This window comes from Erpetoichthys calabaricus, chromosome 6 (assembly GCF_900747795.2).
Source record: "Erpetoichthys calabaricus chromosome 6, fErpCal1.3, whole genome shotgun sequence".
NCBI lineage: Eukaryota > Metazoa > Chordata > Cladistia > Polypteriformes > Polypteridae > Erpetoichthys > Erpetoichthys calabaricus.
Genome location: NC_041399.2, coordinates 217,398,901 through 217,687,258, shown reverse-complemented (window position 1 = coordinate 217,687,258; position 288,358 = coordinate 217,398,901). Strand labels below are relative to the sequence as shown.

Here is a 288,358-nt window from a genome sequence, read left to right as displayed (position 1 = left end):
ACGACGGCAAAAATCAAGTGAAAAAGAAGGGTTAATTCACGACGGCAAAAATCAAGTGAAAAAGAAGGGTTAATTCAGGAGAGCAAAAATCAAGTGAAAAAGAAGGGTTAATTCACGACGGAAAAAATCAAGTGAAAAAGAAGGGTTAATTCAGGAGAGCAAAAATCATGTGAAAAAGAAGGGTTAATTCACGACAGCAAAAATCAAGTGAAAAAGAAGGGTTAATTCACGACGGAAAAAATCAAGTGAAAAAGAAGGGTTAATTCAGGAGTGTAAAAATCAAGTGAAAAAGAAGTGTTAATTCAGGTGTAAAAATCAAGTGAAAAAGAAGGGTTAATTCAGGAGAGCAAAAATCAAGTGAAAAAGAAGTGTTAATTCACGACGGAAAAAATCAAGTGAAAAAGAAGGGTTAATTCAGGAGAGCAAAAATCATGTGATTTAAAAAAGGGTTAATTCACAATGGAAAAAATCAAGTGAAAAAGAAGGGTTAATTCAGGAGAGCAAAAATCAAGTGAAAAAGAAGGGTTAATTCAGGAGAGCAAAAATCAACTGAAAAAGAAGGGTTAATTCAGGAGAGCAAAAATCAAGTGAAAAAGAAGGGTTAACTCAGGAGTGTAAAAATCAAGTTAAAAAGAAGGGTTAATTCACGACAGCAAAAATCAAGTGAAAAAGAAGGGTTAATTCACGACGGAGAAAATCAAGTGAAAAGAAGGGTTAATTCATTACGGCAAAAATCAAGTGAAAAAGAAGGGTTAATTCACGACGGCAAAAATTAAGTGAAAAAGAAGGGTTAATTCATGACGGCAAAAATCAAGTGAAAAAGAAGGGTTAATTCACGACGGCAAAAATCAAGTGAATAAGAAGGGTTAATTCACGACGGCAAAAATCAAGTGAAAAAGAAGGGTTAATTCAGGTGTAAAAATCAAGTGAAAAAGAAGGGTTAATTCAGGAGAGCAAAAATCAAGTGAAAAAGAAGTGTTAATTCACGACGGAAAAAATCAAGTGAAAAAGAAGGGTTAATTCACAACGGCAAAAATCAAGTGAAAAAGAAGGGTAAATTCAGGAGTGTAAAAATCAAGTGAAAAAGAAGGGTTAATTCACGACGGAAAAAATCAAGTGAAAAGGAAGGGTTAATTCACGATGGCAAAAATCAAGTGAAAAAGTAGGGTTAATTCAGGTGTAAAAATCAACTGAAAAAGAAGGGTTAATTCAGGAGAGCAAAAATCAAGTGAAAAAGAAGGGTTAATTCACGACGGAAAAAATCAAGTGAAAAAGAAGGGTTAATTCAGGAGAGCAAAAATCAAGTGAAAAAGAAGTGTTAATTCACGACGGAAAAAATCAAGTGAAAAAGAAGGGTTAATTCACAACGGCAAAAATCAAGTGAAAAAGAAGGGTAAATTCAGGAGTGTAAAAATCAAGTGAAAAAGAAGAGTTAATTCATGACGGAAAAAATCAAGTGAAAAGGAAGGGTTAATTCACGATGGCAAAAATCAAGTGAAAAAGTAGGGTTAATTCAGGTGTAAAAATCAAGTGAAAAAGAAGGGTTAATTCAGGAGAGCAAAAATCAAGTGAAAAAGAAGGGTTAATTCACGACGGAAAAAATCAAGTGAAAAAGAAGGGTTAATTCAGGAGAGCAAAAATCATGTGAAAAAGAAGGGTTAATTCACGACAGCAAAAATCAAGTGAAAAAGAAGGGTTAATTCACGACGGAAAAAATCAAGTGAAAAAGAAGGGTTAATTCAGGAGTGTAAAAATCAAGTGAAAAAGAAGTGTTAATTCAGGTGTAAAAATCAAGTGAAAAAGAAGGGTTAATTCAGGAGAGCAAAAATCAAGTGAAAAAGAAGTGTTAATTCACGACGGAAAAAATCAAGTGAAAAAGAAGGGTTAATTCACGACGGCAAAAATCAAGTGAAAAAGAAGGGTTAATTCACGACGGCAAAAATCAAGTGAAAAAGAAGGGTTAATTCAGGAGAGCAAAAATCAAGTGAAAAAGAAGGGTTAATTCACGACGGAAAAAATCAAGTGAAAAAGAAGGGTTAATTCAGGAGAGCAAAAATCATGTGAAAAAGAAGGGTTAATTCACGACAGCAAAAATCAAGTGAAAAAGAAGGGTTAATTCACGACGGAAAAAATCAAGTGAAAAAGAAGGGTTAATTCAGGAGTGTAAAAATCAAGTGAAAAAGAAGTGTTAATTCAGGTGTAAAAATCAAGTGAAAAAGAAGGGTTAATTCAGGAGAGCAAAAATCAAGTGAAAAAGAAGTGTTAATTCACGACGGAAAAAATCAAGTGAAAAAGAAGGGTTAATTCAGGAGAGCAAAAATCATGTGATTTAAAAAAGGGTTAATTCACAATGGAAAAAATCAAGTGAAAAAGAAGGGTTAATTCAGGAGAGCAAAAATCAAGTGAAAAAGAAGGGTTAATTCAGGAGAGCAAAAATCAACTGAAAAAGAAGGGTTAATTCAGGAGAGCAAAAATCAAGTGAAAAAGAAGGGTTAACTCAGGAGTGTAAAAATCAAGTTAAAAAGAAGGGTTAATTCACGACAGCAAAAATCAAGTGAAAAAGAAGGGTTAATTCACGACGGAGAAAATCAAGTGAAAAGAAGGGTTAATTCATTACGGCAAAAATCAAGTGAAAAAGAAGGGTTAATTCACGACGGCAAAAATTAAGTGAAAAAGAAGGGTTAATTCATGACGGCAAAAATCAAGTGAAAAACAAGGGTTAATTCACGACGGCAAAAATCAAGTGAAAAGAAGGGTTAATTCAGGAGAGCAAAAATCAAGTGAAAAAGAAGGGTTAATTCACGACGGAAAAAATCAAGTGAAAAAGAAGGGTTAATTCACAACGGCAAAAATCAAGTGAAAAAGAAGGGTTAATTCACGACGGAAAAAATCAAGTGAAAAAGAAGGGTTAATTCACGACGGCAAAAATCAAGTGAAAAAGAAGGGTTAATTCACGACGGCAAAAATCAAGTGAAAAAGAAGGGTTAATTCAGGAGAGCAAAAATCATGTGATTTAAAAAAGGGTTAATTCACAATGGAAAAAATCAACTGAAAAAGAAGGGTTAATTCAGGAGAGCAAAAATCAAGTGAAAAAGAAGGGTTAATTCACGACGGCAAAAATCAAGTGAAAAAGAAAGGTTAATTCAGGAGAGCAAAAATCATGTGATTTAAAAAAGGGTTAATTCACAACGGAAAAAATCAACTGAAAAGAATGGTTAATTCAGGAGAGCAAAAATCAAGTGAAAAAGAAGGGTTAATTAACGACGGCAAAAATCAAGTGAAAAAGAAGGGTTAATTCACGACGGCAAAAATCAAGTGAATAAGAAGGGTTAATTCAGGAGAGCAAAAATCATGTGATAAAAAAGGGTTAATCCAGGAGAGCAAAAATCACGTGAAAAAGAAGGGTTAATTCACGACAGCAAAAATCAAGTGAAAAAGAAGGGTTTATTCACGACGGCAAAAATCAAGTGAAAAAGAAGGGTTAATTCAGGAGTGTAAAAATCAAGTGAAAAAGAAGGGTTAATTCACGACAGCAAAAATCAAGTGAAAAAGAAGGGTTAATTCACGACGGCAAAAATCAAGTGAAAAGGAAGGGTTAATTCACGATGGCAAAAATCAAGTGAAAAAGTAGGGTTAATTCAGGAGTGTAAAAATCAAGTGAAAAAGAAAGGTTAATTCAGGAGAGCAAAAATCAAGTGAAAAAGAAGGGTTAATTCACGACGGCAAAAATCAAGTGAAAAAGAAGGGTTAATTCAGGACGGCAAAAATCAAGTGAAAATGAAGGGTTAATTCACGACGGCAAAAATCAAGTGAAAAAGAAGGGTTAATTCACGACGGCAAAAATCAAGTGAAAAAGAAGGGTTAATTCAGGTGTAAAAATCATGTGAAAAAGAATGGTTAATTCAGGACAGCAAAAATCATGTGAAAAAGAAAGGTTAATTCTGGACAGCAAAAATCAGGGGAAAAAGAAGGGTTAATTCAGGACAGCAAATATGAGTGGAAAAAGAAGGGTTAATTCAGGACAGAAAAAATCAGTTGAAAAAGAAGGGTTAATTCAGGACAGCAAAAATCATGGGAAAACGAAGGGTTAATTCAGGACAGCAAAAATCATGGGGAAAAGAAGGGTTAATTCAAGACAGCAAAAATCATGGGAAAAAGAAGGGTTAATTCTGGATAGCAAAAATCATGGGAAAAAGAAGGGTTAATTCTGGACAGCAAAAATCAGGGGAAAAAGAAGGGTTAATTCTGGACAGCAAAAATCAGGTGAAAAAGAAGGGTTAATTCAGGACAGCAAAAATCAAGTGAAAAAGAAGGGTTAATTCAGGACAGAAAAAATCAGTTGAAAAAGAAGGGTTAATTCAGGACAGCAAAAATCATGGGAAAAAGAAGGGTTAATTCAGGACAGCAAAAATCATGGGAAAAAGAAGGGTTAATTCAGGACAGAAAAAATCATGTGAAAAAGAAAGGTTAATTCTGGACAGCAAAAATCAGGGGAAAAAGAAGGGTTAATTCAGGACAGCAAAAATCATGGGAAAAAGAAGGGTTAATTCTGGATAGCAAAAATCATGGGAAAAAGAAGGGTTAATTCTGGACAGCAAAAATCAGGGGAAAAAGAAGGGTTAATTCAGGACAGCAAATATGAGTGGAAAAAGAAGGGTTAATTCAGGACAGCAAAAATGAGTTGAAAATGAAGGGTTAATTCAGGACAGCAAAAATCATGGGAAAAAGAAGGGTTAATTCAGGACAGCAAAAATCAGGGGGAAAAGAAGGGTTAATTCAGGACAGCAAAATCAGGGGGAAAAGAAGCTTTAATTCAGGACAGCAAAAATGAGTTGAAAATGAAGGGTTAATTCAGGACAGCAAAAATCATGGGAAAAAGAAGGGTTAATTCAGGACAGCAAAAATCATGGGGAAAAAAGGGTTAATTCAGGATAGCAAAACTGGGGTGAAAACGGAGGGTTAATTCTGGACAGCAAAAATCATGGGAAAAAGAAAGTTTAATTCTGGACAGCAAAAATCAGGGGGAAAAGAAGGGTTAATTCAGGATAGCAAAAACTGGGGTGAAAACGGAGTGTTAATTCATGAGTGCAAAAATCAGGTGGAAACCATCCAGCCATCCGTTATTCAAACTGCTATTTCCTAACTTCTGGGTAACGGGGGTGTGGTGCAGCCAATCCAATCCAGCAAATGAGGCAAGGCAAAGAACAAACCCCGAGCAGTTCACTGCTGGGCACACACACACCAAACACACAATAGGGACAATTTGGAACCAACAATGCACCTAACCTGCAGGTCTTGGGACTGTGGGAGGAATGCCACGCAGACAAGGGGAGAACTTGCAAACTGCACGAAGGGAGGAGGTGGTTAGTGAACCCGGGTCTCTTAAGTGCGAGACAGCAGCGCTAACCACTGCACCAATGTGCTGCCAGGGTGCTTTCCAAGCAAGCCAAGTGCACCAGGAGCATTACAGAAAAAAAGCCCATCTCCTGCAATACATGTAATATCTGAACTCCCATCAGGTTGGATTACATATGTGATAACTGTGTGAAAAGAGCAAACCTCTGCTCTTGTAAAGCAGCCCCTGAGCAGCATTTCTCCACCAGACTGAAGACCCAGATGATCCCACAAGGTCAGATATTTCTGCACACATTAAGGAGCACAGCAAGCAGTCAGAGATGGGAGAATGTCAGGCGGTGTCCCTGACCCTGAGCGCAGACTCCCCTCTTTGTATACCAATGACTGCTCCTCCAGTGACCCATCTTTTAAACCATTGAAGTTTGCTCATGAGACCATCTTAATGGACATAATCTCTGACAGGGATGAGATGCCGCTTTGGAGGTTAGTGGACTGACTGTCCATTTGGTGCCTCCTCAGTAATCTTAACTCGATTTCCATGAACACATTACAAATGATTATGGACGTTATGAGACCCTCCTCTCTTCCTACAGCCCATTTACAAGTGGTGTCCCTGTCAACAGTGGGATGAAAATCAGACAGGGCTTAGCAGTTATCTTAAAAAGTTTAAACGGTCCCTTGTGCTGCTCCAATTGGACTGAGCTGTCATTTATGAAGTATGCTTGTTGTTAAAAATAAGTCGTAATAATTTTAGTCAAATTTAAATTTCACACATGTCAATTACGCTTGCACTTCTAAAAGTTAAGCTTTCTTCTGAAAATTATGGGTACAATTCTCAGCCATGAACAAACTGTCAAAATCTTGTTATTAGATGCACAAGATATTCTCTGTTGGAGAAGAAACCATTTATTTTTGTTAGTACAAAGGTGGAGTGATGGAGTTCTATGTGACAGTGATCCTCCTCCATATGTACGGACTAAGGCTTCGGTTGTCAGTTCAATTGCCACCTCGGTGTTGCGTGTTTGTGATCCAGCTGGAGGTCTCAGAAACTGTAGATTTTCATAACAGCATTTAGTGAACAATCAGCCCTGGATGTGATGTTAATCCACCACCGGGGTGCGCACTTGGACCCTCTGTTTACTTCACCTGTGACTCTTGGGGAGGTCAGGCGTAAAGCCCACGGAGATATGGGGAGAACGTGACCGTTTCACATGACTCTGAAGTAATTCGCTTCAAGTCAGTTTCTTATTTACACAACTTGTGAAAAGAAGTTACTTATTCAAAGTTAAGAGCCTGTCAAAATATTCTGAGGCATAAAAAGATATTAATGTGCATCACTAAAATGGTGATTTATTTGGAAAAAAAAAGAAATCAGTTTTCCACATTTTATACTTGATCAGATACAAAGAAGTTACATCAAATTGCACCAAGTTAATATTTAATGATTTGTGACAAGACAGGTGCCATTGTTAAATGGCAGTTCAGTTTTGCCAAGCTCAATGACAAACTTGGCACCCTGTCATATCTAACGAGCAAGATATATTCTGATGTTTAATGGGCACAGAAAAGCAGTACGTGATATTGGGCAGCCCTCATTTTCACAGCTTTGTGACAAGACAGATGTCTTTATTATACTGTATTTGAGTTGGGTACATGGGTGAAATTGACATGCCAAGTTACCTCATTCCCAAATCTAGTGAATGAAAGTAGATGTTTAAATGGCACTGCAGAGGGTTACATGGCATTGGGCTACACAAGTTTTGAGAAAATACAGATGCCTTTGTTAAGTTGCAGTTGACCTTTGCACAGACCAATGTGAGTACCTGTCTCAAATAGACTGGCAAATTTGTCACATTCCTATTTTCGATGACTAGATTTAAGTTTGATGTTTGGCAGGTGCTGCAGAGGGTTGTGCAGCGTTTTGCCAAACTTAGTTTCATAGCTTTGTGACAAAATTCCTTTTTTATTTTGCTGTTGAGATTTGCCTGGGGCAAAGTGAGTTCATGGGTCATATTTGGGTGGCAAACTGGCCATGTGCAATCAATAGGTTTCAGTGTGTAAAGGGTTAAATGGCACTGGACCACCCTAGTTTTAATAACTTTGTAACAAGATGGATGCCATTTTAAAATTTCAGTTAAGTTATTCTTGTCCTTACATGGTTACATGGGTCATACTGACTGGCAAAGTTGGCACAGTCTAATTTGATGAATGAGATTTATGTGATATTTAATTGGCACAGACAAAAGAAAAGAAAATAGCTGAATGCTTCTGGGTTAGCCTCCAGCCTCCCTGTGAGTCTGCCTCAGCTCAGGGTAAAGTGGGTTTAGAAACTGGAATGATGCATGAAAAAATATGCAAATAATTGAATAAAATGAAAATAAATAAAAGTATTGTGAAATGTGACAAATAATAACAACATGAAGTATTGTAGCAGGGCTACCTAGTAATAGTGTTTTTCAATGTTTGTAATTGTAAGGAGTGTGTTTTTTTTCCATTGTCCTGTTTGCTGTTTATAATGTGTGCGTCAGTGATTGTCGTCCCCATAAATACAGGGGTGGGTGATAGAAAGAGACCACAGCCCCAAAATGAACAGCACCTGTTTATAATCAATCCATTACATCCGGCTCATTACTAAATAAACAATCAAGGAGGGAACAGACCGAAAAAAAGGGAGGAGAAAGACGGACAAAGAATCACCTTTACCTGCTGTCTTCCACATCGCGTTTTTGAAAATAGTTTGTTTTTCATTTCTCCGGATTTACTTCAATTCTCTCATCACCAGAGACCCCGGGGTTGGACTTCATCATCCACCACACGCCAAGGAGTCACGGTGAGGTTGCTCCATTTTTTCTGGGAAATTCAAACACATCACTTATCTGTTGATCAGTCATTCGTATTCAGGACAATTGTGTACTCGGACTCAAGTTCACTATCATTGGCATTTTCTGTAATCATTCATTGTTATTTGTGTTTTGTGTTTGTTAGATGTTACTGGAACAAGGGGAGGTTTATTATTGTATATATGGTGTTTGGTGGAGGGATATACATGTTGTGACAAATAGAGGCACTGTCGACCCCTTGAACCCTCAGACCAGACGTCAGACACCAGATAAAAGTCAAAATAATGGTTTATTATAATAATACAGTGCACAAAGCACCCTCCTCTCCACAATATTCCAATACACAAATCAATAATCAAATAACAATAACCAATCCTCCACTCTCCCAGACGCTTAGCCACCCTGCCTCCTAACTCAGCTCATCTGTCTGGGATCTCCCACAGTCCTTTATAGTCCTCGACCCGGAAGTGCTTCTGAGCCCTCAATCCATGTGATTATCCAGCACTTCCAGGTCAGGTAAAAACTTCTCTTTTTCTTCAGCCCAGAACTACAGTATATCATTTTTTCCGTTCCCGTGACTTGGAAATACTTCCGGGCTATATGGAAAATATAAATCCTTGGGCCTCCCTGCAGCGACTCCTGGCGGCCCACATGGTATCCAGCAGGGCTCTACAATAAATCTCCAACGTCCATGAGGCTCTTCTGGAATTCGGGGCACCTCCATGTTGCAGGGAGGGCTCCATCTGGTAGAATGGGGGTATTGGCCGGGATGAACGGCTGACCATATCCCACAATATCTATATCTATATTTGCATTTTTTGTTATTGTTTCATTTAATATATTGATCCACCTATTTTTACATATCTGCATTTGTGTGCTTATGTTTAAACCGTCAATTGAGGGGAAAATTGTATTTGTTAGAAGTACGGCTTGGTATTTCTAGATTAGCCTCAGTAATTTATCCATGGCCACAGGTCTTGGAAGTGTAGCAGCCGGCTGGGTAAAGGGTTCGGCCGTTAAAGGATAAATAATTAAATGGGTCATTTAATATGCCTTATTGTTCCTTCTTCCTTTGCGTCAGTCAGTCATTTTCATACCCGCTTACTCCTGAACATGGTCACAGGGTTCTGCAAGAGCCCATCCCAGTCAGCATAGGGCACCAGTCCTTCGCAGGGCGAATACACACACACACTCACTTTAGTGCTGCCATAGCACCTAATCTGCATGTCTTTGGACTGTAGCTGGAAACCCCTTCAAACACGGGGAGAACATCCAAACTGACATATTTAATGTTATTATGTATTTATTGTCATATTTCACAGTTCTTTTTTTATGTAGCTCATTTGTTTCCTAAATGTTCCTCATTATAAAAGTGAAACAATCTCCACACTCATTCGTTAATCTAACTCAGTGCTTCCATAGCAAACTCACATGCATTTTAAAAAACAAAACTCACTTAAAAAGTGCCTTCATGAGGGGGCTGCCTCACAAGTTTATATTGTGCAAACCCCCCGATCTTTACTTCTGTATGTAATTGACTGCGAAATCATTCCGCATGTAGGGAACGTAACAACATACAATGCCGGACGTGTGAAGAAACAGTGAGGACTAACGCTATCTCTGAAACGGTGACCTTTACATTTGTTGCACTCCTTGGTAAGCGGAGGGAGGTACGTAATTAATTGTATGTTGTTTCATATATTCATTGGTTCTGTTACTTTGTAGAATGTTAAATAACTGTACGTTTATATTTTTGTTTATAGTTTTTACGGTGCTCGTGATGCTATAACGACTACAATAAACAGTCACAGTTTGAGACATAAATAAAGATCAACGCAGCAGTCTGAGACTCGCTGCGTGTCGATTCTTTAGAAACCAAGGGCTGCTACATTCTGTACATTCATATCCTCCAGCATAATGGTGACATAATTCTGTGCCTCTCACCGCAACCTCAAATCTATGACCAAGAGTGCCGAAATCCGAAGGTTGGGATCAATCCGCAACATCAAACATCTGGACACCCGGCCAAGATGTTATGTAAAGTTTAAAACACACCGCCGTTAATTTGTTAATTTCATGCTCTCACAATTTATAGGTAATTACAATTTGTCATTGTTTGATTGATTACATTGTGTCACTTTTAATTGTTTTTTGAATTTTGCACTTTTTTTTCTCACTGAAAAGGGGCTAATTCTGAATTATGATCGCTATCAGAAATAAATCTTGCATTCTATATTTGTACCACAAGCATAGTAACAACAATGGATTGTTTCTTCCTCAATAGCAAATGTCTTGTGCGTCCAATGACATATTTTTGATAGTTGCTTCATGTCTGAGAATGATACTCGTAATTTTCAGAAGCAAGCACAACTTTCAAAAAAGCAAATATAAATTTCAGAAGCTAGAGTATTTGACACGTGTGAAATGTAAATTTGACTTAAATTATTACTAGGTATTTTAGACAGCACTCTTCCTCCATAGTCAATGAACGTGTCTGATATGACTGCATCTGCTCACTCAAAATATCAACTGCAGCGTTCTGTTCAGAAAATATTGTAAGCCTGAAAGTGGACTCATTGAGGTTATGTTTGGGTGAAGTGAAGGCTTAATTTCAGGACTAGGATTACCTTCCAGTTAATGTTGGCCAGTTGTAGAGGAGGAAGTACTCAAACAATTTACTTAAGTAAAATTACAAATAAGCAAGCAAAAATATACTCTATTAAAATACTCTGAACTTTCAACCTAAGTAAAAGAATGAAAATGGACTCAAAACATGAAAGCAAAAGTAATTGTCGAGTGTGATGGCGTTAGGTGTGCCTTCCAAATGTATGTTGTGTTAAATACAAAACTAGCACATGATATGTCAAGAATGATTCCAACCATATGCTTACAAACATATTAGTTTAATATTATGTTTATATTCTGTTTCAAACATTTCCAATAATGAATTGTACAAAGTAATGAATACATTGTAATACCAGTGTGCTGTTACTGTCTTGTATTAGAGTGATGTAACTAAAATAAATCCTCAATCAGATGGGCGCTACTGTATGCAAAAACTGTAATTTAACACAATAAAATAGTGTATTGAATAATGGAAGGTGTAATCACAGCAGGCTAAGCCGTCTTAAATCGCAAGACAGCAAATTGCTTTAAAATTGGACTGGTCTGTGTTGTTTTGTGAGACACTTTCAGTACAGGCCTTTGAATATCACTGATATGTGTGGCAAGGTGAAAGTTAAAAGTGAGACCCTGGCCTCAGGTACACTGATGTAGACATCTTTCACATCTAACATACATTTTCATTCACACAAACTTGAGGAATAAGTGATAAATAGTGAAGTGGACAGGAGAAGTTCAGGGACCTTCAAAACTCAGTTTGATGTCAGTTTTGGTGGAAAATACACCGTTAAAAAATCCTCTAAAAACACATTCCATTAACTGTGGAATGTCCCATTCAAAAAACTGTAATATATATAAAAAAAAATGGTTCAATGATTTTAAAATATATAAATGCACATAAAGTTACATTTATGTAGTGTTTCAACTGTCAATATTAATTAATTATTTAAATGTGTGACTACTAAACTGCTGCAAAATTATTGACACAGAAAATAACATTAGCATAAAGTTGGTATATTTGCATAAGGAACCACCCCCCCCCCTTTGCTGCTGCTGACCACCAAAATCACAAACACACACACACACACACACACACACACACACACACACACACACACCTTTGCATGAGGATGCTGATTTCTCTTTGAATATAAATTTGCCCTTTGTGCTGTGCAATGCACTATGAAGCTTTCTGCAGATGCTGAAGTCATCAGAGGATTTAATGGGCACCCATATAACTTGTACACAATTGATGTTGAAAATATGATAGATACGGAAGCCTTGACAACTTGTGTAGCCTGACATGACAAGAAGAATGAGGACAGCTGACACAGTCCAACACAACAATCACAAGCCACTTTGCAGACCTCAGCTGAAGAAAATAGACTTTTGTCTACTGAGTGTTGCTTAAGAATGCCACCTGCTTTCTGCTCCTATGGTGACTACAACAGCAAACGGAGAGCCGTGTTATGTCACAGGAGGAATATTACAGCAGTGATGGCCAGGCAAGGTTTTTACAGGCCTTAAACATAAATGTTCAGATTCACACCATTCTTTGTGTGTCCAAAGTTTTGGTAGGTGGAAAGAACAGAGGCAGGCAACCAAGAACAGATATTTTCTCTATTTTATTTTCAAGTGTCTAAGGTACAGTGTGGATGGACGTGATTTAGAAGTAGTTGACAACCCGCCTGATGGACTGGACATTGGCACTGTGTCCCTGCCACTCGTTGTGACTCCGGTAATCACCCCTCTCCACAATGTACATGCGTCCACGATAGTTGGGCTCCTCATACATCACCCATCTTTTACGAAAAAAGAGAAAAACAAGACAAGTAAGAAAACAGCCAAAAGCAACAAACATGATAAAATGTAAGACATTCTGGACAAGGAGGAGAAGCTTCCACTGGCATTCTGGATAGACACTGGCTGCCCACAGTATGGTAGGTCTATTTCCAGACTTCATCTGGACTAAAAAGGAGGGCAGCAAGGACGTCAGCGGCCTAAAGTCACCATATGAAGTGCAGTGCCTCACATCTGCCAGAATGGTACCTGATAAAGATGGGGTCACTGGGACAGCAGGAGCCCTATAAATACTCACGCTCCATCTCCATAGACTTTAATGGCATTGATGCAGCTCTTGTTCCAGCCTCGACCCTGCAGGAAGGGACAGTCTTCGCACAGCTCCATGCACTGACCAGTGAAGTTGCATCCCTCAAAGAGCTCAATCCTGTAGTGCTCACCATGCTAAAGGGAAGCAAGCAGAACATGTGAGATGTCCCTGAGCAGCAGCCACCTTTGCATTTCTTCCTGCACACTGGAGAACACCCTGGCCTAATTTGTAAAGAGACTTGAGAAGAAAGCCAGCTGTGGTGCCAACACAGCCGACTGGAGTGCAGGCTCCTATGAAACCTCTGAAGGTACCTGAACAGCAACGGAACTGGGCCACAGCACTTAGAAAAGTCTGCACTGAAAGGGTGAGCCCAGGAAATGCATCTTGTTTCTTCACCTCTGCAGTCTTACCATTCTGACAGGCCTGCAGGAGCCCATGTGGTCATTGTGGGAATTCCAGCGGTGGAAATCTGGGTATTCTCCACGTTCAAGGATATACTGCTGTCCCCGAAAATCGGGGTGATCAAAGCAGATCCAGGCTCCACTTTCCACACGAATCGAGTTGACGCGGTTCATGAAGCCTCGGTCCTGGAAGTTGTCACAGTCACCATAGACTTCCAGCTTCCGGCCTGTGAAGCATTTGCCCTCGTAAAACACGATCTGTGGAAGAAGAAGACACGTAGATCTTAAAGGGAGAGCAGCTGCCAAAACCCTTCAAAGCAGTGGGTGTGGGTGGCACTAATGCCATCTCAGACCGAGTCTGTCACAGCTCGAACTTTCCTCTGGAGAGGGAGCTGTACAAACAGGACATGAATGTAACTTTTTGTGGGCAGAGCCTGATATGGCCTCCCCTCCACTAAGCTTGTTACGTGCCACACAGAATGATATTAAGCATCCTCAGCTACCAATAGGTGCAGTATGATCTAATGTTTGTCTCACCCACCCTGCCAAGCACTTACCTTTCCTGAGTACTGAGACATGGCTTCTGGATGATATCCAGCCTGACTAGGAATGAGGAAATGTGACCAAGAAAAAGTTGGACCGCCCAATATATATGGCCGTGGGGCCAGGCAGCCATAGAATGCAATCAGCCACACAATGAGACCACAAAGCAGGGTTTAGCACTTGTGCTTCGGCGGCACATTCCCCTGAGGCCCACTCTGCTGATGCTGGAGTTTGGATTGACTGCCAGCATTCTGACAAAAGATTTGCTGGAAATGGCTTTCAATTGCTCGGCGGGTGCAGAAAATGCCAGATAAAAGACGGTGTGAGTGAATGATGGCATTGCACCTGAGGTTATCAAATCATCCCCTAATGCAGAGCAGCCTCTGGCCCACCAAACGCACAAAGCCATCTCCTGGCAGGGCAGCATAATTCATCCCAAGAGCAGTGGGACTAACACGTGCACAGGCTGCCTCTTCTCTTTAGGTTTGCTTCATATAAAACTGTGTGATGGAGTGCTTGGTTGAAAGTGCCACTCTGGTTGATTGGTGAATCACACACACGTGTGCACTTAGCTTGCCTTTATGCTGCCCATGGGATTTGCTGCTCATGATGCCAGCCCTTCCTTGATATTTTCAGAGACATGCACTTTGATATGGTGACATGTGTAAGGTGAACTGCATGGCTATTTCATGCTTCTCAGGTTCTAGTAAAGCTGAAATGAAAGGTTCAGAGTCCTTCAGAAATCCAAATTCACAATCAGAGGTAAGGTCTTTATTGCAGTGTTGCAGAGAAATTCATCAGCTAGTTGAGATGCCATTCTGAAAGAAAGTCACTACATGAAGCCAGAGAAAAATCACTTGCTTTTCAAATAGCATGGCGGCAAGGTCCAAAGGCTGAAGCCATTTTCTGTAGCGGCCACCAGAGGCAGCCATTGTGACCTTCTATCCAAAAAAAAAGAAAAATGGAAAACGGCCCTGCATGGTTACAAGTTGAACCCTTTTGAGATGCTTTGTCCCACTGCCTGACGGGATTTCTAAGCACACTCAGTATTGACTAAGCATCTGAGAAAGCTAACACTGAGGTTTAAAACAACATTCCAGGTAGTGTAACTATAAGACTTTGTGATGCCTCCATCAGAAATTCAAAGTGGCATTCAGTCAGAGAGCGAGGTTCTCTTCAGGGTAGTACACTAGAGTCTAACGGCTCCTTCTTCAAGAGCAGCCATACAAAGTACATGAAAAGGAAATCCAAGCCAAATCAATCTCTGTGATTAATGGACAATAAATACTTGAGCCCTAAGAGAAAAGTGCAGGTTTAGACGAGAAAATAAGATTGCATGTCCTATTTCTGTTTGCATAGGTTTTCTAAGAAAAAGAATAGGGCTTAGATTAAAAGGTGGATTTTTTGTCATTGATATAGATTGTAGACCCTGTGATTCTGTAGGAAGGATGCTCCTTTCAGATCTGCAAGGTCTACAGAAGTGCCCGGTCTGTGACTTCACCTACTAGGAGAATGAGGCTGGACCTGACCAGACTCCAAGATCAGGCTGTTTCTGACAAGTTTGCACAGTTTGTGTGAGGAACTTACGGATTTGGGTGTGACTGGCAATCTTAATGTGATATGGGAGACCTTCCGTGACAAGACCCTAAAGGTTGCTAAGGGTTGTGTTGGTGTTGCCAAAGTTCCCAAAAGGAAGTGATTCTTCTAGCAGGGCACTCTGAATATTCTTGAGAGGAGTCGCAGTACACAGCTTGATGGCAACTCTGGTCTGTACCGGGAACTGAGAAGGACGGCTGTGAGGGCTGTAAGGACAGATAAGGAGGCGTTTGTTAGAGGAATCTGTGAGTAGGTGACACACCATCTATGGTCTAGTGACCCCCATCCCATTTACAGATGAATCAAAGTATTACGCACATCCAAATCTATTCCTCGGAGAGTCAAAGTCAGGGCGGCCGATGGTACTGTCCTTATGGATGACTCTACAGTTGTGATCCACTGGGCTGGCATCTTTGAGCAGCTGTTTTAAGCTGTTCCTCTGGCTCGGACATTGGATATCTCTAGTCCACAGTTCTTGAGGCTGATCCTCCAATTAGCTGTGAACCACCCAGTCTCACTGGGATTGTACAAGTGGTGAGCCAGCTGAAGTTAGGGAAGGCTGTAATGGGTCTGTGGTATCCGGGGCGAACTTCTCCAGGCTGGTGGTTAGGCTGTCCTCCAGGCATTGCAAGCAATCTTTACTTCCTTTTGGGACACAGGCATCATCCCAACTGACTGGAAAACAGGACTTTTCGTCCCTATATTGAAGAGGTGCCTTGACCATGGGAAAGGCGCTATATAAATAAAATATATTATTATTATTATCGCCTGGATTACAGCAACTACAGGGAGAAAACACTGCTCTCAGTGTCGGGAAAGGTCCTTCCTAGGGTCGTCCACAATAGGATTAGTGATAAACTTGCTCACCTCTGTGACTGAAGTGAATTTGAAGGAATTTAAGTGAGTTTAGGAATATGTTTGATTAAAAACAATGTGAGAAAAAATGTGGTGGTGTTTGAAATGCTGAGGCAATTGACAAAGGTGTGCATAAATATATTTATTTTGAATTTAAACTTAAATGAGTAAGATTAGGTCCACTATTTTCCTTTTGAGTACTGGCCAGACTTAAAAATGATGAAAATTCTGTTAGTAATTTTAAATTAAATTTAAAGTAAAAAGGAGACACATTCTTTAGGAGAGTAAGGATGCTGGTGATGAGCACTGGTTTCCAGGCTGTGTTGTGTTCCATACTAAGATATGCTGTACAAAAGTGCGCTTAACTAAGAAAAAAGGTGGACTGTGCATTTTCCTACTGAATCAACACTCTGGAAAATATGCAAGAAGCACCTTGGATGAAATTAACGAAAAACCGTACAAGAACAACTAGCCTTAACAGGAGGTTCTGGGAAAAAGAAGTCAATATTATTAAGCAGAGCCACAACTTATATATATGAATCTTTTCTTTAAAGTACTGTTGTGTGATGTACAATGGTGTGATGCACTAACTACCCTAAGAGCTTTTTAAATGAATGATATGACATTTTATACAATATGGTGTTGATTTCTGTATTCCATCCACTTGTGCTTTAAATAACATTTATACTTTAAATGTGAAATAGAATGTTGTGTTTGAACTACTAGATACCTGATTGAAGGTTTAGTTTTTTTTTATAATTTGAAACTGTAATGAAACATTCAGGTCAATTGTTTAATTCTAAAGCCTATGGCAGAAATGAATATGTCAGCTTTATTAGTTGTAAAATAATAGCATAAACAAATATAGGTAGAATATGTATAAAAAGACTGTTCTTTTTTAAGACAACATCTTCTTCTTCTTTCGGTTGCTCCAATTAGGGGTTGCCACAGTGGATCATCTTCTTCCATATCTTCCTGTCCTCCTCATCTTGTTCTGTTACACCCATCACCTGCATGTCCTCTCTCACCACATCCATAAACCTTCTCTTAGGCCTTCCTCTTCTCCACTTGCCTGGCAGCTCTATCCTTAGCATCCTTCTCCCAATATACCTAACATCTCTCCTCTGCACATGTCCAAACCAACACAATCTCACCGCTCTGATTTTGTCTCCCAACCGTCCAACTTGAGCTGACCCTCTAATGTCCTCATTTCTAATCCTGTCCATCCTCATCACACCCAATGCAAATCTTAGCATCCTTAACTCTGCCACCTCCAGCACCTCCCGTGCCACCATCTCCAATCCATATAACATAGCTGGTCTCACTACTGTCCTGTAGACCTTCCCTGTCACTCTTGCTGATACCCGTCTGTCACCAATCACTCCTGTCACTCTTCTTCACCCGCTTCACCCTGCCTGCACTCTCTTCTTCACCTCTCTTCCACAATCCCCATTACTCTGTACTGTTGATCCCAAGTATTTAAACTCATCCACCTTCGCCAACTCTAGTCCCTCATCCTCACCATTCCAGTGACCATCCTCTCATTCACACACATGTATTCTGTCTTGATGGGCCTACTGACCTTCATTCTTCTCCTCTCTAGAGCATATCTCCACCTCTTCAGGGTCTCCTCAACCTGCTCCCTACTATCGCTACATATCACAATGTCATCAGCAAACATCATAGTCCACGTGGACTTCTGTCTAATTTCATCTGTCAACCTGTCCATCACCATTGCCAATAAGAAAGGGCTCAGAGCCGATCCCTGATGTAATCCCACCTCCGTCACTCCTACCGCAGACCTCACCACAGTCACACTACCCTCGTACATATCCTGTACAACTTTTACGTATTTCTCTGCCACTCCCGACTTGCTCATACAATATCACAGCTCCTTTCAGTCACTCTGTCATATCCTTTCTCCAGGTCCACAAAGACGTAATGCATCTCCTTCTGGCCTTCTCTAAACTTCTCCATCAACATCCTCAGAGCAAACATTTCATCTGTGGTTCTCTTTCTTAGCATGAAACCATCCTGCTGTTCACTAATCATCACCTCACTTCTTAACCTAGCTTCCACTACTCTTTCCCATAACTTTATGCTGTGGCTCATTAATTGTATTCCCCTGTAGTTACTGCAGTCCTGCATATCCCCCTTATTCTTAAATTTCGGCACAAGTACACTTCTTCTCCACTCCTCAGGCATCCTCTCGCTTTCTAAGTTTCCATTAAACAATCTGGTTAAAAATTCCACGGCCATCTCTCCTAAACACCTCCATGCTTCCACAGGTATGTCATCTGGACCAACGGCCTTTCCATTTTTCATCCTATTCAAAGCTATCCTTACTTCCTCCTTGGTAATCCATTGCACTTCCTGATTCACTATCTCCACATCATCCAAACTCTTCTCACTCTCGTTCTCTTCATTCATCAGTCTCTCAAAGTACTCTTTCCATCTGTTCCACACACTCTCCTCTCTTGTGAGTACGTTTCCATCTTTATCCTTTATCACCCTAACCTGCTGCGCATCTTTCCTAGCTCGGCCCCTCTCTGTAGCCCACCGGTCCTTTTCTCCCTCCTTAGTGTCCAACCCCTCATACAACTCATCATACGCCTTTTCTTTAGCCTTCGCCACCTCTCTCTTCACCTTGCGCCTTATCTAATTGTACTCTTGTCTAATTTCTGCATCTCTGACTATCCCACCTCTTCTTTGCCAACCTCTTCCTCTGTATACTCTCATGTATTCCTCATTCCACCACCAGGTTTCCTTTTCCTCCTTCCTCTGTCCAGATGTCACACCAAGCACCCTTCTTGCTGTCACCCTTACTACATCTGCTGTAGTTTTCCAGCTATCTGGTAACTCTTCATCTGCCACCCAGTGCCTGTCTCACCTCCTCCCTAAACTCAACCTTGCAGTCTTTCTTTTTCAACTTCCACCATTTGATCCTTGGCTCTGCCCTCACTCTCTTCCTGTTCTTGATCTCCAACGTCATCCTACAGACCACCATCCTATGCTACTTAACTAGACTTTCCCCTGCAATCACTTTGCAGTCTTCAATCTCCTTCAGATCAACTCTTCTGCATAGGATGTAATCTACCTGTGTGCATCTTCCTCCACTCTTCTACATCACCCTATGTTCCTCCCTCTTCTTAAAATATATATTCACCACAGCCATGTCCATCCTTTTGGCAAAATCCAATATCCTCTGACCTTCTTCATTCCTCTCCTTGACACCATACCTACCCATCACCTTCTCGTCTCACCAACATGTCCATTGCCATCTGCTCCAATCACCACTTTCTGTTCATCACGTCATCCAACTCACTCCAAAATCTTCTTTCTTGCACATTGCACACCCAACTTGTGGTGCGTATGCACTAACAACATTCATCATCACACCTCCAATTTCCAGCTTCATAATCATTACTCTGTCTGACACTCTTTTCACCTCCAGGACACTCTTGACATACTGTTCCTTCAGAATAACTCCTACTCCATTTCTCCTCCCATCCACACCATGATAGAACAATTTGAATCCCCCTCTGATCCACGTGGCCTTACTCCTCTTCCATTTAGTCTCTTCACACACAATATATCAACCTTCTTTCTCTCCATCATATCTGCTAACTCTCTTCCCTTACCAGTCAAACTGCCAACATTGAAAGTTCCTACTCTCAGTTCCACTCTCTTTACCTTCCTCCTCTCCTCCTGCCTCTGGACACATCTCTCCCCTCTTCTTCTCCTTCTTCTTCTTTGGCCAACAGTAGCCCAGTTTCTACCAGCACACTGTTGGTGGTTGTTGTTAACCCAGGACTCGACTGATCCAGTATGGAAATTTGTATTGTTGTCTGCATATTGATCGGCAAAATTTTACACCGGATACCCTTCCTGACGTAACCCTTCCCCATTTATCTGGGCTTGGGACCTCCACGAAGAAACACACTGGTCTGTGCATATTAATAAATGTGTTTCAATATAATTTTGACTGATTTATATAACTATTGAAATAATTTAAGACATGTAATGCAGGAAATGGTAAGATATATTTTATATGAATTATCCTGTTAGACTTCAATATAGTGAAATAAATATGATTCTTTTGTAAATTATTTAAATCCTAAAATTGCATATACTTGAACAATTTTCTGGAATTTGAATTAGGGAACGTGGAGTTTAACTGTATTAGCTTATTTTGAACTCATTTCTAAATAAATTATGAATTTACCAGTCCAGAGTGTGGAATTCTTTCTTAATTTCTATCTGTTATGCTGACTGAGAATGTTCTCTGGACGACACTGGTGTTCTATTGCAATCCATTTAGGGGAAGGGAGCAATGAGCATAGAAAGAAACAAATGTGTACTTTAGAATAATCAACTAAACATTCCTTAATTTCTACAGAACATGGCTCTTTAACTAATAACCTCCACACCACTCTGATTTCTCTCTTTCTTTGTTATTGTCTTTCATCTCTGGATGCATTTGTAGAATTATAACATTTAGCTCTTATCAAGTTGTCATATTAATGGGGTCAGTTTTAAGGTCCTTACTGACCGATACCATCTTGCTCCACATTTCCTCTAACCATAAAATAATAATAGAAAAATTGACACAAGTGTCAACAAGGGGGGTTATGATGTTTTATAGTTATCATGTTTTATAGTAAATTAATTTTAGATAAATTTTAGTTTTCAAAGTTGTATGTCATAACAAAGGACTGAATGTGCTTTTCCCTTGGTGTGTATATATTTGTGTGTGTGTGTGTATATTATATATATATGTTGTCAGACACGTGCGCATGGGAGGCAGCTAAAGGACTTCATTAAGGGCAATTCCGAATCCGACCGGGATGTGGCAGAGTGTATTGATTCTTTTTCTCATTTTCCTGCAGACCACTCACGGGAGATTCCACCTGGCCCTGTTAATGTCACTTCTGGGTCCGAGCCTATAGAGGAAGACCTTGCCAGCTCCGGCCCCTTTGATGTCACATCCGGGCTTGAACCTATGGCTGAAGACCCTTACAATCCCGACCCCTTTGATCTCACTTCCTGTCTTCCCCTTTAAAAGCCTCCACCTTTCCCCTATTCCCTCAGTTCTGTTTTGGACTCATCAGTGCTGTTATACTTTTGCAACTTTGCAGCCAGGATATCAGTATACTGGTGGCTGCCCCAAACCTTGCTATGGCTCTGTGTGGAGTTTGTGACACTATATATTGTAAGACGCTAGAATTCGCTGTTGCCTCTTTCAACCCAACAGACAGACACACTGAACACAGGGTAAAATCACCAATAGGTTTTTAATTATTCTTCCTGATTTTATAGTGCCCAAAAGCACCTCTTACACCATAAACAGGTAAATAACAAATATAGTAACAATAATTAAATTAAAAAACACAAATCTCTCCTCCACTCCTACCAGCAAGCTCTGAGCTACTACCTCCCAACTCCGACTCGCTTGCTGGGTCTTCAGTAGTCCTTTATATAGTCCTTGACCTGGAAGTGCTTCCGTTCTTGTGTCCCTTCCGGATCAGATGGAGGACTTGAGGTTTTTCTTCAGCCCAGAAGTACTTTTGGGACTTCCAACCCCGTGATTTGGGAGTACTTCCAGACTAAATAGGAAATACAATCCCCAGATTTTCCTGCAGCGTCTCCTGGCAGCACCCACAGTACCCAGCAGGGCTGTGATGCTGAACTTCAGATTCCATGATGCATTGCGGCAATCTGGGGCATTGCTGTGCTGCAGGGAACTCGTCATCTGGCATCTTGGGTGACGCAGTGTCCCACTTTAGCTGCCTTCCCCCATTCTTCTCTTCTTTGGGCGTCCCAGCCGGCAGTCCTCCACGATATATATATATCTATATCGTCACACACGTGTGAGTAGGAGGCAGCTAAAAGGCTTGAGTAATGCTAATACTACACCAGTACAGGGGGAGGCAGGGTCTACTGACTGTCTTTCTCAGTTCCTTGCAGGTCAGTCCCAGGAAATCCCACCTACTTCTGGCACCAGAGATGACATCACTTCCAGCTCCGGCCTCGATGCCATCACTTCCTCTACGGGCCTTTACAGCCGCCAGCTTACCTCCAGTCTGACAGTTCTGATTTGGACTCGATCTTGTGAACAACTTTGATTCAAATATTTAAAGTTTTGCAGCCAGATTATAATATACGGGTGGCTGCCCAAAACCTTTATGATGTCTAGAGTGGTTGACTTACCACAATATATATAGATTGACTTTAGTTTATATTGTGGTGATTGCTTGTAATGATGAAAGTCTTTTTAATTGAGGCATTGTCTACAAAAGTGGACAAACTAGATACAACTATAGAGGAAACTTTCTGCCCTGGACCTGGACCTCAGCCCTGGACCTCAGTACTTCCGCCACACCCGGAAGTGCTGGGGGGAAGAGGATTGGGGACACCCGGTGGACTTCCAGTTACACCGCTAGAGCTTCTGCCACACAGGGGTGTGGCTACAGAAGCCTCAGGATGCACCTGGAGTCCTTCCGGGGTGTATAAAAGTGGCCGACTCCCTCCAGTCAGGGGCAAGAGTCGGGTGGAAGAGGGCGAAGCTTGGTGAAGAGGAGTGGAAGCGGACCAGAGAAAGTAAAGGCATTGTGACTGTGGCCAAGGACTTAAGGGATGATTGGTGCTGAGGCACTGGGAATGTGGACTGTAATGGATGAGAATAATGTAAATAAATGTGTGTTGGGTGATAACATCTTGTCTACCTGTCTGTGTCTGGGCTGTACCCCACACATGTAAAAAAATCGGGATAATATAATTGAACAGTTTAGAAAAATGACACTAGCATAACATGGTATCATGATTAGCACTTGAAGTAAAAACAATATGTTTGAGTAAATATTTTTGGATAGGTGTTTTTAATAATCCTATTGATATTAAGTGAGAAAGGACAAGTTACTTTTATGGATTTATGTTTGTATGTAATTTTGACTGTTAATCAGAAATTAACAATGATTACTGGCACTTATGACATTACATGAGTAATTATCATATTAGCATTTTCAGTATTAACATTTAAGTCAGTTCAATCTAAGCTGATTTTAATAATAGATTTCAATAATATAGAGTTTAAAATAAAAGGATATTTGTTAACTATGAATAATGGAAAAAAACTTAAGGGATGGTAATCAACAAGTGTTTTAGGAATAAAGACACAGGGCAAAATATTTAAATCTATTAATATTAGGTGAAAATATAGTTTAAACTAGAAGACTCTTGAAACAAGCAAAATGTAACATTTTGTTTAAATAATCTTTGTTTTCCATGATAATGTTAATTTTATGTGTGTAACAGTAATTGATACAGAAATAAGGAATAAATGTTGATATTACTGTATTAGGAAAGGATTAGATTCTACATTAGGACACAAATTGTATGATATTGGGTGTTAGGGTTAAATGTGCTAAAATTAGATACTTTTGGAAGGGTATAGTACAAACATTTTTAAATTAGTAGAAGAACGTAAAAGGAAAAATAAACTTTGTTGGATAGTTTTTAACTGTGTTTTCAGGAACTTAGATACTTAGGGCCATATAGACATAAATAGATTGTAGCAATACAGGACAAGTAATTAATATTTTATCTTCATAGATAGATAGATAGATAGATAGAAACTTTATTAATCCCAAGGGGAAATTCACAAATTCACATTCTTGTTCTTCAGTAATACAGAAGATAGCAAAACAAAGTAATTTTCCGAAACAACAGAGATGGAGTGTCTTATACAAAGAGTTGGTGAGTGTGTGGAGCGTGAAATTGGGAAGCCCAGATACAAGCCAAGGATCCCAGCTCTTGGAAGAAAACTTTTTAACATCAATAAGAACCTTGGGTGCAACCCTTGCAATTTAAATGTGACCTAGACATGAGCCAGTGGCTTGCATTAATGAGAGAAGTGCTGACATCTTCCGAAGGGAGGATTGACACCTACTTTCAGCAAGATAACTGTTTTATGCAGCAAAGGTGATCACCTAATTTTAAACCACAGTAGGATGTGAGAAAAAAAAAACATTATTAACTGTAATGATTATAAGTAGTTACCTCATACATACTAAGGACTGTATTTGTAATAATCATGCTGCAGAGAGCTATATGATTTATTACTTCTATATGATTTGTTTTTCATATATGTAGAAAAAGAATTAAGCTTGTGCACAGTTTAACGGACTAATTTGCATTCTTTATGAGAAAATGTTGATCTCTTGATACTAACAGAACACCCTGTGATATTATAAATCAATGTGATCTTTTTGTGAATTCTTGCCTAAAACTATAAGAAACATGTCCCTTATGGATTAATAAATAAGGATAAGTCTCTTTGATTCACCAAGAATAAAGAAATTGCTTTTTATTTTAAATTGGGGTGTTTGTCTCCCGTTGTTTTTCCGACTTCAGCGTCCACAGATGTAATTAAGGGCAACTTGGTTGCTTGTATAGGCATTCTATCTCCTTTTATTTTTATGAACTAACACAGGTAATGTTTATTGGATAGGAAGAAAATTAAATATTTGCTTAACACATAGGGAAAATAACTTTGATCAAATATTGACAATACTTAATTGTCACATTTAGAAGGTATGAAGATATGGGACACAAGTTTGAGATTTATAAAGTAAAGCATGTACAGTAATGCTAACATATTCAGATGAAGAAAAGGAACTTTGATACATGGTGTTTCATTTTGAATTTCTGGTTTTACCATTTTTGGTTTTATTTGATTTAATGATTCTGTGATTATCTTAGGCATTAATGATTTACACTAATTTCTGTTATTCCCCAAGTTTAGCTAGCCAGGGACCTTATACTTCCTTTTAGCCCCAAAGGTGGAATTTATTTAGTATACACAAATATTCTATACAGATCAGAAATAGGTAAACTAGGAGACTAGACCTTACATTTTTTGTGGGACTTTAAGAAGGGAGAAAACAGATAGAATTTTAATTAAATATGTTTTAATCAATACATGGTCATTTTTACTGAAGTCATGTCAATGGATTATTAAAAAAATAAGAAAAAGGACTTGGGGCCGGTTTATACTTCGCGCTTAGAACGTGTACACACACGCATCATGGCTACCACGCCTTCCCAGCATTCATTTGATGCGTCCTCTGAGGACATCCTCAGAAATTAACGTGACGCATGCGCGAGTTGCAGAACCAGCAAAACGTCGAGGGGCGGAGTGTGATAAAGTCGGATCATGACATCATTGTCTCTGTTTACTATCTATATGTGACAAAAAGCCACTTTGTGGATCCTGTAGGATCGATGTGCCTGCTTTGATGTTTGATGAATGGTTCAATGTGTTGAAGTGGTGAAGCAATATGTCGGCATACAAATGCTTTCCTTTTTATATTCAACCGTCACATATTCCCCATTTTCTGTGCCATCCTTATTTTTTTTTTTTTTTTTGCACCTTCACAGCAGCATCAGAAGGTACAGCAGTGGAACCATAATGAAAAAAAGTTAGGGACAGAGAGAAAAGGTGCATTTTGTGATTAAAGTTGAAATTTTGGCTTTAATCTCAAAATTTTCCCTTTAATCTCAGTTTATTTCATCACTGAAGCAGACTGTTGTAAACATCTTCTTTAAACCGACCCAGTTGTTAGCCCCAGAAGCATGTACCATTGACATCAGCAGCAAGCAGCAATTGCCACACAGAACTCATCAAATGTATGATATTCCAGTTCTCTGCAAAATTAGAATCCTTAGATTTATACTTGATATTACTTTTATAATGAAATGCATTAAAGTATGTATATTACATTTTACATATAAATAGTTAACTTTATGGGTGGCACGGTGGCGCAGTGGGTAGCGCTGCTTCCTCGCAGTTAGGAGACCCATCTGGGTTTGCTTCCGGGGTCCTTCCTGCGTGGAGTTTGGCTCCAGCAGACCACCCTGACCCTGTAGTTAGGATATAGCGGGTTGGATAATGAATGGATGGTGTTAGCTTCATTTAAATAATGAACACAGTAAATAATTACACACGTGGGGCAGCATGGTGGCAGAGCAGTAGCATTGCTGCCTTGGAGGGAGTCACGTCCAAACCTTTTCTCACCATGATGATATCTCTCACTGCCAACTCATGGAATCTTCCAGAATTATGTAAATTACGTGCACAAGTAGAAACAGTACAATGCTTGTGTAGCAGTAGTGTCCGCTGGAGCACGAGTCACGTGACGTATAAACCTGGCTTAAAGGTAATTAAAAGGTTAACTAAATGTGGCTTAAACCTTGAGCACGTGAGAATTGCCTCATCTTGACAGGAACCATCAAGGTAATTAATAAGGTTAAGATAAAGTAAATGAGTAATAAGCACCCCCTTAAAGTGAGAACAAACAGTGAGAAAGTCCAAACACCCCTATTATGAGGCGTGACAAGATCAATGGATAAACCCGTAGGATACCCCTATTAACGAAGCTAAGCGTTTAGAGAGATGCTGCTGCACCCACCACACAGCAAACCATCCGGACTGGCATCCAGGTATTTAGCATGAGAGCAGAATCAACACATGCTGCATACTAGGTTGCTGGTGGCTGTAGACAATTAGCTAAATTCTACATATTAAGAGCCAGATGTCATGATGTATTAGATAATGATAATAGAAAAGTATAAAAGGGAACAAATTGTTTTATTGATTACTCCCTCCATGGACTGAGCCATTTGTGCATATCAGTGTGCTAATAAAGAACCATTCTGTATTTTCATCTGGCCTCCGGGAATGATTTATTTGAAAATAGAGGAAAGTTTTCTTCAACAACACAAGTAATTCACACAAGCATATGGAGTCATCAAATTGTATTACCTGGTGCTCTAATGGCTCCCTTGAAAGAAATGCAGAGAAAATTCAATTCAGTTTTATTTCAGCTGTAAAATGACACGAGTCACCATACTCAATAAGGGGACTGCTGAACATTTAGGTGTCTGGGCAGGATATCAACTGAGGAGCCGTTCTGACTATGAACTGGACAAGTTGCGAACACAATCTGCTGCACGCCCTGCATGGGGCACATTCTGCCCTTTCTTCCAATTTGTGTTTTGGAAAACTGCAGATCACAATTAGAACAGCAAACTAAGTGACTGAGTCAAACACACAGCCCTGTGAAGTGATAGGAAGACCACAACCTAAAAAACTTTGTCTCATGCAGGTGAATAAATTGACTGAAATGTCAAATGAAAAGAAGAAGATGACGCGAGTGAGACCTCAGGCAATTCACCATGGATGTGGAGCTCAAACGAAGCATTGATGGATTACAGAGAATCATTTTTCACTAAGACTGCATGTATTTGTGCTTTACTCTTTCGGTTATTATTTATTTTGACTTTGTTCTTCTCCATTTTGTTACCAGGCTAGCAAACCAGAGCCTTTCTGTTGATATCCCAAACAGACTGACAGACTCTGATGCAGACATGTCTCCTTATCAGCCAGAGGGCCACAACAATGACTCCATTGTGCAATTCTCTTCATCTCCATTTTCGCCACTTTTGGTTATCATTGTCTTGCACGTGGCACCCAAATCATCCATTTCAGAATTTCTGTAGAACTCTGTCTAAGGAAGCACATCTCTGCTTTAGATGTCTCAAGTCATGTTGAGAGTCCAGAGGCAGGCTGCATTTGTCCCTTCCGCAGTCCCCCTGTCCCAGTGCATTTGCACCTTTATACATTAAACCTTTCCAGGCATATATTTTGTATGCTTTTCATTTTTTTCACCACCACCTTTGTTTGCGGTTTCTGCCTGTCATCACAATCAACCTTCACCCCAAGGCCTTATCAGGCAGTTCATAAATGATGGGCCCTGACTACACCAGTGCTGTTGTTCTTGATAACCTTAAACAACTCCAATATTCACTGTCGCCTTCATCATAAAGTATGCCACCAAGTCTTTGCTCGTCCTCCCTGAGATGGCAGTAACAGGAATTGAACTTGGGGACTTTCAAATTTCAGAACAGCCCTTTCTGCCACTGATCTCCTTTAATGGAGCTGGCAAGCAAAGCTGCTCTGTAATTCTAAGGCTCCAAGCTCATGTCCAGCTACTACTGTCTCAGGGAGGAGGACCAACGTAGAGCAAATTTCTCAGCAGTGACGGTGTACTGGTGACAGCTGTGACATTGCAAGTTAAAGTGGAATTGGCAGCAAGCACAGGTTGCAACCCCTCAGGCCCCAATACAGCCTACAAAAATTAGCAAAAATCCAAGTTTGTGAGGGTTGAACCCACAAAGCTTTGCTTCAGTCAGCTGATCCCGTGATCAGTGTGGCTGCCTGCTTATTTAATTTGATCCAACTAAGCACAGAAGTAGATGATGAAAATATATAATTCTAATAAACGTATGCTTGAACCAAACAAGGAATAGAAGTTTAACAAAAGGAGAAAAGTGTGCTCAAAAACAACAAGCTCAAGGGACAAACATGGAAAGTAACCATCTCTACACAGCAAATAACATGTCATGAAGATGATCTGCAGCTTACCTGGGCCTCAAAGTAAAAAAAAAAAAACACCTCCTCGAAGTCTGCAAAGTCACTTACCCACTCATGCACGCAGCACCCAGCCAGGCGAGGTGATGTCAAGGCACTTTAAGAATCTCAAAAACCCAGCAGAAGGCAGGAGACTGAAGAAGCGTCGGCAAAAAGCAGCAAGTAAAAGGAATGGGATTTGATGCAAATGGACCGTCGGGGTCCTCTGCCATTCTGGTCAACATCAACCCGCAGCACTGGAATGCCAGAGCAAATGCTCTGTATTGTGGTAGAGAAGTTGGTCCCCAAGCCTCAAAGAAAGCAAAAGTTTAATATGGGAATTAAGAAAAAATGGCAAAATGACTGCCCTAGAATGAGAAGAGGAAAGAATGGCTCAAGAGAACGTCTGCAGAAACGTGGAAAAGGAATGAAAAAAGTGAAAGTCTGAAGCAGAAGTCAAAGACACAAATGTGGAGGCTTTGAGATATAAAGAATGGTTTAACAATTTGCTGCTTTAATGTATACAACCCCAAAAGAGTGAAACAACATTCCACTACACAAAAAATGAATGCTGGCAATTGTATTGTCCATAATTTATTTAATTTTATGTCTGTTTATATATATATATATATATATATTATATATATACATACACACAGTATATAAATTATGTTTATATATTTATACTTCTATTGAGAGAATTTTCAGAAAATACAATATACAAATTGGAAAAATAACCTGGGAAAAATAAATTAATAAAACCATAAAGCATATCATCTTTAAAAAAAAAAAATAAAATAAAGTGATGCTCTTGCAAAAAGTAGGATGGGGAAGCTCTGATCATCTCTCCAAGTTAAAAAGGAAAGCAGGCGCTTATCTATCTGGGAAGAAAAGAGGCAATTAGGCTCTTCAAGTAGAGGGGTCGAGCAGTGGCAGGCAGCAGTGCTCTACATGAGGAAGCATGATGGCCTCCCTGGTGGTGCTCCTCCGTCCATCTCCAGAATGATCCTCTTGAACACCTCGACGGCTGTCTGAAAAACACAAGAGGTGAGAGTGTCGGAGTCATACTTACAAGGACCGAGTCCACAAACCGTCCACACAATTCTAAACTGCTGTGGGCTCAAAAACAAAAAGAGATTAGCCAACGTATTCAGCTTGGGGAATGAATCCACTGCCATACTCTCCTGGATGTAACAAGTTTAAAAACTGACATCAAGCATTAGCAGACTAGATAAACTAAAAAGCTACAGGCTTCAGATGTTATCTTATTTTTAAAAAGTTTATTAGCATCATTGTTACCTTCTGTAGGCAAGTGACAGGAGAGAATGCCTGCATAAAGCACTCTGTGTGCAAAATATGGAAGCTTCACCAAAACAAAAAAACAATTCTTTAAAATGTGAACAATATAAGCCAATTTGCCTTGTAAATGCTGATGTTAAAATTGAGAAAGTCACTATCCAGTTTACCATGTTCAAGTATATATATAATACACAGTGTGGACTACAGAGGGCACTCATGAGCCACCCCCACACCCAATTAGGACCAGAAAGACCGAATTAATAAAACGGGATTTAATTCAGAAAACACGCAAACAAAGTGGGCTGGTGCAGAATAATACAAGAAGGGGATGAAAATAACAAAGCCAAAGCCTTCTGGCCTCCCTAAACGCACAGGACAATGGACTACCCGTGGTGTTCACCACAGTTTCACTCTTCTCTTTCAAGCCAGGGGGTTCGACAACACTTCCAGGTAACATTTGGAAAGTATTTCTGGGTTACCTGGTCACCTTTCAATGGCCTATTGGTGTCTTTGTTGAACTCCCCACTGCAACTCCAGGGACCTCATGTATAAACCATGCGTATGCACAAAAATCTTGTGTATGCTTGTTGCTACTCTCACGTCAACATGTATAAAAACTAAATTTGCCGTAATGCTATGCACATTTTCATGGCAGCCTCAGAACATGCGTACAAGTTTATCCTTGGTTTTGGAAACGGCCGGCACCCAGCATCAAAGCAGTACTACTGATGATATGTGGCTTCCCTTTCTTTTTTAGACTGGCATCCATGATGTGGGCTTTATCAAATACACCAAATATAATTGCATATTGTTTATAAATTTAATGCACTTGATTGTAATCATTCTCTAACAATATAATGGTGCATGGAATGGCCAAATTATTCCAACTACCATGGCTGCTTCAGTGTTGTTAGAAGACATCAAAAATGGAAGAATTAGTAGGACTGGTAAACACGCACGCTCTTCTGATTTCTTGTCCTGTGGTGATGACTGGCTTCTAAGCCGATTTTGATTTCCAAGAGCTAACCTCTTGCCTCTGTGTGCTGAAGCGTTGCCAACATTACAAAGGCAGTCTTTAAGTAATTGTGTTCTACCTGTTCCTTTGAAAGTTCTGTACACCCTTGGGTTTTTAGCCACAGGAACTTTTCAACATGAACTTGCTGACCGATTGGGTATTTTACAAACATCACCGAGTCATGCCATACCAGCTGCATGGCATGGTATTACCTGCTTGTTATCCAGATAGGAAGTCATTTTTGTCTGACTTAAGTGCATAAAATTATCTCAGCTCTCTCAAACTTAGCAAATGTCCCTCTGCCTGGTACTTGGAGCAGAGACAGCCTTGGGTCTAGGGCAAGCACTGAATACTCTGTCCCTACTTTGGCAACAGCGGAGGAACTCCTTGTGCTTGCAAAGACACCCGAGGCGTCACAGTAGTCTGGTAGCTCTGCTTCCATGTGCTCTGAAGGCTTATGAGGTGACGCTGCAGTTTCCTTAGTAGAAGGTGCTACAAATGGATATGGGGTTTCAGGCCCACTGCTGTGTGAAACCCAGTTCTGGGTATAAACCACTTATCAGTGAAGTATTAAAATATCTTGTAGGTGTTGATTTAATTAGCACAATGTAGGGGTAAACGTCTTCCTAGAAATGTTAGCTATGCATCAACTCTTAGCAAAGGGTCACTAAACAGTTTGCTCAAATAACTGATAGTAGTCAAAGTTAGCAGAAGACAGATAGTAGAAGTTGATAGTGATGAGTTCTCTCTGACTCCCGATTCCTTCTCATAAGGTGAACTTTCAATTTTCAGATCTCCCAACTTTTTTTTACCTCACTGACGCTAGTTTTGGATTCAAGTACAAGTACATTTTCCTGATGTTTCACCACAGACTCAGTTACCTTTAATCCTGTGTGGGTGAAAAAGAAAAAAAAGCAACATTTTGAAAAGAGAAAAAAGCCTTAAAAATTCCCACGTGGCTCCTTAGCAGCAACCAAAAAACAAAGTTTTAAGGAGCAAACCTCATATCTGAATGAACTCTCGCGCAGCAGTAACACAAAACACTCCACAATTCTTCTTCCATTTCCACTCATAAGGTGATGTCTCGGTCTCCAACAATCTCCTAAATGAAATGTCATCCTCATTCAACGGGGCATACAGAATGGCTCTGAATCTCTCTCTGTACCAACGGTCATATAAACGCTCAGCTTACTACACCTACAAGTACTTGTAAACGTATCTGCAATGCTTACGGGTTTGCACAGTGATGTAGTAAGTGGCACTGCCATTTGACAGATTTAGTGCCCCAGGTTTGAATGCTGGGGACAGTCATGTGTGTGTCGTCTGTACTTTTAAGCCGTGTCTGCCTGGATATTCCTTTCGGTACAACAGCTGCCCTCCCACATACCCCATGCCCTGCTGGTTAAGTTAATTGGCAATTACAAGTATGCCCAGTGCGAGACCACTGGAATAAACTGCAGCCCCTAAGCAGCCTTGAACTGGATTAAGAGAGTTGAGGAATGTTATGTTCAAAGCTGGCTCTTCACATCTTTTCAGTTTCCCACATAACAAACCTACAATAAAGCACAAGGCAGTCCGAGGGCCAAAGCAGCACTTCCATGCTTAGGATCATGCTGCCTTTGTATTTCTTTGAAGCACCGCGACATCGAGACACAGAAACATACCTGATTCTCCTTCGCCGAAGACTCCATGAATGCTGCATTCCAGGATTCTGCTAAAGCTTTGCCTTCCTCGCAGCTAATAACTCTGAAGAAAACAGAAAATCAAGAAGAGCATAAAGATGGCAAGTGACTGAGGCCGGACCTCCCTTCAAACACTATATGTTAGTATATACAGTATGTTACACGCTGAAATGCAGCACAGTGAGGACTCTCTCCTCCGACAGTCTTCTCTTTTAACAGGGTCAGCCACCAGTCTGCTGCTGGGAGGTGAGGCTGGCATCCAAGGTGTGCCAACTGGCCATGTAAAGAATGTGTGCTTTCCATTCTACCAGATCTGTGCATGCAGTCATATGTTGTTTAAATTCTTATTTGTATGTGCAGATCATACAAGATTTACTTTACTTTGATTTACTTTTTTATATACACATCCAACAAAAAAAAGCACCATATGCTCATCCACAGGGAATCATAACCACACAGAATAAAGACTGCGAATCAAGGAATTACCAACTTCCCTTAAAGGTGATGCAATGCTTGGCTACAATGACTCTGGAGTAACACTGAGGACACCGCAGTCCCAGAGCACATGTGTGTGTCCAGGCAAGGGGAGCCCAATCTGCATGAACCAACACCAGCTACCAGCTTCATATGGCAAAGTTACTCCCAACTCTTCCAGAGGCATCTGGGTACTCAAATACATGTGTGGTTTGAATCACCCTTGCCCAGTGTTCAAGGTGGATCTATCAGGCAGAATAAGATGAATGAGTGTCTCCCAGGAAATGCATAGCCAAACAAAATTTAACTGTTCATCTCCTTGTCTGCTCCACAGGCAAGAGCGATATAGATGGACCGCACCCATATAGAAGACTTGTCCATAGGCGTGTTACTGTCTGCACAACATGAGGGATGGGTGGCATTCAGGCTACCATCTCTTTGGATGAACACCATAGCTAGAATACACAGCTACTTGGGTTTATGCATTCCACTGCAATTAAACGGTGTCGGCCCTATTCATCACCCCCAAAAATCAGTAGGCATCCATGGTGTTTTGTTTTTGACTCACCTTTCCATATGCAGGTCCTTTTTGTTTCCTACCAGCATAATGGGCACCCTACAGATAGAGACAAATAGCCGCTAAGACTCCAGTGTCACATTCATGTGCCACACAGCAAATCAAAGCTAACTTACTGAACTTTCCCCACCATGTCCAGCAGCTTCTCATGGATGACTTTGACAACTTCAAAACTGCAGAGAGATAAAGAAGTAGGATTAGATGAAGATTCTTATGAGCTGCCAGTGAAACAACACCCTGCCTGTTCTCTTTACTTTATAGGCACTCCTCTGCCATTGCTATTTTATGCAGTTTGCCAAGTGGACACTCAAACAGCTAAACACGACACAAAATGAAGATGATGTATACACACTTTGACCTGATGTGGTCCTGGACTTGCACGCTGCATATAAGCTGAGCACTTCTTAATTTAGAAGAGCTGGCAAAGTCACTCCCGCTCTTTGCAGCCATGCAGGCCCAGCTGATTTAAATATTGCGCACATGGCAGTGAACACAACAAGCTTCATGCCTTTTTGGATTTCTTAGCTTTATCACAGGTGTCCCGGGAATTCTCTATATGAAATTCCAGAAAGATCCTGAAAATACCGTGAGATCCTGCAGCTTGCCCAAGCCAAGGTTCATTACCTTTTGTTAGACGTGACAGAATAGACCAGGATGTAGCCATTGATGTCTATTGAGTATGTCTGAGGAAAAATGGAGTATTCATCCTGCAAAACAAAGCAGAGTTTTGTGCATGCTGAATGGGTTCTGAGGTCATCATGCTAGCCAAGCAATATCCCATGGTACCCTCTGCCCATCCTATGAAGCACCGAGACAACCAGACGAACATTATGGCCAATTCTCATGGACCACAGCAACGGACCCAGACCTGCAATTTTTTGGGTATATTAAAATTAATTTCTGCATTCAGCATTTCTGTACTTGACATAATCTATGAAGGATCTGCATGCAGATTTGTAGCCACTGGCCACCTGCATGGAATTACTCTGCTCTACTAATCAACTTGCTTTCAATGCAGTGTGCACCCAAACACAAGAAGGAAAGCAAATGCTGTAGGAAACCTAATAGGCCATTATGTTCAGCTGGTACAAACAAAAAGGAAGGCCACAAAATGAACCTCTTAAGAGAAGCGTCATTTGAGCACTCCACCATGCGTTTATATTCTAAAGGTTTTGAATTTGACAGTTTGCATGCACAGTTATGCACTTTCTGTTGTTGTTTGGACCTTCAATGTAGAAATGTCTGTGGCAATAATGTCATCAGCAGAAGCACATAAACCACAAACACTAAATGTGACAATCCCAGGCCCAACAGCTATCATAGAGCATGTGTTTTGAGACACCAAAATGCACCTTCGTTCAACGACAACTACAGAACAATTTGATTTTTACCCATATATTATATCATGGGTATATAATACATTATTATATTGTGTATCTGTATATAGAGTGAGATGAATTCCTTGAATAGGATTATTACTGCCAAGAAATTTATTCAGTGAAGTAACGGTCGGTTTTCAAAAAAATTACGGTATACTACGGAATGAGAGTACTGATCCTGATTTTCTCATTATAATTGTTCTGGTGCGCCTTTGTGATGCCATTATTGGCTTACATGTGCCCCTCCGCTTCTGCAAATACTTTCCACAGTATATGACAAGACACACCAGTGCAGTGCTGGTTTTCAGAAGACGCAATTGAAAAATGAAGTTCTCACAGTGCCCTGTGTGACGGCAGGACATACTGTAAATGCAGCAGAGTGTAACTGCAGCCTGCAGTATCTCTGTTATGCTTACAAACATCAATCATTACAAACCCAGTCATTTCAATCTCACTTGACGTGGTACCTTGCATGATGTTCTGATAAAATATCCTTATGCTATGCCTGCAATAAGGATGCAATTATGTAATTGTGTTTAAGGTTATTCCATCATGTTGACCTTTCTTTCATCAACAAATTCACCAGAATTAATTTTCGTATTTTGATAATGACGACAATGGGCATGTCAGTAAGTCCTCAGCGGGCTTATTCCAGCTGACAACAATAGGAGTTTCTAATCCACCTATTCTAATGCCACTTTCTTGCAATACTCTTTCAGATGTGGAAAAAGCAGGACACAAGTGACACTGAGCAGAGGATTTATGAAGGGGGAATGTGCACCTGGAGACTGACCAGTATCACAGAAGAAGTCCACTAAGAAGAGAGATTTCAAGAAACAGAGAAAAAAGTAAACAGGCCTACCTGACCAGCCGTATCAACAAGCTGAAGATGGTACTCCTGACCATTTACTGTGATCATTTTTGTAAATGCTGTGAGAGAAAGAGAAGGGGGCAGGTCAATATAATTAGATTCATTCATGACCCTCCACTTTATAAATAAAATAAAAAACGTGTTGCCGGATCTGTCCCAGGCTCACTCCATGTTTATCTTAACAAATATGTGCCATCAAACAGCCAGAAAGGCCACCAATTCAGATTTCAACTCTTTGAGATCCTGGAAAGTTGACAGCACCACAAAAGAGAGTACCCACTGTGTCCATACTGCCTGTGCTCATTTCTATTAGAACAGTAGAAAAACTTTAAGAAGAAACAGTCAGCCCTACAAGCCTAAGAAGTCTATCCACCTAATTCCATTAAAGTAACATCAAGTTGAGTTTTAAAGGTCCTTAAAGTTCTACAGTACAGTTTACCACACTACTTGGTCACTTACTCCATGTGCCTGTAGTTCTCTGCGTGAACTCACTTTAAAAATCACAGTTTCAACCAACTGGACTAATCCTCTTCATCACTTTAAATACTTCAGTCATGTCTCTTCTTAATCTCCTCTTCCTTAAACTGTAAAGGCTCAGCTCTTTTAATCTTTCCTCATAACTCAACTGCTGTAGCCCAGGAATCAGCCTCGTTGCTCTTCTCTGGACTTTTTCTAGTGCTGACATGTCCTTTTTGTAGTCACATATAACCTCCTTGGACTTGTACAATACACATCAGGGCGCTATATAACCTCACATTCTGTTGTCCTTGTTAAAGGGATCTGAACACTGTCAGGCAGTTGACTGTGTCAAGTCCACTATGACTCCTACATCCTTCTCCTAAGGTGGACTTTTGATTGTCAGACCACTCATTGTGTACTCAAAACTCACATTTTTACTTCCTACGTTGTCATACTTTACATTTACTGACATTAAATTTCATCAGCCACAAATCTGCCCAAGCTGGTCTGCTATCCAAGTCCCTCCGTGAAAAATCAATAGATTCTTGATTATCTGCCAATCCACCAATCTTGCTATCATCTGCAAACTCAATTCAGCTTGTTACTTATATCCATATCCAAATCATTTATATATATTAAAAACAGCAGTAGCCCCAGCTCCGACATCTGCTGGACACCACACTTAACATCAACCAATTCTGATAAGGTACCTCACGCCATCACCCTCTGCTTCCTGAGTCTGAGACAATTATCTACACACTCCTCTTTCAAAAGGAGTCACAATGCCCCTTACAACTCTACCCTTCCACCCTACACCAAGATTTGAGCCATGCATTAAGCCTTCTAATCTCCTCAATGTTACCTGGACTGGCACACGGCCCAGGCAGAACTTTGCTAAATACTACCCTGTCAGTTGTGCTCCTCAGCCTGGTGCCATAATCATCAATTGGGGCTCCAAATCGCACCCCCCACTGGAATATCGCATACAGTATGACCAATTTCGTGTTGAGGAGCTATATTCGTAAAGTCACCCAGGTGCCCGTGGGGTTCTTTATCTGGACTTGTGTGCACTCCACGTGTGAAAACCTTAGTAAAAAGCAACTTTTGAGCATTTGCCGTTTCCCTGTCTGTATATTTTAGTTCTCCTTAAGTCTTCCTAATACTCTCCAGCTCTGGCTTGACTGTTCTTTTACTACTAAAACACTGGCAGAATCTCTTTTTGGTTTTCTTTTAAATTCTCGCCACTATTTCTCTCGAATTACCTTTTAGCGTCGCTAATATCCCTCTTAATGGCGGCTCTCATACGCCATGGAGGTATTAGTCTTGTAAGCTTTACTTGTCTGTTTTATTCTTTGCAGCTTCTTTTTTATCTCCTTGTCTACCCACTGTGTGGTTTTTCAATTTCCTACTAATTCCAGATTTTGGGATGAACTTGTATGTAGAATGTTTTAAACCCTGTTCTAAAGCTCCTTGACTGTTTCTACACTTCAAAGCGTATCCCCTTTTAGACTTTGCTGCATCTGCTCCAAATTAGCCGTACTAAAGTTAAACTTTACTGTCAGCGTTCTGTTGGTGACTTTGAAGGGTTGCTGCTGCTAATTTGGGGAGCAAAAGGACTGAAGAAAGGAAAAAACAGGCAATCCTCGCTTATTTTATTTAATAGCCCGACATTTGCAGGATTCAGCATCTGAGACGTCTCATTCCTTTAAACAACTTCAAAGAAGGCTTCACCAAGGAACAGGCGGTTTAAAATACAGACATAAACACATCATTACATTTTGTAATATTAAAGGAATCTTAAGGAACTGAAAGGGACAAAAAAAGTGGCACCACACTGAAGTCAAAATGGCCTTCTTTACAGAAGACCCGTTCAAGGGGCGCTCAAGGCTGAAACAAGATGGCATCTGCCAGATAGGCAACTCTACGGCAAGAAGACGGAGAGGTTTGGAGTTCATTTTTTCATCACTCTGCTGTGTTACAGAGACTCTTCAGTGTCGGCCCACATGCCGTGTCCCACAGTTGTGTGGTGGCGGGTTTGATGAACAATGCCTAAAACAATGGGCCACCTTTACTAAAATATCAAAGCCTAACGGAGAATAAAAAGGAGGCAGACTGCGCAGGCCCTGACTTGATACCACAACAATCCCACTTTTCCAAGTGAATCCACGTGTGCCAACTGGCTCTTTACTTTGCATGCCTTAACACAGATGACACCCTGCCTCTGCCCATTGGACACATCCACATTAATAAAACAACCTGCCTGTCCCCCACCCTGTGGTGGTCTTACTGACTGCCCCGTATTCCTCTTCATCCTTGTCAGGACGGTGGGCCATAAAAGCAGCCACACATGCTGGCACAGAGCTTCTCCTCATTATTCCTGATATTTTATTATCTCTGGGTGCGTCTCTAAAGATGATGTCCTTCTGGCCAGGTGGCTACGTGGGTCTCATTTGTTGCACTCGGCTGGTGTCCTGCAGCTCCAAGGACAGCCGTGAGGAATGGGAGGCAGGCCTGGGGTGGAGCCCAGGACAGTTGGATGACAGGGGTGACTGGGACAGACGGTGCTGTCGTGCCCAGCAGGTGGGGCGGTTTAAGACTGGGTGATCCAGTCATGAGTAACAGACTGAAAACAAGATGCCTCCCTTTTATGGGGTGCAGTTGCTCAGGATTTTGACAGCTTTTATATTTAAAGATCAGTTGCCCGAGTACTGCGAGGATTTACTTTTTTTGCTGTTGTTGTTTGTGCTTGCTGCGGGCACCACTGCTGCCATTACTATAACAATTAAGTTTAAAAAAGCACATACGAATGTATACGTAACAGCCAGTATGGCTAACCTAAGATCAAATATATTCAAATATTTACTTATTTTTAATTTAACAGCTTGAACTTTATTTTTTGGCTAATTTGACAGCCCTATTCAGATATCAGCCAGAACGCTTTGAGGAGACTTTCTGAAGGAGACTAATAATGCCTGATGCTTCACACAAAAATAAATTCTAAGCCTGAAAGGCGTATGAATGAATCGATAATGAATATGCAAAATCTCTTACCACTGAGCTTTTATAACACAATAAAAGTGTCAAACAGCAAAGAGAACACAATAAACTCTAATTCACAACACTTGTGCGGTTAAGGGCACAAGGAGAAGGCCAAGGAGGTCCTGGCACAAGAGCTACAGAGAAGGCCATCACAGAAATGGATAATGCAGAAGGAATTAAAGAGATGGTTAACCAGTTTAGAGAAGACCACCTTCTACTGCACTGACACTTAGCAAAGACGTCTTATTTGATATTTTGACCTTCCTGACATTCAAAAGGCTTAAAATAAATAAATAAACCAAACGCAGCGCAGCACCAATCCACACACATGCTGGCATGACTTCACGTCCATTAGACACACTGTGAATATTAAGGACAGGCTGCAGGCAGACCACCCTCTGCCGCCATTGTGGTTTGTGGTCTGCTGCTGAACGTCCCCACCTGTGAACAAGCAGATATATGGAGGACCGTAAGGGCTGTGTGAAGAAGACCTGGCACTTTATATCGCCAGTCCAACGTTGGCACTTCATGACCAGTTAATTGTGTTGGGCGTAAAGGAGCAGTTCCACTGAATTTCAAATTAACCTCAAAAAGAGCCAGTTATTCCCAGGCAGTACCCGTGCACTTCAGCTTGTACTTATTGGTTTTCTCTCACAACTGTCCAAATATCCTGGACTCACAATTAAAAGATCGCCTTAATTTTAATGCATGCATCCAACTTGAAAGTGGGAGGCTAGATGATAATACTCGATAAATGCAGGAACTTGCACTGTCAAAATGAATACCCTCCAAAAGTTTTCAGTCTACTCCATTCAATTTGGTTTATTTCACAGAGTTCAGGCGCAGACTGCGCTGACAACTCAATAAATCAGACACAATTGTAACAAGTCTGTGTCAGTTTGGGATGTAAGGAGGAATCGGACTACAAAAATCCATCGCATGAAGATCTGAAGTTGAGGGCAGCCTGCGACTCACTAACTTCCAGCTCTGCCACTTTCATTTATTGATTTATGTATTGATTGATTGTCCTTGGAGGGCGACCTCTGCTTTATGTTCCCTACCATGAGTAACTACTGTCTGCTAAGCAGGAATTTAACGAATCCACACTCTCTCACAAAATGTGAGATGTTATAATCGACTGCCCTCCCGAAAGATAAATCTTCAAAAACTTCAATCTTGGCTGTGGACCCCTTAAACAATTCCACATTGACCCAAACATCTACTGTACGCCTCACACTTCAGCTTTCTGGACTCCTTTCTTCTATTATGTGCAAGTCAGACGCTTTTCTAAAAGACACTTGCAAGGCTTTCCTAAATTTTCCTGTTATGATGGCTTGCTTGTCAACAAATGCTATTCAACTGTGAGAACTGCACAGCGGGCAACCGATGGCTTGGCAGTGGTGAGAAGGCCGATTCTGAACTTGATATTGGAGGCTCAATCGCTCTTTATCATGCTTACTGTAACATATTCATACAAGACTAACACAATAAACTCAAGAGCTTGATGTAAATAGACGGAATATCGAGGAAAAATGTGTGCCCCAAATGTGCCATACACACAAAGGACATCAGGCCTCAAACTGTCCTGTTCTGTGTCCCGAGGATGGGAACACAAGCAAACTGCAGGGCACTGGGGCAGAATGTCTGTGTATGCAGGGGGCAGCAACACTGATGTCCCTGCTGCGAGGTTTTCAGATGTACTCTGTAGCCGTGTGGCATTTTCTGGTTAACTTTGATATCTGCTGTGTACAATCTGCCCAGTGTACCTCCAGTGCTCTGCCCGTTTTGCTGGTTAGTTCTGCTCTGCTGATTTCACTGTCCTAGTGGCTCAGTGTATCGGGTACCACACTACAGCCATGTCTGCTAAGTAAGGAACCTTCTGCTGGGGTCTGCTTTTAAGGATTGCCTGATTGAAAGATGCGGATGATTAGAAAGGCCCACTGCGTCAAAAGATGGGGACTTCCTTGAGTTTCAGTGTCTGAAGGCTGCAGCTTGCCAACACAAAAAATGACCTCATCAGGCCAGTACAGAGCTGGGGTCATACTTACTGTTTTCAATGGTGGGGTCATAGGAGTCAACAAACTGGCCTTCAACAAACTGGATTGTCAGCGAAGACTTCCCTGCAAAAGAGACAGAAATGGCGTAAAGCACACAATTCCTGAAAAGCAGCAGCAAAAAGAAATCTGAATGACTCCGGTTTTTCTGCAGAGCAATCGATACCCAGCAGCAGATAGCAAGACTGCAAATCTCTAAAGACGTTGGAGCAGCCCCTGAAATCAGACGCCAGGTAGGCCATCCGACCACGCGGCGGCTGATAACCAAGGAACTGCAGGCATCAGACACTTTGGTTCCACGTGTGAGGTGATTACTTTTGATTTAATTCTGCTTTGGGATTTGGTTTTTAAAGCTGTGAAGGGAGAGAGTTGCTTTTTAGTCGCCTCATGTCACAGTCAGGCAGCTCAGCTACTTTAAATAGGGCAAAGGGAAATGGGAATAAAACATGAAATCAGCTATTTACGCATCGACCACTAGAGGGCACCACTACATCAAGCGCTACTCTGTTGGAGCATCTTAACAGAAATGACAGCCCAGCGCCCAGCATGCACAGCTGGCAGCCTGTTGGGAGAAACCTTCGGCATGTTCTGGATTCCATAATGGATGACCCTAAAATGTTACACAATTTTCTCGTTTATTTTTATTGACCTCTATATTGGTACCTACACACTAGACACTAAACCTCAAGGACAAGGAAACGTAGATTTCATATCTGAAACCTGCTTTAGTGGCAAACACCTGGTTTGCTTTTACAAATCGACTTGAATAAAACTGTTTGTGTAATGAAGAAGAAGAAGAAGAAAAATAACAAAAACCAACCACTTGAGCTGATGATCAGAGACGTGCAGCACTGCAGCTTTGACAGCAGTTGTGTGACTTGAGGTGCCCCTTACTACCCTGGTGCTGCTCAGGACACACGCAGTGCCACCTGACCCTGACGCTGCGACTTCAAGGATACCTGGGCCTGCTTGCTCGTCTCAATAGACATTTCGGATTAAGTTTCACAATGGTTCAAGATGGCCTCTATAGTCCCAGTTTCAAAAACTTCCAGTCAGTGCTGCCTTGAGAACTACGCACCTTTCACTTTACTGTAAATCAGTCACAATGGAAGTGTTGGAACAACTCAAAGCCATGTCCCTATGCTGGGACCTGTGCCACGTTCTCCGAGAGCTCACAGATCAGTGCAGGACGCTGCATTCCTGGGGCCACGTGACAATCTTCACAATTTGCTAACAGTTTTAGTCTTTGCATCCACACTCTGCCAGAACACCAAAGAATCTCTTATGTTAAGGTCACTGGTTCTAATGATTCAACCATCTTAATCCGTTCAGTTCTATGCTGGTTACTACACGACACGGGCCGCCCTCGCTTCGGTGTACTAAAAAACAAACATTGCGTCAAAAAACTCCAGTTCTTGTGCTCTGCCCAGTGAATATTTTGCTAATATAAGCCCCTCCAAGACTATAATAGCTCTCCCTACACATTCCTTTTTCATGGATTTAAAAAGATGCACACTGAATTTACCATTTGCATTGAGGGTCTATTTCTAGTCGAACCCAGACGTCCTCACTAAGCTGTGGAAGAAGCCTAGCTCTTATGTTCCCTAGGACAGTGTTTCCCAAACTCGGTCCTGGGGAACCCCTGTGGCTGCAGGTTTTTGTTCCAACCAGCTTCTGTCTTTAATTGAACCCCTGGGCTAATTAAGTGATCTGATATTTCCCAAGTTCTGTGTTCAGGGAATAATACAGAAATTAGAAAACTAAGTTTGCTAAAAAAAAAAAAAAAATTGTTAAAATGTACCAAGCAGTTATATAGGAATAATGTATTTTATTATTCTTATTAACTATATTTTCATCTTGATTTTCATTTTACTTTTCTAGGTGTTCTAATTGTTTAACCAATTGGGGGGGGGGGGGGGGGGGGGGGTTAAGGTTAACATTATTCAAAGTTATTGTCTGTTATACCTGCATTGTTATTACTCTTTAATTTAATATTGTTCTTTATCAGTATGCTGCTGCTGGAGTATGGGATTAATTAAGTATCTATCTATCTATCTATGATATAGTGCCCTTCACATGATCTATCTATCTATCATATAGCGCCTTTCACTCTATCTATCTATCTATGATATAGTGCCCTTCACATGATCTATCTATCTATCTATCTATCTGATTATTCAGTGTGTTGTTTGTCAGCGTGTCTTCTCTGCTCGTTTTTAATTGTCATTAATAAGATAAACGAAGGGGTAAAACTGCCCAGAGAGGGCAAAATAGAATGAAATCAACAAAAGAGAGTTGAGCATTTAAATCTCTAGCAAAAGCAGAAACATTTCTAAATGTCTTATAAATGTAAAAATCCTGCTTTTCTGAATGTCGAATAAAAGAAAAAAAAATCCCAGCTAATTAAATGAGAGGAGTGCTATCAGGTGTTGTCACTGATTAGGAATCCCGTTGGAACAAAAACCTGCAGCCACAGGGGTTCCCCAGGACCGAGTTTGGGACACACTGCCCTATGACACAGACTGCGACTCCCCCACCTTTCGTACATCACGTGTACCCGTCTGTGTCCTACTCCTGCTCACCCGGATTATTCTGGCAGGTTTCTTTTGTTCCTATCATAGCAAAGTTACACGCAACTACATATAAATCACGTGTCCTTCATGATATCCTTAGTACTCAGTTTTAATGTCCGAGTTACTTGACCTTCAAAGTTCTCTTGTAGGTTTGTATTGTGGTACCCGGCTGGGGTTCATGCCCGGCCGGGATGCTCAGGAGGACCAGAGGAGGGCTTGTTACTCCTCCAGAACATGAGGGGGCACCCGCCCTGGTTGCTTTGGGGGCCACAGGTGCAGAGCTTGGAAGCTCAATCCTGTAGAGGCCCGTGGTCACCGCCAGGGGGCGCCCTGATGCCTTGGGAGCCCTGAACCTCAGCACTTCCCCCCAGCACTTCCGGGTGTGGCGGAAGAGGATTGGGGACACCCGGAGGACTTCCGGATACACCGCCTACAGAAGCTCCTCAGGACGCACCTGGAGTCCATCCAGGGTGTGTAAAAGGGGCCGCCTCCCTCCAGTCATTGGCAAGAGTCGGGTGGAAGTAGGATGGAGCTCAGAGGAGAGGAGTGGAGGCGGACCAGAGACTAGAAGGCATTGTGTTGTGTGGCCAAGGACTTAAGGGGTGATTGGTGCTGCGGCACTGGGTTTGTGCTCACTATTACTTGTAAATATGTATAATAAACGTGTGTCTGGTGAAACCAACATGGCTACCTGTCTGTGTCCGGGCTGTTCCCCACAGTATTTATACTACTGCTTGTCCCTTTATGTGAAACTTGCCGCTCCATCCTTAACTAGACCACTCATATACCACCCATATATGCGGGTGCCCGTCCAGTTTAAACGTAACCCGGCACGGCAGAGCAGGTCCCATGTGTTGACCCATAAAGCTACACCGAGATATGAGCCACGCGTTAGACCTTCTGAGCTCCTCGATCTTAGCGGGACTGGCGTGTGGCACCGGTAGAACTTCAGAGACTACTATGTGGTCAGTACTGCTACTCAGCTTGACACCTAACCTTTTAAATTTGGACAAGAGAAGTGATCATTCAGAAGTGAAATAACCGTCTTTCCTGTGCTGAAGATGGATTTAGAAAATCACTTCATTAGTCCACCTCACTCCTGAGCTATGCATCGCCCTCTGAGTACACGGTGGGTCAGGAATGGCCTCCACTGTTGGCGTGTAAATCCCACGGCAGTAGATCAGAGTTTCTAGAAAGGTCCTCTCATGGCTGTAGGCCTGGTATGTTAACACACAGATTGTGACGACACTACCCATCAGCCCCTCTGCTTCCCAACAAGCCCTGCTTCAAAGGCAGCTGTGCGGTCAGTCACTCACCAACATAGACTTAACACTAAGCCATTGCCAAGGCCGACTGAATTTCACACGCAGACTACTGTATGTAAGAGCGACTGAAGACTGAGGTGTCAACACAAACCACGAGGAGTCAGGAAGGAGGAAACACGGATCTGGAATTAAATGACAAAAAAAAGAGATCAACCCAAAAAAGATTGCTTTGTATCCGAATCGTCGATAGCTGTAGACAAAGTGAAGAAATTGTGGTGTTCAAATACATTATTTCTAATACTTTTTAATTTCCACATCATTTAAACATCTCAGTTACAAAACCCTGCAAAAAAAAAGAAAAGAAAAGAAACTCCTCCTCAATGGCTCCCATTTTCCCAATTAGAAAGGCAAGTGGGAAACAGAAGCCATGTGAAGGAGAGGGTCACCGAAGCCCCGTGTGATGGCCCCCCAGCTTTAACAAGCTGCACAGAAGCCTGACAAGGCCGACACCAGAAATCACGCCAGTCCTTGGCATGGTAATAGCAAAGGACAGCAAGAGGGAGACATAAAGAGAACAGGCATGAGGGAGACGAGGAAAGGCCAGGAGCGGGCAAATGCAAGGATATAAAAAGGTCACAGAAACAGGCTTGGAAGGACAGTCAGAGAAGAAGGGGCAGGAGTAAGTGACAGCCGTTTAGTTCTATAACTCGTGGAGAAAAGTCCCAGAAAAAAACGCACGTCGGCAGGGGGTGAGCGCCAGAGTGTCAGCAGAGTGCATGCCAAGTGCAACGTACAAATGGTGTTTAAATTGGATCTGTGGGCGACATTCAGGACTTCACTAGCATGGATTCACTTATCTTCTTTGATTCCGGCTTGCGATTCTGCTTCACTGCAGATGCTAATGCTATTAAGGGTCCTAAATCCCCCACCTTCCCTCATAACACCCATTTCCCATCTACTTTGGCACATCCTTAAGGTTGTTGGCCAGCTGAAATCAGGTCCGCCTCTGTGCAAGACCATCCCACGGGTCAGTCGCAAAGTGACGTCACTCTGACTTCACGCGAGTCGTCTCGTCCCACCCCGAGATCATCAGTGCGGCCCTCCAGTGGACCAAATGTCGGATGACTGTGAGCAGCTCTCGCTCGGGCTCTGACAATGGGGAACATCTCGGCTTGTTAAGGCTTCTGTCTGACGTTTTTCAACAGCATTCACATGCCACCCGCCTCACTCCAGAAATCATCCATCCATCCATCATCCAACCCGCTGAATCCGAACACAGGGTCCCGGGGGTCTGCTGGAGCCAATCCCAGCCAACACAGGGCACAAGGCAGGAACCAATCCCGGGCAGGGTGCCAACCCACCGCAGCTCCAGAAATCAACTAAAGCAAAATAAATGACAGAGCTGGAGCTAAACGGCCAGACCCCGGACAAGTCAGACTTCTACACGGCTTCAAAGTACAAACTGTTACAGAGAGCCTGGACACATTTAATATCGCAGACTGAGTTTCTAGTCCACCCATCGGGTGTCGGACTTTGATTCCCAGAAGAAACAAATCGTTGCTGCCTTACCTGCACTAAAACATAAGACCTGAGTTTTATTTAATGACTGCAGGAAAATGAACAACAACAACAGTTTGGCTTCTGAATCCCAACTTCCTGCTCCTCACCACATATCCGAGGGCTAAGAGGCTGCTTGGCATGACGCCTCATTAACAAGTGTGGAACTGAAAGAAGCCGGAGCAGATATGACATCTCGATGGGCTTTTGCCTGAATTCTGCTCGGCATTCTGGGATCCTTCATTAGAGGCCTAGCGCATGCTCCAGTGTGCTCTCGACAGGCCTTCTTCAAACGCCTACATAAACTTCAGAGACTGAACCCTTTACTTCTCTTTTGACTAAAAGGGCAATCAGTGCATGGCATGTCCAAGTCATAAGTTGTTGTCATCGATGGACACAGATGGTATCACAATTTACTAAAACGTTTGCTCGTCTTTCACAAACCGTCCTTCCTAAGTTAACTGGACACGGCCATTGCAGTCTGCTTAACTCTCACTCAATTCAATTCACTTTATGACTTCACTGCGAGCACTCGGGTCTCCAGTCGCAAACGTAACATCACTGGTGCCTCCAACTCCTTTAGCCCTTTCATTTTTTACACTTTTTTGATCACATGGGGCTCTTTTTAGACCATAAAAAGTGAACACCAACTTCCAATGAAACTCCAGAGGTTCACACCACTGTCCGGACTCAACAGCCCACAAGTATGGAGCTCAGAGATACCAGAGGTCATCACCCAGATCTGACCGGGGACGTAACTTCCAGTCTTGCCACCCAACTCTTTCACTCCTGGACACTCTCGTCCAATCTCCCACTCGCTCACATGTCACATGATCAAACCGAGTTCTACTCGGTCTCTTACATTCTGATTGTTTTCTCAGGACAGTCCGCAGCAGTTGTGACCGATGGTGTACCGATTAGCCAGGAGGTAACACTCAAAATTCAAGTTGCCAGTTAGCAATCAACACAAACCCTTGTGGTGGTCAGCGGTAAAACACTCAAAAACAGCAAAACCTCACCTGCTAGACTGGACCTAGCAATCCAGCTGCTGCCCCCAGTTCTATGGCTATTGACGAGTGACCTCAAAGCTGCCACACGATCCGATTTACAGGGATGAATGGCGGGAGGAATGCCAAGGTCCAAAGGGTTGCAGAGCATTGTAGATTCACAAAGTTCAACATCTCACACCACATTCGAGTCTCAAAGCTACAAAACTCTGGGATTAGACCCAGACTGTGAGAAATGTACAACTTTGCTTTGATTGTGGACCCTCACTGGACAATCGTTCATCTCGTTGAAGTTCTGCAGGATGGAGGCCCCTTTGCTGAATGTTCAGTTTAGTGCTTAGGGCAGCAGCACTTTTCTTCTCTGGCTGCTCCAGTTTGGGTTCCTGTGGAGTTGCCTGGGAATTGCAGCTATGGTGGGCACACCTGAGACAGCTTTAGGGGCTGAGCATTCCCATTTGTCATGGTTCCTGGCTGACCAGAAGGGTTTCCAGGATATGCTGCAGGAAGCCCAAAATACTCCCAGGCTGAGCTTTAAAACAAAGCCCCCTTAACTCAGCCAGAGGCCTTTGGAGTCTGGAAGATAGTAGTGGCAAGACCACACCTGCCATGAGAAGAAGAAGAAGAAGAAAACAGAGAAGGAAGGTAGTGTGACAAAGGGTCTGTGTCTGAAGATATTCATTTACGCACTGGTTGGTTTTAATTACTTGCTAGGCTTTGTGCATTCCAGGTCAAGGGGGAGTGCGAAACCCACCAAAACTATGATTATTTTATACATGTACTGTCTGTCACGTGTGTCTTTAGGGGGCATCTTCAGGCTTCTACACTAACTGCATGTCCTTCCCTCTTGTGTCCCCAGATCCCAAGACTGCAGGTTGAAGGGCCACTAACGTGACTTTGGCTCTTCCTTCGAACTCCCACCTCTTTAACATGGGACCTACTTAAAGTATCACGCATGCTCGTCCGAGGGTCATCTTCTGGGCTCATCAGAGAGAAGCCCGACCTTGCTGGGACACAATGGGGCGTTGCCACTGATAGTATTGTCTCCTTTTCTCCAATGAGGGTAACGGACTCCGGCCCTCCTGGTCCAAGGACGATAACACCAAGACACTCCTGAAAGGTGGAGTCTCCTTTGGGAAAGAGCAGGCCGCCAGCTGGAGCTCCTACCTAAGCGCTGACCACCCTTCAGAGCTACCTTCGTCTTTGTTTGAGACCCTACAGCCTAATAACTGTTTTTTGTTCTTGTTTGTGCCATCATGCACTTATTTGATTTGCCCTGCTGGCACGGTTATTAAAAAGGGGTGGCCCAGTTGGCACTCCAATATCTACTTTGGCCTTGTGTGTTCACTCACTTGACCACAAAAGTCATAATGGAAAGGCAAACCCCCTGCCACTAAACGGGGGTCACACACACGGGAGCAAAGTGAAAAAAGAGAACCCCCTGTAGGCATCACATCGAGGAACAAAGAATCGACGGAAAAGTTTTAATAAACGCACAAGGTGATCCCACCTGGTTTATCTATGTCAATTGTCATGCGTCACAGCACATTCACACTTAAATGGGTTGTCACCTCCCTGTCGTGCACTGTGGCATGCAAATGACAACACAGATGACGACTGTCCTCCTCCTGTGATGTGCGCTCTTGACCTGGAGGCACAAATGGTTGAGGTTCACAGACAGTGGCTTGGCATGGAAGACAGAACGTCCAATCCAGTTCCACACGTTCCATGGTGGGGAGGTCCTGCATCTGTGGTGACCGGGCATTGAGAGCTGAATGTTGTCTTTCTAGAAGAACACATCTGCCATTTCATGTAGGAGGGTCCCAGCGTCGGTAGTTTTGGTCAGCGTTCCACCATCATCAGATGTGAGTGAGCAAAGCAGCTGAAGACACCCTAGACAAATGATTCCCTGTGTGGTCTCTTAGTCTCACAGGTTGATAGAGTAGATGATGAACATTGGCACCATCAATGGGGTGATGGGTCAACTGTACCCCAAAAACCTAGAGTTGCGCCAATCCTGGAATGATGCAAAAAGAAAATTGTGAAGGTAAACATTAAGCTGAAAAGACCCCACCACACCGTCTGAGTGGATATCTTGCTACAAGCTACTAAGGCTACAATCGCACTGCCGCTAAAAGTCTGACTTCTGACTTACAGAACAGTGGAGTTGGATGGCTGGGAACCCTGAATGTGCCTCTCGTGTGCACAATAAATAAAACAAACCGACAGAGGCAACCTAACAGACCACCACGAACGCCAATAAGCTGCACCACTAAAACGGATGTCAGTGCGGACTTCTCGGAATTTGGCAACAGGAATAGAAAAATCACGCCTGTCGCTTTGAGCGCAGTTCTCACTGCTGTGTGTTATGTGCAGAAAGTCACGGACAGGACCCAGAACTTGGGGGAGCAAGATATGGAGGGGCCTGGAGGAAAACAGCGTCGAGGGGATGTCCGATTACCGATGTCCAAACTCTTTCTGAACGACATAAACATCTAGTCCACCATTTTAATCAGAAGCCTTCAAAACAGAACCAAAAACAAAAATGTGAACAAATAAACCCGTCGATAGTGGAGCGAGCATTCAGGGCCTAAAGCTGCAGCCCTCTTAGCGTGTTGATCGTTTCATTCTGTGTCTCCCATGCTACTCCAGCTGGAATATTAATATTATTACTGCACTTGTTATTGTGGTGATTTTCATGTCTACGAATAGAAAGAATTTCTAGTCATTATTCCAATTTTCAAAATCAACCTTCAAATTGGGAAAAAAACCCAACAATAAAATCCTAAGTAGCCTTTCAGCAGAGCCTCGCTTGTGAATCGCAGAGCAGGCTCACCTCAGACGCCAGCGTCTCCGATTTCAATGTGCGTTTCTCTTAAATAAAAGCCCCTTGCGTTCCTCTACGGTCAAATCTTTTAAGGCCAATGAGAACTCTCTAAACTTGAGCTGCTAAATGCGGCCAAACTGAATTTTTATAAATGTGGTCACCTATGAACCCCCCCCCTCCCAGTAGTCACGACAAGACAGGACCTTATCAGACTCGTACACGACCTTCAGTCACTGCCTTCACCAGGAAAGACGACATATCATCGTTCAGGGGGGCGCAGAACCGCAGTTCTGCTTCGAGACGATCACTGCACGGGGTCCAAGTGGGCACTTCTGGTGCAACAGTGGCTCTGATGTTCATCCATACGTCTGACTGTCCAGATCCACATCTCCGGCTTTGGCTACCCAACGCCACCAAAACTGATGCACTGCGGACACCTTTCGTTCAATTCATTGCACAATTGGACTGAAGGACCACTCCATTTTGGGAAAGCCCTCCACATAATCCAAATGAAACTCGGAGAACCGAATGAATGGAGTAACACATCAAAGACACCAGGCATGAAGACCACCACACTGGCTACTGAGGAGCACATGGAGAACCAGGAGTGCCATCTAATAAGGGCAGTGGTGTGACCTTCAGTCTACATGGAAAGCGAACCTTGGGATTTTGATGACAAGATTGCTGCCTGCCTGCTGCGCTGACCACACTGAGGTCCTGCTGGGTTTTGTTTTTGCACACACACAGATCCCTACAAGGTATTTTGAATACGAAATGCTCCAATCTGACCTTGTGTATCGTCTGACAGCCCCATTCTAGTCCAGATGCTGCGTCACGATGCTTTGGTCATGCGCCGTACCCGAGGAGCCCTCATCTTACTATGCAGAGAAATGAAACACAGAAACTCCAGTTGAACAAACGGATTATTAAGAAAGTGTGGCAGATTTAACAAAAGCCTTTTTCTAAATAGCACATCTTTGCTAAAAGGAGCTGGCCAGTATTTAACACTTGGCATGGCATAAAGCGAGCGTCTCACAGCTCCTGGTCATCGGCACCACTACAACTGCCGTTACTTCACGTGATCCATCCTCCCCTCCAAAGACGTGTGCCCACACAGCGGCATCGAGCACACAAGACGGACCCGCCTGTCACTTCACGCTTAGACACACCGACTACAGCGTCACGTCACTCCCACCTATTTATTAAACACACAAAGCTGGCAAAAGTAAAACGACCGCAACTGGCACAAAGGCCAAGAGAAGAACTTTCATGCAAATATGAATTCCTCTTAACTTAAGATGATGACAACAGAGGAGAGAAAAACACAATTTCAGTTAACAGCGGGTGGCTCATGGCGGCTCGTTGCTGACCGAGTCCGAGTTTTGAGGACTTCAGAAGGCTGGCTGCCCAACAAAGAGGGAGGCTGCAGCTTTTGAATCTTTAGGAAGCAACGAGACAGTAAGCCTCTGCTACGAGATTACAGCAATTCTGTGACGTGCCCTGACAACGTCCCACCACGCTTCAGACAAATGGTCCCCAGTATCACATTTGCTTTGAGTTACAGCCATGTGATCACGCCACCGACGATGAAGCTGAGGAAAGGTATCATCATCATCATCACTGCTTTACCAAGGTTAGCCAGTTGCTCCACAAACCTTTTTCCTCCACTGGACACCTTATAATCCCAAAATGGGAACGAGAAATCACCAGCAGCCTCATTCAGAAAGATACCCAAAGACTTCCTAAGGTCCAAGAAAAAGCGAACAAAGCCTCCGAGCTCTCCGGTGAGCCAATCACAACTTCACCTGGGCTGCTGGTGGCCCAGTCACCATCCACACCTCGAACACTCGTTTTCAGGGGCGTCTCTGGCACAAGAACTCTTGGCTTCTTGGCCAAACAGAAGGAGCTGAGTGACGACTATTTCACTTTTGCTTTGCTGTATTTGGTTTGATGATCCACACACACCACCATTCTAGAAAACACTGTCAGGGCTGACCGGACACCAAGTCTTCACTCTATAAGGTGGCTGGCAGTGCCAATCAAAATGGCCTTCTCTCATTTCTCTACTTAGATGATTTACAAATGCCTGCTTACAGACAAAATACAAGTCTTGACAGTTGAAAAGCCTCACTTGGGGTCACACAATGAAGAACCAGCAAGCCAAACTGGTCAAGAGTCAAAGAACAACTGATCAGCCTCACTGTGTCTAGATTGTGTCTTTTATACTCAAGTATTGGACAAGTGCATCCAGGTGAAACAATCTGTCAGGTGGCACTTAAAGCGAGGCACCTTTACTAAGGGAGAATATTGTGGGCCACCTTGTTGGACAGATGCCATAAAGCACTGACATACAGCATGGCAGAAGATGACACTGGGATGCCAGCTGAGTGGCGGTGGATCTAGATTTTGGACATCAGGATGGAGGGTGTTGGCACTCTGGCTAGAACAGATGACTTGGAGTACGCAGAACATGCAGGGCCGCTGTGAGACGAGGCTACGAGGTGTTCAGGACCAGCAGGAGTTCCCCACGTCTAAGATGCTTCACACATGCCATGCATTCATCAGTTATAGATAGATAGATAGATAGATGAAAGGCACTATATGATTGATAGATAGATAGATAGATAGATAGATAGATAGATAGATAGATAGATAGATAGATAGATAGATAACTTCCTGCGCACACTGTCTTACACATCGCTGTCACTCAACCAGCGTGACTGAGGGCTGGCACAAGGGGGCTGGAGCCGGTGGGCACATGGCCATCACTCAAAGCTGCGGCTGATGCCGGCCTTTCGTTTACGTAACGGGGCCACGAGAATGTGTGCTCCAAGTCTGCGCCCCGTGGCAAAGGTCAAGAATGGTGCAGCGGGCACGGCAGAGAGGCAAAGGGCCGTCCACTGCTGATGCCACCATGCCATGTTCCATGCTGCCACAAAGGCCTGGCATCCAAACGCTCCAAACGGGAGACGCCGGGACCTGCGGGCTAGACAGGAAGACTGCCGTTACCGTGGAAACGCACGCCGGCCAAGCCCACTTACCCACGGAGCGGTAACCCAAAATTGCGATCTTGCGGGATTTCGGCTGCGGCATCTTTTCAGCGGCGACACGGCATCCAGTCGACACGCCGGCAGAAGAACACCATGCAGGCGGCAAAGCTGCTCCACGGCAGCGCTCGGGGTCCTGAGGCCGGGAGCGGAGCGTCCTTAGTACCGGCAGATGGGCGATAGGCGACCACGAAAGGCGACTCCGAGGGTCCCACGAATTCCCCACAATTTCATGTGAGATAAGGAAGAAAACGCGAGCATCTGGAAGCTCCTGCGTCACTCCCCTCCACACTTCAGTTAATTATTCAGAAAGTCGCGCCGCCCATTGGCTCCGAACGCCCGAGGAGGCAAGTCGACCTTTTTCCACGCTAGCCTATTACTGGATAGCTCTGGACGCCAATCACGGCTTGACTGGCAGTTATTGGTCCATTGCAGCTGCCAGTCAGAGGAGAAGGCGGGCTGGCGTGACTCAGAACACAGTAAATGAACTTAAAAAAGAAACAAAAATCAGCGCCCTGGACTCGGAGTGCAGGCAGGCAGTTAGAGCGGGATGGGTGCTGGGGAGCAGGGCAGTGAACGGCGTCCGATGATCCTTTGGGTCGTGCAGCATTCGCGCTTAGGGGCTTCTCCGCAAACAGTGCTCTGGAAAACATGGGCCGGACAGAGCGCCGCGCCTGCCGCCTTTCGTTCCTGCATTTTCGGCTCTTTGCTCACGCGGGACACCCGCCGACTCTCCGTGCGACTCCACTGAGGTACAAACGTTACATGTACGTGAAGTGAAGTAAGACGCTCGTTTCTGGCACGTTTGGCCGAGTTGATTCTGATCGAGTCTCATAGCTGTCATCTTTTTTTGTTACTTGTTCCGATTTCTGTTATTTCTTATTTTAAAAAATCTTTCCAGTCTTTTGAACAGACGCCAAGAAGTCGAGTCCTTGAATACAGCACTTGGTACCTCGGTGTGGCTCTCCTTGCTTTAGGGCATGTCGCCTTTAACCTGATCAATAAACGCTTCTCAGTTTACTGCGTTAGTGAGGTGACAGGTGATAAGTGAAAATGGCTCGTCTTTTAAATTCAGTGGCTATTGCTAGTGGGGTCAGTTCTGTCACAATCGTCTCTAAGTTGGACGAACATTACATTTTAGTCCTCATGTTTTCATGCTGCCTAACGCCCATCTTGTCTTGTCCAGTTGAGAAGTGTCACAAGCTAACGGTGGCTTCTTGTAAAGCCATCCGTGAATGCGGGTCGACTCCACGCACCCACATCGTCCATAGTCATGACCGGGATGAGCTGACAAGCGAGGACTCTCACACATCCAAGCAAGGGGAAGGTATAAAGTGCTCAGTGCTTTTATTAAAAGCAATTCAAAAATGAAATGTACAAAAAGTGCAGAGCTTAACATGAACAACAAATAAATAATTAAATAAAAAGTGCTGTGGAGGTTAAAATTCAATCCATTAAAAACAAAAAAAACACGAGGTTAAAACAATCCCCGATGCCTTCCTTTAAAAGGGACGCCGCTCTGGCATCTCTTGTTTGGCTCACCCATTTCATGCGGGCCGAGCCCTGCTCTGCCCAAACTGCTGCTGGTCCTGGCTCCACCCGGCGCGGGCGCTCTGTACTCCCACCCGGTGAGAGCAGCTCCAGAGCGTAATGGGCGCCCCGTCCCCCCTCCTGAGCGATGGCCACACACTCCTCCTGGGGGCTCCATGCCCACCCTTTCTTTGCCTCGGTCTGTCAGGTTTTTTTCGTTTCCTCCCTCTGATCTCGGATGGATGCCACTGTACCCAGGAGTAGGCGAGTTGTGAGAACTTCATCGACGGTGACAGCCAGCAGTATAAATACAACAGCACCAGATAAGCAAAAGCCCAAATAAAAGGAGATAAGTAAAAAGGCAGATTGAGGAAAAATGCAAACCTGACTTTGAGGACTGCGGTGGTACCGGGATGGTCAAGAGGGAGGTGAGGGGTACTGGGGCCAGGAAGGGAGCAATTCCATCAAAGTAAAGCACAAATGTCCTCATTTCATGTTTGAACCTCCCAGCAGCCTACAGGACCATCAGGGACAGTTCGAGACAGCTGATGAAAGTCATTGACCGCATACCGTGTGTGAACCGGGGAAAGCCTGGATGTTAGCAGATGCTGTCCAGTTACATTAGAAGAGACCACGTAGGAGAACCCTGTGTCTAGAATGACAGCCAGTCTGGATTTGAACGTCCCACTGTTGGTCACTCATTCTACACGCCTGTGCTTCTGTCTGAAGAGACCTGCAGAACGTTTGTGCAGAAGTTTCCACCTGTGTCCTCCTGTTCTTCTTGTTGAACTCATTTTAAAAGAACAGCCAGGATCCACTGGACCGATTCTCCTCAGGATTGTGGATGCTGCGATCAGTGAAACCTCTTACTCTCCATTTGCGTTCAGCTGCTCAAGTCTCTCCTCGTCGCTCGTGCCTGGCTGGCCCCAAGTCGGCCTGGTCACTCGTCTCTGGATGTTTTCTAGGACTTTTGTCCAAAAGTGCCCCAGTAGTTCAGGTGAGGCCTCCCCAGTGTGTGATGAGCTCAAGCCTGACCTTCCTCGCCGTGCACCTCAGGGCGCTGCCTCACCTGGCACTCGGGCCTTTCGCTGAACTCGTGAGGAGCACTTTGCCAGGTTCAGACCTCACTCTGTGTCTTTACATCTAACATTTGTATGTGGAGTTCTGCACATTTACTTCCTTCCTGCTAAGCCCGTATTCTGCCCAGGTCCAGGGTAGCTGCCATTCCCCACTGAGAGGGCTGCTTCAAGTAAGTATGGACCAGTAAGCTTACTGGACCTCAATTATAAATCGAGAAGATGGAGCGATACGTGGCAGGCCGAGGTGCATTTATCCGGGGAGATCGGGTCTCACGAAGACGCAGAAGCGACGAAAGCAGACGATCAGAGCGGTGCAGAGGAGATCATTGATCTGGATCTTCTGAGGAGGTCCCATCAAATCAGAAGAAGGCAGACTTGAAGGTGCTTTAGGTAGACGGCAGCCACATTTACTCAAAACGTGCAAAGCGAAAGCCAAAGCCAACATGGTGTCCCTCAGGGTCTCTGTCCTGGGACCCCTGCTCCCTTTAAATCACATCAGTGGTCCCAGTAGAAATGTAACTGACTGGCCAGTTCAGTTTGCTGGTGGGGTGGTAGGACCATCACAAGGCCCCGGGCTCATCGAGGGGTCTAAAATGTGAATTTCTAACACGCGTATATCTGTGGCAGCTCTGACTCGCGTGTACCCAGCGAATTACAGAAACTGGGAGATGACGACCCCTCAATCAAGTGGCACATGTAGCAGTTCAGATCACCGAGCCGTTATTAGAATTTGACATGTGACCCCTCCAAAGTGACAAATGTGACGCACAGACTCCTGTTCTCTGTCAAGGGGCTCAATGCTGTGTCTTTGCACTGAAGGTCTCTGTTGGTTCTTCGCCAGTTTATAGCAACTCCCCGTTGTCACTTCTCAGGTCACTGGCCGACATGTCAGGAATGTCTGAGCCACACTTCACTCCGTCATGCCATTCGCCAACAGGCAGGGCGCTACGTCCCGATTTCGTATGGCGTGAAACACAACGTGTAGTTACCAGCATAAAAAGGCCACTTGCAGCTGTGCCGGTTCTCTAAAGTAATCCGAGACATTGGCTGCAGCCATATTGCAATAAGGCCACCAAGCGAGAATGACGCCGTGAGCAGTGACAGTCCATCCATGCAGAAGTCACCTGTGATGCCAAAATGCGACTGATGGGTGTCATGGCTCAGTAGCCTGGGTCAGCCCGTGACGCACGGTGGCGCAGGATGTGGTGGCTGGCCTGTTGGCGAGGTCACTGGGCGCCACTCACAGTAACAGCAGTGGCCACCTGCTTACACCTGTCCTGGACCTCCAGAGTGCAGAGGAGAGGCGCTATATCGTGTCACATGTGATGACCGCTGTCACACGGCCGGGGTCTTGATGCATCAGGAGGGAGGCTGCTCTGCCTGCCAATGCGCTTCGACAGCATCGTGACCGCGTATACGCAGGAGGTTCACGTAGGCCTGTCGCAGGATGGCACCTTCACGTAGGCACAAGTGTAAGATGACTTTGCCAGTTTGATAAATCTCATCTTTTTTAATTTGGCATTCACGTATTTTCACATTCGAATCCATGCAGTTTTATAAACAAGACCCTCGGGTAGAATTCAGATGGAAGCAGAGATGTTTGGCAGATGAAATCCATGAAGGAAACCCGCAGAATCACACGTAGGGCTTGTGAGGGGACGTCCCGTAGAGCAGCCAGTCCCGCACGCCGTTACGCAGATTCCTGAAGCGGACTGTGAGTTCACGTTGAGGAGGTCCCCTTACAGTGGAGTGAAGTTCTGAGCGAAAGACGCACAGCGGGCCGCGGTCACAGGTGATGTTAGTCGGACCACCGTCACCGCTGAAGATGCGATTTCTTCTTACACAATGGCTGAAAGCCTTTTGTCATTGAATGGTTTTTGGTTTATGGCCTCCTTTTTGATAAAAGTGCGTTCCTCTTCCTCTTCGATTCTTTTGGGCTTTTTTTTTGTTCTTGTCCCCCCGTCACAAACCTCCCTCTAGAAGGTGACATTTTGATGTCCAAGTCGGTGGCTCCCCACCATCGACCTCAGGCCGGTGGGTTGTCAGTTTTCCTTTTCTTCGTTACGATGCTCACAATTCCTTGAGGTGAATGTCGATTTGGTGAGCACAGAGTTCAGTCGCCACGCCGCCGTCCCGATCAGACTGGCTGTCCTTTTACTTTGCTCTTTTCTTTTCTTTGTTTGAACACACCAGCAACATTGGGTTGCATTAACTTGGATCTCCAGACACTCATTAGACTGTGGGTCACTCGCCGACTAGCGGACTCCATGTTTGCAGACTTCGCTTGTTCTTTAAAAAACGACAACTCTGAAGACGCACCCGTAAAACGCAGAGGGCGATGCGGTGGATTGCGAAACGGGCCGAGGGCACAAACACACCGTCCACCAATGCCCACTCACTGGAGAACAAGCTGGACAGCAGCAGAGTGAGGATGAAGGACTGCGGCGTTCTCAGTCTCGCAGATACGCGGCCGACTCAGACAGCCTTGGATCTCGTGATTCGGCCGGCTGGGGGTCTCTCCGTTTACCGAATGGACAGAACAGAGGAGTCTGGCAAACCAAAAGATGGAGGTGTGCGTCTCATGGTCAGCAATTAGTGGTGTGACAGCAGGGACAGAATGGGCTTAATGCCACTGTGTGCCCGATGACTAAATGCACACCAATTTATCGTCCCCGGCCGTTTACCTCGGTCATTGTCACGGCTGTGTATATCCCACCTCCGGCGGACACCGACACTGCCCAGTATTAAATCATGCAATCTGCACTGAAATGTGACGAGCTGAGAAACGCGTCACAGCCGAGTTAGTCTGCGTTTATCGAAGACGTCGAGCGTCAGCCTTTTTAATTAGTGTCTAGGATTTGTCATTCATACCACAAGACAAGTTGGCGTGCGGCGGATCATCTTCATACACGAAGAGTGCACGTCGTGACGTCGTCATCTTCACAAAAAAAAACTTTTGGCCAGAAACTTCTGGAACCGATACAAAATGCTAGTGCCACCAAACACGAAGACCCGCAGTCACAGTGTGGAGAACGAAGGACTCTCGACCTGGGGGTCCTGCCAAGTGTGATTCTGGAGTGCTGCATTGTGCACTTTCACAGTTCCCATCAGGATGCTGTCCTCCACATGTCCTTGTTACACTCTGCCTGTGGCCATCGATCGATTGTCAATGTACTGCAACACTCGCAATGCTTCAGCTATTCAAACTCCACCGAAGGGACTGACGATGCCATTCCAAACCACATGGACCCCCACTCTTTGATTCACTTCTAGTGTACCACCTCAAAAATGGCTGCGCCAGTGACTTGGTTCAAGTTAAGGCACCGGTTCAGAGTACGCCAGTTTTCCTCCTGCAAACCGCACATGTAGTTTAGGCTGCTGGCACCTCTGCAAGCACTTTAGGTCCGTGTTCTGCAACCTTCATGGCCTCAAGACCCAGTTGTACCAATCAAGGTTGACTGGCGACGCCCAAGCAGAAACGAGCACCTCCTAGAAGTGGGACGAGAAATGTCAGCACCTCATACTGTGAACAAGTTGGTGACAAAGTGCAGCCAGCAAAGGGCATTGTCACCATTACGCTGCGTAGCACCCAGCCGGGACACCCAGAAGGACCAGAGGAGGGCTTACACCTTCTCCAGACCACGAGGGGGTGACCACCCTGGTGGCTTTGGGGACCACAGGAACTGAGCTTAGAAATTCAACCCTATAGGGGCCTGTGGTCACTGCCAGGGGGCACCCCGATGCCTGGAGAGCCCTGATCCTCAGCACGTCCGCCACACCTGGAAGTGCCTGGTTTGGGGGGAGAGAAGATGACCAGGGACACCCAGAGTGCTTCCGGGTGAGCAGCTGGTACTTCCACCACACTGGGGAGTGCCAGCGGACGCTAATCGGTAGGCACCTGGAGTACGTGTGGGTGATTATAAAAGGTCGCCTCCCTCTGGTCATTGGCTTGAGTCGGGAGGCGACCTGAAGAGAGGGGCATCATTGTGATAGAGGCCTGGACTTTGGGGTTGGGTGTCACTTTATTTGTAAATATGTATAATAAACGTGTGTTGGTGTTTGAACCATCGCTGTCCGCAAGTCTGTGTCCGCACCAGCTTAAAACACACAGAACTTCTATAGGGTTAGGGTGCAACAGACGGCAGGAGAAGATGGCCGACCCCAGTCAAGTCAGGCCTCGGTGTGGAGAGTGCTAAATGGAGATTGTGCCAAGGACTGGCATGAACGATCATTTTGAAAGTAAAGGTCAGATGAGCACAGAATTCCAGGTACAGTTACAAGTTGTGTACTTCCGAGTGATACGTACTTCACAGTGTATAAAAAATAAACGGGCACACAGTGGCTTGGACATACACAGTGAACATGAACTTAGGGTACCAATGCCATGAACATGCGACCATGAAAAGGTGTCACCAACATGTATTCTTCATGGCACTGGGCACAAACAAGTCCCCCCAAGTTGCCATAATGCTTAGGAGGTTGAGTGAGCAAGTGAGACAGCAGACATGGCATTTCCATCAATTCTTTATTGGCAAGATTGTATAAAAACATTAGGAGACGCTCCACTGGCCTTTCCACAAAAGGAACAAAATGATTTACCTGAAAAAGAAAAAACGGAAACACTACACGGAAACACACCACCTAAGCTTCCAAAAGCAACTCAGTAGCTTTGCTTTTGATTACAACGACAGAAAATGCATCAACTACAAGCACTGAGATTCTAGTGTCATTGTCATGCGTCAAAATGTCCTGACAAGCGTGTGAACAGCAGCAGCTCCACATCGAGATCCCTAGAAATCATCGGGTCAGTCTGCGCGTGGCTGCTCGACTCGGCAGCATCATCCTGCTTTCCATGGCTTGCTTCACGCGAGTAAACGGGGGGCAGGTTTAGGGGGTAGGGGTGTCGGTGCCCATAGTAGAAAAATCACCTTTCATACAAAACAATTAAAAACCGTTCACGGACTTACATTTACTGTACATCAACATTCACTTTGCTAGCAGCTAGAAATGGCCACGTGTTAAGGCACTCATGACGCACTAACGCAACAAGCTCGCCACCCTGGGCGCCAGAGGCCTGAAGCAGGGGGCACAACAAAGGCAAACGCAGAAGAGGACCGACTTGTCAAATTAAGAGGCTTATCTGCTTAATGGAAAGGTGAGCACTGGCTCTCACATCCAGACGTATCTGAAGCACTTTAATATATTCTTTTTTTTTTTTTTTAAATATATATAATATAGATATATCATATATATTTATATAAAAACACAAGGTGAAAGTCCATTATTGAAGGAAAAAAAACCTGCAAAGTGATGCAACGGCAGACAATAAAAACACAAAGATGATTGGCTACCAGCTTGTACTTCAAAATAAAACGCCAACCGCCGCCCCCCCCCCCACAACAGACCGGGTCCACTGCTAAACGATTCCACTGCTCGCCCAGCATTCCTTGCTAAAAATAAAAATTAAAAAAAATCTTCAAACTCGGCAAGTTGGCCGCCGCCACCACAAGCCCAGCCTCAAAAGTCTTTTGTTCAGAGTCCAGCCCAGACAACGTTGCTCGCCCGTCTCTTCCACATGCTGCCACCTTCATTCGGTCTCACTTTCCTTTCGTTTGGCACCTGAATGAAAAGGAGAAGACAGAAGTTGGGTTGAGGCAGCAGAGGACGGGATTGCCAGGCACTCCAGTGTGTTGCTCCTTATTAGACAGTATGAGGCCTGCACATCCCACTTATCGTCTGTCTCCCCCCCCATTTACAAAATTGTCACACAAAGGCCTTTGAGCCGCCAACTGCATGCGGCTAAAGATGAGCCATGCAGAATAAACCCACTCACACAATGCAAATCTAACAAGCACAGCGGGTACAACATGCCATGCTGTACCCTACCTGAGGACTTGAGGGAAGGGGTGAGAGGTCAGTTTCCAGACACTTAGGAATGTTGAGCATCTATACCTGCCGGCGTGAGCACCAGAGCCTGCAGAATGTCAGAGAGAGACACAATGCCAACGATACTCGCATTCTCATCATCCACAACCAAGCGATGGACCTGCAACACAATGACAGGTTAGCACCATGGCTCATTTTTCCGAGTTATAAGAAGTTTCAATCAAGGATGAAAGTGATGAACTTTCAATGTGATGAATCTGAAGCAAAGCTGCAATGCCAACTTTCTAACATTTTAGTAGCCCAGAAGCATTTCGGTTTTTTATTTTAGTTCTCTAATAAATACATCATTAAATACCAGCTGAAGTCTTGCTTGGTCTTTTTTATGTACATAAGATGATGAAATGTTACTACCAGGAATATTGGGGCGACGTCAGCATTTACCAAGCTGAGTGATCCCAAAGCCCCTTTTAAAATCTTACTGAGTGCAGGAAGGCGCATTAAGAATATGAATCCTTCCAAAAATAGAACAGAAGACAAACGTTCAAAAAAAACTTTAATGGAGTTAAAAGTTTTAGGATGAGACAGCTGAAGATGGTCCTTGATAGGTGAAACAGGCACAGAATAAAAATATCGTCATGCCCAACTCAAGGGCGACGGAGTAAAGTGGATTTTAACATCAGAAGTAGATATGTGGACAATAAAGTTTGTTTATTAGCAGCACTGCTGTATACCATAAATGACTGAGTGAATGGCATACCAACATCCACTGAGGAGCTAAGGTCCTTTCCAAACCTTACAATGTTCTTGTAGCCACCTAATGACAGACTGACCATGACCGGTCACAAGAGACTAAATCTTTCCTGTAGACAAACACCATTTCCACACACTGTATGTGAATGCAAGCATTTTCTTTAGCTTCAGTCCGTACAAACTGCCAACGTACAGGACCTTTCCCCATGTGCAAATGTTGAATTCAGTATGACACTGCTATGTGGCCGCCAGCCCTTAGTTAAATAAACACATTTTACCTCAGCTTTGACTATACGGTCAACAATGGTCTCCAGTGTCTCTAACCGATTGCATTTCATCACACCTTCAAAATACTGGGAGCGATGTCGTAGTGCCTGCGTCACTGTGATGTCCAAATTGTTATACGTCTTCTCAGCAGCAAGGTTCTAAAGCAAGACCAGACAGTCTGGTTACAGAAAGCCACATCATCTCAAAATGCCAGGCAAACACGCCTGCACTACATGCGAGAACAATGTGACCTGAACATAAAACAATGGACAAGAACAAGTATTGGAAATAACCACATCAATGGATACAAGTGTCTTCACATACAGACTGCTCTTTTTCAGTTTCTCGTAAGTAATAAGCAGCGGCATGTATGGCATAAAAGGGCACCTCATAACATGAAACATATCATACCAATGGGGACAGCTTGCAATCATTGAGGGGAGCTTTATCGGGGTACCCATCTGCCAGCTGAAGCTCAGTAGAAGTTATGGGACACAGCGGGACAATGACCCTCAATATTGAAGTAAACTTGCTACAAAATGGCTTCAAATAAGAAAATCTCCCTCTTAAAGTGGCCTGGTCACAACCCAGATCTTAACCTGACTGAGATGCTGCAGAATGACCTTAGGTGGGCCGTTCACAGCAGGCATCCTAAGAGGATGGCAGAGCTGAAAAGGTTGCCTAAGGAAGGATGGTCCCAAATTCCTCCTGAACATCATTAAGGTCTGATCTGCAGCTACAGGACGTGCTAGCATGAGGTTATGGCTGTCAAAGGAGATGTGAGCAGTTACTCAATCCAAGGCTTTACTTTTTCCATAGTACACTATGAATGTTTCATGGGTGCGTCCAACAAAGACATGAAAATTGTAATTGTGTGCCGTTAGCTGAGGCATAGTGTGTCCGGCTATGCTTGGGACTCAGAAGAAGAAGAAGAAGATCACACTTAATGACCAATTAATGGGGAAAACCAGGTCAGTCCAAGGAGTTCACATACTTTTTTCTTTGCCCTGAATGTATATATAAAAAGTAAGACAAGGCTAGACAGAGCTTACAAGCTGCTCAATATAAAGTGACCTTCTGACAACATTGTAAAGATTTGAAGTTAATACTTACAATTACATCAAATTTGGAATAAATATCTACAACTTTTCCTGAAAAAAGAAAAAAAAAATTGTAATAGGCAGCGATACTCGCTGAGCACAAACAACAAGTTCTGCAGTTACAGGAAGACCCAATGAGCAAGATTAACAGCTATGCCTGCCCAAGCCCCTCGAAGCACCCACAAGTCTGCATTCAGAGAACGAGCAGATGGAGGGGTTTCTTTAATGCAAAGTAACAGAAGAAAAAAAAAAAATAAAACAAATAAAAGATCCCATCAGTTAAACATTTCAAACGTCAAGTGAAATGAGCAGGTGGTATGGCCGGAATCCGGGCATAAGAGTCGATCTGCTGGCCGACACGCTAACCCTGACTGATGGAGCCCAGGACTGAAGTGCTGCCCGCCATCTTAAAACATTTTGGCAGACCCCACAACACAAACTAAAGCTGGGCATCAGTACTGTGGTGTGGCGTCCTCTTTACCAGCTGCTCAAATCTGCATTTAAACGCATGACAGCCAACATTAGGACATGAAACGTACCCAATTCATTGACCACGGGCAGTGCAGACACTCTCCGCTCCACAAATAAACTCAGTGCTTTAATGATCGGAGTGTCTGGATGAATAAAGGCGATATTGCTGTATGTTCCAATGCCCAGCTCTTCTAATGTTTGCTTCATGAAGGCAGGTTTTGGCATCTCAGACAACTAGAAAAGAAAATTCAGACAATCAACCACTTCCTTTATATTGGGCACCAACAACAACATGAACAGTAAGTGGCAGACTCCCCTCTGAAAAGCCAAGTCAGACAGTAACCCAAGAGGCTGGAATGGTGACCATAAGAGATATCTTTGTAAATGAATGGGGCGTGAAGGAACGAGAACGGGTCCGCCAGCCCTACACTGCGTGTGGATTCCATAATACGTTCAAGTAAAGGTTTTCACTTCTGCAATGTCTAACTTTCACCTCCACAACTTGGTAGTTTGCTTTGGGGATTTGCTCTCCTTATTTTGGTGTGAAGAATATGCCCTTCATCAGTTTCTCTCTCCGCTATGGTGTTCCTACTGCAGAATCGATTTTAAAGTGACTGCCAGCCAAAGCTGCACAATCTACTGCCTTCAGAATTGTACACACTTCTCAGTCAGTGCCTTTAATCTGCCTGCACTGCTTGTACCCCACATTGCAGTGGACTTCTGATATCAAACACTTCAGGAGGCACTCTGTGATGAAATGTTTTGACAGTGTGGTATGCAAGAAACATTAAAACAGAACACTCCAGATAGCTTTCACCATGTCTAGTTCAGCTGTCTTCTCCATTGGTCCACAGAGGTGAAAATACACCCTGCTCTTCAAACCATCCTAAGACCCCGGTATAACATAGTGTGTGGAGGCCCCTTTCGTACTCCCTTATTCACTTAGGACTGCGTGGCCAGACTCCACTTTTCAATTCCATCATAAAATGTGTTGATGACAAGACCATCTTAGGCCCCTTCAACAACGATGAGACTTTTCACTGAGAGGACGACATCTGCCCTCAGTTACTTTGGCACCACTGTATCAATCTCTTCCCTTATATTTCAGCTAAACCAAGAAGCTGGTCATCGATGTATGGTCCGCACCCTACTTCTTTAATTGATCTGCATAAGCTGAGAGTCCATTTCAACAGAAACCTGAAATGACCATAATGCACTAGCATCAAGATTTCTCACCAGCACTTTTACACCCTTAGACATTAGCAGAAAGCCCAGCAAGACCCCATCTGTGCCCAGTGGCTTCTTCAGATGCACAGTGCGGCTCATTCTCACTGGCTGCATTACTTCCTGGCAAGGCATCTGCTCAGCCCTGGACAGCAGGGCACTACAAACCATGATGAAGGCTACACAGGACATGACTGGCACACAGCTGGCCTGTTATGGCACACAGTAAAGTTGCACAGATGCAGCTTTAAAAAGACTTAACACTATTACTGAACACAAAGGGCTGTCGCTTTTACTAACATGTACCAGCAGGCTAAGAAGACCCATATGTGAAATTACTCTTGAATGGCCTCAAAGATGATTTGGTAAAGCATTTGGTGACTCAGGAGTGACACACAAGACAGAATTCAGACCGTTCTCAGTAAGGGGGAAGCAATAAGTATGAATGGGGAGACGTGTGCAAGAAACCGAGAGAGAACTTAGGTGGACTCCAATCTGGTGGATACATCCCTATGGAGAGACGCTTCCTGAAATGACAATAAAATGAAATTATTAAACTCTGGATATTACAGGACTGTATCGATTCAAATGCTGTGTAGAAGGTGGGGCAATGCCTTGCAAGGGACAGAATGAAGTGGTGGTCTCTGGGGGGTTAAGTAGTGGAGTCCTAAGAAAAAGGCTGTGCTGAAGTACTGGAGCAGAGTTTTATTCCACTCTCCAAACACACTAAACACGTAACTAAGTCTTAGAAAGACAAGGAATATTTTCCATTTATTTAGATTCAGTTTCATTCATTATGAATCTGGCAAAGCCCGGATACTTTCCCCATCATTCTAGAACAATCCAGCCAGTTCTGCGTGATCACCAAGCCTGTCCTGCTCAATTTTTCCATATATTTTTATCAAATAGTTTTCACATTTATTAAAAAGAGAAGTAGCCCCACCATTGACCCCCAAGGGTCACCACTATTAACATCCCCGAATTCTGCTAAAAGCGTCTCTGCCCCCCAGCCTGTTGCTTTCATATGTTTAGGCCAATTTTGCATGCGGAATTGCCACTTCTCTGTTTGATCACAAATGTTGCTTATTGAAAGCTTTGTGAAAATACATTTCAATGGCATCATATGCTGTTCCAATGGCTTCCTCCCAGAATTCCACCACATTAGTCAAACACGATCTCCCTGTCTAAACCCACGGTGACTGTTCACGTGCACAGCTGTTCTTACCGTGTGATTCAAGAGATTTTTCTTATGAATGTATCTGTAATACATGTTGGGCATACTAGCCTACAGTTACTTGAGTCACTCTGATCACCTTTTCACATAACTGCTTGAGATGAGGTCTTCCAAGAGTCGTCTAGAAGTCCAAGGGCTTTCTACAACTCTTCTGGGTACAAAGTTGAGCATCAAGAGGGGTGTTTAAATAATGCAGTTGCACTAATTTGTTAGATCAATCTTAAATACGAGCCAGCAGCATCAGCAGCTTATCTTAGTCAGTCTGCCTCCGAGTTAACACCAAACTGTAATTCACAGGCAACTTTTTTGTCTATTATGGAATTTTTGGTAGTGTTGCTGTTTGTCGTTTCTGATGACGATACGTTCCTTTCTTCTACAGCTGTTTGCAGCCTTCAGAACACAGGGGGGCAAACACACAAATTGTGATTAGCTCCTTCAACTACGCAGAAGCTTTATTCATAAAATTCAAGACAAAGATGGTTAGGCTTCATGGATGTATGGAGTTGTTGTGCAGTCAGAGTTAGAGCCGGAGGTGTGTTGCAACTCTTTGGCCCTGTACCTACTGAACCGAACATGAGGAGGGCCACGGCCTAGAAGAGGCTGCAATGAAAGGGTTGGCAGAGGAGCTGACAAGTGCCTACCTGTGGCCACTCAGGTGACAAAGTCAGCAGGTAGACAAACTTAGGACAGCAGAGGGCCAGAGATATTTATTTTGAAGTAGGCACTTCGTCTCCTTTCTCTCAACCACAAGTAACTAAGTACACAGGATGGCGTAAAGCCAATTCAAATATTCTCATTTTGTTCACTCCATTAAAAACGTACGTGTCCATTCCAGCCTTCAGCTTCCTACTCAGTTCAGAACTGGGTATGCCAGACAAATCCACCAACTCCAAAGCACACCAACATTGCTCTAAATTAAACGGGCTCTTCCTATTACTTCAGATATTAAATATCAACCGCTTTATATAGCGATAATAAACATCATCTTAAGAGACCTTACAAGCACAGGTATGTGGTAGGACCAGTTCTACACTTTTTGTAAGTATTTGGGAGGACATGCTCCGTGATCTACAGGAGGTTGGCGGTGGGAGCTGAATCAGCAGACTTGTGGGTCAAAGTCCAGCTCTGTAGCCACTACAGCACTCTGGACTATTTAAGCTCAATGTCATTTAAATGTAACATCACTTAGAAAAACCAAAACCCAGCAGGGAGGAATCCAGCGAGGAGTACATAGGAGTGCACCAAGGGATAGACTCACCCCATTACCAAGTAGGCGGTTGACACTATGATGAAGTGACATGTCACTGCAGAGGATGAATGCCACTACTTACATCTCTTTACTAGAAGAAAAAATTTTGGAGACAAATCTGTCTGTTTTCAATGAAGACTACGATGGTGAAGGTGGGACTAATCAATGAACCAGACAACCTAAACTGCTGCATTACTTGAAACCAATACAATCAGCATTCACTTCATCTCTGCAAACTTCACAAAGGTGTGAGCACCTTCAGTAGGCTGACACTTCAATAAAACACGAGTGGGATATCAGACAGGCAGGCTAAATCCCTGGAGTGGATGTAGACATCCTGACAAGCGCAGGGTGGACGGCAAAGATGAAGAAGGTGGTAGGAATGGTCTCGGCTGATGCCAGCTCATTGCAAGTCAGGCAGGCCGGCGAGCACTACCTGCTCCAGGAATTCTTTTGTCCCCGGTGCCATGCTTTCTAAATGTGCACAATCACTGAAACAAAAACCTATGAGGAGCGCAGACGAAGTCGATACAAAGATGGGCCAAAGTTTATCAGTCAGCAGTGGTCCCCAAAGCAACTTCAGAAACATGGTCTTTACTATGGGGAGAGATTTTAGCGCTTAATCTGTTGTCTCCATTTGGTCTCATCTTACCAAACGCAACTGAAAACCAATTTCAGGTTTTCTTGAGTGAACATGGGGGTGCCTTGGATTCTTTGCCAGGGTTTCAGAAAAATTATATGAAACTTCCTGTAGAGAAATGTATAAAGAGAATGGATTATTTGCAGATTCATTTTCTTAAAGGAAATGATGGAGATTCTTAGCACAGAACCAGCTGTATTTCTACCATGGGGCAACTGGCAAACCACAATCTGAATGTAGCAAGTTGTAATAACACAAATGTATTATGCAGGCTGGTCAGGATTTCGAGGAGGTACAGTAGATCTACCAACAAATGCATAAGTGAAACAAACGCCACATGGCAATGGCAAGAAAAAACTGATTTGCATTCACAGACCCCGACACCGGATCTCATGTTCTGGTAGCAGGAAAAGTCTCACAAGCCTCATAAGGCTCAGTAATAAGTTGCATTTCTAAATGACAAACTTGGTAAGATACTTGGATGCAATGCAGAAGTGGCTCAACGAGATTTTATTTAATTTTTGCAGAGTTCTGCACTTGTCCAGTTTCTACGCATGTTTGAAAGGCTCCATCTTGTTACACTCATCAGAAGCTCATTATTGCTTTTTGTCTTTTTCCTGCTCACCTCCAGCTGTACCCACAGTCTCCTGGAGTCACAAAGACGCTTTCTCGCATCTCTACAAGCTGCCTAATAAACTTGCAGATGCCCCAGTGCTTGCTGTTAATGCCGTGTGCCACATTAGCAGCAGGAGAGGTTTGTAGCTGGTGATTTGTCCGTTTTCCTCAACTACGTCTTGTAATCTGATGGCACTATCCGCATGAGGTTCTCTGTTGCAGCATTCTCAAGTTCACTTGGCTCTTGTGCGTGCCAACTCCTTTTTTTGGTTTATGTCTGTCCTTCCATTTTTCCCTTTATGTAAGTGCTCATCTGTTTTGAACGGCTGCAAGCAAAGGAGCACCAATCCCATAATCGCACTCCAACCTGTAACAATGACACGGCTGGAATAGGAAGCTCACTTTCTGTGTGCTGTGATGACTGCTGTAATTTGGGCCAACTATTTTTTAGATTGTCAGCATGACATTTTATCAAGTTTCCTGTTCCATGGGGAAACAAAATAAAAACATAGCAGCTTTCTCCACTGCACCCCACTGCTTGGCACAGTGCAACAGTCAGACTAAAACACAATGTCATGCACTAGGAGATCTGTTAAGAACTTTGAGTCCCCTTTGCTAGGCTGTATGAAACAGAAACTGGCATTTTTAATTCTGAGCATGATAAAGGAATCAGATTCCAATGATGATGATGGAAGAAAAGCATTTCAGGAATTGTACAATAAACACAAGTCCTAAATTGTGTGCTTGTGGCCATTTCCAAATTAGGCATTTACTGGAGACTGCACTGCCCCTGGGGAGCGACTGGAAGTCAAACAGACGCCTGCCACTTACCCTCCTTAGTTACACTTGTTGGTAAGCTAGGGGTTGTGGGGCACGTCCTCTTCAGAATCCTCAAAGGAACAAGACACACCCTGGATAAACACAGTGAACAGCTTTTGCTGCCACATAGCAGGCCATTTCTACCACACAGCATCTTCTGGAATGCCCTCTGCGACATTTAGGGAGTGGATATTTCTGTTTGCTGCACACTGAAGATGGCCCATGAGCAGTAAGTGTGTGTGTTTCTCCTGTTCACTGTTAACACCTTTTGTTGCTGCTGGAATCCTAAACACAACTTCCTAGTCTGCTGCATTGCTTCTCAGTATCCTCCCAGGGGACCGATGGCTTTCACACATTAGATGACAACCACATTTAGGACATCAAGCACCCCAGAATTCTAAAGCAGGGCAGCCATTGCAGTGGAGCAAACCCTTTAGTAATTCACTTAAAATTAATAATTCGCTTAGGAGTTAAAACTTAGGCTGAAGCCCACCCTAATTACAGGTGATGGTGCCTTCCCAGCTGTTTGACCAAACAGGCAGTTATTTGGGGATCTTTAAATCCTTCACTCAGGAGGTGCTACAAAACATGTAAAATGTCAAACAGAAGTTGAAAAGACCTTCTTCATTGTAAATATAAACCAGTGAATTCAACAGTGGCTTTCCCAGTTAATGCAAATACCACAAAACAACAGAAAAAACCCAAACCACCTCATGTGTGTTCTGTTAGTCAGTCGAGATAAACTTTCTGCTTTCTTCTTGGCTGGCTCTTGGAGCAGATTTTAATTTGGGTGCAGGGGTAGCACTCACAGCTCCAAGAGGCTGTGTTTGAACCTTGGGCCTGGTCACGGTTTGTGTGGAGTTTGCATGTTCTCAGTGTATCTGTATGGGTCTTTCGTGACATTGTGATTTTCCACCTACAGCCCAAAGACAGGCAGGACAGGCCGATTGACAACAACTCAAATGGACACTGCTGAGATGAGCATGGGGTGTGAATGTGAGCTCTGCCAGGGCCAGGTTAAGGCCAACTGAGGCCCTAAGTGCAGACCAACAATAATGGCACACCCTCGGACCTTTCACTGCTTAACTGACAAGCTATAAAGACTCAACAAGTGCTGTAGACGACATAAGAAATTAGAGTACAAAATAATAAAATAATGAGCTTAATCAGCTGAGGAGTTAAATGCTAGCAATACCTGGCCAGTTGTGTTTACACTCTGTGGAAATGAAGCCAAGATAGAAGTTTAAAACTTTAGTCACTCACCATGCCAAAGAAACAGTTTTTCAAACAATGTAGATTAAAACACAAACACAACAGGTAAGGGCAAGTACAAAAAAATTCGACTCCGGTCTAGAAGTCTAGGGTGGCAGTGAAACAGTTAAAGTGGGGACTCTTTGGTGCCCCCCTTCTCTAATGCCCTAAAATGGGCATATTTTCTTTAATGGTTAATCTAGGGCTGACCCCTACAATGGACTTGCACTCCTTCAAGGGTTGGTTCCGGCCTTGTGGTTAATGCCTGTGGGACAGGCTCTGGGCCCCCACAATCCTGACCGTGAATAAATGAATGCTTAAATTCCCAAGTCTCCGGGAAATGTGTGGATGTTATTTTTTGGGTCAACAGTCATTTTAATACTTTCCACACTCCTACCTTTTCTAACGGACCATTAATTATTGATGTAAGAGTCAATCTTTGTAAGTTAATGTTAAATTCACTGAAGTATCTGCTAATGTAGAACAGAAAGTCAGTTTTACATGGCTAATTGAAGCGTATGTTTTATCCCCTTCAAACCAACCTGTAAATGGAACATTTTGAATATTTCTGATGCAGCAACAGGATTATCTCAGTTAGGCAGGACAATGGAATGATAAAGAGATTAGATTGTTGGCTTGCAAATGGAAAGGTAAAGAGGCATACAGTCATCGGAGCGGATGTCATATTGTAAACACCTTATGTGCGCCAGCGTTTACTGATGTAAACTGTGTTAATATAGAAACCTGCTGTATATATTGCAGAAAATTAATTTAAGCCTGAAACATTACAAGCTATGAGTTATTTTGTGGGTATTTTAGCAATGCTTCTCTTCATTTCCATGATTTGAATTTCACTAAAACTCTAAGAACAAAGACACTTGGACTGTGGAAGTTTTCCTTTTGTGCCAGTCTCCAACCCCAACCCCAAAGTTGCCCCAGCCGAGCACATCATTACTTACAAAGAGCTGCAGAAACTTGAGAATTCTCTTGTGGGTGAGGATATAAAGTGCATTCCCACTGATCGGGTCGATGACGGGGAGTCGGTGAATTTTGTTTTTGATGAGTGAATACACAGCATCAAACAGACTGGGGAGAGAATGAGAGAACAGGTTGTAGCATTTAGTGATCATCTGGTCTTTGAATAAGGACCCCACCAGCATACAGGTAAAAGTTTCAGCAACAAAAGGCCAGAGAAGAGCCAACTGACAGCAAGCCTGCTCAAGGGTAGCCAGCTAGGGCCACAAAAAGTCTTGTAGCATGCAGGCAGGCCCCAGTGCTTTCATGGTGACCGTTCCCTGAAGAGCTCGGAAATCATTCGTTTCTCACACTCAATTTGAAGAACACACAAGCAGGGTAAAGGGTGTGATCTGTTCAGATTGCTTACATGAGCTTACCTCGCATCAGGCGATATGTTTACCAAAGGCTTAAATGTTTCCTGCAAGTACAGTTCTGTTGGAGAAAGCAGAGAAGGAGTCAAAACAAGCGTTTATCTGGCCAACAGGACACTTACTCAAACCACTATGTTACATGGCAAGAAACAGCTAGAATTTAAAACCACATGATGCCAGTGGCAGCCTTCACAGCTACAACAATCCAGACTGGTGTGCAGATCCACCCAAGAATTTCCAACAGCAACAAGTGTACCTACCCCTCCACGTTTCAATCTTGTGCTCTTCAAGTTCATAAATTTGTACCTGAAAGAAACAGACCATCGTGCTTTAGTTCGTGCAACTGCAGTAGGAAGCAATTCCTTTCACACAAGTAGCAGGCATACACGTAGTTTAGCCTTTACATAAAAAAGTTTCCAGAAATGACTAGGCTAAGAGATCCTCAAAACAGCCAATCTTCAGAAGTCACAGAAAGCAAACGGATGCCAGTCAAAAATGAACACGGGGGGTCCAAGATGGTAGATTGAAAGAACAGGTTATAATTGCTAAGCACCACACCATCTACTGACTCTGTGAAACTTCTCACTCTTCCTTCTCTTCTTTTCTGTGAGCTGCACTGACTGGAAGAATATTTAACAAAAGACTTTGCCAATATGCTGCAGAGAAACACACAAATCTGAAAAATCCAACTCTTCTGAAGCTTATCTGCAGTAGAATCAACCATTCTTAGAATTCCTGGCCTTAAGCTGCATCAGGCCATTCGTTAATCACAGACAATATTTCTAAAGTGTTCGATGAAAAGCTCAGTCCATTTTAGCAAAACGTGTTATATGGAGTAACTGGAAAGTCATGAGAAACTAGTTTCAAAAGTGGAGCAAAGAAGTGTGTTGGTGGTGGCAGTTGCTAAATTGGTTGGAGCTGCTGTGGAGGTGTTGGAAAAATAAGTGCAAGAAACACACACACACACACACACACACACACACACACACACACACTGCTGACCTCCTCAAAAAATTAAGAATTGTCACAACCATTCAGATTCATCAAGACCTGCCTGCATTTCTGAATATTGAAACTAAATCAGTTCCCATTAAGACTGACGTAGCCCTCCCCCATCTCTAAACTGGGTCTGGGCCAGTGATGGCACCCATTCATTATCTGACTGCATAACTATATGGATGGAGAATTATGAAGGCTTCAAGACTCGGCATGCAACTAAAAGGACAGACAATTGCCTTTGATAGTTAAAAGTCAGGCTGCCAGAGTTAAGGATCTCAACATCTAACCAAATTACTAACATCTGTGATTTCACACCAGGAGTAATGGATCTTGAGGGATCTGTTTGTGGGATCTGTGAAAAATGCCATTTAGGCAGATCATTGAGAAACACTGCATTCCCAACCAAACGTTTTTTGTTATTTACAGATAAAGAGATTTGACAAAAAAAAGACACAAACATACAAACTTTACGTTTTCATTAATTGAGTCGTCTGTGATAAAGGAGGTACACCTATTGGTGGTGTTTACCAGACATTGAACGCTTGCTCAGATAGCAGTACTAAGGGGTGAAGGATGGTATGGGAGAAGCAGCAAAGTGTTAAAATATCAGAAGAAATGTCAGGGGAGATTTGAGAAAAATAGCAAAAGCAACTGTTTGTAATAGAACAAAAGCTATTCAGCTGAATATTATACATAAACACGCGTGTCTCCTTGTTTTCCAAGTCCTTTTTCAGCAGGTCCTTTGCTATCTTAACTTAACTTTAACAGAACTGGCAAGATGTGAGCCAAGAAATTACAAATTGCTGGGTGCTGAAGCTGAAATGGACCCATCTAAAAATAAATAACTAAATAAAAATTGTATTTTATATATATATATATATATATATACACACACATACAGTACATACAAACAAAAATGAACCTCCTTACAGATCACCTGACAAAGGAAAAGCCACAATTGCTCAAGATCCTGGCAAACTAAACAAGGTAATAACATGAGCAGCTTCACCAAGATTATAAACTGTTTGAGGAGATTACTTGGATTCCTTGGCACAGACTGCATTCCCAGGCCCTCTCACACAAGGAGGTGTTGTTCCTGTGAAACTCCAAATACAGCAACAAATAAAAACCCTGAAGTAAAAATACATCTGCTGCTAAAGCAGGGAACAGCTGAGAAAAAGTCAAGGTGCTTGAGCAGGAGAGGACAAGGAAGGGCATTCTAGGATGACTAAACACTCCCATGGCTTGTTTTTATGAAAACTTGAAGCCTGACTCTTGTATCATTTGATTTGATTTCTTCTACAACCTCTGAGAATTATTCAAAAATTCAAAAGCCCCACATTCTAAAAACGTTCTCTAGAATTTGACGGTGGATGCACAAAGGGCTTTAGACATGTGAAAAACGAGTGTGAAACACTTGTAAGGCCTTTCACGCAGTATGTCTGCCAAAGCCCATGCCAGCAGATCATTTCAAGTTTCCATGGGAACTTCAATGGCCTCCACTCATCTGTTTTTTTTCAGGCTCGACTGGAACCCTCTCAACAACTCCTATCTGGACACTTATAAAGGTGTCTGTAATTTTCCTTGACAGGACCTGGTCGAGCAGAAGCTTCTTGAGCAGAAGATTTTCAAAATAATGGACATCTATCGACATCAGATTGTAGAGGAAACTGGTCAAGTCACACATTGCCACAGCAGGGAGGCTTCTGGGACCTACTGTTCACTTTACTAAAACCATACAATCCTGATGGCTCTGCTGCCACAATGCTGGTCTTAAGGGAATGACACAGGTCTGCCAGCCAGAGGCCTACAACCACAGATGTCACAAGCAGTTCTATGCACCAGTACTGCAACTGCACAGACTGCTCAAGTCACCCAGTCAATGCATGCAACACAATTGGGCAGGTCCATGTAGTATAAATGCACAGAAGGAATTACTCTGAATATTCCCACGGATTACTAACATTTTGAAAATATCTTGATTTTACAATTTACCAATTGCTCCTCTCATGTGATTTTTCCCCTTCATATAAAACCAAACAATGACTTGTGCTGGCAAATCACATGGGCTTGTTTGAGAAGAACCAACAGCCTAAAATTGTGGAGTGCGGAGATATCTGGTTGCCACAAAGATGGCTTATAGTACATTGGTCTCATTTACGAGGGAATGAACATAATAAGAGAAGCCTACAGCAGCCAACTGTGGTGCACTGGCAGAAGTGGGCTGCAGGAATGAGCACACTGACTGGGCTGCTTTTCCAGTCTTCGACAGTGGTTGTGGAGGAGAGTGCAGGAATGTAAGTTCACGGACACTTAAAGGTAACCACAATTTAAAGCCGAAGGTAACATTTTCATTGTTTTTTTTTTTTTTTTCTCTAAGTTTGTGCGTTGTGAAGACTTCCCAGAGCTGGGAGCATCCGATCAGGAGTAGACAATATACCAGTTAATCTAATACACAGAATACAATTCTTGTGCTGTAGATTCTGAAAAACATTTACCACCATGCTTGACAATTTGAAAACATATCTGACCAGGAGGTTCCTCCTTGCATTTGGTACCACACACATCTGGTGGCATGCATTTCTCAGTGTGCTTCATTACTGTGTGGTTTAGTTTTACCCCAGATCTTCCTCAGGATTAGAACATTAAATGACAGCAGACATACCATTGGTGACTTGTAGTATCGATGCAGTATGTTGATGAAGTCCGTTATTGTTAGCATTCCTAGACAAAGAAGAAAAACACACAACTGTAAGATCAGGCTGGGACAGTCCGCTTCTTAGGGCATTACTGTGGCTGCATTGGCAGGATGTACAGAAGTGGTGATATGTAGGCCTACAGCTCAAGCGCTACGAACAGTGGAGGAGTTCAATACCAAACTGAAGCCAATTAGTCTAAAAAGATTAAGAAAATCCTCTCCAATTCACTAGAAAACACTTCAAGTCGTTACTGTCAGGAACCCCTTCCGACAATCCAATGCGTCAAATGTCTAAGCTGTGGTAAGAATGGGCTACACTTCAAATAAGTAGGTGCTTAGCCAAAAGGTCAGAGTACCGAAGCGCAGACAAGGGTCACAAGTCTTGGGTCCATAGATGTGGGCTATAGAGATACAAGCACTGGGACAAATTGGAGGATGTCTTCTCACTTTTCAGAAAGGCGTATGGTGTCTGATGCACATATGGCTCACGTCTTGCACTACTTATTGGATCAGCATCTGAAAAATACAGTGGATATAAAGAGTCTACACACCCCTGCCAAAATCAGATTGTGTGTGAATAAAAGAAGAACCAAGATAAATCCGGTCAGAACTTATTCCACCTTTATTGCAAAACTGTAATCTATACAAAGAAAATGAAAACAAATCAGAAACGATTTACTGAAAAAAAAGGGAAAAATAAAAACAATATATCATACAAAAACCTGGTTGAATTAGTGTGCTGACTGACCCCCTAAATGTATACTTAGCTGAAGCCCCTTTTGACTTTATTACAGCACTCAGTCTTTTTGGGTAAAAGTCTATCAGTTTGACACATCTGGACTTGGCGATTTTTACCTTGCTAAAAATTCTGAGGTCCTCTCCTGTGCACTGCTCTCTTCAGGTCACCCCAGTAGTCTGGGCACAGGTTGGGCCATTCCAGAACATCGATACTCCTTTGATGAAGCCATTGATTTGATGTATGCTTTGGGTCGTTATCATGCTGAAATTCCTCTTCATCTTTCGCTTCCTAGTAGATGCCTGAAGATTTTGTGCCAAAACAGATCGATACTTGGAGCTCTTCAAGATTCCATCAATCTAGGCCCATTCCATCAATCAAGGCCCAAAGCATGATGCTGCCTCACTATGCTTCACATTGGGTCTCATGGAGTTCTTTTGATGAAGTGCTGTGTTATTTTTGCACCAATCATACCTTTTGGAATTAGGGCAAAATCTCATCAGACCATAATGCATTTTTCCACGTGGTTGTAGGAGACATTGGGATACCTCGCTGCAAAGTTTAGCCAAGCTTGGAGAGGTTTCTTAGTGAGAAAAGGCTTTTGTCTTGCTAGCCTACCCCACAACTCAGACATATGAATAACATGACTGATTCTTGTCATAAGTAGGGAACAAGCAGTACGTGCCAGGAAATCCTGCAGCTACTTTGAAGTGGTGCTACATGATTAATGTCGTCGTAAATGTACTTTGTGCCGAGTCCCACCTTTCGCAGCATTGTCCCGTCTGCGAAATAGAAGGGGAAGGAGAACACCGTGAATCCGTGGTCCCGCATGATAAATGGTCCTGTCAATCTCATTACCTGCATCCAGTCATTTGCTTTTTAAATGGAAGAACTCGTTCTACTAGTCCGCCAATTCGCTAGAGAGACATGAGAGGGTGCCGATCCAAATCATTCACACCTTGGTCTACCTGCCACCTTCAGTGCCCGACAACAAGAGCTTTGCACCCCAAAACTCTGGGGTTCTAGATCACGCCACCTACCAAGAATAAGCACAGCGAGACTGTTTGTTGTTTGGGGAGAGGAGCAAGCCATCATTTTCATCCGTGTAATTTCCGTAGGACTATTTTTCCAGCTGAACTAGGTTCACAAACATTATCCATTTTCTGTTACATCTTCTGGACTTGTGTGTTTCATGCTTTCTGAGTGTCTTAATGAGTTCATGTTCAGTGTGGGGTCAAGGGAGGGTTTGTATTGGATATTAACTTTGTGCTGCACCTTTTCTTTCAGACACTTTTGGGGTTGAATGTTATGTCGGGGTAAGAGATTATATATTGTTTGGTCATTTCTCTTTTTAATCAATACATACTCACTTTATTATTTTACGTACTATTTGTTTTTTGGCTTACTTTTGATTGTCAATTGGGGGGGTGGGGTGGCGAGTTTATTTGGAAGAAGTACGCCTTGTCGGGTCTAGCGTCCTTATCTTGCCAGGTCATGGGTCTTGGTGGTGTAGCTGCTGTTTTGGAGAGCGAGTCGGCCATTACAACTTTAACATTATTGTAGGCCTCTTGGTGGCCTCTCTGACCAGTTTTCTCCTTCTCTTCTCATCAGTCTTGGTAGAGTCACTGTTGATCCATATTTTCTCCACTTGTTAATGGCAGTCTGCATTATGCTCCATGGGATGTTCAATGCTTTGAATACTTTTTTGTGCCCTTGTCCTAATGGATACTTTTCAATGAGGAGATCCCATTCATGTTTTAAAAGCTCACCGAGGACCATGGCTTTTGGACTATGTTACAGCTAAGAGCATGTCAGAACAATCCTACAGGAACTGCCAAACTTTATATGAGCTAAATCAGAGACACTTTAATTAGTTGTTAGTAAATACCCGACATTATTTGAGAGGAGACTTATTGGGATTGGTTCTTTCTGAACGCAGCCGCATCATTTGACTATTAACCTCCTTGGCGTTAGACACTAGTGACACACAGGTCATGAAAACAGTGTTAACACTAGAATTACCAGAGCCTACGAAAAAACTCGTAAATCCGTCCCACCTTAAATCGCGTCTTAAATCTGTTTGCACCTCTCCGCCAGAATCCTTTGTCATCTAAATGTGCTGATAAAGCTACTAGCAGCCAGCTATTCCATCCCCCCACCGACTTAGAATGAACTTCTCTCCTAGCTCAAGCCTTGCCTTGATTTGATTACCTGGGATTGAAGTGGAGTTTTACAGTGGAAATAATTCTAGCGTTATTTGGAATACACGCATTTCATGTGTGTTCCATTTCTATAGTTGGCTGTGCAAACACATTTTTAAAACAGAAACGTTTTTCATATTCTAATAGTAAATGACAAAATGTAGGCATAAACTATATAACGTATGAAGCCTGAAGTCCATATATCAAAGAAACACTTTCACAAAAGGTACAAATAAAAGAACACGTGCGCCTTCATGCAAAAAAAAAAAAAAGCCGCGTTAGCATGCCACATTGACTTTCTTACTACAACCGCCGTGGTGGCGTAATGGTATCAGCCCCTGACTGGGAATCAGAGGGTGGCGAGTTCGATTCCGCACGGCTCCACTTCGAAAAATTAACTGCTCTTATTCTTACAATTTTAGAATAACAATATAAATTTGATTTCAGTCTGTAACAGGCGGTGTAACTTATGATACTGGTAAAGGTTAGCTTTTTTTTTTTTTTTTTTTTTTTTTTAATTCACTTTTCATTCTCGCAGTCACATTCAGAATCAATCCATACAACCCCATCTGACACAGCTGGTTTCACATAAATAAAAGTGCACTTTTATTCAAGACTATAACCGAAGAATAAAGAAAGCAAGTTACAGTTGGTGGTTGATACAACAGCTTGCGTGGTGCAATGTTAAGAACTGCTGATTTCCGATCCGTGCTATATAAAATCATCACATTCAAATATTAACAGTTCCCACACACCCAAGGTCCGCCATTCCTACATTTACAACATGTGTACTTGTTGCAGTGTACACACCTCTCTGTGCTATGGTTCCTATTACAGTGAATGAGCACCTGACACTGTACTTTCTTCCCTGGGGGAAGCTGAGGTCTTAGAACGGAAGTTTGTTGATGCTGTATCATCTTTTCTTTTTCCATCGCCTTTTCCTGTAAGAAGCGACGACGAAGTTCCTCTGCAAGGTGAGCCATGAACACTCTTCTTTTCTCAGCGGACCCCGTGCATGCCTTATACAATACGTGTGCGTTCATCGCTGCTAGGTCAAGGATGTTGTACAACACAGCAACCGGCCACCTGCGTGTTCCTGTGCGCACTGAACAAGCACGCGCCTTCTGGTCCATGATGTCAACGCCACGCTGGGGGAAAAAAGAAAGACAAATATATGTGACATTTTGAAGAAATCATTTTATCACCAGAAGAGCACCAGAGTACTTCGTCACACTAATATTTTTTTCATTAGCATACCTTCATGTGGTTGTAGTCTGTGACCGTGTTTGTTTTTTTTTTTTTTTTATCTTGCCCAATCTCCACATCATGGTGCATTGTGCTGAGAATGCAGACAGACTTCATCTTTTTGGGCACATACACTGTCAGCATGGCACTGGGAGATCTAAACACCAGCGTGGAGAATTGTTCGTGTACTGAACTGCCTTTAGCTGCAGGTGGAAGTTCCCGTCGCACTTTATTCATGGTGCCAAGCAGAGCTGTATTGCGGTGCAGCAGTCTATTAGCCAGCGAAAGTGATGTGAAGAAGTTGTCTGTTGTTACGGTTCTGCCTTTGTCCAGAAATGGCTCCATAAGCTTTATGACCACAGACTCGGAAAATCTTTCTCCCGTGGGACGACTGGGATCTTTTCCTAAATAAGGAGTGGCATTGCACATGTACTTTGTCTCCAAATCTGCCGCAATCCAAAAAGGCAGAACCGTAACAACAGACAACTTCTTCACGTCACTTTCGCTGGCTAATAGACTGCTGCACCGCAATACAGCTCTGCTTGGCACCATGAATAAAGTGCGACGGGAACTTCCACCTGCAGCTAAAGGCAGTTCAGTACACGAACAATTCTCCACGCTGGTGTTTAGATCTCCCAGTGCCATGCTGACAGTGTATGTGCCCAAAAAGATGAAGTCTGTCTGCATTCTCAGCACAATGCACCATGATGTGGAGATTGGGCAAGATAAAAAAAAAAAAAAACAAACACGGTCACAGACTACAACCACATGAAGGTATGCTAATGAAAAAAATATTAGTGTGACGAAGTACTCTGGTGCTCTTCTGGTGATAAAATGATTTCTTCAAAATGTCACATATATTTGTCTTTCTTTTTTCCCCAGCGTGGCGTTGACATCATGGACCAGAAGGCGCGTGCTTGTTCAGTGCGCACAGGAACACGCAGGTGGCCGGTTGCTGTGTTGTACAACATCCTTGACCTAGCAGCGATGAACGCACACGTATTGTATAAGGCATGCACGGGGTCCGCTGAGAAAAGAAGAGTGTTCATGGCTCACCTTGCAGAGGAACTTCGTCGTCGCTTCTTACAGGAAAAGGCGATGGAAAAAGAAAAGATGATACAGCGTCAACAAACTTCCGTTCTAAGACCTCAGCTTCCCCCAGGGAAGAAAGTACAGTGTCAGGTGCTCATTCACTGTAATAGGAACCATAGCACAGAGAGGTGTGTACACTGCAACAAGTACACATGTTGTAAATGTAGGAATGGCGGACCTTGGGTGTGTGGGAACTGTTAATATTTGAATGTGATGATTTTATATAGCACGGATCGGAAATCAGCAGTTCTTAACATTGCACCACGCAAGCTGTTGTATCAACCACCAACTGTAACTTGCTTTCTTTATTCTTCGGTTATAGTCTTGAATAAAAGTGCACTTTTATTTATGTGAAACCAGCTGTGTCAGATGGGGTTGTATGGATTGATTCTGAATGTGACTGCGAGAATGAAAAGTGAATTAAAAAAAAAAAAAAAAAAAAAGCTAACCTTTACCAGTATCATAAGTTACACCGCCTGTTACAGACTGAAATCAAATTTATATTGTTATTCTAAAATTGTAAGAATAAGAGCAGTTAATTTTTCGAAGTGGAGCCGTGCGGAATCGAACTCGCCACCCTCTGATTCCCAGTCAGGGGCTGATACCATTACGCCACCACGGCGGTTGTAGTAAGAAAGTCAATGTGGCATGCTAACGCGGCTTTTTTTTTTTTTTTTTTTTTTTTGCATGAAGGCGCACGTGTTCTTTTATTTGTACCTTTTGTGAAAGTGTTTCTTTGATATATGGACTTCAGGCTTCATACGTTATATAGTTTATGCCTACATTTTGTCATTTACTGTTAGAATATGAAAAACGTTTCTGTTTTAAAAATGTGTTTGCACAGCCAACTATAGAAATGGAACACACATGAAATGCGTGTATTCCAAATAACGCTAGAATTATTTCCACTGTAAAACTCCACTTCAATCCCAGGTAATCAAATCAAGGCAAGGCTTGAGCTAGGAGAGAAGTTCATTCTAAGTCGGTGGGGGGATGGAATAGCTGGCTGCTAGTAGCTTTATCAGCACATTTAGATGACAAAGGATTCTGGCGGAGAGGTGCAAACGGATTTAAGACGCGATTTAAGGTGGGACGGATTTACGAGTTTTTTCGTAGGCTCTGGTAATTCTAGTGTTAAAAGCATTAGTCCCAGGTGTTACTCAGGTAACTGCACAGACACGTCTCATGTTAAGTGTCAGACCCGAGGATTACTCGGCCTGTAAAAGTGCAAACAGCATCTGGCCCAAGCACTACACGGCCAGTGGTTTAGACGCATCTTGTCTTAGCCTCATGATGGCGTCTTGTAAAAAACATTTAGCAGCCCGGCTGTTGTATGCTGTTGACGGTGATAAGAGCAGTGATGTCAAGGAGCCTCTCATCTTCAGGCAGTGAAATTGAAATGGACCATGAAGCGGCGCTCACATTTGGGTTTCTGTTGACCCTGCTTCAAATAAACCAAACGCCACCTCATTTTGAGTTTGTGAGGCAGTCAGGAATAAAAGGAAATGTTGACAGCCAAGATCCACTTACTGACGTCAAGTTATTTCTTGATGATGATGTGATTGAAAGAACTGTTGTTGAGATGAACAGTGTCGGATAAAGGACTGCACATCTAAGCGGTTTTCCTATTCTCATATTTTGACAGCACATATCATTATTTTTATTTTATATTATTAATCATTATTATTACTTGTATCACTGTTTTACTTTTTAAACTTCTGACTTTGTACTTTTAAGTGCTTTGCAATTTTTTTTTTTACAGTAGAAAGGAGATTTAATAAAAATATTTTTTCAAGCCTAAAAAATGAAATGGTTTAAATTATGCTAAGGAGGTTAAAAGGTCTTCCCCCTCATGCAATGAGGTTTTTGTAGGACCCCCCCCCCCCACTTCACTAAATTATTTGATTTGTTTTCACCTTCTTTGTACAGATTACAATTTTCCAATAAAGGTGGAACAAGTTCTGATAGAATTGATCTTGGTTTAATTTTTTTACTACACAAAATCTGCGATATATGTATCTAGAAAAAGATGGGGAAGTCTGCAGAGTAAAAAAAGTAGCAAACAAGACTGTAAAATGAATTATGTAATGTTCACACACGTGTTCACATAAGCAGGCTTACCAGGAACACACTCCTAAAAAGGAGTAGGCACAGAGGTGAGCGAATAAAGTTGGATCACTTGCTACTCAAATAACAAGGTCTGAGAAATGCGGCCGAGATATGCGGAGGATAGACAGAGAATTCCTGGGAGGAGTGTAAACTGCCAATAGACTTCTCTCGATCAATAATATAATAATCGAAATATGAATACAAACAAGCTTGTCAAGCTTGCAGATGATCACAAAAGAGGTGGCAGGGCAGACAACGCAGATTCTGCCAGTTTGTGGCATTGGGACTTGGACAACAGACTGGCTTGGACACATCTGTGGCAGATGAAACTTAAAGTAAATGTAAAGTAAATTATTATTACATGTAAGAAGGAGAAATGTGAAGAAGTCAGCACACAATGGGGAGGGGGGGTCTGAAACTTGAAAGTAGCGTACATCTCATGAGAAGGACCTGGGAGTCGCAGTGGACTGGTCACTATCTACAGCCAGACAGTGGCCAGAAGCCATCAAGAAAGGGTTAGAAGGACCCCGATGTGTGCAGTACAAGTCAAAGGCAGTTATGCTTAAGCTTTTTCGAGCTCTGTGTACAGTTGTGATCTAAATATTACTAAAAATGACACAGCAGCACTAGAGGAAGTCTAGAGATGAGCAACTGGGCCGATTTTCAATTTCGGCAAACAGAGATTAAGTGACACGACTGAAGTGTTTCAAATAATGAAGGGAATTAATAAAGTGAATCCCTGCGCTTACTTCAACAAGAACTCTGGAACACCAATGGGGTCTCGTTAAGGCCAAATTATCAGTTCTTATTCACATAAAGAGCCACACACATGCAAAAAAGTGACGAAGAGAATCAAACATTAGGGAACTTCAGATCTTGACTTGATGTTATTTTGGGGGGATCAACTTAAATAGTATTGGTGAGCTTGTTTAACTAAATGGCCTGTTCTCACCACACCTGTTCTAATAAAGCCCACCAAGTAGTAAGTATGTGATCAGGGTTAGGTTTAGGGTTAGGGTTAAGGACACTTGGCTCTCTTTTTTGAGTCCAGCTACATCTTGGACATAAACCAAATGCTAGTTCCACCAGAGCTGTAATCAGGGTAAAGATCTAGAGATTCAAAGAAGGCAGCATTCTCTAATGTTAGATGGGGTGGGGGGGGGGGGGGGTTAGCCAAGACTGACGCACCAGGGAACAGGTGAAGGATAAGGGAAGTGAACAGAAGATGGGGCGGGACCACCAAAGGACGAAGCAGGACCACTAATATTAGCCAAGTCTCCAGGTATGCGCTTATGCTCCCCATTTCCTGCTAGCAGCTAAACAGACAGGAATTGCAAAAGATGTGAGGTTTGGTCCCAGCTTGAGAGCTGCAGAGATGTCAAGCAGTGTGGAGCAAAGGTTTACAAGGAATGCACACCTGTCCTTCAGAGACCACATAAGGGCAGTTCATGAAGATCAGAGCCACTCCACTCTCACCCACAAAGGCCCACGGCACCCCTTTTAGTTCCTAAAGCTGGGAAAGCTTATGTTTTCATTGGAGTGCAGCGACTAGCTGTGCGAGTCTGACAGCATAATATCAAACACTAAAACAAGCTTCAACTTTGATGAATTGGAGGCAGCAGAACACACAGGGAACTTTGACCTTTCCACCAAATAGCACTTCAGTTGTACAGGACTGACTTTTGGGTGTCTGTGGAATTTCTTTGGCAATCCACCTATTGCAGACATGACAGCTGAAAGGGGACTTTCTCCTGCAAACGCATTCAGCAGACATAAAAACATTCCATGGGTAAGGGGCAAGTCTTCTTTAAAAGGAAGTTCCCACAGGTCCTCGGGGGGCTTCATCTCTGAAATTCAACACACAGCAGGGTCTGTCAGCATACTCTAGTAGTGGTGGTCAAGCAGCTCCCTCAAATTTACAATCCCCTTCCTTCATCCGGTTCATATCAGGGAGCTAGTGGACCCGTTGACCGCCAGGCCAATCCAGTCACCCCTGCCACGGACTTTTGATTTGAGGCCTTTAGCTCTGCAGTTGCCTTAGCCAATACACTTGGCTTTCATCTTGTTTTGCTATGTGCTTTACATTTCTGCTTTAAACATATTCAATATAAATGGACAAAAAAAAAATAGCAGACAGCGCTGTAATATGAAAATAAATTAACTCTATAAACTAAAATTAGCACAATTAGCCAATGTTCTTTTTTATATAATCACACAGAATGAAGAGTCAGGAAAACAGAACTGAAGTGGAAAAGAATGCTTTTGCACAGCAGGCCACACCACTGGAGCACACTAGAAAATGATTGTGAAGCTACACCAGTGCAAGATGAAACAAGATGACAGAAGTCGCATGCCAACCTCTACCAGCAACATGCCAATAGGAGTTTTTAGACTCCAGTGTGGAGTTTGCAGGTTCTGTCTGTGACTGTGCAGGTCTTCTCCAGATACACCAGTAGTGTGTGTGTGTGTGTGTGAGATGAGCAGGCGCACTACTAAGGTCCAGCTCCAGTCTAATAGTGCAGGCTCAGCCGCTCAGGTACCACAGAAACCAAAGTCAGCAGTCACTCCTCTGCTCATTTCATGACATATAGACTTGCCACACAAAGCTACATCCCAACATAATGGAGAGTTTTTCCAGCTATTTAACTATTGGGTCAGGTATAAAATAGCAGGTGTGTCCGCATTGCAATGAAGAGAATAGTCAATCGCCAACGATATAAAGAGCTAACGGCTAAATGGAAAGAAGAGCTGGGATTGGTGGAAAGACTTGTCAGTCACAGCAAAGTCGATTGTTTTTTTGCAGGTTTCACAAACTGTAAGACCCAGTCTTACCTAACGGCGCACAGCAGCAGTGCCCAGTGTGTCAGCTGCCCTCTACATACTGCGTGTGCCGCTTTCATTTCCACAGTGCCAGGCCGATATATCTGAGTGAGGTTATCTGAGGAATTCCAGTTTCCTTTGGCCAAAGCGGACATGTGTAAAGTAGATTTCAGAATATAGTCAAATGGTTTACAATTTGAATTTTAGAACTTGGCCTGGAAGGTTCAAATGTCTACATTTAGCTTCCTGCAGCTCGGCTTGAGGAATGTAATCATGTGAGAAGAGTTCACAGGTGGTGTGCTGTCACATGAAGGCTGCTTCAGTCGTGCCAAAGCATCATATGGCAGCTGCTAATCATTTAAATATGGTGATTACGTGCAGTCAATGGTTTCATTTCTGAAACATACAAAGAGCAACCTACAAGAGGCATTAGCAGTGTTTTAGGCAAACGTTAACTGGAGGCTAAAAGACATTAACCAGAGACCGTGTGTGGCTAACTGCACACAAAGTCTTGTGAGGTCCACTCTCACATTCATTCTTTCACAAATCAGAAATGTCAGAAGACCCCTATTTTATATGCCATGTTTTTATTTTCAGTAGCGTACAACACTGAAGTATCACTAAGCTTTTGAAATACCTTTGTTAACATTTAGCCCACATGGGATCTCATTGCATTTATCACAGTCACGGGCCACCGTATGGCTCCGTTTGTCAGTCACAAAGTGTAAGCGAGGCTCTGTGGATCTGGTGTGGGTCTCCGGTACGCAGCAGCACAAACTGATCTTCACGTGTCCACGGCTGCACGCCTGATTCTTGTAAAGCACCGTGGAACGCCAAAGCAATCGGCAGTGCGGACTGACAGGCATCAGTTCAACAAGGGGGTGGTTTGAAATTACGTCAATAAAAGGAAGGACCATAAAGGCTGGGAAACACCAGTGTAAGGAAGGCAGTGTGGGCCGAATACACAACAACTAGCCAAGCGGAACAGCTCCAATCAAAACAAGCCATAAAAGTGCCCACCCAAGACCCTGTTAAATAATAATTGAAATGCATTACTGTGGCAGCTTTTGGCAATTTCTAGAACATTACCCCATTGTTTTCCTATGGCCCTCAGCCACATGTACGAATCGCCTCAACTCAGTGGGCCATAAATTGGTGCAGGACTCTACACCTAAAGGGGCTCAAATTTTGAGTGCGGAGCTTTTCAGTTCAAACTCCAGCATATTTTAACTTTGACTCTGAAATCACGGTTACTCTTCTAAGCCAAAATTGACATTTAAAGCGGCCATGTTTGCAAATGTTACAACTGGAGTTTTGTGCTTGCTTTGGGAATGCAGGACCAGCTGATCAGCTGATAAAACTTTTAGCTCCCGTCAGAAAACAGACTTCACTCCTCTGGATGGAACGAGTGCACATCTGAGACAAGTGAAAATTGAGACAACTTTCCAACCGAGTCATTGCTTAGGATGGTGACACAATGGACTGCTGCATATGCCTGTTCATTCTGTGTGTCAAATCTTTCACAAGTGACTCAACTCCTCAAGCACAAGGTGGACCAGCCTGACGACACTTCTTAACGCATACGTCCCAGCTACACTTGCAGCACTCTTGGCTTTCTGAAGGCTGCGCAGTGGGCACACATGTGATTAAAGAAGCGAATGCACATACAGCATACGTCTGAAAGTCCCGGGAAACTAAGTGGAAGAAGATACAGGAGTGATAAATCAATGCTGGTTAAACCAGTCCTATTCCAGGGCTGCCTTTGGATGCCAGCGACTGCCAACTTCTCATTTCCAAGGCGAGATGTGTTGAGAGCAAAACAAAGTCAGCGCATTAAAGAGCTGCTCTAAATGAAAGTATTCTGAATAACGCCGTTTACCACGTCATGCGACACTGACACCATGTTCAAATTGTAATTTTGATAAAACTGATCACGTATTATACTACTTTTCATTATATGAAGGATTATTAATGAATACAGTTAGTAGATGTGCAGAAGCGGAGATCAATTCAGAATTCGATGATGGAATCCCTCAATGAAGTTACATGCCCAGTCTACACATGTCAATCCAACCCATCATAACACTGCATGTTAAGTCGCTAAACTGTTCCCTACAACAATAATATTAGTTAACAAATGTGAACTCTTTGTTCTGAACTGAAAAGAAATTACAGTCTCCTTTTCTTGCTTCTGCTGCAGGAAATCTACCATCACTCTCTAATTTTAATAAAACTACTCACATTGGTGCCTGGTGCTGGCCTTACTCTTAAAGCATTAGTGTACCTGCATTAAAATGTGGGTCACAATTATACAAAATGTCTGTCCCACATATTTACACCTTACAGTTCTGTGGTGGTACAAATAAGATCTACTGACGCCAAGCTTCAGGGGCTCTAGCAGTTCCTATTACCGGGTCCCCAAGAGCTCAAACCTCATGCACGATTTCCATTGGAACAAAGTATTTTAATACGTAGCGTAGCTACCAAACCGCACTCACCTACAAAGCTCTGCTTTTTTGTTTCCCAGAGTGGAGCAGCCCGCACACCATTGGCCACCAAGGCAAAGAAAGCCTTCTTAACCTAATGGAAGCAAAGGAGATCAGTGAGAGAGCAGGTACTGAAGCCAGAGAGATAGACACGATGTGTGTGTGTGTCCCCAGCAGGAGGTGGCCCACAGAACACAGCCACACCAAGGACTTTGTGCAGTGCTTGTCTGCCATCAATACTTGAAGATGCGCTGGCCCCACAACACCAATGATCTGGCCTGCAAGCCTGTTGGCCTTCACAATATGCTCACTCCAGATAATTTCACAATTGTTTAAAAGGAACAAACATACATTTCTGGAAAAACTCAAGTTCCCTTTCACATCAATTTCTTTCTTTTTTGCATGGTGCTCTTCACAGAGTAAGAACTCCGAGCACTTCTGACCCCACTTCGCCAAACTCAAAAACCCAGCAAAGCACACCATGAGCAACCACAAACCAGCAATACTCACCTGAAGCGTAGTGTCAAAGACCACAAGCTTGGAGCTCGTAGGAACAATGTCATAACACTTGTGGGACTTCATGAAGCGCATATAAATGTCACTCTCCGATTCCTCGGCCACTGCATGAGAAGGAGAGAAAGGCAGCTCTTCAGAATTGGGGTTCCAGACAGACAGCTGTTCAAGCAAGGCTAACACTTCCCACTCCCTTTCTCCACCTCGGCCTCTGCTCCTCAAGATGTTGGCTCAATCAAACAGGACCACCATGTTTGCCATGCACTGGATCAAAGTCGAGACTTCAAGGGGCTCTCTCACTTTCCCCTAAATGGGTCTCAAATGTGCCAAGTCTGCTGGGGCCTCTGGGACATTTGAAGCCTTTTATGGTAAGGTCAATACTGGCAACTTGTTCAAGTGCCTTGAAGTGCAAACGGCTGTGAGCAGCTGCCCTCCCAACACTTCGACACGGGCACTCCTGCTCACCAGGGACACATCAGACATGCTGCCAGTCTTGTGCCAGATAGAAAGCATGCAGCTATCAGTGTTCAAAGAATGAAACTGACAACTTTCAGCCTGTCATCTGATGCCCACATGGACTTGCCAAGTAAGTTGTGACTAATAAAGAAGCACAGAAACAGAGGGACTCATACAAAACAGAAGGAAGCAAGAAAAACGCAGTGTCTAACGAGCACAAGGGGTGTGCTACACACAAAGGCAAGAATAAACGTGGCTCCAATCAGTAAGGCACCCACCCCATCATGGCACAGGCGAGGGGGCGCCCACACAGAAATCACTGCAGATGTTGCGGTCCTTTAAAGATCATAGCACTTGCTTACCTAGCAGCAGCCAAAAAGCATCCTACAGCTGTAAAGTGCTACCCACGCCATGCAAGTACTAGGACTGACATGGCCACCAGTTCAATCCTCTTGGCGGACTGCTCATATGAGGCCCACTTCACCTGCACTTGGCCATAGGGCTGCTCATCCAAGGCGACTTACAACATTTGAGATACAACTGGCTCCATCGCTTGTCATTTCCATGTCAAGCACAAGCATCTGAAGCGACTTGCTCAGGGTCACATTGCGTCAGCGTCGGGATTTGAACCCACAACCTGAAGTAAAGCCTCAACACCCTGTTTAGGTAACGTGGTATAGTGGTTAAGCAGGGACTGTGACTCCCTAATGAGAGATCAGTACAAGACCAACGGCTCAGTCCGCCCTCGTGACTCCCGGCATGGCCCACAGTGTCGCACTTCACTTTCTGCTGGCATTCATATGGCACAAACAGGAAGCACACCGAGTATGAAGAGGAAGACCCGTGTGCCACCTTGAATAAAACCTGTGCTAAAACCCAGAATAAGGACATCTTGTCAACGGGTAAGGAACAGGGTAGGCAGACAGTCTTCCACAGGACTACTAAATTTACATTAGGGATTTCGGATTGGACTCTCCAGAGAGTGTGGTGCACATATTGAAATCCCCACACGAGTGCCGCATGCCCTTGGCAATACTCTCTACAGAATGAGAAAACATGAACAAGGGCAGTGCTACGCGTTATGCCTCTTCTACAGTGCCAACTCAACTGTGGTCGTCAGGAATCAGAGACGTGACTCCTCTCCAAAGCCAACTCTGCAGGCCACACGAGGAGACACCTACAGGGAGGACTGCTGCTCATCCCGTCAGCCTGACAGACAAAATGAATGCTTAAAGGTGGGCTCTCTTTTATGGATACCTCTAACTAAGGCCAGATATTTCATTTCCCTTGATATTTACTCCATGCTGAGGGGGCAACTGGAACAGCAAACACAAGCTCGAATCCCCTATAAAGGGCAAAGGTGGTAGTGATGGTTCACCTATTTAAACGCACATCCAATGCTCCATTCTGAGCCCTCCAATAGCAAAGGCTTACCAGGCTCAGTAATGAGGCTGGGGTCCAATCACTAAGCCAGTAGGCTCTGGGGACCAGTGATGGCACAATCACAGCGTGACCTCCTTTATGAGTGGAGCCATGACAGTGTGCCATCTGTTGAACCCACTTTATTTGCACTGCTTCAGTAAGAGTGCTGAATAACTGGGAACAAGCAGAGGGGTCAGGTTAGGACAAGTCATGAGCAGAAACGGACAACGACAGTCAAGCAGCAGAAGCTGCTACAAAGGTGTGCCTAAACATCTCAGTAGGTCCGATGCCCTCAAATGTGCCACTAGTGAAGTAGATCTGCAGCCAGGCCATTGGCACTTCACATATCATCGGGCAAAACAGCAGCCCCGTATCCCCCCCCCCTCACAGCCAGTGCCTTTGTATGACTAATGGGAGTCGTGACTGTGAGGCCGCACAGCAAGAGCAGATGAGACAAAGCAGCAGCCCACAGGGAAAGGTGAAGACGTAAGAAAGATGCCAAAGAACAGCCTTTAACTTTACTCGCTTAACATTTAATGGCAGGAATCTTCAGGGCTGAAGTGGAGACATTTGCATTACTCATTTAAGGGCAAACTGCTGGTCGGCACCGGAGCAGGCTGGTAAGGAGAAGCCGAGTGAACAGCAGGAATGAGGCTGGAGCACAAAGAAAAACACACATTCAACTGCCATAATCTGCTTTTAAGGCAAAAACAAATTACACCCAACTGGTGCGCACATACAGAGAATGCCAGGTGGACTAGAAAGGATTTAGGAAGGGGAAGCAATCGAGATGGACACCGAAATACCAAAAGGTCAAGACGTTTCTGACCCCCAGATTCTCCTTAGTCTCTGCATATCGTGCTGTTACAACAGTGGCTGGACAGTCTAAGGGAAGCACAGGTAAGGAAATCACATAAAACTCACAGATCTGACAAGGAACCTACAACATCAGGCCTCAGTCCACCAACACCACGTACTGGACAAGCGTCTGGCTGCAGACCTCCAGTGGCAGATGTAGCTGCAGGACCCCTGGGACATCACTCAGGAGCGCCTGTGGCTGCAGGTGCCAAGTACCATGAAAACGTTTGCATGTCAGCATTTAAGTTTGATGATTTGCTTCATCACATCAGACACTGATCCATCTGCACAGCGGCTAGCTGTCACATGAGGAGAGTGACGTCACATTCCAACTTGAACACAGCGCCCCCTTGACTTTTTGCTGGTTCTGCAACTCAAGCACAGGTTGTGTTCATTTCTGAGGATGCGTCAAATTAACGCTGGGAACGTGTGGCAACCACGATGTCTGTGTGTACACATTGTGAGTGTGAAGTATAAAGTGGCCCTCAGGAACACATCAAAGACCAACAACAGTCTGGTTTATTAAAGAAGGACAACTCGCCCATCTATGAAGCCCGTCGTGAAGCCAAACAGCCCTAGTCGCTTTTTCCCCACTGTTATTGGCCATGGGATAATAACTCATTAAATAGCTAATGCAAACTACACTTGTGCTGTTCCCCATCGTGCAGCAGGACTAGAATCTCAGATCGCACTTCTTTCCTGCATCTCTTGCATGGGGCTGACAGTTATTCTCTTTGAAATTCAGTCTCCTACTGCATAAAACTTCCCAGGCTTGTATTATGTAGTGTGAACAACTCCCAAACCTTGATCTTAGTATTGCTCCATGTCACTGCCAATCAGGCATTCACCCCTGCCCATCTTCAGTGCAATCAATGGGCAGCTACAGTGTTGAAATATTTAGGTTATTTTGTATTTGCTTAGCAGATGCTTTTATCCAAAGTGACTCTCAAAGGATGTCAAGATAATCAAGCCACAGAAGTATAGGACTATTCTGAACAAGCGCAGGAGGACTGGTGACAAACACTGATCGCCACAAGTGAAGAGCTATAAAGATCGCAGAACACAAAATATGATCAAATACCAATATTACAATTTCTGTCAAACAACAGGGTTTTAATCGCTTGGTGGCTCTGTGGTTAAGGATCTGCCATGGTATATGGAGGGTTGTCGGTTCAAACCCCGTCACTGCCAGAAGGGATCCTACTCCACTGAGCCCTTAACCTGGAAATTGCTCCAGGGGTGCTGTACGGTGGCAGACTCTGTGCTCTGACCCCCAAAGGTCATGTGAAAAGACAAAAATTTCCCCACAGGGGATTAACAAAGAATATCAAAAACAAACACACACACACACCTTGAAGGAGGGAGTCCGAGGTCTGGATGGAAGTGGGCAGCTCAATCCACCAACTAGGAGCTCCACATGAGAAGTGTCTGGGCTGAGATCTGACACCACACAGCAATGGCATCACCAGATGTGAGTGGTTGAGAAGGAGCAGAGGATCCCACCAGTGTCTCCCAATGACTACTCTGTCGACTAGCACTAAGGGTTTGAACTTCAAGTGTGCTGCTACAGGGAGCCAATGCAGCGACCTCAAGAGGGAAGTGACATTCTTGGCGAGCTGAATACGACACGGGCTGCACCATTTTGTAACATCTGCAGTGGCTTGATGGCACATACAGGTCCTCCTGCTAGTAGTGAGTGGCAGTAATACAGACGTGGCAAGGCCAAAGCCTGGGCCAGAAGCTGCGACACATACTCAGTCAGATAAGGTCTGCTTTGCAGATAATTCCGTGAGACAACGCCTCAATTTAATATCTACATATACAGTAATCCGTTTGAAAGAATACATTATCTCAGTGAGACAAAGCCAGGGTCCTGCTGCTGGAGAGAGGTCTGCACTTATATCAAGCTGCCAAATTTAACAAAGTTTCAAATGGGAACACTGTGCGTCAAATGTATGATGTGTATTAACTCATGACAGTGTAATCGGACTATGAGGCGCTAGGTTTAACTTGAGAGCACTTCGAAATATTAGCTGGTTAAACACACATGCACTTTAAGTAGCTTTAAGGAGATTTCTTCTAGGATACAAAACAACAACAGTAGATTTTCTTTCACTATTGAAGTCGTACACTCATGGATTTATATTAGTCTTTACTAGCGAAATTAAGCTCGCTCTTTCTTTCTCTTTCTTTCCATCCATACCTACCCAGTTTAACCACTAAAGCACTGTTAAAGTCCAGCAGACTCCCTGAACATCACATTTTCAAGACAGATCTGTGTGCAAGCCGCCCTCCTCCTCCTCCTACACACCTACTGCCACAGGTCCCTGAATGACGTCACAGGGGTCTGCCACTGGAGGTCCACAGCTAAACTCTATTGACATGTGGATTCAGTAGTTCTCATTCAGTTTAACTGGTAGAAGAAGATGATGATGTGCCTGAACAGAGTATCTTGGGAAGGAGAAAGGACAACAAAATAGTTCTAGCAATTGACAATGTATGAACAATGCCAGAAACTGGAAGAATTAGGCCCATAAAAATGCCACGATAATCAGTTTTAAGACTAAAAAGCGGCACGTTAACTTCTACGACTTGAGGATTGTGCAGAGCTTCATTTCAGAACGTAAACCCTTTACTTTAGAATGTCCAGTTTGCTGGTGCTTTTTAAACCCTAATTCTCTCCCTGATTAGCACAACCAGTGAAGGAGGAGCAGCGTGGCAGAGTGTGAAATGAAGGAGCACGTGTGTCTATCCAAGAGTTTGCTATAGTCACTATAATGAATACATTTGTTCCCTTTTCTAGAAATACAGGCATGACGACATATCCAGGTTTCTGCTGCCATCTTCATTTCTGAAGCCACATTATTTCTGTAGTTCTAACATGGAAGATGACATTTAGCCGACTGGCCCAGCTGCATTCACGTTGATAAACCCGTTTTGTTAAAGCCTTATGGGGTGTTAGCAATTGTTATTAATTATGGCAAGCGGTACAATGATGAACGCTTTCTGAAATACATTTTTTAAATCACAAATGTTCAAGGTAAACATGAAATCAGTCATCACTTGCATACTAATATTTTTAGAATTCCTGCCGACTACATCCTAGTGGTGTTCAGCCCAGATTGGCAGCAAAAAGGACACAAACATCCAGGCTGTCATCTGTGAGCCCCTTTATTTATCCTGCCCCTTAAGAAACTTTCCCAATTAAAGAAGCAACAGGTTTTGAAAAACCAGCTCACCTGGTTTTGTACCGGAAGGAGCTCAGATGAGGCGAGTTCAAGCGGTTCACTGCGTGCCATCCTGTCCACCCTCCTCATTTACTCAGTGAACAGGCGAGTTGTTCCAGTAACCCTCCAGGCGTTCTGTGAAAGCTTCAGTATCAGGGCCTCTGGTTCAACTACACATCCCCCCAGTTTACTCTAGGTCACCCACAATCCTTTGTGGCAAAAAGTGCTCAACAAGACGTCCTGAGGTGCAGGGTTCACCACTCCTTACCTGAAGGAATACTAGCAGATCAACTGAGATGTTGAACTAATTACTTCCAAAAAACCCCAAATTAGCAAATACAGCGAGAAGAAGAGAACTCAATGATACATCAAGAGAGACGCAGCCACGTATGTCCAAAAAACAGAGACAGACCACTTACGACCCCTAAAAACCAACAGACGTTTACAAGACCACTCAAGACGGCAAACACAAATCCCAATTAATCATTAAGCACTAAACCAATGGGAGGCAGGCCTCGTGTTTGTGTGCCTCACGGTACGGTACAATTTATTTTGATATCACCCAAAATCACACAGGAAGTGCTGCAATGGGCTTTAACAGGCCCTGCCTCTTGACAGCCCCCCAGCCTTGACTCTCTAAGAAGACAAGAAAAAACTCCCAAAAATTAAAACCTTGTAGGGAAAAATGGAAGAAACCTCAGGAAAGGAAATTCAAAGAGAGACCCCTTTCCAGGTAGGTTGGACGTGCAGTGGGTGTCAAAAGAAGGGGGTCAATACAATACACAGAAGAAATCCTCAATACAGTATAAAATAAAAAAAAATTTTTAGAAGTAAAAAAAAAAATAAAAATTTCAGAAGTACGGAGCAGAATTTAACAGTAGATGAGATCACATAATAAGATTTGGATATGTTTAGAGTCCTGGAGACCTCATCCATCAAGCTGCCTCCCCCATTTGGCCATTCCACAGCTGAAACAGTGCTGGGCCAGCCAATCCAATGAGGACGCCAAATTAAGAACCCAGAGTAAGTGGCTCTGTGCTAAATGGCGATGGATTCGGAGGGATCTTCAGAGCAGAAGACGGAAAAAGGTGGACAAGAAAAGGTAGATATTGGCCAGGTTTGATATTTATTATTACTGGAGAGACGACAGAAAGGAGAAAAGCCTTAGCTGAGATCAGCAACACCCAACAGATCAGGAGGATCAAGACAACGGGACAGAAACAAAGCAGATGTAACAAGGTCCTTTGTGGGGTTGGGGGACACTAGGAACAGTAAGTGCCAGGGCAAGCCCAATGCCAAACAGCCTTCAGGAGGTTTGGGAAATTGAACCTTTCAGCATTATCACTGGGCAAACGCATTATAGTCATGAATCGCACTTTTATTGGTGGCCACAGTGCTGTGCAGACAGAAATTACAACCCAAGATCTCACTGCCAGGCTCGCTTTCACATAAGTTTGGGCGATGAACGGCTTTACACGGAGAAATGTACTAAAATGTCATATTGTAATTCACCATTTTATTTTAGTCACTCTGGATAAAGAGAAAAGGCCATTTATCCATCCATGCACTTTAGCACTGCAGTATGTGAAGCCCAATGTGGCAATGAGGCAGGAACAGTTGATGGGATACCAGTCCGTCACGTGGCACATTACTGGAACCCTTATATAACAAGGAGTAAATAAAAGTAAATAACAGCTAATAAAAGACCAAAAACAAGCTTAGGACCCCAGGTAAGGCCTAAAGAAGTCCAACAAACTGTCTACCAGTTGATAGGGTCCATGCGGCACAGTAGTCACAAGAGGGGCGCAAGTTTATTAAGCACTTTACCTTCTAGGGTTGTTGTGTCAGTAAGGCCCCAAACACCCCCCCATACCTCCCCTGCCAAAAAAAGGTTGTATAGGAGTGGACACCCCCCCGTGGCTAAGTAGCATTGCACTTATGGGTATCAAATCCAAAACGTGAAAATATTTCTGTCATTTGAAACTTTGTTCATGCAAGTGCAGTGTAGTGAAGAAAGTGAACAGATATGAACATTTAATAAGTTATTGTAAAAACTGCACCGATATGAACACGTGCTCCCCATACAAGCACACGTACCACCGAGTCTCAATCATCTCTCATCTGACAGAGCAGCTGCTCAACAAATTTCTTACCATAATGTTTTGACAAAGTTATAATTTAAAAATTATATAAGAATACAAAACTAAAGACACATACTGGTGCAAATTATGAAAATAAAAATCAACACTACTGCTGCCAATGTGAACGTCTACACAGGAGCTACCCACGTAGGGCATCAACTATACTGCCAGATACTGGGCACCGCACCTGCATGAAATATTATATGGGCACCTTGATGGATTACTTTTATATAAACATCCCACAAAGGGTCTGCCATATATAACTTGTGTATGTATTCAACAGATCTACAGTATTGGAGAATGGCAGGCCAACTCTCCCTTCTACTTCCACAAAGATGCTGAGGCTTCTAGCAGGCACAGCACAGAAAGAAGGCTGAAGAGCAGAGGGCACCTTACCACACGGCCCAGGCTATGCCACCTTTTAGGTGGAGCTGAAGAAAACCCCGTGCTCTATTATAGAGAGATATAGAAGTTTACAGAAGCACAAATGATTACACATTATAAATAAACAATCATTTTCTTCACATTACCATGAACTCTGCCACACTACTAATTATTCAGGTTCTCTTAAGCAGCTTGTCTTTATTTAAACTGGCATTTGCAAATCAAAGCTTTTTAAATCTTTTAACGTCCTGATGTTGCACATGAATTACTCATAGCAGTCATCTGAGTCACAGTAACAGACAAACACAATCTGCCTAAACTATTGACACCGTTGGACTTCTTCTGTAAAATACTAAATAGGCTTAGGTGTTAAAAAGCAGGTGAACTTCTAGGCCAGGGGTTCCCAAGTTCAGCCCCAGAGGACCCCACTATGGCTGCCCCTTTCTGTTCCAGTGCAATTTGTCAATTAGAAGCTAATTACTGGTGCTGAAGCAGTTAGGGCTCAAGTGACGCTTTGTACTTTATTTCCGCTCACTCACTTGTTAATTACCTCTTTTACTCTTAAACTGCTGTATTCTCAATTTTTAACTGCTTCTTCGTTTATTATGATCTGTCTGCCAGTTGACAACAAAAGGCAAATGACAAAAGAACTACAAGTTCAGCATCTAACCTGCTCACAAGTGTGTGTGCTCACCAGTAGGCACCTGTTATAGTTAAGAAAATATCTGAAGAAAAAGAAGAGTGAAAGACAGAATTCCTGACCGACTCTGGGCAGCGCATCATTTAAATGATATCCACACAAAGGAATAAGAATGACCGGAAACGCAAGGATGAAAACACCGACCAGAATAAGATTAGATGGCATTTTTGGCAATCACTGCCGCCTTCTAATTAAGCAGTGGACCTGAAATCAAAACTTGCTGCCACTGTGGCCCTCCAGAACACAAGCCTGGGCTACACACCAAAAGGCTAACTAGACTCGGGCATTCAAATCAATGAGACGAGGTCTCCTGCCCTTTGAAAATGACACACAACGTCTGATTCCAGTTAAGGTGAACGATGCCCTGATCAAAAGAAAGAAGAACAATTACAGAGATGCAGAAAGTGGGTACAAAATCATTCCTGCAAAGCCTTGGTGTACATCAATCCACAGGACGACCAAATGCAGTATTGGCACTGCTGTTCATCATATTGGACTCTTGCAACACCACAACAAGAGTGCATGGCTAACAGCAAAGAACCTGCAGAAAGCTCAGATGTGCCAAAGTCTTTTAACGTGTTGACTAAACAGGAACGGGATTTGTGCGAGATGTGAAAGACGAAACCACCGCTCTCCCAAGCAAACACTACTACAAGTCTCAGGATTGTGAAAGACCACCTGGATGTTGAACACTTTAACAAAAACACACAACACTAAGCAAAAAGAAAAAAAAAAAGACACTGCAACCTAAGGCAGAGTGGATAGAGCACCACAGGGCCTGGACACACTTTACTGTCATAGGTGGAATGAAGGAACCGGACAGAAGAATCTCAGGATGGTAGTCAGACATCTAACAGAAAGACCTGAAACACAGGTGAACACCAACCAGTGAAACTGTGTTCTGGATTGAATAAATCGGAGTCTGGACTTCCTGAGCCCAACCGAGATGCTGTGGCCAGGTCAGAAGATAGGCGATCACATGAGAAATTCCAGAATTATACTTCAGAATTTCTCCTACCTGTTGTGCAAGTCTCACATGCAGTTTTGGGAAACACTGCATGGAAGTGGTTTCCACTAGAGGTTGTGCCAGTTACTAAATGCCCTTACTTCCCTGCCTGGATTGTGAATGTGCAGACGACGTGTTTGGTACGGACAAGAAGCAGTCCAGCAACCTCTTTTCCGGTCAGTGACACCTGGAGGAAGACTGGACCACAATGTTAGGAGTAATTCAGGAATCTTAAAAGGTTCACATGCTTTCCTGCAACTGTACAGTCTGGGAAAAACATTTCTTCATGAAGTAAACAATCAAAAGTTATGTGCTGGACAAAAAAGGCCATGCGATTAGCAGTCGAAACATTCAACCAGAAAGTAAACTCAGCTGGGCAAAAATGTCAAAACATCACAAACTCGTAGGAACCTGCCGGATTCACCTCAAACCTGAGGCTTGACACAACTTCACTGCCATTATGCTTTTATTAGATGTTATAAACAGCACCTTCTGCTATTAACAGCACAAGGGCAAGTTGAGCTATAAATCTGAACAGTTTCAGTTTGCTTCACAATCGACATCAGATGCACTCTCAATGACAATGAGATTACGAAAAGCATGAGGTGCAGGCCTCCTCCTCACATCATCAGGTTTAAACTGCCCAGAATGCACTGGTGATCATTCCAATGGAGGGATGCAGATCAGAGTCCCCGCTCACAACATGACAGGTCTGCTACACATCTCTTCCCAAGACCCTGCGATGATACCACCAGACAGGAGAGGTGTGTGACAGTCAAAGGGGCCTCTCTAGCTTACTAAGCAAAGGGAGCCATTAAAACTATGTGGAGCTGTGCTTTGAGGGTCACAGTTGGGCTGAAATGGAAGTAACAGAAAATTAAAATGGGGGATACAAGCCAATCAGAGCACACAGGAAAGGATGGTACAAATGCAAAAATGGAACGAGACAGCCACTCCCAGTTGTACATGTGCAAATGTAGCAGAGACATGCAGACAAGACATTTTGGATACACACCTGACACTTGTTGCAACTTACTAGATTCTCAAATGTCTAACAAACACAATGTGTTCAGATTCTCATTATGGGACATTTCCTGCCAATACACACGAAGAGACTCTAAAGCAAGCAGTCAACACAGACAAGAGTTTTCTACGGATTTGCTTTCTGCCTCAATGCTGCAGTTTCAAACTGAATTTAATGAAAAGGATTCCCTGCCCAGGATCCCACACACACACACACACACACCAAAGAACAGGCAAGGCTGGGTTGGGTTTTACTGGCAGATGAATGCCCCACAAACCACAACATTGGTGGTCTACTAGTAGAACACAAACAGCACTGGCAGGGAGAAGGTCCTCAGCTTCAGGTCAAATCTCAGAGGAATGTCAACATCAACATCTCATCGGCCAAGGGGGGCAATATAACAAAAAAATAAATAACATGCAGAAAAATCCATGAGAACAAATTTGATAAACACGCTTTTCTCACAAAAGTGGTGTGTGTGTTCATGGAGGACATTCAGCACAAATGTGCTTTATCAAGTGTCCTCCAAACGGATGGCCATTATGAAGAAAGCTACTGGGCCGCCTTCATACCTCTGCTTTTATAGCACACCACTGGGACTGCTCTCTTTGTAACAGACAGGTGATCAGAAGTTGGGTTTTCTTTTTGGTGATTCTTGTGTATATTCTAGGGGGGTTATTATTGTTCTTGATCATCCTTCATGAGCTTCTATAAAAGCTAAAATGTCCCCTTGCGATGTCCAGTTGCTCAAAGCAAACAAGCCACATCAAGAACGGAGCTCCCAAGCACTCGTTCTGAGGTACAGACATGCCAGCCGCCTGGCAGATGAATCACTGGATTATACTGTATGGATGAACAGAGCTCAAATGCTACTTGAGGTTTTCTCATCTCCATGGTTGCTAGTGATACCACCCAAAGGTGCAATTCTGGTCAACCTGTGAGCCTTCAAAAAAATGCATGGGTTAAGTCAGATCCCAAATGAAAAGGCAATTGCGAGCTGCTGCCTTGGAGAAGCCTTACAACCGTCATGAGCATATGCTTGGGAGACAGCTAAAGGGCTTTGGTGGTGGTAATTACCCACTGAACCAGGTCTTGGCGCCATGTTCTCATGCCTTCTCTCTTCCTCACTCTGAAGAATGGAAGACTGATGTCGCCCTCCTGGAATCCATATAACTGGAGGTTCAGCCATCTTCAGCGAGTTGTTTGTTGGACTTGGATCTGAACAGATGGTCTTTTTTTTTTTTTTTTTTGGGCAAAGACAAAAAAAAAAAAACAAGACCAACTTATTTCAATTTGCTTTACATTATTTGGGGTCAGAGATGTGCCCCAAACCTTTTTACGTGATGGCTTCTCTTTTACAAAACCATTATGTGCACACTTTGATTCTCAAGGTGTGCCAAGGAGAACATCCTTTGGGCAAGACCTTTGTCAGAAGCACAAGCTCAGTCGCTCACAACCACAGGGGGACTGATCACATATTTACGACGCCGAAGCCACAGTCACCGCAACAAAATACTCATGGAAGTACTCATCCAAATGGATTAGTTTACCAGGGCTCACTGAACGTATCCGTGATCAGGCAGGTGTCAGGCCGAGTAAAACACAACATGCCATTGCTCAGTATGCTTTGCCGCCCTCAATGCCATCTCCCTTTTATTGCGGACCCTCCATTCCACACAAGCAGGGCTGTGTAGCGGTCTTCACTCAATCCACATTCCCGTCCCCTAACCATAAAACATGCTTATGGGAAGGTGATTATTATGGAATAGTGAGGGCAGGGCTGAGTGCATGGGGGCATTAGCTTCAGTACCAGAAACTTGGACAGTGAGAGCATTCGGAGTTTGGTATCTTGAAGACAATGGCTGCATGATTCATTGTACATTCTGTGTGCCTCTCTTTGTTGGTATTCAACTACTGTCACTGGGGTACTCACTGTACTACATATGCCTAATAAACTGGAACTCAGAAGCCAGACATGGAGAAGTGCTCAGTACCCAGGGGGCATGTGACCCAGCAGAATTACAAGATGGAGAGAAACAGGAGTTCAGTCAAGCCTACTGGAAAGCTGAATCACACGAAATGTAACAAGTTCTAATCCACTTTAATAAAAGGATAAGTGTCTGTGTGTCCCTGTTATTCCAACACATGGGACATCAGACATTTTTAGTAATGAAACTCATTGCATTTGTCGCCCTAACACAAGGCACATCACAAACATTAAGTCTGCTTTTCCGAATCACATGCTAAATGGCACATACAGCGACACACATGGTGCACTGCACTTAATAGACAAAAGGAAAGCAAAAGTCAATCCGAGGAAATTTACTGAAACTCCATTCAGTCCAGTTTTGGCATTATTAGGGGTGTGGGGGTGGACCTTTCTTTCCAAACATTCCCCCCCAAAAAAAACAAAATATAAAGAAAATGGAATGATTAAAACAATTTCAGACCAACTTCTTCATGAGGCAACACTAGAACCACCACCATCACCACCACCAAACCCTTCAATTCCATACCTGCATCACGGGCACTCAACTTGCATGGGTGGCACAGTCACCTGTGTGTGGTTACCATCTGGGCTAAACTGTCCAAAAACTGCAAGTTTAAGGAAATGAAAGCTTTCTCCACCAACAACAAAAGCAGCACTCCACTTCAGCTCAGTGACATGGCTGTGAACACTGTTAATCAAACTCAGTGAGAAAAAGAAATGGCATTTTCATTTTTCAAGACAAATACCTCCCAAAAAAAGGGAGCGCAGCACAATTAAAAGTAAAATGTGTGCTTAAGACATTGAAATGTGGACCGAGTTAGGCCAATTTGGAGCCTAGGAAGATAAAAGTCACATCATTCTGGCTGACTCAGCAACAAATGATTCACTGTGTACCAGTACCTTAATGATGAATCACTCTGAATATTGGCGACTTCACAAAGGAAACAAGTGCACATTAGACAAGTTCTTTTCCTGTCGTGGACACTACAAGCCAGACCTGTTCTATCTAAATATGAACTACTTTAAATTTAAACTGGTGGTACAATCTGAGCAGGTCCGACCGCCTCTTACTGCCACCTACATGCCGGTTATTGACGGCAGCAGTTTGTGTTTTCTTGGGGGGGGGGGGGGGAGATATCCACCCCAAAAACTTGGCCGACTAAGAATGCGACAAGTCCTACTCAGTGAACACTTCAGTAAATTGCCCCAAAGAATTCAGTAAAAGATTAATATAGCCTCTGAGTCGAGTCCTTTGCCATTAGCACTGGACACCCCGCTGGACAGAGTAAACACCTAAATGTAAGGTACAGTGGGGGTTTCCTGGTAGTCCATTCCCAGCTTCACATTTCTCTGGGTCTTAACAGTCCCACCCCATCATCTATCACCTCTCACATGCCCTGGTTCTGTCCTCCCTATACATTTGACTTGCTCTTTCTTCTTACAGTCGATACGTTGTGTTTATAACCTTCATTCCTTTTCAGCGTGGACATCATCTTTAAACTCGTTTTTCCCCGCATGCGGATACAGCCCCTACATTAGATCTCAATAATAATTAAGATGCCATCCAGCTTTATGTAGGGCTTTGCCTCAGTCCACAATGCTTTGCTGTCACACTTGAACGATATGGTGAATTAAGTGGAGCAGTCACAAGAATGGAATTTAGTCCACACAGTGTCAAGTGCCAACCACTAGTTACCGTGGGACAGACTATTAATGTGGCGTTTTGCTTGAAGGCGCTCCTTTTCTTAATAAGTAATCAGTTGCGCTATGCTTGTTAAACACAAAGCCTTGAACACACTGCCTAAAAATGAAAAAATGACCCCCTAACAAGATGCACGCGGCTGTAACGTGAAGACATCTACAAAAAAAGGGGAACCCTGCGAGTCCAGCAGAGCCACCCACACTTGTACAAGTCAGCTGTGGTACAAATGTCAAACGAGCCACTCGGAGTTGCCAATCAAACCCAAAGCGTCGGAGATCTCCACCTTCTGCTTTAAGGTCCTACGCCACCGCTATGGCACCACACTGCGCCCCCCCCCCCAAAGAGCGATGGCCAATCCTGGTCGTTTCCCAGACTCAAAATGTGGACGGGTCAACACGTCGGAGTAAACAGGGCGCGCGTCCTCGCGATTACAAACAATATCGACGAAATTTCAAAGGCGACCGACCCTCCAGAAAGGGCACGCGCCTCCTGCTGGTTTGTCTCCCTTCCTATAAAACGCGCTGTGCTTCGCCGCAGCCTCCGAAGAAGAGACTAAAATTCGTGATTTACTGCGAAGTGACACACAAGAGGAACTGGAGTCGGGGGCAAGAAGAAGAGACGGGGTGCAGGACCGACAGACCGTCAGCTAGGTGGGCTCAAAAGGACGGAAGAATGCCAACCCCCCCCCCCCATCCCCCTGCAAACGTTGACAACTGATACTCGGTGCGCCCCTTGTCCACTACGTCGACTTCCCTGGCCAAGACTGCACCGTTACCGTTAACCGCTGATCACTGCAGCACAAGGTTGTCCCAAAACGGGTCGTGAAGAAACGTCGTCGGCTCTTGGCAAAGCGCACACCCAACAGCCCAGCTCTCACTCACCTTCATCCTCCAGCTCCAGTTTCTCCAGCATGCCTTCCGCGAAGCCGAGTACCTGTGAACGAGAGGCGGGACAGGCAGTCAGCGGAGCGCTTCGGTCTCAAGGGCGCCCTGTGCGCGTCACTACCCCGACCCGCAGGCCCTTCCCGCGCTCAGCTGGCAAGCGGCGAGCCCGTGGCAGCAGCGGTGCAAACCGAGTAAGTGACAGTCCGCATAGCCCGGCAGCCGGAGCGAACGACGTAAGGGGGGCGTGGCGGCGTCGTGCCGAGCGCGCGGCCTTTTATCCGTCTCCAAGGCTCTTTGGTATTTTCCAGAGGGGCATTCCTCAGCTGCTTCCGCGGCCCTCCACTTCGGAACCCCGCCTCTCCGTGGCAGCGCAAAGGTACCAAACGTCGGTGCTCGCAACCCACCCCGCCAGAATGGCACATTCCACTTCATGCTGCCCTGCCAGTTAAGGCGCAGAACGGCGGAGTGTGGCCGTCTCCCCACCCCCGAGGGAGGCACGACACTGTACGGCGCTCAACGCCCAAGCGCGCCTGCCTCCCCCGCCCGTAAACAAAGCTGTGGTACAGGCCACCGCGGCGCGTAGCCGAAGAAGCCGGCAGACGCGGGCACAGTGAGAGAGCGCAGGTGGCGGGGACCCCTGGGGCTGTCGGCGGACGAAGACGTGACAGAACCTCCCTGAAGAGCGAAACAAATGCCGCTGTAATAAACACAGACCGAGCCTCGGAGTCCCTCAGCAGCACGATGCACCGATTCCTGTCTACCAGCCTTCTAAACAGTGCGAAGGAATGGGGCGTCTCGGCTCCGCATTTGTTAACGCGACTTTGAATCCAATCGGACAGTCCGCGCCGCTCTGGGCTCGTGAGGTTTGTACAAAGGTATGTCTGGAGCGGGTCCGGTAGGGAGCAGCTTAAGATACGCGACATCGTTCGGGGCGGCCGCAGGTGTAGCGAACATTCGCACAATCGGAATGTGGCACCTGGCAGGTGCTGTCCGAACACCCCCACACTTCTAGATTGAACTTTAAAGACAATAAAAATGACCTTTAAATCTCGTATTCGTTTTCATAAATGTTTCTGCGTGCCGCATATGCTGCAACCCCTCAAGCTCTCACTTATTATGAATTGACCTAAAAAAACCAAAAAGCCGCCCATGGATTTGACTCTTGAACAGACCACGACTGGATCTCCAGAACTCGGCTGAAAAGCGACGAATTAGCGCAGAACAGGAACGCAGCCGCACTTTCCTCCCAGGTGCTTCCCCTACTAATCACTTAAAAGAAATCTGGATAATCAATAATAAACTTTTGATGCTCGTGAAACATCAGAGGATAGCCGTTTAACTCCAGCCAATCTGCTTTAAACTGCAGCATCATAAAATCCCTAATAGCACATTATTTCACTTGTTATAATGGATGAAACGATGGCTTCTTTAGCTGTGAGCTCTTAAGAATTTTGCCTGTGTTGTTGCGAATGAGATTGGTCTCTTCAGACTTTCAAATGAAGGATTTTCTGGTTTTGGTTTAGGCTGTCAGGGCTAGAGGAAGCCTTTAATAAGGGTGACTGGTTGAAGGCGAATGACCATCCTCTGATGTTGTTACAGGAACAGCAGAAACTTCCATAAGGAGGAGGTGGTACACTCTTGCCACCAAGCTGTGGTCTACCTTTGCAGGAAAGGAGGTTTTCAGCCCACTGCAATCTCAGGAAGGCTAACAAGTAAGTGAATGGGACCTCTTATCAGTGTCACTATTTTCCTCAGACACTCATTCTGAGGGGACAGTAACAGTTCTTCGACACGCCCTCTCACTGAAAACCAGCTTCCATTGGCAAACAATATCCCCAAAGTGCTGGTTACTTCTTGTGTATGTTTTTGGGAAATGACGTGTCATTTACTGATACTTTGCAAAAATGGAGCTAGAAGAGCATGTTGTGTTAAAGTTCAGACAAAACCTCAGACATTTGCACTGTTAATCACAAGCCCACTAACGTATGCTCCCATTTCTTGGGGTCTGGTTCCCAGTCTCTGGCTGTTGTCACTTCTGCTCACACTGAAAGAGGTTGTGCCGGCAATTGCAAATATACTCAGAAATGGTGGGGGGTTCTGCAAAGACTTAAAGTCTGAGTCAAGAGGGGTCTGTGAATTGCTTATACGTGCTGAGCATCAGTGATGGGAGTGACCACCACTTTGGCATTTTGTGGCAGATCTTTGGAAAACCAAAGCCAGAAACGTGTAGTGTGAACCTGCCCAGCAGTCCATTTTCTGTGCTTGTTAAGGCAGCTCCTATGTAAACCTGACAATCTGTGTATCTTAGTAAACATCACATGCTGGCACAGAACACCACTGCCATTTCCCAGGGTAAGAACTGTGGTGCATGCGTGGGTAGGGTGTCTCCAAGTGGAAACACTGCAGCTCTGACCCAATTATCTACAGTCCACTACCCAGTCAGGTAGTGCCAGCTGCAGTTCCATCCGTTTTCAGGTTTTTCCCAGGTTGGCCTAGCAATACGAGATTTCTGACGGTAATCATATAGGGACCGGGTGATGGCTGGGGTGATTTTGTTAAGTTACTGTCTTGGGGCCGCACTCTGCCACATCTAATGCACTTGTTCTGTTTGTGTATTCCATACATCCAGAGATGTGCATAGCATGTTGATTAAATGGCTGGACAGTCCATGCCAATCTCCAGTGTACCATCTAGGTCATGTCTGCAATTCATCATATATGTCCTCTGCTGCATGGTGCTATATGTTCCATGACCGGTTCTTCCTAAGTACCTTGTTATCAACAGTAAATGCAACCTGTGTACAAGTACGGTAGTCCGTATAAAATGACATGGCAGAAAACAATAGTACCATTAGTGTGTCACTGACTGCAGGCCAAGTCCTGGCCCCTTTCTGTCTTGGTGGTCTTTTCTCAGTGAAAAGTCGTCTTGAAGTGCATTTTCCTGTTATACCAGGTGGATTGCTAGGCTTATCCTCTTCACACCTTGATGGTCAAGATGTATATTTCACTTCCTCCTCGTGCCCTAATCTAGACTCTCAGGAAATGAGGAGAAAGCGTAAGGACTTGCCTGCCCGTGTACGATCATCACATAGGCTGAGCAGCCCACAAGCCTTTTTCGGGTTGACTGTGTGCTGGGCTTATGCCCCGGGACTTTAGCAGCGGCAGGACCAGGGTTCTGCACAAGTTACACAAGTGTCCACTCAAAAGGGTAAATCATTCACAGCTAAGTCCCACTGCCATGGTCACATTTAGTGGCCTAAGCACTCGAAGAGCTGCCAAGATGGCACAAAAGCTGCAGACCTCTGAATGCACTCTCAGTGACTGCTACATCAGTCATTGTGTGTTTGTATGTAGGATGCTCTCAGATGGGAGCATGTTGTCCTGCCTAGAAGCTCCTCGTTCACAGGAGGCACTGAGAGAATGGCGTGTTGGGGAGTCTTAACTTTTTAAGGACCACTGTTTTACACAGCTTTTACCACACAGGGTGCTCCGTTCCTTCACACAATGTACACAGCTTGACCACATTTCTCAGCCGCCTTGAGGGGACAGCTCATTACTTATCGTATTTGATAGAAGTAAACAAAATGTTGCTCAACAGGCGTGTGAAATGTTCATAAGCACAAAAGTGGAACGATCCAGAGCCTTCTGCAGCAGGCCTGAACAGACTGGGAATTCCTTATTTCAGGGAAGTTGAAGGTTAAATTCGTCCGGCTGCCTGCTAGCGCTTACTTTATGGAAGTAATTGAAGTGTTCGCTTCACTAGTCACGTTTCAGCTGCCTTACCAGTTACATTCTCCAGACCTGCTACCCTCTGCCTAAGGCTGAATGCAGCATGGAGCCTGACACTGACTATCCTCTCATTTTAAGGCCTCTGGCTTCTAGAGTGGCACTCTGGCATCCTGCATGCAAGGTGCCGCCAGTCTTGGCCTGTCTGAGAAAGTGCACGGACACAAGTACCTGAATGCTGTTCTCCGAGTGTCTATAAACAGACAAACGCCCTCGTCGGCATTCCCATACTCACGGTCCTGGAGGGTGCCACTGGAATATGCAGGGGCGTGGGCAGCTTGGCAGACATCCCCGCCCGAACAGCAGGGATGGAAAAGTGCTGGCCAGTGTCTGCAGGAGAGGAGTTGGAGCGTAAGCGGGACTCCAGACGCTCTGGTTCATTCTTGTATGCCTCAAGAGGAAAGGAGAGCTGTTTGGTCACTTGAGTCGGAGTCGAAGATGGAGAGGAGACCCCCAAAGCTACAAGGAGAAGAAAGAAAAACAAGAGGATGCTGGTCAGATTGGCTAGAACACGATTCCTGCACCTTAACCAGATGCAGACAAGTTTCTGCACCCCCCCACCTGGGCTTGCCTTTGAATGACAAGGGTCAGCATGATGTCAGGTGCCATTAGTACTGCAAATTAAAGTGGACAGATGAAAACCAGTTTGTGTGTGGACCGTCACACTGGACTGCATTAGGCCACATGGTCACTTTGACATTAATGGCATCAGTCTTTGAACAGAGTCCCAGCGTGACAGTGAAGTGTCCACATCAAATCCTGGTGGACGTATGACCACCCAGTTCAGGTGGCCTCTGCAGCAATCAGCTGTCTGTTACTTACCTGAAATTAGGGCCAAGTCAATGGATAACCACGACTGTCAGCTTGGCGTCTGTACCACTGCACCAGGGCACATCCAGGTCCCATGGTGCACTTTCTGCATGTCAGTTACCCAGGTGTAACATTGGAGGTGCTATAGCTTTACTAACACACGGTGCTGATGGAGTCCTCGTCACTGCACTTCTGTCCTTGCCAAGTGGCTCATGGGTGCCACATCCAAGTTGTCATTGTCACAATGCGTCCTATCCTTAAATGCAGGAATCCACCTGTTCAACTCGGTGCTAACCCACCCGACGGAGGCTGTACCTCTGGAAGTCGGGTTTCATCGCGCCTGTCATGGGGGTCACTTTACTCATTTGGTCCCCAACCCAAGTCTTTTGTTGTTTGCATTCTACATTCCAAAACCAAAAAATAAGGGTGAAAGTGTGTTTGGTGACCCAGAATAGATGGGCAATGTATCTTTTCCTGGCACGGTTGTACATCGAGCACCTGGCACTCCGCAACACTCAAGTCATTGAAGGGTTAAACCCAGCAGAACCACGTCCTTTGACACGGGCAGAGGAAATTCCAGATGCTGCCATGGCAGCACAACTGAGAGCATGCGGTAGGTCTAAAAACAGCACAAGTCAAGACTTAAGCACTTCTTACAAGTAATAGCTGATAAAACGCAAGTGCAGCCTTATTAGGCGCCCGGTTTAGAGCCCGCTGCAGCACCACGTGAAGTCCTGCTCTGCTGGCCACTCTCGCATCCCCCAGCCTTCCATGGGCTGCTCTTCACACTTGATGTCTTTATGAAATCTCGTGCGTTCAGCCATCACTTTGTAAAGCCCCATTTGCTCTGGAGAGGACAGATTATGGAAGAACGAGTGACCGATGGATACTTGGGTGGGACATGGTTAGCTGGCAAGTCCTTGACTGAAGCTTATATGTTGTCCTTGTGTCAATGGGGGATCTCCTCCCACCTCCCAAGGACATGCAGGTGCAGGTTAGGATCTGCAATGGTGAGTGTGCCCCACAATCGATTGGCGCTCAGATAGGCACTGACCTAGATAGGTAGGTTGTCAGAAGAACAGATGACCAGCATCTGTGGCAAGGCAGGCTTGAGCCCGAGTCTCAAGAAAACCCCAAAACAAAAGAAGCCACTACTGATGGCCTGGCGTGGTGAGACGGGTGAAGGTCGTTTGTGCCCTCAGATACTGCATCCCACTTCTGCACTTTCCATGTAACCTGGCACAAATAAGCTAATCGTAACCTGGCCAGAATCTGCTCCATGGTACGCAAGGCCTGGGGAAGGTCACAAACCTGAATGGCGTCCTGTGTGAAAGATATTCTATAATCAGTGGCCTCTGGCTTCCCCACGACCATGGACTTAGGGTCAGTGGAGCAATGTCAGCCACCGAGGCCTTCAGACATGGTTGCCTTGCCAGGAGGCAGCGCTGCTCAGCATGCTACCCCAAGGGCCTTTTCAGTTGCGTCCGTCTCCTACAGACAGCAGAGATGTGAATGAACGTGAGGGCTCCTAATAAGTCCCCAAGAACAGAGGCGACTCGCACTTCACTGTTTATAGGATTTATTTCATTTCTGCAGCAAATGTCGTGTTAATAGCATACATCAATGCTACATACTAGGGGGAGGAAGGCGAAGGGCACAACTTTAATTTGCTGACAAGAACCACCTTAGTGAGCGTCCGCTTTACCCCTTGCCCTGCTCAAAGACCATCCTGGGGGGCTAAAGACAGGGCCGTAGAAGCCCCCCCACCCCCTTCTTACGAGCCACACTCCCCCCCGGCTCCTGACACCTCTCTTCCCAAGTCGCTCTCCCCAAGCTGGACACCCAGCACAAGGCCAGAAGGCTCCAGAGTGTCTAAAGTGCCACCAGACTGGTCCCACCGTGACAGCATTAAGTTATTCGAGGCCAAACCGTCCTACCTGTCAGGGGTTCTGACTGGCGCCTCTCGCTGCTCCGTTTCTTACTCCCTCTGAGGCTGCCGAAACGCTTCATGAGCTGCAGCCAGCAAGGCCGAGCATACCCAGCGCGGAAAGCCTGCTGTCCTCCTCAGCTCTGTTGCCTAATTTAGAGGCTGGCCCATGCGGAGCAGCAGGCGTGCAGCTGTGACTCGAGGCTCTTTAAAATAGCCACACCACGAGAGGCTGTAAAAGGAAAGCAAGTGTGTGCTGCCCGTCCCTGCCAGGGCATTGGCTGCTCTCAACGTCACATGCCTGCTGTAAGCAACTTGCGCCTTTCATCTAGAGGCTGCCTGGAGAGCAGGGGGGGATTTGGAGGGGTTGCTGTCAATCATTCTCCACCTCGCTGCCCACTGCCTCTGCCAGCTGCGTGTCTGCACAACTAGCCCTCCGCAGCAGCTGGTGACTACGCAGACGTGGTCCCTCTGACACACACATACACACAGACAGACAGCGGGCCATAGAGCATAGGTAGCTCGCCTTATGCTCATCCTCTGGCACCGTTGGCCTACAAGGTTAACACACTACTCGCGGATCTCAGCAGTTAGGCCCACAGCAGCATTAAGCAGCCTAAGCGGAAAGACAATAGAAAATATGTGTGAGTCCATGGTGTGGCTGTGACAAATGTCCTTCAAGGAAAGAGTCTGTCCTCCAACCTCTCTGCCAGCCTCAGGCCCAAGCCTATTTGGCAAGGAGCAGAACAGGATGGTGCTGGGAAGCCATGACAGGCAGCCGAGGCCCAAGCACAATGGCCACTAATGAGCCTCGGCCAACTATCAAATGTGAACATGGACATCAGCCTACCATGGTGGTCATAACCACCTGTGAAACAGACAGTCCGCACATCTCTCTGCGCATCTAATTCTGGACTAACTGGACGTCACTCGGGGGCTCCTTCTCTGGAGGGCAACGACTCCTGAGCCAGTGTGCATACAGGCTGAGACCACAAACCCAGGTTCCAGTCATTGGTGGCACAGAGTTCAGCCATGGTCCCCGCCACAAAGTTCATCAGAGCGAAGCAGCTGGGTTTCTAGACTTCCTCTGACAAACATGGGGCAGCAGTGTAAAAGTTTTTATTTATTTCCTCAGGGATCAGCATTGCATGAGAAATAGTTAGAAGAACATGAAGGTCTACAGCAGCGCCTGCCCAAACACAAAGGGGCCTTTGCTCAGATTGCTGCAACCCATCAGACGGCTCAGAGCCTCAGTCAGGAGATGGCAGCACAGAGGTTTCCTCCAAGAGAACGTCAGTCAGCTCCAGCGTGTGACAACACTGCAAATGAAAACATAGCCGCTGACCAATCACACGCAAGAGTAACAGTTACACACCCACTGCCTTCTACGGTTTCGTCACAATGACTGTCCAGCAGATGGCAGCACTATGTAGGGAACTGTAAGGGTCGCCACACTGGATTTCCAGCAGATGGCAGTACCAGGCCACAAAATGTGGAAGTCGTCCATAGCTGTGTGCCTAGCCTGTGGAAGTGACGCACAGAAAACAACACATAGTGATCCCCTCTAATCCATCATGAGGGACACGGCTGACAGACAGCCAAGTCCCAGGGGGGACAAACGTAGTCACAGTGACTCGCCACGTTGTTGAACGTTTGTGATCACCTTAAGTTCCGTAATGAGGTAAAAGCACTGCAATACTCATAGAGAAGCCAACGTGGCAAAGGCTAAGCAGCACAGTGAAGGCCCTACTCACGCTATGTGAACATAGCATAAAGCCACCCCAGGTAACAATCGGGCACAGGCTGCGTACAGACAGCAGTCTTCACGTGGATTGGCTTACTGATTGGGCTTCTCATACTTCATGTTACTGGAGAACATGCAAGCTTGACACTGACAGTGCCCAGGATAGTCTCCGGCTGGTGCCATCCAGGGGCAGATTCGCAAAGGTGCCATGTTTAGGGGGCATGGTACAATGGGCTGGAAGGAAGGTGGCGAGCCCACCTCTGTGTGGAATTCCATGATTGTCCAATTACATGGAGTTTTTGATTTCATTTAGTTTGACATCAGTAAAAATCGCTATATGAGAAGAACTTAAATTGAACTTTAGTTGCAAACAGGCCCTGTGCAGGTGTGTCGTGGGGTGCCAGTCCAGTACCCTCAAGACCCCTCGTCATGCCGTGTTTGTAATTAGGACTGCTGAACAATCCATAGCCAAAACTCTAAGTGGAGTTCGCTGGTTAGCGGCAAACGGAAATGGAAAAGTTTATCAAGGAGACAGCAACAGAAAGTGAATACTGTACACTACATCTGCCCACCGAATTTTGTTTCAAAATTTCAGTTTTTCTCATTTGTTCCATCATTCCACAGTAGAGACAAAACAAAACAGGAGTTTACATTTGATACAATTATTTGTGTTGAACCTCCTGCAGCTCCAACAACTAGTTAGCTGGTCCCGGTGGTATTGCCTGAAGCCATCAGAGGCCTGACCAAAAGGAACGAGGCATGGAGGACGACTGCTGTGCAACTCTTTATGAGGGCTGCTTATCAGAGCCACCTGGAGTGACACAAGCATGAAGTCCTCAAACTCTGCTAAGTCATGGGACGTGGGAAAGACACCACACGTGAGCCTGAGCCATGGCCATGCCAGCACTGCTGACCTGAGTGTGCCAGGCGTGATGTCATCTGCAAACCTCAAGCCCATTAGCTACCTAATTATGGTCTGCATGGAGGAAAGGCACAGCTCGGTGGTTAAGAAGAAAGAGCGAGCACAACACGGCACATGCAGTACTGTACAAACGCCTTGGGCACTTGGGAAAAATGCGGCAAAGTGGGAATACTGTGAAAAACAACGGCATGAGTCATTTTTAATATGTTCCCTATAATGTGCAACGACAGATGAAGTTAGTGAGTATCTGGTGTGACCAGCCTTTGCCTTTGCCTTCTCCCAGGTCCTGTCTTGTAGTTTCTGGAGGTCCTCACTTGCCTCTTGTCCACTTAGACTTGTAATCCCAGACTGGCTCGACACTGTTGAGATCAGGGCTCTCTGTGGCCATAGCGGCTCTTTTGATGATGTTTGGGGTCATGTCCATCCATCCATTATCCAACCTGCTGTATCCTAATACAGGGTCACGGCCAACACAGGACACAAGGCAGGAAATAAACCCCGGGCAGGGTGCCAGCCCACCACAGTTGGGGTCATGTGACAGAATGAATTTGGGACCAGTCAGCGGCTAAAGAATTCATCATCAATTCCGATCAAATTGCCAATGTCATTTGTGGAAACGCAGCCTCAAACCTGCAGGGAATGTCCAGCATGCTTCACTATGATGTCCAGTTCTCCAGCCCTTCAGAGGCCAAAGTGCCTGCTGTTGCAGCTCAACTTTACGCACTTGAATTTATCAGTCCAGAAGCACTGCACTTGCTCCTTGCGTTTCTGTGCGGAGTCGAGACATTTGGCATTTTTTGCACCTTGGACACGACTCTTCCACGTAGACCACTTCTGATAAGCCATCTCCAGACTGTAGATGGGTGCCGCAGGTACCCAGTGCTTTCTGCCAGTTCTGCACTGATACCACCAGTGATACCACTGCTGGACGTCTTCACATCTCAAATGGAAGTCAGCCTGATGTACTTTTTGTTTGCTGCACTCAGTTTCCGTGGCCAAGAGTTGCATTTCTGGGCCGCAGTCTTGTCCGTTTGTTTGTGCTTCTGCAGAAGAGCTTGGACACCACATCTGAACATCAACACATTAGGATGACCACCTTGTGTCTGGTTAAACGGGCATATCTACCATCACCTCACGTTTTTGGTCTGGCTGTGCCTGCCCAGCTTTGTCCCCACTACACAGCTGTTTCTGTCTCGGTTCATCCCACACAAGTTGTCGTAGATCAATAGCAGCTCAAGCACTGAGCTGTAGGCCTGGAGGATCTCAAGTACTTCGTTACGGGGAATAGGAAGTTTGTCGTTGTTTGAGGACATTCAAGTTGCTTATTGCTTCTAATCCAGAACACATGAAATACCCGTCTGAGACACATCATTTTGTGAACTGTCTGAAGTGCCAAGACTTTTGCACTGAACTGCACATGTACCCTGGTGGCAGAAAGGAAGACTGCAAAGAGCGGCGTCCTCATCGAACTGCTGAAGGCATGATGTCACGGCCAGCATTTATCACTTGAGGAAAAAAAAGAGACCAAGAAATGGGCAAGACTGACCAGCAGGTAAGTGGGCAGAGAGACAGAAAAGCCAGAAGGGAAGCAGATAGACAAGCAGCTGAGCCAGTCGAAGCATCGGACACACACACACACACAGCTCCGAGTCCAGCCGCCGCCATCACCATCTCAGAGGTGTCCCTATGTTGGCTCAGGTCTCAGGGGACACAAGACCACTGGCTCTGCCCGGCCTTGAGCACTACCACCTTGACACAACTAACGCGCACTAATTGAGGCTTACCTTTCTTGGAGCGGGAGAACAGCTTCATGCTGACAGGTGACGTTGAAGGGGTGAAGCCAAACGAGGAATCCCTGGAAGAAGAACGGAAGAGGCCAGTGAAGCTCATGCGGCGAGGAGACTTGGGTGGCGACTCTTGATAGGAATATGGAAACAGCGTTTTGGGGGAGCCCGGGCTGTGTTTGGCACGTACAGGGGCAGACAAGGGGCTGGAGGGCCGGCTTGAGTGACTTCGAAAGAAGAAGCTTCTGGTTGGGCTTGCTGAGAGACTGCTGCTTTCTTCCTAGAGAGAAAAGACCAAAAACAAGAGATGGTGAGATGGCCTAGCGTTACCAGGACCCCAAGGCAAGAGTGGCACCAAGTCTGACCAGGTGCTGTGCACAAAAGGCGTGGCGCTGCACTCTCTTCACGTCAGTGGGACAAAGCCAGCTGTCCCCACAGTCAAAGAGCAGCTGATGTGCTGTTGGGGTATTGTGACTGCAACCTGAGCTGGGAACTGAAAACACAACCCAAATGTGGGGTCGCTGTTCACGACCTGAAGAAACAAATGGAGGTGGTCACACCAGTTAAAAGGCCTCTGTCAGCCACTCTGTGGTCAAGTGCTCACCAGTAGCCATGGCCTCAGAGGTGTGGCAGAGGGACAGGGCCAGAAGGGGCGGTTTGAACGACTTGGGGACAGGGCACAGCAGGAAGAATCCGCATCTCCGGTGGGAGGCCCCAACTCCAGCATCCCGGACGACTCTTCATGTCTAAATTGTCCAGATTCCTGCTGCCGGGTCAGAGCCCAGCCTTGTCTTTACATTACAGACTGGAAGGTTCACAAGGCCGCTCAAAGGGCTTCATTTTCTTCACTCAGGACGTCAGACAGGCAAGTCACAACTACATCTCCACTTCCTCATTTTTTCAGGCACAAGACTCATGAAATCTGAGCTCTTATAACAAAACAGCAGGGCAGTCGGAGGCGGCCGCATGTGCTCATTTCTCACTTTCACTGCTGACAACGTAGGAAGTGATAAAGAAGAAATTCAATCCAGCTTCACCGCCAGCCAGAAAAGAAGATGCAGAGATGAAAAGTCCCATCAAGGAGCATTCCCATCCCAGCGACTCCCAGTGACTGCAAGAACTCAGTCTGGCACCATAAAACCAGGGGCAAAAAGTGGGACATTTTATGCCACCACACCAGACCACAGACCACGTGGTAAAACAGAAAAAGTGTAATTAAACCAACGGGGTTCTCAGCGGCTCACCCTACAGTATAAAGAAGAAACCGAACCATCCCACCAATCCTTTATTTGACGCTAATGTCTGCAGTGCCAGCACTCCAAAGAAACCGCCATTCAGGTAGCATCCCAACAAACACGAGGCAGCATTTCTGTATGGCAAGGGAAGGTACAATCATGGAGGACCCAAGGACCACTAGTAGTATGTGTCACTGGCCCTTCTCATACAGGTAAGGCAGGAAACGTGAAAGGACGCCAAAGGTGACACCCGTGTAGGGTACTACATCATTCCCTTGTAATGACCCATCAGGGCTCTTCCATGTCACTGTGAGGACAGAAGGGACTGCAAAGGGGACAAGCAGCAGTGAAGTAGGTAGCAGCTGCAGGTTGAGAACTGGCTCTTCATGGCCGAGGCAGTGGAGCCCACCATTGGCTTAAGGCGCACAGTACGGACAGAACAGAACAAGGAACTGTTGGTTTGTGTAATGTGGTCTTCTTCTCTCTGATCCAGCGGTAGCCACACTTCAGTTGATGCTAAATCTCCTACTTGATTCTAACAGTGGAATGGTGGGAGAAAGAAACACCCTTTGGTTTGCTGTCTAAAAAGCCATCCAGCAGAGGCTCTGGCCAGGCATCTTTATAAAAACGCACTGCTTGACATGGCGGAATTAGCCACTGGGACACGTCAACAAATCCCAGATTAAGCTGAATGGGTCCGGACGCCTCGTCATTATTGACTGAGCAAGACAGTATGGTGGCTCAGGATCATAATCATTACTTTTGATCTTATGTTAACAGTAGCTAACTTTATATATTTCCATATTACTTTACTGTAGCGTCAAGCGAGTCAAGCCAGCCTAACACAACTTCATCGAGAATTGTGTCGTCCCTCAAAATCAAATCAGAATCTCACGTTTCAGTCCTCCAAGTTGTGTCTCATTTTTGCACCCTGAATAATAGAGAAAAAAAATGAGACGTATACCACAGCGAAAGAAAAAGATTTACTTGTAAATAAAGCCTGATCGATTACAGAAGGACATCGCAGACGTATGCAGACTGACACAAGGCAAACAGGGAGGAGACGGGAAGGGCAAATGCTTGACTTGATAGCTCTATGGATTAGTAAGTTCTAGAAAGCAGGTGGATGGGAAAAGCACGTGACACGACAAGGGTGAAAACGTCTGGGAGGGTATCTGCGTCAGGTGAAGGGTGGTAAGCTACGAAGGAATCGGAGAGGCCAGCGAATGCGTTGATGATGCAAAAAGAGCGCTGTACTTAAACAGTCCGGGCGTGAGGGGGCATCGGTTTAGAGGGATTTGTACTTCCTTTATGTGACATTCCGATGGCCATTTTTGAACATACCTGGGTTGGCTGGCTTATTGGCGCAGATATTTTTACAGCCCTTCCTGATGCCAGTCTCTCTGGGGGACAGTGACCTTATTCTAAGCCCAGGGTACAGAGGGGCAGATGGCATGAACGCGATTATACATACACTTGTTTCAAAGAGGTGTTACGTATTTATGGTGGGACTCGACTGATTCCAGGACTGCAGGGGATGAGTTATGAGGAAAGCTTCAAGGAGCCAAGTCTTTACAGTTTAAGGCGAAGAGGACTGAAGTGTTTAATGCCATGGACAGAATTAGTCCAGTGGGTTGGGATGGCGAGTTCATTACCAACACTTGTTAAGGGTACATTTCACACAAACATTAGGACATGGGAAGGATTCTGGGAGGCAGGAGTGGCCACACAAAGACCCAGAGTGGTCTCTGCATATTGCCTTTTCAATGATTAAGGCATTTAATTAGGATGGGCCAAGCCTCCTTCTTGTTGGTAAGCTGTGGTGCTGTTTCACATGGCTGCCATCTTGACATCACCAATGACAGAACCCATTTCACTCATGTCTGCCTGCTGCTTTTATGCTTTCTGTTTTACCGATATCACATCTCTGTGATGGACTCCTCTCAACCCCTGCTGCTGTGATGAGCCTGAGATCTGATGGGTCCGTCTAAACTTTTTCTTACGCCTTTATTCTTGAAAGCAACAGATGGGAAGCATCAAGCTTTGATTGTCACATGGCATGGCAGAGAACATCGGACACAAGGGCAACGCAATCTGTCCAGCTCAAGCAGGTATCATGTGTCAGCTGACTTTGGTGAAACAATGCCACGTCTCCGCACTTACTACCGTAGACCACTTCGCTCGCAGCAGGTCCACAGAGCATCAGGCTAGTTCTAAATCACGGCCGCCATGAGCACCAAGTCTACGGAGGTCACAGGGTGACCGCTGGTGCCAACAGTTCAAGCAATTTCTGCCCCATCATGCACTGTGGGCTGCTGAATGCCAGTCAGACCATCTGAAAGGCCAAAGTCATAGCAGTCAACAAGGCGCTTCTGGTCTCGCACCCCTCCAAAGAGCGCTGCCATGAAGGTTGACGTCTTTGTACAGGTCTTGCTCTTCAGTGTGATTTCTGTTCACACGCCTAATTTTAGTGTGCTTTACTCACAACTAGGCCATGCTGCAATGAGAGGTCATAGATAGTTAGGCCTGGATCTTCATCTCCCCGGCTCACCCACAGCTGCTGTCCTCACCACCTGGCCGGCGTCTTAGATACCTCAAACAGCATCGGCCACACTGTTTCGGGCCGGTTCCCCTCCCGTCATCGTTCTCGCTCCCCTGGCGGGCACTTCGCCTCTAGAGTGCTGATCCTTCATGGGGCCAGCGACCGTACTGCCTCTTACACGTCGGCTGGTCCTACCTCTCCACCCAGTGCTGTTCCCGTGGCTCTGTTTCTGCCGTCTCTGTCCTTTTTCTGTTTGTCTCTTCTGTGTCATGCAGGCTCCTCTAATGGGGCGCAGGTGTAAGATGAGGCTTTCTCCGCGGCAATAATGAGGCACCTGATTGACACTCACACTTGCCTGTGCATCCTCAATCATCCCGGAGCGGAGCGAGATCACGCACACACACCCACCCACCCCTCGAATGGAGCCTGCACGTCGCGGCCACAATTATTTATTTACAATCCACGGTCCACCTATCACATACCTCCCTGCACAAGGCCCCCAGTTGCATGGGAAGATCTCCAAGCTTCTCTCAACCAGTGCAACTGGTGGCCCAGGTCCATGGCATGCCCTACACTGCACTAAAACCAAATCCTTCCCTAAAACAAAACCCAAGCCCTCCTTGTAAAAACAAGCCATAAAAAGAGTAAGAACTTTACAATGACAATTAAATTCAGCAGTAAAGTCTACGAAAAGTTAAGATGTCCTCCTCTGGCTTGGGTTCTTTAAAAGTCTGGCACCATACCCACTTGCTGTTTGTCCTCCTGTTCTTTGTGCCTCACTGCCTCGGCTCATCCCACCGCTGCCACCAAATGTGACGGTGCAGGTGGGCTCCTAAACAGGAGTGAGAGCACGGAGCCAACCCACACCATCACAACTTGTGGTGGCCCGTTCTAGTCAGTGGGTGACAGTGTTTGGTCAATGTCACATGGCTAACAATGTCACAGCAGAGGATGTGAAAGGTGGATTGGCCAAAAGCAGCGAAGGAAGGGCGAGTGTAATATTCTTGCCTACATAATGAGCAGATGCATTTCAGATGTTTTTGCAGGTCTTCCTTGTGTTTTGATGACCTGTTCTTCTTTCTCCTTGAAAATCTCCATTTTGGATACATGGCGGCACATCCACCTTGCTGCATAGTTAGAAAACGTTCTGTGATTAATGCCAGCGCTGTTTTCGCCACGCATGTCTCCGAGTGTGACGTCATTTTCACCATGCGGACACATCAAGTAAAAAGCAACCTTTAGACACATGCTGATTTTGGACACTGGCCTTCCTACCCTCACCTCACCTGACCTGACCCTGGCACCCCACAGCCCTTGGCAGGTCGACCCAGAACTGCCACGTGTGACCCGTAAGGTGCCTTAGTCAGAAGGAGTCTCAATTGTGCCTGGCAGGACTGCAGACGTCATTTTGCTGTAATGACAGCCCCGGAGGTTTGATACAAAACGTCACAGCGCATGCTATTGAGGGCACCACATCAACTAAAGGCTGACCTACTGGCCGAGCCAGGTGGTGTAACCATGGCTGTACCATGGAGGGCAGTCGGACATGCGATCTTGACTGACAACACTTGGCTGGTCACACAAGGGGTCTGACCGTAGCTGGAATAGTAAAGAGCGGGGCCAGTGGTCACAGATGGCAGCAGGAGTGTTGGTTTCAGCCCACTGGCTTAGGCAAGACAAGCCGAGTTATAGCTGGAAACACGGACCATCACACCCCATACTGCAGCAGCCACAATGACCTACTTTGTAGATGGCAGAACTGCCAGTCGAGAAACAGTGTGTGCCACAAGAGAGGACAAGGCGAAGGTGCTAATGATGTACCCTCCTGGCACCAGTCCACCCCCCCAGTTTCCCCACTGATGGTCAGATTTCAACAGAACCATGAATAGTCTAACAGTCCTGGGATCCTGTCCCGTCCATCAGCTTTACGCCTGTTTAGACTAATTTGTGTCATGTAGTCAGTGACGTAGGAATTTTGTATTTTACTTGTGATTTTCTTGCAGCACTCTGAGCCCGCACTTGGTAAGAGGCGCTATACAAACCAGTAAGACTCCCCCCCGTATGATATGGTGTGTGACATGAACTTCCACCTGTGAGCTCCTTCTCTCCTCCGCCCTGTAACTCTCCTGGCCACCCACATCCAAATGACCCAAACTTAGCCAAGAACAATGCTAGGGGCACAGGGGTCCCACAGGCAGTACACCCCCACTGGCTCACTATGCGCTTGGGTGGTGGGTTCGGTGTGCTGCTCCCACAGCTTCTTCTCAAGACCACCTAGACAAATGAAAACAGGGAACCGGTTTTTACCTTCCTGGCACCATCTTTGTCCGAGCTCTCGAGATCCCCATCCAGGAACGGCATTGCGAATGAGCTGAGGTCCTGCAGAACAAGAAAACATACAATCAGAAGAACAGAGGACACGAGGCAGCTGTATGTTCAGTCCTGCCATCCCTCTGAAGAGACGTACGTACCGCCATGCCACCTTTGGACCTGACGAGGACGAATGAGAAGCATAAAGCTACAGATTTCCACAGAGATTTAATGAGTAAAGACTTTGCTCTTGCCTTATCACCCTGCTTGCTGATGCCAGCTGGTTTCTCGCGGGCACTGCCAGTGCTGGACAGAGATCCAACACAGAATAGGAGACTTTATGACACACATTTCTAAGTGAACACAATTGCGTGAGACCTGCTGGAAATCTGGAAGACTGCTCTGCTTCTGCAGGTCAACAGGACAAAGACCACGGATCTGAAATAAACACATCCAAGCAGTAAACAAAGCACCAATTTGACGGTCATGCCAGGAGCACCAGCCACATCACAAAGTGGAATACTGAGCACGGTGCCACTCAGTGTTACTCCTGCACAAAGTTTGGATACTTCAGCCACACAGCCCAATATGTGATCTCCAGCTTTTAATGAGCCAAACCGAGAACCGCACCCATATGGGCACAGCATGACTCAAATAGTTAAGACATGCATGAGAAAGTCGCTAAACAAACGAGCATCAGATGGACTGAGTGGTCTCCTCTCGTTCTGTTCTTTCACTGAGAGTATCACCAGAAAATGGCTGCATAGCTGCTCACCCTTAACGTGCGTTTCACTGTGAGTGCCATCAAGGTGTTTTAAAGAGCGGCCAGTCTTTATGCTACACAAGGTACAAAGCGGGTATAATGCCCGGCTCAGATGCCGCTCACATTAGTCAGCTTGAGATAGGAACTTTTGCTGTGGGAGGAAAATGTGCCACTATGGGGATAACAGTATTGAGAAGTTACCCCAGCCAGGCTGTATGTTGGACAGTCAGCTTCCTATTTCAGCTTCTGCCCGTGTACAAAGTTTCCATGGAAACAAGGCAAAAGGCACCAAACAAGGTGTAAGTGAGACCCCATCGTGGCTGTCGCCACACACAGCGTCCCCTTTCTGTGGCAGTGGAAGACACTTGCCAACCAGCCAGCCTTTATTGATGTCTACCAGGCGACAGACACTGGTAAGCTCATCTTCATAGAATTAGACAAGCAGAGAAAGCCTCAAGTGCCCAGCCTGCCTGTTTGGTGGACTCCTACCAGCTCAGGATACAAACAGAAACTAGGCCTTGGCTACTACCCGCTGGGCAGGCCCAAGCCCTGGTCCATTCACAGCACATGGGGATACCCAAGACTCTCCATACTGCCACCAGCTCAACTTGAATGGGGCTTCTCATGCCACTCCGACCACAGCCAACTGGAGAGATTCAGTCAGACCAGAGACTTTACAGGTAAGGAGGAAAAGTTTTGATGCCAGTTCAACTGTACCCACTAATCCTGGCACCACAGAGTGGTAATGTGTGGCTTGTTGATTAGCATATGAAAGCAAGAACTTGAATGGATTTTGTACACATGATGACATGAGACTGATGACATTACAGAAGTGACCTCTGTGACCCCACATGTGCCTCCACGGTTAGCATTTGTAGAGAGGCGCCAGCACTCAGTGGAGCATGAAAATGCCAGCCGAACGAGAAAAACAAGAAATGAACTCACAAGAACGATAAGGAGCAGCTCATCAAGCAGCCTCTCGTTCAACATGGTGGATGCCAGTGGGCCTCCAATCACCCGTGGGACACTACATCACATCCTTGAGCTACCCCAAGTGACACTCATGTTCCTTTTGGGCTCACTGTTAAAATGACTTCCATACTCCGAAAAGAAAATAGCATTAGAGAAGGAACGGCGCGCGTTTGTGAGCAGCGCTTCAGTCAACCCGATCGGCCGCACTCTAGTGGCTCACTCACGTGAGTTCGGTCAGAGAGCCAAAGTACAAAAAACGAGAGACAAGCATGCCACAAAGTCAGCTTCATTCAATCGGAAGTGACAGGAAGAGGGTGAAGAGGCACACGTGTCACAGAATCAGGCGGACCAGCAGTGACACAAGGACCTGTAGCAGGTGCTAATGGGAGACCACTGGCAGGACAAGCAAGGCACAGGCTCACACACACAGGAGATACACGGTACATGACGCTCACACCTTCGTTACCGGTCAGCTCAGTCATGCAGCCATCTTCTCCACATAAAGCATCGAGACAGAGAGATGAGCTGCCATCTCACACAGAATCCTACTGAAAAGCCTGTAAGGAACAGTAGCCTGTCCAGGATGCCCACCATCACCACTGCCCTGGTATAAATATGGGAGATTTTCACCTTGGTGCTCCAGGAGTGCCTTAACCCCGATATGTTTGGCCCCCTTACTGGATCCCATCAAGCAGTGCCATAGCTAGCAAGGGTTAAATGGTCTGTGCCTGATTTATGGGCCTTACTGGGTGGTCAAGGCCACTGTGGCACTGCTTTATGCATTTCTGGGAGCTGCCTGTGCTGCCATCTTGAATCAGTGCCACCCTCTACGCCCACAAATCTATACTGGGCAGTGTGGCCCCCTAGTGGACAGAAGAGCACAAAGTTACACATGAGCGGAGTGTGGTGCAGAAAGGCACTGGCAGCATTTGTCGGGCACTTTATTTATTTTATTACTTGATATTATATTATTGCTAGTTCTGCTCTTACTGTTTTGTCACTGTGGTGGTGGCCGAGATTGCGCCTTTTGTGTGAAGATTGGAGGGCAGCGAGATGTCTGCATTCTCCTGGTCTCAGTCTTTGATAATTTCCCATTGATTGCTAACCTGCCTTTTTGAGTTAAATGGTGGAAAAGCAGCTTTTCAGCAGTTAAACGAATACTTGAACAAATATTTTATGTTTGGTAAGTTCAGTCAGGTTTTAGAACAAATCATAGCACAGAAACTGCACTGGAAGATGGCCACAGATATGTTCTCGATCTCGTAGACCTGAGCACAGCATTTGATGCAGCCATAGCCACGACAATGCAGCAACGTCTCCTCTTCCTTCAGCGGCAAACCCACCTCTCTACATTCTACAGGGTCACCATTGGGAACGTTCTGACCAGCTGTATCGCTGTCTGGTTGGGGAACTCCAATGTCCCACCGCAGAAAAGATCACTGGGACTCCGTTAAAGCCATCTTTATAAAGGGACGCATCAAAGCCTGCAGCATTGAGAAGGAAGCCCTCTGACGTTCTCTTTGTCCCACGTCCATCTAGCAGTAGGCACTGTAGCATCTGAAGAAGTCCTGCCAAGTTCTGCACCAGCTTCTGCCCGTTGGCGGTCTGGAGTCTGAACTCTGTGCTGCCCCCCGTCCTCAGATCTGCTCCTTTTTTATACAGTAATCCCTCGCTATATCGCGCTTCGCGGCTTCACTCCATCGCGGATTTTATATGTAAGCATATTTAATTATATATCGCGGATTTTTCGCTGCTTCGCGGGTTTCTGCGGACAATGGGTCTTTTAATTTCTGGTACATGCTTCCTCAGTTGGTTTGCCCAGTTGATTTCATACAAGGGACGCTATTGGCAGATGGCTGAGTAGCTACCCAGCTTACTTTTCTTTCTCTGTCTCTTGCGCTGACTATCTGTGATCCTGACGTAGGGGGTGTGAGCAGGGGGGCTGTTCGCACACCTAGACGATACGGACGCTCGTCTAAAAATGTTGAAAGATTATCTTCACGTTGCTACCTTCTGTGTGCAGCTTTTAAGTATGCTGCACGGTGCTTCGCATACTTAAAAGCTCAAAGGGCACGTATTGATTTTTTTATCTGTCTTTCTCTGCTCCTGACGGAGGGGGTGTGAGCTGCCGCCTTCAACAGCTTTGTGCCGCGGTGCTTCGCATACTAACAAGCCAAACAGCCCTATTGATTTATTTGCTCCTTTGAAGAGGAAGATATGTTTGCATTCTTTTAATTGTGAGACTGAACTGTCATCTCTGTCTTGTCATGGAGCACAGTTTAAACTTTTGAAAAAGAGACAAATGTTTGTTTGCAATGTTTGAATAACGTTCCTATCTCTCTACAACCTCCTGTGTTTCTGCGCAAATCTGTGACCCAAGCATGACAATATAAAAATAACCATATAAATATATGGTTTCTACTTCGCGGATTTTCTTATTTCGCGGGTGGCTCTGGAACGCAACCCCCGCGATGGAGGAGGGATTACTGTATTTGTTACTACTGTTGTTGTTATCAATTTATTTATAACTATTATTATTTAGTTAGTTACTAATTTAAGTCAGAGTGTGTCATAATTCTTCAGCCATGTTCATGTAAATGTTGCCCCGCGGTAGTCCTGGGTTAACGTAACTTTGTGCTACTGCGTGCTGCAAGATGGCGTATGACTGGTATGACAATTAAGCCACTTGCCTTGACATGATAGGCCACAGTAGTCAGATGTGAATTGTCATTTTCTAAAGCTAAATAAGGAAGAAACTGAAATCCTAGTGGTTGGCAAAAACTGAAACAGTGAAGGGCATAGAAATAAATTTGAACCCTTAGCATTAAACGTCAAGATGAAGGTAAAGAATTTAGGTGTAATCACAGGACTCTGACACGTAAACCAGACTACTAGAACTGCAGGTTTTCATTTAAGGAACCTCTTACAACATTGCAAGATGCTGACACATGAACTGGTGCTTTTGTTTTCTGTCAACTGGTTTACTGTAATGCACTCCTAACTGGTCTACTCATCTCACTTTCCAGTCGCATATCAGGCTGTTTACCAAGACAGCGTGTTTTTCATCTTAGTAATATTGCAAGAATTCAATCTATTCTGTCTTGGCGTGATGCTGAAACATTCACCCATGCACTTCTTTCTTTTGGCTGGACTGCTGTAATGCCCTTTTCTCCAGTCTTCCTAGTTGTGCTACTAGACGTCTCCAGCTGCTTCAGAATGCTGCAGCTAGAATTCGGACAAAAACAAAACCGTTTCATCACAGGACACCCATCCTAGCTTCTCTACACTGGTTACCAGTACACAAGCAGGAGCCATCTAGAAAGAAGTTCTTCTTATAACACACAAGGCCTGGCGCAGACTTGCTGCACTTTACTCAGTTGAGCCAATTACAGTCCAGTATGTCCTCTTCACTCTCTCAATGCTGGTCAATCCACCAGTTAAGAAAAAAATCAGCTGGTCAGCGGGCATTTGGCGAGCATGCACCTTATCGTTGGAATGGCTTTCCATTTTGTATAAGAGAAGTCAAACCGAGACTGAAAACCTCCCTTTACTCGCTTCACTTCTACCTGCCCTACAATTCAGTCACATCTGTCATCTCTGAAGCATCCCCTTAAATATTTGTTTTTATTACCCGCTGACATACCTTACCTTGCTGTTTTAATGGCTTTTCGTTTCAGTTTGTTATTAATTCAACACTGATTTTGCTTAATTTCTATTTGCCTACTTCTATACCTTGTGCCATGTATTCCTTGTATTTGTACAGTGTATTGGGACCACGCTGCTTGGCGATTCTGCACTTTAAATAAAGTTGATCAACTGATTGATTGACTACCTAAGATAGACATCAACTGACTGAGCTCAGAATGCAGCTCCAAAAATCTTAACCAGAAATAGAAAACCGGAGTACATCACACCAGTCCTGGCATCATTACAATGGCTAACCGTGTCCTTTAGGATGGACTCTAAAATATCACTAATGGTATATAAAGCTTTAAATGCTACATTTTGGAGTGTCTGTCCCCCTACACTTCAAGTCATAACCTTAGATCCTCTAATGGTGCTCTCGTTATTATTCTAAGAGCTAAGCATAAATGGAGTGATGAGGCGGACTTTAGCTGTTATGCACAAAAAATCTGGAATGTGCTTTTTGGTATCGGGTACAATGCTTTACTGATAAGAGATACGCCAGACTAACACCGTGGAACATTTAAAAGTCCTACCTACCTGAACTTCTATTAGACTATTCATGTATAGAATTATTATATTTTTCATTTCCTTGCAGTCTTTACTAAATCTGTACACTTCTCTGTGGTGGCCACCACCTCATCAAAGTCTTGTCCTGAGATGTTCAATTCATGGTGGGTCCCCTGGCTGTCCACAAGACCCACTGCATCGAATGCTCAGTCTATAAAACAATGAGGAACAACGCCAAAGCATTTATGTTAGGTAACATGATCAGTGGCATCTTTTCAAGCCGCAGGTTTACTTTTGTTTTCTTTTTCTGACCTTCTCTTTGGACTCCTCGTCACAGACTTCAAGTACAATATTATATATAAAGACTCTACTTTTCTACTAATGATTAATGTTATATATACGAGGGGCCTTCTCCCCGGCCTGCGCTATGCACCAGCCACTTCACGTCTCTGCCACTCGCGTGTGTGGATTTCACTTTCACCAAACAACAAAATCTTTTAATTCTCGCGGATACGCCTCTTCATTGGGAAGAAATACCCCGATGGCAACACAAATTAGACGATCTACAAGTCTCTGACTTAAAGTTTAAATCTGAACAATATATTCAATCTCTTTTCGCTCTTCCAAGTAATAATTTCCGTTTCTTGGCGCTCATGTGATCTTTACTATCATTTTTTTTCAGACTTTTGAATGTTTGTACTTCCATTATCTCCAACTTGTGCTGCACGTGTATCGTGCCAGTGTTTCTGAATTCGTTACGATGTTTTACTTTGTCAACTACTCTTTATCTTTTATTTCCCTGGTTAAATCTCTTGGCACAAAGACTTTCAGGTCCTGCGAGATGACAATCTCTCTGAAAAAGTCTCGTGTCGTCCCAGGATTTTTTTATTATAACAGAGAGACGTTATGTAGGCTTACACCGGTTGAGCTTTATTACTTATTCATTATTCTTCCTACCTAATTTAATTTATTCTTCTTTGCTTGTAACTATTTCTTTGACCCTTTGCATGGTATCTTGAGCTCCATCCGGTGTATGAAAACGCGTTGTTGTTGTTGGTGCATCTCCATGATGTTCCTCACCGAGATTCCTGCAGGTTGTGGTCGTGTTTGTCCTGCTTGTCTTTTTAATACTCTTATCATTTGTCTGTTAGTTTGTATGCATATTTATTTTTACTGATTTATCTTCTTCATTCTTGTAATTCTTTAACTTGTTGTAAAGTACTCTGTTTGGTATAAAATGTGTTCTACAAAGAAACATTGCAGTTGTCTTTTGCTTACCATCTCCTTTTCTTCCTTCCATTTTTCCTGATTTTTCGTACATGGCGTTTGCTGTTTCAAGTTAGTCAACTTGAAGTCGGAGGGGTGACGAAGGCCCTCACTGGTGGCTTTGTGGAGCACTTCAGGAGGGCCACCAAGTAGCACTGCAGACATGCGAGATGCAGCCACTGGACCAGCTCAGTGCTGACCATAAAAGCCTTCGCTCTTCCATGATGCTGTGAGTTATCTGACTTGCCTTGACATGGTGATCACCGCAGAATGAGAGTCAAAAAAAAACACAAAAAAACACCAAGATGCCCAAATGTCTCCACACACAATCTTTAAGACGGAAATGACATTGTGACCTAAAATAAAAAACAACAGCCGCTCATAACCATGGGGGTCAGAGCCTATCTGGGCAGGAACCAACCATGGAGAGGGCACCAGGCTATCACACGGCGCCAAATGGAATCGGCAATTAACAGCCGTGTCTCTGGGATGTGGCATTAAAACTCACACATGTACCGAGAGATAAAGGCACACAGAGACGGCGAGGACATGCAAAGTCCACACAGACAAAGGCTGGCAGTGGGATTCAAATGCAATGCCAGGCGGCAGCACTGAACGCTGCTGCACCACTACATCACTGGGATACGCAAATCTACATAAATTAAAGCATTTGGTAAATTAAAAAATAAATTGTTAACTAAACATTTAAACGGAAATGAAGGCAAAATGATAAAGTGAAGGAAGTCCAATGTCTACACGCTCAGAGAACAAACATGTATGTTACTGGTCCTGTTGACCTTCGAGATATGCCAAGTCCGTCAAGGTCCTTCAGTTTACTGCTGCAAGGCTGACCTTCTGAGGAGTCTGCTAATGCCAACTTCAATCTGTTATTTTATTTGCCAAAAATATCGCTTTGTTGCTCTTCCTGTTACGTCACCCTGAGTAGCGGGTACATGTGCCAGACGTTTGCGATCGTTACTGACCCCTAATCCTGGCATCATGAATTCATTTCATTTCCAACCTCACAAGTTTTTGATAGTGACCTGCTCGTTCAGATTCTGCGATTTAGGGGAGGACTTTGACTCAGCCTGTGCATTTCTTATTCTTGGGCCATCCTGGTGTCAGCTGCTCCTGTGTTTCATGACCCTGCTGCACTTCATCACAGACAGACGGACAGGATGCCACTGTTCACACTCAAGGAGCGCCATCTCCTAATAAGAAAGGGTCTGCTCTGCCCTTTCATTCTCTGGAGCAATCCAGCCGGACACTGATGTGGACCCCCCAAGTACCTGAAGTTGTGCACTACCGCCAAATCCAATCCCTGAATAGTAACCAGGCATAGGGGAGGGGGTGTTTGATGCCACCCCCCCCCCAGTCTCATCTCGTTTATCAGTGCACCCCACAAGTGCAGAATCTCCTGCTGTCATATTCCTAGTCAGAGGTGTCTGCACTGTTCATGTGGTGCCCACACAGTCCTTGAGCCTCCCTGACAGAAGGTCCATCATCCATAAGCTCATCCACCTGCTCAGCTCTGAGCTGAACCCTTAACAGGGATGGCTGAGTGCTACTGAAGGCACATCCTCCCTGTGACACACACACGCACACACACACACACAGACGCACTGAGGACTTTCATCCAGCAGAAGTGTGTCAAAAAATGCTAGTGGTGCCCATTCTTCGTGCCCTACTGGGCCTGCTCTTTTACCTTTACCCAAGTTAACAGTTTGCTTTCTTCTTTTTTGTAATTCCGTGTGTGTTTAAGCGGTCACTCGTATTGTTTGTCATAATATTTTTATTTCTTCTTGGGTCAAACTAAGCACCATCTATCAAAGTATTCCACATCTTCCGAGTTTCTCCAATAAAGCCACACTCTTACCTTTCCATTAACTTGTGCTGATAAATCCTACATGTTAGTTATCTCATGGAAACACCACCGTCAACCTACTGGGGGTGAAGAACAGGAGTAGCAGTCGTTCTCTGTGGTAGAAGAAATTACGGAGCCTCCAGGATAGCCAGATCTCCTCCATGATGAGGCACTCACTGAAAAATGGCTTCTGCATTAAGCGACTGGAAAGAAACACCAGGCTGTGATGAAGTCAAAGGCCAGCAGGGACCTTTTAACATTTATGGCAGGAACTGTCAGGCTGGTTGTGCAGTTCACTCACTCTGGAGGGTGTTTTACCAGGACACTAAGACACACGCGTCCCCCTCTGCCCTGCCGTGAGCCCAACAGTACTAGGAGAGCCCCTGCCACGTTGGCTATAAAACCAGCAGTCATGCAGACACAAATACAACTGACATGCCACCTGCCAGAATCAGCGCGTACTCACAAACACGTTCTCAGGCTCGCCTCTCCACGTGCAGTTTCCAGTGGAGATGACAGGATGAGCCATGGTGTCTTTGCAGGCCTTTTCCTTGACTTGTTCTCCATGCTCTTCAGCCGGTTCCTCCTGCATTTCCTACCGAGTGCCCAACACAAACAGGCCTTACCAAGCTGCGAGTAACTGAAGTCCAGAATGTACCTACGCCCAACTGGAGCCAAACATTCCAAAAAGGAAGGACTTTGTAGACCATGGGGGGGATTTGTGGATGGAAGCTTTACATCCCTATCTGCTTCTTCTTTTTCCTGGTTGTGTGTTCTCAACCTGCAGGGTGATGTGCTACGGCGTTCCTCTCACTGGAAATAAAACTGACAATCCTTGGCACACTACAGCAACTTCCCAGAGCACTGCTGCCTATTCGGCCCGTCAGTTATTCAATACAGAGAGACGGCCCCTGGGAATGTGAGCAGACAGGTGCAGCAGATACTTGAGAGTAGAACAGATAAGGAGGCTGCTGGCGTCCCTCTGGCCCCAGATGCCGGCTCCATGTCCATATGCTATTTCTGCCCCCAAATCCAGGAGTTGCTTCCCTGCTCTAGTATGAAAATGATGAGTTGTACCAAACAGATGGGCATTCGAGCCACTGCCAGGGTCTAGCAACACGATCCATCAGTTCAGTGAAAGAGGAACTCTAATGGGAAAAGCAGACAAACACAGGACCCCTCAAAAGCTCTGGCCTTTACAGGACGAGGCCATCAGATGTTTAATCCTTTCCTTGGTTTAATTTGGCTATTCTTCCAGGAATGATGTGTGCCTTCGAGTGAAATTCAGGGTTAGGGTGGCCTACTAGTGGGTAAGATGATCAACTGCTCCCCATACCACTGGCACGCATGACGCTGTGTGACCGCAAGTGTGTCACTTGACCTACATGTGCTCCGAGTATAGAAATTCAGAAAGATTTGTGCTGTACACAAGTGACAACAATGGCCGATAAATAAAATCAAGTGTAGATGTGTTTTCCAGGTCTAGACACAATGACTGGCATTCTGTACGTCAGTATTGGTTCCTTTCATGATAACCCTTAGGGTCCTTAGGGTATCTGCAATGATGGCTTCTGCGCTGACAGGCTTTAACCGTTTAGTAGGTGTATTAATAAGACGCTGAAATGGATCATTTCAACCAATCTGCTCCAATATGTCCATCCATTTTCCAACAGGGGGTTGTGTAAAGAGACAGCAGCTAACCCTACAACCAAAAAACACAAAGCAAAAATCAAGCCTGAATAAGATGTCAGCCTATCATGTGACACATCCTCCCATACTCAAGCACACTATGGACAATTTACAGTTGCCACTTAGCTTATGATGTACCATTGTGGAAGAAAGCCCAAGCAGACAAACGTCTTACAGAGGACACCAGGCAGATCTCAAAAGACTCGGCCCTGCCTGAATCAGATCTGGAAGCCATCATGATTACATCCATATTGAACAAAGAGCAGTCTGGCAGCAAAGACAGGGGGACTAATGGTTTAAAATGGGAATATTTAACAAAGGCTTCTGACAGCCAGAAGATGAAGGATGAGGCTGGGACTGAAATGATTATTTGACATCACTACTGTTGACAGTAAAAATGTGTCGACAGGCATTTCTGTCGTTGCTCCTTCAAATGCCTGTCCAGGCGAGTGTCCACCTAGCTGCCTACTCAGACTGGTCTTTAAAGCTTGTTTAAAAGATGACCCGAGGCATTGGAAAGGCACAGCCAGTCTGAGCTGTTGAAGGTGGAAAGAGTGACGAGGAAGTGTGCACTGGGCAGCATGGTGCAATGTGACGTGCCGTGTATACGTAACGTTAGTACAGACGTGACGATTTAGGGTTGTATTTGGAGACTGACACAAATCAGGTACATTCGGTTACAGTCATATGAAAAAGTTTAGGACCCCTTCTCAGCCTGCATAACAAATGGCTTTCAACAAACAAGAAGACAGCGGTACGTCTGTCATTACCTAGGAGTACTGCGGGGTCTTCTGAACAAAGATTTTAGTGACGCAGTAGTTAGTCGTATGAAATTAAATCAAATGTGAAAAACTGGCTGTGCACAAATGTGGGTCCCCTGGTCATATTGGCAATTTGAATGCCTGTCACTACTCAATGCTGATGACTTGGCAGGATGAGCTCGTTAACCCTTGAACTTCATAGACTGCTGAGTCCAATCATGAGATATAAAGGGATTTAAGGTGGTCAATTACAAGTTGTGCTTCCTTCCCTTTGACTCTCTTCTGAAGAGCGACAGACAGCATGGGATCCTCAAAGCAACTCTCCAAAGATCTGAAAACAAAGATTGTTGAGTCTCCTGGTTTAGGTGAAGGCTACACAAAGCCATCTCAGAGGTTTAAACTGTCAGTTTCTGTAACTGTAAAGAATGGAATCAGGAGATGGAAGGCCACAGGCACAGTTGGTGTTAAACCCAGCAGGTCTGGCAGGCCAAGAAAAATACAGGAGCGGTATATGCACAGGCAGGATTGAGAGAATGGTGACAGACAACCCACAGATCACCTCCAAAGACCTGCAAGAACATCTCACTGCAGATGGTGTATCTGTACATCGCTCTACAATCCAGAACATCTGTATTGCAGGGTGATGAGAAAGAAGCCCTCTCTGCACTCACGCCACAAACAGAGTCGCTTGTTGTATGCCAATGCTCATCTAGACAAGCCAGATTCATTTGGGAACAAAGTGCTTTGGACTGATGAGACACAAATGGAGTTATTTGGTCAGAACAAGAAGTGCTTTGCATGGCGGAAGAAGAACACCGCATTCCAAGAAAAACACCTGCTACCTACTGTCAAATCTGGTGGAAGTTCCATCATGCTGTGGGGCTGTGTGGCCAGTTCAGGGACTGGGGCCCTTGTTAAAGTCGAGGGTCGCATGAATTGAACCCGATATCAACAAATTCTTCAGGATAATCTTCAAGCATCAGTCACAAAGTTGAAGTTACTTATGCAGGGGTTGGATATTACAACAAGACAATGACCCAAAACACAGTTGGAAATCTACAAAGGCATTCATGCAGAGGGAGAAGTAGAATGTTCTGGAATGGCCGTCACAGTCCCCTGACTTGAATATCATCAACAATCTATGGGATGATCTGAAGCAGGCTGTCCATCAAATTGAACTGAACTGGAGATATTTGGTATGAAGAATGGTGAACAAGACCTCCATCCAGAATCAGACACTCGTCAGAGGCTATAGGGTTAGGGTTAGGGTCTAGAGGACAAAAGGAGGCTCAGCTAAGTATTGATGTCATATCTCTGCCCACATTTATGCACCGGTCTAATTTTGTGATGATGCATATTTCATATTTTCTGTTAATCCAATAAACTTCATGTCACTGCTGAAATCCGACTGTTTCCATAAGGCATGTCAGATATTAAAAGGAAGCTCAGCCAATGAGAAACAAAAATCCAAATAATCAAGAGGGGGTCCCAGAGTTTTTCATATGACTGTATTTGAAATGATCCCCAAATGTTGAAGTCAGTCAGACACCAAACAAGCAGTTTAATAAAATAACAACAAGAATAAGGCCTTTACCATTCTGCGACTGTCCTGTGTTCTGACCGTCACACTGCCATGAGCATACCGGCACGATTCAGCATCCTGAGTCAAGTTGTTCTCCTTCTCCATATGAGAAATCTTTAAAGGAGAGAGTGCTAGCAAGAGAAATTATATTTGTCACGTCAAGACATTTTAATAAACTGGTTTTGGACTGCGTTCATTATGCAGGTGTGAAGGTGCACACACGTTCATTTGCATGTATAATGGAAATTCATCCATCTTTGCTATGCGCTTTGTCCAATTTGCCAGCAGAGGCCTGGATATGGGACTGTGACGTTCACAGAGTTCTGAATTTGGTGACAGTGAGTGCCAAGCAGGAAGCAGCCCAGGCCAAATCTCCATGTCACTGTGGAGCACTTGGTCACACACATTCACACTCGGGTGGCACAAATCCGAAACAGCTGACTGTTTTACAGAGGAATGTGACGCACAACGACACCGGAGACAGAAGAGACACTGAACTCCATTGAAAAAAGTCTCTCTCCAAGAGCACCTCTAGATAGCCAGTGTGTTGGGAGCCATCTACCGAAACAAACCTGTACATTGCCTTGTAGATGTGCTGCATGACTTGCCTGCAACCTTAGCAGCATCAGAGAGTAAGAACAGCAAGAAAAATTACAAATGAGCAACGAGTATGGAGTTCTTTGCTTTATCACAAACAAATGATCTGAACAGACCGTTCTGTAATGGATGGATAAATCACAATCTCTGCAAATACCCTTCAGGCTAGTAACTCAGTCCTTGATGAGAAAACTGCGGTCACAATTTGATGCCAGCACTGGTCATGTGGCGACTCCCGATCAGCGCCCGGTCACGCGCAATCATTGAACAGGACGGCTCTCTGACCCAGTGCAGTGTTTCCACCGCCATGACAACTGAATTATTTACAAGCATCTTTATGACACTGCTGGTCACAGACTTCAGGGGCTCGGAGCACTGGTGCCATTAGCACACATTTGTGTTTCTTGTAGATGCCCCTATAGTGTTTGCCTTGTGCAAGGTCTTCCTTTGTTTGTTTTAATGGCTTTAAGAACATCTACATAATTCACTTTAGTTATCTCTGGCAACACACAGCTTTCATGATAAGCCAAACGCAGAGCTCCATTGCATTCAGCTGGGCCCAAATTATTCAGTTTTAAAACATCCATTTCTTGAAATCCCTATACACAGTCAAAAACAGACAATGGGGCAAAACAACCCCAGAGGAGGTCCTCATCAAAAAGCAGAGCTCAGGGTCACAGACCACCGTGAGATTAAGCAAAGTCAGGAAAGACTAAATAGCCAGGTGCCGATGTCAGTCTGGGAATCCCTGCAATAAGTGAGCCAGTTGTGATGGGAAAAAGCAGCCTGTTGAGGACATGACAAATGTGACAGCATTTCTGGGGAAGACACAATCTGAGAGTGACAACTGGGACCCAGGAAAGTTACTTGCCATGCTGCTCTTCAAGTGCTGAATTTACAGAGCATTTCCAATGGCAGCGCATCAATGGACATTTGACGCCTTACTAGAACCCGGCTTATCATTCAATCGATTGCAGTGGCTTACCTTAATGATCTTAGGTGACATTAGCCTTTACCATTTCCGATTCTTACAGAAACCTGTACTTTAACTACTGCCAGCAGCCTACTGTGAACAACGTAGGACAAAACCAAAGGAATGTCAATCAAGTGCAGCCTCTCTGGGAAATACAGTAATCTTTCTGGTGGCATCTTGCTGTCGGCAAGAGCCCCCCACCATCTGCCCGAAGCAGACATGAAATAATGTAAAATCTTTCACACAACAAGCAGCAAAAAATAGACGGTTATCACTTACTGCAGGTCAGGGTCACAGCTTGAAGAAGCCAACTCAGCAGTTTAGAGCTCACCCAGGCCAGGCCATCGCAAGGGGCACTCAGCCGAATTCTAAAAATACAGCAGCCAGCAGATGGACCAGCGAGTAACCAGGATCTCCTCTGCCGCCCCTTGGACCACAGAGTGACAACGGCATGTCTGCTTTCTGCACTCATTTATGCTCAGCCTGGGTGTTTTGAGCTGAGCTGCTGAGTTGTTTGTCAGTTAATGCAGAAGGTCGATACGAGTTAGCCGACTTGGAGACACCGAGACATCCGTGAGCAGATGGCTGAGAGGCGGCTGGTGATCTCGACTCAAACCTGTGAGCTGAAAGAAGAAAACTAAACAGGAGATCTGGCCATTGTGTGCACTGCATGTATTACGAGGCACTCTGCTCCAACTCTGTCAGCTTTTTAAATAAATGCCTGCCAGGCACTCGACTTGTAGGTGGAAGTTAGGACGTCATTCCTCAACAAGCTCTGCCATCCGCACATTAAACAAAGAGCTCAGCCCCCAGAGTGGCCCTGGCACGGGCTCAGGTGCAAATCACCATCAGGAGTAGCTCAGAGATCACAAGCTAGAAGCAGGCATAGACGGATCGTTCGAGCCACCTCCAGTCACAACACCACGAGGCCCAGCAGAGCTGCTGAATGAGGAGCGCCATCACAGTCCCCAGTGTGGAGTGTCTTCTTCAGGTGCACACCTTGCTTCAGTCTCAAGTACCGACAAGAGCGTTCACAAATCTGGGGCTTTTACCCGGTGAATTCGCCGTGGTTCAGCACTCCCTCAGTAATGTGGACAATCACTTTGGAGAGCGTCACAATTCTTGTATTCATTCACAGGCTTACTTGGGTGCATTTGAGGTAAATGGTGAGCACACTAAAACATGCATGATGAGGTATAAACCAACGCTGCGCCTAAAAGCCACAAATGGCAGTGATGTCACTTATGAGCTCCGCATGAATCACTGCATTGGATTCAGTGGCTATGACAACAGATGGCCATAAGGGTGCCCTGAATTTTCGGGCAATGAAAATATTTTACTAAAAAAGCAAAAAGAGGCAAATATGGTACTTGGCTGAATGCGCGTGCCGCCATTTTTTGGCCAAGTGTGTGACTCTGTTTCCATTGTACTGGTTTATTGATAACGTGTAACACTGTATTGCACTGAACTGGTATGCGGACAATCAGGAATGAGCAACAGTGACACACGGCAAGAAACCGTAACACGTTTGTGATAGGAAAGGAGAAAAGATCCCATCGGGAAAAACGGCAAGAAAAGCCATTGAAACGCTGCAGATCTGTGCAACCTGCCAACCAAGGAACGGACAAAGCACCTGGACAAGCTGACTCGGTGCACATTATGTTACTATTTTATCTTATTTCCATTTCAGTTTTTTAAAATGTGCCGCCTTTGAAAACGTGTCAAAGATTTTTAATCAATTGGCAGGTTTAGAATTCAATTTCAATGAAAGGCATAAATCAAAACAAACTGAGAAGAGCTACGGCGCATTTGGTCTTCAGCCCAGTGTTTTATTAAATTTCAGTGAAGACGTTTCATTTCAATGCACCACCAGATGGACACTACAATGTCAACTCTTCATTGGGAAGCTCCGTAATGAGGGTCATCAGGGCACAGAATCTGTTTTGAACATAACTGGCACCATTTCACTCTGTGGGGCATTACTAGACAACTGCAGGACACACTCGCCCACACTGAGGGAACAGACAAGAGACGTGTGTAAATGTGACAATGTGTCTTCATACAGCAGGAGGAAAGAGAATGAGGCAGACGGCCTTTACATCAACTCGGAGACCAGCAGTCACCACGTGTGTCACCGATTGTGATCTTAACCCTAATGTTTGTACAAACGTCCCTTTATGAGAACCTCAATGCTGAGGGCCTCTGTCATGCTCTTGCAGCAGTATGGCTGTACTCTCCCAGCCAAGCACATATAAACACTCCGATCCCAAAACTGTAAACCAACAGACCAGTTCAGGTGTTACACAATGCTGGCCAAAGGCATAGCTAATATGCCAGTGCCAACAGAAGCCCACAGTGAGAGCGCCCACCAGTACTGCTTGGGCTATGGACTGTCGCTGACCTCTCTGGCGTCTGCCCACAGCCTGTAAACTTGTTGACTCTTAACTAAAGATCACTTGCTGAGTAAAAACTCATTTGAGTTAAACAGAAATCAACAAAAAGAAGGCCTTAATGTCAATCAACGCCAGTAACTCACTCTGTCTCACCCAGAGGCAAGCCATAGCAAGGCACAGGAAAGTGACCATGTCCCTGGCACCTGCAAGTATCTGTCCATTCAAACAGTTTCATGTCCATAACTGCCTGCTGTGAACGGTCCGTGGCCCAAACTGGCTCGTGTCAAGCAGAGCTGCAGGCGTCAAAGGTGGGAGAGCTTAAACTTTGTTTCTGAGATGAATTAGGCCTAATAAGCTACAATGGACGTTACTTCTAAAAGCAACACCCCACCCTGGAATTAAGATTTATCAGTGTTAACTCCATCCTTCTGATGGGACATCAAACCAAGGTCCTGACTCTCTGTGCTCAGAAAAGATCCCTGGACATCTTTCATAAAAAGTAGGATTTTTCCAGATGTCCTAGCTAAATTACCCATCACAGCCTGGTCATCCATATAGCAAAACAGGAAGCACCAGGACTGTAAAGATTTGGATATTGGGAGCGCCACACACTCCTTTCCAGCAACCTCATGACCCCCCATGCTCTCCCAATCCAAATACTGACTTGCACCATGAATGTCACCGTCGAGGTAAGTAAACCTCTCTCCACAGACAGACACACTACTGATGGCTGAGCCCAAGAGGTCATTAAAGGCCTGAATCCTGGTTTTTATCCAGACACTCAGACCCCTCACTCAGTCTCTCGAGAGCTCCTGTCAGAACCTCCACTGAAGATCACAGCATCATCAGCAGTCAAGATCAGTCACAGCCGTTGGACCCCATGACCCTGCCCAACACCCAGTCCATACAAGCATTGAACAGAGTAGGAACAGAACACACCGCTGACGAACCCCAGAATCATCTGGGAAAAACGCAGAGGTCCTGCCTCCACTCTGCGCAGCACTCACAGGACCAGTGTACAGGCCAGCCATGATACCCGGCAACCTCGAGGGGATCCTGCAAAGTCTCAGGATGTCCCACAGGGCAGCTCAATCAACTGAGTCGAACGCTTTGTGAAAATCCACAAAGTCTGCAAAGAAACTCTGCTGATATTCGCATTTGCGCTCCATGAGAACCCTCAGTGCCAAGATGTGGTCGATGGTCGACGTCATAGGCGTAAAACCACCCTTTTCTGGTCATTGGTAGGTGAGCAAGTGATCATGGATCCTATGGAGGACGATCCTAGCAAGGACCTTACCCGGCACCGAGAGTAGTGGTATCCCCCAGTAGTTGATCACCCTTCCCTTTCCAGACAAAGATGACAAGTCCTGTTTTCCAGTCAGTTGGGATGATGCCAGTCTCTCAAATGGAAGCAAAGATTGCTTGCAATGTCAGGAGGACAACCTTACCACCAGCCTGGACAATTTCACCCAGATACCACAGACCCCTGCAGCCTTCCCTAACCTCAGCTGGTTCACCGCCTGTGGAATCTCAGCGAGACTGGGGGGGGGGGTTCACAGCTAATTGGAGGATTGGCCTCAAGTGCCGTGGGCCAGAGATAGCCAACGTCCTAGCCAGAGGATCAGCTTTAAATAGCTGCTCAAAGTAGCCTGCCCTGCGGGTCACTGCTGCAGAGTCATCTGTAAGGTGCATTCCATCAGCCGTCCTAACTGTGACTCTCAGAGGAACAGATTTGGATGTGCGTAATGCTTCAGTTCCTCCGTAAGCAGGACGTGAGTCACTAGACCACAGATGGTGCGTCACCTGCTCACAGATTCCTCTAACAAACATCTCCTTATCTGCCCTCAGAGCCCTCACAGCCTTCCTTCTCAGTTCCCAATACAGACCAGAGTTGCCATTGAGCCGCGTGCTGCAACTCCTCTCGATAATATCCAGGGTGCCCTGCGAGATGAGACACCTCCTTCTGGGAACACCGGTAACACCAACACAACCCTCAGCAACCTTCAGGGTCTTGTAAAAGAAGGTCTCTCACATCACATTGAGATTGGCAGTCGTACCCAAATCTGCAAGTTCCTCAGAAACAGCCTGATCTTGAAGTCTGGTCAGGTCCAGCCTCATTCTCCTAGTAGGTGGTGACCTACCAGACCTAAGTTGGATGTTCAGAGTAGCAACAACAAGCCTGTGGTCAGAATTCCTAAACTGGACACTTCAGTAGACCCTCCAGTTCTGTAAGAGCTGCACATTGGTGGAGGTTAAAGTGGCTTCCCTTCCCTGTGTAAAGCACATCGTGTGTCTTGAAAAGCACTATATACATGCAATGTCTTCTTCTTCTTCTTGAATTGTCATATTCGATAATTTTGCTTGGAAAGATATTCTTATTCTTTAAAACTAATGGAATTTACATTTTTCCAAAAAAGATGCTGCACACCTTTCATTCTTCCATATGGCCCCGAGATAGAAACCAGACTGCTTGCACTTTGAACCTTAGCGCCTAACCGGCCGTCTGTGTTTCTCAGACACGCAGAGACGGAGCAGCAGGGCATTACTAACAGAAGGCAGGGCGCACAAAATGGCATCATGAAGGGACCTGACATTGGTGACCAGCCAGGACTAGCAACATGGCCTGAAGTACTCCAGGGGGCCGGTATCCATTCGTTACATGTGACTCATGATCACTGATTGTCATCAGAGATCAGTTCTGGGTTTGGACTAAACAGACACATTCAGCCAAGATTACAAATATGTTCAGCTTTGACCAAAAACTAGATACTTTATAAACGTTGTCAGCTACAGGATTCAGAAGTCTGTTGCCAGTTCCCTCGATGTTTTGAGAGGAGTCTGAAATGCTTCCAGACTTCAGCCCTAAATACCCTTAACTCCCACAGTTCACTATTCAATGGAGATCTTCCTCCAGGGTCATAGTCATCAACACCTTTTGAAACATCTGAAGTCCTGGACTGCAGCTTACTGTGCTCAGAACTGAAGACTAAGAAGCCTCTCAGAGGAGGACATGCTGTTGCTCCCATGATGCACTTGGCTGCTCTCCTCTGCACAGCTTCTCGTGCTGCTGGATTTTTTGAGGTACGGTGACCAGAGCTGCACACAGGACTTCAGATGAAGTCTCACTTATGCAGAAGTAGTGTGACCCTATTCAACGGTTTTTACTTCAAAGGTTCCCCCGTTCTTAAGAACTGCTTTGGAAGTTGAATTTTCATTCATGAACTCGTAACTACCACTCGTAATTAGAATTAAACTTTAGGTGTTCCTGGGCTACAAGACAACACTAAAACACATGGAAAACACATGCAATTAGCTCAGTGACATCATCAGTCATTAAAAGGGCAGGATGCCCCCGTTGTTGAGAGAAGGAATGATCACGATCTTGTACAAACAGAAGGGAGAGAGATGCGAGCTGAGGAATTGGCGCCCCATCACCCTCCTGAACGTGGACTACAAGATCCTGGCCAAGGTGATAGCCAACCGGCTAAAAAAGGTGATCGGACAGGTCGTCCACCCAGACCAGACCAGACCTGCGGCATCCCCAGACGTAGGATCACCGATAGCTTGGCCATGATCAGGGACTCGGTGCACTACGTGAAGGAACGCCGCATCACCGCGGCCTTGGTCAGCCTAGATCAAGAAAAAGCCTTTAACCGGGTGTCTCACGAGTTCATGATCGGGGCTCTGCGAGGTCTTGGAATGGGCGACACGTTCTGTTCGTACATTAGCCTGATGTACCGAGTCATCTCCAGCACGGTGCTGGTGAACGGCTGGAAAACTGACCCCTTCCCAGACCTGTCCGGGGTCAGACAAGGCTGCCCTCTCTCCCCTCTTCACTTTGTCTGTTGCATAGAGCTCCTGGCGGAACGGATCAGAGGAAGACCGGAGATCAGACGGATCACCGCACCGGGACCGGACAGGCGAGAGATCAGATGCTCCGTCTACATGGACGACGTCACCGTGATCTGTGCGGACCAGTGATCGATGACGGCGCTGGCAGAGATCTGCGAAGACTTCGGACGAGCTTCGGGGGCTAAGGTCAACTGCGGGAAGTCAGAGGCAATGCTCCTCGGGGAATGGCACCTGACGCCCTCCGCCCCCCTCCCCTTCACCATCAGACGGGACTCCATCAAGATCCTGGGCAGCTGGTTCGGCGGAGTGGGAGCGGCCCTGAAGACGTGGGACGAGAGACTGGCCAGTCAGGCAGAAGATCGTGCTGTGGAGCCTCAGGGACCTCACCGTGGAAGGCAAAGCACTGGTGCTGCGGAACAAAATCCTCCCGGTCCTGCAGTACCCCGCCCAGGCGTGGCCACCCCTTGCCACTGTCTGCAGAGCCATCACCAGGGCAGTCTTCTACTTCATCTGGGGCTCCAAAATGGACAGAGTCAAGCGGGCAGTCATGTACAAGGAACCCCAAAAGGGTGGGAAAGGCATCCCTGACATCCCCACCCTGCTCAGGGCCTTCTTTGCCTGCAACTGCATCCGCAGGACACTGAGTACAGCAGCGGATCGTCCCGCTTCTTCCTCCTGCCAGTCTGGAAGAGGCTCGGTTGGGCCAAGTAGGACAGCTCCTACCCTTAAAAGTGGGACACTCCATGGTTCTACACAGATGTCATCCGCTTCGTAAGGGAACACGGACTTCAGGGAGTCAAGCTGGACCTGTGGAAGCCGAAGACCATCTACAAGCTCATCAGAGCCAAAGACGACGGAGACTATCGGAACCCTACCATCCGCGACAGCCACGGTGGTCTGGGAGAACATAGCCTCCAAGGAACTGACAAACAGGCACAGGGACCTGGCGTGGATGGCCGTACGGTGGGGACTGCCTCTTCTCTCATTCATGCACACCAGGAATCTGTGCAGATACAAACATTGTCCGTGGTGCATCCTGCGGGAAGACGACGCACTGCACCTCTTCTGGGAATGCCCAGTAGCACAGTCACTCCTTGACGCCCTAGAAGAGGAATTGGAAGAGTCGGTACCCACAGACAATCTTTTGCACCATTCGGTGCTCTATGGACTTTTCCCGGGTACCCACTCGCTGGAAGCCACCGAGGAGGCATGGCGTCTCATGTGCTGCGTGAAGTGTGCTCTATGGGTCGCCAGGAACTGCCTCGTCCTCAGGAGGGAAAGGATGACAATCCAGGACTGCTGCAGATACATCCGCAGCCTCCTCAGAGACTATTCTATCCTGGACTCCTTCAAGAACTGAGGATATGCAAAGCCACCTCTCCCTCTAAGAGGTTTATTAACGTGATGTTTGTTTTACTGCAGCCCTTGGCAAAGCCCCCTCCTTGAGGACAGGCCTTCAAAGACGGGGACCAAGTCGAGACTGCAATAACTTGTAAAAAGTAATAGAATGTGGGACACTCTATTGAATGTAGTGAATAACCAGATGTTATTATGGCTGGTAAGATTGTAAAGGATTGTGTTTTTTCATATATATGACCAATGTATACGTAAATAAGGTGTAGTAGGAATGGGGTAGTGTAAGACTGTATTAGACTATAGCTGAATACAGTCGTTTCTATTTGAATTAGTAGATAGTTATAGATTGTACAGTAATCCCTCGCTATATCGCGCTTCGCCTTTCGCGGCTTCACTCCATCGCGGATTTTATATGTAAGCATATTTAAATATATATCGCGGATTTTTCGCTGCTTCACGGGTTTCTGCGGACAATGGGTCTTTTAATTTCTGGTACATGCTTCCTCAGTTGGTTTGCCCAGTTGATTTCATACAAGGGACGCTATTGGCAGATGGCTGAGAAGCTACCCAGCTTACATTTCTCTTTCTCTTGCGCTGACTATCTGTGATCCTGACGTAGGGGGTGTGAGCAGGGGGGCTGTTCGCACACCTACACGATACGGACGCTAGTCTAAAAATGCTGAAAGATTATCTTCACGTTGCTATCTTTTGTCAGCTGCTTCCTGAAACGACAAGCTGCACGGTGCTTCGCATACTTAAAAGCTCGAAGGGCACGTATTGATTTTTGATTGTTTGTTTTTCTCTCTCTCTCTCTGTGCTCCTGACGGAGGGGGTGTGAGCTGCCGCCTTCAACAGCTTTGTGCCGCGGTGCTTCGCATACTTAAAAGCCAAACAGCCCTATTGATTTTCCTCTGCCTTTATGACAGTCTCTGCTCCTGACCCGCACTCCTTTGAAGAGGAAGATATGTTTGCATTCTTTTAATTGTGAGACGGAACTGTCATCTCTGTCTTGTCATGGAGCACAGTTTAAACTTTTGAAAAAGAGACAAATGTTTGTTTGCAGTGTTTGAATAACGTTCCTGTCTCTCTACAACCTCCTGTGTTTCTGCGCAAATCTGTGACCCAAGCATGACAATATAAAAATAACCATATAAACATATGGTTTCTACTTCGCGGATTTTCTTATTTTGCGGGTGGCTCTGGAACACAACCCCCGCGATGGAGGAGGGATTACTGTAATTGTACTAGAATGTGTTTTATTATCTTTCAGCTGGCAACAAGTGATTTAACCCCAACTGGTGCAATGAGTTGCTTCTCATTTCTTAAACAACCATGTTGAAAGACACATCTCGTGGTCTTGGAAAAGATGTTAGTTTGTTTGAGAAGGGTCTAATCATTGGCATGCATCAAGCTGAGAAAACATCTAAGGAGATTGCAGAAACTACTAAAATTGGGTTAAGAACTGTCCAACGCATTATTAAAAACTAGAAGGATAGTGGGGACCCATCGTCTTCGAGGAAGAAATGTGGCCAGAAAAAAATCCTGAATGATCGTGATTGGCGATCAATTAAACGTTTGGTGAAATCAAATTGAAGAAAAACAACAGTAGAACTCAGGTCTATGTTTAATAGTGAAAGTAAGAGCATTTCCACACGCACAATGCGAAGGGAACTCAAGGGATTGGGACTGAACAGCTGTGTAGCCGTAAGAAAACCACTAATCAGTGAGGCAAACCGGAAACAAAAGGGCTTCAATTTGCTAGGGAGCATTAAGATAGGACTCTGGAGCAATGGAAGAAGGTCATGTGGTCTGATGAGTCCAGATTTACCCTGTTCCAGAGCTGAGAATCTTTGGGATGTGCTGGAGAAGGCTTTGCGCAGTGGTCAGACTCTACCATCATAAATGCAAGATCTTGGTGAAAAATTAATGCAACACTGGATGGAACTAAATCTTGTGACATTGCAGAAGCTTATCGAAACAATGCCACAGCAAATGCGTGCCGTAATCAAAGCTAAAGGCGGTCCAACGAAATATTAGAGTGTCTGACCTTTTTTTTTGGCCAGGCAGTGTATATCACCCAAACATATATAGAAATAAAGTATATTTTTTCCAAAAAAAAAAAAAAATCAGTCATTAAAAGCAAACCCAAGTTAGCCATTCTCTGCCATTAAGCGCAGTTTCACTGGCTGTTTACCTTCACTTTATCACTTCAAGCTTCAAACTTAGAGGACCGTCTTTTTATTTCAAATTATGAGCTTTAGCCAGGTGGACGTGGAAACACTGCGAAGATGACCCGCAGTGAGTGCTGGCAATGCGCATTTCAGTAATGTCACAGGCCCCTTCCCTGTGATTCAGAAGATGACAAAGGACATTAAGTGACTTTCTTCACATTCATACAGTTTTTTTGGTTTATTTGATTGGCCTTTTAATTGGCTCGGCACATTGTGTGATGAGCCCAAGTCGATTTCCCTTCCCGTATTTATAACTGTGTGTAGTACTTTGTTTGCACTTTTCTATATTAAAGTACGTTTCTTTACAGTTCACACAATTCTGAAGATTGTCTTTTTAAGTTCTTTGTGCTGCCACCTTAGTATCTGCTATGCCCTTCACTTTTATTTTTATCAGCTTTACTGTCCATTATGGAATGTTGGACACTCTGCATGTCCTTGTCCACTACAAAGCAGCATGGCTGCAGTTTGCCCATCCTCGCTCCAATGTTGCTTTAGTGCCGATGAACAGACTGGGTGTATTGCTTGGCATAACACATATTAGTACCTGACATCTGATAGTGGCAGTGAAGGGCGACACGCTCAGCCAGGCTACAGAGAATTGCTGCCCTGGAGAAGCAGCGGCAAAGCTACGAGGGGCAGATCTGTAACTGGCAAACGGAGATCTTCTTCAGTTAAGCGACAGAACTGGTTCTGACTCACCTCTGAGGGATGATGGCACAACACCCGGAGTGATTTCTCACTGGGGCACAGCAGAGACTTTCAGTTTGTATTGAAAAGTTTTGTCAGTGTGATCTGAACAACTTCAGAACTGTGCTTTCTGCACAAGTGTGACTCCATCCCCTTACTGAGGATTTTCTGCACAATATTACTCAACATTACACCATGTGTGATTTACAAAACCTGCCATCTGCCAAGTGCATAAAGCCTGTAGAACAAGCAGCTCCCTGCCACATTTGTGCTTTTATTCTGGGCTTACATCGTATTTACTGACAGGTCAAGCCGTCTTGAGCAAAAATCTGCAAGCAGACACCATGCTGATGAAGTGGCCGAGTGTAAAATTCAACATATTTCTAATTGTGGGCACTCAACTACTAGAATGGCCTTTGGCCCCCCGTGACCTTGAATTTGGTGTGGTGGGTTTGACAAAGTTACAACAACAGACCCCTTATTTTGTATAGTGCTGTTCACAGAGTGCAGGCACCGAGCACTCAGCTGAAATATAAGGAAAGATTCAACTCCTTTCTACATACAGAACCGGAGCACACAGAACTGCAGATTTGTTAAAATGCAGACTTTTAAATCTGAGTGACGCCGCAGGTTCAAATTACCACGTGGCACTGAACAAGTCCCTTAACCTGCCTGGGTTCAAATTCTAAAAGTTTACCTGCATAAGCCACGCCGAAGAACTGAAGGAGAAATAAAGGCAGGCAGGATGCAAGGCCTAAAGGCAGGGATGCTGTCAGTCCCAAGGACTAAAGGCCTGTCACTGGCCTGACTGCCCAGAGTGGGCTCGGTGTTTCACGTGATGCCCGGAAGTGCTGCTCCTTCTAAAACAGATGTGCGGTGGAGCGGCTAACACAATCAATCGCTTTGGCTTCTAGCAAGCAACAAGAGCTAACTAAGCGAGCCTTGGGTCAGAGCGGGTACCGTGGCACAGGAGTGGGCGACGTGCAGTGTGAAATCAGCGGCAGTGACTGCATGAGAGGCTCGACCTGCAGTGACACACACATTTTAATGTCACTATCTGAGGGGCATTTTAACACATGATACAAGTATAATGACCCAAAGTCGCAATTCTTAACGGAGCTGTGACCGAGATTCTTAGTTAGCTGGTGTAACGCATGTCACGAATCATGTAGTATGAAAAGCCACCATCATTTAATATCTTCTGAAAATATGGCCTCACCTGAGGACTCCCCTCACTTGACTGCTCTTGAGCTCAGCGCAGAGCACAAACCAGAAGAATCATCACAGCTGCTTTTCCACTTCTGTTTAATGGAAAGAGGACAAGTGAATTGTGTTTCCTGAAGCTCTAAACTAAAATAAGAATGTTTTAAAAGACAACAACGGCCACCAAGCTCAGATAAATTAATAACTAACTGGTAGAAAGTGTGGTCAGATTCACAACTCAAGATTCTGTTGCCAAAATCCCGGGTCATTAAGGTCACGTGTGCAGTGCCCAGTGAAGTTCTTCCTTGCCTGTGCTAATCGACCCAGAGAGTGTCGTTACTCTCTAGCAGCGTGATTAATGAACAGAACCATCTGACCTCAACACTTCGGTCTAAAAAGTCTCAAAATGGATCTGTCACTGTCACATTGTGCCCTCACGTACATGAAACCGCATTTTCCAAGCATTTGCTCAATTCTGCAGATTGTTCTGGAATTCCCAAGCTCTTTTCTTCATCCTCAATGTGCTCCTTCTCTGCACAATTTACGTCCTGAACGTGAATCGTCAATAAAGGAGGCTCTGTGACTCCTGGATAAATTCTTTACTGACTGTACAATCCTCAAAAGCAACTTCCCCAAAAATGAGTACACACACACACACACACACTCGCCCACACACACACACACCCACACACACACACACACACGCACACACACACACCCGGGAAAGCCAACAGCAACACAGCAAACTGCCACCGGAGTCACCAGCTTGTCACCGTGTGCTCTTTTGCAGCTGGGCACCCAGAAAAAAGCCAGTGATAAATACGGCATGAAAAACGTGAGGCTATGAAAGGAATGAAGTACACAACAAAATGGAGAACCAACGACAACACCCAAGGCGCCCCCCTACTCTTTCTATTCTAGTCTTCAGTCTAACATCTAGTGTGGTGGCTCTTGGACTTTTCACAATCTTGAGGAGCTTGACAACTCTTTGGTATTTGGTACAGCAGGGAAACTCCATTTTTGCATGACCTTTGGCTCAGCCAGAGTACAGCAGCCATTTTCAAGTTACAGGCCCTGCTCAAGGGCCCAGCGAAGTAGGATCTCTTCTGGCAGTAATGGGATTTGAACCAGCAACCTTCCAGATGCCACACAGCCACTACTCCACCCAAATAGCTTGTACAAGTCTCCATTCCCTCCACATCCTAAATCTCACTTGGCTGTAGGCCCAACCCCAGGTGCCCCTGCTTCTCTAACCTCTCCATATTGACTATGGAGTCAGTCTCCATTGTGTCCCTATGGGCCGGGCACAAGAGGTCGGATGACCTGCCAGCCCACAGTGGCCACATCCTTAAAGACGTTTTCTCAGACAGGGAGCCCATGCTATTACCGGCTGCCAGGAAGTCTTGTGGCTTCTTCGCAGGTGGTCAGCAATACTCAACCCCCACTAACATTTTGGGGTACTTGTCCTCCTCCAAATTTCATTTGTGGGGCACCACATGTGAAGGGATTTCCCACTATCTGGTGGTCTCTTCCTTCTCACACTGGCATGCAGTGCCACTACCACTGTGAATCTTTCTCTCTCTCGTTGGCGTGACAGTTTTCTATGGGATTCTGTGCTGTCCTGTACTGCCATCCTGGGGCTGCCCTTTTGCCTCTGATAATTCCAGACCAGCCTGGCACCACAACATATGCATACTACAAAAACCCACCTGCCCACCACTCATTTTACTGATCTTCTTCAGTAGATAAACACTCAATTTTAAGTCGTCTCCTTGGTGGAGCAAAACAGGAAACCTGGGTGATGTGTCAGGTGGAATTTGGGACAATCCATTCAGGTTATGGGGGAAAAGAAAAAAAAAAAAAAACACACACACTCACGTCACGCATCTCCCAATTTATTAACCTGTTGAGCAACACGCATGTGCACATTCGCTTTTGTCCATAAACCTTTGTGTACTCTGTGGGTGCATATGGTCAAAAACGAAGAAACGACACTAAACCTGCTCACTGCTCCTGTCTCAGACTCGGCTTCATGTGCATTCCACAGTCAGCTGGCACAACTGTTTGTTACAACTTCAAGAAGAGGGAAGCCCACTAAATGACAAGAGAAGGTCAATGACTTGCATTCTGGCACATGAAGAAGCAATGCCAGCCTCCGACCTTCAAAATGACAGCATTATGACAAACCAAATCACACAACAAAACGTGGCAAATAGAAGCAAAGTTCTCTGCTCCTTTCCGCTTCTGGGGCTTGCAGTGAATGTCCAACAGCAACCAACCTGGCAGACGCAACTCTCACTACACGTCTACCCAGGCAGCTTTTCTTGTTCATTCATCTGCAAGACATGTGGCAAGGGTGGAAAAATTCACTGGCAGTCTGAAAAATGATGTGTCAGATCTGCAGGCACTTCACTTTCTTATCATTCAAGTCTGTGACTGAACCCTGTTAGCAAGTGGTAGGGGTGTGCGATATTCACAAAAAATGATATCTCAGTGTCTTCTGGGTAGACGAGATTTGTGAAATGTGTCTGTAAAAGTCTGCATTGTTGTAGCTCTGGATTGCTCTTGTTAATGGAAATTCATTGTTGCTTACAACAACACACTCAAGGAAAACAGGGGCGGCATGTGGTAGGTGGCATGTGGTAGGTGGCATGTGCTGCCTCACAGTATGGAGACCAGGCGTCACATCGTGGCTCCTCCCTGCGTGCAGTTTGCATGTTCTCCCCATGTCACTCCTCTGACCACCCAAACACTACATTGGCCCTGATGTGCGTCTGCCCCGACTTGTGCCCTATGCTAGCTGGGACAGGCCCCAACATCCCCCCAAGGTGTGCATCAGCCTGGTATGGCTAAAAAGAATTACAGGATAGGCCTTACTGATTGACTTAAAACTGAAGCAGTCAAGTAAAAACAACAGTGACATTACAGGGCAGTTGTCACTGAGATCAAACCATTCAAGTAATAATAACAATAAGAATTCTTTACTCTTATTTAGTGAACCACCACTACTGGATGATGCAACGGCAGCCATTATCCATATTACTAAACGAGAATGGTAAACCGGATATGGACGCAGGGACCTGCCCATGGACGCAAAAGACATATTGCGCAGGTGCCACACAAAGCCCCCCCCCAACAAGAATGGAACCTACTGCACTCTAAATCACTAAGCCAAACTCCACACTCTGTCAAGTGCTGCCTAACAATGAAGAACAAAACACAAAATTAAATAAATCACTCCCTTCAAGTTCCATCATAAATCCACTGTAGAATTTGCAAAAAAAACGATGCGCTTCACATCTTATTCCATCAAATATTGTAAAAATGTAGCGCCTGTAAACAAATGAGACCAACAGAAACAAAGTCCTCAACTTACAGACCAAAAAGTACAACAGCCGTTAGAATTAAGAGCAGTCACTAGGATGGACAGAGCAAACTGGTTTTCTGCAGCTTGAGTTTTGCGTTCACCTCAAGTCACATGATAACAACCCCAGCCTATCCACAGCGTTTGTTGTCTTGCCATCTGTCGCCTTTCTTTTGCTAAAGTTTGCCAAGTGTGTTTTTGTACTGGTATCTTGGCTGGTTTCGACCTGTTGTTGACGGCCGACCCCAGAATGCTTCTTATATTCTTGAATATTCTGTGCAGCGCTTCATTGGCAGTTGGTTAAACAAGTCGGTTATCGAGTTCTCTTTAATGACAACCAACCCCCAACATCCATCTTTTCAATGTCAATCCACCTAACATGCAAGCGAGGATGATCCACGTCTAGCACTTAAATGTAACGACGTAGACAATGAGGATGGCGGGGTCTTCATTTTGTCTCCTGGCGCTGTCAGTTCACTCGTTTTGAAATTGTGGAGCGGTGACAACATGTGCCTACACTAGCACACTGCACGCACTCTTAATGTCTGTCCTGCTAGGCTGCGTGATGCACCAAATGCGCGGACTCTGAAGGCGTGTGGTGGATGGTTTGTGCAGGTGAGTGACACATTTGATAATGTCAGCTCACCCATCACAATTAAGACGTCATTGTAGACGATACACATCGCACGACCCTACCTGGCAGACATCTCCTGTGGTAAAGGGACCGGAGGTGTAATTAAATTATTTGTATCCCACTGGACAGCAAGAGGCGGAATCACTGATAAGGACTTTGATTCTGGTTAGCGTTGACTTGTTACACCTAATAAATGATTAAGGTCTTCTACAGCAGAAGTGGAGATGAAGACTGCGGAGCGGTATTGTGATAAAGACACACTGCCTAGGAGAACTCTGATTAGATTCCCAGGTGGGGTCTACTCATATTGTGGAGCTTAGAGAGGAAAAATCCAATTTCCACTTCTCTTTACTCTTCCTTCCTTCCTTCAACAGAGTCAGACACAAGTTAGTAGTGACCTTGTAAATCAAACTCTTACTTGCATGTGCTACTCAATATGGAAACTCGTCACAAGCCCCCACTGAGTACAACTACCTCACCTTGACACTTCTGGCCTTCATATCTGACAGATCTCAGATGCAATAAGATTAACACGCTACATTATGGAATATAAACGCAGACTGGTATTGCGTATCCACGCTTTGACGTGACAGCCAGGCACTGAACACTGGCATCCTCTGCAGGTCTCATTTTAAATCACCTTCCTCTTTTTTGTTCCTCTTCTCAAAATTCCTTTAATTGTTTGCTTAATTCAGAATTACCTGCTTAATAAACCGCTGCGCCAAGGTGCCAGATGATACAGTAGCTTTTATACTTATCTGCCATCTTATACCATAAGAACTGTTGGCATTGCTACAAAACTGGACCATTTTATTACTATCTTAGCGTCAGCCATTAACATCAAGTTATTTTCGCTTCCTTAATTGGTCACATGGCTCCTGTACGTCTCTGTCTTTAGGATCCCAAGCAGACGTTGAAATAAATCATTACAAAATAAGAGACAAGTCGAGCTGTGCAGTAGGAACGTCACAGAGCCGTCTGATGTGTCTTCTCATGGAACGATAATCGCCAACCTTCTTCTTTGCTGCAATAAAAAAGCCTGAACATGCTGACAGGAAACATGTGACAATAAAATAAAAAACCAAACCACAAAGTCCCTTGAACTGAGAGTTGCACACAGCAGACGCACCAGCAGGGCTGAATCAGTGCTTCAGACAAGTGTCTCTGGGCTGCTGTTATGAAACACACCAAGACTTTCATGAATACTCAGAGGAGCTTTAGTAAAACAGCTCAAATGAGACACTGGTGGTCAAAACTCAGGGCTGTCTCATGTCTCATGTGTCATGCCACAGGCCTTGAGCATCAGCAAGAATTACCACAGAGCAGAGTTATGGGAAAAATGCAGGTAGCAATTAGCACATCAAAACACCAGAACCCAAAATTACCATCAGCTAACCTGCTGCCTTAGCAGAAGAAGGCGTCAAATTATCAGACTTCCTTGGTTACTGAACACCCTCACGGTACTGACTGGCGCCCTTTCAAGTCTAGCACCATGCTCCAGATCAGGTCAATCACATATAAGGAAGGAAATAATGGCGGAGTATCCACAAAACATATGTTGGCCAATCTCTGTGTCAGCAAAAGATTTAGGCCAAATAATCCAAGTCTTGTGGTCTGACCAGTGGCCTTAAAGGCCATTAGAAGAAAGATCTAAATATGAATCCAGGCAGCAAGATATGTAAACGACAGCATCACTGAGCTTATTGTGCCATACGAAAGCAGGATTTGGTGTCTACACGGCCAACAAGACTACCTGGACCAGGGGCTACACTCTCAGACACCCAGTGTGCAGACGTTTGCCAGAAACACAGCGGAATGGCAGAATAACCACAAAAACACCCCCCACAACCCACAGGTCGTCCCCATCCTGAAGAGGGTGCTGCTTAGGTGTCTCTGTACAGCACTTGTCCATACAACTGACACACTAACATGGAGTACTTTCAATCAACAAATCACTCAGCAAAAGTGCGTCACGAAACGTGCCGAGGGCTCCTTTACACCAACAGCGATGTGCCTGTGTAGCGTCTCACCGAGACTGGCATATACAAATCTTTATTTTCAGGTCTTCTTCATTTTTAGTCACTCTGGTGTGTGCTCAGACCAGAGTGGGTGTGTGTGTTTGCATATTTAATTATTAATGGAGCTCCTGTAAAAAGCCACGTTTCCAACTGGGGACAAATAATCTGTCCACAAAGCCAGACAACCACCTCTTCTAGCAGCTTCTGCTACGCCTTACAGACAACTAAGCACTGCAGTCAACACTGAGAGACACGGAGGTAAAGAAGTCATTTTAAGGGCACTGAAATGAAACCGAGGACAGTCAGATAAGAATAATGAACAAGCACAGCTTCAGCAACCAAAGCCTGACCATCAGAAATCTGGCTCTCCTCCCCACAGAAGGTGTAAGAGCCGTTTGCTAGTTACTGACGTTCTATTAAATGTCTGCCTATATATTAGTGCATAGTCTACGGGAGGTTCTTCTAACCCCCACAAGTTGAATTGAATTGCTATATTCTAACGATTTCTTGCCTCCGACTACAGATTAGCCTCAGTTAGTGAGAGTGAGGCATGGAGGGCACACGGTTTTAAAACGGGCCTTAATGTGTATGAAATGCAATGTGCAGCACCGTACATTAGAGTGTACTGAAGGCTAAGTAAAGCATCTTTAAGTAGAGAAACAACGGAGGCTTGACAAGAAAAGCTATGTTTACAGAAGACACATTTGTTCCCATTTTTTTTGCCTTTTAATCTACGTGTGTAAAAACCTTTTTTCTTTATTCTTGTGTGGACTATTTGCTTTGAATTTTCACTAAATCTTTTAAAGCAAACTTTTGGACTGAGAGATTTCTTTCGGCACTCGTTTGACCCGCGCTTGATCCTGGCCTTAGACACCAGCAGCTACAGAAGGGGATGAACAGACATGGATGCACTTCCCGCTAGTCTCCCCAAGACATCAATATGTTCAAAATTCAGATGAAACAGCTACCCCAACAAATCTTGAAAGGTTCAAAAAGTGACAGAAATGGAGCAGTCTGTATGTCTGTATGTGCATGCACACTTCAATGATATATATATAAATATAGAACTGTCTGGATTTGCTGTTGAAAGAAACCACCATCCCTTTGTTCAGCTATCTACAGCAGAGATCACACTGTTTAACTACTTAGATTACTCCACCATATCTCAAGTCACACCTAATGGATTTGAAAATAAATAAATAAATAAATAAGCCCAAAGACCTCTGCTTCAGCTACATCACAGTGGTCATCTCGCCAAGGTCTCCGTCCATTCTGCTACAGTATCTCCTGAGGCCTTTCCCCAACAGCTCTTTACACAAAGACAGTCGCACACGTCGGCTCACCACCCACAAGGCCAAGTCAGAGCCAACTCACCATAACACTCGTGTAGGAAACTGGAAAAGTCAGAATACCTGGAGAAAGTGAATGGGAAGACAAAAAGTGGGCTGGGATTTGAACCCCAACCCTGGAGGCACTAATCACCATGACTGTGTTTTTTTATTTTGCAGTATAAAGGTGCACAGGTGGCCCTGGAGTGTTATACAGTCTAAGAATCTGGTCACAGTTATGGGTGACACTGTACCATAAAGCATAAAAAGACTAATTGACTTTTATTACCAATAAACTATAGTTTTGCTTGCAATGTTTTCCCAATACTTATGGACCCTGGCATGACTCTGCTCAGTATACCGAAGGCTTATGTCTACGAAGGTTTCCTTCTGATGCCCAAATTAAAATTGGAGCTTTGAACTTCGCTCAGTGTGTGTATGATTAGCATACAAGGACATGTGGAAAATGGGTAGAAAGACAACTGGAACAGGAAAAGAAAAAGTGCCCAAAGTCAGAGCTGCAGCTACTCATTGGTCAGCTCTGTATATGTGGCCACACCATCGGCTGGCTGAAAGCAGCTGTTCCTTGTGAATTTGTCTTTTTCCCCAGTATTCGGGTCCTGCTTTGTATTTTCATTAGAAAATCTTAACACGCTGGAAGGACACCTCAAGCACATCTTTGTAGGTGACAGAGGAAGTGATGGTATTATCATACAAAAAAGAAAACACTTATTGGGGTGCAATTTAGTTGTGCTTAGAGCCCCCCAAAATCTCATTTTACATTGATGTTGTTTTTTTTGAAGAGGACATGGTTATTGTTCTCATCCAAGCCCAGCAGGAGATCTCAATTAAAGCACCTGACTATAGTGAGCGGCAGGGGTCTTCAGTCAAGTAACCACTCCGACTGCTATTGTGAAACCATCCACCCAATATCCACAAGTCTAACAAACAAGCACTCGGACAGGCACAGCCACTGCCTTAGTTAGATAAAGTGTGTGTTTGTTTATTGTGGCAAAATGCCCAAATACAAAAATGGGCAACTGTGAACCTTCCACACAACAGCACGTGATCTGGCACAAGACGAGGGGTTAATCAGAGTGCCTGCTGTGTTCTATTGGTGTCTTCTCAGGGCCAAACACTCCAAAGTCATTTTGTGGACGAGCCATTCCCCCAACCCGACTACATCTTTGCATGCTCGGTTTACAAATCCAAAGTGCATTTACCGTCTTTCTGTTCTTTAGCAAACCGAGAAGCGGCATCAGCCTGGGAAGGCACACTTCTTGTTTTACGCAGTGCTGGTGGCTTTCTCTTGCATCAAAGCAAATCTACCTTTGTCATCGATACGCCTCTTACTTCCTTCTGGATTGCCTAACGTATTTCTTGGAGTGTTTCGGTAAACGTTCACGGCAAAAACGGGTTAGTGTCCCAGAGTGGCCCCGTGCATCACCTTTACAAAGATCCGACCGCTCTCTGCCACCTCTGATGCCAATAGCTACTGCCCACGGGTGACGCCAAGACCTCTGGTCACAGACTTCGTGTAACGCGACAGTCCTGGTGAAAAACAACCATCGCAGCCCTGCAGCAAGCACCCTGACCTTCAGCCGGAGATGAGCAGTCGCCTCACGTACGGAAATGGGAAAAGTTTGCAAAGAAAGAGCCAGCGTCTGTCGCGAACCAAAAGAGAAAAGAAGTCACGTCAAGGAAGACGCTCCCAAGTGGGTCCACGGAGTCGGACCCGAGCTCCACCACCCGAACCGCCCGCCTCGACGAGCCATGCAACTTACGGGCATGTTCAAGCGCAGCGTCCGGCGCTTCGGCTTCGAGCTCTTCTTCGCCGCGTCCTTTTTCTTCTTCGTGTCCATGGCAGTGCTGCCCATTGCCTCCAGTAGTCCCGCGAAAAGCACTGGCACGCGTGGCAGCCTCCTGCGGGCGATCAGCTCTTCTCGGGCGTCAGCTGCTTCATTCCAGCGCGCGAGAGTTGCTTTGCACGTCCGGCGAATGCGTGGCGTCGCGATACGCGCACACACAGCACGCCCGCGCTCGCTTTCCGCGGACCTGCGTGTCCAAAGTCTGCGGAGACAAGTGCGCAAAACTCGGCCCAGGGTCACGTGGCTTTGTTTACAGGCGTGCAGCACGGCGGGGAAGGGGCGGGGGGAAGCGATTGGCAGCCGCCACGCCCACATTCCGACGGCTGCTCGAGTGCTCGGCGTTGAGAGGACTGAGCGCAGCGCGGCTCGGCTCGGCTCGGCTTGTGGCCCCGACGGCTCGCCGGTGTGTGGGCGCGACTTGTACGGAGAACGGGAGCGAGCACGGCGCGAGGACACGGAAGGGGGAGACGTCGGCGCGGGTGGGCGGGAAGGTCAGCACAAAGTCCGGCCGCGTGAGGACGGTAAGGTAAGGCGTCGCGTCACTGCCTACAAAACGTGCAGATGGGAGCGTTGAGACTGTCCGGAACAAATTGGGCTGCAGCACATCGCCAAGAGAAGCAAGTAAGCAAGAATTCAAATATAGAACTTGGTTTGCTTGTAAAGACGACACAAATTCGGCTCCGTGAAGTACTCCTTGTCCTCCAGACTCCCGGCGGGCTGACTGTTGTGTAATTTATATGAAAGGAGATGCTGCGACTTCGTGGCCTGTGCAGTACAATAAGCACACGCTGTGTAACGCAGGATACAGAAGAAAGTGACCATTCGTTGGTATGCAGATGCACGTCCAGTATCTTCAGCCGAAGCCAGTCAGGCTCCCAGTGATTCTGTCCTGCTGACCCCACTTTCCCCACACCAGACGCTGGTGCGTGTAAAATCAACCTTTTTACAGAAGCACACATGCAGACTCCTACTAAGATGGCCTCCTTTCCACACACACAGCTTTGTCATTTACAGCACAGTTCTGCATTGAGAGAATAAAATCTTGCTCTACAACCTAAAAAGGAAGGCCGCTGAATTGCCATAACCGGTGCTCAAACGTCACACGTGCGTGCTGGTGGGATTGTTTAATGAGGACAATAATGGCTATGGGTTTATGGAAAGAGATTTGGTTATTCTACTGGGAGTGGGGCACTGCTGTGTCTGCCCCACACATGCCTGTCACTCGGCTGGCATCACTCCCAACTGCCAGCTTTCCCATTAGAGGTGGAGGGTCCACAGATCTGCACTACTTCACTTCTTCAGGAATTGTCGGGCCCCTGGCCATCAGGTACTGGCTGGCTGGCGCCTTTCCCAGGTTCGCCTCCCATTCTAAAAGGCATCATACAGTAGATTTGGATTGCCATTTGCTTAGCATCTCTCCTCAGGCCACTTCACCAGGAGTGACTCTGCTCGGAGTACAAGGCTTCTGAGAGTGGCAGTGGTGGTACAAACGAGTGGTTAAATCATGTCCCCTGAGTATTGGCATCCAAAAGGACACGTTTGTGAACATAAGCAGTCAAAGTGAGGGCTGCTAGAGTCACTGCCTGTGATCGGGTACTCTAAGTACTCAGCTGTCCAGAAAGTCTAGCAGTTTAGAGCCATTGTCTGTCCCTCTGAATCAAAAAGATCAGGCCAAGGTTGTGTGGGCGCCAAGGGAAGTGAGTGACTCTCTCAGGATGTTTACCAGGCAGAGGATAGCTGGGGGGACACAGGGCCTACGGCAGAGGTTTAGCAGTCCGCTACCCTTGATTTTAGTTAGCACTCCAAACAAGGCACTTTATAAAGAAACATGAAAGTTTGTCACAATAACAGGATAAAACAGAAGGCCACTCAATGCACACTGAACCTGTTCTGTTGGCTTTCAGTGGTCCAAATCTCAATTAGGACAACTTGTGCGTTCCCTTGTGTTGTCAGTTCCATAATATTTCAGGTATAGAGCACTGAAATGTTAAGAGAGAAGTCATATGTTGAAGTTCTGCACAGCTAGAACTTGGAAGACAGGCTGATAAAAGTCAGAAAAAAAAGCTACACAAGGGCCGGCGGAGAGTCTGAGAAACTGTGATCTGGTAGGGCAACCACAGGAGTGATCAGCAGTTGGAAGTCGTTGACATCAAAGCACACTGAATAGCAAGCCAGTGGAGGTAGATGTGCCAGGCAGCGGCCGCAGTTTGAGTGTGCTGAGCATGAAGGTGTGAAGGGGACGACAGGAACGGTTTGACTTAATCCACGCTCTGTAGAAGATGTCTGGTTTGCTGTGGAAGTATCCTTTTTACAACTGCGAGTACTTTCAGGTCAAGATCTGTCAAGAGTTGTGTTGGGCCGCAGAGCCCACAAGAAGCACTTCATGTCTGCAGCACACTTGTGGAGGTTGTCCGCTTGGCCAGGAGTGACCTCTGTCCAGTAAATACATGGATGACAGCCAGCAGTAAAGGATCTCAGAGGCAGCTTGAACTAAAGTGGACCAAACACTGATGCTTGAGAAAAGAAACACAGTGTCATTATTATCATTATTTTTGAACAATGTTGAAGATATCACAACATGTTATCTTTTCAAATCGGCAATTTTATGATTTTGAAAGTATTGTACCATCATGTTTATGACAATGTTGTGCCATCATTTTGTGTATCTCTGTGGTTGCTGTGCTCTTTGCTGGTCATGTGACATATTGTGTCATGGCTGCCCAGCTGTATAAAATGGTGGTGGTGCACTATGTCCTGCGTCCAATTTTCTGGATACAATTTCAAATTGCTGTCAAAGTTTCTAAAGTCTCCTCACTAGTCAGAAATTCTTGTTGTTTTTTTTTTGTTTTTTTAATTTGATTTTTGGTTTACAGACGTTTTGGAATTCTCTTGAACTTTCTGGTTTTGACCCTTTGGTGGCTAAGATTTAAGACTTGTTATCTCCTCACTGCCTGGAGCCTCGTTTAGAAAGCCTGCATGCACACAAAAAGAGGCCCAAAGGTCAGAATTTACAAAACAAAAATTGACAGGAAGCTTGCTATGCTAATGTTAACTCTGACCCACGTATATGGAACCTTTCAGAGAAACTGGGCAATGACGACACCCAAGTAGGGAAATGCAGCCAAACCAACTAAATGACATCTCACGTGCATAATAATTCATATCACAAACCTCTTACTAGAATGAGTGTTGACATAACAAACATATGACACCTCAAAAGCAACACGGATGATGTCCTGCTACTTGTAGCTGTGGCTTTAAACAATCCTGTCCCTGCCCACATCTCAGAATGCCTGTTTCCTTGTGTGCCAAATTGCAATCTTAAATCTGCCAATTCCAGCTCACTCGTTATTCCAAGATCCAAGTATAAAAGAATTGGTGCGGCTTTCTGTTCTTGTGCACCAAAAATTTGGAATCATTTTACGAACAGAAATATGACAGGCTAAATATGTGGAACATTTCCAGAAACTTCTAAAAACCCCTTTTTTGAATGTGGCTGTCCAGTAATTGTACCCCATTATAGTGATCTGATTATAAGTTTCGCTCCTTGATACATTATTAAGTACCCAGGATTAATTACTTGCTTTTTCATGTGTGGTGGTGCCATGTGCCACCCACACCTTCTCAGAGTGCTCCATTCTGCGGTCACCTGGGGTACTGGAGGAACCGAGGAGGACTTGGAAACCTTATTACTGCTAACTGTATCGACTGTGCCCAGCGGAGGGTGGGCGGCCGAGGCCATTGTGAACTGCATTACCATCACACCTGACCGTTTGCTTTGCTCGTTTCTGTCTGCCGACTGTGGCTCTCCAGGGGTTTATTTTTCTCCTATGGCCGATCGTCGTAGTTTTTTCTTTTCCTCAAACAATCACATTCACGAGTCAAGAACATCCTGAATCAACTGACACTGCTATGGACGGTTTTATTTACTTTTGTGTCTTTTCGTTAACTTTAATAACATCAAACTGTTTCTACTCAATGGCTCGCCATGTACATGTGCCTAGGTAAAATGTAAATATATAGTGTTTACATTTATTTATATATATTAATAAGATCTGGTTGTTCTGTTGTGAGCCTTAATGTACAAATATTTTAATTAGAAAACCTTTTTTCTGATAAGAGTGACTTTTTTTTTTTTTTTTGCATTTTAGTGGTTAAATTTTGCTGAGTTTGTGTTTAGTATACTAACATTTAATAGAAACGATCCCAGTCTTAATTAATGACCCAAGTACATGTGGTATATCCTTGTTTGTGTCGAGTAATCTGTGGAGTTTCATGTACACGTATGATAAGGAGCTATATAAATAAAGTTCTTCTTCCTGATTCTTGTCTGAGATCCCTTTAAAGAAGGACACTGCTGTGTATTTGAACTCTTTTGGCTTTTCATCACTTCACATCGGCTTCCTCTTGTCACTTCTCAGGGAACTGGCTGACATGTCCGTCACGCCTGCTGGGCTCGAAGCCCCTTGATGACCTGCGAGGCTGGTTTTCGTAAGGTGTGGATGCACCTACTGTACATAAATCTTAACATCTCTTTATCAACATAAAAGGCCATTTACAGCCATGTCTGGTTTTCCCAACATTCTCAGAGCACTTGACTGCACTCACACTGCAAAAAGGGCACCAAGCGAGGGTGAAGCTGCTTTTATTAACACACACAAGACGAGTCTGACAATAGTCGAGCCTCCATGGCCTGGGCCAGCCGCTGATTCATGTATTTTAAGGCAGATTTTTTGATAAGGTACCTGCCTGTGGCCTACACTATTCAATTCCTTCCACTCGGATGCTGTGCCTAACGCCCTTCCCGGACCCCCAGGACACGGGTGCTATAAAGCCGTGTGTGATCTTGAGCTCTCGGGGTCTCGCCATGTCAGGAGGGGCAGCTCCACCAGCCAGTGAACTTCTGCAGCATCGTGACTGCACGTCTATGAAGTTGGCTAGCACGCTCCATAGTTGGATGTCAAGGGGCGCTGTTCACGTATGCACGTTTAATGGGTGATTGTGACTTACATACAAATGTGCGTCCCCTACCTTTTATACATCTGGTTTTTTTTTTTTTTTTTGGTTTGGGCATATTTTTCAGACCCAAAGCCACACAAAGTTTTATAAACGAGGCCGCTGGTCCATCTCACTGTTCAGTCCTGTGGGCATCTACAGAGTTCAGTAGGGATTGTAAAGATTAGGGATGTCTGGGCTGACCATGAAAAGCCAACTGATCACGACAGGGCACCCGAAGGCGATACGTCGTGAAATTCTCTAACTCGATGGCCTAACTCTAAATCAGCCCAATGCCTGTTTCAGCAGAGTACTCGGACTCTTGTTGTTCTGGTCATGGAGACACAGGAGGGCTGTGCAAACGGACCACCACTGGCTGCAGCCCTAAGACCTCCTAGCAGGGCAGTCCTACTTTTTAATTGGGTTCATCAGCAGGCTTAGCAAGCATCCGACTTGTGGTTAGAAAATGCAACTTTGAGTTAAACTATCATGGGATCGAGGAAGTGAATGTTTCAGGCCCCTGCTTGCCCCGTGACTTCAGGTCCATGGTGGCCTAATGGAGCCAAGCACGGGCTCTGAATGCTCTCCCCTACCTGCCCTCTCGGCCGTCCAGGCGTGACACTGCAGACACAGAACTACTTCGCTCGCTCTGCGGCCATCGTCCCTCGTCTCTGTAGGATTGCCTCCTCTGACGAGTCTTTTCCTTCGTTTACAGCCTGCACGCTGGAGAAACAACCACAGAAGAGCCCAGAACAACAAAACACACAGAAAGGCCCAAGAACGTGAGTAAAGCTGGGCAGTGTGAGAAAAACCAAGCGAGCCGATTCATCCTGAGGTCACAAACTGTCTCAGGCGAGTCAGGAGAAGTGTCTAATAAGGGTGTGGACAGACACCAGTTCAGGATTTGGGTGAACCACCGTGGTAACTCCATTTAAATGGCACAAAATTAAAGGAAAAATGAATAGCGGCCTGGGCCATTAACAGTAACAGCAGCTAAGCATAGAGGAAGCCGTCTTCACTCTGTTTGTCTCTGTCTCGTTTAAGGGTCAGTCGGGACAGGGTATACAGACAGTGGTGTCTGATGGGCTACAGTCCTTCACAGACAAGGTCGTAAGGCACAGCGGCCCCTCTGGGCATGCGTGTGACACCCTAGGGCTCCAGAATATATGATTCCCAGGAAACTGCAGCTGACTCTTTCAAGTAGGCTTTAACACAATCAAGGTAGAGGTGACGTTTTTAAAAAGCTGTGCTCCGTCTGACAAACATGGGAAATCTAACAGGCCTGGGCAGAAAACTGATAAGCAGCTCCTAAGCTGAATGATACGGCCAAGGAGAAAGAGAAGAGCAAGTGGCCCAAGGACGCAGCCTTGGGCAAGTGGTGCCATTCGGCTGTGTCGCAGAGCTTGTGTAAATCAGCGCCAGAGGCGAATGTATTTGGAAAGTGAATGGCGCTGCTGCCTGCCAGCTCCGAAAGCACCGGGTTCAAACCCTGCGTCCAGTCTTTACTATGCCACGTATCTGTGTAGGGCGTGCAGGTTTGTACGTTCGCCCTGCCTGTGGTGGCACCCAGTCCTGAGCTGGTTCCTACCACGTGTCCCTGAACTGGACATTTCCTGGAGTCTCTGCAGTGCGAAGGTGAAAACGCAGACCGCACTCTACTGAAGCCGTTTGATTTTTGGAGGTCTTTGTTTCACATGAGATGGGGTGCGTCTGAACAGAATACGTTTAGGGCCTGTGCTGCATTAGCTCGTTGGTTTAGTGTGGCCACGGCAAGATCACGGACAAAGCTACATCGACGAACGTGTCACTTCTGCCTCTCACTAGTGCCACCTGCTGGGGACATTAGGCCAAATAGTCAGCCACGTGAAGGTGTGGCACACAGACAGATGTCATGTGCTGTTGTCTGTCACTGACCGGGGCCTCTTGGTGATGGCGTGCAGGAAGACCCGGGGCAAGCGAAGATAACGGGCTCAGAGAGTTCACAATGACGTCACATTCTCATTTTAACCCGAACTCTTTGGCTTACAAATAATCGTTAATGAAATGTGCATCAGCTCAATTCTGTGGGCCTAACATGCCACCCGGGACACAGGAGGGGACTGATCGCAGCCGTGTTCACTTTCACCCATCGAGTCATCGCTAATGTATTGACGTTTCGCTGGCATTAAACTCAACGGCGATATTCGCGAGACGCATCAGCAGACTGCGTTTCACTCCTTCAGTCTCAAGTGCAGTGCTGAGGCCTTACAGAAGCTAATCATGATGCCACCTTGTAACTGGCATGGACACACTCTTGAGTTTGAGGGCTTTTCTGCTCAGAAATGACGCAGGTGCCCAGTTTCTTAAGCTGGCCTCCATCTGCAATTCGGGTCACTTCAATTCCCTTTATGTTGGTGTCACCGAGTTCACCAAGCTCAGTGCTGGGACAAGATGTCAGGTAAAATGGAAGAACAACCATTAGATGTACCACTCACAGTACAGTGGGAGCAGACAAGAAGACACAGACTGGGAAATCAACTGGAAATAATCAATCAGACCAACTGCTGACAACGGAAGAGAGGAACACAGAAACTCAAGCAGCTGCAATCCCTGGGAGTCCGTGATCAGTGAGACCTCCTGTGGTCCTGCTACGCCAAGGTCTGTGCTGGGCCATCCACAGACTCCAGAGCTCCCAGTACCTCAGCAGCCTGGCAGCAGAGCAGTGGCACTGAGAAGACAAAGGGACTACAGCAGGGTTAGTAATGACTTGCGATTCATGTAAAGTACTTTTAGTTTCACAAAAGTGACTGACACACTGAGGTGCCATACGCACAGCTCGTCAGCAGCTCTGGTCGGGGTACACTGGACCGGAGACCGCTGGGGCACCCCCTCTGCCAGCAGGCACAGCACTCCTCAGCTTTAGGGGCCTGCTGTTTTTTTATTCCTCAGAATCTTCAGCAGGCTGGCATCTCGAGACATTTATGCAAACTCTGGTTTGTACGTTAATGATAAGGTGGGCAGTTGTCTGGTAACGAGCGGGCACTGCCAGGCCTGCATTCTGACACAGTCCCTCAAGGCTTTGGCCAACTCACTGGGTCAGTTTCACAACGAGATTGATGGAGATGGCAATGGCATCAAAGTGAATGAGCAAACTGCCAGTAAGAAAAGTCTACTGCCTTGGCAGCCTGGCAGCAGTTATCACCAAATGCTGCCTGGCACTCTGTCTGCAGGGTTTGCTCAGCCGTGCTCAACAGAACATTCTGAACTTTAACTGCTGTGTTTGACTGGCAAAAATGTCTGCAACAAATGAGGCCAAACTGCTGGTTGGTTCATTTACTGACTTACTGGGGTTTGCAATTCAATGGGAATCGTAACGTCTACAGGCGCACCGATCGTTTAGGCGAAGATCGTCTTTGAGCAAAACCACAGACAGATTTAAAAAGCACTGAGCACAACATTTCTGCCGTTGCAGAGACGCATGCAGCACCACTTCTGTCCTTGAACCTGTGCAGGAGCTGTGCCCAGTGCCCTGGCAGAGATTGGTGAATAAAGCGCGTGTCAGATTAGGCTGCCATTGCCCTCCAGCTGGGTTTCATGTTTTTGGCGAGTAGGCATGGAGTGTGCACCTCTAGCATGGCACCTGTCGGCAATGAGCATCCCGCTGAAGTCAAGACACTCGTCTCCACCTCGGACAGGCTGCTCTCTCGCTGTTCTGAAGCCCCCCAGATGTCCTGCCACTTTTACACTGCCCCCAGTGACCAGCCTCGTTTCAGAAGGGACACCCATTGTGACAGACGGGAGGGTCTGATATTTGTCTTCTCGCCGTACCTGCTGTTAAAGCGGATGATTTTTGTGCTCAACGTGTGACTTTTTTTTCTCCGCTTTGATTTACGCTGCACAGAATGCCCATTTCTGCCCGCTAAAAATGGTGGTGGACCAGAAGAAAAGCAGGACCCAGCAAGGCACTGATATGGAGAAAGTGGGCATGATGCAATGCGAGAATGAAGAGACGCTGACAGTGCCACTAAGTGTCTCGGCTATCAACAGACCCAAAAGACGCCAGGAATGCTCAACATCAGTAGTCACACAAAGCTAAGAAAGGTGGAAAAGGCCTGCAATAAAAGGCTGAGGGGTGCAGTGGTCTCTATGCCCACCGGAAAGCACTCTGGACCAAAGGTCTGTAGACACACTGCCAACTGTTTGACTGGCCACAGTCAGGAGGAGAGTCGGGGCAAAAGCTCACTGGCAGGAGGAACAGAGGCCAGGGGTATGAGACTGAGAGACATGGCAATAAGTGGGCACCTGTGAGGGCCACCTGGTCAACCTCCACATTCAGCAATGGTGAGACAACCTGGTGAGGACATGAGAAACAGACAAGAACATTCAAGTAACAACAGGCCTCCACAGACGTCAGGGCCTCAAGGCGGCTCTGTGCCAGTCACCATAAAGACCATCCATCCATCCATTATCCAACCCGCTATATCCTAACTACAGGGTCACGGGGGTCTGCTGGAGCCAATCCAGCCAACACAGGGCACAAGGCAGGAAACAAACCCCGGGCAGGGCGCCAGCCCACCGCAGGCCATAAAGACCTCAGGCTAGCAAACGACGGTGTAAGGCTTCTCTGATCTTGAGCTGGCATGTGCAAATCTAAAGGATTTTCAGTTGTTCCTCAGGTGCCCTGTTGCCACTTTGTATCATCATGAAGTTTGTGAGACCTACCAGGTACGTTCGTTGAGTTCATCTACTCCCACCCTTGAAGATTAACACACGCATGCAGACAAAGTCTCAGGTAGAGCCAATTACCAGTCACTCTCGCGGTCACCAGCACTAGCAGACATGCCGATGCCCACACAACACACAGTAAAGCGCAGCTCCTTTGGTTTTATGCCACGTACTAACCAGACGATGCCTACTTATTGAGGAGCGACCTTCATAAACCCTGTGGGCAAAAGAGTAGCCATCTAAGCCATTCTTGGTGCCCTTTTTCTCACATCAAGAGCGATTGAAATAATTACAGTATAGAAAATACAAAAGCAACATGGCACTTATTAACATATATCGTTACAGATATACCCAATAGAAGAAAATATAATAGAAAATAAAGAAGAGCGCAAAGTCTTACTGAGAATCCGAAGTGCCAAGGGATGGATGTTGTCCTGGGCAGCTTCTGGTTTGGCGCTCAGCGTTATTCTTAAGTTATACTCTGCAACATCGTGTCTCGGTCTGTGACGCCCCACTGTTGGTGTCACCTTTGGTCCCTCAGCCGAGCCTAAAACACACACACGTGACATTATGCACATTTGATGGCCTGTCCTGTCCTGACAGTGAACGACGTGTTTCGTCTTTTCAGTACCTCCGCACTTCTCCCTTTGTCAAGCTGAGACTCCTAGTCCGACGGCGTCCATCCCTTTGCAGGTTATAAATGAATTCAAACAGATGCTGTGGCGGCGTCTCTGCTTCTTTAACATTTCCAGACTGGAACAGATTCATAAATTAGTGGTGCAATACAGAGGGATGCTTGCAAGGCCTGTAATTAAAGTCCTGTAAGTTCAGATCATCCCGATTTGTTTGAGCCAAATAATTTAAATTTAGGATGAACATTCAAAAAGTGAAGATTTCCCACCCCAGGACACACACACCCTGCGGTCCCGTTTAGGGTTTGGTAGCAGTGGGTGGCCTTGTGCTGCTCTAATGCCACAAACTGTCTTGATTTGAAGTCCCTGACCCCGCTCAACTGGGCACAAGGCTCTGGCACACTCACTCGCACTGCGCCACGTAATGGGACCTGCATGTGTTTGGGATGGAAGCCCGAAATCGGAGACACACACACAGAGGGTACTGCAAGCACAACACCACAGACAGCGGGCAGACCGGAGTATCTGCTCCCTTAAGTGCACCACATAATTCTGAACAAAAGGCACTTGCTTAAAAGTAGAAGATGGAGCAGCAGACTCCCTCGGTGCCCATTTGCTACAACAGTTTGAATTAGAATTCTACATAGAAACAGAATTAGAGGACGCCCGTCCATTTCAGGGTGAACACACACCTACTGGGGCTCCTCGATCAGCACCGGTTCACTTCACTTTAATTAGGCTGCGCCAGCTTCTACGTGGGGTCTGCATGGACTTACAAACTGACTGCTATCAGGGTCAGTGAATGGACTCCCTCAAAAGCACCGTGTCCAGTTCTTTTATTAGCAGATCACTAGCAACAGCAATTCATTGTGCGTTAAAAAAACAAAACGAGAACGGGTTTGTAGCGCGTCGGTCTTTCCATCGTACCACTCTGCCACTCCGCCTTTTTAAGAGGTTACATGACTTGGCAAAGGTGGCTTGGCTCTTAAAAAAAAAATACGTCTTTTATTAAAAGTACAATGCAGTGCAATCAGCTCAGCTCACGCTGCTCGTTGTGTGCGTCTCGCTTCACGGCCTTTATAAAATAACAACAGAACATAAATGGCCGGAGTGCGGCGTGGCATTGTCATCACTCCGTGGCCGCTGAACGCACACAAACGAGCAAGAAACGTATCGGCACCTCAACAAAACAGAAATGGCTCCTTCCAGTGTCCTCCTCTCATCACAGGGAGGCCTCGTCAACGCGGTAAACTGTTTGCTAAACTGAAACCTTTGCCAAGGTGGACGTGTCTGGTGAGCTGTAAGGCTTTTCCTATCAGGTTTGGACGTCGGCGTTTCATTGAGCTCCAGCTACAAGAACAGGTAAAGTATTTTTAAAACTTATTAAAAAGGCTCGACTTTAGAACACAAGTTTATGTGACAGATTAACATACACCAGAAATATGGAGAAATAACTTTGACTAGAAAAAGACCAAACTTATCCTTTCAATGCAAAGGTGACACCTTGGGTTTCAAAGTCAGGGTAACCTTTAAAATGTGAACCAACTAGCAACTCCCGGACAACAATCCAAAGTGGGACCACCTGCCCTGGTGACTGGGACGTTTACAGTGCTTTTCCATCTCCTTCCCTTCTTTTCAAAGTGAGAAGATGTACTGAATTGTATTTTATTTATTTCTTAAATGCATTCCTGATTTCCCCAGGATGTGCGCGTTTGGTAAAGTGAGCCAGCGTGAGGGCTGAACTGGCCTCCAGTCCAGTGCTGGCCCCAACAATGAACTTATTGAGACGAACACAGCAATGCTCCACACAAACCTCAGGATCACACAATGGCCGGATGGACAGACAGACAGACAGACGGACAGATGGAGAGCCAATAACAATTCTAGACGCCGCACTGCAGGGGTGTGCAGCTCTAATCTTGGAGGCCACAGTGGCTGCAGGTTTTCATTCTAATCCTTCTCTTACTTTCCACTCTGTTTTTTGCTACTAATAAATTACTTCTCCCTTTATTTTCTTTGATTTGCTATTTAAGATTGAGACCCCTCAATTTTTTTTTCCCTTATTCCTTAATTACAAGCCAAACAAAAGTGAGATACAAAACAAGTCAACACATGAGCGGCTAACCTGTTTGAAGGTCACGGTAACGGTGATCTGCTCAGGTCCACAAAACATTTTAGATAGATAGATAGATAGATAGATAGATAGATAGATAGATAGATAGATAAGATACTTTATTAATCCCAAGGGGAAATTCACATCACATTTTGATGGGGCTTTCTGCTGTGGCATAACGAGAGCTCCAACAAGCCATGGAATGATAGCGTGAGCTAAATGAACAAGAATGGAGTTTTGAGCTCTTGTTTTTGTTTGGATGCCATTTAAGGAGAAAAAGAATTTTAAATAACAAAGGCAGTTAAGTGATGGGAAAAGAAGAAACTGGTAACTGATCAAGGAGGCGACCGGAAAGAAATCCTGCAGCCAGCGCGGCCCTCCAGGGTCAGAGTGGGCCACCCTGCTGTAACCTGTACACCTGCTTCAGGAGTCGCACGGCCAGCATAAGAGGAGCCCGCAATCAGCACCGTGGATGAAGACTTTTCTTTTAACTCACGTGCTGATTTTGTGAACAGAACGATAACCTCCAGGACACAAAAGGCTTTGGCACATTCCACTGTGGTAACTTAGGCGAGGCACTTCATGTATAAATAATATCAAACATCCCTCATTTCGATTTCGTATATTTTACGCTGGTTTCTGTTTCATCACAATTACGTCAACTAGTATTTCATTGTAGTCACTTTTATGCGGTATGTGAAGAGCCCTTCTGCCACAGCCGAGGTATCCTACGATCGCCAGGTCCGCTCCTCGACATTTCCTTTGTTGTTCCTATCCACGGGCCACTTTTGACGGTCAGTGACAGCCGCCAAGTGGACAAGCACGCGAGTTACCGAAACAGAAAGGCGGCCCTACGAGGAGGCCAGCGACTTGCAACGGGGACAGACTGCATAGACGTAGAGGGCACAGTTGAAGATTAGTGTGCAGGCTCGAGGATAAGGTCGGTAACACCTGCACTTGCAACGGCGCTGTGCGATACCGACATGTACGTGTCGCACCCGACGACCTCGGACACGGAACTCCGCACTTGTGGGCCCGGGTCGGCCGTTAATGAAGTGGCGGTGTCTGCAGGCTCGGCCTTGAGACATCACGCGCCGATGGTCGCCTCGTGGGCCCGACGACTCCCGGTCGCTTTCAGTGGAAGCAACGCAGACGTCGTGTTCTTGTCCCCGCTCGCCTCTTTATTTCTTTCCTAGGTGGCGTAACTCGCGGCTTGTTTACAAGCTGACGCCAGGCTCAAGACACCGGAAGCACCGAAGCCCGCCTCTGCACAATCATTGGACAGCGCGCGTGCGATGACCACGCTGATTGGCCAATCTTTCCGTAGCCCATTTACCTTCCTGTCCGCAGTTGGCGGCAGTGCCGTTTCGAAGACTCGCCTGCTGTCCGGCGTCTGTCGGCTATCGGAGTGTAAGGTGTGCAATGGGGAGCGGCGTGTAAGTCCTGTGCTTGTGTCTTACCGCGCAGTGCCGGCCTGGAGTGTTGAAGCCGATACGTAACGTACGACGCGTTTCTCGGACGGCATTCCTGGCTTTCGCAGCGCGGAGACCTCTGCTTGTCGCTCGACGGGAGAGGCACGGTAAACAGCAGCTTTTGTGACTGTCAAGGCGCCTGCCCCATTGCAGATGTCTATACGCGGGCCTTTGCCTCGGCTCCTGGGGTACTGCCAGTGCGGGACGCCGAGTGCATGTCACGCTGCACGCGCATGCCCTTTAAGCGCCATGGGGGCTGAGTGAACAGGCTGGAGGCGACCGCCCCCTGAAGGCCTTGCGGTGTAAAGAGCGGAGCGTGACAACTGCGCAATGCCCTTTGACGCTCAGTCGAGAATTGGCAGAGAGTCCCCTCGAGTTATTTATTAGCAGTGCTGTGATGTCTTGCTTCAGATATGCCTGCTGAAAAATGAATCTTTTGCTACCTCTTTGCAGCTCGCGGACGAGTAGCCGCCGCCTGGCATCACGGCAGATCCCACCCCCTTTAGCGATCACCGGCCGCCACCGAAAACTCTTACCGCGACCGGCCAAACGGGACGTTTCGGATTGTGACGGGAGCCGAGCGCGGCTCTAGCCAGACTTTGAGGGACGTTTGTGTGTGTGTGTGTTTTTAACTATGGCTCCTTCTGATGTCTTTAGTTGCGTAGGCTTGAACTCTGGTCCTGCCCACCGCACAGACCGTAAAAAGTAAGCCAGAGGAGAGCTTGTGTGGTCCAAGTGCGTGTTCTGGAATCGGCCTTGCAGAACCCGAGAACTACAGATGGCACATGAGTGACTACCACGTGACGTGGCCCTGCAGTCTGAGAGTTCAAGTGTGCCCAGCCGTGTCACCTGCAGCCCGTTTGGACGAGTATGCAAGCGTTAGCTGCTAGACTGTAACAGACCTGATTTGATGTGGCGCCTCTCCGCAAGCCGCTGAAGTCTAAGCTGTTTTCCAGAAGGCGTGCCGGACCCTGGGGTGGCGATAGGCCGACAGCCGCGGTTTCAGTGGGGCATTGTGACTTCCTTACCGCCCGGTTTGCTGATTGTAATCCCATAGCCAGTAGTCTGGTTTCTGTGTGGCAGGACGAGACTCCCATATCTCAGACGCTTTACAGTGACATCAACTCTGACATGACTTGTGTCACATAATGCACATGTCGCTTAGCCAGGGGTTTGTTCACAACATGTACATCTCGTGCATTTTTTATTAAGATATTGCTAAATCGATGCTTCTGTTTGAGTTTTTGAATTGAGGACTAGACTCCTGACCAGTAAATGGGGGGGGGACTCCTTTGGGAATGTGTGCTGATTTTTCCAGCAGTGATGTGTTTAGCGAATGTTTCGTGTGTTTTGGATGACAGTTTTATTTCCTTTTATTCTTTTTCTATTGTTTGTCATTGCACAGCGTTAGCCACTGTTGTCTTTTTTTTCCAGAAACTTTGTTTTTTTTAGCATGAAAATGGGAGATTATTTTTTTTTTCTTTGTCATCATTAAAAAAAACACATGGGGGTAAGTGACATATCAAAAGGTGGCCACCACTTTGGGTGGCGTATTTCTGTAACCATCACTGAAGTTCAAAGTGACAGCACACGTGAAGTGTGCCAGCCGGTCCTGTTGACCGATACACTTAAGGTGACCCCTGCACAGGCCGCCACTTCTTTGTTAAGATCCGCTGATCAGTTTTCAGCCCAACAGCAGCAAAAACTGAAAAAAGTACAAAAGAAACTAAAGAACCCGTGCGTAGTAAAGTAAACCTCGAAGACGGAATTGCAGTCAGTGGCTGAAAACATGGCGTCGTCGTGTTCGACGGCCTCGTACTGTAGCTTGGGGTGGACGGGTGGTCTCCTGCACTCGCACCGTGACTGACCTTGTCTGTTACATCTGAACGTGGACCTCCCAGAGGTTTATTTTCTCCATTGATGGCTGACAGGCGGTGGTGGTGACCCCAAGACTAAGAGCACTGAGGTGGAGAACGTCTTTGCTTACTGAAGTGTGTGAAAGTGGTTGGGGTCACTTGAAGAACTGGTGTGCCCACAATCTGAGGTAGGTGAAACGTAAAAGTCTGAATTCGGCCTACTACTACAGCTTAATGCCCAAAATCCCATGTTATGCAAAATGATAACAAGAGGAGCGGGCATTGCTTTTTGACGTCTCCCTGGGCGGCGAGCAAAGGGCTTGTGGCCTGGAAAGGGACTTGGGTTACCCTGGAAACTTTGTGTCCAGAAAGCATAGAGGTAAGTGAGGGTACAGTGGCACAAGCGGCTGTCTTAGGAGGGCACTCTGTCCACAAATGCAGGACATGTGATGAGGAGCACCTTTGAAATCATCGGTACTGTGTGACCGGCGGCAGGCACACTCGGCTCTTTACAGCAGAGTCCACGAGGCACCCGGACCCTCGACCTTCTCGCAGCCCGTGCTGCCCCGATGTCACCGTTACTGCACAGTTAATCTTCCATCTGGGCTGCTTGGTCTGTTAACCTTTGCCTGAAATCTGGTGGTGTGCCGAGTAAATGAGTAACATGCAGAGAGCGTGACGGTCACCGCATCGAGAGGAGAGTTAAAGCAGGGACAGTCCGGCGGCGGCTCTGCTTGCACAATGAGCGGCCCGTTCACATCTGAAGAAGACGTCCTCTGAACAGACAACTGCGCTGCGGCTTCTTCAGCTTTCTGTGCCCAGCACAAGGAGAGGTGACGCAGACCTGGGGTGTGGTGGGCTCGTCGTCTTTCGTGATGGCACTTGTTGTTGTTGTTGCTTGGCCTCTTTGATGGGATTGCTGTGGGCTGCTGAAGGAGCGAGTCAGAAGGGCTTTGCATGTTCACATTTTGGTGTCGGCTGTGCGAACTGCTGCTGGCAGGTGAGCAAAAGTGCCACCCGTGTCCCCTCCTGCTTTCAAATGTGCCCCTGGCTGTGCATGATGAGGGTCTCGGGTGCCACTTGTAACGTGTGAAGTCTTTCGGACATTTTCCTGGCCATAGTTAAGTCTCCGTGTACGGTCATCGAGCAGACGCAGCTTTGGTGTCTTTTCTTCATGAAAACCGAGAAGCGAATTCGAAAGAACATTTGCAGTCAAAAAGCGTAGTTGTGAGTGTGTGATGGAAGTGGGTCTGAGCGGCGTGCCCGTAAGAGCCCATGTTCTTGGAGGGTGGTGGCACCAGTGGCAGAGCATGGCGACTCGGCTCAGTGAGCTTGTTTGGAAAGCTGCTGCCCCCCCGGCCCACCTGAAATGATTTCTATTTCTGTGCCTCCAGGAAACAGGGACTGGAGCTCCGACGATGCTAGGACTACCATGGGCAGCGTTACACTGCGCTACTTCTGCTATGGGTGTCTCTTCACGTCGGTGAGCTGGACGCTGCTTCTCTTCATTTACTTCAACGTTAGCCAAGACAGCCATGTGCCCCTCCAGGGGGGCAGCTCGTCGCTCCACTTTCCCAGGAAGTTCCAGCCCCGCTTCACTCGCTTGGCTGGCCGAGTGCCCAAGTCCAACAAGGACCCCGAGGCCGGACTGAAGAAGGGGGAGCTGTCGCCAGAGCTGGGTAGGTGTCTGTCTGTCTGTCTGTCTGCACCGCCTCTCGCCCAGACCTGTCGGTGGCAGGCTACCCAGTAGTGCCCACCACTGCCCCGTGGTAAACGTCTGTGGCCAGACACGACCACTGCTCATAATCCCGTTTCAGTCACGTGAGGAGCGCAGTTTTGTTGGGCGTCTGTGTTTTTTGATTGCTTCTCATATTTGGCGTACCTGGGCTTTAGACTTGGGCCAAGCGCTGAAAAACGGCCAGCCAAATTGGCAAGGGAAGGGTGGCATGGGTCAGGTAAGGGCTGCACACAAAACCACAGTGGCAGTAACACAGCCCTCTGGGAAGGGAAGTTGAGCCCTATGGCCAGCGGCATTACAGGCTTAGAAAGAAAGAAAGAAATGGATAACGAAAGTGAAAGAGCGATGACTGCAGTGGAAGATGGCAGGGCCTTCCTCCTTTCTACTGTCCCAGTAGCGTCACTTGGGGTTTGTGTAAGGACCCCCAGTTTTTATGATTCAATCTAACAGACCCCTGGACCTGCCGTTTTGACAGCTTTACGGATGATGGCACATTTGTGAGCAAGACGCACTGCAAGTGTGCAGGAAACCCCGAGTGCCCACCGACGAGGCTGGACGTTCAGCTGATGTCGCATCCCACATCTTTTTGTTGTGGAAAATGTCGAGTTTGGAGATTGTAGTCGCCGGTGTCACCGCTGCCCATGTCACATTTAGCAGTTGAGGGAGCGCCAGTCTTACAGCACAGTTGAGTTTGCCCGTTTTTTGTGACAGAGCCACAGCAGCAGCGGGTTCACCAGCAATCTCTAGCCCGAGTTTCCCTTCTGCCTGGGAGCTCCACAAACTACCCAGACAGGGAATTGAAGCAGAAGCTTCGCCAGCCTTTAAGAGGAAAATCGGGATGAGATCTCGGGACTGCTAAACAGATGGGCTTGATGGACTGAATGGTGCCCTCTCGTTTGTGCCCGCCCGCCATTGAGTGACGGGTTAATGGCTGTGGTGTGTTCAGCTGCAGTCTCGGCCTTTTTTCTGTTTCAGCACACGAGCCATCAGACCCAAAGGCCCCCCTTGCGTGTGTGAGATTTAAAACACGCCAGCTGAACGCCCATTGGTTCTCAACTCGGCCCACCATCTAAAGAGAAAGTCCGGCCTGTTTGACTTCATCCACGTTGGTCTCAGCTGTCGGGTGAGGCACAGCAGGTGACTGGTCACTTCGGTTTGTTACCCGGTGGTAGCCCTCCATCAGACGCGATATCTTATTGCAGTCCGGCCTAGGTGGGCACTGGAGACACACCAGTGGGTAACTGGAGTATGAGAGGAGCCATCAATGGTGGCCAGAAGGACCTTCTGGGCAGGGCCTGACAGTCTTCCTGGCGCCCTCTGGCTGGACAATGCAGGTCCGTAGACACCCAGAAGAGGGCAGCACATGCCAGCTAAAACCCTTCCAGCCTTTGCTCATGATGGAAGACAGCGGCCATGCTTGGTGCCACGGGCACAGCACAGCTCAGCTCTTTTTCAAGTTGTCAGATGTGAAGTGCACATCTGTTTCCCTGATTGCTCCCGTGCGAATGTGCCATGTAACGGACTGGTGCCCCTTTAGCGGTTTCTGTTAACGTGTGCCTCGGAGGCCTGTAGTTGTAGCTCAGTGTCTGCTCTTCAGGTGGGCACAGGGTCGCCCACTGACAGCGGCTTTGTTGTTTTCAGGTATGATATTTAACGAGCAGGACCAGGAAGTGAGAGACACGGGATACCACAAGCACGCCTTCAACGTGCTCATCAGCAACCGCCTGGGTTACCACCGGGAGCTGCCAGACACCCGGGACCCCAAGTAGGTGCCTGCCAGGGGCCTCGTGCCATTTTCTTTTTACACTTCTCCATTCGTAAACTCAAACCGTCCCATCGGAGCCTCCTTGCGACTGCCGGCAATTTGGGTGGCATCCATCAGGTGGGCGCAGGAGCGGCCCTGTGCTCACTCGGCTCTCCTCGTTGCAGGTGTAAGGAGATGAACTACGCGGGGGGGCTGCCCTCGGCCAGCGTCGTCATCTGCTTCTACGACGAGGCCTTCTCAGCCCTGCTGCGGACCGTGCACAGCGTCTTGGACCGAACTCCTGCCCACCTGCTGCACGAGATCATTTTGGTGGACGACAGCAGTGACCTGGGTAAGGCCCGGGGTGGCCCAGAGTTGGCCCGTGGGGATCTTGAAGTCGCGAGTGCCTGGCAAAGTGTCAATGCCAAGGTGCCTCTCGCTGACCTGCTCCGTTTCTCAACAGAGGACCTGAAAGCAGAGCTGGACGCCTACGTGGCACACCACCTGCCCAAAAACGTGAAGCTGGTGCGTAATGAGCAGCGAGAAGGGCTCATCAGGGGCAGGATGATCGGAGCGTCGCATGCTACTGGTAGGACTCGGCTTTGGCCGGTGGTGGTCGTTGGCGGAGGACAACTGGGTGGCCCCCCTAACGCTCGGCTCTCTCTGTCATTCCAAGGTCAAGTGCTGGTTTTCCTGGACAGTCACTGCGAGGTCAACGACATGTGGTTGCAGCCTCTGCTCGCCCCGATTCAGGAGGACCGGCGGACGGTGGTGTGTCCCGTGATAGACATCATCAGCGCCGACACTCTTCTCTACAGCTCCTCGCCCATCGTGAGGGGGGGCTTCAACTGGGGCCTGCACTTCAAGTGGGACCCAGTCCCCCTGTCGGAGCTGAACGGCCCAGGTGGGCCCGTGGCACCGATAAGGTACGGTGGAGTGACAGCGAGTGCCCTCTAGAGGCGAGCCTCGCCCCTCCCGTCTCACCCCTGCAACTCGTTTTCCCAGGTCGCCAACGATGGCCGGTGGCCTGTTTGCCATGAACAGGAAGTATTTCGACGAGCTGGGCCAGTACGACGGCGGGATGGACATCTGGGGTGGAGAGAACTTGGAAATCTCCTTCAGGGTGAGTGGCCTCCGCTCTGGGCAGGGGTTCGAGGGGGGGAGGGGTAGTCTGTTCACTCTCCCAATCCACCTGTGCTGCTTTTCCAGATTTGGATGTGTGGCGGTAGACTGCTCATCTTTCCCTGCTCCAGGGTCGGGCACATTTTTCGTAAGCGACGGCCCTACGGGTCACCGGGTGGTCAGGACACCATGGCGCACAACTCCCTGCGGCTGGCTCACGTCTGGATGGACGAGTACAAGGTAGGCGTCTCGTTCCCGTTCTCCAGATTGGCGGGCGGAGGAGCCGTGACGTAGGAGTCCGCGTCTGTCGTTACAGGAGCAGTACTTTGCCTTGCGTCCCGAGCTGAGGAACCGGAGCTTCGGCGACATCGCCGAACGTCTGGCCGTGCGGAAACGGCTCGACTGCAAGTCTTTCAAGTGGTATCTGGAGCACGTCTACCCCGAGATGCAGGCCGTGCCCCCCAACGGCAAAGCCCAGCAGCCCATGTTTGTTAACAAGGGGCTCCGCAGGCCGAGGGTCCTCCAGAAAGGAAGGGTAAGGTGGGCGGAGTGGGGCGGGGGGGGCACCCTCTAGATGCCCGGGCCCATAATAAGCCACACTTTTGTGTGTTTCAGCTCCACAACCTGCTGGCTGACAAATGTCTTGTGGCGCAGGGCCAGCCGACTCAGAAGGGAGGGATGGTGGTGGCCCGAGAATGCGGCCTGGAGGACGCCGATCAGGTGGGTGTGGCTGGGGTGTAGTTGGCATGACGACGCGGGCCTCCGGTTGACCGCCATGTGACTGTCGCCTTGCAGGTGTGGACGTACGACGAGGAGCAGCAGCTGGTCTTGGCCGGCCTGCTCTGTTTGGACGTGTCGGAGACTCGCTCGTCTGACCCGCCGCGTCTGATGAAGTGCCACGGTTCTGGGGGCTCGCAGCAGTGGACCTTTGGGGTAAGGTGGCTCTTGTGGCTCACGTCGTCGCCCGCCTGTCCGCCGGCCTCCCCTGACTGTCGACATTTGTCCGTTTCAGAAGAACCGGCGCCTCTACCAAGTGTCTGTCGGGCAGTGCTTGACCCTCGTTGACCCCGGCAGCCGCAAGGGCTACGTCACCATGGCGATCTGCGACGGCTCTCGGTCCCAGCAGTGGCAGCTGGTGGAGTGACCAAAGGAGGGCAGGAGGGCGGGCGAGCGGGCAGGGCAGCAGTTTTAACAATCAATAAAAACAAAGCTTTTTATCACTACTGGCTACCTCGTCACTCCAATGTCTGGCCACCAGGGGGCACTAGCGAGACTCGCGCCAGGACAGTAAAACAAGCAAAGCCACAAGGTCAGAGTTACTTGTAAAATATTTTATTTTTGTAAATGCTCCTAAATCTGTTTCCACAAATTCCAAAATCCATAACACTCTGGATACTTCAGGAAAAAAACAAAACAACAAAAGGCTTCATTTGTAGTCCACATGAGATCAGAAGATCAGAGACCAGCATTGTACACGACAGAAAGAAAGAAAAGAAAAAGAGGAAAAAACGGAAACCCTGCAGGACAAATACTGGCGGGAGTTTGGAATTTCATACAAGAGGAGACCAAAAAGAAAGAGTTGTGTGTGGAGAGACGTGTGCGTCAATAAATCTTTATTTACACGATTGACTTGTCCACAGCGAGTGCGAGTGTAAACATCGAGAGTCCAAGCACACGCGCGAGCCGAGCCGTCGCTTCACAGTATTCATCGTACGGGAAGAAGAAGACAAAGGAAAAGTGAGGCGCAAGTCCAAGTGAGCAGGCCAGTCCACCAAATACTACAGGCGTCCGTCGCACACTCAACTCGGCACCCGCGCGTCACAAAGAAAAAGGAAAGAAAGCAACGAGAGAAGAGCCACAAAGCGGCCGGCCAGGTAAGTAAGGAAGGTAGCATTTGGTCAAGGATATCAATCATCAATCAATCAATCAATCGATCGGCTTCTCTGCTATTTACACTTTGTACACGTAAATGTAACAAGACGCTTCGCTAAATGTGCCCGCCACAGCAGCAGCTTGGCTTTCTGGTTTCATTTTAAAAATAGCTTCATTCACTTCTCCGATAATAAATACAAAAATTTCTCTCTTAATATACAGAAATGAAAACTCTACAATGGACTGACTCATGGAATCAAGTATTTCAAAAGAGTTTAGTGCAAGTTGCGTTCCCTTAGCTGTACTCCTAAGGAAGTCGTGCGTGCGTGCGTACGGTACATTCCTCGTTCAGTGGTGTCTACGCTTCTGAGTTTGGATTCAAGAGGGCCCGCCCCTTCATCGCGTGTGTGTGTGTGTGTGTGAGTGTGAGTGAGTAAGGCTGTGTGTCCAGCACTCCCCGTCTGCCCGGTTCGCTGGCTGGTGATTTCTCTCCTACATTCAAATTAGCGCCCGACGCCATCCCGTCTCCTCCCCTGTAGTGCCACCCAAAAAAAAAAACAAAACAAACACCCAAAAAAACGACAAAAACCAAAAAGTGCTCTTAGGATGTGGGCCCCGGGGCCGGGAGGGGGCGAGCGCGCCCCCCTAGTTCATCCACTTGCGGCAGTTGACCGCTCCACAGTGACACGGGATCTTGTGTTGGTCATCTTCAAAGTCAAACTTGTAGTCGTAACAAAGCTGAAAGAGAGAGACACACAAGAGACTGGCATCACCCCCAGTGCCACCTTGGCAATGCACGCAAAGAGCGCAGCGGTACGCCGATGCCCACCTCCTCTCCTTTCTGAATCCGCCGGGTGGAGCTGATGATAATTTTTTGGCCTTTTTCAAAGGTCACCCCTTCGGCCACGCAGTTGGGGGCACACGAATGGTTGATGTACCTGGAGAGACACGCCAGGATGAAGTCTGCCGACATGGGCACGAGACCACCCGCTCCCACAACTCCCCGGGACTCACCTAGCCGGCCCTCCGGTCAGCGTGGCGTCGATGACGTGGGCGTTGTCGATGCGGAACATGTAGACGCCGCGATTCTGCAGAAAAAACACAAGGGGCACTCGTGAGGCGCCGGCGGCAGGTCGCTCGGGGCCCACCCGGCGGGACCCCCAGCTTACCTGAGACTCGTAGAGCTTCTCCTTGCGGTTGGCCACTTCGTTCCGAAGGACGGTCCCGATGTACTCGATGACCATGGTGTGCTTCTCGATGTCGCGCGCCGCATACAGGCCCAGGCCCTGTTGGCAAGAAGAGACGTGCTCAGAGGTAAGCGGCACGATGCTTTGAGCGAGAGACCTCCAGCGGGCACCGACCTGGATGCGGGAGCGAGCCAGATAGACGTTGGACTTCCACTCGGCCTTCATCTTGCGGTACTGCGAGGACTTGGAGTGGACGAACTGCTTGCTGTACGGCGCGTTGAGCTCACCCGTCACGGTGCTCTGGAAGGACTTGGAGGTGCCGCTGCTGTTGAGCGTGTGAGGCCTACGGCGGGTACAAAGCGAGGGAGGGGACTGAGCTGGCGGCAGGCCGGGGGAGGGGGGGCACCGTCGAGGAAGGGCAAATCAAACAAAATACCTTAACACGAACCTCTTGACATGGGACGGGGCTCTGGGCTCCGACCGCGCGCACCCCGTGGGGTTGATGGCCAGGGGCAGCTCCATCAGAGGGTTGCGCCCGTAGCGGAACGTGTACTTGGCACAGGCCTCCACCCCTGGCAGCTGAAAGACATCGAGGCAAAAAAGGTGTGTGTGAGAAGGCCCCCCCCTGCCCGGCCCCGCCCTCCTCCTCTTCCTCACTCACTCACCGACTCGATGATCCTCGTCACAGCCGACACGCTCAGGCCAAACAGGTCCTCTCCTTTCAAGTAGACGGGGAAGAGCTTGAGCGTGCCCACCTGGCTCCGGAGCTCGGCCACCCGCCGCAGGACCTGGTCCCAGACGCCTGCGAACACGAGAGGAGACTCAGCAAAAATGCCCAGCGCCCCTGAACCCCCCGTCCCCCCCAGCCCAGAGGACCCCGTCGTACCCTTGGGGGACGTGTCTGTCAGCAGCAGGTCCTCGTAGCCCTGCTCGACCACCCGCAGGCTGAACTCGGGCAGACCCTCCTTCTCGTCGATGGCGCAGAGGTAGCGGCAGCGGCGATTGCTGTGCCGGGTGCTCCAGTAGATGCGGCTGGCCTCGTAGCCCACCGGGAAGATGGCACAGGCGCTGTGGAAGGCCCGCAGCTGCTGGGGGAGCAGCTGGCCGAGCGAGTGGAAGATGAGGCTGCCCACGCGGAAGGTGTGGTCCCGCTCGCCCCGCTGCACGATGCTGGCGATCTGGCGCACCTCATCGCGCTGCACGTAGACCCGCCGGAAGACGGCGAAGTAGCGCAGCTCCTGCTCGTGCAGCCCCCGCGGCTTGTGCATGTGGCACAGCATGGTCTTGTCCTTGAAGAACATGCACTGGGCCTTGAGGGCGCACGTGAAGTGGTAAATGTTGGTGCAGCGCAGGCGGTGGCAGCCGCCCGTGGCGCCCATCTTGTGACAGAAGACGCACTTGACGGCCAGGCCGCGCCGCAGGGCCAGCTCCACGTTCATCAGCGCGCCCGCCTGCGTCTCGTACACCTCCGTGGACCACAGGGCGCAGTTGAGGTGCACCCAGACGTCCAGGTCGAGGTTGAGCAAGCGGGCGGGCCCGTCGGTGGTGCCGTCGCCCTCCTCGTGGCAGAAGCAGCACTTGCGGTGGTCCCGGGGCGGGGGCTCGGGCCGCAGCGGGGTGCACAGTCTCTTGAGCAGCTCGTCGACGTCGCTCTCGCCGGGCAGCTCGAAGTGGCCTTTGGGGATGACCACCTGCACGCTCCACTTCCGCCAGCGCGCGCCCTTCCACTTCTTGCCGAGGGGCCGGGCCGGATCGGGCACCGTCCTCGGCCGCGGCTTCAGCTTCACCGTCACCTTCAGCTCGTCGGCTCTGACCTCGGCCGCGGCCGGCGGGAAGGCGATGGGCGGAGACTCCTTGGTCTGAAGCTGCGGCAGGCAGTGGACATCCAGAGCCGAGGTGTGGTTGCTGTAGGGGTGCGGCGCCTTGCCCGGGGGCTCCCTGAAACAACAAACGGGGGACACCTGCATGGCATCCTGAGGTGACAGAGAGACAGAGGGTGAGGGTGAGGGCGTCACAGAGGGTCCCCGTCGTCCCCCCCCCCCAATCATATGTACGTACCTTCAAGTCGGGGCTCCGCTGCGAGAACAACGCCATGCAGTTGTGGCTGCAGAACACCAGGCTGCCCTCCGACTTCTCCTGAAAAAGAGGGGCGAGGTGAGCCGGGGGTCCGCATCGCACGCTGGGACTGAAAGTGGCCCGCTGCTGCCCTTACCTCTCGTTTCCCGGGGAGGTCCCTGATGGCCTTGCGCACCCCATGCCCGAGGACCACCACCTTGCAGTGACAGCACCACTGAGGCTTGGGGCCGCCGCCGCCGTGTCCTCTCACAGAGTGACGCGCGTTCAGAAGCGAGCCTGGAAAAGGGACGAGAGGCGGCAGAGTGTGAGCCGGAGGAGGCACGGGGGGCGCCCCTCGTCTCCAGCAAAGCCCACCTGGCACATGAAAGCCGCTCTCTGGCTGCAAGACGCAGGCTCGTGACACCAACTTGTTGGGCCCGGCGGCGCAGGGGGCTCTGGCGCCGTAGGCCTGGTGCTGCTGCTGCATCTTGAGGCTGCCCAATGCCGGCCCGTCTGCCCGCTCGGGGGCACAGCTCACTTCGTAGCTGTTGGGGATGCTCACTCGAAGGAAATCGGCCACCGCTGCCACGACGCCACTGATGTTCTGCGAGACAAAAACGTTTAAGTGGCGCCGATTGGCACTTCACGTGGCTACCTGCCAGCTCGGGTTGCCCTTTGAGTCCTGCAGGAGCACCCGAGAGGGCATCGCAGGCTCACCTCTGCCGCCGCCGAGTTCAGGGTGATGGCGATGGAGACCAAGCTGTCCCTGGAGGAGCTCTGCGTGGAGGTGTAGGGGCTGCCATAAAGGGGCTCCATCTTCACAGCACAGTTTCGGACCTCAGAGCCTGGCGATGGCAGACAGACAGACCGTGACAAAGTGGCACCGCGCTCAGCTGGGCAGCTTTCTCTGCCCCCCCCCCCCCCCCCCATTCAGGCCAGTCGGTGCCTACCTTTGCCACAGGAGCTCGGCAGCATTGGGATAACCGGGGAGGCTGCGGGGTCCGGAGGTTCTTCTTTCACCAAAGACAAGTCGGGGTACCTGCTGACTTCCATCCCCACCACACTCTCGGGTGACGAGGATGGCACAAAGCTGTCGACGGGGTCCGGCTCCTCGCAGTCCTTCTCCTCATGGCATCTGGAAGGCAAACGGGTGCCACAATACTCTACTACCACAATAGGGCGCCGTCTAGCGTAAAGGCGCCACACGAGTACCCACCTGAGCTCCTCCTGGTTATTGTGGGGCGGAGTTGGAAGAGAAGCGGGCACGTCCACCATCTTTGGGCCGTGAGCCATCGCTCTTGCCAGCAAGTCCTCATCGGGCCGAAATGGCATCTGAAGTGGCTTGGCTCCCAGGCATCTGCTGACTGAAAAAACAAAGGGGTCCACAGTGGGTACCTCACGATGACCCGGCACGCTGCCAGCCCCCACGTTTACTGCTCCCTGGCCCTTACCATCACGTCCAGACATCACGGTCACTTTACTGTCCAGTTCTTCAGTGGAGGCAAAGCCATTGACCAGTTTCTGCCGGACCCCTGGAGGTGGCGTGGGGGGCAGTGAGGCGGGAGGCGTCGGGGGGTTGCTCAGGTTGTTCTGCTGTCAATGGAGGAGGCAGACGTGAAACAGAAGCCAATCGGCGAGATGCCAATCGGCCGGCCGCCCGCCCGCCCAGCGCCAGGCCTACCTTGTAAATTAGCTGAGAGTAGTAGTCGGAGACCCCGTCCAGCGACGCGCTGCCGAAGGTGCCAGTCAGGCGGCTCTCGCCGTTCAGCCGCCCGCTGCCGTAGGGAGAGAAGTGGGCCAAGTTGACGCTGATGATGGGCTCCATTAGTGGCAGCAGAGAAAGTTGCTAAACGGGGGGGTTAAAGAGAGAGAGGGGGGGGCTTACAGCGCATCGCCGCACCCACCTCACGAGGGTCCCAGATTAGGGGACCCGAGTGCGGCCGTGTGACACCATGCAGACGACAAGTCACAAGGGAGGGGGGCACGGCCCCCCATGGATCTCGCTCGTCACCAGTCAAGTGGCCGACCCCCCCTCTCCCCTTACCTGCTTCAGCTGGGTCATCAGTGCGTCCGTGTTGGGGCACAGCGCCTGGCGCTCCTCCTCGTCCTTCTTCCTCTTCTTTGAGCGTGACGCGCACTTGTCACCCGTCCGGGGCACTCGCTTGCTGCGCGGCTTCTTCTTGTCCTGCTCGGCGGGTGCCGGCCGAGGGGCATCCACCCCAAATGTGCCCGCGAGCGTCTCGTCCCCGGCTTGCTGTGACACAGACAAAACGACAAAGGCATTGACGGGGCCTGCTGCCCACAGGGGGTGCGCAGAAACGGCACATGAAGTACTCACCTCGGCGAGGGTCCGGGCTGGCAGGGCGGCGCCGTCCCCCGAGTGGCCGCTCTCCTCGGACCGCTGATGCTGGCCCAGGCTCTTGCTCTTCAGCAGGTGCTTCAACAGCTCGTTCCCCGACTCCACCTTTGCCCCCGGCTTTTCACGTGAAGACCCTCCGTCTCTGGCTTCTTCCATCTTGACCGGGCCCATGGGGGGCCCGTCCATCGGCTCCTCGGACACCTGGCACTCCACCTTCTCCAGCTTGACTCTGCGCAACTCCTTAGATGGCTCGTCCGTTTCCGAGGTCACCGCGGCCTGGCGAGCCCCCGGCAGGGGTAGGGGGGTCCCCGCGCCGCCGCTGCTGCTGTTGCTGCTCCCGGACAGCTGGCGCTCGAGCTCGGACGGAGGCGGACCGCTGGCGGCCGGCTGCGGCTCCTGCTCGCCGTGAGGCAACAGGCTGCGGGTGGGCGTGGACGCCGGGTCCGACACGCTGGGGGTCAGGGGGGCCGCCGGGTCCGAGTGAGGGGTGGAGGGGGTCTGGACGGACTCGGCGTCCTCCTCCTTTTTCTTCTTGCGGCTCCTCTTCTTCTTTCCTTTCTCTTCAGGGATGATGTTGGAGTAGAGCTGGATGAGGGACTGGCCGGGTCCGGGATAGTTCGGCGGGAGGAGCGTGGCGGGCTCTGTGGCAAACGGAGCTCCGTCGCCACTCGCTGGGGTCCTCGGAGGGCACTGGAGCGCGTGGCTCACGGAGTGAAAACCGGGCCCGGGGGGGTGCACCTCTTGAGCAAACGACGGCCGCCGCTCGCCCCCCTGCATGAAGTGTGGCGCGCCGATGAAGCCGTGCTGCGGAGGGAACACCTGACCCATGGGCGGCGGCCTCTGGGGTTGCAGGAAGTCCTGGGGCAGCTCCGACGCGAAGAAGGGCACGCGTGCCAGGGCGGCCCCCCGGTTGGTCATCTGCGGCCCGCCGAGCCCCGGCTGCTCCAGCTGCTGCTGCAGGACCCTCTGGCGCTCCACCTCTTGCATGAGCTGGACGCGCTGCCTCTCCTGCTGCTCCCGCAGGCGCTCTTTGCGCTCTCGCTCCTGGAAGCCTTCGCTGAAGGGGTTGTTGTCGTCGAACTTGACGTGGGGGGCGCCGTTGGCGGGCACGGGCAGAGCACCGGCGGCTGGGACAGGCTGAGGCATCGGAGACTGCATCCGGACCGGCGGCCATCCCAGCATTCTAGGAGGGGGGTGTTGCTGCGGCTGGAAGGGGAAGGCGGCTTGCTGATCGACGGCCCCCGGGGGACCCCCGGCGTGCATCATGGACGGCGTCACGGCACAGTGCTGCTGTTGCTTGATCCGGTATTCCTCGATCAGCTCGGTGTGCTCCTTCTGCTGCTTCCGGATCTGTGGCGGAAACGAGGCTCGTCAAGGGAAAGGCCTGGGAGGTCCCCACGGAGGGTAGGGTTAGGATAGGGTAGGGTCCTCCTCCCCCCGAAACGCCACAGGGCACTGCCCGGGACTCACCTGTTCGAGCTGCTTCTGCACCAGGCTCTGCTGCTCGGTGACGTGCTTCAGCTGCTCGGCGTCCTCTTCGGGGAATTCTCGGCCCGCTTTCCTGGCGGTGCGCTGTTTGGCCGACAAGGCCTTTTTGGACTTCCTGTGCGCGCCAATCTGCTCTTCCAGAAACTTCTGCTGCATCTGGAGCAGCTGCTGAGTGTCCTGCAGCCATTCTTCATACTTGTGCTTCTGGGCATCGTCTGCAAGACAAGCGACAGGACTTACAAGGTGACCACGCACAGAGAGCGATACTAAGGACCGGAGAAGCCCAGGCAGGCATCATGCCACGTCTCCTTCTGAGCAAAGCGGCAACTCTCGGCGGACCGCCACGTGACCTTGAGAAGCCGGGCGACAATCCTAATAAAAGACCGGGATATCAGTGATGTTGGCTTGTGGGGTCCAGAACTCGGGAGGCTTAGAGAACATTAGAACTCTAGACGAGAACAGGCCATTCAGCCCAACAAAGCCCACCAGTCCTCTCCACTTATCTCTTCCAAAAAACATCAAGTCGAGTTCTGAAAGTCCCTGAGGTCCTCCTATCCACCACACTACTTGGTTGCTTATTCCAAGTGTCTATCGTTCTTTGTGTAAAGAAAAACTTCCTAATGTTTGTGTGAAATTTCCCCTTCACAAGTTTCCAACTGTGTCCCAGTGTTCTTGATGACCTCATTTTAAAGTCACCGTCTCGGTCCACTGGACTAATTCACTTCATCATTTTAAACACTTCACTCAGGTCTCCTCTTAATCTTCTTCTGCTTAAACTGTAAAGGCTCAGCTCTGTTACTCTTTCCTCATCACTCATCCCCTGTAGACCACCATAATCAGCCCAGTCGCTCTTCTCTGGACCTTCTCTAGTGCTGCTATGTTCTTTTTGTAGCCTGGAGACCAAACTGCACCCAGGATTCCAGAGGAGGCCTCACCAGTGTGTTATAAAGCTTGAGCAGAACCTCCTGTGACTTGTACTCCACACATCAAGGCGCTATATAACCTGACAGTCTGTTAGCCTTCTTAATGTCTTCTGAACACTGGCTGGAAGTTGATAACTTAAGAGTCAACCATGACCCCTAAATCCTTCTCATAAGGTGGACTCTCGATTTTCTGACCGCCCGTTGTGTATTCAAACCTCACATTTTTACTTCCTATGTGTAATTCTTTACATTTACTGACATTAAATTTCATCTGCCCAAGCCTGTCTGCTGTCCAAGTCCTTCTCTGATGATATAACGGATTCTAGGTTATCTGCTACTCCACCTATCTTGGTATCATCTGCCAACTTTACCAGCTTGTTCCTTATATTCCTATCTAAAACATTTATAGATATTAACAATAGCGCCGGCCCCCGCACTGCCCCCTGCTGGTCACCACTCTTAACATCACCCAGTTCTGATGAGGTTCCTCACACCATCACTCTCTGCTTCCTGTGTCTGAGCCAATTCTGCACCCATCTAAAAACATCACCCTGACCTGCCACTTCTTTTAGTTTGATGCCCACCTCTCAGGTGGCACTTCATCAAATGCTTTCTGAAAGTCCACATCAATAATCTCATCTGCTCCACTTTGATCATATCCTTTTGTTTCTTCCTTTTAAAATTCCAGCCTGTTAGTAAAACACGCCCTCCCTCTTCTGACCCCACGCTGACTGTCCTAATATCTCCTGTCCTAGCCAGGTGTTGCTCAATCTTCTCCTTAATAACTCCTTCCATTAATTTTCCTGTGATGTTTCATGTTAAGCTTACTGGCCTGTAGTTACTTGGCTCTGCCCTGTCACCCTTTTTATATAATGGGATATTTGCCATTTTCCAGTCCTTCAGAATCTCTCCAGTGTGCAGTGACTTCCTAAAAATATGAGTCAGTGGTTCATATCTGAACTTGCTGGCCTCCTTAAGAACTCGAGGGTCAATATGATCTGGTCCTGGTGATTTGTTTGATTTCATCTTATTTAATCTGAGCAGCTCTTCTCCCTCTCTAATTTCCAAATCCCTCAGTACCTCCTTAGTAGTCCCTGTTACTGCTCTGAGGTTTGCATTTCTGAACCTGTTCCACTGCTCCTCGACTGTCTTATCTCAGTCTATCCTACTTAGACTTTGTCACATCTGCTCACAATTAGCCTACCAAAGTTCAACTTAACAATTTTAGTCTTTACATCTGCACTCTTACAAAACACAGAGAATTGTATGACATTGTGGTCACGTGACCCTAGTGGTCCAATCGCACCCTCAATTCTATCCCGATTATTACTAAACACTAAATCCAGACAGGCGTCACCCCGTGTTGGCTCTTTAACGTGTTGTGTTAACAAACAGTCGCCGATTACTTCTACAAACTCCTGCTCTTGTGTTCCTCCATCTGTAAGGTTATCCCAGTTAATATTCATATAATTAAAGCCCCCCATGACTGTAACATCTCCCTGTAAACTTGCCTTTCTGATATTACTAACAAGATGTGTGTTGAAATGACTGTCTGCATTGGGGTCCCTAACACACACCTACAATAAGACCCCTTTCCCTAATATTTTCCAGGTGTAGCCAGACGTCCTCACTAAGATGGGCTCATCATCCAACTGAAGAGGACTTCCATTTAAACAGCCACCCCACCTCCTTTTCTGTCCTGTCTCTCCTTCCTAATAATGTGTACCCCTCTATGTTACCCTCGTCCCCATCTTTGTTATTTAGCCAGGTTTCCGTTGTTGCTGTAATTTCAGAATTCTGCTCCTCTACATACGACTCCAGCTCACTTCCCTTAATTTTGATTCTTCTAGCATTACGTCGTTATTTTAGTGTTACCCCTTCTATATTTACATGTTTACTTATAATTGACATTACTATGTATTTTTATTTCTACACCATTGTTTGTTCTTCCATGTAGAGATCTAAACCTGGCCTGTCCTAAACTCCCTGCCCCGCAATCCTCGACTAGCCTACGCAATCACCCCCCCCCCCCCCCCAATACATTGGTGCCCCTCCAGTTCAGATGTAACCTGTCAGGTCCCATCTGTTCCAAAAGGAGTCCCACTGCCCCTTAAACCTATAACGTTCTACCCTGCACCAAGATTTGAGCCACGTGTTAAGCCTTCTAATCTCCTCAGTCTTACCTGGACTGGCGCGTGGCACAGGCAGAACTTCGGAGAAGACTACCTTGTCAGTTCTGCTCCTCAGCTTGGCACCTAACTCCTTGAATTTGGATTGCAGAACTGACAGACCACCCTTATGTATGTCATTTGTTCCAAGATGGACAAGGACATCTGGATCCACCACCGCTCTGGCCAAGAGCCTACCCACCTGTGTACCCGGAAGGCAACACACCGTGTGAGCCTGTGTCTCTCGCTGTCTCCAGAGCACACCTGTGCTTCAGTCCCCCTAATGACTGAGGACAGACGACAAAGCCAAGCTCACCGTGCCCACAGGCAACACCCAGCAAGTAGTGGGAGGCAAAGGAGGACTCAAGCAACTCGGGCAGTGGCCAGCGGGGCCACTCTTTGCCTTTGCACATCTCAGTCACCCCACAGTGCCCACCTGCTTGTCCAGTCGCGTCTCCTCTCATTTTGAAATGGGGCTGGCACTGGCCGCAGGACAGGAAACCCATTGTGCACGTGACGTGTGTGGACTACAGGACAGTGTGGCATGCAATATGGTGGTGGTGGTGCTGCTTACCCGCAAAGCCGGGGCCGAAACTTGGAGGATTGGGTCTTGCCATCTGTGGTGCCAACTTGCCATCCTGCAAGACAAAATGAAAAATCTCACTACAAAGACTGGAACACGTGGCACCTTTGCCAGTTAACACACTTACCGGTCCAACAGCTTGTGGGGGGATCACAGCTCTGTCGCCCCCATGTCCTCCAGGCTGCTGTCCCACAAATGGGAACCTCAAAGAAAAAAAACAAGTAGTTGGTGAAACACCTGGCACAGTACAGGCGATGTCACGGATAGTCAACCTGCTAACCCGGTGCCCTACAACAAGGGTGTAAACATGGGCAGCTCGTGCCAGTAGTGAGCCTTTCACAAAGGGATGCCCGATGTTCTTCTTTTGAGAGAAGTGGGCATCGAGAAGATCAGCACATACACAAGCAGAGACAGTGTGAGCTGGCATCAGGACTAAGCGGCACGTAGTAGTAAGATGGCGGGAAGGAAACAGAAGGACTTTCAAGAGGGTACAGCTGAGCCGCGGGTCCCCCAAACCACCCAACGTGAGGCTCACCTGTTTATCATCGACGGCATGACCATGTTGGTTTGCACCATAACTTTATTTATTCCGTTCAGGGCCACCATCTTCGCCTTCATTATGGGGTCCGTAATGGCGTCAAAATCTAAAACAAATCAAAGTGACACCTTTAGTTTGGGTTCAGCGCGGGGGCCCGGGTGCCACTGCACTACTACTGTGCTGATGACATCAGTGCTCGAAGAGCTGCTAGAAATGACAAGACAGACAGGGTCTTCATTGTCCTTGTTTTACCAACAGGTGGGCTCACTGGTGCCACACTGCCAACGTCAGGCACTTGTGTATCAGCAGGGCCCCCTTCTGGGGACGGCCACGGTCAAATGCAGTGCGGTGCTGTCACACGATCGGGGGCCCTCCCACCCGGCTGACCTCACACGGGGAGCTCGGCGCGCTTACCGATGTTTGGGAAGAAGGAGTCGCTCGACCTCTGCCGTATCATGGCCTGCATCTGCCGCTGCTGCTGCTGCTCCTGCCGCTCCTGGTCCAGCAGGTCCTGCAGGAGCAATGGCTGCTCGTCCAGCAGCAGGGGCCGCTCCTTGCTTGGCAGAGGAAAGACGGCCGGTGGCTGAGCCGTCAGGCCGGGCTCCACGAACGCGTGAGCCGACACGAACTGGGGCTGCACCTCGTGGCCGACTGTCTGCTCCATGGCGCCGCAACTGGCGGGCACATCGGCCGCTTGGGCAGGCGGGGACCTCAATGGCCCCAAGGCGGCGGTGCCATCCTCCGTCTCTGTCGTTAGCAGATCTGGGAGGTCTTCAGAGGGCTTGGGAAGCCTAGGCTGCTCTGCAGAGCCATCCTGGCAGTTGGTGGCCACCAAACCCGCACCGTCATCGGCGGGCGCCACTTCAGAGCAGAGCTCCTCGACGCATTCCGACTTGACATCAGACTGCTGCTTCCCTGGGGACGGTCCGCTAGGTCCCTCGCCTGCAGACTCGGTGCGCTCCTCCGTGTGGTCGCTGAGCTCCAGCTCCTCGTTGAACATGTCCTTCTTGTCCTCCAAGTTGAGCTCCGGGTCCGTGTAAGCGATGATGTCAAACTTGCCAGACTGCAGCAAATCGTCCAGGTGCAGATCATTGGCTTCCAGGTCCAAATCGTCCCCCTTCCCGTCCTCCAGGTTGAGAGTATCAAGGTCGGCATCGTCCAGGTCTTTCACTTCCACATCTTCCAGATCTTTCACGGCCGAATCGTCTGCCTCCAGTTTCTCTTCGGGGACGTGCCGGGCGGCCCCGGGAAGGTCCTCTCCAGGGTGGACAGGCACTCGGAATCGCTCGGCGCCGGCAGGATTACTCACCGAGCGCACCAGCGGGACCTGGGGGGCCGCTGGGGGCATCGGGCCAGCCATCACCGCATTTCCCGGGAAGCCCACCTGCTGTTCGGGCGCACAGCTGCCTCGCGGAGGAGGTTCCATGACGGGAGGCCCAAAAGGAAGGCGGAACCTGCTCTCTGGTGGCCGGTGGCGCAGTTCTATGAAGGGCTGCCCCATGATGTTGTGCTGTGCCATCTGAATGGCCTGAGGAGGGAAGTGCTTGGGGAGCGCGTGCCTAGAAGCATCCATGGAGACGGACCTCCGGAGCTGCTGCGGGAGGCCGTGCATCTGGCCGGGAACGGGAAGGGGGGGGCCGAGGAAGCGCTCTTGTCCAGCCATTGGTCCGGGTGGGAACCCAAACCTGCAGATGAGAACAAGATGGCAGAGTATGCCAAATGGTCACACTGGCACCGCCTCACCTGTTAGGCGGGGGGTGGGGGGGACTCACCTCGCTCCATGGGGTCTCACATCTCCCGGATATGGGGGCCTACCAAAGTGACCCTCTGCAGGAAACGAGCCGTTCTGATCGCTGGCGAATGACCCCAGAAACCTGGGGGTGCCTCTCATCGTCCCGGGGTACGGGGGCGGAGGGCGGTTGAAGAGGTCCTCCTGACAACCCGAGTCGCCTTGTGACCAATGGTGAGGGGTCCCCGGTGCCAGGGGCATCGCTGCATCTTGAAGTCCTTTCTCTTGGCGGACGGCGATCTTGTGCTGCTGCTGCCGGAGGATGAGCTCCCGAAGTCGCTGGAAAGGAGCGGAGCGAGAATCGGGAATGAACCCCAAAAGACACACTCACTCACACACACACACACACACACACACACACACACACACAGCATGTACACCAACACACACGTGCACGCTCACACACAGCATTATGCCAATGCACACACGCGCTCACTCACACAATTCACACACACACACACAGACTCAACAGACCAAAGCTGCTCAACCCTTGCCACCCAGACCATACACACAGCCATGCCTACCTGGCGTAGCCTCTCTTCGTTTTCGGCTGGCGGGGTCTCACTCAATGTCTGGGGCATCTTCTGTGCGGAGGGTGCAACAAAGCTTCCCACCTGGCTGGCAGCTGGCAGTTCAGCATCTGTGGGCAAGCGCCCAGGAGGTGTGGGTCGAGGGGTCATCGGCTGCTGCTCATAAGGGTCGTGGTTTGAGAATGGCTCGTCACACTTGCCGGGCACTTTGAGTACTGGCGGGCAGGCGTCAGGAGCCTGCGGGAACCCGTCTTGAATGCCCACCCCTCTGCTTTGGGCTGCTGCCGAGAAGGAATCCTGATTTGGTACCAGCCCAGGTCGTGTGGCCACTGGCCTGGCGAAAGCCTCACACGCAACAGGTCGCGGGGTCCCAGGGGGCTGGGCATAAGGGTCATTTGGCATGGAACGGGGTGCTCGGGGAGGATGAGAGTAGGGCTCGCCTGCCACCGGTCTGGGCGTTCCAGGGGGCTGTGAGTAAGGGTCCGAGCTCCTGGCTCCGGCCGAAGACTCGCTAAATCTGTCCCCTAACACTGGTCTTAGAGGCGGGTGAGGTTGGGGTGTGCCAGGCGGCAGAGAGTAAGGGTCATTGTGCACTGGTCGGGGGGTCCCGGGCGGCTGGGAGTAAGGGTCATTTTGTACTGGTCGGGGGGTCCCGGGTGGCTGGGAGTAAGGGTCATTTTGTACTGGTCGGGGGGTCCCGGGTGGCTGCAAGTAAGGGTCACTTTGTATTGGCCGGGGGGTCCCGGGTGGCTGCGAGTAAGGGTCATTTTGTACTGGCCGGGGGGTCCCGGGTGGCTGGGAGTAAGGGTCATTTTGTACTGGTCGGGGGGTCCCGGGTGGCTGCAAGTAAGGGTCACTTTGTATTGGCCGGGGGGTCCCGGGTGGCTGCGAGTAAGGGTCATTTTGTACTGGCCGAGGGGTCCCGGGTGGCTGGGAGTAAGGGTCACTTTGTATTGGCCGGGGGGTCCCGGGTGGCTGCGAGTAAGGGTCACTTTGTATTGGCCGGGGGGTCCCGGGTGGCTGCGAGTAAGGGTCAGCAGCAAGCATGCTGGGTGCTCTGGATGTGGGTGGCATCTGAGCATATGGGTCAAAGGAAGATGGCCTAGAAGCAGACGGAGACTGGGAATACAAATCGGAAATGGGTCGCGGAGTGCCAGGGGGGCGGGCATAAGGGTCATGTGCGGCTCGGGGCTGGGAAAAGGGCTCTCCTGGGGGCTGGCGTAGGACCCGGGGGGCCTGAGGAAACTGTTCCCCCACCGAGGGCCGAGGTCCACACAGGTCGTTCTGCTGCCCGAGGGGTGTGAGCAGACTTCTGGGGCCCGAAGGGTCCTGGGACACCAGTGGGGGCCGAGGAGCTTTAAACAGAGCGTCGCTTCCAGACTCGTTGCTTCCCGGAATGGAGGCCAGCAGTGGGCGGCTGTAGGGGTCCGACAGGATCATCCTGGGCTGAGGCACGCGGTTGTACATCGATTTCCTGCTCGACGCATCGCCGGCATTCTCGACGCCAACACTTCCCCTCATCGGTGCCCCTGTTGGTCTGGGGGTGTCGGGGGGCTTGGCGTACATCTCGCCACCTAAAGGTGTCGGCGACCCAAAGGAGTCGTGGGCCGGGGACGGTCGGCCTCTTTCAGCAGCTGATGGAGGTGTGCAGCGGTCCACGGAGCTCCTCCTTGGGGGGGCAGGCCCAGCAGGAGGTGGTCTTGGGGTTCCCACCATCTTGGCGTAGGGATCCCAAGGCGATGCGGGCCTCGAACCGGAGGAGTTGCCGGGTGAAAACACGTGAGGTGACGGGGGCTGCGAGAAGGAGTCCTGGGCTGGCACCCGGGTAGGCGTGGGGGGGGGAGCCTGGGGCCGCAGGAAAACATCATCGGGGGGCGCAGCCGGCGTGGGGGTGGTGCAGAGCTGAGGGTGGGCAAAGCCGTCTTTGGAGAGCACTGGCTGAGCTGGTGACAGGCTCCCATTGTTTGGCTGCGGAGTGAGGGGGCTCTGGTGGCCACTGCTGGGGGCCTCACTGCCCACCGTGGGCAGCTGTTGCTGCTGCTGCTGCTGCTGAAGTTGCTGCTGCTGCTCGCTCTTCACCTGCTCCAGTTTCTGGGTGGCTTCGATCTTAGCCTGCTGTTTGCTCTTCTGCCTCATTTGCTGTTGAAGCATAAAGACCGAGTCAGCACGGGGGGCACCGCCACAGATGAAGTTGTCGTCTCTCGAGCCGCTCACCCACCTGTCTGAACTTCCACTCCTGCTCGTGCTCCGACTCTTTGTGCTTCTGGGGGTCTTTGAGGAGCAGCTCCGAGTCGATGTGCAGGCCAGGATCGACGAGCTCCTGGTGCTGGTGCTGCCTCTTCAGGGAGTCATTGGACAGCTGGACCTTGTTGATGCGCAGTGCTGCCCGGTTGTCTCTGGCCTTTTGCTGCCAGCGATACAAAAGATGAAACGTGAAGTTTGGAAGAGCAACGGCACGGTGCCCAGTGCATAACAAATCGTACATTTCACACAATAACACGCCTCAGGGGCACAGCTTCTGGCCACGCCAACTTCTGCCCTCCGAGACGTGCACATGCATACCCTGCTTGGCACCTTCAGACGGGCGCAGCGCACTCACCACGTAAGGGGCTCTATCTTGGGAGCTGGCTTTCCTCCAGAGCTTGGCGATCTGCTTGACTCGCGTGGACCACTCTGTGCAGCAACAGGGAGGTGCAGAGACAGTTTAGGTGAAGGCACCAGACCTCCGAGACTAGGCAGCAGGCTGCAGGGCACTGCCAGGCAGCGAGCTTTGGTCCGCGAGCTTACCTGGGAATTCCTCTTTAAGGTTTGGGTAGTTGATGTTGGTGTACAGAACTGGCGCCACAGTGGCCATGTCGCCCAGCGTCTCTTCCTTCTCCCATTTCAGCGTGCTCCTCTGGGCATTGGACATGTTGTCCGTCTCTCCGTCGGCCACGGCCGGGGCTGTCCAAGTGCTCATGGGCTCACTGACCAGCTGATTAAACGGAAGCTTTTTGTCCCTGAGACACAAAGCAGAGAAAGCAGCATTACAGAAAATTCACCGCAGGCGCAAATCAAGCCGATGAACTTCATTTTTACAAAACCAAGAACCTAGGGCAGCCGGGTACACGTGCCCACCAACAGAGCAGCTGGCCGCAGACTTGTACTACTGCGTTGGGAAACTCTGTGGGCAGCAAAGCACCAAGCACATCTCCTCTACTGCTTGAAAGATCTTGAATTCTGGTGTCACTCACGGAAACCTGCACCTTACAATAAGGACACTTGTGAACCAGCCTGGCATTCATTCTGCCAGTTTAGACTGGCAAGCTCTCTGGCCTGACATGTGACCCAAAGGCATGAGGCCGAGCTCAAAGGGCACCCGCCGTCAGCGAAGTGGGGGAACAACTAGACGGGCGCTCATGAAGGCGGAGCTCAGAGTAGGGGCGGGGATTTAAACAGTAACATCGTCCAATAGACAGCAAGTCATGCGAATTTGCTACGGCTGAAAACTCCCCTAAACGGACTTGTGTTAAACGTATAGGGGCATGCGGCGTGTGTGGCGTGTTTGGCACGGGCGCTTCACGGGGGTTCAAAGTAAACGCAGCTCGTTACAATGCCAGCTTCTACATTTGCCATTCAAAGACATCACCGGGCTTGTGGGAAACGCCGTATGTGCTGTCCGTCACCCTCAGTTACGACGACACTGCCACAGTCGATGTAAGGTTGAAAGAAATGGCAGCCGTGTCAGGACAGAGGGGAACTAAACAGCGTGCCCTGCGCCTTCTGATCGCTGGGATAGGCAGCAGCTGCCCCATGAGCCTGCCCTGGAGAAGCAGGTTAAGATGGCAGACAGGGGGACAGAACGGTGCGCCATCAGAGGGAGCTAAAAGAGGACGTTTTCAGTCCTCCATAGGGATGGCATGATACCCCACCACGATTTTAATGGGCAACTGGTTTTTGGTCCTGTCACGGTGTTGTTAAAATGTTGCCAAAGTGTTCTGGGTGCCTAACCTGCTACACGAATTCAGTCCCCATTACTGTAAAGTCAAGTGTAAAAATGTCAACAGGCTGGCGCTGGCACTGGCACTGGCCTGCATAAACGCTTGTGGTGACCAACCTGGGCAAGGCGAGGTAGCTGTGATGCACAGCACGGCCGGTCCTTCTGCACCACCACCACACATGGCACGTGATGGAAGAGCAGGACTTTGACATCGTGGAGTGGAAGGTGCCTCGTCCCACTGGCGTGCTGTAAATAAACTCCATTCACAGCCACAAGTCAAAACTGGCACCACATCAACAAGGGCCTCTCCCCCTGGCATGGTGCTGCTAAAGTGATGTCCAACATGCCCGTCCTTTTGTTCTAATTAAGGTCACAGGGACCCAATGCCTATCTGGCAGCACTAAACACAAAAGGAGGAAGCAGAGGGCCGAGCCTATAACAGGGCATGCTTACGGGCGCACTGGACCAAAGTGACCTGCATATCATCTTTGAGATGTGGGAGAAAAGAAACCTGTGCCAACAGTGGCAGTGCCCGGGCAGTGATTTAAACCTGCACTTTCTTAAAGTTCTACGTGAAGGATGCATTACTAAAACAGAGCCCCTCTCACATGTGTGGGCACCACAGGTGGTAGAAACATGGCGCGTTACACGGAAGCCAGCCTCACTTTCACAATGGGGCTCGTGTCTTACGACACCCTTACCAATTCTCGGAGTTCATTTATTTTCCTGTCTTACCTGCCAGAATCGGGGTAAGGAAGCCGATGCATGTGAGCAAAGTTGTTGGGAATGCAGGCCCCTGGCGGGTTGATGGTTGCCACCGGGAAATGTGGAATCAGACCGTTCATGTCAGGCGCTCTGGGGAACAAAGCATCTCCTAAAAAGAAAAAGCACGAGACAGATGCCTTGCGTCTTGGCCATTCCTTCCGCTCTCTGGCCCCCACCGTTACCCAGGAGGTGGCACAGAGCACCGCCCCAAGACCAGCACAGAATGTGGGAAGTGACCACAACAAGTGCAGACATACCTTGGCCATGCAATGGCAGCGCAGGAGCCAGTGGGGTGGAAGGAGGTGGCTGGGCGTGCAGACTGGCAGTCGGACTCAGCACCGCAGTGAACAGCTCCTCAACATCCTTGCCTTCAAGCTCTGTTGGAGACACAAAAGCCCCCGTGACTCACTGGCTTTGGCACTGCTCCGATGCCCACAGCACAGGGACAGGCCACCGATACGTACCTGGGATTTTGTAGAGCTTGCTCAAAATTGCACCTGAAAAGGAGGACAAACAGCAAGTCAAGAAATGAAAGACGCTTACTGCCCACCACTGTGCCCACACTTGTGACAGTCTGATCACAACGCCAGTACTCTACGGCCAGCGAACAAGCCGGGACTGAAACCTGAGGAGCTGGCAGTAAAGATGGCAGACTACAGAAACAGGAAATGAGAGGATGTGTTGAGAGACCTCTCGTCAGATCTGGACGAGCATGCGGACGTCGTAACGGGATTCACCAAAACATCTGGAAACTGTGGACCACAGACCACGTCGGGAATGCATTTCAAAATGAGCTGAGTTTAGCAAACTTGAGTCCTTCATAATCCCAGCAGGTCCGAGTATTTAATATTAGAGTAACGGGATAAACAACAGGAAAGGCGCTTGTGCACATTTTAAACTCACACTCGCCAAAGGGGCCCACAAATGTCTCAATACACGGCTGACTTGTCCAACGAGGCGTAGGGGAGTAATGTGGGATGACGTTATCGCCTCAAGGTCACGTCAGATTTACACGCCTGTCCCATTCAGAGTGCACCCCAGAGTTCAGCATGTGCAGGCCTCCAGTGACTGATTACAAGACAGCGTGGCACACGGGGAGGGCAATGTTGGCAGACAACGGACGTAAAGAACATCGGCATCACAACGCTCAAACACACAGCAGACATCAAGTGTGCTGACCAGAGGGAAGTCCGAGTCCTTCATCACTTCATCAGCTGGATCTCAAATCTTAACTTTCATTTCTAAAACCAAACCTGCTACCTGTTCCTCAGGCCAAGTCCTGCCACGCGGCACATGTAATGTCTGTCTGACCTTCTGAACTGCGTGAGAGAGAGCAGTGGGCCTCACCTCTCCATTCCTGGCTTTAACACCTGCCATAGTGCAGATGCAGCCATGGGTGATGGCGCTTTACCGAGCACACTATGTGACAACACCAGTTTGTGATATGGCATCGAACGGCTTAGTTCATTAGTTACCAAATCGACTTCAGATGGCAGAGCTCTGTGTCCCTCAGAAGATCTCCGCTGCCACTGGGAGATGTCGCTAGAAAACATCACACGGACTTTGACTTGTGAGAAGATGGTCTACCTCCACACTCCATGAAGCTTCACCTCTAGTGTCCTTAATTAGTCGGGTCTCCAAGTGAAACGAACTACTTGTTACTAATATGTTACTAACTGGGAGGGATGCCGCAGACAGGTGCCACGTCCTGTCACCTTTTAACTCTGGAGGCCAACTTGGCCATTGGACACACACAGCACAACACTCTCTAAGCTACGTTGTGCATTTACTTTGAGCAGGTAGACATTCACAATGGATGGACAAGCTTGTTGGGCTGAAGGGCCTGCTGCGGTCACAAGTGTCACAAGGTTCAAAACCCAACTCCAGTGGCTTCTGGGGGACTTGTCAGTTTATTCATGGTGCTGCTGCAGGGATTGCTGCTAGACCACAGGACTTCTCTTCTTAACACCACCTTCCAGTCAAGTTGTCACCCACAGACAGCCTGGCCCCATCTCGAGTGCTCCACCACATGGTGCCAAGCTGCTGGTCTTCACGATTAATAAAAAGATGTGCCAACCATCAGTCCCAGGATGAAGACTCCGATTAGGGTGCTCACTTGGGTCGTGTGAAAGCCGACAGACACCAAATCCTTCTCCTTTTCTTTTACTTGTCTTGCAACTGACGGCATTTCCCAAGCAATACAAACTGAAGTGGGCAAAGGGCTGGGGGCACAGAGAGATCTGAAGAGGGGCTCATCGTCTGTATGTGCTTACGAGTAACACGCGTATTGGTTTAGGGAATGTGCCGTTTAAAACATCAGCCAAATGTGATCAAGTACTGAATGGGAAATCACTCTGCACACAGAGGACCAAAGAAAACACTTCAAACATACAAGAACTGACCAATCACATGCCCAGGAACTGCAACGCTTAGCAGGACCGCCATGTGAACCCCTCGGACAGAAGACAAGCAGCCGGATCTTCTGGTTCTGTAAATGACAGCACAGCGCACTGCCGACTGGCCTGGCATGCAGTTAGGGTACATTCTGTCTGCGGTGGTCTTCTTCCTTTTATCGTCTACTAGCCGTCCCCCGTGGCTCCACCCGCGGAGTGGTGAAACAGGACAGCGAGGAGGGTCCTGCCCACCTGGCTCCCCACTCTTGACGTCACACTCCCCCTCGGCCCACAGCCTCTGTCCCAGATTAGTGCGAATATCTCACTCCTGCAAGCGAACTCCGATTCTTAGCGTGATCAGAGAAGTTGTAAAATCAACTGGAATGTTCAAGCAAATTCTAGAAAAATACCCGATCTACAGCACATCCGGAAAGTATTCCCAGCGCTTCATCACTGTCTCCACATTTTGTTATGTTACAGCCTTATTCCAAAGTGGATTCAATTCATTTTTTCCCTCAGAATTCTACACACAACACCCCATAATGACAACGTGAAAAAAGTTTGAGGTTTTTTGCAAATTTATTAAAAATAAAAAAACTGAGAAATCCCATGTCCATAAGTACTCACAGCCTTTGCTCAATACTTTGTTGATGCCCCTTTGGCAGCAATTCCAGCCTCAAGTCTTGTTGAATATGATGCCACAAGCTTGGCACACCTATCCTTGGCCAGTTTGGCCCATTCCTCTTTGTAGCACCTCTCAAGCTCCATCAGGTTGGATGGGAAGCGTCGGTGCACAGCCATTTTAGGATCTCTCCAGAGATGTTCAATCAGATTCAAGTCTGGGCTCTGGCTGGGCCACTCGAGGACATTCACAGAGTTGTCCTGAAGCCACTCCTTTGATATCTTGGCTGTGTGCTTAGGGTCGTTGTCCTGCTGAAAGATGAACCGTCGCCCCAGTCTGAGGTCAAGAGCGCTCTGGAGCAGGTTTTCATCCAGGATGTCTCTGTACATTGCTGCAGTCATCTTTCCCTTTATCCTGACTAGTCTCCCAGTTCCCCACAGCAGGATGCTGCCACCACCATGCTTCACTGTAGGGATGGTATTGGCCTGGTGATGAGCGGTGCCTGGTTTCCTCCAAACGTGACGCCTGGCATTCACACCAAAGAGTTCAATCTTTGTCTCATCAGACCAGAGAATTTTCTTTCTCATGGTCTGAGAGTCCTTCAGGTGCCTTTTGGCAAACTCCAGGCGGGCTGCCATGTGCCTTTTACTAAAGAGTGTCTTCCGTCTGGCCACTCTACCATACAGGCCTGATTGGTGGATTGCTGCAGAGATGGTTGTCCTTCTGGAAGGTTCTCCTCTCTCCACAGAGGACCTCTTGAGCTCTAACAGATTGACCATCAGGTTCTTGGTCACCTCCCTGACTAAGGCCCTTCTCCCCCTATCACTCAGTTTAGATGGCCGGCCAGCTCTAGGAAGAGTCCTGGTGGTTTCGAACTTCTTCCACTTACGGATGATGGAGGCCACTGTGCTCATTGGGACCTTCAAAGCAGCAGACATTTTTCTGTAACCTTCCCCAGATTTGTGCCTGGAGACAATCCTGTCTCGGAGGTCTACAGACAATTCCTTTGACTTCATGCTTGGTTTGTGCTCTGACATGAACTGTCAGCTGTGGGACCTTCTATAGACAGGTGTGTGCCTTTGCAAATCAGGTCCAGTCAACTGAATTTACCACAGGTGGACTCCAATGAAGCTGCAGAAACATCTCAAGGATGATCAGGGGAAACAGGATGGACCTGAGCTCAATTTGGAGCTTCACGGCAAAGGCTGTGAATACTTATGGACATGGGATTTCTCAGTTTTTTTATTTTTAATAAATTTGCAAAAATCTCAAGTAAACTTTTTTTACGTTGTCATTATGGGGTGTTGTGTGTAGAATTCTGAGGAAAAAAATGAATTGAATCCATTTTGGAATAAGGCTGTAACATAACAAAATGTGGAAACAGTAATGAAGTGCTGGGAATACTTTCTGGATGCACTGTATATCCATGAAAGACAGACAGACAGACAGACAGACAGACAGACAGACAGACAGACGTGCGTTGGATTTTCTATAGACAGAGACTGGCTGCGCACAGTGCACGGTCTACAGAGCCTCAGTAACCTGGCCGATGTGACAGGAGTAGCTGTAGAGGGTCTCCTCCTGGGCCCGAGGGGTCACTTTACCTGCAAACAGCATTCACACGCATCGGGGCCACCACCACCAGCCGATATAAAATGGCTGAACGCAGGCCGCAGATCACATCTGATCACCAAGTGTTATCAAGGAGCTGAAGACGAGTGGTCAAAAGACGGCACCCTGGCGCTCCACGTGGTTGAAGAGGTTTGAGCTTCACATCGGTCCTCTTATCAGATTTACTCAAACAGTTCACAGGCCGCGGCATCTGGCCAAGCAGGTTGGATGTGTGGAGTTTACCTGAACGGATGTGCTGTGCGGTCCCTGCAGAGCCCCCTGGTGCCCCCCAAGGGCGGGTCTGACATGCGTTACACACCACGTTGTTGGGATTTCCCGTTTTTCTGAAGACGCGTCTCTGAATCGGTTTCTAAGAATCGATACGCACTGCACCACCAAGAGCTGGGGGTCCCCCAGAGTACTGCAATGGGGCTGACGAGGAGCGGGCCTGCCGTCACAGTCAGAAGTTCAATCGGTTACTTGAGCTGGCAGACTTCTCCTGCGGCTCGACTGAGACAGTTGCTCTTTGCACTTCACACATTTGGATTCGAGGAGCCCAGTGGGACTCGCTGTGAAGAGACTGCTGGCCAATAGAACAGGGAAAAAAAAATAAAAACTACTGCAAGTGTCGGCCTAAACGGTCCACAGCATGGTGGCGAGCGCAGGCCATCTTGTGCTGCTCTGCCCACTTGTATTTCCGATTACACGCTGGCACTTGCTTGGTTTTCCGCACTTTGATTTTTTGGCTTGTATACCACAGCGACGGGGGGTTTTCTAAAATTCTGCTTCGACAGCGACATTAGGGTTTATTCTCGGTTTCCACTTTGGCCAGAAGCCTTGTACATTTTAAGGATGTCTTCACTTTACACCCTAAAGAGCCGTGAATTTGGAGCTCAGCTCAGGTTTTCAACTGGCGGCAAAATAAATGGCCTTGCGCTCCTTTGGCTCTGAAATGCTCCTTCTGAAAGTTTGCCCCTTGGTCTGAGCCCAGCACCAGTAAGGAGGGCACAACATCAAATTAAAGTCATGACAATTGTTCACCTGTTAGCGTCACTGCAGCACAGACCGTTTGTGTCATCTTGTCACACTACTGGATAAAAGAACACACAAACCAGAGCATCCAGGACAAACAATGGGGCAGCAAAAGTGACAGTCACTGAATGCCAGGCCACAGACGACACTGGCATGTAGTGATGTCAAAGACGCAACTCACCATCGGTCACCATCTTGTCCAGCTCCGGGCTGAGAATCCCATCCAGAGGCTCGTCAGTCAGGGGCCGCACGACACGTTGGGCACTCTGCTGGGCTGTAGACTGGGGCTCTTCTGGGACGGTGCCCATATCCAAAGCAGCTTAGGAAAGAGGAAAGACACAGTGAGACCCGGAAAGGAGCTGGAGAGGCAGCGACACAGGTGACAGCAAATGAGACTGGAGACATGCAGCAGGGGGCAACAACTCTAGACACTCTAGCTCTAGACACGCCGAAACCCTGGAACGCTGTCTTACCAAATGGGGAGGGCGAGTTGCCAACATGGAAAGGGCATAAATCAAGACCTACGGGACCCAAACCAGATAAAAAGGATGAATACAATGCACGCAAAGAAAGAAAGAACAAATGAAGCAAAGCGGCCAACAGGACAGCAGTCCACGAAGAGCGGACAGCCGAATGCCAGATGGGTAAGCAGGGTCCACCGGCGGCGGTACACATACCTGAATCCGCAGAGGGCTTGCACAGCTCGTCAGATAGGATTCCAAGGAGGTCGTCGTCTGTCGTGAGCACTTCGGACAGGTCTACCAGGGGTTCCGCAGAATTCACTGCAGAGCAACCACAAGGTCACATCCACGTGTACGGTCACCAATGTCAAGGCAGTCCACGCAGCAGCGGGAACTTACCTCGGGACTGCTGCCTTGCTGAAACGGATGTGGTGGCAGAACTTAGTAAAGGGTCTGAAGAGGGATCGAGGAAGTTGGGATTGACCCCTGCCATCTTCTTGTCCATGTGATTTGGATCCTCATCTGACAAGGCATCCAGACTCAACCGGATTTGACGACTTGTGTCCAACAAGTCTTTACCAAAGAAAGCTTCCTGCGGTGAAGAGGAGGCACAAAAGTGAAGCTATGGCACAGTTGAATTTCATTTTGTTTCTTATAAGGTCCATGACCAGCTAATCGATGTGTCAGAACAGGACCAAGAGAAAGAAGGGATGGGGTGGCAAAGGGGAATGGCAAAGAACTAAAGCTAGGCCCTGGAATCAGAGCCGAGATGACCGAGGTTCAAGAGGAGGTCGAGCCAAACCAAGCAGGGACAGAAACCTAAAGTTGGGATGGAGGAGGTACTGCCAAGGATTAGGAAAGAAGGGGAGAGCTGGGAGTCACAAAGTGTCACCATTACGAGAGAGAGAGAGATCGGTGAAAGAAAGGATGATCAAGGGTAGGCCAAAAACAGACAATCACAATGAATGGAACTGAGCAAAAAGGGAACCATCAGGAAGAAAGGAGAAAAGAGGAGCTGCCCATTTAGCAAGAAAGAAAACGCCAGGAGGGCTTTGGAGGAGCAGAAACAAAACAGAACACATCACGAGAACGGCTGAAGCACATCACTGAGGTCAAGAAGTATGGAGACAGGGGGGTCCTCGGGATACGAAACAGAAATCAGACAGAAAAGAACAGAAATGAAAAGGTGTGCCCACCCAAGCCTCCACTAGCCCAACTACCTGCAGATAGGCCGGGAATGTCTCCTCCAGTTTGTTCTTCTTTTTACGGTACCGCTTTTTTGTCTTCTCTAGGCATTCTGACCCGGGCAGCAGTTCATCACCTGGCATATCAGGCAACGTCTCGTTCCAGGCTGGAAGGATACACAAGTGCACCGGATCAGGTGGCTGTTTGCAGGGTATGACCTGCCCACTTGTCACTCACCAGACCCCTACCTTCGTCTTTGCCCACTAGCTGTTCAGACACTGAGCCAGATGAGTCCTTCCTGAAGAGCGGCCGCTTTGCCTTCCCCTGGCCAGTGCGACTCCTCTGGCGAACCATAAACCCCCCAATGCCTGAGGACACAAGAGGAGCCAATAAGAGGCATGATGAGGGGCGAGCTAAATTAATGGGGGATAACTGTGAAAGTGAACTAGTAGGTGAGGAGTGGGCAGACGCCAGTGTACCGCTAGGCTTCGGCCTCTGCTACCTTATTGTACACTTGATGATGCAGAAGCACTCGGGCGCTCCTTTCAATGGCACTACTGCCACCTGTTACTCTTCATTAGCATCCCTACCGGGTCGGTATGGCTTCCTCTTTCTCTTCTTGACCCCATCAACACCCTCCGTGCCCTTAGCGTCATCATCAGCAGGCTCTCTCTCAGGGCTTGACTCGGATTTTCCGTCACAGTCCAAGAGCTCTCCTTCTGTTTATAGAGAGGACAAAGTAAGCAGCAGCAATAGGAAGCAGTAACAATGATGGTGCCCTGGGCTGAATATGTTCTCTAGGCCCATGCAGGCGTGAGCGTCATTGCTACCCAAGTAGTTCTGAGAAAACGACAGACATAAAATCACCAGTCTGACCGCTGAAATGGCAAAGCTTTCAGTCGGGTACACAGACGGGGATAACGCTCCTCAAAAACCACTTGGACTGGTGCAGCATAAATAGATGGCCAGTAAGGATTGCCAGCCACAAGACTGGCAGAGCACTTTGCGCGACCCGAGTCAAAGGGATGCAAACTGTCGGCATTCATTCAATCCCTTGACACCACCTGTAAGGTCACGTCTCAGGTAAGGCAGACTTGGAACATGAATGTGTACGATTGATACGTCCTGTGACTGGCACACCTGCAGCAAGCTAGAAAATGGCACACAATGCCAGAGCGACCACCACCCTCCATGTATGAACAAAGGCGAGCTAAGAATTCCAGGAACACCAACTCCACAATTTTCCCAGTCAAGACCAGGAATTTCACGAGTTACCATTTGTGTGAACGAAGAAAGAAAATCGCCACAAAGTGTCACACGCGTTCTCACCAACGATGCATTGATATGAACACAAAGAGCAAGCAACTCGGGCAAAACTTGTGTGTTTGTTTTGCAGAGGTAGCCACTTGGATTCTGAGACAAACCCAATTACCAGGAGAGACTGCCATGTTCAGAGCTGCCAACAAAGGCGATGGCACAGGAACAGCCCAAGAGCAGGATGCTGCCAGTTTGGCTCTTCAGTTTCAGTTTGTCATCCAAAGTCATGTTTGTGACATGATGACACTGCGGAAAGTAACAATTAAACAAACAACTTGGCCGCCGCCGCTGCTGCTTCAAAATATTAGGGAAAGGGGTCTTATTGTAGGAGTGTGTTAGAGACCCCCAATGCAGTCATTTCAACACACATCTTGTTAGTAATATCAGAAAGGCAAGTTTACTGGGAGATGTTACAGTCATGGGGGGCTTTAATTATATGAATATTAACTGGGATAACCTGGCAGATGGAGGAGCACAAGAGCAGGAGTTTGTAGAAGTAATCAGCGACTGTTTGTTAACACAGCACGTTAAAGAGCCAACACGGGGTGACGCCTGTCTGGATTTAGTGTTTAGTAATAATCGGGATAGAATTGAGGGTCTCGAGGTGATTGGACCACTAGGGTCACGTGACCACAATGTCATACAATACTCTGTGTTTGGTAAGAGTGCAGATGCAAAGACTAAAATTGTTAAGTTGAACTTTGTCACATCTGCTCAAAATTAGCCTACCAAAGTCTAAGTAGAATAGACTGGGATAAGACAGTCGAGGAGCACTGGAACAGGTTTAGAAATGTAATGCAGGACAGACACAGACCTACATTTGGAATTAATAGGAAACTAAAAATCTCCACAGTGGATTAACAAAGACTTGAAAAAGAAGTTTGTAAAGGAAAAAAACTGCTTTATAAGGCAAATAAGACTAATGAGTGCAAAGTGAATCGTAGAGCGTATGAGAACATGAGGGCAACCATCAAGAAGGATATCAGGGAGGCTAAAAGACCGTTGGAGAGAAATAGAGCAGATAAGGAGAGAGACGACCCTAAGAGATTCTTTAAATAGTAAGAACAGTCAAGGAGAAGGTGAAGAGCATCAGAAATAGTAAAGGGGAAGTAAAAGATACAGACAGTGAAATAGCGGATGCCCTAAACTCACATTTTTCTGAGGTCTTCACAAGTCAACAAGTGGATAACCTCAGAGCAGTAACAGGGACTACTAAGGAGGTACTGAGGGATTTGGAAATTAGAGAGGGAGAAGAGCTGCTCAGATTAAATAAGATGAAATCAAACAAATCACCAGGACCAGATCATATTGACCCTCGAGTTCTTAAGGAGGCCAGCAAGTTCAGATATAAACCACTGACTCATATTTTTAGGAAGTCACTGCACACTGGAGAGATTCCGAAGGACTGGAAAATGGCAAATATCATCCCATTATATAAAAAGGGTGACAGGGCAGAGCCAAGTAACTACAGGCCAGTAAGCTTAACATGAAACATCACAGGAAAATTAATGGAAGGGATTATTAAGGAGAAGATTGAGCAACACCTGGCAAGGACAAGAGATATTAGGAACAGTCAGTGTGGGGTCAGAAGAGGGAGGTTGAGTTTTACTAGCAGGCTGGAATTTTATGAGGAAGAAATAAAAGGATATGATCAAAGTGGAGCAGACGAGATTATTGATGTGGACTTTCAGAAAGCATTTGATAAGGTGCCACATGAGAGGTGGGCATCAAACTAAAAGAAGTGGCAGGTCAGGGTGATGTTTTTAGATGGGTGCAGAATTGGCTCAGACACAGGAAGCAGAGAGTGATGGTGTGAGGAACCTCATCAGAACTGGGTGATGTTAAGAGTGGTGACCAGCAGGGGGCAGTGCGGGGGCCGCCGCTATTGTTAATATCTATAAATGTTTTAGATAGGAATATAAGGAACAAGCTGGTAAAGCTGGCAGATGATACCAAGATAGATGGAGTAGCAGATAATTTGGAATCCATTATATCATCAGAGAAGGACTTGAACAGCAGACAGGCTTGGGCAGATGAAATTTAATGTCAGTAAATGTAAAGAATTACACATAGGAAGTGAAAATGTGAGGTTTGAATACACAATGTCCACCCTATGAGAAGGACTTAGGAGTCGTAGTGGACTCTAAGTTATCGACTTCCAGCCAGTGTTCAGAAGCCATTAAGAAGGCTAACAGAATGTCAGGTTATATAGCGCCTTAATGTGTGGAGTACAAGTCACAAGAGGTTCTGCTCAAGCTTTATAACACACTGGTGAGGCCTCATCTGGAGTCCTGTGTGCAGTTTGGGTCTTCAGACTACAAAAAGGACATAGCAGCACTAGAGAAGGTCCAGAGATGAGCGACTAGGCTGATTACAGGGGACTACAGGGGGTGAGTTATGAGGAAAGATTAAAAGAGCTGAGCCTTTACAGTTTAAGCAAAAGAAGATTAAGAGGAGACCTGAGTGAAGTGTTTAAAATGATGAAGTGAATTAGTCCAGTGGATCAAGACGGTGACTTTAAAATGAGGTCATCAAGAACACGGGGACACCGTTGGAAACGTGTGAAGGGGAAATTTCGCACAAACATTAGGAAGTTTTTCTTTACACAAAGAACGATAGACACTTGGAATAAGCAACCAAGTAGTGTGGTGGACAGTAAGACGTTGGGGACTTTCAGAACTCGACTTGATGTTTTTTGGAAGAGGTAAGTGGAGAGGACTGGTGGGCTTGGTTGGGCTGAATGGCCTGTTCTCGTTTAGAGTGTTCTAATGTTTCACGTTTCCCTGCCATCCTTAAGCCTCACCTCTACACTCAGGCTGTTAAGACTGGAAACATCCAGGTCACCGTGCCATGTGATTGGCTGAGGAGGAGTTAAAGGGGCTCTCGTCTTATGGAGTTTGACTGCCAGCCCCTCACAGGGCACTGCATGAACAGCTTGCTCATTTTCAAGGTAAGTGTCATCTGACGCTTCACTTTGTTAAAATCAATCAAACTTTTTCAGTTTGGTTTCTTGAAGCCATTCCTACCTGATCACCTGTGGTATGTTAACTCACCAATATGGTTCATTTTTCATTTAACCAGACAATGCTTGCCATCTGCTGGCCAACATGAAGGTTCCTATGGAATTTCAAATCCCTATTTTTCTAATGTCATCATTCTGGCTTGGCGTCCTCCTCCACCAGAACCTATCGTCTGTCTATGCGGGAGGAGTGACAGCTCCAGTTTTTGACAGATCTCGACGTTTTAGGGTCCCCGATAATGAAAACATCGACATCTAGACGAGGGTGTGTTTGTGTGTCACAGTTTCTTGAGGATGGAAACATCTCAAACTTGAAAGTTAAGCCTGATATGAGAGGACGATGTGCGGAGGAGTTTTTGAGCCAAACCGTGCAGGAGAAAGAGGCCAACTAGAGAAACCCTCAAATACTGGAATTCTGCAATTCATTAGGAATTCTTCTCGTCAGCCGCTATCGTAACGACCTACTTTAGGATCACAAAGATTGAAAACTTGGAGGAACTTGGCCCACTGACGCTCACGGCTAATTGTCACACTGCCTTTCCCACACTCACAGAGTTTCAAACATTCAAAAGAACACAACGGTACCAGAAGCACCGAGAAGGCTCAGAACGTAGCAATGGGCACAAACCTGCGTCAAAGTAACAATCCAAGTGACACGGCTGAACGTGCGTTTATCTGGTGTGCATCTCCAAATCACACACTGACTGGCCCGCATGCACCCCCCCCCCCCCCACCACCCCTTGGCTCTACATGTGTAATGGCCCGTCTCCGGGTATCTCCTCCATGTTCCCGAGACCTCCTTGTGACGGCAGATGTAGATGTGCCATCCTGGAGGAAGTGGACCACCTGTGCCATCTGAATTGGCTGTGGGTACCACCTCAAGCTACCAGTAGTGACAAGGACACTAGTGAAGAATCTGTCAGGAAGGAGAAGGAGAGAGCAACTGTCTGTACCCCCATTGCCTTTTTGGGGTGACTTGCTTTGGCCTCTCCAGGTCGCCTCTCGTCACTTTCATTTGCACCAAAGCAGGTGAAGATGATTCACAATCGCTTGTGCTTCCTAACTGGCCAGCTCAATATCCCTGAAGCTTCACTGACTTGGTGTTACACTGGGATGATGAAGTCACATGTCTGTTCTTGGACCACCTGAGAGCAGCAGAACAGACACTCAGACCCTCAGACACTTGCCCCAAGGCCTAACTGAATGAACAGGCCAATTGGCTGCCATCACGGAGCAGAGCAGTTTACGGCCGTGCTGGACGGAGACTCTCCATCGGATCTTACAAAGTTAAGTCACTGGTTGGGACGCCACAATGTGCCCAAGCGAGAGATGAGGAGAGAATGACCCACACGGTCATGTCGAATCAGGCCTTCAGTGACTGCAGCGTACTTGACGTTAACCTTTTCACTTCTAGATCCCTAAATATTGTTTGAGCAATTCCTGATGTGCCACTGAACTTATCTCGTAGTTATCTGCGTTTTTCATTTCCCATGACTCTTCTCCTACGCCTCCTTGACCGTTTTCAGTAGGCCCCCTTGCTTCACTAGACTTTCATGCACTTGACGTATGCAGTGTGTGTGTGTGTGTGTGCGTCTCTCCACTCTGCCCTCAATGTCCACTTGGAATTGCTCAACTCTTCATCGAGTCGCAACTCTTTGGTTGGTTTTCTGATTCTTACGGTGGAGAATTCAAACGGCCTCACCACAAATCCAGTGACACCAGCAGTCCCAGTTGCTGTACAGGCTCCCTCAATGAGGCACACTGTGCCACCCGCCCCTCCATTATAATTGCGTTGTCTTTCTGCTCATTTTGTAATCCTCTCCCTTCCACCTTTCATATTTGTTAAGACAATCGATTGTTATTTCTACGCGGGTGTATTCCCTGCCGTTTAGGTTTCTCTTTCTTTGGATATTCAGTGGTCGTATTGCTTGAATGTTTGTACCCTCGCCGCCCCATTTCTTCTCCTAAATAGTCACATTTGTCCTACAGAACAGATGCCCTTAGCCCTCAACAGAACCTCAGTGGTGGTGTAGCAGTGTCCACTAAAGAACAAAACCAATGTTTGCTTGTCGTGGACCAACGTGCAAGACAACGCACCAAAAGCGACAAGGCAGGATCCATTTTGTGCAAATCTGACGGCACACCGCGGCCCACACAACTTGTTGAGGGTCACAAAAGGTTTCAGAACATTAACTGGAACAATCCAGAAAGAACCCCAGGCCTACCTCGGCTATCATCCACGTCTCCATCTCTCGAGTGCTCAGACTGAAGCTCTGGAGGAGTCTGCAACACCGCCACACTGTTCTGGTTTATGATCTTCAGCTTGAGCTTGGGCTTTGGGCGTTTTCGTCGTGGCATCGCCGCTGTCAGACTCTGGAGCTGCGTCAGTCCCGACTCTGTCAAACAAACGCCATCCTGGGTGTACGTCCGCGACAGCTCTACAGAGGAGGATGTCTTTGAGTAGAGACCAACGGCCAGTGGCCAGGCAGGCTGAAATGTCATCCCAGTTCCAACTTACCTTGCTGTTCTTTTAGTTTGGCGACCATCTGGGCAGTCAGCGAGGACTCCATCATCTCTTGGATCTGCCCTGTAGATCAAAGACAAGAGAGCCCATCACACTTTCTGTGGCGGCGGCCCCACCTTGATGTCAGAGGGCAATCTACTCTACCCCCCTTCGCCACCACAGGCTGTAAGAGATGAAGTGCCAGGGCCAAAGAATATGGAATCAGAGGACCCACATGGCTTCCTGAGTCACTTTGCATGGAACACCACTCCGTGCTGCTCTTTCTGCTGCCAAAGGAGATGGCCAGGGTGTGATGTCCATTACCCAGAAGACCTTTAACAAACATGATGCACATTTACCATGAGCCTGGACGTTGAAATTTCGGCACATAGTGCAGTCAAAGCTGATGTCAGCAATGGCCTCCACCTCTTCTTCACTGTTTAGGTTCTCGCAGCAGGCATGAATCCACCTGAAGAAACGAGACAAACAGGCGTATCAGCCATGGGCAGGAGTCGTCACATTTGTAAAGTCCGTCTGCATCGCCTGTGCTGCTCAACATTAGAGACAGTCACTCTGGACGGGGCACTTTGTAACGCCAGCGTTCCGGCACTCTCCATTCTCAGTTCACCAGCCCAGACCGGTGCCAACAAGACACTACCCACCTGTTACACTGCTGGCACTGCACAATCAGTTCATCCTCCCGATAATTGCGGCAACAGACTGGGCAGGTGGCCAAGCTGGCACAGGGTGCACATTGCGTGTAGTTGTTTTGCCACTCGCACCTTGGCCCCGGAGATGTGGCACCACAGTGTGTGCAGGAGACGCACCTGTGAAGATGAGAGGGATAACAATCAAACCTTCCGACAGACAGCAGGTGCACCACTGGGCCCAGCGCCACCACCCAGCCATCTCACCATTTGCACTTCCAGCCACCTTTGGGCACCGTCTGCAGGGGAGGCTCCAGGCAGTAAGTGTGGTAGCTGATGTCGCAGTCATCGCAGAGCAGGAGTCGCCCCGGGTCTGTGGCTTTGCCACAAGCCTCACACACCGTGCATTCCAGGCATCGCCAACCTTTACTCAGCACTACCTTGGTGATCTGAGAGAGAGACAAACAGACTTGTGAGGGCCCATCACCACCAGCAATGACACTTGAACTGAAAACGGTCAGGCCGAGGATGAGGGTCATGAGGTGGGCACGTGTTGCCCCTTTCCGTGGGCTCTCTGTCAAGGCCTGAGCACTCCTGAGGTCACCTTCAAGAGACCTTTTGAAGTGGCACCTTGTCACACGCCAATGAAATCGGGCAAACAGAAAGCCTATGCTGCGAGGCCACGGTAGGCGTAGTAGACACGCGTGATGACCATGACACGCTTGTGCCAGCCATAGCTCTGTGTCTGGGGGGCCTATGGAGAGGATACTCAGCACAAGCCGGCAGCAGCAGCTCAAGTGAGAGCAAAACTCTGTTAGTGCCCTTTGGTCTGTACAGCCATTTTTGACCTTGGCATCGCTGTGACACCAAGAAGTGTGCAGGTGGAAGTCCCATGTTTCTGTAGCTTCTACGTAAGGTTAACCCCAGCAATTTAACCTCAAATCACATCTGTGTCCACCTTTGGTGCTAAAGCGGAGCCGATGGTATGAACAAGCAGGGTGCCACACATCAGCTCTCCATTTACGTGTCATGCAGTGAGAGCGGTCAGTCCAGCAGTTGATCACCGGTGAAGAGTGGTCTCTGCAGGAGGTGACTGTGACTTCAACACAAGAGGGTGACATCCGAGTTACAGGGGCAGGGCATCCATCAGGGTGTTGTTTACCAGTTGTGCACAGTGTCAGATGCCTGCATGGCACTCAAGTTGCTGTGACTTGCACCGGGGCAGCAGGAACGGCAGGAAAGGGCACACTCACCTGAACCTTGTTCTCCAAAATGTCTGCCAATGTTGCTGGCCAGAGCCAGGAGAGGTGGAGTTGCACATTCAACCTGCCAGCTGTACCTGCACTACACTGAGCTTGGCCGCGCCACTCCTCTTCCTACCTGCACCACTGTCGGCTGGCTGTCTGTCTGTCTGCCTCCCGCTAACCACTGTCTAAACTCCACGCCAACTCCTCCTGAAAACGAAGACACCAGCAGCGCCTCTGGAGGCCAAAAGACAAACAAAAGTGGAGACGTTACTCGGCAGAAGGGCTTTCCTGGCCTCAGCTTTCTGCCACCTGCACATCAATCTCTGCATGTGGAGCACCGTTGGAGGGGCCTCTTCAGAGGGGGCACACGGAGAAGCCACTCTCCTCATGGAGACGTGAAAGCTGAGCATATGCTACACATGCAGCTAGGGGTGTGGAAGAAGCACTCGAGCGATGAGCGAAGCTCCAGCGTGACGAGGAATCCAACAATGCTGAATCCACCTTAGTTTGCTCAGCTAAACACTCCTGGTGGTCCTGGAACTGCCAGCTTAGCCAAGACACCTCCTATCTTAAAGGGCACCGATATGACACAGACACAGAAGCGTGCCATTTGTCATTGCAGGTGAAGCAATGCATGCTCAGCTTGGCCCAACTGTCACAAACTACTGCTGTCATCAGGTCACATGACAGACACCTTGGTGATGTCACACCAAATAACTGGCAGGAGAACACACATTCTGTACTCAGCGGGCCAACCTTTGAACATCACAGACCTTACCCGCCGTGCAATACGCTACAAAACCAAATGGCCAGCTGGGACTGTCGGACTTACCTTAATACTGACGCAGTACGGGTGGTAACACTGGCCACACTGTGAACATGCCAGCAAGCGGCCCTCTGCACCTCGGCCAAAACTTCCACAAACCACGCACATGTCCTAAAATCAGAACAAGAGAGGCCTGTCATTTGACGCTGCCAGCAGGTACCGCCAGCCACAGGAGTCCGCTCTGTCCACACACCTGTTTCAGAGTGAATCGGTCACTGTTCGAGAAAAGCACCACTGTGTTGTGCATCGAGTTTTCTTCTTCGTCCTTGACTGATGACATGTCCAGCAGGCCCACCTACAAAAAGAGACAGGTGACTTCAAGAAGGAGGGTCAAGGGGACAGTCCCGACAGCGAGGACCGTGACCAGCCGGAGGCTGGCAGAGCACATGTAGTCTCGGCCCTCTGAATTCTAAAATAAAGCGAGGAGGTCTCGCCTGATGCCTCCAAAGTGATACCAGGGGTGGCATTAATGCTGGAACACAAATGACAACTGTGTGCCACCTACCACGGAGGGCAGCTGATCAAAACAGGCCAAGTGGTTTCATTTTCTTAAGACTGCAGACCCACACCAATGGCACAAAAGGCCCACAAAATACGCACCACAATCCTAAGTGGCCTGGCACAAAATGGGTCTCACCCCAGGGGAGCCTGACCCTGGCAAACTGGGAGACTTGGAAATGGAGAAGAGGCTGAAAAATCTCAAACTATGTCTCACAAGAAGGGAGGTCTGGGCAGCACCTTTATTAATAAAGAGGAGGATTTTATTAACAACAGTAACACAAAGAAAATAAAAGGTCAAAAAGGATCGGCCTAAAGGGCAACGCACAGCAACCAGGCCTCAAATCACAACCCAGCAAAGCGAACCAAAGAGCACCGCACAGACCTGGGGGTGGTCCCTCAGCTCAACCCTGATGGGCAACATAAAGAAACCGTACCCACTTATCATCACCCCGAACACATTAAAGCTCTCGGGAAAATGAAAAATGAACAGAAAGGAAAGGGGCAGGACCCCCGCCAAAACCTAACCCACATTCTAAGGAGCTTTACAGGAGGGCACCCACATGGAGTCATGCCAGGTGCCAGACGTTGGACAGGTGTGTGCCCGCTGCCCAAAGACAAGCCTTGAACTGCTGCCTGCCATCGTGTCTCCAAGTAAAAGCCGACGTCAGCAGGAGGAGCGATGAACATGGAGTGTGCCCAGCGTTGGCGGCCTGTTCAGTCCCTGCCTGCGCGTTCTCTTAGTTTTACGTTTGTTGTCTTTAGTTTTAGTGTTTCGTTTCTGTTACATTTCAGAGCGCTGAAAGTGTGAAGACTCCGTAGTCCTTGTAGGGTCCATCTGTGCGTCCTCCTTGCTGGGCCCGATGACTCCATGTTCTCCTGATATTGGGACACTTCCAGTGTCCTCCAAAAATGCAGAATCAGAGGGCAAGTGCCCTCGGGTGTCATTTGTCACTTTAACCTGCACTACGTTTTACTGTAATAAATCCTTTGGTTTTTCTTTTAGTTTGTGAGCCGCAAGCCCACCGCACAAATTTTTCATTTGACTGTTTGTCACCTGCCCAACTCTGGCATCGCCATCGAAACTCTGGAAGCATCTTTTTTTAAATTGGGGGATCCTTACTTTGGCCATTTTTAAATTCTGTTAAAGTCCCCACTTGAACTGCGTTTGTGACACAAACAACAGAATCAGAGGTGACAGTTTGAAGATCTACAAGCACGCCATTAATGTCCAATGCTGGACCTCTCAGATTGTGGATGTAACAGGCAGCATGGGACACACTTGGGGAGCTCCCTGAACTGGGAGGAGGACCTCTGGCAAGGGCAATGAACAAGACGACATTAATGACACAGTTGTGACATCCAGCTATTAAAACAACATCTGACATTACGCACACACAGTGGGGACAACAAGCAAACTCCAGAATCAAACCTGAACTCCCGCGTCATCACAATGTTAGCACCACTGTGACGGGCGGCCTCGGCCACTACCCGGCCGGGATGCCACCTGGATGGAAGGAGCAGGAGAGAGAGAGAGAGAGAGCGCGTCTGCGGCACCGCAGATTCCTGCAGGGCATGCTGGGAGTTGGAGTTTGGTGAAACCCTGTTGGGTTCTGTGGGTGTCACACCTGGAGCACTCCCTGGGGTAGAATGAAAGGACGAAGCTTGATGAAGAGGAGTGGAGGCAGAAGGACTGGCAAAGAGAAGGGACGTGCTGTGTGGCAAACTTGTGTCTCAGCCTGTCTGCGTCTGCTGTAGGCACCCTGGTGGGTCACACTATTTACAGAATGTTTATATAGCGCCTTTCCCACATCGCAGATATTCAAATAAATGGTGACTGAAAGGGGTGTAGCCCACCATTATAACAATAAACTTTTTTTGGATGTGTAGGCCCCTTGTCCTGGGGGAGTATCAACAGAGAGTCCAGGGCATGGCAAAGATGAGCATTTGTTGATCCCATGCAGGTGTCTGAGTGGTCCTCAAATAAAAGGCCGAGTCAGGTCAGCGAGACGAGGCCAGACAAGAACTGGCGAAGCTTCACTCAGTGTTCTGACAGCGCTGCTCCACGTAAAGGGGGCCGTAGAGGACGTCCGGAATGAGCACCGACTTATCAAACACGTCCACCGCCCACACCTGCACAAGTCAGCAGTTACTTTTACGCTGTTGGTTTGCTTCAGTCACATTCTACAGAAGAACTCGGGGCTCGGCCTGTCCTACCACGGCTCAGCTCCACGTCACAATGTCGTTTTAATTCAAACCGCGTCCACATTTTCTGTATTCGCTTAACTCAAAATGCCGCTAATGCTGGCCGTTGATGCTTAATGGCGACATGCAGGCGGACAGCAGTGTTGTGAAAAACCAAAGGCTGTGCATCTCAAAGTTACCGCCAAGCGTGGCGTACAGCATGGGGTGTGAAGTTGAGCAGCAACTGTCAAGTGACTGGCAACAAAAGGGGGGAAAAAGTGTCTTTGGCAAAAGCAATGTGGCTAAACGTAACCAACGACAGACTCAAGATAAGAAGTGCAGTCCAGCGAGGGAATGAAACTCGTCACCAAGGGGCTCAGGAAAGACATGGCGCTCACACCGAGACTCTCTGTGGGTGTTGATGAACCTGTCCACCCGCCGCACAGCATGATGGGAATTGCAGAAGACTTGAGGGCGATGTGGTCAGCTGTGTGGAAATTCTCCACACCCTCCGATTCGCCAGCTCCTGCGTTTTGACCGACGTGCTTGCTTTTCTTGGCCGAATGACCCGTGTGGCTGTGTTTGGCGAGCGGTGTGCCGGTGTCTGTCATCCCCATGTGTGTATTTAGTGTCCCTCAGTTGAAGTGTGTGTGTGTGTGTGGAACGTGCCTCACTGTGACTTAGCGTACCGCATCGTTTTGTGCTTGTGGACAAGCTGCTGGGGTTCAGTCCACGTCCGCCACGCCGTATCTACGCTGCCTCACTGCGCCTTCATTCTGTTTGTGTGCAATTCCTGTGTGAAGGAAAACTTCAGGGCCACCAGGAGCTGGACGTGTCACGACTTAAGCTGTCGACCAAGATTCGAAGGTCAGGGGTGCACGAGAGAGAGTGAATGTAGAAAAGCACAGAGGACATTAATAACTCAGGATCCAAATTCACATCAAACATTAAACACCAACGTCAGATCATAACAAAGACAAAAGCCTCGAACTGCACTGCGCTGTCCGAGTGTGCTACACGTACACACAACAACATAAACGAATCAGCCAAGACAATGAAGGTACAGCGAACAGGACAAGCGAGAGCTGGGAGGACGTCGGCCATTCTACGGCTATGCGCTTGATGCACACTTGAGACGGGACCAAGCAGGCCTGACGGCGGCCCTCACCTGCGCTGCTTGCCCTACTAAGTACATGACCAGACAGTTCTGAGGCGCACATCGAGCACACCAATGTCAGCTGCCCACAGATCCATCACGTTGCTCATCAGCATTGGCTTGGCTGGCACTCCAAGTCTAGTAAGATTATCGCAGGCTGACCGACGACGGAGGGTGTGACGTTGAGAAGTGAATCACACCGCCAACTTTGAAACTAAACGTATACGTGCAACGTCGGCTCCGCTGATAACACGGCTGGCATGTCACTGCAAAAGGTGCCAGCAGCAGACCAGCGACATGTGTGTGAAATGAGGCTGGGATGGCTGAGATTCTTATCTCCTTTGGTGTCTGTTCTCTCTGACGTTGACCGAATTTGAAGCGCGACAAGTCTTCCATAGCTCTAATTTTCAGACTATCAGCGGTATCTTCCAGAGTCTCACGTCACCTGTTTCAAGCGCCTTTTCCTTGACGTTGGGTGAAAACTGTCACAGAGGGGCATCAATGACAGATGAAGTCATTGGCTAACATTGAGTCTCATTTCTAGAAAGAAGAAACGGCCAATGAAATGGACGCCAGCACATCACAGTCCCACCAATCACAGCTCTTCTCTGACCTTACGACTGCGTGATTTGAAATATCCCAGCAACTCCACGCTTGCTGTATCTAAAGACTCGCGTGAAATGACAAACAGCAGCTCCATTTCCCCATTAGTTCTACGGCCTGAAGGGGACATTTCAGATGAAACTTAACTATCGTGTCACACAAGAAAACGCTTGTGCCCTTGGCAATGCACACGGTTAACCCCAGGACATGCCTAGGAGGCAGTGGCAGTTATGTCGGCACTTGGATGCCATGTTACTACACTCAAGGGCCCAAAGATGGGCGCTACAGCATAAACAATGAGGGCCAATCCACGTCCCAGGTCCCTGTCTGACACCCACAATGCTTTGTCGCCACTGATAAAGCCAGCAGAGCCCTGGCCACAGGCTTACCCAGGTAGTTAGACACACGAATGTGAAACAAGACATTACCCCTGGCGCTAGGATGGCGCCGATTCCATTCTTTAACTTTGCCCGGCCTCGTCCCCCTCTTCCAGACAGATTGGCCCCTCTCGGCCTGCGCTTTCCAGGAAACCCCGAGCCGCGTCCCTGTGAAGAAAGTGCAACGTCAATTCAAAAGGCTGGATGGGACAGTCACCGCTGCAGAGCGAAAGGCCAGCATGCAAGACTGGAAATCTACAGCCGCAATCCCACAATCCTTCTGACACGGCAAATGAGAGCCAGTCCTGCGGCCCCCCCAGCTCGGCAGGTCAGTAGCCCCCGTTTCCAACCCCCCCCAAACACTCGCGCCCTCGGCTCGGCACGCTGCCCGGGCCCACATGTAGAACACAATTCCCACAATGTAATGCAAGTCATTTACCACTTTGATGCTCCACATGTTGCTGGCCGAAGGCTGCCGTGACCTGGGGGTGTCCCACCCTTCGCATCGCTCCGGTGACCATAAAGGCGAACTCACAAGGTTATGGGTATTCCAAGCTCCCTGTGACATGGCGGGTTTTAAAAATAAAAGGAAACATGGATAAAAGGCAGCAAATAAAAATTTCATGCAAAACAAAAGCAACAAAGGCAACATGAAGCAGCTGTCTGTCAATGGGGTCCGGACTGCCCCTCGAGTCCCAGCGCAAAGGAACAAGGGGGCCACAATAAGGAGAAGGCAGAGTGGGCCACAGACTCAAGGTGACCAGAGCATCGGCACTGGACAAGCGAGCGCTGAAGATGGCAGGAGCACAGAATGGGGCATGCTGGGTAGGCATGTGTGTCGAGAACTACAGGCAACACAAAATGGGAGACAAGCTCGTGAGTAAAAGCAGCAGAACTGGAGACGGGCGCTGGGGTGGGCAGGAAGACATGCCACAGGCCACTCCCTCGCCTGCTTTCAGAATGTCTGTGCCCACCACTTCCCGGCACAGAACTGAGGCTCGGGATGGGCACTGGCACTACATAAACAGGAACTGTGCACCAGTCCCCAGTGGGAACAGGGTCAGCTTAGGATGGCTGGGTGGACAAAGGCTGCGCTCCAACCGATGTTATTTTCCGGTCTGGCGCCGTCACCCATCTACACTCGGGCTACCAATGCCTTGCTATGGTAACAGGGAGGGCAGAATGAAAGTGGTGCTGGGCTACCTGTCTGATCCTTGGCCTGCCAGGAGAGAACTTCCTCTTGGTGATGGCTGGTTTCCCCATACCAATCTTAGGAGGGACCGGGATGAAGGGAGGTGGGACAATGGGCCCCAGCATCGCCGGAGATGCCACCAATTTGCTGTCGGGAGAACGCTTCTCTGCTGGAGAGCTCAGTTCTGAAAAGCTTCTCTCACTCGCTGGGGTACTGTCCATTTCAGAGACTGCTACATCCTGTTCATCATCCTCATCTTCCTCATCGTCCTCCTCCTCCTCTTCTTCAGCTTCCCCCTTCACAACAGCCGTGTCGGGAGGCTTCAATTCCGTGGGGACACACACATCCATGGGCTGTGGGCCAGCTGCCTCTGCAGTGCCGCTACCTTCAGCCAGGCCTTCCTCGGGCAAACCGCTCACTTTCTCCTCCTCCTTCTGCTGCTGCTGTGACTGGCAGCTGGGGGCCTCAGCCAGATTGTCGCTTTCCTGCCCCTTGGGATCACAAAGCTCTGCAGACAGAAGTGCGGTATGTGAGGTCCGTTCAGGGATGGCTGCCTCGTCTTGTGCAACATCAGTGGCTTTGAGTAAAAAATATAAATTAAATCAAATGAAATAAATAAATAAACAAATCAATAAATGTATCCAACCGACTAGTAAGGAATAAAGACGGGAGAGCAACAGCGGGGCCTCAAGATGCTAAACTTACGGGACGCAGCCAACGCTTCTGGCAGCTGGGCCTTCACCTCACTGCTCGTGGCTTCGGTTGTCATCTCCTCTTTAATGGCTTCACTTTCACTTTCTTTCAGGTCTAAAGGAACAAAACACAAGAGGAGAGTCAAGACAGCTCAAGGGCAGAACCCCTGGCTCCATGGACCACCTACAGCTTAGGAAGCGGAGGAACTGGGCATTCAGGTCTGGGTGCAGACTGGCGTGAGCTCCCACTTACCCAGTCCTTCAGCTCCTGGCAGCTCACTACTGCCTTCCACCTGTGCCACCTGTGGGTCTGCCGGCTTACAGAGGGGACACACGTAATGCTCTCTCTCACTCCCGAACGTCTCGTCCTCAGCAGGCTTCTCACATTCCAGATGGATCCACCTGAGAAGTCAGACAGAAAAGGCATTTATGGACCCCACAGTTGTGCGTCTCTGCTGAAAGATGGCCACACAAGCGCGTTAAGCTCACAACACGTCAGCGAGGATGTCTGACAAATGCAAGGAAACCGCTCAGATTTACTTAACTGGCAGAAACTTGTGTGTTAGTTGTGGCGATTGTACTTTGGAGACCCCTGCTATTGTATGTCCTGGGCCACAGCCATCTTCTCTGGGTCTGCTGCTCTTTTGAACCCACAAGCTTCCATCAAGTCCGATGATCTCAGAGCGCAAGGTGAGCCACCACAGCTCAGTGGAGGACACCTGATCTGATCCCATGTCGAGCAGGATTTCTGATTTCTCAAATTAAACAAATCTTACCTCATTACAAACATGGATATAGCGACGCTGAACAATGAATTCACGCGTTGACGTAACGCACACCTAACAGGACTACCTAAGAAAGACACCAATCAGTGCAGACAAAGGGCGGCTGAGCACACCTCACCAGTTTGAGTGCCGTCCAGAATGGACTCTGAAATATCACTAAGGCTTTATAAAGGCCCGTCGCCGACACTCCCAGTCGTAACCGTACAAGTGCCGAGGTGGCCTTCTGCCGTTACGCACCTAAAATCGGGAGCACAGTTTGACACAACTGCTAAAATCCCGTCATTTTCAGGTGGCTTTTTCGGAGTTGGATTCCTAATAAGCCATACGGGCACTGAATTATCAGATTCTTCAGGGGTCCGGCAATCTCCAGTAATCCCACTATTCTCTGCGGTGACGTTCAGCGCCACTACCCCCTGATCAAGACACCACGCGGCCCCCTGTGATGACAGAATGAAGGCGGGGGTCTCGGCTGTCCACAAGACCAACATCGTCAAATACGATCATGTGAGGTCATGTGAGGCCTGGAAGCAAAGAGGAATGAATTAAGAACAGAATGCCCACCTTGAACCCCTGCACATTTTGGTTTTTCTCCCAGCCATCTGTACTTCGTCTTGACCATCACAGCCTGATCTTAACTGTTTTTCTTCTCTTTGTCTTCTTGTAAAGCACTTTGAGCTACGCTGTCCACAAGGCCTGCCCGGGGGGCTATCAGCCATGCTGACCAGATACCTCTCAAAGCCCTTGTAAGCCCCTCTCAGTACACGACGAGCCCCTCAACTGATAAGATGATAAACTCCAGCTCGGCTACTGGGACGTTTGAGGTCACAGGTCACTCGACTGTTTCCTCCACGCGCTGCCATATTGTTTTTGTAAAATGAGCTGCAGGACTGGCACCAAACCGCAGGACCATAACATCCCTGGATTTCCGACTGAGAATGTTACGTCGAGTTGGCCCGTGACACCCACCATGCATGTAGAATTACTCTGCTCTTATGGCCTCCTCCGTATCGGACATCCCTGCTGCAATTGGAGTCAAGTGCCATGTGACACGTTTACTCAAAGGTGGCCCTCCGCACACCATGTCACTCTGGACAATCCTGTCAGCCATTTATCAGATGACCCCAGCAGTGACTTTAGCATGTAAAGGAGGGATCGAGAGAGCGGCAGGCAATGTTCCCATGGGCCCTTTCAGAGATTCAAGACAATTAGCCGGAGACGCCTTTGCTGATCTCCTCAGACAATCCAACGCAACCAGAAAGAATTCAAAACAACAACTTCTGTTAGTGTCCGGGGCTGTCTGGTGACTAAACGTGACCCCAGACAAGCCAGTTGACCCACTGAGCTGGGACCACCCTGTACTTGGGATGGCCTGGACTGACAAAGCTCAAAATATTTCATTTCAACCAAACTGGGACAAACTTTCAATGTGGGGACGGCTGAGAAGAAGCGGTGGGGACTTCAGGAATACAGAATAACATTAAACCTAAAATTAGAATGAAGAGGAGGTGACACAGGGACTCGGGTGAAGCGACTGTAAAGAAACTCAAATCAGACAAAGCGCAACTCGGGAAGAAGTTAAGAAAGCAAAAGACGACCAGGAGAGGCTCCATCACAGTTGTACAAGGAAGAAAATGGCCAAGCAGTTAGTGAAATGCATTAACAACAGAGGAGAACCAGGGTCAGGCTACATTCAGAGTGGTCAGAACCCTGCTCCCACAGCACTGGCACGGACCTTCAAACTGGGAGAAGCTCAAGAGACGAGGGTTCAGGGTGCAGCACGGGGAAATCTGGCTTGGCACAAGAAACGGCTTCTCTGAAAAGGGCCTCCGAGGTCAGTGCCGGGCCACCGCTCTCGTCAATTTGCATAAATAACTACCGTAAAGAGACATCGTCATCCGGGGGTCTTAGAGAACGCCGAGTCTGTTAGTCAGCAGGAAGGGCACAAGAGACGGATACGCAAGCAGCCACATTCAGCGTTGAGAACTTCCTGCTCAAAGAGTCTTTGTGAACCCCTCGCGCAGGCTGCCCATTCCGACCTACAAACAGCTGCCCACACGCCTGCCCCCAAATTCTTCAAGCCCACCTTCAAAGTCTCACCTGGAGCTACAAACATGAAGGCGTGTGCCCGGGACATAAAAACGGGGGGGCCCTCACTTAGGAGACGTGCAGCAGGGGCTCAGACTTTAACAACCCAAAGTATGTGAAAAGTCCACCATGTCAATGGATTGACACCCCCTGGAAAACGCAGAGCAAATCGGGATCAGAACAGGCAAGCAGGAGATTATCCAACATGAGACACACAGCACCAGGAAGGTTTGATTTGATCCTTGATAAATGCTTCAGGTTTTGAATTTTTCTTTATTAATGACAATTGAAATTTCTTGCTTTGTCGGGACACGTTTTAGTGTATTAGCCACTCTGGTGCCAATCTGAACTTCTCTCGCTCCAAAGGATGAGACTCCTAACGCCATCTCTGGACATGCCAAGGCCTGGCACTGCACTGCCCGCCGCCTCCAGTACGTTTAGCGTTGGTCGACTTGCTACTACTACAGACACACAGCCGCTCTGCCATTCTCTTTCAGTAGAGTTTAATTAGCTAAGGAGAGACAGTTTTAGCTTTGGGCAGGACCAGGGTCCTCGAGGTTTGGGGAAGGCGACCGTCATGTAACAGAAACTGAAGGGAGAGGCGTCTGTCAATCGCACACCCGGCTGGCACTCATAACCATGAGGACAACGGAGGACAGCATGCCAGCTCGGGCAGATTTGTGGAGGGTGAAGCTTAATGTCAGTAAATGTAAAGTTGTAGACGTAGGAAGTGAAAATGTGACCTGAGCTGTGAAATTGAAATTACGCCTTATCAGAAGGACTTAGGAGTTGTGGTGGACTCTCAACTGCCAGCCAGTGTTTGGAAGACATTAAGGAGGCTGGCAGAATGTCAGGTTATATAGCGCCTTGACGTGTGCAGTAAAAGTCACAGGAGGGTCTGCTGAATCTTTAGAACGCACTGGTGAGACCTCATCTGGAGTCCTGGGTGCAGTTTATGTCTCCATAAAGACACAGCAGCACTAGAGAAGGTCCAGAGCTACAGGGGAGGAGTTATGAGGAAAGATTAGAAGAGCTGAGCCTTCCCAGTGATGAAGAGGAGATGAAGGGAATTAGTCCAGTGGATCGAGATGGTGACTTCATAAAATGAGGTCATCGAGAAAACGGGGTGTAAATCCTAAAATATTTGTGAAGGGTGAATTTCACACAAACATTAGGAAGTTTTCTTCACACAGACCCACAGAGAGGAGGGTGGACAGTTGGACCTGAGGGACCTTCACAACTCCACTTGATGTTACTTAAGTGGAGAGGACCGGCGAGCTTTGTTGGGCCGTGTGCTCACTATCTAAATGTTAGAACGTCCTAATTAAACAAGTCAGCGGAGCGCTTCACCTGTCCCATCCCATGTTGAGATACGCGCTGCTGAAGACGTCTTAACCGGCTAAATTTGGTTCCCAGTGCAATCGGCCAGCATGCCGGAGCTGATCAGTCCGTGCCGTACATTCATTGAGCAGCCAGCTCGTGACCACTGGCGCCCCCTGCAGCACCGCAGCCTCACTGTCCCTGGGATCGAGCCGCTGCACCAGACGTGACTGCCAGCCTCAGCGTTGGCAGCCAGTCCAAGCGCAGTGAATGTCATCAATGGCGTCACTTGCACCTTCCACATATCGTTCCAGTAGTTTTTACAGTTCACTGGCATTGTAATAATTCTTTGCATTTACATAGCGCTTTCTCACTACTCAAAGCGCTCAGCAATTGCAGGTTAAGGGCCTTGGGGCCCAACAGAGCAGAGTCCCTTTTGGCATCTTACGGGATTTTTATTTTTATTTTATTGTGTAAAATGAGCAGAGTTGCAAAAATTGCGATGCTATTTGCATGAAAAAAAAAAATGTGTTCTATTAAAATGTCACTTTTTCTTTGTGAATTGTGACGTTTTCTTTTAAAGTGCAGCAAAAAAGTATTTGGCGTCCGGGGGTGGCAATTGAAGGGTTAAGCCTCAGATGGCACAGAGGAGAGCCAGTGGACAGATCTGAAGAACGTCAGCAAACAGAGATGGAGGGCATGGCGCCGCAGCTGGATGCACGTTGAGAGTCGTAAGCCGCACTGTGGACACTTTCACCTTCAGAGCACACGATATTTTGGAAAAACTACAAGAATAGGAAATAAAGACATACTTATAACTGGCTCATCACAACTAATTGTTATGTGCCCACAAACCTGGCAACGTGTTAATACCACAAAGAGCAAGAAAGAGGAGAGGAGTGTGAGGACACGGGTCAATGTAGCGAAAACTGGGCACGTGGGGGGCACTGCTCATCCAGATAACAGAGCCGCCCCATCACACTTGGCAGATGCACCCGCAAGGGGCCCAAAGCCGCGTTAGCGGACATCTCACAGTGCTGACCGGCCATTTTGAGAACGCTGGCACATCTGGAGCTCTCGTGTCACCGTGGCGGTCTGCAGACGTTCCAAACCATGAGACCTCCATCCACACCTGTGCTGCTCTCTCAAGGGCTCGAGACTCTGGTTTGTTTCTGAAAGCTGAAACGTGCCGAGCTTCCCGACAGGCATACCAACCTTTTACACATCTGACAACACATCATGTCCTTCTGCAGGGCGACGTGGACGGGCTTCCCACACAGAAGGCAGGCCAGGCTGTCATCGGTCTGCTGGTAGCAGTTGTCACACAGTAAGGAGTTGTGGTGCCACTGGGGGCTGCTCCGCGTGCCACATTGCTCGCACACTCTGCACTTCTGTGGGAAATGAAAACAAAGTGGCACGCTGTTAGACAGTAGCCCTCGTCGAACACTAAGCCCTCTGTTCTGCCACCCTGCACCCCCCAGCCCCCACACTTCTGACTTCATTCTTTATTACGAGACAAAGAGGGGGCTCATTAAGATTTGCCACTCGTTTTCGCTGGAGTTCTAAGCGAAGCGTGAATTTCCGATTAACTGCTAAAGACAAGCGATCCTATGAAGGCTCAGAGAGAGAGAGAGACCCCAATTCAAGGGCAGGGCAAGCTGGTGAGACGAGAGCTGAAGAACACGGCAGCCCACCCACACAACCCACATACACTGTCACTCCAGCCGACACAGTGTCCCCATCGGTCAGCCAAGCCAACATGACCGTCATTACTGAGCAGTGGGCTTCTCTTCTCCCACCTGTATGATGCAGTGGATAACCTTGCAATACTTTCAAGGCTTTAGCCATCCTAACTGATTCACGTCATTAACAACAGCGACCGTGAAAACTCACACGCGGGACACCCTTCGGCTTTTTGCCTTGCATGAAAGCCCACCAGGTTGGTTCTCAGTCCTCCCTGCCTTCCCGATTCCTATTTTTCCAGCCCATCCTATCGTGTCATCTGCTGCTCCGTGTCGATCCTTGGAGCAGACCAGGACTTGAGCTGCACTGCTTATATCCATAAAGGGTCAGGTGCCCTGACCAGCTGCCCAACATTCGCACACCTCCTGCGGGAATCCACAAGCTACGAACTGACCGTCTGCCACGCACGTCGACAGAGCAAATCGCTGAACGGCCAGGTGACTCACTTTACATCTCCAACCATTGGTGGGTATGGAGTCCATCACAGGCTGCAAGCAGAACGTGTGGTAGCCCTTGTCACACGTGTCACACACTAGCATCTTGCTGTCTTCTCCTGGGTTTCTGAAACAAAAGGAACATGTGACACGCCTAAGCAGCTGGCACAGTTTGGAAGAGGACAAGCAGCAGCCGCCGCCAAGCATATTCACCTCGGCCTATCAAGCTGCTACAAAGGGGTAAGTCAGTCCTAGGGCTCCCCACATTCCGCAAGGGTCACTGCTCAGTTTATCACGAGAGGGGCGGCCGTGACACACAATCACCCAATGCCCTCAGTGTCGAGGCACAGATAACTAGCCACTAACGCATGACCTTTTGGGGCCAAAGACATCCGAGGAGGTGGCCTCAACTTACCTGCACGTCTGGCAGATCTTACAGTCGGGGCACTGCCATCCTGCCCGCTTCAAAGGGGTCACTGCAATATCCAAACATAACCCATGGTAATGCTGCCCACAGCTGGTGCAGAAGAGCTGGTCCAGCAGGTCACCTGCACTGTCACAGACAGCACAGTTGGCTCCCTCGCGTGCTGTTGAAGGAAGGACGGGAAAGAAAACACAAGCGTTACGACAGTAAAGTGGCACTGCTAAAAAAAAAAAAAAAAAAAAAAAAAAACCGAGGCACCCGGTGAGCTGGCACACCAAGGCCTGAGCAAAGCGGGACTCGCCTTTATCGACAGCCTGCTCAATGTGCTCCGGGCAGAGAAGACAGTGGCTCTGAATGTCCTGAAAGGTTCCTGCTGCGGCCGCACATGGATAGTGGTACCAGCGATGGCAGATCTCTTCACAGCATCTGATGGTGGCTCCAAGGCGCTTGCAGTATGTACAGTGCTGTGAAGGGGAGCACAATGAGCACAGAGCGGGGGTCCTTACCAACACCCCCCACCAGCCGAGTCCCTAACGTCACTTCAACGTTAAGAAATGGAGAGCACAGCACTGTTGACAGTGTGACCCAACACCCCGATCCAGCGGCAGCGGCATCACCAAATTAAGTCGGGTGGCAACATCTCAGTCCCCCAAGAATGCCGCGTCCATCGTCTCTAACCCTCCGGAGCAGGCAGCGCCAGTGGAGCTCTGCTTGACGCTTTGCCTTTTCCTGTGTAAATCTGAAAGTAGCGTCATGGCAGCTCTTACCTTTGTGCTCCCTGAGTCGACTGCTTTGTCCACATTACGCAAAACTTCCTGCTGCTGGCAGACTCCATGTGACCAGATGGCACAAGACTGGTGGGCCCAGCAGTGTCCTGTGCATGAAGGAAGAAGGACAAGGATGCCAAAACTGTATAGAAATAGGAACAAAAAGGAGAAGGCGGCGGGCCACCACGCCACTCACGGGTCACCCGCTTGCTCTCAGGACAAACCACCAAGGCTCTCCTTACCCGAGGACTCCAACAAGAGTGAGACGTCAATGTCATCTGGGAGGCCGACCTGGCCGAACTCTTCTAAAAAAAGGCCGGTCTGCTCGTCAAAAGGTGTCTCGGTGCTCAGCACAGTGCTGTGGACAGCAAGGGGCACAACGTTACAGTCGGTCACACGCTTAGCGTACACGGGGACGGAGAGAAGACGGCGCTCGCTTGGACTCCACCCCAACTCCCAGAAGCCCCAGCACACCACAGCATCCTTCACAAGTCCCACCCGGCGTGCTCCCCTAACTCACAAAGCAGAGCAGGCAGCAGCCAATCACAGGGCGCTGGCGGAACAATGCACGGCTGCCTGGACGCCGGCCAAGAGAGCACTTGGCGCACATGACATCATCAAATCCCAATTGATTTGAAGGAACGAATTGGGTACACTCATTCACCACGAGGCAGAAATGTCATCAGCATGGCACCCTGCCAGCTTGGCTGCACCCTGAATGACCTAAAGTGGCCAGCCATGAAGGTGCCCAAGTTTTACTCACCGGCAGGCGCAACACAAGGTGGCCAACCAAAAAAGGCACGCCTTACCTGCGCTCACCCAAACAGAAGGGCGCCCGCCCACGGCTCGCACTTACTTGCTCTGCTCCTTCACTCTGCATCGGAGGCTGCCGTCGCCATCTTCATCCTTCTGCTGCCCTGTCCCCCTCCTGGGCCGGGTGCCCTCTGCGTAACCAGGAGTGGGGCCGAAGCGTTTCAGTTCTCCCTGACCCAGAAGACTCCGCTCACCACAGTAGCAGAAGGCACAGAGCGGCTCGCTGCCAACAGTTGAGGCATACAAATTAAAAGGGGCTAGGGCAAAGGCACGAGTGCCACCACACAGATATCACTGTCAGTCATTCCATGCCAGTCTAGTGAGCCCCCTCTCGAAGCCCCTCAGGAGGCAGACTGGAGTCACTCTGCGACCTCCCCTCCCCCACTTTCTAAATTAATGACACCTCCCCGCTGCAAGCTGCCAGGGGGCTGTGAGGCCTGGCAGGACTCATTTATCCTGCTGTCTGTTTCCCAGCATGCTTTGCTCCGTCATTCACATCCTCCAACCCCCCCTCACCCCCCTTGCCGACTCTGACTCAGCACAAGCCCGGCTCTCCTACCTGCTTCTCATTTCTTCGCCGGCAGGCTCAAGTGGCAGAGGCGGCAGAGGCTCCTCCTTGGTCCTCTCGGCACATGGGCTGGGCATTCTGTCCACAGGCTGCGTTTGTGTGTCTGGAAGGGGAAGGAAGGGGATTAGCGGCCGGCCGGGCACTCCACTGCATTCCGTCTCCTCTTTACCCTTCGGATCACTTCGCAAACCACACAAAATGTGCCAAAGTAGGCAGCCCAACAAAAGCAAGGAGCCCACCAACGTCCAGGCAGCCAATCACGATAACCAAAACTCCTCTCCGAGAGCGTGGCAAACGTACACGTGTGTCTGTACGAGCGAGTGGAGACAGTACCCAGATACGTGCGCCATTAGCGTCTGACCAAACGAATGGGTACTTGACCGTGTGCTCATTCCCACAAACACATAACTGCGCGGGGCAGGTGAGAGAGGAAAGACAATAAGCACAACCTGAAGAAGATGGCACACAGGTGGGCACCACTGCCGGATGTGCTTGCGAGTGCCTTTAGCTCAGTAGGCAAAGCCAACTGTATTTTAGTACGAGGCTGGCGATGACTGAAAGGCCTCATGGGTTCAGAGGTGCACCGACCTTCACGGCAGATGGCAGGCTTAAGACAGATCGAACGACGGTCAATAGACAGGACCAGGTGGCTATGCGGGAAACCCAGCGGTCAGCCAGGCAGCATTAAAAAACGGCACACAGACCGCTCAGTGGGCTCTCTGCCATCTCTTCTCCCAATGGCGTCTCATCCGTGTTAGGAGCTGGGAGGCAGCATGCGGGCGCATGGAAGGGCAAATACCCACAACAGGAGGGCCAGAGATGCCAGCCCCTGCCAGCGTCCTTTGAGACCCCACTTCCACTTTTAGCCGTTGTCACCATCCTATACCAATACAGACAAGCGCAGTCAACTGGTACAGCCAAGATGGACTGTCATCGACACAGCGGCCTGCACAATGTCAAAGATGACACCGAGAATGCTGGGACGCTGGTGGCTTACAAGTGTGGAGCACAGAGAGCCAAGGGGTCAGTCAGACGGTCGTCACGACCCCAGCAGCAGGCACAGGGCAGAACATGACAAGAACAGGTGGGACAAGGCTCTTGACATTTTGGAGCCCGCGGTGTGACCACCAGACACGAGGTGGGGGGGATGTGACCCCCGGCAGGAGCGCAGACCCCACTGAAGCTTGTAACGCTTCGCTGACATATCTGCCTCCTAACTACACGTGCAGCCAGGTCTGTGTGCCAGACAAAGGGATGCCTCAGCAAGACGGGCATCCTAACACACACAGGGAATGTGGCAGGAGGAGATGGCGACTCCTCGGGATTTTTAATGTGTGGCAATCGCTCTTTAAACTCTCGCCCAACTAAATAATCGTCACCGACAACACAGCCGATGAGCAGCACTCGCTCACGCACACACACACCTGGTCGCAGGTGGCATGCTTGTGCCACGTGTGGAGCGGCCAGCACCTCGACACAACAAACTCGGGAAGATGCCAAAGTCCATGCCCACTGCTGAGGGCTGCGAATGGACAGACGCCGTCGTCCTCCCTCAGTCCACCTGTCACCCGACTTGCCTGCTGGCTCCAGCACGGGGTCTGCTTCTGCTGGTCCCACGCTGTCCATGCTGTCTTCATCGTCCAGAGCCGCCTTGCCTCGACTGCGACACCTGTGCCCAAAAAATAAAGCAAAAATCGAGGTTACTCCGAGTGTCACGTCATCAAGACCCCTCACCTCAAGCCTCCATCATTATGACTCTGGCATGGCGGACCCAACTGTAAAGAAACAAGCTACACACTGGCACGGCTGCCCTCTCAATGGAGGAGTCGGCCGCAGACAAGTGAGGGCACGGGCACAACAAACGGCCTGAACACCGAGAGCCAGGGCCTGGGAGACTCTTTTAAGGGTCACCTCGTGGGGGGCATCCTGCTTCAGGTTAGCACACCAGTGCAAGTGCCAGCTACAGTTCACAAGGTGGGATGCTCAGTCAACTTTTATAGGGCCCACCCACATTATCTGACATTGGCCAATAGCGAGCCGGCAGCTCCGGGCAGACTGCACACCACCGTCTGAAACCATGGCAACCACGAGGCTGACGGCAATGCCACAAGCCGCACCCCAAGTCTCATTGGACAGACAAATGTCAGTCGGGGTACCAACAGGAAACGGAATCTGGGGAATGGCCACCTCCTTACTGCCAGCCTCAGACTGGCACCAGCATGGTGAGAATGACTGCATGCCAGGGCCTCACAACTCTCTGCTAGTCTGTAAATGAGACTCTTCATCAGAAGAGGCTGAAAGCGGCTCCATTTCACCTCAGCACCCGCCTGCTGGTGACATGTGACACGTGACAGGCTGCCACTTAAAGCCACTGGGCAGGAGATTTACTTGCTGTGCTTCTCCTAACTTGTCTTAAAAACAAGCCTGCACTCCTCCTTTGTCTAACCAGGTATGCCACCGCAACACTGTGCCAGTTGGAATCACCAAACTCACACGTCTGACTTTTAAATACGCGTTTACAGACGGCGGTGACAATCACTTTGTAAGCCTTTAGAATTTTCTGGATCTTTGCCCAAGTCTCGGTAACTGACAATGACAGGCCAATTACACAACTGGCACAGAAAACTGAATGTCTTGTTAAAATTAAAAAAATAAATAAAACAAAAACACCCAGGTGTGGCCGTGTGCCCTGGCCGCTTGGCACCACAGAGATCAGCGGAGGCTGCCAATCAAAGCCTCTCTGCGTGCCATACAGGTGTCAAGGACAGGAGCGGTCTATTCACGCACGATTTCGGTGGCAATGACCTGTAAGGCACTGGGGTTCATTTGGACTCGAGCGCTCACTCAGACTCTCCTTTTCAAAGCCACAGAGCCATCTTGACATGTGGTTGTCTCTCAAAGCTACCCGAGGCACCACAAGCTTGTCTGTGCCCGCCCACCCGCACCCGCGCCATCGCATTCTGGTCTCGCTGCTACTTTCCAATATGGCCGTGGTAATTTGGCAAACAAAAACCCGACGGGTCTTCAAAATGCTGTAGCTCTGGCATCGGCCCCCGCTAAGCACACCCCGACCTTCATGGACTCCAGAAGAAATCCAGAAAGTCCCCCAACGCTCCACTTGTCCTGTGACCGGGTGTCTCATCTCGCAGCAAACCAAACTCCAAACTCGTCAGGCCTCCTGCACTCAAGCCTCGCCTGCCCGACTCGGACCACCGTCTGCAGACGATTCAACTGCGTTCACTTTTGAGCAGGTGTCCACACGCGGCTCAACAATCTCGAGCTCGGTACTCGCCAGCTCCATCTCTGTGGGCGTCTGAGGCATTCAAGGGGGAGAGAAGAGGGACAAACGAAAGGAAGAAGAAGAAGAAGGACGACGACAGAGGTGAAAGAGGGCAGAGAAGTGGGGTGAGGCCGAGCGATGGCAGCGGGAGTTGGCGAGGCTCAGATGGGCAGAAGAGACCTGAGCCCGGGTTCAGACTGGGGAGCCCCGCCTATCGATTTGACGGACGTCTCTCTGCGCTGTAAGACCCAAGCTGGGTAAGCCGGGGAGACGTCCATTTTGAAAGGGACTCGCTTGGTTGATTTTTAAGGACAGTCTGACATTTTAATGGATGGATGGATGGATGGATGGATGGATGGATGGATGGATGGATGGATGGATGGATGGATGGATGGATGGATGGATGGATGGATGGATGGATTGATTGATTGATTGATTGATTGATTGATTGGTTTGTTTGTTTGTTTGTCTTTGATTTCCACTTGATGCCGTTTGGATGGATTCTTTCTTTCTTTCTTTCTTTTCTTTCTTTCACTGCGCTGTTTGCACTTTTCTTTGGATTTGAAATCTGAGCCTGGCCACCACTGCACGTTAAACCCCCCCCCATGTGTTATTGGTGGCAGCAGTTCAGCTCGGACCGCCACTGTCCTTTAATGAAATGTGCCACTAATAAGAAGCCGCTGCCCAAAAAGAATGCAAGTCTGCAGTTGGCGCACACGGCCGGCCACTCCTGTGCTTGTGGTCAGATGAGACCAAGATAAGAGTTTGTGGATGAGTGAGGGGGACAAATGTGACACGAGCCACAGAGCAAGAAACGTGGCAAGAGAAGCCGCATGAGTCACGATGGGCAGGAACAGAAGGAAGATATGGCGGGTGGAAAGTACAAGGACCAGAATGGTGGTCCCAACCACAAGGACACTCCGATGAACCCACAATGCTGGCCAGTCAAAGCTCGGAGCTCAGTCCGCTGAGAATTGGCGGGCACCCCAAACACGCTGGAGGCAAACGTGCTGAGCAGAACGGGCGTCGACAGCGGCATGAGCAGTGAGTCGGCTTCGGGGGGCTAAGGACTCGCGCCAACAGCGCCGTCCCTCCTTCTCCTGATTATTTCTTGCATTAAAGAATTTTTCATTTAAAAAAACAAAACCTCAGAGTTTCAGGACTTTGAAATAAAAATTTCAGGGTTGGATTTGAAGATTCCAGTAGAATTCGACGGCGTGGTGACATTCTGAGTGAGGACCACGTCACATCGAGTCACTTGTGGCCCACAAAATGACAAGCGTGGCTCTCCTTTGCAGTCTGTAAAGCTATGGCAGCGTAAAAATGAAGAAACTTCAAAGACAGACAGAACAGAAGAACAAAGGGTCCGGAATAAAGGAAAAAAATAAAGGGGAGCGGGGGGGTACAGACAAGCAGACATCCGGCGGATGACACAACTGGGGAGTCAAGACGAGCGCCACGCCCGCCGCTGCGTCAGGCTCCACACTGGACACCAAACCTCAATGTGAAGCGGTGGAGATGAGGAGAGACCTGCAAAGCTGACGAAGACCACGTGGTCACATGACCACACGCGCAGTGAGGACTAAAATGGAGACGAAGATCCATCAGGTACACAGGCCGAGCCAAGGAGGAGGAGGAGGAGGAGGAGACGATGGGCATCAAGGACCAGGGAGGAGGAAAAAACGCACGGAATTACAAAGGACGAAGCTGCCACCAGGCACAAGACAAACGGCCCCAGCGCCTCAGTGCGGGGAGAGCCCACCACAGGTGCTCGATGGTCCAGGAGGAGGTGGGGGGGCCAAACAAGTCCACTGAAAAGGAGACACCAAAGGCCATCGGCTCGCATGGTTCTTACGTTTGTACCTGTGAGGAAGTCAACATCTGCTAAGAGGCACAAGGAACAATCAATATGGGGACAGCAAAAGGGTTAGAGATGGCAGTGCCAGGAATAAAAAGCCCTCCAAATCACCTGGTCCAGGTCACCCATTCCCAGGAGCATAAAAGGGACATTTAACAACATTTGAGAACTAGGAAATGACACGTGTGGCATCGGGCACTGAGCAGCACTCCAAATGGTCATCGGCGTGCCCGCCCTTTGCCCACTCACGGCACTGTCCCGTCTGGCTTTGGGGGTGCAGTCTACAGGGGGTCCCTCATGCACTAAGCACCTGCCTGCTCTTCTTTGAGTGTGGCACAGCGCATTGCTCTCCTTGCCCAACTGCTCTTCATCAGCCTGGCAGCGATTGTCCCCTTGAACCAGATGGCCTGGGGTGTCCCTGTACAATGCAAGCTGGCTAAATAAAAGCCCAGTCGGCCAGGCTCAGGGGGGGGACCACCGCACAGGGGACGGACCCACAAATTAAAGGCCAGGCAGACGTCCGTTAAACCAGTTGGTTTCTGTTTTTTTTATAAACAGAAGTTTGTGGTGAAGGCCAAGAAAACCCGTCGGCCTGGGACTGAAGAGAGTGGTGACCGGTGGTGCTGGACAAGAGTGAGCAAGAGGCCTCACCCAGATGTGTCACCCAGCCGTGTGCCCAGAACGTCACAAACATGCAATGTCGTTACACACTGGAAATGCAACGGGCACCACCTCCCCGGTCACTTCCAGCTCCTTCATCGGCCAACGCTGCACTTTGCCATGACGTCGACAAGGCAAAGCGCGGGGAGAGGAGAGTACGGGCATCAGGAGGAGACCCCACTGCACACATGCAGGCGACTCCAAAGGGCCTCCAAACAGAACGGCGGGCCCACCATTCAAACGCTCGGCCGTTCCATCGTCGCTCACGATGGCGTCTTCTGGGATATTTCTGTAGAAATGCAGGCGTTTGGGACATTGTGAGCGTATGACTGGGTGGCAGTGGTGACAGCGGCGTCACTTGTTTCCGTTTCTGGATATTTACTGTTGCTCACTGCTGGTCGGTCATCGCAGACACCTACCAGAAACTCTCATGTCTGCATGAAAACGCGAGACCCCGTAACGTGTAAAAGACGCATTCTCATTGGGGTTCAGCGCTGCTAGACGTGTGGACCTCGGACCAAGCAGCGGGGGCTCCTCACAGGCGTGTCCTTCACTTTGAAATCAAGTACTGGTGGGCTGTCATCTCTCTCTGTCATATAATGGACCACTGCAGCCGGAAGTAATGCCCTTCTACCAGGCGGGGCGGCTGTACCCCCACTACCCTACGGCTAGGGGGGCAAACACTTTTACTTACTTCTAAAGCCTGCTGTCATATCTGCTGTACTACTGAGTCTTCCAAATAGAAAGAGAAAGACAGAAAGAGAGAAAAGAAAGACAGAAAGCTCACTCGCTCCACTGTTGATCTCAAATGTCACATGGCGGACTCGAGAGGTTAGGCAGCCATGACGGTTGTGACTCCGCAGCGTCCAAGCCTGAAGCTCACAAGTTCTGGGAGGTCAGAAGAAGAAGAACACATGCAGTTTACGATGAGACTGGCATCGGCCTTTAGGGCAACATGCCATTGAGATGGTGAGAGCTGAGCCGCCAGCGCAGCGTGCCACACGTCTGGACCAAGGCGGGGAGCCCACCTTGCAGCAGTAAGCCAGTTAAAGTTATCAGCGGCCATCGTTTTAACCTGAACCTCAGGACTTCCAACAAGGAGCAGCATGGTGATGAGGCAAAGCTGACTCCGACACAGAGAGCAGAGGATTGTGGGATGTGGCCAGCTTATTTATTTATTTTTTTATTTATTTATTTCTGAACGTTTGTAAGGGGGAGGTAAAACAAACGACGACTGAAGAGTCCGCTGATCAGAGCTGAATGGCAGCTGCTTGGCACTCGTGTGAAGACGAGGAGGACATGAAAATCTCTCCGAGAAATGAGAGTGACCGCAGGCCCGTGGCAGGGACACCTCGTAGATACCCAAGGTAGCCATTTGGATGCTAGGCCGTGCCCACCCAAAATCTTCTTCAGAGTAGTTGGGTCCAGATGGGCATTTCTTCCTAAATGTTTGCGGGTCGTGCCATGGCTTTCTGCCCTTGTTAATTGATGAACAAGTCAGACAAATGTGGCTTCTCTTCCTCATCAGCCTCTTTTTCCGTCTGATACGACAGACACGCATGTCCATCTCCTGTTTTGCTCTTACACTGGTGGGATGCCCATCTCCTGTGGGTCCAGGCCTGTGCGTAGCAGACAGCTGGTAGCCCACAGGACCCTCATGAACAACATGAAACGGACGACTGCAGCACCTATGAAATGTGAAGCAGCCACAAATCCCACAATGCCTCAGAAACACTCGGCTACGACAGACCGGCCAGCCGTGGTGTTCAAACTCCTGAACCACAGAGCACTTTGCAAATCTCATCGAGTGAGGACAGACTGGGGTGGCCAGCGTTTACGGGACGGCCAGGTGGAAAGCGAGCGGTTCAGTTCTTCCATAAAGAAGTGCCACGGACTTTTCTTTACATCTCTTTCTGTTGGCGAGTTTGGGTGGCAGCAACAGGGCCGAGCGGGCTCTTCAGGCACAATGTACTTTCAGTGTAAAGTTGACCACCACGAGCCCAAATGAAGAGGTCACATGACCAGTGCAGAGGCTGGCAGCTCCTCTTCGACGCAGCACAGACATCTTCTGAGGTGACTCCAGAGACAGAAGCACAGATACCAGTGACTGAGCGGGCACTGGAGCTGGCGCCTTCAAATCCTTAGTCAGTCCCAAGGTGACCACAAAGCACCCCAGCCAAACGCCAATGCAAGACCCTCCAACAAGTCGACCAATAGTGCAAATGCTTATGGAGCCTCGCCACAGGTACGTATTTCCAAAAAGAGCCCACCAGCACTGCCAAGATGTTCTGATAATCAAGTCCCAGTGGACATAGTCATCTAGTCCACTAAGATGGCATCATGGCTGGCAGGAGCGTGAAGGAGACACTTGTTCCCCACTTGACTTTTCTAAATGATTTCCTACAACTGCACAAATGGCACCAAAATGGCGGAGACTGGCAGGGCAGGCAGGCCAAGGTCCCTCTAGGTGGAACATCAGGCTTCAATGGCCCACAGACTCCAAAGACAGAGACTGGCCCGGCATCTGAAGACGAGTGCCCAAAAGTAGGAGGCGCTCATGCCAGCCACGGGGCACTCTGAAATGTGGCATTCCTCCGGCACAAATACTGTCACTAGGGAGGTCACAAAGTCAATGCTGAAACTCCAATGACATGACGGTACCAGCTTTGTTAGCGTGTCGGTAGGAACGAGTGAAAGTCAGAAGACGACAAACATGAGGGACAACTGCAGAGTGCCACACAAGTCACGCCCGGCAGGCACGGTGCTCGGGGCAGACACAGACAGGCGTCTGCCACTGACACTTGTGTGCGGAGTGAGGATGTGACCAGTCGGGTGCCAAAGTCGTACGAGATCATCAGCAAGATGAAACGCTTGGTACCACGGTGGCCCGCTCGGATACGTCACATACACTCGCCGACTGTGGTGGGCTCGTCTGCCCAAGTGTCCGCTTATCCTCTGACCACCCCGTATAGTTCAGGGCACGGCAGAAATCTTACAAGCAAAAAGGACGGTCGTGGGTGGAAACTGCTGACTGGCAGTGCCAACAACTGCTGTGGCGAGCTTCGAACGACGCTGGCTGTGTGGCTCGTCGACCCCAGCGATGAAATCGGCTTCTCCATTTGTTATTAGCAAAATAAAATGAGGGCTTTGACGTGCGTTAACAGAGACACGCAGTCCGAAGGTGGGCAACGACAGGGTACTTCAAGCCAGTAAATACACTGAAATGTGACCCGTGTGCAGGCGGCGCCGTGTCGTCCTTCACAATTAAAACACCCCCCGGCGCAGCACCCACGTCTTGGGCCAGCTTACAACTCACGGCAACAGCAGACTGCACTTTACTTCATGTCCTGGAGGCTGCACCTCGATTCAAGACCGCGCATTAAAAGGGTGGGCATGGCCGTCCCAGTCCTCAACATTTCGGTGTTCAGGGGGGAGTGGCCATTTCCATGCCACCTTCACCGTTACCCCAACACTTGATGCCCCTCGCCCCCCTTTTTGGTCACTTGATTCCACTCGGAGCAGCCGCCAAGCGGAATTTGCTGTGGCACGTGATCCGTGGACTCGAGTTCAGGTGCGATTCACTTTGTGTGGCACGAGAATCGTGAGAAGTAATGAAAAGCCACCGATCACTTGGTTGGCGTGTTTTTTAATTATGACAGGCTAACGTGGTGCTGCCAGTACTGCATTACGTGAGGTTAACACGACGGACGGCGTGGAATTCTGGCACCAATCGTCTTCAATAAGCAAAGCAATGCCAGCGAGCACAACCCCTTAAGTGAAAGCCCACGCGCCACCCATTTGAATCGTCACCTCAGGGCTAAACAGGCACAGAGCCCAGTGACCCATGGGAGGTGCTCTGAACAGGGAACCATGAGGGCTGCGCGATGTCCGAACCTGAAGCAGCAGATCAACGAGACACCGAAGTTGGGACGGACTCAGGGGTCTGCGACACTCGACATAGCATATCGACCTCACAACAGAAAGCATTCTAAGCCTGGCAGAGGTGAGAACATCCCATAATATCTCACATCACCTCCCAGCACCGCAGACGTCGTTTTAGCTTTTATTCCTCGACTTGATGTGCTCTTCATCAGAGGAGTCAGGGGGTCCGTGGTGACGTCACACAGTTCTTGGGGGGGCATTGGGCTTATAAAGTCCGACACTTGCCTGGCACTCTTCAGAAGGGTGGCAAGCCCAGCAGCAGCTCTCCTGTGGTGAGCGAGGGTGGGCACCTCACATTATGTACCACAGTGGCAGCACAAGAGAAGGGCACAGATGTTCCAACGTTCTGGCCCTCGAGGCCAGGGGGGCACCCGTGGCCTCTACCCAGTGTGTCAAGTCTGCAATGGCTTTCAGGGCCACAAGTGAAGGGCACCACTCCCATATGTCACAAATAAACATTTGCTTCCCGGACCCTGGCATAGGCCAGGCAGATAACCCCCCCCACCCCCCCTCCAGGTCGGGTCCGCCCGTGATATTTAATTCATGGGGCTTTGTTGTGCCGCCTTCTGCCGCGCTTCCACAATCAAACAAATCCCAAGAAGCGCGCAGCAGCCCGGCACTCAACTTCTCCTGCCCACCACCCCCCTCGCCGCCCCCCACCCGCTCCGCCGACAGGCTGCTGCCTAAAGTAGATCCAGCAGGGAGGGAGACGCGCAAAAGGCGGCGCGGATCTGAACTGAACTCCTCTGCCTGGCACTCTCTGCAGCCGGCGTCACGCCCCGGCTCCTGGGCCCAGAGGCGCTGCGAGCCTCGGTGGGCGCCGCTGCCCTCCTGCCACTACAGGCCACCCAGAAAGGTCACAACTGCTCAGCCAATGAGGTCACTCTCCCAACCCCTGCCAGTGTCGGTGCTCTGCTGGCATCTGAGCAGTGACCAGGACTCATTAGCAGTGGTGAGCAGGCGGCATGCCAGGGCCAGTGTCATGGGATGTGCTGCCATTTCTGGGATGCCACATGCAGCCTGGGCAGTGAAGTGGGCCAGCACGAGGATCTCCCAATCAGCAGGCTGTTCATTTGCCCAACGGCACAGGCGTGTGACGTCCCCACGTTCAGAACGTCACTTTCTTACCGTTTTAAATGCTCTCCTGCTCGTTTGCAGATTTGTCCTTTTATTGGATCCTAAAAACGCCAATGACAAGCAGATGGCACGCCCAAAACAAGAGTGGTCAACAGCATTAGGCCCACTCGTTGGCACAGAATGGGTGAGATGCCACATGACTAAAAGCCCCTCTGTGATCCCCACATGACCTGCTGGGCACTTAACTTGGTCATCCCCACACTCATGTGATCAAGCCAGGAGTCGGAGGAAACAAACAGCTGCAGAGACAGGGGGGCACCAGGGCCAAGTCCGAGCGTGATGCCCACAACCACACGGACCTGTCTACCCCACACTCAAGGGGCACACAGATCTCGATATGCCAGGGACTGGAGCAAAGCCTGAAGAGCCCGGCCCGCTAACTTACTTCTTTCGGGTCTTCTGTAGTACGGCGATGCCATCTTTGCGAGGCCTTCCTCTCGGCCGCTTGTCTGTGGTGGCTGGGCTGCCCACAGGGGTGGCCGCTGTGCTGCCTGGAGCTGGTGAGGGTCCGTGGTCAGAGGGCTCCAGAGTCTTGTCCTCTGATGACATTCTGTCAGGGGGCAAAATGAAGAAAACAGGAGAGTCTATTAGCAGGAAACGTGCCACCTTCCACAGCACTGGAGGACGCTTAGGCAGTCATCCCCCCCCAAAGACAGCACCCTAAAAGATGCCAGCCCACGCATGCCCAACGCAGATAGCTTTCTTTAGGACTGTCACCTTAAATCTGGTCATGAGGAGAATGAACACAACAGACATACTCGGCCACACCGTGCCATCCACCCGACAGACGCATAGCCACACGTTGGCGTAATACCTCAGAAAGACCCCATGAGCCTCAGCCCCCCACTAATATGCTCTGAACTGCAAGTCTCGCTTGGTCTCAATGTCCACTCAATTCTCACGTCCACTTGCACTCTGGGTGATGACCACTCATGTCTCTCTATGGCCAGAGTGGGTACCGGCATTCCACCCAGGGCTTCTTCCTTGCTTTGTGCCCACTGCATTTGGGTGGGCTCTGAAGTAAGCAGCTTTGAGGGTCCACTGAAGATCACCAACGGGAGAGTAGCGTGGCGCCACAGGACCCGAGGAGTGAGTGCTGCCCTACTGCCTGCGCACATGTGGGCACCGCCAAAGCATCAGGGGAGAAGCAGAGCCGCTCCAGCAAGGGATGTCAGGCCAGAATGCACCTGCATCCCAGCGGGCACCCCTGGGCTGGCGCTCATCCGGCTCCTCAGCTGGGCGCCTACTAAACAGTCATTTACAACATAAAGGGCACATTTACTGGTCTCCATGGCAACAAGAGTGCTCAGGCTGGCTGGCCTCGCTAGGCACAAATTTAAAGAGCCACAGTCACGACTTTCTGGTCACTTCCGTCTCCCTTTGGACCCAGTGATCTGGCACACTGCTAGGAGAACACTGGCCAGGGCAAACAGGGGGCTTCGGGGGTGGGCACTGACAGAAGCAGCGCTTCAATCCCTGAGCTGCCATCCTGAGCCTTAGGAGTATAAAGGCATATAGCGCCTTTCACAGGGCACAACACGGGAGCACAGCAGGAGGGGCAGCTGCTGACTGCTGTGAGGTTCAAGTGTGCCAGGTGAAGGTGGCACACAAAGCTGACTGTGCTGGCATTTAAACACCTGGCACAACTGAGTCTCACCCGTTACTTTGATCATCTGAGGTTGCCAATACTGCCAACTTCCACAAGAGGGCACAAAGTGACAATAGCCCCAGAGCAGTGTACTGGACCCCTGGAACACTAGAAACATTGTGACAAGGACAGGCTTCTTGGCAGGGACCTCCTAGAGTAAGAATTCTTTATATTTATATAGCGCCTTTCTCACCACTCAAGATGCTTTGCAGTGATGACACGAGAGGTGAACCCACGACCTCCTTACTGTGAGGCAGTGGCACCTCCACTGCGCCACAGGGTTAAAAATACCACCAAGTCGAGATCTGGCGGTCCTGCTGGTCACTTGGTGTCTGCAGAGCTTCCTATCATTGTTTGGGGGGGGGGGGGTCTGCCTGCTGCCACCAGAGGTGCCCCTTCGCTCTCAGCCTTCAAATGCCAGCTGAAGACTCCCCACTTCAGTTTAGTACACCCTGACTAGAGCTGCTGATTAACTGTGCAGACTGTCATTGGCACTAAAACACAAGTGACAGGGTTGTTACAATCTGTGACTGACCCTCACCTGTTCTGGGTACACAAATGTGCCACTTGGTGCCACTGCCCACCTCCAGTAAAGTCGTCGGGTACAGGGTTCCTTTCATCGGATTGGCTGGGCCAGCAGCCAATAACAAGTGGCCAGCAGCGTCCCCGTGTCCTCGTTGGCACCCATTCCAGTTGTGATTTCAGACACTTCTGTCCCGTCCCCCCGTCATCTCGTTGATCGGCTGACAATCTAATTGGCTAATTTTCACTGAAAAGACGTGACTGGTACAAGATCTGACCTTGCAGCTTTGTGAGGGTTTACGTCAATTTAGTCGCAGGGCTCCTTTAACGTGAAGAATTCCGATGGCTGAGCCAGACGACTGGAATATCAGTGCAGCGACAAACTGAGAACAAGGAATCGGAGGAGTCGCCCCGCGCACTCAGACAAACTGCGCTGTGCTAATCAAGTGGCACCTTTTCATTTGTCCTTTGAATTCAAACGTGGGAGCAGCAGCCTCAATTTTCAATTGGAAAAAGAAAAAGAGAGACATTGGAATGACACTCGGCAGACAAACGCGCCTTTCACTTACAAAGTGGCTACAACTCGCGAGCGTGTGACAAACCTGTGGCACGGCGTTCTGACAAGTCCAGCCTCGTGACGATAGTCACACCTCGAGAGTCCGAGACACAAGGAGCGGTAAGAGTGCGAAAGGCCGCAGTGCCATCAACGGTCACGGAGATCACGCTCACATGCCAACGCGCCATCCACGATTCAGAGTGCGAGTGTGTGTGTCTGGGCGTGTGTGCACAAGTGTGAGTATGTCCGTGCAAGTGTGGAGTGTGTGTGTGTGAAAGTGTGTCTGTGCGCGTGAGTGCGTGACAGTGTGAGTGTGAGTGTGTGTGTGTGTGTGTGTGACTGTGCGCGTGTGAGCGAGTGCGCGTGTGTGTGGTGTGTATCGAGACACTCCTCCTCTCCTTTATTATCAGCCTTATTTCAGATATTTACAGTACAGAAAACTAAAGAGCCTGTAACTAGGAGAGGCACTGGCCACACGGATTATGCATATTAATATTTCTGCACACACATTTATTCCTTTTAGTATTTTTGTGAGAATGTTTTTGTATTTTGTTAATATAACAATGAACACCGTGGTCTGCAGTTTGGTTATAAAAATGCACTTTAATAAAGTTTCTATGGTCATGCAGGAGCGTCGGGTCAGAGGTCATTCAAAGCAAGTGCAGGAAGGTCTCCTCTCCTCTCCCTCCTCTCCATTCGGCCTGCTGGACCCCCCCCACCGCCTGTAAAAGCGGCCACTTGCCGTCTTCCCTTCAGGACTCTACGGAGCTCGTAACTTACGACGGCACACACGCTGCTTCCCCAAACCTCTCTCTCGTTTCCGTGTTTCTCTTTTAAAGGTATAAAGGGAATCGGAATCATTGATCACGTGAAACATGACATTAGTGCTCCGTATCGGAATGTAATTCGCGTTTAAGTTCTCCCGTGGATAAGTCGGGCCTTGATTTTAATGTGTCATTTCTGGTATTTTATAAGTCGAATGCAGAAAACTCCCGCTACGATATGCCAACGCCCACGAGAGAGTCGCCACAGAGCACACGGCCTTTGTTTTCTATGTATTGTGCCTACGTGACCACACAGTATTTAATACCCGCACTATTCCGAAGCAGCGTTTGCACTGATTTGTGTATTTTGAATCTCTCACCCTCAAACCCCTTCATCGTAAGAGCATCCCGTATCTATGACGGAGCGTTTGATCAGAAGAAAATATGAAGCTGCTTTGAAATTAAAAATCATTGAAGTGGCGAAAGAAACTGGCAACAAAATTCAACATGTCTGAGAAACTGGGCTCTGACTTTCTGGTTCCGACTTACACTCGAGTCCATACGGGACACCCCTGCTGGACACCACTTTTAACATCCCCTCCTAATTCTGATGACGTTCCTCATCCCAGAAGCCTTTGCTTGCTTTTGTTGAAGCCAGTTTTGGACACAACTTCACACTGCCCCCTGATGGCCACCTCCGTCAGCCCGACAGTGTTGTTCCTCATTAGTGAAGCACAGCCACGAGCTGCCTGATGATGCGTTTCTTCAGGATACACGTTACGCTCGCTGGCCCACCTGACCGCCCATATGAATAACAATATCCCAGTATTGGGTAAGACTCCCTCAGGTTACGCACCGAGGGTCTCCGTCTGTCCGTTTGTCCTCAGCTTCAGCTCAGTGTCCTCAGACTCCTGTCATGCCAGCCTTTCTACTCCGCACCTCCCTCTCACTCCCATCAACATCTCCTTGGCACCCCTCTTACTGCTCAAGATGTCACAAAAGTGTAAGTGCAGGGCATCTCCTGGTTCAGCGTCTGAGCCGCAGCCCCCAGCTGCCCCCCACGCTTATTCGCTCATAGGCAGAGGTGCGGCTGGTGACTTGCGTGGCTGCACACCCCCTGTGCGCGAGTCTCCTTTACGACTCTACAGCCATTTAGGACGCGGGTCACCTGACTTGTAGCAGAAGAGCACATCACACGACACAAACACAAAGGGCACAAGTCAACAGGACTCAGAGTCTTACACAACTACCTTTGGTGTGCCAAAGTGGCAGAAATGTGCCCAGGTGACAAAATGAACTCTCCAGGCACACCTGCCCTGCGCTGGCACACGCATGTACTGTACGTTCATATGGGAATCACCCAACACAAACGAGGCCCTTAGCTCAAGGCTCGGAGAGGAAGGAGGAGGAGGAACCTGGCAGACCCCCACAATGCCCAGGGGAGGATGTGCAAACTCCACACAGGCAGAAAGCCGGGCACTGCCACCATCGTGGAGCTCTCTCCCAGGCTGACAGACCAGCAACAGCTAACGCACCCTTCAGAAAAAATGCAAACACGGCCACACTTGTGACCCTTGACCATCGAGCTGACCACCTTACTGTAAAGGTCAAAGTGCCAGCCAAGTGCCAACTCTAAGGTGAGATTCTGGTCAGCTTATGCCTCACCAAGACAGCAAAGGCCCGGCCTGCTTGACGTCAAATGGCCTCGTGACCCCGACACACGGGCGAGATGATCCTCGAGTGTGCCCTCATAACTGGCCTGAGTAGGCATCACCACCATGGCAGGCCTTCAGTTCTCCTGCCCCTGTGGCAGTCAGGTGGCCCGCTGTGGTTCCGACTCATCCCAGACTGCAACAGGCACTGCCCGATCCTGGACTTGCCCTCCGTCTTGTTTTCCAGTTGTCTGCCACCTGAACAAAGTGCTCTGCGGACCCTAGACGAGACCACTGCGCCTAATCCTTCGGGATTTAAAAATGAAAAGGGGCAACACAAGCACATCAGCGTGCGACAGCCACCGGACCATCGTCATCATCACCGTGCCACAGCTTACCTGCTTGTGCGTATTTCTTACATTTTCGCATTTCATTTGTTTTTTCTCATTTATCTCTTTGTCATTTTTTCTTTACCTTCATGTATCGCTGCTGCCTGACCTGTAGTGCCAGCCTCTCGACACCGAATGTGGCAGTCAGGTTGGAACGTCTCACCTCCTCTGGCCCCCGGTGCTGCGCTCGCTCTACAAAGTCAAAGTGCCAGTCAAAGGAGGGACCATGGGCTGACCGCTTGGGGTCCACTTGGCGCACGTCCCACCACTTGTTTATGATGCGCACTCTGGACGGCTGCCAGCCTGTTATCACCAGGGCACACTTCAGCTTACACGTCACCGGTGGAGACCCCGTTTTTGACAGAGCTGCCCCCTCAGCTTTCACATCACATTCCCACAATGTCTGAATTGCTGGCCACTGCACAGGGCACTTCATGGCGTTGTGTTCGCTAGCGGAGCCCGTCATCAGTGGGTGCAGCAAGCTGGCAGGGAGTGGGCAACTCGGCCAACTGTTTTAAATGTAAACTTAAAGAAAAGATGGGACGAGTTGTGCCAACAGAGCCCCCCGCCACGTGCGGTTCGTTTCAGGAAATATGACGAGCGCGGAGGAGCTTTCGCCAGCAGCACCGCATGTGTGGACATTTAAAAGTGACGATGGCTGTAACAACGGGGCCCGTCTGTACGAGGGTCCGCTACGCTGCGCGTGACGTAACTGTCATCCTCAGCCCTGGCACTGAGTCTAGACTAGAAAACCTGGGCTCACCCAAGGAGCAGGTGGGTGAAGAGTCGCTGCCCACGGAGAGAGCCAAAGGTCCTCACGATCACGCAGGCAGAAAGGGAAATGTCAGCGACATCGATGTATAAAGACCGAGGGGGAAATGCTGGCCAAGCTGTGGCACACACCGAACGCTTGAATGATAAACACGCCACCGCAGCCTCAGTGCCCGAGCACATCTGCCAAAGGGCACTAGCACCGTGCAGCTTCGCTCGTTCAAAAGGCCTTCAGCCCTTCATGCGCTCATCAAATCCGACCAGCTGGCAGCACAAATGAGTCACCAAGTGTATAAGAGGGCACCTCATCACCCCAAACAAATGCAGAGTGTATGCCCACCCTGAGGATTAAAGCACAGCAAAGGCGGGGTGTTGGCTCCACCACTGGCAAAGACAGACCCGGTACAAAACAAAGGACAATGACAGAGAAGACAAAGGATTGGGGGGTATGAGGACTGGACCACCTTGCCAGGAGGAGCTTCAGCAGTCAATTGATCGTTCACGCCGAGAGGGGGCGAAGCTCAGGACCTCTGAACCTCAAGACACACGTCCCCCATTCAGCTCGCTACAGACGTCACAGACTCGGGTGACGGGTCATTTCACTTCCATTTGTTCTCGTCCAGTGCCCTTCACCGAGGGCAGCCTCACAGCACAGTAACAAGCGGGCAGCACCCGAGAAGTGTGAACACTCCAAAGGGACGCTACCTTTACGAGCCGTTGGGACAACTGCCACCCTACGTGGCGTGGAGCAAACTACCAAAGGAAGCACGTGAAACAGAGAGGGCACTGCAAGCTAATAAAATGGAGACAAAGGCGATGGGCACACACAACACTTACAAGAAGTGAAAGGAAGACAAAAAAGGGACAGAACACAACTAACTGCTGGGGAGGGCAGGATGGACTAGTCGCCAACTCGGGTATGCCAGGCTGGGAACGCACTACCAAGACTCAGCAGAGGTGAGGCCCCATGAGTCCGTCTTGTTTAAGATGAAGCCTACAGCTACGGTGAAAACCCGATAGTAGAGTCATATGAAAAAGTTTGGGACCCCCTCTCAGCCTGCATAACGACTGGCACGTCTGTCATTACCTAGGAGTACTGCGGGGTCTTCTGAACAAAGATGGTAGTGACGCAGTAGTTACTTGTATGAAATGAAATCAAAGGTGAAGAACTGGCTGTGCACAAATGTGGGTCCCCTTGTCATTGTGCTGATTGAATGTGTGTCACTGCTCAATGCTGATTGGCGGGATGAGCTCGTTAACCCCTGAACTTCATAGACTGCTGTGTCCAGTCAGGAGATATAAAGGTATTTAAGGTGGTCAATCGCCAGTAGTCTTCCCTTTGACTCTCCTCTGAAGAGTGACAGACAGCATGGGATCCTCAAAGCATCTCTCAGAGATCTGAAGACAAAGATTGTTGAGTCTCCTGGTTTAGGGGAAGGCTACACAAAGCCATCTCAGAGGTTTGAACTGTCAGCTTCTGTAACTGGAAGGAATGGAATCAGGAGATGGAAGGCCACAGGCACAGTTGGTGTTAAACCCAGCAGGTCTGGCAGGCCAAGAAAAATACAGGAGCGGCATATGCACAGGCAGGATTGAGAGAATGGTGACAGACAACACACAGATCACCTCCAAAGACCTGCAAGAACATCTGCTGTAGATGGTGTATCTGGACATCGCTCTACAATTCAAACATCTGTATGGCAGGGTGATGACAAAGAAGCCCTCTCTGCACTCACGCCACAAACAGAGTTGCTTGTTGTATGTCAGTGCTCATCTAGACAAGCCAGATTCATTTGGGAGCAAACTGAAACACAAATGGAGTTATGTGGTCAGAACAAAAAGCGCTTTGCATGGCGGAAGAACAACACCGCATTCCAAGAAAAACACCAGCTACCTACTGTCAAATCTGGTGGAGGTTCCATCATGCTGTGGGGTGGGCTGTGTGGCCAGTTCAGGGACTGGGGCCCTTGTTAAAGTTGAGGGTCGGATGAATTCAACCCAATATCTACAAATTCTTCAGGATAATGTTCAAGCATCAGTCACAAAGTTAATGTTATGCAGGGGTTGGATATTCTAACAAGACAATGACCCAAAACACAGTTGGAAATCTACAAAGGCATTCATGCAGAGGGAGAAGTAGAATGTTCTGGAATGGCTGTCACAGTCCCCTGACTTGAAGATCATCGACAATCTATGGGATGATCTGAAGCAGGCTGTCCATCAAATTGAACTGAACTGGAGAGATATTGTATGAAGAATGGTGAACAAGACCTCCATCCAGAATCAGACACTCATCAGAGGCTATAGGAGGACAGCGTCTAGAGGACAAATGGAGGCTCCACTAAGTATTGATGTCATATCTCTGCCTACATTTATGCACCTGTCTAATTTTGTTATGATGCATATTTCATATTTTCTGTTAATCCAATAAACTTCATGTCACTGCTGAAATCCAACTGTCTCCATAAGGCATGTCAGATATTAAAAGGAAGCTCAGCCAATGAGAAACAAAAATCCAAAGAATTAAGAGGGGGTCCCAAATGTTTTCATAGGACTATAAGTTGGCGAGCCCACGGTCAGGAGTCTCCGGTGTGGGTATCCACAGGCCACCTGCACAGGACAAAAGTGATGCCACACAAGAGGCAGGATGAGGGCGCCACACTTCAGCACAATAAGACAGCAAATGAACGGCAAAGCTGGCATGCGAGAGCGGACACCACGGCCATCTTGGTTAGCAATAAGCCAACGGGCCGCACACAGATGTGGCTTCTCAAACCAAGGGAAACAAAACAAGAGTGACTGGCGCTCAGGCGGGCATACACATGAACAGCAGCCGTGGGCAAAAAAGAAAGGTGGAGAACCACCATGTTTCATGACATCTCGGGGGGCTACCAATCATCAACACAAGCCTTATTGAGCAAGGATAAGAATGAAGTGGCAGGACTGGCACAGCGACACTGGCAAAACTGTAATGTCTGCCATAAGAAGAGTGGCTCATAGCCACAGTGAGAACTGGCAGGGGACAGAAGACCCTCCTGTGTAGATCAATGGCATCACGAATTAGGGGGGCACTGAAGAAACAGCTTCACTTGGCATCCTCTGAAAAGTGTTCAAGAGTGACTAATGTGAACAAACGCACTGGCACTGCGGCCCCTCACTACCTGCCAGGTCAAACATGTTAACTGGGGACCCCGTAATCAGGGGTGCATTTACTGCACTGAACGGCGCACCGAGAACGGCCTCAGAATAAAACCACGAGGGCAGCTGCCCAGACAGACCCTGAGGGCGACACTGAACAGAATCCGCTGACTGAGGCGACTTTAATTTACGTCCAAGTAAGAAGGGACCTCCTTGACCAAAGTACGCTTAGCGTGGGGCGCCTGGATATGCTGCAGCAAACCCACAAGAGTGTGATGGTGCCACTCAAGACCACCGCTCAGGCCTTTAGGCGCTGCCCGCATCTCTCACCCAAGACCCTCCTTAAAGGTTTCTGCTTCAAAGCTCGTCACATTCACGGGGTCAGCTAATGCTCTGCCAACTGGACAAGGGTCTTCTCTGCTAAAATGGTAAGAAGCCAAACGCAGAGGCCAACCTCCACTTCGATGTTGTACCCTCTGAATGCCAGCCACTTCTCCAAACCTGCGTGTGTAAAGGGTTAATCGTCTATGGTGAACTGGCTGGCAAAAACCCCAAAGCAGCACAGAAATCAGACCACCATGTGCCGTCCCACCGCTCTGGTGTGCGTGAAACTGAACCTGTGTGGGACCACCTCAGAGGTGGGCTGGGGGGCCAATTCAAACGCCGGGCCGCCTTCTCCACCCTTCTCATTTTTGAGTGTCTGCTTGGGATTTCAATTTTTATTCAAAGTACAAACCTGCGTATTTGGGAAAGTCGGCCCACCTGTGCAGGTTCACAAACTGCCAATGAAATCCCTGGAAATGTGGTGGGAGTGGCTTATCGGTCTTCACGTCAAAGGCCCAATCTGATTAAAGCGGTCACTTTGTTTCCGTGGACATTTTGAGGTTGTGGTTTTAAGTGTCCCCTCCATTCAGTCCCCTTACATCAGGCACTTTGGGGTCTACTGATGGGCACAAGCAGGACGGGGTAAGGGACAGATTAAAAAAAAAGTACATGTGCCCACGTATGAGAAGACGTCTGGCCATCCCTCTCATGTGGCAACATATGAAGAGACAAGTGACCCGCAGTGCCAAACCCTGGAGGAGTGCAGAGTCCACCCCAATGTCACAAAACGAGATCACTTCGAACAGAGCCCTCCAGGTCTCGCTGGTCTCCAATCTTGGCATCCATTTTCTCCTGCTTTCCTACTTTAGTAACATCTTCACGCATCCCAAAGTGCCCACAGGTGCCAGTGCCTCACCAAGCCAAGTCTCTTCCCTAGTAGCCCCACCATTTCCACGTATAAAGGGCAGTGAAAGACCCCTGCGTGGACTAATCAGCTACTGTATGCTCAGACTCGTGCTACTCAATGACGCACATCTTCACTTCACGAAAAGGCCACGCCAGTCGACGCTCCTCAGTCAGGCTGATCCACCTCCACTGAACAAGGGGAGGACCCGGACCACCACAACATATAAACTACAAACTAAATACCAAGCAACACCCACAGAGACCTGCGTGACAACATTCGTCACTCATTTTTACTTGGGCCGTGACAGTGGGACACACGCTAGTGGCACTTCAACTCCGGGCTCCTATTCATTAGCAGCGTGAAATGCCGGATGTCAAAAACAGTTTGCTTGCCACGGAAGGGAACAAAGTCCTGCAGGTCCCATGAAGAAAAATCCTCAAACGGGTGACATCTGTCTGTAGGTGACACCAAGCTTACGCACCAGTCAGGGCACCACAAAGAGAAGCAGCCACCCAGGATGTCACCTGCCAGCATAGGCAGGGCTCTGCCCAAACCTATGGGTGTCCCAAAGAGCCAGAAGAAACGTTGGAGCCCCCAAGTGACAGCACGCAGCCATCAAAATCAACCAAACACAGAAACTGAAGCCAGCTGGCACCATCAGACCCTCCACCAGCTCGGCAGAGCACAACAGAAGTTCAGCGTGGGCCTCTATCGGCAGAGGACTCATTCCAGTTCCTGCACGTTAAATCGTGTGCCATTACTCTGGGACAAAAGAAACAGAAGGGCGAGGATGGCCACTGGGACATGCAGGGTGGGCGACGGGTATCACTGCACACGGTGCCCTGTGTTATTAGGACCATGAAAGGCCGTCTCTGCATGAGCCAATCAGAAATCCCCACACGACGGCAACGCCTGTCTGAAAGAAAAGACCAATGACAAAAATGAAAAGCAGGAGGTGGCAGGGCCTAAACGATGTCACCAATTGTGACCCACTGCCAGGTCAAGTAACCGAGACTCGCCCCCCGCGCTACACTCAACTCTTCGTCTGATGCCATGGAAGCTCTCAGCTACGTTAGTTTGACAAATCGCACCTCGCGACTGTGAACCCAAAATGACGGCTTGATCTTCTTACCTCCATTATGGAGCAGACACCACTCCAGCTAGTGAGGAGCCCCCTGGCGCTGATCTTCGGCTACCTTCACATTTCAGGCCCCTTTTCAACATGCCCACCTCCCCAGTACCCTCACCCCTCCATTTCAACTAATCTCACATTGTTCTGGTTCTCGTTTTCAGGTTTACAAGAAACTCTTTGGATGTCTGACTTGTAAACACTAAGAGGGGCCCGCTGATGCCACCCTTCACTTACCATGACAGGGGACACACCAGTTTCTAGTGAGCTGTTTTAAGGTGAAGGTCCTCAAATTATCACCCTGAAGTGTCAAAACATACAGCGACATGCTTTTTACGATCAAACCATCTTCACATGGAAAATCAAGAAACGCCAGCGCCCAATATGCCAGGAGCTGGCACATCCACGCTCCACTTCAAATGGGTGCTAAGGCTTCAACACTCAACTCACTGCTGCGGATCGGGACTTCCAAGTGGCAACGGCACATTCACATCTTAACGTCCTTAACGTTAGGCCGAGCATCACTTGGATTGCTTAAGTGCCAACAGCGTTAGTGCCAAGGGTCACTTGGGCAACTGCATGAACGCGTCTCACGTCACAGCGTGATAATGGAGTCTTGTCAGTGACGAGCAGTGATGACAAAGTGACTGTGACGTCAGTCGCTCTTCACAGGCCCATCAGCTGATTGTGCAGGTCACCATGCGTGCTTCACGTTAGCCACCCCAATGACACATTCTGACAGTACGGTACGTACCCTGTTAGCGTTACTCACTCTTACTCTTCTCCTGGTGACACTTTCTACACTTCGGACTTTAATGTTCTGCACATTTTACAGTTCAGATGTCATAAAAAGGCCATTCAAGCCAAAAAAGTCCAACGCTTTTCAAGACAAAATGCCACATAAAGGAGGCTAATGGCCAGACAGCGTTTAAGGTGGGGGTCCTGGTGACGTGGCACTCCCTGACACACTGGTCGATGATGTCATTTGTATATAAATCTGCGATTGGCTCCCAACATTTGCCGTAACTCCCTCAAAGCACCAAGCCTGAGCAGTCCTTTCTTCTTCTTCTTCTTCGGTTCACTAGGACGCCATCAGTCTCTCGATTTTGGAGCCAGCGCCGTGTGGGCTACGCTAGTGCAGTAGGAGTCGCTGTGGCCGAGGGACGGCGGGGTCATCAGCACGTCCTGCAGTGTTGAACTTGCAGCACTGCGGGCATTGGCCTGTGGTTTACGGTAGCCCACCAGACTTCTCTCGCTCTTGACACACAAGTTCATTTTATTTGCAACTTGGCAGGTCTGCCAGTTCAAATGGGCCCTGAAGGCGCTCACGTGTGTGACGGACTGGCAGTGAATTTAAAACGTGACACCACGCGCACACCCTTCCTGCGACACAGAGGCAGAGTCACTCGTTATCTGTGCCCCCCAGACGATGCTTCTGTTTAAGACGTCACACAGCCCTACCGCCCCAAGGTGTGGGTGATGAGCCAGCTCATCAAACTCGGGTGTGTTGGCGAATGAAACGTCACCCTCCAAATGTCGATTCAAATCCTTCTAAAGTGGCGCCCACTCTGCCACAGTGGTCCGGTTTCATCTCATCGAAGTCAGCCTTGGGAAATGAACAACTCTCCAGTGCTTACAGGATGCGGTTCTCCTACTGAGTGCCTGGTCACTGCGGAGGGGTCACCTGGTCAGCTACACACCCTTGCCAGTCTGGCACCAATTTGATGACAGGAGGATACCCGCAGATCACCAATAGCAGTGCTGGCATGAAAATGGCTTCAAACCCAGGCTGAGGACCCCTGACCTAATCGTCCACCATAGTGGCCTCCTTTAATGCCCAAGGGTGGTGCCAGGCTGGGTGCCAGGGTGCATAGCACTGCATCACAGCCCTAAGGACGTGGGTTGGGTCCCCCGTTTCCTTCAGATCTGCAAGGAGGTTTTACCCGACAAGTCTAAAAACGCTGGCATTGTGGGCTCTCAAAGGACAATTTCACTGCCAATCAACCTTACTGGGAAAAAGTCACAAAGAGTGAGCCACCGCCTGGTTTAGCGCTCATCAGGCAAGAATGGCAAGTCGAGGTGAAGCTGCCGCGGAGGGACCTCAGTGAAGAGGACCACCAGAACTGAAGACCCAGTAGGTACTGGGCAATAGAAAACGAGCAGCAGAACGAGAGGGTGCCCAGTGCCCGGAATGCTGTCAGATAATTCCTACTTTGCCCCCAATGATGCCAGCAGAGTCTCGGAAGTCATTTCTAAGGGCCAACTTCTGACCCACCAACTGGTGCCCACACAAAAGGCACAAAAGAACATTTGACCTTTTCAGAAGAGTGAAAGTGACTTCTGACAAACGAGTTCAGACAGCCCACGCCCGTTAACAAAAAACGAGACATCAGTGGAGGACCACCATACTGAAGTCAAAGACACAGCGGACCACCTACAGCGCCAAGTCACCTGCTTGCACAATTCTGGGTTACAATCACCAGACTGATGTCACTAAAGAGGTGACTGTAGGGTGTGGCGAGCGAGCGACTGGATATGCGACACGTGGATCAATCAACGAGGAGGCGGACTTCACGCATTTACACTTCATTACTTGGCTGGCGTCTGTATCTATGGGTGGCACAGCGGGTACACGAGTCCTTGGACCTCCCTACTGGAAGTTCTCGTCTTCTCCCCGTGTCTCTGTGGGTTTCCTTCCACCGCCCACAGACATGCATGTTGGGCGAGTGAGTGTGTGTGTTTGTGCCGTGCGGTGGACTGGGTCCTTGTCCAGGGTGTGTTCCCGCCTTGTACCCGCTGCTAGCTGCGATGGGCTTCAGCCCCCCACAACAACACTGGCCTGGACTTTTATCCAAAGCGACTTACAACATCTGAGGTCCAATTACTTCCAGTTCTTTTACACAAGCAGTGCAAGTGACTTGCTCAGGTCAACGCCTTGCCCACTATGCCACACTGATTGCCATGGAGATTTTGAAGTTGTTTTCTGTTTGTTTGGCGTCGGCCCCAACAGAAGCCCACTGTGTCTGCTCCACTGCCATAAACACAAACCCCAACGGAATTCTTTTCAGTCCCAGTCCACTCCAGCACAATGCAGGCAGTGGGCACCGATGGGAAGTGACGGCGGGTAAGTGTGTGTTGGTGTGTCAGGTCAGTTATAAGTGTAACTCCATGATCTCTACTTGGCCTTAGAAGTGTCCTGCGTAGAGGACGCTGCTCAGTGCCCACCGCTCAGTGCCCGCCGCTCACGCAGTCAGTACAGCACCTGAAGAAACACAACCATTTATGTGCCATCACAGGACTCTCAGAGTTAAAACAGGAAGACTTTCTGGTTTGAGCAGCCAGTGAACCAGCAGATATCCAAAGACGTCACCAGAGGGACGTGCCCACCTGCCCGCTAACTGTGAGAGCTGCAGAACTTGGTACAGAAACGAGTTGTGAATTCTGTGAAATGCAAACTGCTACACCACAAACCAGAGGAGCGAACTGAAGACGACCGCTCTGCTGGCAGCACCAGGGGCAGCTGTCTGGCCAACTGACGTTCATCCTGCATGGCACCTTTCAAACCAAGCGGGGGGGCTTTTCAACGCAGACATGAACAGAATGCTGAGGCTCTTACCAATTCTGCGGTGCCACATGGTAAAACGGCCTCAAATGCCCTTAGACAAGGCCATGCATGCCAGTGAACCTTTGGTCTGGCAACACAAAGTTAACTACAGGAAGTTAGGCACAAGCCACTGCGAGGTTATCATCTGCAGGAGACGTGTGGGCGCCCTATTAGGGGGTGCAGCCACTGAGCGGAACCAACATGCCACTGGCCAGCAGCTTCACAAGGGGGCGATGACAGGCACAAAGTGGCACCGTGACGAGCCTGTGAGGGGCCTTTTCAGTTTCATTTACCTACGAAGCCTCAATGGAGTGAAATGCAGTCAAGCAGGTAACGTGGAGCCTCATCACCACAGGCAGTTCACCTCCCACGTCAGCACTCATGTAACCTTCCTGTAATATGGTGGGAGGGGTAAGTGAAGAAGACACCTCTAGAAAAGGGCGTGCAGCGCAGCTCAAGACCACCAATAAATCCACGCCTGGTGAAGCATTCCAACAGAAACCCTGCAGCTCAAAGCGTGTCGTTCAAGGAGGACACAAACAGCCTGAAGAGAACTCAAGAAAGGAGGAACCACACCAGGGTCCACGATCACAAGGGCAGGAGGGGCCTAACTGACAGGGGGGCTCCACCAAGGGCACAGCTGCCATGTATAAGTGGACTGGTAAAGATGGCGACCGATCAACGGGCTTCATAACACAAGCGAGGAGCCAACCCACCCACCCGCTTCACGGCACCTCACCAGCAGCTCTGGCACTTCAGGTGGTCCGCTGCCCTACAGCACGTGGCTCCCTAGTCAGGGGAGAGCAACTTAAATGAAACGCCAAAAACACAAACAACGAAATACAGAATTACAGCTGCTAGACTTCTGTGTACCCCAACTCAAGTCAGCAACAACTGGCAGCGCAGGAAACACAGCTACTCGTTGGGGGGTCTTTATACTCATACACCCCCCCGACCCGGTGGTCTTTATACTCATATGCACCCCCCTGACCGGGTGGTCTTTATACTCATATGCACCCCCCCCGACCCAGTGGTCTTTATACTCATATGCACCCCACCCTGACAGCAGTGGTCTTTATACTCATATGCCCCCCCCAACCAGATGGTCTTTATACTCATACACCCCCCCCGACCTGGTGGTCTTTATACTCACGCGCCCCCCGACCCGGTGGTCTTTATACTCGCACGCCACCACCGGACCCAGTGGTCTTTCACCTGAGCTGCCCAGGCCGCCGACTGCTGCGTCAAATGCGCTCCTTCAGCTCTGCGCTGCTTGACTCGAGATGCTATGGCCGTTGCTGTCACATGCAACTCCACACGTGAAGAGCACGGAGGCTGGTGGGACTTCATTAAGAACTCGGGCTGATGACCACCTGGAGCAGACATGCAAACATCACTCTAGGTACAGTGTGTGGCATGGTGCTCAAGGCAAGGCACTCCAGGCCAGAACACACGTCCTGCCTCGGACACGCTGCCATGACCCACGGAAGTGGCCCGTCACCAACCATCCACAGCCGGGTAAACCTGTCAGTGCCCTGCAGTGGCATTAGTGCAGGTGGGGGCTGAAGGCAGACCTCTGGCCAGTGGCCACCTCACCGTCACGCGGACTAAACTGGAAATGTGGGCAGCCAGGAGGGCTTAGACATCTCACTGGTGGCAGTGTTAATACAGAAGCACACATGCAGTAAAACCTGCAGCTCCTCACCAAGAGATCTGCTCCCACCTGTCTGCACCATTTACTCGGCCTAAAGCCGCGAGACCACCCAGATACTCGCAAGACCTGGACCACGTGGCCGTTTGTGACTTTGCCTTTCGTCCTGCAGCCATCTCCCTCGATTTATTACCCACAAGTCTCCACTGACTCCACTGCTCCCACCCCGGACCACCCCACCCATATTAATTTGACTTTCAAACCCCCTCCTCTCCCATCGATGAAAGCCTTTTCACAGTTCAAACTCGGTCAGCAGTCCACCAAAAACGAGATTCTCACTTGACTCTCAACGGGCACAAACTTGAAGGGAGAAGAGGCGTGACCCCCTGTACGTCTAGCAGTCGAGGGGCCGTTTGACTCCTCTGTAACCATCGCAGGTGACCAGGCTATAGTGCTGTAACTGGTGCCAGCAGTGTCACAGCAGGGGGCTCAGTGCACTGCCTCAAGGACGAGGGTATGGCAAGTGACGCTGGGCACACTCACGTGTGCAGTCCGTGAAAAGCCAGCCTGTCACCAGTGTGTGTGACTGAAGGCACTGGCTTGCTAGGCAAACCCAAGTGTGAGCAGTGCCAGTGCCAGGCTGCTGTATGTAAGGGGGATGACCATCGGGCCGAAGGTGTGTGTGTGTGTGTGTGCCAATTACATACAACTGCCATTCATTTAAAACACACACCCCCACCGTAAACGCCATCAAACCCCACAGACCCCGGCCAGCCGTCCAGCACGTTCTCTTCAGTCACAGGCCATAATCTACAATGGTGACAGAATGACCCCTCCTGTATACAGGGGTGGTCTTTCACATGGCTTGGCACAAAATGCCCCCCTAATGAAACTACAACAAATACATTAGCGGCAACTGAAGGAGGGCAGAGATAGTGAGGCTACCCGTGTGACCAAGGGGCCGTGAGTACAAAGACAACGAGGTGACACTCAAGAGTTACAGCAGGGGTGACATCATGTCAGTCTTTTTCGAGGAATGATTTGTGCCACAGCCAGCGTTTTGTCACTTATGGCGACAATGTGTTTATTTTTCCAGGAAATCCTAAAGAGTTCATTTCTGTGTAACTAAGAAGTTTATGGCGGCCACAGCATGAACATAACAGAAGTGTCCAGCCTGACCACCTCCACAGAATGGGGTGTCAAAGAATTTACCAAAAGACCACCGCGGCATTGGAGACTTTGGACCAATGTCAAAATTCACAAAAGTCTTCGTCTCAAAGCCATAAATAGGAAAGTCAAACGTGTGAGGCTGCTGTTGTCACCGGCCTGGACGGCCACACCTTAGTCTGCTTGTCCACAACACGTTTAGATGGAGCAGAGCATTGGTCCTCGAGGTCAGCGTCCATAACAATCAATCACACAAACACCGACTCCCAGACAGCCCGATTATCAAGTAGGCATATCGGCGGAGGAGGAAAGCCAAATGGAGTGTCTGCTAAATTACAAGTGCGAATGCTGAAAGACCCAAGAAATGAGATTTGACTTTCCGAGGCAGAAAACTGCATGTCCACCCGTGCCGTCTATGTCTGGACAGAGTGAAGAACGAAAGAACGAACGGAGGAAGAACCCTAAATAACAAGATCAACACAAAACACAGAATCGAAAGGCAATGAGCACAAGTGTCCACCAGGTACTCAAACTGCTTAGAGTGGACAAGGACCTCATGATGTCTCAGCCTGTCATCAAGTTCAGCTTCACGGTCTGCTCTGGTAACCTGACAAAGTTCAAGAGGCTCCAGCAGATAAGCAAACGTGCAGCTGAAGTGAGCATCAGAGGGCAGACGCTGGCATCATCTCAACTCGTGACTGACACACACGACGAGCGACGCTTCACAAACCCACACAATGATCCAGCATTGCGCCTTTTAATAAGGAGATGATGATGACAATCAAAATCAAAACAGAAATGCTGAAGCTTTCGTGTGTATCCAAATCCTATTATGGGATATCATCTACTGTTAAATTCTGCTCCATACTTCTAAAAATGTGTATTTTTATACTGTATTGAGGATTTGTTCTGTTCTGTGTATTGTGTTGTATTGGCCCCCCTTCTTTTTGACACCCACTGCACGCCCAGGGGTCTCTCTTTGAACTTTCTTTCCGGAGGTTTCTTCCATATAGGGTTTTTTTTTTTTTGGGGGGAGTTTTTCTTTGTCTTCTTAGAGAGTCGAGGCTGGGGGGCTGTCAAGAGGCAGGGCCTGTTAAAGCCCATTGCGGCACTTCTTGTGTGATTTTGGGCTACACAAAAATAAATTGTATTGTATCACGTAGCCATTAGCAGTAACAACGTATACTGAACTTCTACAAAGACTTACTTTCCATCACGATGTGACATATTTTACAGTGTCGCTGTGCGTTTGTCACCCACCCCGTCACTATCTCTGTGTGTTATTTTCAATTCCGTCTGTTACTGGATGCAAGTGAGAAGGCAAATTTGAGAGCTTTTTCCATGAACAAAACTAAATAAAAACTTGCAACTATGTTCTAGAATCACCACAATGGAGTTTTCTTGCCAAAGTTGACTTTTTCCATGAAAACAACCACTTTCTCCATAAATGAAGGCCTGATGTGGAACACAGCAGCAACAGCCGCCACCTACGGATGACATGAAGTGGACTCTCCTGTCAGATGTCACTTTGCTGTGAGCGAATGTTTCCTGTGTCTGCTGATGCAAACAACAACCTCACAAAAGCAAGAGTCAAACCTCGAGTGACAAATAAATAAATGTGGCACAGCAAATCAAAGTACCCTCAAAACTCCTGCCATTTACAGCTTCATGTAATCTTCTTTGGATTCGGACTTTGTTAGTACTGTTTTAAACAGCGTTTAATTTTCAGTTACCAAATAAACTGCACAAGCCCCTGACAAGTGGGCCACATAACATAACACGGCCTTAATAAACACACCTGCTTCCAGATGCTCTGTCCTTCTACATTAGACAGACAGACAGAATACTGATCTTGATCTTGTTTGTATTTAACTTGTTATAATTCAGTACACACCATGCAAATAATGCAATCACAAGCTGCTGCATACAATAATGCCAGTGCAATGGGAATTGTGCAAATAATACTATACTACCAAAGTAACAGGTGGCACTTAACATTAAAGCGACATTAATAAAGTGACAGCAATGCCCAATTTGAAAGCTGCCATTCGTTAGCGTTCACTCCTCCATCCTCTCTTCCGCCGTGCAGTCGTCATTTTGAATTTCAGACTATTTGCCATCGGAGTAGCAGACACGTAAAAACAATCAGGGTGACACCACCTCAAGTTTAGGAACTGCATGTGACCCACGAGCCGCCGACAGAAGGCGAAGCCGCACACGCCAGCCAAGCGGTGCGCGTTCACGGCCGGGTCGCGTGACGCGGGAGAGCCCAGTGCTCATTGGCCAGCGACAGCCGAGCCGCAGGCGTAAAGCACACGTTAAGAGACGTGGCCGCCGCTCCGCTCCGAGCCGAATAACCAAAGACTGCGCTGTCCGGAGGACAAACACCTAACGCTGAAGCCCTCGGGCACAGTAGGAGAGCGGGCGGGAAGGCAGGAACACACAAAACAATAAAGAATGCGAGGGGAAGAGAAGAGAAAGTCCAAACTCGCCGTCCGCTACTGAAAGAAAGCAGGTGCTCCCGCGGTAAGCACTCGCGTCTCGTCGCCTCTCCCCTTGAAGGCTGTGTGTCTGCCACTCGCCCTCCTGATGTCGCCTCCTTTCCGGGGCTGTGCGGTCAGAAAAGCGACAAAGCCGCAGATACCATTATAAAGTTTTCCACCATTCCTCTTGCAAAAGCCTCCCATGCCAACCCGGAACACTGGGAAGACGTCGATCTCCGTAACGATCCCGTGAGTTTGGACGCAGCTCTTCTGGTGTACAGCTGACAAGTTCTAGACACAGGGAATGGCCGTATCAGGGTTCGCCTTGTCCACTCTTTTTTTCCTACTGATAAACATTTGCGCTCCCGATGTGGATGCAACGTCACAAGCTCCGTGTGATGAGCCAAGTCGAACTGGCAGCTGCTAATAACGCCCCGCTCCTTCTCCCTGTCCCAGCAACTCACCGTCGCCTCGCGGGCCTTGACACTTCGGTTAATCCCAACCTGCTAGAGCGGTGCGCGCGCCCGCCCGCCCGCACGCGCGCTACACATAGACCACAGCACCGCCGCCACTGAGCCTCCCACCCGCTTCGGGGACGAACACGAGAAAAAGCGCCTTACACACGCGACAAAACGAGACTCCGTATGGAGGGGGATATAAAAAGCTGCAAAAACTGCAAGTCGGGAGGCGCGCACCTGGGAGCCCCACCCCGCTGGACAGCCCGTGTGAACTCGAAAGAGGAAAGTCGCTCCGAGAAGCAACCCAGTGATCCGAAGAGACTTGTCGCGGGGTGGGGGTGAAGCTGGGCGCGCTCACGCACACACATTATTATATATATATATATATATATATATATATATATATACACACACACACACACACACACACACACTTGTAGTTGGCCGAACCAGCCTACGTGTCGGCACCGGGGGCCAAGCATGGCTGATAAACTTGAAGTGCACGTGACAGCGAGCGCCTCATCGCTAAGACAATGACGGCGACATCGGGGCCGTGAGGACAGACGCCCTGGCACAGAAGCAGGTCTACTTTGATAGGTGTGGCCCGATTAGTTCTCCGAAACCAAATGAGGTCCGTGGATCCGGCCTGCGGAAGTCGAGGGAACGTCGCTTGGAGGTCTACGTGTGCGTCTGACTGACCTGTAGAGATCGAGAGATGCGTGACCGTCATTTCGAGCTACTCCCGAGCACAGGCGGCTCCTGCGACTCCCTCGATCACACAACTTTGAGGTGTAAAGTCCAGCGTCATCATAGCCGCCATCATCTCCCCCCAACCCCCACCGGACTCGGTCGGCAATCCCGGGGGGCAGCTAAACACAGCTCTGCCGTTACAGGTGATTGTCAAAGAGGGGGGGGGCATCTACCCGGAGCATCGCGTTCAAAGTGGCAGTCAAGTGCAGCCTCGGAGGGACGTGGAGGAGCAAATGTGCGTGGATCTAAAAAAAAAGGACAAGTTGTGAGCTTTGCCGACACGGGGGATCAGTCGAGACACATCGGGGCACGTAAGCGACAGTCAAGTTGGGTTCTCAACATGGCCGGAGGGGTCCAATTCTAACACCCACCCACCGTCCGTCCGTCCCTCCCTCCCCCGTGCAGGATCATGGTTATGTAAGCGGCCCCACCATGTAAAGTGGGCTCACCGTTTGTTCCACTACAAGCCCCCCGACGCAGTGTGACTGACACGCACACACACACACACACACACACAGAACGTGACGCCTCCTTTGGAAGATCAGAGGACTTTAACCCAAAACGAAAGTGATCGACAAAAGCCAATTAAGCAACAGATCAAAGAAGTCCTTTCGCAGTGGCGTCTTACCTTTTCAGCCCTAAAAGCCTGGAATTGTTTCCTTCATGACCTTTACTGTCGTCCGCGGAACACAACCCGATTTAATCTGCAATTTGGGATGGAGCAGTGCTGGGCAGCCGAGGTGGGAAGGGGGGGTTTGGGTGTTCACTCCCCAGTCGCTGCCACAAAAATGAAATCTGAAAAGCGTCGCAAACACAGCAAACTGTATTCCCAAAGGCACCGTTTAAGGCGATAAAATCCCGCAATCCAAGTGCGAAGCCGGGCTCCAAACCGCGAGGCCACTCTGCCGCTTCCCTTTAATCGGATCCGATCGCGTTTCTTTCTTCCTCTCGGAGTAAATGGCAGCAAGTAAGGAAGAAAAAGAAAAAGCACAAGATATTCCAAGAGTACGGATTAGTCTTCGATGAACACTTCGTAAAACAGATCCATTTCCCCGGATAGTTTGTTAACTTCCACGACGAGGACGCTTAAAGCACAAACAAAACGAGGAGCGCTGACGACATGGATGCAATCCTCTGGCCGCCGCCGTTCGCTCTTCGGCGCTCCGTCAACTTAAAGCGAAGCTCTCGGCCCAAGTGAAACTTCACACGGCGAGGAAAACAAGCAAACAAACACGCGCCGGCGTCGTGTCGGCTCCGAGCGTCTTTCCTAGTCGCAGACGCGACGCTTTTTTTCTCTTTGAAAAGGTAAATTTTAAAGTTGTCGCCTTCGCTCCATCATGGTGGCCATGTTTGAGGGAGACCGAAGCACTGCTTGTCAACAAGCCGCCGAAAAAATAGTTCTCCCTGGCCTCGGGGGCCACACAGACCGCGACAAGGCACGACACGGAGATTCAAAGTCGGGGTGTTGAAGGGCTTCGAGAAAAGAAGGAGCTGTGGCGCCTGGCGCTCTAAACCTCGACCAGTTTAAAGAGATAGGGACTTGCTGACCCGGCGGAGGGATACGCAGGCGCAGTAGCCAGGTGAGAGGACTTTTTTTTAACATTGGCCCAATGGTGAGGTGGAGAGAAAAAAAAGCTGAGCGGGAACTGGAGCGGAGTCGCCGCTCAACTCTGGCGCATGCGCCCTTCCGGCTTGAGCGCGTGTGCCTGCCCGCCCGCCCTATGAGTGACAACCTGTGAGCGCGCACGAGTCGCACAAGTGGCGTGGCGCGGCGCTCTGTTTGGTGTCCCCGCGCGCGTTTCTTTTTTGTTGTTTCACACAAGGTTGGTCCTGAAAGCGTTGACGTGCCTCGGGGAGAGTCCTTCCGGTTTCATTTCTTATTCCTGTGTCGGTGTAAGGACGGCGAGGATATCGCAACAGTCGCTGCTCACATCGAGCCTTTTGCCCGTGAGATGGTGACACCAGATACGAAATTAAAGGTCCAACGCTGGCCGAAATGGGTCGGTCCGAGCGACTGCGTACGCGATGCCACGTTTGGTTAGCACCGGTTCACTCCCAGAGTCCGTGTGAAAGTCTGAAGCGGCTCGTCGGATATCTTTGGAGATGCCGACAAGGGGGGCGAACAAGATGGCAGGAACTGAAGTGCTACCTGGAGAATCTCTGCAGGTCACTGACGGTAGGACTTTGTCAGGCTTGGCTTACGTTCGAGGCCTCTTTTAAATTTCAGAATTGAATTTGTTTCCTTCTTTTCTATTTTTCGGATGCTAAAGGTGCCACCTCTGCCCTCTTCCTCCAGTTTGTTGTGCGCCTTGGCCAAGTCCTTGCCAAGTTCATCTATTCCCAGTACCGCCGCTCCCTATACGCAGAGTACGCAGTCTGCTTAGGGCACCAACTCCCAGGGGGGCACCATCCCAGCTGCTCAAAAAAATCGTTTTTATATATTATAATAATAAATTAATATTAATAATATACATATACAAATAAACAAAAATATAAACGTATATATTGCATTTTACGGTGAACGCAGAGTAGGCTAAGCACACGTGATGACCTTTGTTACGGCTGCCTAACTAATATTTGGGGGGGGGGGGGCACAAAAGTAAATTTCTGCTTAGGGCACCCATTTGGCCAGCAGCGACCCTGTCTATTCCATAGCCTTATTCCCATCCCCGTTGGCTCGCCATGCCTAAAGTGGGCCTCTCCAAGGCTGTTCATTTTCTGTACCCCCCTTTTACGTGGGGCTATCATTTTAATGATTTAGTTCAGAGTTTCAAGTGGCTGCTCATCAGACATCTCTTGGCCTGCTTCCTGACTTGCAGAAATTAAATGCCAGATAAAGTGGAGCTTCTAAAACCACAACTCTTTTAAGTGGCATTATAATGGGAAGGCCTTTGTTAACTTCTGTAGCGTTTACCCCTGGAATAAAAGAGGCAAAAAAATGTAAAGTTATTATGTGTAGCAGAGACGTGTAAATACTAAACGATTAGATTGGATAAAGTTTACAGTAGGAAAGGTCTGTCGAGTGTCCACTGCTGTGCTGATTTTGTGTGACAGGTTTGAGACGGTCACCTACACATAGCCTGACATCACAATCAGGACGTCACACGCGTGTTCCTTTGCGCACTTTTCTTAGATTTTTTCTGTTGCTTGCACCTGAGAGGGTAGAATGTCATTGCCTGACCTGCACGACTGTGCGAGATTTAATGACTTCCACGTTTCCCAATACAAATCTGATCACAATTAGTTTGCCTTTATGACACACAGCTACAGTGGCACCATGGTGAAATTTCATGTGACCAAATTCACCTGGCATATCGCGGTGGTTTGGTCGTACAGTGCTGTGTCGTGTGCCAGTTTCTCTTTCCGTGTCAAGCCTGATGACCAATTCACATTGTCATCACTATCGCTTGATTCAAGCCAAGCTTCAGCTTCAGTTTGTTCTAAAATGGCCTTTACGGCTTGTCGTTTGCCATTGTGTTCTTCGTTGAAGGCTCCGCCCCACGCAGATGTGGCAGAATGCTTAGAAATATTTGTGATGTTTTACAGAGAGAGAGGCACGCTGTTATTTCATGCACTGAAGCAGCATCACGCCATGGCAGCGGAGCACTGTCACTTAACACTGACTGTATAAAGCGTATCATTCCATGTCACCCTGCTCCGGTTTAACTCTAGTTGATCAAATTATGAGCCGCCGCCGTCGTCCATCCATCCATCCATCCAACCATCCATTATCCAACCCCACTATATCCTAACTACAGGGTCACGGGGGTCTGCTGGAGCCAAAGCCAGCCAACACAGGGCGCAAGGCAGGAAACAAACCCCAGGCAGGGTGCCAGCCCACCGCAGGAGCCGCCGTCATGCTTGGAGTTAATGCCAAGGACGTTAACACAGTCATTATTTCCCTGTTGTGAGGAACCTTGGTATGATTGTTTGATTGTTCTCCTTTGAATTTGTTTCGTCTCTCCATATTTGTTGGTGTCAGTCCTGATTTGCCATCGAGCAGCTCGTGTCTGTTTTCATAATCACAGCATCTCTCTACTTGTTGGATTCCCCATTTCACCAGTTCTGTCAGTCAGCTGCCAGTCGTTTCTCAGACCCACTGCTGTGACTGTATGACATGTAAGATGTCTTTGAGTATTTTAGTAGTAAAGGAAGAGTCAAGGAGGAGGTGAAGTACTCAGGAATAGTAAAGCGAATTAAAAGATACAGACAGTGAAATAGCAGACGCTCTAAACTGACATCTGTCTGACGTTCTCACACCTGAGCAAGTGGATAACCTCAGAGTGGTAACAGGGACTACTAAGGAGGTACTGAGGGATTTGGAAATTGTGGAGAGAGAAGAGCTGCTGAGATTAAATAGGCTGAAATATCAAACAAATCACCAGGAGCAGATCAGATTTACCCTCACGTTCTTAAGGAGGCCAGCAAGTTCAAATAGAAACCCTTGGCACATATTTATAGGAAGTCACTGAGCACTGGAGAGATTCTGAAGGACTGGCAAATATCATCAAATTCTATAAAAAGGGGGACAGGGCAGATCAGAGCAACTACAGGCCAGTAAGCTTAACATGAAACATCACAGGAAAATTAATGGAAGGAATTATTAAGGAGAAGATTGAGGAACACCTGACAAGGACAGGACAGTCGGCATGGGCTCAGACGAGGGAGGTCGTGTTTTACTAACAGGCTGGAATTCTATGAGGAAGAAACAAAAGGATACGAGCAGAGTGGAGCAGATGTTAATGTGGACTTTCAGAAAGCATTTGATGAGGTGCCACCTGAGAGGATGGGCATCAAACAAAAAGAAGTGGCAGGTCAGGGTGTAGGTGAGTGCAGAATTGGCTCAGACACAGAAAGCAGAGGGTGATGGTGTGAGGAACTTCATCAGAACTGGGTGATGTTAAGAGTGGTGACCAGCAGGGGGCAGTGCTGGGGCTGCTGTTTTTAATTTTTGCAAATGATTTAGTTAGGAATATAAGGAACATGCTGGTGAAGTTGGCAGATGATACCAAGATAGGAGGATTAGAAGATAATCTGGAATCCGTTATATCATCACAGAAGGACTTGGGACAGCAGACAGGCTTGGGCAGATGACATTTAATGTCAGTAAATGTAAAGAATTACACATAGGAAGTAAAAATGTGAGGTTTGAATACACAATGGGGCTCTGAAAATGGAGAGTCCACCTTATGAGGAGGATTTAGGGGTCATAGTGGACTCTAAGCTATCGACTTCACGACAGTGTGCATTAAGGAGGCTAACCAACTGTCAGGTTATATAGCGCCTTGATGTGTGGAGTACAAGTCACAGGAGGTTCAGCTTTATAACACACTGGTGAGGCCTCATCTGGAGTTTTGGGTGAGGTTTGGGTCTCCACGGGGTGTAAATACTAAAACACTTGTGAAGGGTGAATTTTGGACAAACATTAGGAAGTTTTTGTTCGCACAAAGAACGACAGACACTTGGAATAAGAGACCAAGCAGTGTGGTGGACAGGACCAAGTTTGGGAGCCACTGCTTGACCCTAAAAGGGGGTCCGGTGGGAACTGCAGCAGGGCAGGAGCCAGGCTGTAGTGTGCCAAGGTTGCAGTGTCCCCTTCAACAGGCGACTCCAAGGGCACCCGTGTGGGTCCAGGCTAATTGGGGGGGTGCAGGTGATGATGCCTTTAAGTCCACCATGTTGTTAGGGGGACTGCTTGTCTAAGGTGGGTCGTGGTGCCACTCGGGGGCGCTCCCTTGGCTTGGCTGCTGAACCTGAGAAGACGGTGGAAGGAGACCTTGTTGACTTGTGCCCGTATTTCTGAGCCCCCCCCCCTTCTATTTCTGTATATTCCTAATTTTCAGGGTCAGTGACAGCCCCCCCTCCTGGACACAAGGTACACGTATCTCAAGATATCTCTGTGTCCTTACTACACGGTGGCTTAGGAGACTCACCAGTCCAAGTACCCATCAGGCAGGATAAATCCAGACGTACCAGACATTGGCATTGGAAAGTGGCTTCTGGGTAGGTTCAGTGGCACGCACAGCGCGTGGCATGGGCGCTCTGGCAGGCCTCTCGATTGGCAAATGCCCTGCCAGATGAGACGGCTGCCATGATGCTACTTGAAGTGGTGAACTTCTGTCTGTGCCTGGCAGTGGCCTCATCATAGAAGGTGGATCTCCTGTCACCTGCTGATTCTGTCGGGTCAAAGGTCAGTGACGGACAACCTGCTGGGCAGATCCTAATGGAAGGCAGGATGGGCACAACTGGTGACGATTAAAAAGGTGAGGGGCACCGAGTCCAAATGAAGCCTGTTTAACCCTCGTTTGTCTGAAACAAGGTCAGATTTGCCCCCAGAAATTTAATATGCCGTTTCACTTTGGCATGAAAGCTGGCTTACGTTAAAGAAGACATTTACAAAATGGTTTACCTAAATAGTCCTTAATGTCCACCTTCCAGGTTTACAAGTCGATGGGGTCAAATTGGGGTCCATTTCAGAAAGAAGAGGCGGCTTAAGACGCCCCACTGATGGAGCCCCCATCTTCAGCTCGATAGGCGTCAGTAGGAAGGGACCTGCCCCGTCCAAGGAAGTGGTCTTCTGTTTAAGACAGCAAGAGGAACCAAAGGGGCAGCAGCCAGCCAACGCAAGACCCCCATTTGGGTAGGTCTGGGAGAGGCTCGGGGGTCCCGCCAAGAGTGAGACTGGGACTGGGCGATCTTTGAGGAGTTCATTCAAATTGACGTGTCAAAGTAATATAATAATATCCAGAATATAATCTTCAAGTAGGAAAATCGCATTGTTTGTTTGTTGACCAAATGACAGTTAAAGACTTGAGCCAACGCCAGCGTGTGTGCAGTCAGACACGTTAATGCAAAGGGCACGACGAGTGGCCTCCTCTTCAGGACGTCTGCCAGACAAGCGAATGTAAAATGGAAGGCTTTAGCAGTGCGGTCAGACTGGCACTTCTGCACCAGGCGCGCTACCGATTATATAGCCTCTTACACTTGGCACACTGTGTGCAGGGCAGAATACGGCGGAGATGCCCATCACACCTTCTCACCCTTTGCCAGTGGCCGGGCCCTACGTGACTCGTGGTGGGCTTAGAGGACGGGGGGAGGCGCCTGGTGTGCGCAGCACGATAAACGGTTTGTTTGGGGGGCAAAGAAAAAGAAAAGTCACCTGTGGTAGAAGAAGATGAAGATGTGAGGTGAAAGGAAGAACGCGCCTGGAAGAGCCCGGCCAGTGGACTTTGTGGACTTCACCTCGGGTCATCTGCAACACGGCTGTGCCCCCGAGCTGGGATTCCTTGGGTTGAGCAGCACTAGTCTCGTCACCATTGGTGATGTCCCTCCCAGGCCTGCAGTGTCACCTCAGGGACAGAAGGAGGTTTGTGGTCCTCGTCTCTGACATTGTGACTGCCCGTTATGTTTGTTAGTTTGGATGGGCTTTGTGTGTTTAAAACAATCTGGGGCTTTGTGGGATGGCATTACGTCAATGGGACTTTATGGGCGGACTGGGCCCGCAGTCGGTGAAGAGTGTGGCACAGAAAGTGAACTGGACGGAGATTAGGACTCAAAGTACAAGTGTGGCTCGGCCCTTGGCAGCTCAAACGACGCGCCACCTTATGTCCATCACCACCACTAGGTTTACGTTTAGTGGTCTCTCCTTTGTCTTTTACTCTTTTATCCAACCTACCCAAACTGAGGAATCTGAAGGTGCTCTCCAGAGCGTCGTACTTCTGAAAAGGCTGGCATGGTGGTGTTGGCGTTTAGGCCGCAGTGCCCCCTCATCTCCCCTTTCAGGCTGCCATCCATGGCGCTTGTTCCGTTGTTTAGCTGTATGCGTCTAAACTTAACTTTGTATGTTCTGAATGCTGCCCACGTGCGCAGAAAGCAAGTCATCGACCAGTTGCCGGTGGCCCTTCAAGGATTTTTAAACCAATGCACGTGTGCCCAGTGGCGCTGGACGTCTGTGTCACGTTTTTCAGTTGTTTTAGCAGGCATGGAGATACTTTCAGAGACGATGTTAAAACGCTAGTGTGAATGAACCCTAAAGACGCAGTGGTGCAAACATGATTGAAATGTCACAGGTGTCCCCAAAGGTCCTCAGCGGGTGAGCATTGCAGCCTCTCTGGACCGCGGCACCCATCCCTCCGTTTGTGGGTTTCTGCTCCTCGCTGATGTTTTATTGTGCGATGGCCCAGCAGCCTGGTAAGAGAAGTGGCCGCTCAGCGGTGCTGTGCCATGCCATTATCTTTTATGGTGGTCACGCCGCCATTGTGGGCCGTGTCCACGCACTCGGGGCTTCGCCTCACCGTCCCACTTCACTGCATTCATGGGAATTCCCAAGGGGATTATTGGCAGAAATGTGAGGTCTCTGCCGAGTGGCTTCTTGGTCACCACAAAAATAAGGAGCAGCTGATGCGATGTCTCGCCACCCAGGGTGTTCATTCTTTCATTTCTTTTATTGAAAGGTCAGCCTTACATAAGAATTGGTGTAGCGAGGTTTAGTCTAAAAGGTCCGACTGGGCGCTCGAGGTGTTCACGCGGACTTTGGATTTCCAGCTCACGGGTACAGCACGCGTAATGACGTCCAGAAGTGACCGTGTTAAAGCCGGCATGGCAGTGGTCCGGGGGTCCCGACTGTGGCTGCTTTGGGGAGTGCAGGTGTTGTGGCTTTGCCCTCGCTAGTTTGCTGCCTCATTTTTCCGCTTTATTTCCTGGTCCTCTAAACCTCATTCTCTCGTGTCTCACGGGTTGATTAGATTTGACCAGCACACCTACGGTGGGGTATTTTGGCCGAGACCCTTGGGCTCAGTGGACTGGTTTACTGTCCCACTATCTCCTGGCGTATTGGATGGGTCCCGTCTACATGTGCCCCATGCTGCCCGCACGTGCCATCCTGTCCTCTGCTTTGCCTCTCTCGGCGGGTCGTCTTCCTGCTTTTCACAGACAGGACATTAAAGGCACGTGAAGGAGGTACGGTTTGGCAGCATAAGGGCCGCGTCTCTGCCACCCTCTTGGACTCCTAAGATCGGCACCCCAGCACACATCCAAAGCCGAGGCCACAGGGAACGGGTGAGTGGCACGGCGTCTGGTTCGTGAGCGAGAGGGATGGACCTGGCACAGGTGACGCAGTCCTCTGGGGAAGTCACGAGCCATGGCTGGCGCCTAAAGGAGGAGACCCTAGGCATAATTTGTGATATGTGGCCAGGCTTAACCCCAATTATACTTGAGCCGCTCATGGGCCATGGACGGCCTGCACTGTGCAGCACAACTCCGCAGGTCAGAATGTCAAACCTGCCTGGCATTTTCAAATTTGGCTCCTAAGTGAACATGACGGTCAGCTGGTGGAGGTTTGGGTGTTCTGGTGCCCGCCAGTCAGTCTGTGGCACGTCATTTACAGGGCTCAGGAACGGCAATGTGGCACCCCCACCCACCAAACCACACTTGTGTCACCTCGTCTCTTAGTTTAAGAGGTAAGCAGCATGTCACATACCCACACAGTGACAAATGTAATGTGGACATTGGGACACTAGGGGGTGAATGTGGCCAAAATGAGAGGAGAGCGCAGCATGGATGGCACCTCTGTTCTGGTTTGAAAGAGAAATGAAATGCGTCAAGTAGAGAGTTAGGCGGTGGCTTCAAGCCAAGCAGTTTGTCAACTTGGGATTTTATTTTACCTTTGACAGCACTCGGCGAAAGGCGCCATACAAAACACGTTCTGGCAGAACTCAAAGAGCAACAGCGGCATGGAGTTGGGGGTACTGAGCGCCTGCTGCTGGTGCCACCTTCAAAGCTTCATTCTGTTCAGAATTTCCTCCCAAGCCTCAGCGTGAACGTGGCACCTGATCACACGGCGATGCTTTCCGATTTTCTAAGAACTTCATCTGAGCCCAGGAGGTGCAGGCATGAGAACCCAAAGTGTGACACCAACACGCCACGCGGCTCAGAAAGTCACAAGTGTTCCAGAGCCACTCTTTGATGACCCCGAGTCTCCACCCATGGTGCTTTAGGGCCACATGCGCCACAGTTTATTGGGCACAGCCCTGTCAAGGTTCACAGTGACATTCAGCACCATGTGACAAGTTGGCACTGCTTCAACCTTGGCGTAAAGACAACTTCTACTTAGTAAACACCACCAACATGAAGAGCGGTGATAATCAACATGACGACAGCCTTCAGCGTCTGAAGGGAATGCAACTCAACAAACGACGCTGAGGGGAAGCAGAAAGGGGCACAAAATGGGCAGAGAGAAACGGGCAAAATAAAAATCGAGTAGTGCTTCTAACCACAGAGTCCCTAAGATGAGGAGACAGGCAGGCTGTGGTTCAAAGCCCAAGCCCTGGTGCTCCAACCGCAGCACAACCGGTGGACTCCACAGTCGCAGCAATCGATGCCAATCTACACAAAGTGCACCCCCCCTTCCCCGATGCCAAAGTGGCACTGCCATGTGCGTCTGCTCTTCAGGCTGCAGGAGGCGAGCGAGAAGAGTGGTCCACCATCCCGCCCAGTCTCGGCCCGCCCCACAACTGCTCTGTGTGTGACCATCCTTTGCCAAGCGCGACAGAGGTATGGCCTGTAGCTGTCCACGGACACGGCGGCCTCTGCCAATGCTTTGCCCTCACCCGACTTTGCTCTCATGAGGGCCTGAGTGGCTGCGAACACAAGCAGGTGGTAGTCTTTGACGAGTTTCTGCAGAAACTCCGAGCACCTCCTCAGGGTGTCCTCTCTGCCAGCGCTCCGGTCTGTCCAGTAAAACGCCGAGAGACTGTCCAGCATGAGCACCCCGAGGGCCGTACGGCCGCACAGCAGGCTTTCGAGGTGACGGAGCGTCAGCAGCAGCTGCACCGAGCTACTGCACTGCACCAGCGTGAGTCTCCGCAAGGAGCGGCGGACCAGCGCCTCCGGGCTCCCGGGGAGCCGCTGCTCCAAGAGGGCCACCAGCCGCAGCATGTCAAAGTGGAAGTCTGTGTCCACAAACAGGACCTCCACTTCTAGGCCCCCCTGGGCGGTGGGCAGGATGCAGTGGACCAGCACGTGATACAAGAGTTCGGTTTTGCCAGTCCCTTCGGCTCCATGCAGTTCAACGACGTCACCTGGCAGAAAAGAAAAAAAAAATAAAATACAATGAGAGAGGAGCACGAGGGGGTCCACACTGGCAGAGGGACAGATCACATTCATACCCCAAGACAGCCCCTGGGTAATGGAGTGGGCAGCACCTCTCATCCAGAGGAAGACAGCAGGACACTGGTGCCACCTGCACCCAGGTGTCCACCCAGGTGTCACAGTGTGGGGCTCAGCGGGGCGGCCGTCATGAAGCAGCACCACGTGGCAGGTCCAGACGCCACAGCACAGGCAAGGCCAGCCATCGGGCTTCAGTCAGGAGTCTAAACAGAGTGACATGGTGACAGCGTGTGGACACGTGGGCCCGTCCTGCTCCCCCCCACTTTACACCAAAAACAAATTACATAAACATGAAAAGGTCACAACAAACAAAACGGGAAGAGCATCCAAAGGAAATCCTGCAGACCACCTTGGCATTCAGACGGAGAATGGCAGCAAACTGAAAACTTGGGCCAGGGCCTCAAAGAATGGACCCTTGTGTTTGAGGGGCAGGTTTTCATTAAGGGGGTGGCCTGTTATTTGTCATTAAAGCTACTGCATGATAATGAGGTGTATAAGCGGAGGTCTGCGGGGCTGTAAACCCACGTTGAAGCCGCCAGCGCCTGGGGGTCTCTCAGATTACTTCACGTGTCCAGTCACACCCGAGCCACCGAGTGAGCCAATCAGAGGGCAACAATCCCAAGTCGGTGGCAGGGGTGGATTCACAATGGACCACCAGGCCAGAATTAAAAACTTTAGATTTGAATACACAACAGGAATTTCTACACTTGTGAGAGGGCCAGAGGAGCTGTGGCTGAGTGGTCACGGGCAGAGGGTGGGCAAACAGGAGGTACGACGGGCAGACAGGAGGTATGACGGGCAGACGGCCTCACCGGGGGTCTCACCTGTCTAAGCACTCACTCGGTCTAAACCCGCGCACAATCTGACGCCAGCGTACGCACTTCTCTCCTCGCGGCCCAGACGTCAGAGCAGTGCTGCCGTTGCTTTTTAGACTCACGTCCCTGATGCGGTTTTATCAAATGTACTAAAACTACTTGCATGGCGTTTACAAATCTAATTCGCGTGACTGGCTGGAACGATAGAACGGCGCACAGAATGAAACTACTCCGCGTATTTAGAGACGATGACGGACTTTGATTTCCCAGAGCTCCCCTCTCGGCGATGGCTTTACAAAGGCCGACTCGGAGGAGTTCTACTCCACTCTTGAGCTTTTCAATGTGAACTGGCTGTCCGGTCGGGTATTTCACAATCATCACTGAGTGGCGCCATGCCAGCTGTACAGGATGGCGTTCCCCGCCTGTCGTCCAGATAGATAAGATTTCCTTACACGTTGGTTGAATTGGCAAACATCAAAGAGCAATTCACAGCAACGTCCGCTTCTCTAAATGTAATCGGAGCGGTCAGCCGCCACACATCAATGCTGCTGCCCAAGTGAATCACCCAAAGAATGAGCTGGCATCACATCATCGATGACAGGAGAGCCTATGAAACAGGCAGCTCCTCAGTCACATGGGGCTTCTTTTCCTCATCTCAAAGTAAAGAGCAGAGCATTGCCCTGCTGTGGCACTCTGTGCCATCGCTGTGCCATGAAGGTGCCCGCAGAGTGTGAATTTGCCGATGTAAACAGAAGGCATGTGCTGCTCCGTGGGTCACAGAAAGTGATGTACCCGAGGACCCCGACCCTCCAGCTGGTCAGCGGCACACCGTGACTTGAATGTAAGTAGCAGGGTGTAAGCACAGGTGGTCAGATGTGGCGTTTATTTTTAACCAATCCGTTGTCACCCAGCACAGCCCGCCCTTCAATGGGCACATCTCTTACAGCGGCCCCTGTTGCACTTTGTGACTCCAGAACATTCCGTCAGCACACAGCCAGATAGTCGCCCAGTGGTGTTTGAGCATCACACGGGGGGTCAGCCTTTGTAATTTTATCTGAAACGGAGGGTGGGCTGCGACTCGCCTTTTCACGTCAACCGTGATATCGGACCACTTCTTTTTACTTTTGGGCACTGTGTGACTTTCGAGCGTCACCGCCATGCTTTTGTTGCTTATACCACTGCCTAAGCCAACACATTCTACGTTTCTTGTTGCCTCCTCTTCACATTCTCTGAAATTCTTCTTTTTTTTGATGTGCCTTTTCCATTGTCTTTTAACCAAACGGAAGGTGACAGTTCTATTGATTTGCATATTAAAAGTCTGGGAGGGCAGTAGGCGTGTGCTTGTGCATTAAACGTCCCGTTCTTTGGGATTTGTAAAACTTGGATGTAGGTATCTGGACTTTCCTGTGCATACGCACATTTCTAGTTCTGTCCGTACGCCGTGTTTTTGTGCGAATTCTACACACGCCGTTACACGAGGCCCCTGGTGTACAACGCCAGAGAAGAACAACAACTAAAAAGACCGGGGCTGCAGGCGGTGGGCTGTGAACCTCAAACTGAGCAGAGGTTCAGCTAAGCCTCTCTGGGATTCTCAGCCACGTCTCCTCTTAACCTCTGACCACTTTTTGAGGGGCTCAGTGCCGTGAGTTCCAAGCGTCGACTTTAAACGAGTCACCGGTGGATTCTGCTTAAGAGCAAACTTCCCACAAATGTTCAAAAGCTTCCCGTCAGTTGGAGACGCACAGAGCCATAAGTGAGCTGACGGACGGAGCCCAACTTTGAAGAAGCACACGTGCCGAGCACTTTGGTGACGGGTGGACGTTACTGACCTCATTCTGCTCTCCACAAGTATTGCACACATTTGATTCTTTGTGTCGTGTGGGTGGTCTTCTCCGTTAATTATCAAGTATGTGACGTCGCACTGCAGCTCAACTCAACAACGTCCCTTGCTTTGTCTGCCATCACTGTAACGCTGCTTGTTCTGATGGGGGCCACACGTGTGCTGTAAAAGTTTGAAGGTTTTGAGAACCACAGGTTCTGTTCATTCGTTAGGAGTCACGTTAGAACTCTGCAGCGGGCCGGCGAGCGTCCAACTTAAACGAAACACGGAATTTCAAGTCACAGCCCCACTGCGGCCGATCAGACGGGAGCTCTGCCCGTTTTCATGGCCTCCTTGTTACTTCTTAGATGCGATTAGACAGACGGAGCTCAATGGAGTTCATAAGCTTTTGCTGTTCGAACTTCGGGGTAACGCGTATTCTAAATTACAACCAGAAAGTGGAGTTTGTGTTCACGATCCTCGGGTACGAGAGGCCGTTCTGAATAAGGACGCTCCGTTATCTGCTCTCGGACGGCCATCGGTAGGACAGCTGCACAGTTGCTGGGCACCCAGCGTCCACGTTGGCGTCACACATCATCAAATGCTGCTGGCCACTTGTGCACAAGGCCTCACGCGTCGTTTGGTGACCCCGTTACAGGATCACAGTACGTAAGCAGCACTTATTTTTATTACACCCCCCGATTATCAAAGCCTTTTCAACTTACAAATGCTGGTCAAGTGGATGAAGATCCTTACCAGGGCCTGGGAATCCCACTTCCGAGAAAATCGGCAGCTCCAGGCTTTTCAGAGATGGCCTTTCTCCCAGTCTGGCCAGTAGCTGTTGACAAATCAGAAGTGAATTTCAGTTTTATTACTGGGAGACGAATATACTGGACATGGACACGGACGGACGGACGGACAGACAGAGGCCCCGGGTTCACATCAGACATAAAATCCTGCTGCACGTCTTTATATTCTTGGCTTTGTGCCCCAGTAAGTCCAAGTCATGGCCAGCGTACTGACAAGCACCTGACGACACGGACGCTCAAATCTATGGCACTCCACACCATAACCGTCTTTGTCCACCTTCTCAAACGTACGCAGGTTTTAATGTCTGGATGAAGTCACGCAGACATCTGCACACAGACAACGTCCTCACATCCTACGAACATTTCACTTTCCAGCAGCACATTTCTTTCACTGCCTTCAAATCTGCCCGACGTCCCTCACCTCTAATACCAGTCGGTCTCGAGGACTCCGATGGCATCGCCAGAATAAATAAAACACTCCCTCCATTTCGGAGATCCCAGAGTTCAGTGGGGCGAGGATCTCCATGTCAGGCGGCCACACACACAATTCACTGGAGCTCCATATGCACAACTTCAAATCTTCTATCGAGCGCATCTCTCACCTTCAAAATGTGCCAACCTGTGAACGCTGCCATTGAGCTTTAGGCGGCCTGCGCCAAGTGAACATCATGCTGGACCAAAGCCATCATTTACATGCCTATCAGAGAGCAGTCCCTCCTAATCCACTAACAGCTGTGGGTGGTGGGCTACACTTCACTATTGGCACACAGACTTGTCTCGCTCAGCTAGAGTGCTGCTGGAGTATGTGAATTTCCCCTTGGGATTAATAAAGTATTTATCTATCTATCTAGAGGAGTCCTAAGTCACCGGGTCTCTGATGTTGTACACTGAAATATTAAATTCCAAATTGTCACTTAGAGGGTCCGTGCAGAACGTCTTGAAAACCCGGCAGGACCTCATCAGTGAGACTGTAGAATATGCTTTTAAACTGGGGAAGCCGATTCTCTGCCCTTTTTATTCTATTTCTTTATTATTAAAGGGTCACTCTCTTGGCCTGGCTCTCTCTCTCATGGGGGGTCGATTTGATTCAAACTTAGTTTTGTAAAGTTTAACTTGCTTGTACGGAATGTTATTTGATTTTAATAAATTCAATAAAATGTCATGAATTGGCCCTCAACTGTGTGTGAATATCACGACTCATATCTCAGTGAAACGCGCCCTTCAGTTCCTCAGCAGAACTGGACCCACCTTGTACATCCTCATCATCCTATCAACCCACAAGTAGGAGGCTCCGGGGGTCTCCATGAGCCCACCAAAGTCGTGGACGCTCGCTGCTGTGTGTTCCATTTCAGAGCAGCCAGCTGAGAGATAATGAGGAGCACTCAGACAAAGGGGTCCAGTTAACGGCAAGGTGAGGGGGCCGGCCCAGTGCCAGTCCCATGTCAGCGGCCGCCACGTAACCCTTGGCAGGGGGCTCACACCTGTTGAAGCGACTTGGCCCCCTTTGTGGCCGCACTCCTGTTTCCTGCTGCTGTTGAGCTGAAAGAGACGCGTAAGGCGCAGCTTTGGCTTCCGGTCACGAGGCTTTATTTGCTTTATTTCATGCAACCTCACGGCATTAATGAGCCCCATGACCTCCCATCCTGTCTGCTCATTTAGCACGAGCCTGTTGGCATCAAAGTCACACGTCACATCTTACCTGGTCCTTAGAAGGAAGCTCAACAAAATAAAATAAACCCCCCCTAACAGTGAGTGTGTGTGTGTTAGTGAGTGTGCACACATGTGTGTGTGTGTGTGTGTGTGTGTGTGTACACCAAAGGGTGAGCAGCACCGCCGTCTACGGCCTCGCGTCACAATCGGTGTTCACCAAAGGCGCAGATGGCCACAGGATTTTTACAGAACACGCCGCCCACGTCTGATATTTGTATGTTCACACAGTCGGCGCCAGAGGTTTCCGTACACGGAGGTCAATTTCTTTCAAACTCACTTTATAAGCCCACTAACAAACTAGAAATCTGGACTTTTGTTTACGACGTCTACTTCGCATGAGCAGGCCAGTAGTAGTTTTCCGCACCAGTGTTCCCAGACTATTTCACAATTCCAGTGGGTCACAGGTTTCCATAGACTTTGTTAACTGGGCCCTCAAACACCTTGGGACAATTCCAGACAACAATGCCAAGCCTTTAGGCAGTTTGACAATTCACTTCTGATAGCCAATTAGCCCGTTTGGAGTCAACATGTGGACAGATGTGAAGGCCAACCAGCAAACTCACCGCCACGCTGATTGACATAATGGGAAAAAAAAAATCAAAAGAGATCCACCAAGATCTCAGAAAAAACAAGGTGGACCTCCACAAGCCTGGTCATCCTTGGGAACAATTTCCAAACACCTGAAAGCTCCACGTTCATCTGTACAAAGACCAGGGGACCACCCAGCTGTCACTCCGCTCAGGAAGGAGACGAAGAATGGACTTTGGCACAAAAAGCACAAATTGATCCCAGAATGGCAGCAAAGGACCTTGTGAAAATGCTGGAGGACACAGGCAGACGAGTCTCGATATCGACATCCCCTGGAAGCCTCTGCTCCAAAGCCGCCATAAAAAGGCAGACTGCAGTTTGCAATGGCACTTAGGGACAAAAACTTCACCATCTGGCATAATGTCCTCCTGTCTGATGAATTCAAGATCAAACTGTCGGGCCAGAGTGGCCATCCTTTGGTGTGGAGGAGAAGGGTGAGGCTTACAAGCCAAAGTCCACCAAATCAACTGTCAGGCTCTGCTGCAGGAGGGACTGGCGCACTTCACCAAATGACGGAGACACACTGCAGCAACATCTCAAGAGCTCAGCAAGGACACTGATGCTCAGCCACAAATGAGTCTGCCAAACGCACACTCCAGAGGACAACGAGGTCACGGGACTGAAGTGCCATCACAAAGCCATGACGTCAATGCAATTGAACATTTGAAAGTAGAACTGAAAAAGTGTGTGCGAGCAAGGAGACCCCCGACCCTGTCCCAGTTACACCACTTCTGTCTGGAGCAATGGGCCACAATTCCAGTCAGTTATGGTAAGAAGTTTGTTGAAGGCGACCAGAAATGTTTGGCTCAACTTAAACAATTTAAAGGCAAAGCTACCAAACATTAACAAAGCGCACGTAGACTTGTGACCCACCAGAACTGGGATGATAGTCGATAAAAAGTTCAGTTGTCTACGGTCTGGGAACACTGCTGGGAAAAACAACTTGTGCCCTTCACAAAGACGTCGACTTTAACGATATGCCAATCTGTGGGGGGCTTTAAAGAATTCACCTAAGCGTACGGAGACCTCGGATTTAATCCTTGTAGTTTGTAGTGGGGGGCTGAGAAAAAAATGTTTAATCGCCTGCTTTTGTGGGGAAAATTCTGACTGAGCAGAACCCAATAGGGACCAACGCTGGACAACAGCAGACGACGTGACAAACGTCCATGGAGGAAAGAAGAAATATCTCGTCCTGCGCAATCCACACGTCTGCTCAGCAAGTGCAAAATACACGCATTAGTTTACTAAAATTTTATTAAGACTGGAAACGTCTGTACACAAGACAAAGATTAAAGATGCACTCCCAGAATTCTGTGCGTCTGAACTGAAGACAGAACTCTTGGCCAGTGAAGGAGGGCGCGAGGCGGCCCCTCGATTCAAACGCACACAAACACTGGAAGGCGTCTTTCCAGCTCACCTCGTACACAACGAGATTTTCGTACACAAAGTTCCAAATTATTGTCTGTACCCCACAAGGGCAGACTCGCCATTACCAGGGTTGTGTCACCCCCGCTTGATGGGCGGGTCACTGGAGGGCCGAGGGCACCCCCAGAGCTACTGGTTAGGGGCCGAGGGAGGTAAGGGTCCCTGCTGCCTCCTGACTGATCAGAAATGGGACAATCTATGGGAAGATGGAGGGGTCCGGGCTCACTTGGAGAGGTCTGACATGGCGCCGCTCTGGGACTGTAATATAAATTAAAATAAAGTGCATTCTGGTCAAAGAGTCTGCAGCGTCCAGACAGTTATGGACAAACTGGACAGTAGAATTGAGTTCATCAGCCACCCACTGGGGGGCGTCTGGAAGTCCCTCTGTCAGCCAGAATCACAAACTGGTAAAGTGACACTCGCAGATGTGACATTAGATTTATGAAAGGACACATCGCTGCTCATCTGAACATAAATCAAAAGAAATATGGTGGGGGGGGGGGGGGTGAATGAAAACAAGCTGACTTGGTGTCGCCACTCAGAGGTGACAGGTGACCTCCCAGCTGCTGCACATTTGAGTAAACGACACAAGAGGTAAGCCACGCACGGAGCTCCTGCACTACCGAGCCGGCTCTCCAACATCAGCAGCCATAATGTTAGTGAACGGCACCGCGACTCTGACTGGTGTGGCCAACGGCGCACGTTTGCTGAACACGCCTACCGGTGACGCGCACGCGCACTCGACTGTTCACGAGAGCCGCAAACATCTTAACAAACAGCAGCGAGCGAGCCCGCCAAGAATTAGCAAACCCTCTAATGGTAAACGAGCAGCCCCAGGAAGGCGCGATAAAGGCCGAAGGTGGCCCAGCCGCGTTTCCTGACTCCCTCCTGCTATCTAAAAGTCCTCAGTGCTGCTCTGTCACAGAAAGGATGTCCAACACTGTCCGCGACGGCCGCCAGTACAGTCTGCGGAAACAAAAGTGATGGCCCCTGAACTAGTGAACCGAACCCGGCAACGACTTGCATGAACCTTTACCTCCGTGCCGGACTCTGTCAGCCTCGCCTCGCGGGACATCCCGCACCTCTTCGAGCCTGAGCGACACCCGCACAACGAGCGACCGCTCACAAGACGAAGCCTCTCAACCGTCCCGCCACCTCTCCGTTTTCCGCCCACTTCCGGGTTTTGCAGCGCGCCATGCGTCTGACGTCCTTGTGGACGCCACGTAAAGGGGGCGTGGCCCCGTGGAAATTGCATCATGACATGTGTGCTTGTCACTCACGTGGGCGGAGTCAGTCCGTGTCGCGGGCTCGGGCTCGCGCTCGTTAAATCGGTGGAATCTCCTCGTGTCCGAAAGGCTGAACTGCAAGGTGGACGTAAGGAAAAATAGAAAGAAATACGTTAGTAACAAATACAAAACTCCAGTGAAGCGAGGGGTCCCGTGAGAAGCGGGCGACACGGAGGGCACGACATCTCATACATGACGTGTTGGTCATGAAGCATTTTAAATGTAAACCTTCGCAAACAACAGATCGGGGTCCGTAGGGACAGGCTGCGGGTTTGGAAAATGAAAGACGGGGGCGCAAAGAATTCCCGGTCGTCTGCGCTCAAAGCAGGCGACATTTGGGGTTCAGAGAACTGAGAGGTGGGGAAGTTAAGGAATAAATGCCTAATCGTTGTAACTGCTTTGTATTTCAAGATGAGATGGTTTTATTTCCTTCATAAATGTTGTAAGATTTCACGAATGTCCCTTAAAGTAAATGTCCATTAATGTTGATTGAGACACTCGACTCCGAGCCGCCTTTCTTTGGTTCATTCGGTTTCATTTCTTTTCTAATTGGAGCTCAAGTGAAGTGAAGTGACTCGCTCAGGGTCACACCGTGTGAGTAATGGGATTTGAACCCACAGCCTGACCACTGGCAGCCAGGAGCACCGAAAGTGCAATTTAAAAAGAACTCGCTAAAGTGAATATCTTTTCCGTGTTTATGAATTTAATTGCCAGTCCAAAGTAACCGAAGGACAGTTTGTGGGCGCAGTGCCCAGTCAGCACATTTTACTCCCACCTCGCCTGTCTGCCTACTGGTGTAGTTTTAGGGTCAAACGTATGAATTACGTTAACAGAAATTTCTTGTGAGTTATTGCTTAGATAAAAGAAAACTGCAAGACCCAAAGTGGTCACCCGCCTGTATCTTCAAGTGAAGAGCTCAGATGAGAAAGTGCTGAGGGGATGGAAAAGACACCACGAGCTGGAGAAGAAGTCAGCAGGGACAGCGAGGGGCCACGCCAGGTGAAGAGCCCACAGCCTTGATAAGGGGGCCGTCTGACTTGCCAGCTGTATGTCCGACGCTCATAAAATAAAGGCTTAGTTTTAAACATTAAAGTTGCTCCAAATAAGAGAAGCTTCTGGATTAAAGTGACGTCTGCGCCCGTCGGTCAGAACTGGAAGGCTTGCTGGGGAGATTTGTGACGTATTCGGGCAGCGCTCTTCACTGGGTGCACCGTGACAAGTCCTCGGGCGTAAAGCAAGTGTAAGCCTGACAAGTCATTAAAGACGGAATCAGCGCCCATGAAGAGATGATGGACGCACTTAAAGAGACAGCAGAGCACAGCTGTTTGAAGTGAGGGGCAGCGATGGAGCCCAGCCATGTCCGCCATGACGTCAGCGTTGGGCTCTGAGCGGAGGACACCGGAGGAACTGGCTGAGTGCGGATGGAAGCCACTGGTGCACAGGACTGGAAGACGGCAGATAAGATCCTGCCATAAAAGAGGAGATCAAGCAGAGCCATACGACGGCAGGCCACTCAGCTTAACATGCAGCACCCGGAAATGAATGGAAGGAATTAATGAGGAGGAGAAGATGGAGGCACACATGGCGAGAACAGACGAGGAGGACGAGTGTCACCAACCGGCTGGAATTCTGTGAGGAAGGAACAAAAAGATACAATCAGAACGCATTGGACAAGGCGCCACATGAGAGGTGGGCATCAAACTAAAAGAAGTGGCGTGTAGATGGGCACAGACGCAGGAAGCTCATCGGAACTGGCTGAGGTTAAGGGTGGCGTCCAGCAGGGGGCAGTGCTGGGGCCGCTGATATTTCTAATTTTTTTAAATGAAGTCAACAGGAATATAAGTAACAAGCTGGTAAAGTTCACAGATGATGCCAAGATAGGTGGTGGGTTGGCATACATTGTAGGAAGTTAAAATGGGAGGTCTGAAAGTCCACCTGATGAGGAGGATTTAGGAGTCGTCGTGGACTCGAGGCTCACAGAATGTCAGGTTATATAGCGCCTTGACGTGTCGACTACAACACCATTTTCAGACAAATGCTGGAGCTCAAAGTGCTTCACAGGATGAAGAAAAAAGAGAAAATGTAAAGAATAAAATGAGGGAATACGAATGAACACAGAATAAGAGAAAGGGGCGAGGGGGTCCGAGGCCACAAGACTAAAAGTCACAGCAGGTTCTGCTGAAGCTGCTGAGGCCTCATCTGGAGTCCTGGCTGATTATGGGGGGCTACAGGGGGTGAGGGATGAGGAAAGAGTCAATGATGAAGAGCAGACCTGACTGGGGTGTTTAAAAAGATGAAAAGCACGAGACGGTGACTTGAAAATGAGCTCATCAAGGGTGAGTGACACGCCAGCATTAGGAGGAGAGGCACAGACACGTGGCATACAGGGAGTGAGCGGGCAGCAGGACTCAACTTGATGTTATTGTGGACCAGACGGGCGCCCAATTGGATGACAGAATCTTTTCCTCTGATGATCCTAATGGTCTCTAATGACTTTTCCATGGACAGGAGAACAGCCTGGCACCAACTGGGCACAGCAGGCGTGAGGAGATCCACTGAGAGACGCTGGCTTATTTGTGACACGTCTGAGCCAAAGTTTTTTAAGGTGGCTGTGAGGAGACCAAACACCAACAGGCTTGTAGTAAGGATGGAGAATTTTGAACAGAGCTGCTCCTCTGAAAATGAGATGACATTCTGCCAGGCCATCGGCCTCCAGCGAGGGTGGCACAGCCACTCCTTAGGTAACCCTGAGAGAGACGCCGTCCCCCCTCACCCTACTGCCACCATGGCTTTATCCTGCCGCAGCCTTCCTTGTTGATGTCCGGTGCCGGTTGTGAAGTTAAGTGTCTCTGTGGGTGACAGCAGGGTGGTCTGCCCACCGTCTCAGCGGGCACGCTCAGGCAGGCCAATCAAATGCTCGCCAGCCTCACTGGGGTGGCCGTATGGCCAGGCAGCATAAGGCAATGGCAGCGACACCTTAGTGGCCACACTGCTGCCCCTTGCTGGATGCCAGTGTTGCCTGCCTCGATGATGCCCTCACATGGCAGGACCAGAAGACGATGAGCCAAGCGGCCGTCCTCAGGTCACCTGGTGACTGATTCACTCCGGCTCGGTGTCACTCCCTTATTCACGGTCACCTTCACACTCGTCTTAATTTAATCAAACCGCTGAATGGCAGACGAGGACCAGACTGCTCACTGAAGCGAATGGCAAAGTTGAAGTTTGACGGTTTTCCCATCCAGTGGGCATTTCTGGACAGGTTCTTCTGGGACTCCTAAGTCACGACAAGTGGCCACCAAAGGCTCTTTGGATCAGGCAGCCAGAAACAAGAGCTGTGGAGATGGGCACAGCAGCGGGGTGACTCTGATGGCTACCCTGCCCATCCTACCAGCCCTTTGGCCTGCTGTGTGGCGTCACCACCCACCACTTACTTATCTCCCACTCTTATCTTGTTGTGGCAATCTGGCAAATGAGGGGACCAGAAGAGCGAGAAGAAGCCGTCATGGAGCTTTAAACGGCCACCTGGTGGACTCCATCAGCTGCACACCTGTCCATCCACGGTGGAGCCTTCACCCCTGGACTGGAGTGGTGGTCACATGGGGTGTCTTTGTGCCCATTACAAATGTCATAGAAACATCGGATGACCCGCCCACAATGACAAACTGCAAAGTACGAAGAACCGCAAAGTGAGCACCTGACACTCGACCCTCATGGACCTCCCAGACTTCAGCATTTCTGAAATGTCACAAAGTAAGGTGTCCGTGGGAACGAGGGCACACACAGACCAAGGCTTGGAGTCAAAGTGCCACATCTGCCAAATCGAGGTGGAAACGGCAAAGCGCCCGCCTAACTTAGTTAGTGTTGGACCAACGACATGAGACCACCTGGTCCTACTGCCACCACCAACTCAAAGAAGGTGACACACCTTTACCTGCCACTGTCTTGTCCTCCCCTGCGTTCCCTAACGGATTTGCCAGCGTCACCCACCGATTGCCCATCCCCTGCATTGTCACTCCGTCCGCTCCACGTGCTGCGCAGGAAGTGCTGCTGATATTTGTCATTGACTTTATT

The 288,358-nt window shown here is 48.2% G+C and overlaps 6 protein-coding genes across 13 annotated transcripts; 1 reads left to right on the top strand and 5 right to left on the bottom strand.

Moving 5' to 3' along the window:
* Positions 1-12,427: 12,427 nt before the first annotated feature.
* Positions 12,428-13,931, bottom strand: crygn2 (crystallin, gamma N2). The gene is made up of 4 exons (XM_028790855.2): positions 13,886-13,931; positions 13,338-13,586; positions 12,916-13,061; positions 12,428-12,619 (listed from the first exon to the last, which is right to left on the bottom strand). The coding sequence occupies exons 1-4, from the start codon at positions 13,904-13,906 to the stop codon at positions 12,484-12,486; spliced, it is 552 nt and encodes a 183-aa protein (XP_028646688.1). The 5' UTR covers positions 13,907-13,931; the 3' UTR covers positions 12,428-12,483.
* A 15,658-nt stretch (positions 13,932-29,589) lies between these two features.
* On the bottom strand, positions 29,590-54,248 carry rheb (Ras homolog, mTORC1 binding). Its single transcript, XM_028790856.2, has 8 exons — positions 53,908-54,248; positions 41,635-41,706; positions 36,080-36,147; positions 34,463-34,545; positions 33,955-34,011; positions 33,830-33,877; positions 32,770-32,851; positions 29,590-29,822 (listed from the first exon to the last, which is right to left on the bottom strand). The coding sequence occupies exons 1-8, from the start codon at positions 53,957-53,959 to the stop codon at positions 29,739-29,741; spliced, it is 546 nt and encodes a 181-aa protein (XP_028646689.2). The 5' UTR covers positions 53,960-54,248; the 3' UTR covers positions 29,590-29,738.
* A 6,785-nt stretch (positions 54,249-61,033) lies between these two features.
* On the bottom strand, positions 61,034-159,125 carry prkag2a (protein kinase, AMP-activated, gamma 2 non-catalytic subunit a). 5 transcript variants are annotated; one of them, XM_028790829.2, is made up of 16 exons: positions 158,680-159,124; positions 123,166-123,237; positions 117,082-117,361; positions 110,130-110,353; positions 106,107-106,158; positions 90,313-90,422; positions 89,815-89,896; positions 77,081-77,139; positions 73,677-73,722; positions 73,423-73,477; positions 72,988-73,114; positions 65,065-65,230; positions 64,539-64,576; positions 63,437-63,583; positions 62,409-62,568; positions 61,034-62,141 (listed from the first exon to the last, which is right to left on the bottom strand). In XM_028790829.2, the coding sequence occupies exons 1-15, from the start codon at positions 159,076-159,078 to the stop codon at positions 62,452-62,454; spliced, it is 1,974 nt and encodes a 657-aa protein (XP_028646662.2). In that variant the 5' UTR covers positions 159,079-159,124; the 3' UTR covers positions 61,034-62,141; positions 62,409-62,451. The 5 variants fall into 5 exon arrangements, with proteins under 5 accessions (XP_028646662.2, XP_028646661.2, XP_028646663.2 ...); XM_028790828.2 differs by having other exon boundaries at positions 62,475-62,568; positions 158,680-159,122; XM_028790830.2 differs by lacking the exon at positions 62,409-62,568 and having other exon boundaries at positions 158,680-159,125.
* Positions 159,126-172,439: 13,314 nt separating this feature from the next.
* galnt11 (UDP-N-acetyl-alpha-D-galactosamine:polypeptide N-acetylgalactosaminyltransferase 11 (GalNAc-T11)) lies at positions 172,440-180,359 on the top strand. 4 transcript variants are annotated; one of them, XM_051929380.1, is made up of 12 exons: positions 172,440-172,643; positions 175,930-176,214; positions 177,915-178,038; positions 178,203-178,369; positions 178,481-178,606; positions 178,694-178,943; positions 179,023-179,140; positions 179,227-179,379; positions 179,456-179,674; positions 179,755-179,859; positions 179,935-180,072; positions 180,155-180,359. In XM_051929380.1, exons 2-12 carry the CDS (start codon positions 175,968-175,970, stop codon positions 180,281-180,283), a joined length of 1,776 nt encoding a protein of 591 aa, XP_051785340.1. In that variant the 5' UTR covers positions 172,440-172,643; positions 175,930-175,967; the 3' UTR covers positions 180,284-180,359. The 4 variants fall into 4 exon arrangements, with proteins under 4 accessions (XP_051785340.1, XP_028646671.1, XP_028646669.1 ...); XM_028790838.2 differs by having other exon boundaries at positions 172,452-172,622; positions 180,152-180,359; XM_028790836.2 differs by having other exon boundaries at positions 172,453-172,643; positions 180,152-180,359.
* A 96-nt stretch (positions 180,360-180,455) lies between these two features.
* Positions 180,456-266,191, bottom strand: kmt2ca (lysine (K)-specific methyltransferase 2Ca). The gene is made up of 60 exons (XM_051929378.1): positions 265,298-266,191; positions 243,142-243,306; positions 233,448-233,548; positions 231,871-231,982; positions 231,355-231,534; positions 230,741-230,856; positions 230,499-230,605; positions 229,723-230,195; positions 229,320-229,434; positions 228,346-228,521; positions 223,194-223,342; positions 222,954-223,055; positions 222,260-222,825; positions 221,496-221,615; positions 221,108-221,224; positions 216,432-216,533; positions 216,245-216,349; positions 214,433-214,614; positions 214,181-214,345; positions 213,878-213,987; positions 213,534-213,602; positions 213,241-213,453; positions 207,270-207,398; positions 206,928-207,047; positions 206,715-206,845; positions 205,894-206,086; positions 205,711-205,815; positions 205,507-205,554; positions 205,215-205,352; positions 199,840-199,872; positions 199,633-199,752; positions 199,346-199,484; positions 197,419-197,630; positions 197,231-197,304; positions 196,850-197,038; positions 194,626-196,770; positions 194,085-194,380; positions 192,727-193,997; positions 192,310-192,418; positions 191,902-191,977; positions 191,766-191,829; positions 188,083-188,315; positions 186,592-187,962; positions 186,298-186,507; positions 185,935-186,099; positions 185,705-185,846; positions 185,470-185,617; positions 185,204-185,388; positions 184,971-185,098; positions 184,629-184,857; positions 184,411-184,550; positions 184,257-184,334; positions 183,085-184,171; positions 182,864-183,000; positions 182,635-182,777; positions 182,373-182,541; positions 182,181-182,297; positions 182,026-182,099; positions 181,841-181,949; positions 180,456-181,749 (listed from the first exon to the last, which is right to left on the bottom strand). Exons 2-60 carry the CDS (start codon positions 243,303-243,305, stop codon positions 181,657-181,659), a joined length of 14,094 nt encoding a protein of 4,697 aa, XP_051785338.1. The 5' UTR covers position 243,306; positions 265,298-266,191; the 3' UTR covers positions 180,456-181,656.
* Positions 266,192-273,621: 7,430 nt separating this feature from the next.
* xrcc2 (X-ray repair complementing defective repair in Chinese hamster cells 2) lies at positions 273,622-284,204 on the bottom strand. Its single transcript, XM_028790870.2, has 3 exons — positions 284,038-284,204; positions 279,226-279,307; positions 273,622-275,747 (listed from the first exon to the last, which is right to left on the bottom strand). Exons 1-3 carry the CDS (start codon positions 284,074-284,076, stop codon positions 275,053-275,055), a joined length of 816 nt encoding a protein of 271 aa, XP_028646703.1. The 5' UTR covers positions 284,077-284,204; the 3' UTR covers positions 273,622-275,052.
* Positions 284,205-288,358: the final 4,154 nt, after the last annotated feature.

Bases quoted from the DNA above. Each gene is read 5' to 3' on its own strand.
- galnt11 (XM_028790838.2), top strand. From the start codon at position 175,968: ATGGGCAGCGTTACACTGCGCTACTTCTGCTATGGGTGTCTCTTCACG. The intron at 179,675-179,754 runs GTAAGGTGGGCG...TGTGTGTTTCAG, and splicing joins GGGTCCTCCAGAAAGGAAGG to CTCCACAACCTGCTGGCTGA. The intron at 179,860-179,934 runs GTGGGTGTGGCT...GTCGCCTTGCAG, and splicing joins GCCTGGAGGACGCCGATCAG to GTGTGGACGTACGACGAGGA.
- xrcc2 (XM_028790870.2), bottom strand. From the start codon at position 284,076: ATGTCCCGCGAGGCGAGGCTGACAGAGTCCGGCACGGAG. The intron at 279,308-284,037 runs GTAAAGGTTCAT...ATTTGTCAACAG, and splicing joins TGACAGAGTCCGGCACGGAG to CTACTGGCCAGACTGGGAGA. The intron at 275,748-279,225 runs GTAAGGATCTTC...CTTTTCTGCCAG, and splicing joins AGTGGGATTCCCAGGCCCTG to GTGACGTCGTTGAACTGCAT.
- rheb (XM_028790856.2), bottom strand. From the start codon at position 53,959: ATGCCGCAGCCGAAATCCCGCAAGATCGCAATTTTGGGTTACCGCTCC. The intron at 36,148-41,634 runs GTAAGTATGACC...TTTCTCTCACAG, and splicing joins TGACCCCACCATTGAAAACA to CATTTACAAAAATGATCACA. The intron at 34,012-34,462 runs GTAATGAACCTT...ATCTCTCTGCAG, and splicing joins TCTGTCACGTCTAACAAAAG to TTTTGAAGTTGTCAAAGTCA.
- crygn2 (XM_028790855.2), bottom strand. From the start codon at position 13,906: ATGTCTCAGTACTCAGGAAAG. The intron at 13,062-13,337 runs GTAAGACTGCAG...GCTTCCCTTTAG, and splicing joins CCTGCAGGCCTGTCAGAATG to CATGGTGAGCACTACAGGAT. The intron at 12,620-12,915 runs GTGAGTATTTAT...TTTTCGTAAAAG, and splicing joins AAAGTCTATGGAGATGGAGC to ATGGGTGATGTATGAGGAGC.
- kmt2ca (XM_051929378.1), bottom strand. From the start codon at position 243,305: ATGTCATCAGAGGACAAGACTCTGGAGCCCTCTGACCACGGACCCTCA. The intron at 191,978-192,309 runs GTGAGCCTCACG...TTTTTCTTTGAG, and splicing joins ATGCCGTCGATGATAAACAG to GTTCCCATTTGTGGGACAGC. The intron at 182,100-182,180 runs GTAAGCTGGGGG...TTTTTTCTGCAG, and splicing joins AGAAGCTCTACGAGTCTCAG to AATCGCGGCGTCTACATGTT.
- prkag2a (XM_028790828.2), bottom strand. From the start codon at position 159,078: ATGTGGGCGTGGCGGCTGCCAATCGCTTCCCCCCGCCCCTTCCCCGCC. The intron at 123,238-158,679 runs GTAAGTTGCATG...CTTGTTCTGCAG, and splicing joins CGCTGCGCTTGAACATGCCC to GACCTCAGCTCATTCGCAAT. The intron at 73,115-73,422 runs GTAAGCTCATGT...TTCTCTCCCCAG, and splicing joins AACATATCGCCTGATGCGAG to TCTGTTTGATGCTGTGTATT.